Consider the following 288358-nt stretch of genomic DNA (forward strand, 5'->3'; position numbering starts at 1 on the left):
TATGTAAAGCGCACTGAGTGCAATTACTAAAACTAAATTTCTGCCATGCTTTAAAGTGGCAACAGACAAATCCTCTTTTTTAATTTATCATTACAAGCTGACATTTTCATCTATTGGGCAGTAAAACATGACGGTGAAACACCATGGGTCCATTTTGCAACACTGCAGTCTGAAGATTGGTATTTCCATCTGCAGTCATTTGTATTTGTATTTGCTCTGTTCTCAGACCAGCACAGAACAGAGCAGGTATCAGTAACAAACAATATGACATTGATTACATCAGACTAGGGCTGGGCGATATATCGAGTTTTTTTAAAATATCGATATATTTTCATACGAGATATAAGATGTGACAATATCGTTTATATCGATATAGTCTATGTTACGTTGTGGAGCCGCAGGTTTGCCTCTCTTTCGTCCACTTTTGTCTCTACGAAACGTTACTCGGCCTCGCCTCTCCTTCACTGAACACAACTCCGCCTCCCCCATAGCTTCACCTGCAGGCAATGACAAGATGAAAGCGGAAAATCTCCGTTAGCGAGTTACCGCGGATCGCCCCGTGCGTGGGGCTGGACGGCGTCAACGTGTTAGCGAGCTAACCGCGCTAACGACATGCAGCCCGAAGGGGCTGCACGGCCTAAAATCCTTTCATTTTCTCAAAACTCGACAGTGCGCCTTATGTATGAATTCTGGTTGTGCTTACTGACCGCGAACCGATTTTATGTGGTACACAGCGCTCAGCAATCTGTCAAAAAATGTTTTAATATGACTTTGCTAAGCTAAGGAGCTGCACCGCTTGATGGAGCCGCCTCGCGGAGTGATACGTACTGTGCTTCAACGTAATATTACCGTACTGTGTGTGTATAAGGACCACAAATGGCACCTGTTCAGAGACGTGGTGCAGCTGTGAAATCTGTCTCTTTGTTATTATGCTCAGCTTCTATTAGTTTACATTTTGACTGCACAATTGTGAGCTTTTTGTTATGCACAAAAACAACATTGTTTTCTTTTATTTATGGACCATGATTATTTAATAAATGCTGATAATTTATTTATGAGTAATTTCTTCATGTACATCTACGCTGTATGTAAAGAAAATGCCCGTGTGACATCTGGGACACAGTGTGACTAAGAACTCTCTTTTTGTTCTTAACTTATGGCTTTTTAAAAAAAAATATTGAGATATATATCTTATATCGCCATGCAGCTAAAAAATATCGAGATATGAATTTTGGGTCATATCGCCCAGCCCTACATCAGACACATCAATTTAAGGAGGGGTTATGAGTGGACAGGGTTGCAAAGCAGCTTGCAGATGTGCAGCAACTGTAGCCAGGCTAAAGCAGCTTAAATAGCACACACTACATAAGATCTGCCAATGGCATGCATAGCAAGGTATCAGCTGAACCACCAGCTGATGTGGCCTGACATTAAGACGAGCTGGTCTGCTGGGGTTGTGGTTGAGCCTGACTTCATGTTGTGCCTGAGTTTACTCTACCAAACAAAAAAATTAGTCTCCTTCAAAAACAACCAAAAAAGGGAAAGAGTGAGAGTGATTAAAAAACAAAACTGACAAAAATATCCATCAAATAATGGATTTAGCATAATAGAAGGTGCTGCAGCAGTCTAAAAGACAAACAAAGGCAATGCAAAGCAGAGGAGGATTTAGACTTCGTAGGCATGTAGAGCCTACGATGTAACCATGGCTGACGTGCTTGTGTGCTGCTGCATTATGTGTTGATTACAGCGTGGCCGTGTCCAGATGTTTCAGTGCCAGCAGATAGAAAAAAAGGAACATTTTTTCCCTCCTGTCTTTGTTGCACTTTTTTTTATTCGTTTGAAGGGAAATCATTTTTGTCCCACTCCTTTGTACATTCCCTCACGTCTACTCTGTTTCAACAATCTACCTCCAGGAATCTGCTGTCATTTGTGAATCCTTATATTGATGCTATGTTCATTGTTCCTTATACTAAGAGGATGACTGCTATTCTCTCACTGACAAATTCAAAAACTGCCGTGAAAAAGTAGCCGGAAATGCACGGGAGGAATCGATGGTACTGAACAGGCCAATCACAGTAGGAGCTTCAGAGGTTACTCCTAGCAGACCTTGACAGGCTAAAGAGTTAATGTGAAAACATATCCAAATCCCAAATTGTGAAATGTTTGCTAATTCAAATGAAAAATAAAACATCCTTGTACTTTTAAGATCTAAATGACCAACTGTGTCTTAATTTCTCACAATTACTAAAATCAAACAGTATTAAAGCAGTTGTCATGTCATCCTCTGTTACTGGAATGTAAAGTAAGAAGACATTGATTTTTAAATACTAAATTGATGGGCTGGCACTGCTAAGCACTTAACTGTGCACCTGCTGTCCGAGCTCTGGCCGTGACATTATGATTACAGGATGCACAGCGGTTGACGTCGTGACATTTTGGAATGCTGATTTATTGCTGCTCTGAGGCTTTCTACTGCCAGGACAGCTGCCTAACCAGAGGGCTTTTTTATGAAAAAAAGAGGACAAGGACGGACAAAATGAATAAAACAGTCAAATAAGAAATAAGAGGAGGTGATGTCATCCTGCTGAGAGACCAACAAAAACAAGACCAATACTTTTAGCTGGCAGCTATTCATCACACAAGCTGATTTTTAAGTGCGTGAATGTGTGTGTGCTTGCATGTGTGTGTTGCAGGTAACGGTGTTTTTTCTTTTTTTCTTTTTTGATCAAACATGCATAATTTCTCTACTTCACCGCTGACAGTCGTATATTAACCAGAGTAAAATTCAACAGCCTCTGCTCATGCCAACCCTTTGAAGTCGCCTCACCAAGCGACTTCAAGAGAAAAAAAAATCATGATGAAATTCTGGTGAAATTTCCCTTTTAAATAGATTTCCCAGATAGATAGAAAGGGAAACTCATCCCCATTTTAGTCCATCTGTTCCTCATTCAAGCATATCTATGTGCCTTCACTTATTTGCCTCATTTCCTCTCCCTCCATTCGTCCAATCATTCCTCCTGCCTTTATTTCCCCTGACCTTGTTCTTCCTTCCTTAAAACGTCCCGCGTTTCTTAAGCTCTCTCTCCCACCCCCATTTATCCATCCCTCCTCCCTCTTCCACACAATAAATATCTTATTATTCACCAGGTTAAAGTGTACTTATTAAGGAAGAGCTGAACGAGAAGCCAGGATATCGTAGGCAACTCAAATAGAAGCAAAGACAGTGTATAGAAACCAGAATAGTCCTCATTATTATTAATAGAAGTCTCTTATTATTATTACCGTTATTATTATTACTAGTATAATTGTTATTAGGATAAAATAAAGTTCCTTGGCCCTTGTTGGTGCAGAGAGAGAGGGTGCAGGCTATTGACAGCAGAGCAAAGGTTCCATGCTGCTTCTGTTCATCCCAGTGATTCGGTCAAATTTAAATCCATTGTTCCATGGTTAAAGGGGACGTTATTCCGTGTGCCATCTCCTTCCATTCAGCTGAATGTAAAAGCATAGTTCAATTCAAATTCCACTGGTTTTAAGATGATTTAATTCCATTTTTATTCCGATACAGATTCGAAGTTTGGTTAAAGGGAAAGAAACCATTATGTGAAACTTTCCAAACAGGGATATTTCCTTTTTGAAAAGTCACTTTGAATCCTTGTAATCCCATAATAATGATGTGTGTTTTAATCTTTCGGAAAAAAATAAAATGAACTCCTTTGGTCTCATGGTGGCATGTGTGGAAAATGGCAGATGTATATAAAGACAGTTTGGCTTTTTGAAGGTTGTGAAGATCAGACAAAAAGACGGGGACTGCCATCGAGAGGGAAAAATAACTCCTAACAGACCTTCATCACAAAACAAGAAATCAATGTAATTTGTCCAAGAGCTTACACTTAAGTTCAGTTAAGTTAAGTTCAGTATTTTAGTAGCTCAGGTATACTTAGCTCCATTTGGCAAAGTACTTATTTGGGATGATTGTAACCATCATCCTCCCCAACCCCTTTAATGCGGACCCCAGCATGTCAAAGCACCACAAAATTTTCAATGCAAAACCTGCCTCAAACTTTTCCTGTAATTTACTTTGTCCTCATTTACATCCTCATATTTTTAATTAGATACTTTTACCCCGATATGAAATTCATATTTCCTTCTCTTGTGTTTTATTCACAATTATTCATGAATAATTCATGAATATATATATATATATATATATATATATATATATATATATATATATATATATAGCAATTTTAAATATGACATTGTGATATAATTTGGAAACTGTAATAGCGACAGTGAGAAAATGCTATCATCTTACATAGTTTATATTTTGGCAGTTAAACATCTGCGGAATTGGATTCTAGCAATGAATGTTTCTTATGTATCCATGGATGAACGGACATGGATTTCTGTGACACTGAAGAAAACTTGATGATAAATGACATTTATCTGTGTTTAGCTAGGTAGCTAGGCTCTCTTGGAAATTCACTCAATGGTGAACTTGCGTGTTTCCATCTTAAAAAATCCCAGACAATGTCAAACTGGTGATACTTCAAATTACTGGAATGTTCTCCAAACAGGTTTTATTGAGTTCTCGCAAGCAAGGTAAGTCAGCTCAATTAATAGCGACTTAACTCCAAAACTTTTAAGCAATGAGGTTCATGCGATAGCGAAAGGTGTGTGTCTGAACCCTGAAAAATCCCAGACAACGTCAAACTTGAGATACTTTGATTGTCTGGAATAAGTTTTCCAAATAGATATTTATGGACTTTTAACTGAGTTCTAGCAATTTATCTCCAGAACCTTCCAACAATAAAGTCCACATAATAGTGAAAGTGTCTGTTTAAACCCTGAAATATACCAGACAAACTGTCTCTATGAACATCTGCCACTTTAGGATGCCCTCTGTGGTGTTACCATGACGATCAAGTCAATCCTTAGAACCTGCTCCATTCTCGGGTGTGCTGCATTCTAGAATTCCAGAATCCCAAATCCATCCAGGTAAGTTCTAGAACGGATTCCACCAAATTCTCCGCCCTCTCTCTCTGTCTCTCTCCATCTCTGTATATATTCAGCCATTTTGCAAACAAACAAAAACAGTTTGGTAGTCCCTTTCTTCTATAGCTGTGTAGTGACGGAGTCCTCTATGACCTCGCAGCTGTCCTCGATGACATCATCGCAAGGTCCCACCCAACCGCCCATCATCATCACCCCTCCTCCTCCCCCTCCTCCATCCACGCTGCCATCACCCGATCCTCCCATGCCTCCACCCTGGAAAACGTCCTCACTGGAGTCCAGGAGGCGCGAGCTGGACTCAGACATGTTGGAAGCACAGTGCAGGGATTGGCAGGGGCAGGGGGGCGGGAGGGGCAGTGTCAAAAGCGAGTCTCGCCCATTCGTTCTCCGAGGAGAGAACGACGGGTTACTGATGTCAACAGAATGGCCCATCTCGTTCAGGTGAGTCTCGCTTCTGGTCACGTTGCTGAGTCCGAAGTCGGAGTGGCTGTGGCTCCCCAAGGGGCGGAGCAACCCGTCAGAGATGGTGTAGGAGACTGGGGACTGAACAGGGACAGGCATGGGTGGGGCTTTGCGTTTGGAGCGGGAGAACAGGTAGGAGAGGCGTTTGAAAGAGTCCGTCTTTGCACTTGGACCTGATAGGCGCTGCAGACGGCTCCTTGTACGAGCGAGTGATGATGAGAGTGCTGAAGAGAATGATGAAGATGACGACGGGACAACAGAGGTGGAGGATGGAGAGATGACGGTCGTCTTCAGCCCATTGCTCTTTGGTTTTCCCTCCTCTTCCTCCTCCTCTGTCCCCCATTCAATACCTTCCTCCAGCTCCTCCCCACCTACCCCCCTTTCTACCTGGGTCATTCCAGAAATAGAACGCACCAGTGCAGACACGCCGAGCGTTGGTGTCGGCTTTGTGTCGTCTTCTGCTGGAGTCATGAAGGTCACGCTCTTTGATCTCTGGACTCCCAAGCCTCCTCCGGTGCCTTCACCTGACTCGCTGTCGTCCTCAGATGCCATGGCACCATCATCTTTCGTTGTCTCACTGGAGGAGGAGTAGTTACGCCGAGGAGGACGCCGGTTCCCAAGGAGATCTAGGACCTCATAGCGGAAACTGGAGATGTCTTGCTTCAGCTCCTAAAGATAGACATGAATTCATAATGTAAATCCTAAGGATATAACATTTCTTGCTATGAGAAGCTAAAATTGAGGTTTAAAAAAAGTAGCACTTCTACTTTTCATTCGGAGGGATGTACTGTTAATTCTAAATCCCTATATCAAAAAATATCTAATATCCAGAGGAAAACCAAGAAGTAAAAACCACAGAAAGGGAAGGCGAGGGTGAGGAGGGTAAGTGGGAGAGATGAGGCTGATGACTGGCTGAGAGAGGGGAGGTGAACCATTAGTTTGTAGAAGCAGAGGGTGAAGAGGAGGGTGATGAAGAGAGGAAGATCAAGGTCAAGAGACATGCAAAAAGAGAGGAAAACAGAGTGGATAAATCCTGAAAGTGAGTGTAAAGAGACTGGGGTCGGTGGAGGGGAAATGACGAGAAGCAAACATTTATTCTCAGTTTAGTTGGCATCAATGAAACTTGTAGGTTTAGTCTCAACTGCTTAACATAAAAGAAGAGAAAATAAAGGTTTAACATGGACAAAATTAGTAAGTCTGTTAACCCAACAGTATTAAAATATCAGAAGCTTCAGGGTTTACTCAAAGTTTCTTAAACTGTATAGCCACACATCTGACACCAAGTACTTCTGTACTGAAGATGACAGTGTAACAAGTATTTATGGCAATGCTAATAGCTAGATAGCCTGCTAGCATTGGTACTGTACTGTACTAATGATATAGCTTCCTCCTGCTGATGGAAAATTTGTTGGTAAAACTGATGATGAAGTGACCAGCGTTCCAAACTCAACTTTTTTGACTGTTATGAATACATCATCTTGGGCAGTAAGATTGCAAGTCAGCAACAACATAGTGCGACCCAACTTTGGGAGACACGAGTGGCAAGAAAGGGGTGAGATAAACTCACTGATGTCTCACACCCTGTACCCGATATCACCTTTGCAAATATCCTATGACCAGAGGTGTGTTATATCTTGCAATACAATTGTAAAGAACAATTCCAGGTGGTATGGTCCAAAGTGTCACTGAGCACTGAGTTGTATTTGATTTTGGGGAATGATACTAGAGCACTTTCTTGTGGTTTTTGTCTTTAATGTCTGTAATTGCCATTGTGTGGCATTGTCAGCAAAATATAATGCTAGATCAATGGAGCAGCTAACTTTCTCTGAGTAAAGAAAGAAAGAAGAAAGAAGTGGAAACGTTATTCTTCACGGTCTTTAATGGGTCAAACCCTTAAAACCCTGGTTCTTCCACTTCCTACAAGGTACTCAGTAACTTGAGACCATGAAATCATGATTTATTCTCCACACTTCCAATTTCCAAAGGACCTTGAGAGCCCTAGGACATACCCTCGTGTTTATTTGAACTGTCATTTCTTCTAAAAATTGGTTTACAGTACAATCTAAATCTGTATAGCGACCCAGACATTATGCGATATCTATATTTCTGTGTATTTTCATGGAACAGAGACAAATTAGATCAGTTTCTTCTGACTGAGAGTTCCATCATGTTGTTTGTTTGTATTTTTTTGCTTCAGGCCATCTTTACTTTAAAACAACTGTTAACAGTTTCCATTTGTTTATACTCCAAATCTTTTGCTTATTTGTTTTACAAACAATCTGCATTCGAATTGCTTTGAATTTCTCTTCATCATCCGTATGATGTGGGTCTTCGTACCCAGTTTTCTTACATAATAGCTAGAGGCTGTGGATGGGCGGGGCCAAGCAATTATTTGTAGCTGTTTATTTAGTGTGTATATTATGTAATGTTGCTTTGTTCTTTTTAAATTGAGACCTTTAGGACATTTTTGGAAAATGGGATTCTACATCTCCAAAGATTAGCCTTTTAATCATTTCATCACAGATTAAACGAATTATATTCCTTAAATCAGTTGGTTTCTAGAAATGGATAAGCATTGAAGGGAAGGAATTGCCTCTCCCTTTTCCCCCCAAGAAGAAAGTAAAACAACTATTGGAAGATTTTCACTGTGTTGCTTAGCTCTGAAGCATCCACCAGAGAGGAGGGCTGATGTTTATTCCCATTCAGATCACGTGCATCATGAATTTAGCCTGTAGCTTTAATACAGAAAATTACCATAAATGCCTGCATAAACATGCACTCTGTTTACTGTAACTCGCTGCTTGCTGCATTTTTCTCCTGCAAAACAGAGAGCAACAAGACCCAAATAACTCTGCTAAAAAAAAAATCCTTTTTGTCTGTCTCACCATATGGGATCCAAATGCTTCACTGGGGAGAGTAAAAACTGACTTCAGCATGCACCTGATCTTAGCTATGTGTTTTTAAGCACACAAACGCGCACTTTCTGCACAATTACAACTCCCGTATTCTACATTAGTACACACAGAAGTACACGAGCACACTCGGGGTGTGAACATTGATTGAGTATGATGTGCACCTGATGTTGTTTTTGCATTGAAAAACCCAGAGGAACTTTCCACTTCAAAGCCCAGGCTGGGCTCCAAGGGCTTCATGAGAAACAGACTCGGGAGGTAAAAGCAGCTCAGAATAATTTATGGCCCAGAATATTTTGGAAAGGCAAAGAAGCTCTCTTCAAGGGTTATTGACTTAATGGCTGGTATTGATGAGAGCTGTAGATTTGGGGCAGGAGGTGGTTATTAAAAATCTTTTGATAAATCTCAGTAGAGACGAAGAGCAGCTCTGCATCTGGTATCAATGAAACCTGCACTATTATCACAGCACTAACATACATAAACAGTTGCTGTGCTCTGTTTCTGCAGACTGGCCTGTGAAGCTTTTAATTACAGATTTGCTGCAAACCTGAAGAAAGATGGATTTTACACTCATTACTTACAGCATGTGAGAGGTGTTCTGTCTTTATTCTGATCACCCACCTTAAAGTTTTCCTCTGTCAGTCCCTCGTCTGTCTTGGCACTGCGTATCATTGCTGCCACGTACCTCTTCACCAGGTTCCGGATCACTTCCTGTTGGAGACAGGTGCCATAATTTCATTGCTAGCATGTGGTTGTGTTTTTGTGATGGACCTGTCCAGTCTATGCTAACACCTGCTGATAGCTTCACACTCCACCCTCTCTGTACTCTCAACTGCTCTTTCGTTGGTTACAGCCAGTTCACAGGTCATTGTTGTTAATATCAAATCAACCAATCACATGAATTTAGGGCATGTAGAGATTGTCAAAAAGCAACAAAGAACTGGGGTGCAAGGCAGGAGGACAATCAACCCCCACCCCTAGGGGAGGAAGCAAGAGTTACTGAGAGTGAGGGGCAAACAAAGGGCAAACGCACACTACCTTAAAAGGATTTGGGGGTCAGGGTGTCAGCACCCTTGGCCACTGTACTAGTGTATTTCTATTGTGGGGGGGAGGAGACCAGAGGTTATAACTGTAACTGTTGTGTGGAGTTCTTTAGATCAGCCTTTAGCATAGGACTGCATAGGAGTGCAGTGTGCTGATCTCCAGATGCATCTGTAAGAATAATGGGTAATAAAAGGATTGTGTAAAACATGGAAACATCTCAGCGTGATCTCTATCAGGACCAAAAGAATTGCAGAGACCGGCGTTGTCTCAACAGTTTCCAGCAGCTTGTTGAATCTGTGCCATGAAGAATTAAGTTAAAATGCTAAATTGGGGTTTTTAAAAAGCCGCGAGAGTGTCTTGGACGTTTAAGCTTGTATGTATCTTCTCTGTAAATCCCTCCAAACAAATCGCCTCCAAATCAAGGATGTGCTCCTACTGAAAAAATAATCCCTACAAAGAGAAACTTCACAAACTTACTAAGTACTTACTATACTGGCTAAATCCATCTCCATGATACACTGACTTTTACTGATTTCTAATGTACTGAAAACCCACTGAATCTTTATTCATTCAGATATTATATTGTTGTGCTCTGTGTCTGTCTGAGCTGTGTGAACATTGCAATGCAGCACAATTCAACCCTGTGTAGGAATTTAAATGTTATTGTCTCATTAAGTAATCAGCCAATGAGGCGGGTCACCCTCATTGATTTACAGACCAAAGACAAATTTCACAAGCATTTGGTGCTCAGTGGGTGGCAATTCAAACCCTGACACACTGCAACAGTGCGCGCACACACTAACACACTGCATCCTCCCACAGTCAACACCTGTGCCTGCCAAACAGGACGGTCTGGCATGCTGTCACTCTCCGCCTCTGCCAAGACACACCACACACTCTTGTTAAAATGCAGGACAGATTCCTGCAGCAAACCTTAAAAAACATGGACGGATATCAAAGTAACAATCAGCACTGCCAAATACAAAGTACTGGCATTCCTGCGTTTGTAGTCCCTGCCAGTGCTGAGGTGTCAAAATAAAAGAGCTCAGTTTTGGTTGATTTGCTCTACTAATACTGAAAAAAATCCCCTTAAAGCTGGACATCAAACGGAGGGTTACAGCTGCCAAAAACAATACACGGTTTCGTTTACTGAAAAAGGTGCTCACTGTCTTTGTAACTCAAAGTAGAGCAAAACTCTCAAAACACAAATTCACTTGGATTCACAGTAATCAGACCTTTTGCTATTCACGAGATGAAAAGCACACAAGCTTTTCTCTAGTGATTTTTAAGGCCAAGGGGGTTAAAAAATTCTCAGGTGATAATAGTTACCTGACGTTCAAGAGAAACAGTGAAGATGTTTCAGAGCATCTGGATTACATTGGCCTTATCAGCGAGCCTTTACTGAACCCTACAGCACCCTTGAATCATACACTTTAGAATCACAGATTCACTGGTTTTCAATGTTGAAGCCTCAACATTTGCATTATGGCAGCCAGATGGAAGTACTGGCTTTCTGAAGCCACATGTGGCCATCTTTGGACAAGAGTCAAACAAATGGAAGCGAGACCGAGTAGTAATACAAAGTGGGGACTTTACATATAACTCAGTGACTATAAACCTGAAGGCACTGAGTTTGCTGGCAAAGCAGTGTGGGGAAAAGTAGTAAGGACACTCCTACTGTATGTCAGTAAAGATGAAGACTGTGCAGGAACTACACACCTGGTAGTGCTGATTCTGCCTCAGACTGTCGGCATGACGCTCCTGCAAAGAGAAGAAACGTTGTGTTAATACATGGTTTTCCACATTTAGCAAAAAGTTCTTTTACTCCTGTATCTCCAAAAATGTGCACTCCCTTACAACTAAACTGTACCCTCACTTATGAGCGCAGGGAACGCCCTCTCGCCACCAAAGACCAACAAAGCCTACATAAGGAGGCAAGGAGGCAACAATGACACTTTCATCTGGTATATTTGGGGTCAACTCCTCTATGGGACCATTTTTATTAAGGTTTGGCTCTTCTTCTTCTTGCTGCTGTACCCTTTTAAGGGTTACTGCAGCAGATCACCTGCCTTTATCTTACCCTATTCCCTAGCATCCTCTGTCACTTAACCCTTTGCATGTCCTCCTTCACTACACCCATGAATCTTCTCTGTAATTTGGTAGATTGTGTTAAACAGTCTGGTCACTGCCCTCTCTAATTGACTCCATACCTCCACAGGATTGTCATGAAGCATAAAAAGTTGTACAAAATGCTTTGAGTGCCCAGGTAGAGTAGAGAGGCACTATATAAGACCCAGTCCTTTTACCAACCACTCTTCAACCTCTTCAAAGCTGCCCTCACTTCCTCCTCACTAATCCTCTGCACCTTTTTATTCACCAACTTTCCTCTTTTCTCCCTCTCATTTTCTTATTTTTCATAAAAAAAAAACACCTGCAAGGTTTTGTTTAGAGTGTACCCTTTAACCAGATTACCCTTCTTAGAAGTTTCACATCCAATTTTTTGGGTTGTCAAAGCAGTTTGGGGAAGCTCTGGCTACAATATTTCGACTTAGCTTCTGACAACAAAACCCAATTTGGAGCGGGTGGGCAAACGTTTCTGCCTGTCACTGTTTCAAATACAGGTAAACTGAAAGAAAAAAAACTTTGCTGAATCAAAGGATGACAGCTGGTGAACTGAGCCCGGAAATTTGCTAATGTGTCCCCTCTTTTTGCTCTCCACATAGACTGTTTACCTTTGAGCTAGTCGAGCCTGTTCAAACGCGATTGTGCCACAGAAACGAGACTACAAACAGAAACCACAAATATGCATATTCATATCGGTTTATAGAGATCATCATCAGGATGATAAATCTGACATTTTTATAGAGAGTTTATCTGTCTTCTAGTGCCAAACTGAACCAAAAGCAGCCAGGTAACAAATTGATTTTGGGAATTTCATAAGAAAATTAAGCTTTTACAATCCTTCATACTAGAGAGGTGCCGAATAATGAATTTCATTTAATCATTTTTTTCCACTCAAAAATATTATATATGTAACAGTTTAAAGGGCCAAGTTATGCCCTTCATTCACATTTCAGTGCTGTCATCCAGAATCACAATCATTACAGTGGCAGAAACGAGCAGAAATGTGAATCTCTCCTCTATAAAAGGCTTTTCTCACCTTATCCAATGATAAATTAAATCGAGGCGAGCATGCTGGGAGCATGAAGGTTATTTTTAGCGGGCTACAGCAAACCAAACCTAAGACACAGGACTTGTCACTCTGCTGCAGACTTTGCTGAACTCAAGAAGACAAACAGACATGAATACGTGCAGATTTCGCAATACGATATCACATATAGAATAATAGATAAATCGAGGTGAAACCGTTAAAGGAGTTCAGAAAAAAGTAGAGAAAACATCTGTTTTCACATCAAACCCATACAAGTAACTACTGCACTAAAGTGACAACAGGTTTAAAAAAAAAAAAAAAAAAGCTCAGAAAACACAATAAAATATATGATCGAATTTTTCCTTTTTATTATGAGTCATTTTACTTTATGTGTATTCTGTGCTGATGTTCTTGTAGCTAAGGATTTTAAATGCAGGATATAGACAGTTATCTGATCACAACAAATTAAATAATATTAATAAAAAACAATAAATCTGCAGTTGGCAAAACACCTCCCACCTCCACCACGACAGCTCCTCACTTTCCTGCTGTGTGACTTCATGTAACATCTACTGTCACATATGTCTGCGCTGCTGTTCTTCCTGCCTCTGGCTTTCCACGTTTGCCTGCTCGGTCCCACAGCAAAACATGAACTAGTCATAAAAAACAATCTGTGTTTGTGATTCAGATGAGTTTGAAAAGAATGCATTTCAAATGGAAATATATTTGTTATCTGCAGCACGTGCACTCAGTGGCCCTTTTTTGGGTACAACTGCTCAATGCAAAACAGCATGGGCATCACATTGAGGAGGAAAGGAGATTAATTAATTAATTCTCTGCTTGGATTTTCCCACACAACCATCTTTAGAGTTTAATGAAAAACTATCCAGTGAGCAGCAGTTCTCTGGGAAAACAGAGCAGAACGGCCAGACTGCTTTGAGCTGATAGGAGCATAAACTCAAACAACCACTCGCTACAACCAAGGTATGCAGAAAAGCATCTCTGAATGCATAGCATGTCAGACCTTGAACCAGATGAGCTATAGCAGCAGAAGACCGGACGCCACTCCTGTCAGCTAGAAACAGGAAACTTAGTCTATTACTGTTATTTCTACCACCTCAGTGAAACTGGACAGAAGACTGGATAATAGCTTCCTGTCTGGTGAGTCTTGATTTCTGCTGAAACGCTGAGATTGTAGCGTCAGAAGTTGGTTTAAACAACATGAAAGCAGTGGATCCATCATGGTTCAGGCGGCTGATACTGTGATAGCATTGGGAATATTTTCTTGGCACGCTTTAGGTCCGTTAGAGCTTTGTTTAACCCATTAAAACCGCTGTGAGCACAAACTACTGTAACTCCTGAACCAATTGAAAAATTTCAGCAGTTCCTGAAAGCAGCAAGTCTGTGCTTTTCAGTGATATGAGAGTCACGGTAAACCCATGCAAGGTGCCTCCTTCCAAATCTCGGCAAATAACACAGGACACAGTAAAAATAATGGTACAAAGAACCCAAAGTCTGTCTCATCTGTCAACAAACCTTTGTCTTCTTGGGGCTGCTGTGACGCCATGACTGGGATTACTGTATTCACCCTAATATCAATGAAAAGTGCAGAGTTGCTGCTTTCAGGAAGCATTGGAATTACTTTAATTGTGCAAATGGTTCAGGAGTTCTGGGAGTTTCGGATGTTTAAAAAAATGTTGCAAAAACCTCTCTGACACCAGCAACAGGTTAGGCTTTAGAGGGTTAAATGCCACAGTTTGCATGAGTTGTATTGTTGCTGATCATTTCCATCCATTTATGACCACAGTGTACCAGGCCTCTGATGGCAGTTACCAGCAGGATAATGCACCGTGTCCCAAAGCTCAAACCGAATCCACAAATCTGGTTTCTTGAACATGACAATGAGTTCACTGAACTCAAATGGCCTCCACAGTCACCAGATCTCAATGTGATGCAGCACCAAACAGTTTAACCCAAACTACGACTTTCCAAAACATGTAGTTTTAATGCTCAAATCATTTTAAATTAAAAAAAAAAGTAAAGTGTTTCACATCCAAATGTAGACTTTTTCTCCTTTTTAAAAGTGGAAAACACTGATTTCACGTAAATGCACACAAATCAGTATCTGACATACGAGAGCGTGGTGTTCAGGGACACGACAAAAGCTGAAAAACTGTGTTCAGAAACATAACTCAACTGGTCATAGGTTGGGAGGATTTTGAACATGGAGGAGCTGTGGTGAGATCCACAAGTTCATTTTACATGGTAATGTAAAGGCTTTATGGGGCAAAGTATCATTTTTTTAACCTCACACATCAACTTTATCACAATCCTAGACACACGAGAAACAGAGAGCTCATTCAAACCAATTTGCTCCTTTTAAAATCTCAACAATATCAGAAAACAGACGAATATTTGGCCGGATATTTGTCAGCCGCAGATGCACGTCAGCCGTAACTCGATGTTTCATTGGCGTCGAGACGACTAAAGGCTCGTCGTCCTTATCAGCATTCCTTCATTTCTGCATCTGTCACACAAACATCCATCATCTCTCTCCTGTTTCGTATCTCGCATTTTTTCATTTTGTTTTCATCTCGGCCCAATCACGGCCGTTTCACCTCTCCATCTCCACTTCATCTTCGTCATGTTCTACACTTGTCTAACTCGACCCCCTTCGAAACTGTCTCCCTCTCTTTCTCTCACTGCTTGCTGCTAATGCAAAAAACCCGACACATAAAAAACTTCACTCAACCCCGTCCCTTTCTTCAGAGCAATCATTATTCTTCATATCTCACGCTGTTTTTGTGTTTACTCTTAATACACACACACACACACACACACACACACACACACACACACACACACACACACACACACACACACACACAGGCTCTCTCCCTCAATCAGATCTCTGCAGTGCTGTGTGTGTCTCTGTGAACCTATGTGGGCTGGTTGGCTTATATAACTCAGCTGACTTCAGTTGAGGTGAGCATGCCAGCTGCAGTGTGTGTGTGTGTGTGTGTGTGTGTGTGTGTGTGTGTGTGTGTGTGTGTGTGTGTGTGTGTGAATTATCGCTCTGCGCCGCGTGCTCGCCGGCTCTCTCCAGCTGACTGGGCTGTTAAATGTGTTTATCTGCCGATGTTCCTTCTGTGATTATAGAAACGCAGCTGATGTTCGTCCACGTGCGGTGCGATTGTATTTGTTAGGCTTTTTCTGTGTTCGGCTCTTTCTTTGCCTCTTTAATCCACCGTCACTGCGAGCAGACCGAGTCCTTCTGCTTTGATCAGGTGGGCGACTGCTCAGAGGTCAAAAAAGCCACATTCACTGCAGATCATTTGGATCTCCATGATTTTATTAATCACAAAAAGAACATCAGCTGACAAGTCCTTCCTCCGCCTCCCCACTCACTTTTTGTACTAACTCTGCTGCTTTATGCTGCTTCTATTTCAGTCGGTACTTCACAGCAAACCAAACCATCAACCCGAAATGTTCAGTCATAAGAAGAAAAAGCCTGGATTTCTGTCAGGTTTCACAAATCTCTGTTACTCTAGTGTATGTAGGCTGATCACAGTTGTCTGTGTAATAAACCCCCAAAATTCAGAGTCAGCAGAAGACAAATACAGTATGTCAAAGTTTAAAAGAGAAATACTGCTGTAAATATTGTGGCTTTTATATTGGGACTACTGTCAAATCAATTTTGGCTAAAAAAACCCCCAAACCAAACCCAAATACATTATTTTAATGAGAGCTTTTTAAATACATGAGGCATAAACTCCTCACAAGCAGCTGTTCAGCTTTTCTCAGCTAATGGAAATGGACTGTTATTATCATTATTATTATTATTTAAATTAGTTTTGTTTCTTCTGTGATTCAGTCACACTCGAGCTGGGATGTCAAACTAATTTTACACCGTGGGCCGGACCAGTGAAGCTAATTAATCCCTGACATATATATAAGAAAAACAAGTGCAATCTCAAGAATAAGTCCCTGATTTCTAAATGGCAAATGTGCAAAATAAAAATTCCTGGTAGCTTACTGCCCAGACTGTCCTGTATTTATAGTGGAAAATTCCTATGTTTGACACCCCACTAGAGAACCTAAAAATAGGTTAGTGACCTGATCGCTACTAGGAAAGATTGGTTGTCACTAGGGGTGGGTTTTAATAATCGATTCATCGATTAAAATCGATTCTGGCTTGGATAACGTGACATCGATTCATTAAAATCCTGAATTGATTTTTTAATATAAATGTATTTTGCCCAAAATTCCAGAATCTCAGGTGAAACCTCACAAAATTTCAACAACCACCAAACATTTAAAACTGTAAATGAGAGCAGGAACACGGCTTCTTCACAAAGATGTAAACACAAAGCGCCGACCCGCGGATCAGAATCAGTGAGATGTGACTGCACCTGACGGCACGCACACGGTCGGGGCTGAAAGCCGACAGCTCGCCGATTCTGATGTTTCGGCGGGTCAGCGCTTTGTGTTTACGTCCTTTTTGCGCCGATTCTAAAGCTGTTAGTTTGATCTCTCTCCAAACAATATTGACCGAACCAGCAGCAAAAGAAGATCCAAACTACGCTTCACAAAAACATCGTCATGAATTCACTCTTACTTTTACTGTTTTGCTTCCACCACAATAAAATCACACTTCATGCACAGCTCTCTCTCTCTCTCTGTACTTCAAGAACAGTTTCAGTCTAAAAATCTGTTTTCTGCATTATTCGCTTGCTTGTTACGCACAAGTCTACTGTTGTTTACAGCGCTGTCGGCCGATGTTTTTTTTACTTACTTCCGAAAAGAAAACCTCATTTCTGCCGTTCAACAGGCTTCTGAACAAATGTAAACTTTTTAAAATACAAAATGCCTGTTAGCCGTGTCTCTAATAAAACCGCTGTAACGTCAGAGGTAATGTTCATATGCTGATTAATGGTTTTCTTTCGTTTCTGATGTACTGCAGAATACTTATATAAAATCCCAGGCCAGGAAAATCACCTTCATGTTTTTCTGTTTTATCTTCAGCTACTTTGACACAAAGGCCTCTGCTGTGATGCTTACACCTTTGATAAAGTCTGGAAAGTGTCAGCTTCCTTTTTATAGATACAAAAATATGTAAATGTACTGATCTGAATTATATTATTTCTGACTGTCTGAGGCAAAATTTCCCAGATTCGAATCGAATCGAATCGTGGATCAAATCGATTCAGGACATTGTGAATCGGAATCGAATCGATTCTAGAAATCAGTGACGATACCCAGCCACGCAGTGATTGCACTGAATTTGCTTTTAGAGGCCGATTAGTTGACTAAGTAGTTGATTGATCAAGCATTTTCAATTATAAGGCGATTACACATGAAGACACGGTGCTGTCCGACTCGGGCTGACTGCATTTACTCTCAGACAGACTGGCAAGTCAGTCTGGCGCAGACAGATTGTCAACACATAGCAATCAATGGGAGTCAGTCTGTGCAGGTTAGCAAAACGTACACACAGTGTGCCTTTTTGCAATAGTGAAGATGATTCAGCTGTTTTCAATCTGGTTATATTCCTATATAAATCAAGCACCGGTGTCATTTTGCAGGTAAATAACTGTCCTGCAGCGACTACGTCACTATTTGTGGACAAATTTCTGTCTCGGACATAAGAGGCAGATGTAAGATGGCCTATGCATGCAGCTGGCGACAGATCTGCAAGTTCCCATTTCAACTCTAACAGACAGAGAGTTGAAATCATTGCTGTTTTGCTCCTGCACACAAGTAATTTCAAAGGGAACAATCACAAGTTTATTGGACAAGGTTGCAATAATCTGTCTTCCTTAGTGTGACAGCAGCATAAAAGTCCCCTAAGGAGCCTTTCTGAAGATTTTAGTTGCATCAAAGACCTTTGTAGTACAGTTTGGCTTTTAAGCTTTTCATTCTGATTTACAAGCTAAAGAAGATCCATCTTTTCATTTTCAGAGTCATGGAGGTGTTTTCCACCCATCACAGGGCAAGAGATGAGGTCCACCAGTCATTCAGCCATCCACTCTCACATTCACACATATGGCCAATTTAGAGTCATCGGTCAACCTATCAGACACGTCTTTGGATGTCAGAAAGAAGGGAATACACACACGGACAGGTAGAATGTGCAAACTCCACACAGAAAAGCCCAAGATTCACTCCATAGCAGTCTGTTGAAGTTTACCACAGTCATTCTTCAGGTCTTTGCCCCTGAAACCGTTGTTTCTCTTTTCTGAACTCAGTGGTTTCTGTCATATTTCAGACAGATTTCCAGTGAGAGTAGTCTCTGCCTCTACAGCTACCTGTAGAAAAACCCAGGAATGATTCCAATGGTCATCAAACCACGACTTTACTGACATACACTGAGGTGTCAAAACTTGTCATTAAGGGTATAGAGAAGATCATCGAATGTAGTCTTTATGAGGGAAGAGTTCAAACCTCCAGCTAAGTTTCCATTTATGGCCTGTAAATTCTTCAGTCTTCAGCCCAGGACAGTTTGTAGGCTTTGCGCACACATAGCATATTAGTTCACACATTAGCAGCGACTCCAGTTTTTTCTCAACGTTGTGAACTTTAAAGGTTTCGTCTGCAGCTGCTGTTCTGAGTGTCTCATAACTGCAGAGTTTTGATCCTGGCAGCTGCATCTTGTTCTGTCACCATCAGTCATTTTCAAAATTCATCTCCATCTTTCCAAATACAAACAGACTAAACCACATTCCTGTCTGGGACTGGAGTGCAGAAGGCAACAAGGATGACACAAAGAATAAAGGAAATAAAACAATACATGTGCTTCAGTACAAACAGTCCATCCTTCCCATCAAATATTTTGTACTTCACTTTTGCAAGAAAACAGGGAAATAGTTATAATTTCCATCTTCCCGTTCATATCCTCAACAAATACTGAACATAACGCAGAGAGGGACTTGTCCAGGGTGGGTGTCTCTCACCCAGTGTCAGAGTTATAATCTATAACTACCGCTTGTCCTCGACATCGTCAGCAAGATTATGAAACAACTTCCAGGTTGAATTTAATTAAACAATGTGTAATATTTCTATCTCTATATTTCTATAAATACATCAAATCTTTGGTTTTGAAATTGTGTCTAGAGAGCAGATTGTGTAGGTTTTTTGGGCTCTTGTTTTATCTGTCTTTTATAGTGTCCTTTTCAATTTACAATTGAAACCTTGCACCACCACAAGGTTGTGAAACCCTGCCCAAGAGTTAAACTCAGAAAAAGCAAATTAGAAAGATGCTGTGCAAACATCTGAACAGACTGTTGATGCTTTCAGTGACAAAATAATAATTTAAGAGGGAACCATTATGGTTAAGCTCAACAAGAATGTCGCAAACAGAATCCAGATACTGTGAGCCTCTACCTTATTCTGCCTCCACTTACCGTGAACTCCCGCAGGTTTTCACATTTGTGCGTCTCCTCCCCGGGCGGCTGCCCTGTCCTGCACAGCTTGTTGTGGAGCCACATGAGCAGGTACCAGAAGGACTTGGGGCTTGGAATGATGTTGAACGGAGGCGGCAGCGTGCCGCCCTCGTCAAAGTAACTCATCCACAGCTTGGTGCGTGCAAACTTCCACTCAATGTCAGCATGGTCCTGCAGCAGGAGAAGGAGGCACCTGAATTTACAAGCTCAAGTGACAAGGACAGACATCTGAAATCTCTGAATTCCTCTTCATTAATGGTTGATAACGTCCACTGAACTTAAATATTTGACTTCAATATTTAACATATCAAATTCTCTTTGCAGGGAGCAGTTCACACCATAGCATGAAATCTTAACTTCTTATAAAAGTAATTTGATGAATTTCATAATTATCATTGATCTTTCAGATTATGGAGAAAACTTGTGGCCATTTTTATAGTGTTTTGTAATTTAACATGCAGTGACGGTCGCATCCTGATTAAAACAGAAAGCACACTAACCCTAAACAAACAAACTTCTCACGGTATAGGAACTGAGATCAAGAGTGTTCACTGGACAAATGACACCAAACAAGCTTCCCCTCACTCATTAATCCTTTCAGCACACTCGTGCTTTCACTCACAGCAATGAGTTGGTAGGAGTTGTTCATCATGGCGATCAGCATGTTGAGCAGAACCACCAGTGAGATAACGTTGTACGTCCCGAACATGGTTGCCCCGACAAACTCCGTAAACTCGTGGCGAGCCTTCACGTTGGTGACGTACAGATTTAACAGCCCAAATATGGACCAGAAGAGAGACTGGAGAGTCTCAAATAACCTGAGGACAGAGAGAGAGGAAACTTCATAAGGTTCTTCAAAAGATCACAACAACAAACTGCTTTTAAACAAAAAGGATAATGCAACAAACCAGAGAGACAACGCATAAATAGCTTTTATCTATATAAACCTGTCTCTAACTCCAAGCTTTAATTTGCGCATTATTTAGACACTCACTCAGTTTAAACCACTCGTCTCCCAGTTATGTGTGTTTTCAAATGCAGCTGACAAGCAAAACAAATTTAGACTGATTTGCAATTTAATAGAAATTCAAATCCAAACTGAACACTCAGCTAATGTTGTCAGCATGATTGATATGAGATTTAAACCACCCACAGGAAATGTCTTTTTGGGTAGAAGCAAATGTTATAAGCTGACAGATGTAAGTTCATTATGACTGGGCTAAGCAAAACTGCTCTCACATCGCTAAAGCTGCAGTGAGTGGAGACTAAAACTTTACCTGCATATGAGTTTAACATTTAAATGCACAAATCTGCAATTGTTATCAGAAAATGGCCACAGATCAGAGTTAGTAATATCAGTGCTGAGTTAAACCGAGTCGGCATTTGTTGGCACAGAACCTGCATCCAGATGGCAACACATTACATGCTGCAGCAGGAGAAAGATGAGCATCAAATACACAGTGAAGCAGTTTTTTCCTGCACTGAGACAATACGGCGATGTGTCCTTCCTAAGGGTAGATTACTGACCCGCCGTCACTCCAATGACCCTGAAAATGATGTCTTCACACATTTCATTTTTGGGTAATTAGACATTTGTTCGAAATCTGTTTGCTTAATTACAAAATGCACAACCACATTTCCATCTTGGCTCTGAATAAAAACATGAACAGAGAAAGATAACACTTCAGTCCTAGAGAACTGGTTCAACGAACATTTACAGGTCAATCCTTTTCTTGGATAATTGACTGACTTTGTACCAGACCCCTTCCTGATGCAACCTTCCCATTAATCTAGGCTTGTGACAGCCTGAGGCTTGTTCTGTTTACCCCAAAGCTACTACCTAAAATGTTTTAGCATCCACAGGCCAGACCAGAGCGAATTTCTAAAATGATGAAATTGCTGTGTAAAATCGAGGTTATCAGGTGCACAGCTGTTCCCTGCCTCGGGCTCCCTGGGAGGTTTGTCCAGCTACACCTCACCCATCTACACCTTCACAAAGCTGTGTTATGACGTGCCGGTGATGTGGTTAAGGCTTGGCTTTCAAAAATTATTCTCATTTTACAAAGTTCATTCACCTCAGGTTGCGTCCGTGCAGCTCACGCCTGCAAACTGAGCTCTTGCATTTGTCTTGTGACCTTTTAAGCACAAATGTCACTGTAGTAAAAAGCCCCCGAGGGTCTGCCTGCAATGGCGTGTGCGTTCAATAAATGCTCAGTTTGTCCATGATTAAAGCGGACCACCTGTGCTTCTGCTGAACACTCGTTGTAAAGGCAGAAAGAGACCTGCAAAAAATATGGTTCAAAAAACCAAAAAAGCCTCTGTACCTCACCTCGCTTCTCTGCTTTCTCCTCAAATATGACCCACAACTGTTAATCTTGAACCCAGAAGCAGCGCCTGGATGTAGGTGTGATGTGTGCATGTCACTGCAGATAAACAGCGAACCAAACCTGCTTCACTCGGCTTTGGTTACAAAATTTGGGTTCGGACCTAAAAACAACTCCAGAAGTTTCACTTCTGTAATCTTCACTTATTACCACCCCAGGTTTCCTCTCAGTTTCCATCTGCATTGATTTTTTCCCCACCCTCTCTCTTTTCTCCCCTCCTTCCACCGACTCTTATCATCTCCCTGTGTCACCTCATTCCTCTGTTTACCTCCTTATTTTATTTCCCTTCGCTGCTCGGTCTGTCTCGGTCTCTCAGTCTTTTTTTCCCCTCTGTTTGTGTGACAGTCCCAGTTACAGGGGAGGTTATTGAATTTTTGATGAAATTGGTAGCGGCCGACACTACATCATGAGAATGAAAGAGCGAAAAAGAGCGAGAGAGAGAGAGGTTTTGTCTGCGGGGTGTTATATTTGTGCTGCATAAAATATTTAAGACTCCAGCATTTATTCTCATCGCAGCAGGACTGTGTGTTGTCACCGGCATGTGTGAGTGATCGCTGTATCAATCGGCGTACAGGCTGCGTGTGAGCGATGGTTTCAATGTTTGTGTGCGCGCTCGCTCGGCGCAGAGAGAGACAGAGAGGGCGAGAAACTTCGGAGATTGTGTAAATGAAGAGAGGTGGGGTGAGGGAGGTTGGGGGGTGGGATTGAATCCACGATGAATGAAGCAACCAAGCGTGATATTGCACCACAGTTATGAAACGAGGGGGGGAGGAACGTGTTTAGGAGGGGAATGAACAATGAGCGGGAGGAGGGAGAAACGAGAGGCGGTGAACTTTCAACCGAAGTGAGGAGGAACAAACCTCCTCGTCTTCTCCCTCGAAATTCTCGCCAAGCAACATTTGATGCAATCTCTAGTATCCAGTAATTCATTAGTCCTCCCCTTCTCCACCTTTCTGCTGTTTCCTGTTATCCAAGCTTGGTTTTTCATATCTCTGCTTCGGCTTCACCCACTTGTCCTCGTCCCCTTCGTCTTGCACGCTTGTACCTTTTATTTGATCTTCTCTCTTTCTTTTCTTTGCTTGTTTCTTCTCCTCTCCTCGTTTGCATCCTCTCCCGTCTCATTGACTGTGTCCTCGTCTTTCACCTCACCTTATCTATTCTTTGCTCCTTGTTCTCGCTCATCTATTTTTGTTTCCTTCTCTCCGATATCCTTCTGTTTTTCTCCATTCCTCCTTTATTCTCATGTTCAGTTCTTGTTTTCTTCCCTCTTTACTTTAACTTTTCCATCTCCTTTGTTTACCCTTTCCATTCCCTGCTTTTCTCACTTCCTTCCCTAATTTTTCCTTTCCTATTACTCTTCCTCACTCTCACCATTTCCACTCCTATCCTCACTACCATCAGTCCTTGTTTATTCTCTATTTTTTCTCATCCCCCTTTCTCCCCATCTTGCCTCCTTTATGCTTCTGTTCTTTGACCCTTGTGTCCTTATTTGTCTCATTTCTTTTTCACTGTTTTCTACTCTCTCATCATTTCTTCTTCTTTCCACTTTTTGTTTCAACTCCTTGCTTTCTCTCTCTGTCCTCCTGCTCTCCTCACCTTCAGTCCTTTCTCTTCTTTCCATTCTCGCTCCAAATCTCTCCTCTCCACTCCATATTTCTTCCTCTTTCCACCTGCTCCTTCTCTCACCCATAACTTCAGCACTATCAGCCCACTGAATGCCCGTTATCAGTTGTTATCACTCCCATAGGTACCACCAGCAGGCGGCCTGCTCCGGCAGCTAGGTGAGTAAACAGTGACGAGGCCTTTGCCATTACAGCTCCAAATCTGTGGGACAGTCAGCCAACTGGGATCAGTGCTAACATCACCAGTGCCCTTTAAATCTTTTCTGTTATTCAAAGGATTTCATGAATGCTTTATTCTCTTCTTGTCTTTGGTATTTTTTAGCTTTCATCTATAATGTTTTGTTTTAATGATTTCCATTTTGAGTTTGTTTTTTTTATTGAATCTTTTAATCTTTTTCTAAAACACATTTTATGGAACAAACATGTTATATAAATGTAGTTTATTTTGATTCTATTGCGCAAAAACAATCTTATGTCTTTCTGCTGAAAGGGCAAAAGAAAGGTGAGTGTTTCCTCCGTGACAGATCAAAAGTAGTCACACTGACATTGAAAAGAATCCACTGCATAGAGTACTGTGCATAAATCTTGTGCCACTCCTTATTTCTCTATTGTTTGCAATCAAAATGGGAAATAGTTGAAGTTTATTCAAACATATGTAAACACAGAATTACAGTATATGAGGCAAAGAGTGTATCTGGGGTGTATCTGGGATGATCAGGAAGAGGAGTACAGAAGTCTGGTGAGGAACTTTGTCGCATGGAGTCACACAAACCACCTGCAACTCAACACCTCAAAGACTAAGGAACTGGTTGTGGACTTCGGGAGGTCCAGAGAAGGCCCACTGCCGGTTCAGATATAGGGGGAGGAGGTGGAGGTGGTCAACAAGTACAAGTACCTCGGGCTGTGGGTGGACAATAAACTGGACTGGTCATGCAACACAGAGCACCTGTATAAAAAAGCCCAAAGCCGACTGTACTTCCTCAGGAGGCTGAGGTCTTTTAACATCTGCAGGAAGCTCCTGAGGATGTTTTACCAGTCGGTGGTTGCTGGAGTACTTTTCTATGCTGTGGTGTGCTGGGGGAGCAGCACAGCAAAGAAGGACTCATCCAGGCTGGAGAAACTGATCAGGAGGGCTAGCTCTGTGGTCGGCATGAAGCTGGACACTCTGGTGACAGTGGCAGAGAAAAGGACATTAAAGAAACTGCTGGACATTATGAACAATGCTGGGCATCCTCTGCACACGGCCATAAACAATCAGAAGAGTCTGTTCAGTGACAGGTTGCTTCTCCCAAAGACAAGAACTAACAGACTTAAAAACTCCTTTGTCCCACACGCCATCAAACTGTTTAACTCCTCTCTGGAGGGGAGAGGGAGGGGAAACAGGAGGACAAAGGAGGGGGGAACAACTAAGCTGTAGTGCCTCTGCACCTCACTGTGCAATACCTTTTGTGCAATACTTTTGTTAATAGTCAACAGTGCAATAGACCTCAATACTTGAAATGTGCAATTCACTTGTATTTTTATTTTTATTCCTATTTATTCTATTTATCCCCTTCGTATATTTTATTTATATTGTCTCTGTATTTATATATATGTGTGTGTGTGTATATATATACATATATATATATATATATATATATAATATTCTGTAACTCTGTAACTTCTGTCGGTGCTGTGCTTTTTTGGAAATCGAATTTCCCAGAGGAACCCACCCGAGGGATTAATAAAGTTCTATCTAATCTAATCTAATCTAATCTAAGACAGAGTTTATACAATTCTAATGAGCTCAATAGTCAATATTTGGTGAGCCCACCTTTGTTCTTCAACACACGCTCTCTTAGGCAGCTTTCTTATCATTTCTTTAAGTAGTCTTCAGGAATAGTTCTCTAGGTTTCGTGAAGGACATTGAAAGCTGTCGAGATGATCCCCACACTGCTGAGGTCCGGGCTCTGGGGAGGCCGACCCATGACTGAAAGTGTTCCACTGTGTGCCTTTCTATCCAGGTGTGCTTTTACTGAACTACCAGTGTTTGGTGTCATTGTCATGCTAAAAAAGTGAAACTGTCCACCAATCAGATTCTTTCCAGACTGCACGGTGGATCAAAGTCTGATGGTACTTTTATGGCCTCACAATTTAATCAGTTTTAGGATCTCCAACGCACCTCCCTCCTGACCTATTCATTCGTCCTCGATCTACACAATTGTACAAGCAAACAACCGAGGACTCGCTTGATTTATGACCTCAGGAAACACGTTTCCACTTAATTTATGGCCTGAATTGCTGGTTTGATTCTTAATGTATACAAGAGAATGTTTATGGCGTTATTTTTGTGCCACTGTTCTGAGCGCACGGAAAAAAAAATTGCAGGTGCAAGTGTTGCATTTTGAGGAGAAGTTGATTTTGAACGAAGAAAAACTAAATTTGAGTGAATAAAATTCATTGCTGCGTGCAAAAAATGTATTTCAGTATTTGCTATTATCCACACACACACACACACACACACACACACACACACACACACACACACACACACACACACACACACACACACACACACACAATAGCAGCCCCTCTCGCTCAGTTTTTGCATTTGCACTCGCTCGCAATGTGTTGCTCACGCTCTCAACATTTCTGCCCGTGCGCGCTCAACTCTATGTGTACACCGTTATATTTGTGCCACAAAACCAGCCAATCACAGACTTGGATGCAAAAAATCTGACTGGCTGTTCTAGTCTCCAATCAGCTCGAAATGAGGAAATGCAGTATCCCAGAATGCATTTCGTCCAAAACTCAAACGAGGCAGTGGCGGAGGAACACAGAGTGGCAGAGTTTGAAATATTACTCTTTCTGGGTCACAAAATAAACTTTTAAGATATTTTCATGCGAGGATGGTGCTGTGTAAACTTCAAATATCTGCTCGATTTACCAAGACATCACATATTTGCATAAGTGCTCTAACGTTTTCGGAGAGTTAGGTGTTCAGTTTTGAAAAATTTGGTCAATCCAGAATAAAACAGGGTGGAAAATTGAGTATGTCTGCAGTTTTCACACTTTTAAATCTGCCCTAGAAAAGAAAAAAAGAAAAGAAAACGCAGATCTGACTGCTACACCTGAAGTTTAAAAGCAGTAATTCACAAAGTACTGTTGTCATATCATGGTGCTTACAGAGCCCAGAGTTAAATATACATCAAAACGATCACGTGTTGGAAAGCTCCATTTTCAGTGGGAGATTTTATTATTCAAGATAATCCTCGATAATCTGGCTGACTTTATGTTTATCAGTGATGACAATAAATGATAACACACCTTTTAGCTACAGGAGGGTGTCTGCATGTCAGATGTATGAGAGTGATACCAACTGATAACCACTATTTACTGGGCACGTGCGTCTGTGCGTCCTCTCATACGCGTCTAATTTTGTATCCCAATATCATCTGCCTTTCTCCTCCCTGCTCTCCATCCTCTCTCATCTTTCTGTCCACTAAGCCGAGCAGTAAACTGCTACAGCTGAGTCTCGCAGCCACGCAGTCATTTGACTGTTATAGTTCTGCAGCTGTGTGGGAGGCGAGCCGAGAAAGCGACTGCGTGCGAATGTGTTGTGCATTGTGACACAGAAACGCTGTATGAAGCGAATCTGTGAGAGAAAACAAAGTGTGTTTAGATTCAGCAGCCAGACAGTGTGCAATTAATCAGCGCAGCCTATAGCGCCGCTCTTTCTAGTAAACATGAACCATTTTTAGGGTGTGAGAAATCAAGCAGCCTGCTGGGATTATGAGCTGCCTGATGCTGTGGCACAGGTTATGCGTTCTTTGTTACATGTAGCGCTGTTAGACATGCACTCCTGTTCACTGATCTGATGTTTGCACAATCAAGTTTGGTCAGCAGATTAGACCTGATCCTTCCATCTCTGCACAGTTGACAATGAGCCGGCTAAACAACTGCAGCTGGTTATAAGCCAACTTTATGCCCGCTAGTTTTAAGCGTGTCTTCTAAAAATCCCGCTTTCACTCTGATAAACAGTTTGATTACAGAGTTTATTCATTAAATATCCGATTCTAATAATGCTAGATCCATTCCATTTTCACTAATGCTACCTAACAACAGCTAACAGGAGGTAACAGGAGCTAAAAGTGCCTAACAGTAGCAGTGTTTAATGGCAGAAAAGTTCAGGACATCCTAAACAAATCAACTCAGTGTCATTGTCATCACTGATTCATCGACTTGTAGCAGATTCCTTTCACAAAGTTTTACAGCCTCCTCCAGAGTAAACAGACGTGGACACGCATTGATTTTACACATTGTAACTTTAACTCTTCTCAAATTAAAGAAAAGTGACTGAAGTGAGATCAAAAGACACCGCTGACAGACTGTTACCTAGGCAACCGAAGCTGGAATATGGGCTAGTGACCAAAGGCCTACAAAGAAACCACTTCCTGTGCAGACGCCACCTTAGGTCCACTAATTACAGTCAGCGAAACCATTCGCCACTCCCTCGTTCTCTCTTCCCACACACAGACAGCGGTGCGTCTGAGGTCTGAAACAGTGAGAGCCTCACCTTCACCACATAGATGTCCTGACTTTGACAGTCACTGCATGTGGTATTGAACAGTGCTCTAATAAACCCTCAGCCTGCTCTGCCTAAGGACTGTTCTGCCGCAAATCCAGTTTCTCATTCTGTGCACTCGGAAGATAAAGGGTGGTGGCAGCGCTGATTTTTTTTAATACATTACCATAAAAGTGACTCTAAATTTAGGAAATTCACATGCTCAATGTGGCAATCTGTCTGAAGAAAAACTATTGTGTTTGTTTGGTTTGTCCTGAGTAGATCTCGGCACAAGTCAACGACTTTTGGTCTGACTGTGCTCGACCCAGAAACGCAGATATGGATATGGGCGATCGTGGCTCAAAGAGCTGGCAGTTCGAGCCCCGCCTCGGACAGTCTCGGCCGTTGTGTCCTTGGGCAAGACACTTCACCTACCGCCTACTGGTGATGGCCAGAGGGGCCGATGGCATGATATGGCAGCCTCGCTTCTGTCAGTCTGCCCCAGGGTGGCTGTGGCTACAACTGTAGCCTCCACCAGTGTATGAATGTGAGAGTGAATGAATAGTGGCACTGTAAAGCGCTTTGAGGGCCCCAAAAAGTGCTATATAAATGCAATCCATTATTATATATTTTATATATCTTTTTACCTGCACACAAAAGCATTTTTTCACTCACACAAAACAGTCATTAGATCCTCCATAACCTGTTTTTTCCACAACATCAGTTTGCAGAATCATGTTTTTAAAATCCAACATTTTTTAATCAATTACTGAACCAAGTGGAAAACAATCTAAAAGTACTCAGAGTTCCTCATTTGAATCAGGTGAATCAGAAACCCCGCAGCTTCCCATGCTGCTGCCGCTGCTGCTGTGGAAAAGAGAGAGATGCAACGAAAGTGTGCAAATCCGAGAGAGCGCCAGAGTTGTGTGTGAAAGAAAATAGATGGGGGTGTGCAGACTGTGAAAGGAAATTAGGGATTATTTACAACATTTGTGTGAAGGCAAAGAAAAGAGAAGGAGAGGCAGAGACAAACACGGTGAGAGACACACACACAGTGCACAGTGTAATCACGCTGACACATTAAAGGTGATAAGTGTGTGTGAAGTACAGATGAGCGAGAACAGGAGGAGTGGGGGGGACACCTGAGCAGAAACAGGAAGTGATCGTGTGAAATAACTCAGAAATGCTGATAAGTGTGTGTGAATTACAGAGCAAGGGAGCAGAACACACACGCAGGAATGCACACAGACACACACGCTCTTGAATGTTGATGCAGGCTGCGTTGCCCGCAGGGCTGCGATCGCTGTTTGCATAATGCGTCACTCTCAGCCGTCATCGCTGTGATCTGCTCGCTAGTTTAGCTCCAGTGTGAGGCTGATTTCTTTCCCCCCAGACTCTGGATCCACCACGTCAGCGCTGATGTACAGATGAGAAGCTTTGATCAGCGCGACATGTTTGTCACTTTGACTCAAGGTTTGCTGAGCGCGTTTATTCTTTTTAGCGACACAGAGAAGAAGAGTTACCGGTAAAAAAACCCTCGTGACTTTTGCACTTTGACCATCAAATAGCCGCATTAAAAAAAACGAGCCCCCCCCAACTTTGCATACTGGTTTCAAATGTTTGCAAATCAATAAAATTATGGTCATTTATATGCACAAAGATAAAATAATATACATTTTTAAGCCTTGTCTGAAAAAGGTGTAAAGATTGAGCCGAACACTGTAATTAATTATGACTGCAACTCCTACAGAAAGGTGTTTTGTGCTTTATTTTGCTCCAATTTTTAGGTGTTTATTGTTCCTGGACTATGATGGGATTTACTCCCCCAGAAGAAAATGGACTCCTAATGAGCAGGTGTGGCGTGGGTGTGGTCCTTGGCCAGCTGCAGAGGAGGCGTGACGCAGTGAGCTCCCGGGGCGGCGCAGGGGCGGTGTGTGGCCGCGGTGCTGGAGTCCCTGAGGCAGGCGGGGCTCACGGCCAACCCGAAGAAGTGTGCGGTTGGACGGAGGGAGGTACAGTATTTGGGGTACCACTTGGGGAGCGGGCAGGTGCGACCTCAAGTGGAGAAGACGGCGGCGATTGCATCCTGCCCGCGTCCCAAGACGAAAAAAGAGGTGAGACGGTTTCTGGGGCTGGCCGGCTATTACCGGCGGTTCGTCCCAGGGTTCGCGGACCTGACCAGCCCCCTGACTGATCTCACCCGCAAGGGTGCCCCAGATCTGGTCCAGTGGACGGAGCGGTGCCAGGCGGCGTTTGTGCAGGTGAAACGGGCTCTCTGTGGAGAGCCGCTGCTGTTCACACCTAACTTCTCCCTCCCTTTCTGTCTGCAGACTGACGCCTCGAGCAGAGGGCTGGGGGCCGTTTTGTCCCAGCAGGTGGGGGGAGTTGACCGGCCGGTCGCTTACATCAGCCGGAAGCTCACGGACCGCGAGTCACGGTACAGCACCGTAGAGAAGGAGTGCCTGGCGATCCGGTGGGCGGTCGACTCCCTTCGCTACTACCTCCTGGGCCGCCCGTTCACCCTCTGCTCGGACCACGCCCCGCTGCAGTGGCTCCACCGCATGAAGGATGCCAACGCCCGGATCACTCGGTGGTATCTGGCCATGCAGCCCTTTAAGTTCAAGGTGATCCATAGGCCGGGCGCGCAGATGGTCGTGGCCGATTTCCTCTCTCGCTCGCGGGGGGGGGGAGTAGGTTCGGCCGGATGGGCCCCGGCCTCAGTCGGGCGGTGGGGATGTGTGGCGTGGGTGTGGTCCTTGGCCAGCTGCAGAGGAGGCGTGACGCAGTGAGCTCCCGGGGCGGCGCAGGGGCGGGGTGAACAGGTGTGCTGGGATCTGACAGTGATTGTGTCTCTTCATGTGTTGGCAGTGACAGACGGAGAAGGAACGTGACAGCAGAGAAAGAGAGCGCGGAGTACATGTGTCCACTACAACCCGAGCTTAATAAAAAGTTCTGCACTGTCAAAAGTCGCTCCGGCTGGTATTTCTTGGGTCCACCGTTACAGCAGGAAACATTTTCCAGTGATTCCAAAGCAGGGATTGACCAGTGAAAGTAATTCTGACGGCCTGCGATTCATAGACTGCATAGAAAAGATGGATGCAGCCACCATAACATCGTGCCACTGGCTGCTACATCCCTCCTTTGAAGCCACAAATTTGCCATTTGGGCTGACATCTTATGTTATTAAAACTACATGTGCGAGATGAGGACGGGTGGCTTTAATCTGATTGAGAGACACTACACGCTGTTATAATAGCGATTTGTCAAGGATAAGCTAGGCCTGCCCTAAAGTATACCCTGCTTTATCCTCGTTTTGGACTAATGAAAATCATAAAGTACATGTTAAACATCATGTTGTATCATGATAAAGTCTAAAACTTGTGACTGAGACCATCAACTCAGCAGGAAAGTAATCACTGAGCTCATAAATCAAGTGAGACTTTATGCATCTGATATGATTTAAGAAACGATTGTAGTTCAGGTTAAAAAACAAAACAAACACCTTTTATAATAATAACCCCAAGACAGCAACCTCCTCACTGCTTTATCAAAGCTGCCTCCTCCCTTACTTGGGTGAATGATGAAAGAGGCCACACAAAGCACATCCAGTAGTAAGAAAGTGTCAGAGAGAAGTTGTGTGCTACAGGAGAGAAAATAAAAAGTGACTCCTGACTTTCAAACATGTGAGCCTGCTCTGCTGTCTGTGAGTGTCCTGTGTTAAAGGTTTCGGTTAATAATTTGCTCTGCTGACAATTTAAACCAGATACAACCAGAAGAAATCTAAAAATCCCTGAAGATTATACTAGAAATGGCCACCTGCTGTGGTCTTCTACAGTTCTTAGCTGTGAGGAGTTAATATTACAACCAAGGCTGAGTTGAGCACATCTTCAAATAAACACTGGTAAGTAAGAAGCCATCTATGTCCCCTGTGAACGAACATCTTTGAACAGAGGCGGTGGTTTACAACAACTACTGTCTGCCGTCTATTATCCAGTTTTCAGATACCCACTCACATCCTGGGACATTTGACCTCAGGAAATCACATGATAGTGTGGGGCTTGGTCTTACAATGGGTTCACCAGAAACGTTGGCTGCTTGTGACCCACACCCATTTTCACACCTTGGCTCATATGATTAGGTAGAGGATCCATAGTGGGTCCATGACCCTCTTGGGGGGACACTCCCATAGGGCTCAAAATCTCCATTAATTGCACTTAGAACCGAAGAAGCTTCTCAGATGAGAGGTGAAACATCTTCAAGGAAACTAAAAGAAATGCAGATGTTTTTTTTCTCTCCAAGCTCCTTAGACTGGAAATGACATGTTCAGATTTATTTGACTTGAAAGTCTTGGTTAAAATGTAATTGTAATTGTTAATTCAGAGGGTCAGGAACTCCAGTCAGTTTCACTTCAGGCCACTGCAGTATTTCTTTAAAAGACCCACTCTCTTTGCCCAACAAGATAGACACCCTAAAAACAAACTTAGCTAAGGTCACAGTTTGACTTTTCAGCAGAAATAAAATCATTAGCAGCGTCCTGGGTCAAACTTTACTTGCATGATAATCTGTGGTTGAATACATGGATATCAAACATACCTCTCTTTTTACCTTTAATAAAAGCAGACAAAGTTTAGAGTGGGAGCTGTTGTTTTAGCATGGTCCTCACGGCCCTATCATTGTACCGAGGACTTTACTGTAATGGAATTGATCGCGAATCAATACAGCTATTATCTAAAACAAACCACTGCCTTGATCAATATTCAGACCACTGACTCATCTTGGCTTTCACTCTGTCTCACTCAGCACTGAGACTCTGGATCTCTGCTGAGCCTGTGAAAAGCTGCTGTATGAACAGTAACTCAAACTTGGCCTCTCCGTGAGTGAAACCTTGACTTGCCTCCACATTTACCGACCTCACATGCAAAGAGAACACGGTATTAATATTCCCCAAGTTCACTGAACAAGCCTGAGCTTCTACTCGACACCAAAAAAATCATTTCCATATCATTATCTGGTGCAACGATGCACAAGACGAAGGTCTGCGCGAATAAGACTTTGAATTGAGATCAATGTAGTACTTCTACACATTTGATGTGTGCAATAAAATAGTCACACATACATCTAGTGCAACTTAAATGGATGTGTACATCACTGTAACCTGATAGTTTCACAGTTCATTTTTATCAAACACTGAAGAGCAGGTTTAAATAAAGGTTTGTTTACAGAAAAATGACTAAAGAAATATCATTTATATTCAACTTAACACAGACAGGCAGGGCAATGGGTTTGTTTCTTTGCTTTAATTAAAAAAAAGGAAAAGTAAACCGGGTCTAGAAATGTACGACCATCGATGGAATTACAGAACGCTACAAAATACAGTAAGTACTTATGTTTTAATCTAAATTTCAAATAAGTTTCATTTTATTTATAAAACAATGCATTTGTTTTCAATTCTGACAGAGAAAATATCAGCTGGAATCAGATTTTTAACTCCCCGGGGTCAATCACATGACCGATTTAAGACGACACAGCAAGAAGATGCAGCGACCCATTTCAACTTGGGTCGACAGTGCGGACTTCAAACTATATACCAGTTTAGGCCTGTGGTGTACTTTGTTGTTTGCAAAACTTGTGTATAATTTTTTAAAAACCATTTCTATTTGCATTTCAAGTTATGAAGATGATTTGTTAAACATGTTTGTAGTTTTTACAGTAAAAAAATAACTTTTTCTACTCAGATTTTATGTTTGTTGTATATCAAAGGGTTAAAACACTGGAAACTGGTCTTAAAAATCCCATACTGGTCAGACTCTAGGAAATACCATCAGCTTTCTGACATGCCATGTTCACCATCTTAGTTTGCAGTGCTAGCATACTAACATTTGATTTAATTAGCATTAAAGACAATTACCAAATGACAATAGATCACCAAATTTAATTCAGAACATCAAACTTTAAATTCCTGGTATTGTTAGCATGACTAAAACAATAAAATGTGACAAGAAAATTATGGAAAGGTGGGAAAATTTAAAGCGCACTTAAAAGGAAAAAACAAAAAACAAAACAGTTTTGCAAAACCAAAAACCAGTATTTATACCAAACTGGTGCAGTTTCAACCCTTTTTCACTTCCTAACAGACTCTACACGTACTCAAGTACATGCAGATATAGTTGGAAATGGTACTCACGTTGAGAAGGCGTTGTTCTGCCTCTCACAGCGGATGCCCTTGCAGTTGTTGGGTTCCTCTGATGCCTTTGTTTCATAGTAGAAATACAGCTGGTTCAAACCATTAGCAAATGCTAACAGGACCTACACATAATGAAAAACACAAGACAAAACACATCAGCCCTGCACTTAAACACCTGATCTAACACATACTCTTAGCAACCACGACACTCCACCCAATGATTTTGCGCCGTCACCTCGAGACTCCACACATTAACCACCAACATATAATGAAATATAATACTGATTTCTCAATATCTGAAAGAAAAAACCCTCAATACTTTTTCATTTTGAAGTGAAGCTCTGCAAATATAACATTTCACTTTTATTACAGGGATTGACCTTTAGTGCCTCCAGGCCATTTTAAAACGCAGCTTTCATCTCAAACAGGAGAGAGCTAACATGAGTAGTGTTACATAAAGCTGCTACTGTGTGAACATGAAGTATTACGGCGTAGGTGCCCGGGGGTTGCTGGGATTGGTTTTAAGACTGTCAGGAGCAAAGCAATTCACACGTGGATTGTGTTGTACGTTAGGAGTTCCTTTGGGGAGGAATTAATGAGTTTCAGATGTAATGAAATGGGCTTTTAATGTCCTTCTACCGCCAATCAAGGATGCAGCATGCTGAGAAATTTGCTTGCTTTCATCATCATCAAAGATGCAGACAGTACTGGATAAAATGGAAACTTCAAAGCTGCTTAACAAGAAACAAAAGAGGGGTGGCCTGAATTCAATTCCTACTGACAACCCGATTGTTGGATGTCTTCCTATCGTTGGGAACGTGTAATAGGCTTGACAATGTTCAAGGTAAATCTGGATGTTTAGCACATGTAAAAAGCAAGTAAGACATCATACTGCCTGTGTAGAAAGCCGGATTGACTGAAATGTTGCATGTCTGTTTCATCAGATGTGTGTGTGTCTGTGTAGACACAGAACCACTTAAACATTCAGACCACACACGCGAGTATCATATTTATATCACGGGAGAGGGGGGAGCAATACAAGCACCACACCAAGGTTATTTCCCTCCACCTGAGACTGAAGAGTATTGATCTTGGCAGGAAGCTACAGTACAGGGAGTGCAGAATTATTAGGCAAATGAGTATTTTGTCCACATCATCCTCTTCATGCATGTTGTCTTACTCCAAGCTGTATAGGCTCAAAAGCCTACTACCAATTAAGCATATTAGGTGATGTGCATCGCTGTAATCAGAAGGGGTGTGGTCTAATGACATCAACACCCTATATCAGGTGTGCATAATTATTAGGCAACTTCCTTCCCTTTGGCAAAATGGGTCAAAAGAAGGACTTGACAGGCTCAGAAAAGTCAAAAATAGTGAGATATCTTGCAGAGGGATGCAGCAGTCTCAAAATTGCAAAGCTTCTGAAGCGTGATCATCGAACAATCAAGCGTTTCATTCAAAATAGTCAACAGGGTCGCAAGAAGCGTGTGGAAAAACCAAGGCGCAAAATAACTGCCCATGAACTGAGAAAAGTCAAGCGTGCAGCTGCCAAGATGCCACTTGCCACCAGTTTGGCCATATTTCAGAGCTGCAACATCACTGGAGTGCCCAAAAGCACAAGGTGTGCAATACTCAGAGACATGGCCAAGGTAAGAAAGGCTGAAAGACGACCACCACTGAACAAGACACACAAGCTGAAACGTCAAGACTGGGCCAAGACATATCTCAAGACTGGTTTTTCTAAGGTTTTATGGACTGATGACATGAGAGTGAGTCTTGATGGGCCAGATGGATGGGCCCGTGGCTGGATTGGTAAAGGGCAGAGAGCTCCAGTCCGACTCAGACGCCAGCAAGGTGGAGGTGGAGTACTGGTTTGGGCTGGTATCATCAAAGATGAGCTTGTGGGGCCTTTTCGGGTTGAGGATGGAGTCAAGCTCAACTCCCAGTCCTACTGCCAGTTTCTGGAAGACACCTTCTTCAAGCAGTGGTACAGGAAGAAGTCTGCATCCTTCAAGAAAAACATGATTTTCATGCAGGACAATGCTCCATCACACGCGTCCAAGTACTCCACAGCGTGGCTGGCAAGAAAGGGTATAAAAGAAGAAAAACTAATGACATGGCCTCCTTGTTCACCTGATCTGAACCCCATTGAGAACCTGTGGTCCATCATCAAATGTGAGATTTACAAGGAGGGAAAACAGTACACCTCTCTGAACAGTGTCTGGGAGGCTGTGGTTGCTGCTGCACGCAATGTTGATGGTGAACAGATCAAAACACTGACAGAATCCATGGATGGCAGGCTTTTGAGTGTCCTTGCAAAGAAAGGTGGCTATATTGGTCGCTGATTTGTTTTTGTTTTGTTTTTGAATGTCAGAAATGTATATTTGTGAATGTGGAGATGTTATATTGGTTTCACTGGTAAAAATAAATAATTGAAATGGGTATATATTTGTTTTTTGTTAAGTTGCCTAATAATTATGCACAGTAATAGTCACCTGCACACACAGATATCCCCCTAAAATAGCTAAAACTAAAAACAAACTAAAAACTACTTCCAAAAACATTCAGCTTTGATATTAATGGGTTTTTTGGGTTCATTGAGAACATGGTTGTTGTTCAATAATAAAATTATTCCTCAAAAATACAACTTGCCTAATAATTCTGCACTCCCTGTAGTGAGGTCAGCAACACATAGTGATGTGGTGGTGCAGAGACTGTTCTGCTAATCAAGCTAACCGTGCCATAAAAGAAAAAGAAATTAAATCTGCCTTCGAGAGAAGAAGGCTGAAGGGTTCAAAATTCACTGATGAATTCAAAGAGCCTGGTTCAAGAATTTTCAGCTACCTGCTAGCTGCAGCTTTGTCCTTACTTCTACTCTGCATGGTAGTAAGGGTGGGAAGGTGTGCTGTAGAACTGACAGATGGGTTCAAGGTGGGGGTAAGATTATATCAGACATCAACTCTGAGCCATTCTTGTTTGCAGTGGTGATGGAGAGGCTGACAGATGAGGTCGGGAAAGAGATTCTGTGGACTCTGGTTTTTACACACAACACTCTGATCTGTAGTGAAAGTAGGGAGCAGATGGAAAAGTGGCTGGAGAGGTGGAGGTATGTGTTGGAGACACGAGGAATGAAAGGCAGTAAGCAAGACAGAAATCATGTGTGTGAATTAGAAGAAAACAGATGGAAAAGTTGACGTGTAGAGTGAGTGAAGGTAGAGGAGATTAAATACCACTCAAAGCAGCAGCCTTTTAGATAAAATTGAAGTGAATGCTAATGTGGGTTCTTAACTTCAAAATGAACTCACTAATACAATTAGAATTCAAAAGACAAAGGCTGAGCATCCATCTATACATATTCTGTTTATGCAGTTCAGGGTAACTGGGGGACTGGAGCCCATCTCAGAGGTCAGGACGGGCTCCATCCTGCACAGAATGGTGGGCGATCGTGGCTCAAAGAGTTGGCAGTTTGACCTTCTTTCCTCCTTTATGTTGACTTACTTCTGATTGGCTGCCACTCATAAACCGAACATTTGAACAGAAGGTAGGTGGGGCTACTATGCTCATAGTCAGGGATGTGGGCCTGAGGGTGCATATTAGGGAGATCCCCTTTCAATACATAACATTTACAGCAGCCTGAATCCTGACCTTTGGCTTACAAAGACTTTTGAATGCATTTAATATGAGCATCCACCACTCAAACAGTGCATGTAATAGAAACTCAGTACTGTTGCTGCTGCAGTAACTTTAATATTCAATATTTTTTCCTTCATTGTGTGGAGCTGGAAAAGAGAACATGATGTGTCCTTGTAGCAGGGAGTGTCCTGCTACAGAGTGAGTCAGATGTTTTCTAAGTGAACATAATTACATTATTCTCCTCTAGAAAATAGAAAAAAATATTATATTGCTATGAATTATATAAGCTGCAACCAGTACTAAAATATAAGATGATTAAGTGATGGTACAGTTTATTAGATCACTGGCTCTCTCAGTCTGCATGTCACACTGTCCTTGGAAAAGATGCTCGAGCCCATGGTACTTGGAATGTATCAGCATGCAAATGTATGACATAAATAAAATGCTGTTTTGTTGTACTATAGGTTTCTGAGTGCTCACTAGAATCAACACTTCACTGCTCTCTGGTCAAGGCCCTGCTTATTTAAAATGATAAAAACCCCAAGCTTGAGCCTTCTTTTCTTAGCAGACACACACCAAACTTGTCATGTATTGCTAAGATCTTAGCAAAGGCTGTGGATAAGGAGCTTATAGCGGTTTTAGATAAAAACTGTATTCTTGATAAATGTAAATCTGACTTTCGCAGCGCTCATTCTTCTGAAACAGCTCTTTATACAGTGTCCATGCACAGTGATGCAGGAGGATGTTCTGTTTTGCTGATGTTGGACTTTACCTCTGCTTTTGATACTGTTGGACATCACATCTTGTACAATAGGGTAACAATAATAGTGTAATAAATCACTGTGTGGGTGCATCAGGATCTGTGTTGAAGTGGTTTGCATCATAGCTGCCTGAACAACGCTTTTCTGTGGCAGTTTCTCATACAGATCCTTGTTTTCTTCTCTTAGCGACAGTGTGCCACAAGCTTCTGTTTTTTAGCCCTTATTGTTTGTATTACACCTGCTCCCTCTTCAGCACATTTTGAGCATCTTTAAATGCATTTGTTACCGCTGCTATGCAGATGACATTCAGTTATGTATCTTTTTTACGCCTCAAGATGTCTCTAAGCTGTAGATCCTGAATAGGATCTATTAAAAGTTAGGTGGCTGACAACTATCTCCAACATAATGAAGGAAAAACTTATTTCTTTGTGTGTCCCTGATGTATTTGTGATTAAGATAAGCTCTTGGACCCCTTGTGACAATTGCTAAATCCTCAATGGGGATCCATGGTTCAACTTTATACTTGTTTTTAACACTTAAGTGTCACATTGTGTTCCATTTGTGTGGAGATTATTATAAATGCATTTATAATTGGTGTACTGTAATTCAATGTCTGCTTGTCTAAGCAAAAACTAGTTGAAATCTCTGCAGGTTGACGTTGACCTTTCACCTCTATATGCCCCAAATAGGTCCCTGAGGTCATGTGATCAGGGCCTCGTAGGAGTACATCATTTGAGGCTAAAAACTAAAGGAGAGAGCTTTTCTAAAAGTGGCCCCCAGACTGCGAAACTCTCCACCTCTGAGCTTGACATCTCTGGATTCAGATCAATTAAAAAAATGAAGACCCCCCCCCCATTTAAATTTGCATTTAATTAAGGTTTTTTTTTAATGCATAACAAAAGTAATTTTGCATAAATGTGCTACAGAGGACAGTTATTATTGTCAGGTTTATATTGTTCATTGTCATTTATGCTTAGAAGTATATAATCATTTGTAGATTGAAAGAATGTCTCATCCTAGGAGGTCTGTAACAACTCTGTGTAGCATGAATAGGGGGGTGCGTTCACTCCTCTACAGAGTGTTCTAGCATAGATCACACACCTCTTGGGATCATGAGCAAGGTTTTATCTTTTCTTGCTGATATATGGTAAAGCAAACACATCTATATCTGTTTTAGTATAAGTGCCTTTTGTTTAGATGAACTGCTGGACTTCCAGACCAGCAGGTTTAGGGAAGTCGTTTATAGGGTCACATTCTGACCCCCCCCCCCCCCACACACACACACACACTTACACAACGCACATGCAAGGTACTCTTTGTGTGTATGTAGACGTCATATGTTAATAAACCTATTTATATTCATGCAACCTCAATAACAGAGCAGTGTTATGGGGGAGCGGACGAGAGCGACTGGGGTCAGGCGAAGGAACGGCGCTTGTCCAGTTCCCTCCTGTGCACGAGAAACATGAAGAACTTTGCCTACTCGTGTCTTGCTCTTGCTGTGTAGTAGACCTGTCTTGAACGTTCCAGCGAATAGGTTTAAGCTACAAACCCATCAATTATGTCTTACCAGACAGTAAATGAAGAGAAATTTGAGGATGTCCAGAAGCATTCTTCCTAAGGAGATCTGCAGTGGCCCGAGGTGGGAGTTGGCGGTGAAGAGGGAGATGAGTCTGAGAGAGCTGAAGATGTTGGCAATGGCAAACAGAGCCTCGGCTATCAGCGTCGGGTGCCACATCTCCCACTCCTCCCTAGGCCGAGAGGAGTTATACTGAAAGAATAAAAGATAGGAAGGAGAGTGAGGCAGGAGGTGAGAGGAACAGCAGAGGAAAAGATTAATAATATATATATATATAAATAAAACATTTTTTCCATAGTAGCTGGAAGAACATTAGATGGGAACAATGATGTAAGTTTTTTCTATCCATCATAGAGGGTTTAACCTCACTGAGCTGAATGCTTAAGAGGCTTTTCATTTGCCTCTACCCCACATCTCAACTAAGTTTTATCTAAAATGACTTTGTACTTTTGTGTGTGTGTGTCTAATCTCACAAACATCACAGAAAATGTACCTCCGCCTCCACTCTCCTTTTGGCAGAGGAATAAGACCTTTAATGGTGTCCAGTCTCTGTGCTATATTATGCTAAATATCTCCAGACTGAGTCAACCTTGTGTAAAATTGTTATTATTATTATTTTTTCTGCAAAACTGGAGCACAAACGCAGGACAGAAGAGGCAGGTAAACTGAACAAAAGACAAATGATTTTCTAGTTTGCAAAGATCCAGTAAAACAAAGTTCATCTTTTAAAGTGAGAAATTAAAAAGAGTAAAAACAACACAAGGAAGACGCAGGACTTTTTATACACACGGTGACCTAATAGGAAACTTTTCACAACTTCCAGGGAAGCAACTGAAGCGACAACCAATGACAGCACAGGATACCATCGATTGGCATAAGATGTGGTCGTAAGTAGCCTACATTACATGGTTGCCTAGGCAACCAGAGCCTGTAATGTCTGCAAGCCTGACCTGCAGTCAGCTTCAAAGCGATGCTCGACAAGCAGATCACTGCCAGCGTGGACGCAGATTAAAAAACATCAGGAGGGTGATCATGAAGCACAAAGCCTTCAGTGTTTCCCCACACACACACCTGACATGATTTTCTTGTTTAATCTACCAAGAAAACATTCACATTCACAGCTGCTTCACTAGTGGAAAATCCACTTGCTCTTATTTTGAAAGTTAATTTGCTGCTAACTATTTATCGCTTTATATTCCTGTGATTTTTATTTTTTATTTTTGGGAGCTGATGATTGTTTTTGGCTGTGAGAATATTTTATGTTTAATTTTTGTTTGTTGTTTATATGGTGAATGGAGTTTTCAGCTTTTAAAAAAAATATTACTCATTTCCAGTTGGTCCTGTATATATTTAATCCTTTGGATTTAGAAATGTAAAAAAAGTGATTATTTTCTAACATTTCTTTTTCTACCCTTGTCAGTCAAGTCTGAGCTTTATTTGTATGTGCCACTGTATATGTTCAGTTATTGTTCGTTTTAGCTACTGGGGATGAACAGTAATTGTATGTCATTCTATCGTGTCACACTTCCTGTTTTATTTGGGTAACAGGTGTATTCCCTTGTTCCATTTCCTGTGTTATCCTAGATTTTTGGACTAATCAGCATTAAACACTCATGTTAAGTTTGATGCCGGCCTTCTGTGGTTTACATCTATGTCCACAAAAAACTGCTCACACATCCGACACACGACTCAGGTGCTCAGGTGCTGTCGTTGATATCCTTCAGCCTCTTCCTGAAAGAATAAAGGTTGGGACTGTTGTGGACTACGATCCTTTTTCTTTGGCTCTAACAAGTCTAACTAAAGCTGGACGAGAGGTCAGTGTCCTGTGATGCGGTGCTCTTTGATATTATTCAGCTGTCTCTCCAGTGAGCTTCACGTTCAGTCATTTCATACCCCAACTCCACTTTCTCACTAAGGCTGCACATCGGAAGAGTTGCTAACCTCACTGGTGTATTGCTTTGTACACTTTGTATACAAAGTCATTCTATCTGGGTTTAATGAAGAACACTTTTTATAAGGTTCTACCAAGTAAAATATATTTGCATCTCCACTTCACTTGCAGTGGTCTCTCTTCCACAGCATGTCTTTTGTCCCCACTGGTCGCGGCAGATGGTTGCCCCTCCTTGAAACTGGTTCTGCTGGAGGGAGTTTTTCCCTTCCCACTGTTACTAAGTGCTTGCTCAGGGGGTCGACTATTGATTGTTGGTGTTTTCTCAGTATTGTTGTAGGGTCCTTACCTTATAATATAAAGTGCCTTGAAGTGGCTGTTGTTGTGATTTGGCACTATATAAATAAAACTGTATTGAATTGAATCTCCTCACTCTTATTTTGAAATGTCAGTCACTGCCAACCAGCTAGCCTGCAGCTTCTCCCTGTCTCATGTTTCTCTACTGGTGGTTTGCTGGCCTGGGTTGATGATGTGCTGGTTCCAGTGATTTGCTGCACTTTGGGCTTCAATTTCATGGTCTTGCCAAGTCCTCCAAAGCAGAACAAGGAGTGCAGTTGCTAACCACTCTTCAAGAAGCTGGAATTGGAGAGACTCACAGGACAGGCCTCCACTGTCTATTTGTTACAAAGCGGACTTGCTGTATTTACAGAGGGGCACCTTTTCATGACGAAGTTGTTATCGATTTCTTCAGATTTTAGGTGCAACTCCTTTCACAAGAACACACTACTGCCACAAACAGAATCCAAATTTCTGATAAACACCCCGTCTTTCAGAAGACAGTCCCATGAATCATTTTGTGAAGACCACACGCATGTTATACAGACAAAACAGACTAGAGTGACTCTGATATCACACAGCAGTGCAGGTATCCAAAATGTAGGAGCATTCCTTGAAAGATAAACACGCTTTAATCCCCAGGAGCTCCCTCAAGCTCTCAGCTGAGCCTTTAAATCTCAACACAGTTCACAGTCGAGGTCCTGTGTTTCTCTTTTTGCTGTTCCTAAGTCCACATTTTCCTCTGCCCCCAGCTTTCCGCTCAATCCTTCTTCGTGCCACGTGCTTGCACATCTTCCCCGTCTCCTGCCATTTCTCTTCTACTTTCACTGTTAATCCCTCTCTATCCTAAGCTCTCTCTTCAAGCCTTTATTCCCTAAAACCGTGATAAATAACCATTCATTACCCTCTTTCTCCCCCACTCCTCCATTCTCTGTTAGTGTTACCGTTTCTTGCTTCACTCATTTCTGTGACTGCTTCCATCCCATTTGCACAAACCTTCTGCACATCTCTCCCTCTCTCCCGGTTGTCTCATGCTTGGCTTCCACCTCATTATAAATTCAGCCATTAGAGTTCCACAGGACTTGTGTCTCGTTAACTCTGCCTCGATTAGCATTCACCGTCCTCTCAAACACACACACACACATACATGAAAAACACGGGCCAACCAGAAACAGAAGCATGCACACAGTTGCACTCTCATTAATTTATGGACTCTCTTACACCATCTCTCAGATGTGCTTGCTCTGTGTGTGTGTGTGTGTGTGTGTGTGTGTGTGTGTGTGTGTGTGTGTGTGTGTGTGTGTGTGTGTGTGTGTGTGTGTGTGTGTGTGTGTGTGTCAAATCTTGTGACTCAGGAGGATTTTAAATGTTGATGAATATTTAAAGGAAAAATGAAAAAAAAAAAAAGACAGAAAACTAAAATATAATGTGCCTGCAGCTGCCTCTCCCTTTGTGTGGGCATTCATTGTGTATGACCGTGTGGATGTTTATTCTTGCATGAATGCAAGGTTACATGCAGATGCAATGTGCACAACTGTATGTGCGTGTGTGTGTGTGTGTGTGTGTGTGTGTGTGTGTGTGTGTGTGTGTGTGTGTGTGTGTGTGTGTGTGTGTGTGCGTGTGTGTGTGTAGGACCTGTGTAGGAGGGCCACCCGCCGCCATCAGTGACTCACAGCTGCTGCAGATGGCCCAGCCGTCTGGCGTGTGTGTGTGTGTGTGTGCGTGATTACACTATTTGCTCTTAATAAAAGATAAATTGTATATGCATGCAGAGTGCGCAGCTAAACAAGGTATCATTAAAGCTAAAAGCTGAGCTGTGAAAGAAAATCACTGAGGCCATTAAAGTGAAACTGTGAAATATGTAATATGTGCGACCCTCGAAGATGAACAGCGACAAAGGCAGGCTCGTGTTTTTAGGTCAAAGGAGTTGCACTTCACAAAGGGCGTGGTTCAAATTCTTTTTATGGTGACGAATAAAAGGAAAAAAAAAAACCAGTGGCTGGCTGGATGCTACGTTTTGTCTCAATTTGACATCCGTGTCTATATATTGGTTTTACTGTATATACATCCATATCTATCTAAATCTCATGTGCTCTCAGCAGTAAAATCGAAACATTTTTAAACAGCAGTTTTGCCAATACATTTTTCCAGAGAAGTTTTTTATTTTCATTTTTATATTTTATTATTTTCTCATGACACATTTGCACAGCCGATTTGTCTTTTAAATGCCTCTGTTGGCACATTCATGCTTTTCCTTGATAAGTTGCCTCAGCCAGCCGTTGGTGGAATCATCAGCAGGACCCATGTACATGTTCACGAGGTGCAAACATGTAACCCACTCTTGAAATCGCTCCCCTATGGTGCCCCATATATGTGTCGGGCTGTGCTCTCGCCATGGTCTCTCTTATGGTCAGTTAATGTTAACATGTCCTATTGTGCATCTGCAAACTGTCATTTCTACTATTTGAGTGAATGTATGGGACACTGCAGCGGGAAATGGTTATTGCATGACCAAAGCCATAAAAAAGAAATGCTTTTATGCAAAGGGGTTTTAATAGAATAAATCTTATCCGTTTCTTTGTCTCCAAATTCTTCCTACAACATCAAGAGTTGAGCAACCAAGCTTTACAAACAGGTAGATTTTAAGCTCCTGAAACTTCTTTCCATTATCAGACCTACACCGTTATATAAAAGCATTATAGGCATAACATAACCGCAACTTCTACATTTTATCCACAATACTTAAATTATGAATGATATACACCATCTAGCTGTCACCTAGCTAAAAAGGACCTTTTTCTTTACGCACTGTGGACTGTGGGGAGTTAGGAGGTTACGTTAAAGCCTTGGCGTCTTTTCTGCTGGTGGAGATCATGGCTAGCATTTCAATGCAAGGATTTCCCATCACCACATTACTTACTCTCGCCTTCTATGAGTGTATTTAATGCTATGTCTGAGCACTGTAGTGCTGCGACACTGCTAGCAGTAAAATCTCCACATTCGGATTGTTTAACAGTCATCTTTCTTCTTCCACACAATGCAAACAAAAGCGTTTAACAGACATTTGAGCTTTGCCTGTTTCCTGCTGTTCCATGAATGCATCATTACACAATCAGCATGTTACTCAGTATCATTTTAGTTTCATCTCCCAGCAAGAACATTAAGCACTGATTACCTCATAAACTGACTGACGCTTTATATCTTTCACTGTGCCCATCATCCTCCTTCCTCTCATCCTCCTCTCTTTCTAATACACACATTCAACTTTACCTTCACATAGGCCACTATCTTCAGAGATATGGTGGCCAGATAGAGGGAGTTCATGGCGAAGTCCATCAGATTCCACCAGTCATGGATGTACTCTGTGAATCCCCCGTCCCACATCTCCTTAATCTCTGCCCAGATGAAGCCTAAAACACACATGCACAGTGTACACAGAGCTGGTTATTTACATGCACACACACAGTTGTGTCTATATGATCATTTAATGTCATCCATCAGCGGTTTTTGTTTGCCTCATTTCTGCAGTATGACAAAAGTTCTGCTGAATATTCCCCTTTGTCAGCGGCCTTGGAGCAGTAAGCAGAGAGCCATCATATTTGTTCTGTATGACTGGCTTTAGATAAAGTAAATAATGCACAAGTCATTTTCTATTTAATACTCTCTCCCTGGAATATCTGGCTCTTGGTTAACCTGGATCCCAAGTTTTCACGTATCAGTTTGCCTCTGCGGCACGGTGGGTCAGTGGTTTGGTGTGTTCCAGGAAATGTGACGCCAGAGGAGCTTCCAGTTGGTTCTTCCCAATTAGTTCCGAATTAGACTGGCCGTTACTACCGCCTAGTAATGTTTAAAAGACAGAGCTGGCGTGTGGTTCATTATCACTGCGGCCATTTAGAGAGATGCTGCAGAACTGCAAATGGAGAATGAAAACTAAGCAACGGTTATTTCCTCAGTCAATCTTCTGGGAGTTTTAGGGGTTTTTACAACATCTACGACTCTCTTCCTCTTTCATTGCTCACTGCGTTCTTCTTATCTGTGAACACAAACTCTGTCCTAGCAACAAATCCAAACATAGTTATTATTCTCAGAAACAACAAACAATATTTCCAGAGTGGTCATAGTCATTTAGTGGTGTGAAACAGATCCAACACAATGGATTCTTGGCTCTTGGTTTTGTCGTAAAGCAAAGTGAGGATGATGTTCAAGTATTATGTTATATGTCAAGTGTAGTGTAGAATGACCACAGATCCCATGATAAGATTTACATTTACTGGAGCAGAGCGAGTATCCTGATTACCAATATTGTGTTGCTATGAACTGCAATCAGGGTTTGTGAGTATTCTGTAAAATAAACAAATAAAACAAGCTGACTTTACAGTATTGTTGTATCTTAATTATCATTTAGTCACATCTGGACACTCCAAATGTCATTACTATACAAAATAAAGTAATGAGCATAAAAAGCAGAAGGGTTATATTTTTATGCGATTCAAATACAAGATGTTTACATTATTTTACATTTACATTATAAACAGGAAACATCTACAAAATTACTCTATTAAGCCCCAAATTAAGAACTGACATTCAATTCGTTTTTTAATCATTTCTAATGGAAGAAGTTTAATTATTCTGAAGGTAATAAAAAATGTTTTAAATAACCTCATAAATGCAGCCCTGTAACATATTTGGGGACAGGAGACAGAATCATTTAATCCCCCCCGCCAATTTTGCTGTACACGTACAATGACAATAAAGGGCTACTCTCTTCTATTCTATTCTGTTCTGTTCTTACAGCATTACATAGGTGAAATAAGTTAGAGCAAAATGAACAAATGGACCTGCTGTGAATACTGACAGCTGATCAGTCATATTTTGGAGACTTTTCAAGCGTTCCCTCTTAAAAGTAAAATTTAAATATAAATCAACTCCAACACATTTTAATTTCTGAAATACTTCTACAGATTTTTGCAATTCCATGCAAACAGTTTTAAACGAATGCAGTGATCGATTCAGAGATATCCAATAACACAAGAACTGTTATATAAATGTATACAGTCCACCTTTAATATAGCTTTTGTCTCTCCCATAAATAACATTCTGGTAGAGCGTACCTTACCATACTTTGGTTTTTGACAGCAAGAAAATGTTATTGCTGCTTATATTTCATTTAATCTAAAGTTTATTCCAGACGAAGGAGTTTTTGAAAATAATTTTTGAGCTACCTGTTGCTCATCTTTCAGTCCCAAGTCTTCCAAATCTTGTTATTTAATTTTACTTTAAAAATTATGTTACTTTAGCTTTATTTGTTTTTTAATTTAAAAATTAACATTTTAATGGAGTCATAATGTTCCAGAAAAACAAATATATTAGAAATCACCTAAAATAATGAAAATTAAAAACCACTGTGCTACAGAAAAACATGGAAGTAGTATTGTGTTGTACCTAATCTGAACTTAAATAAATGCATGCACATGTTTTTTAACATTAGACAGATACATAGACGAGTATTGCCACAGACTGCAAGAATGACAGACATGCTGAACTTTATTTTGAATTCTGGGGAGAAAACATTTAACCCTTTAAGACCTACCATAGAACCAAGTCCGCCAGAGCATTATATTTTTACATGCTGTGGAGCCATTTTTGGGAGCATTTCAAGTTGCTATACATCAATACAACTGTTATAGCCCAAATTTTAATAATATGTCTGCATTAAGTGCATAGTAATTACATAAATTGCAAGAAAGTGCAATAAACTACAAAAAAATTTAAAATCTTTTTTTTTTAACATATATTTGTAGTTAGAGAAATTTAAGAGGCTTATCCCTCAAAACTGTAAATACAAAAAAGTTGCACAAAATAGTTTCCCACCACAGGAAATTTAATTTGAGTGTCTTCATAGTTTTATTTTTTAAATACACCAATTTTTATATACTGCAGGAAAAACGAAAATAAATATTATAATGCAAATTTGCAAAAAAGCAGCATATGCATCAAAATAAACTATTTCCAGCAGTGCAATATGAGTCCTAAGCATCCCAGAAACGATACAGAAAGTCATAAAGTCAAACATAACTTTTAAAAACAACAGTATAGGCTCAAAAAACTACATTTCCGCGAAAATGACGTCACTTCCGGTTTCAGACAGGTAATGGCAGACGTGCGATAGTTCGCGCTGACGTTGGAAGTGTTATGAACAGCTGATCGGATCGGCAAAGCTGTTTCTGGAATATTATGTTTTTGTTGCTGCAAGTGCTTTTTATGCAGTTTTTGCAAAGCTATATGTGGAAGGGAACTGTGACCGAGGACAAGCTGATGGCATAAGATGTAAGTACAACTCCTCTGATTTCATATGCAAAAAAAATTATTGCGCTAGCTTACATGGTTGCAGTTCTACAAGGATTTAAAAGTAGTTGCGCAAAACGGAGCGTGCCCGCTCTGACCGGTTTTGAAGGGTTAAGCTCTTTTGCAACTATGCCACAGTGATTCTTTGGTATTTAGTGCAGCTCTCATCTGAAATAACTACAAAAGGAAGCAACAGAAGGAAATGTTCCAGTTTTTACCATCAACATGACAACCAGTTAATGGTAAATCATGTTTCTTTTTGTCAAACATGTTTTGTAGCCGAGACTTTAAAAATGAGAAGAAAACAAGCGGAAGAGACGATGGAAGAGAGCAGATGGTTTTGTATTTTTCCAAGTGATTATGGACTGCATTTGGAAATGATTGGTGTCAGCTCTGAGAGAGAAGATGGAGATGTAATCACTCATTTCACACCCACCCACCTACCCACTCTCTCTCTCTCTCTCACACACACACACACACACACACACACACACACACACACACACACACACACACACACACACACACACACACACAAAACCAACTCCTCCACAGGCTTGAAAGCAGCCGACCACGCACCCCCACATCCACGCACTTTTACAGACACACTCCGGGGCCTCTTGATGATTAGCAATCAAACAGAAAAAATGAAGCAGATAAGTTTGTCTTTATTAATTTAAATCTGGTTGTTTTTTTACTGTCTGGAGGAGAAAGTCCGGCTTCTTGCCGGGCAGTGACTCATTCAAGACTTTAAATGTGAAGTTCGTCGTTAGAGCTCAGCTTAGAATAGTTGATATGAGTCACTTATTAAAGACATATGAAGGAAAAAAGTGTGACATATTTCGTTTGTCTGTGCAAAATGTTTGTAAGCGCTGTTTAAATTTAGAGAAAATATACTTTCAATAACAGCTGAAAAACACTCACAAAACTAGTAGTTTCCTGTTGACGTCGGTTGTTTTGAACAGTCAAATGTTACTCCACTGACCCTCTCCATGCACCATTTCCTGAGCCAAGTCCCAAAGTCCCCTAACTGTCAGTCTGTAGTTGGCAACTTTTGAAACAGATTCCCATAAATCTTCCTCCAGCCTTGTTGTTCCCTCTATACTGATGTTTTAAAAGGTTACCCAGCCCATTTCTGTAACACCGTCAAACTCATGACAGCTGAAAAAAAACCCGATTCAAACTGAAGCAGCAGAGCCTGGAATCTTTTTTTATATAACTTCCAGTTCAGCTTCATCAGAGCCCGCTTTCCACATTACAGACAATAGCAGTGCAGGCATGAGCGTTTTTGGACATCGCCTAACAGAGTTGTTGAATCCGATGCAGTTGGACCGGACACTGAATGGTCCTTAATCTCAGCATCATAGCTGGCAGTTCCAACCCAATCATGCATTTCAGACAAGGTCAAAAAATGTTTAGTGTTTTATGCATGTTTGTTAGAATCATTATAATCTTTGTTTTGTGACTGTCAAGACTTGGGAGAGCAATTTTGTAAAAAAAAAAAATCAAAACAAAAACAAACAAATAAACACAGGGTTAATTTTAGGGTAAAGGTCAGTGAAATGAGACTCTTTGGAGGACGGCTTAGTACAGCTTCAAATGAACTCCAGGGTGGTTTAATCTATGGTGTGAATGTAGACTTGTAGTCAAGACCGCCTAAACCAGGACCAAGACAATACCAAGACCAGAGGGTATCGAGACATCCAACTCTATATGAATGCGATCTGACCTTGATCCGAACCAGCTACTAGCAGTACGTTATAAGTTCCAGATAAACAAAAATTTCTCATAGCCATGTATGCTTAGTATTCTGGGGTGCGGCAAGATACTATAGATGTGCAAAAGTATGTACATGACTAGCAAATAGCTGTGAAATGAATGTAAATTCTCCAATAGTCCAGAACACAGCAATTTCTTCATGTTTTTCCTTTTGATGGTCCCAGTAAGTAGACTGGACATTCTCACGTGGTTTGAAGTGACGCATTTTGTTTCACTTGGAGTCCACTTGGATTTTTCTCAGTGTGGAAAGAACCCAAATCTAAGGAAGAACCTAAAAGTTTGAAAACTCAACAATTGATTTGGACCTTCGAACTGTAAGTGTGAAAACGGGCTTAGACCTCACTATGTTTCCTTGCCAGTTTCCTGGTAAAACGTGTGTCGACATGAGAGCATAATCTCTGAGGAATTCATAACAAGCAGGCATTTGCCCTGTGTCCTCCCCACTGCATGCCTTGCCCAGTCAACACCCCTGGCTAAACCCAGCTGAGGACTTCTAACAGTGTCAACACACCTATCATTGTGAGAAAGTCCAAGTGGAACTGAATTCATGTGTGAAAATGACTAATTTACCGTGACGCTTTTGCCTGAGATGCTGCTAGTTTTGCTGAGAGCAGAGCCTGCAGCAGTGGTGGAGGGGGCTCCACCGGTGTGGTGAGCCTGCGTCACAACACCACGCTGTCAAACTGATTTCAAATTTCAAAACTGTCAGACACTTGAGGACATTTATCAGGTCTCTCATTTCCCTGGGGTGGCGCAAGTCTTTCTTCACAGTCTAATTCATAAATGGAATACATTCAATTTTCTACCTCTAGATTTTACAGATTTTATGAAAATTCTTGGAACTGTATTAAAAATAAAAACAAAAAACATGTACACATGTATTCATAGCTTTTTTTTAGTATAATGATGCTAAGAGGTTAACACCTATTTTCTGTTTCTTCCATAATTCTTTGCAGAACCTTTTAAGCTCCATCAGGTTGATAGGGACGCATTGCCCAAGGAACAGCCAAGTAACAAACAGGAAGCTAAAAAAATGTCTTTCTGTAAATAACGCAGGGCTGGCCAACTCCAGGCCTTGATGGATGGTGTCCTGCAGGTTTTAGACGTGTCCTTGATCCAACACAGCTGAATCAAATGACTAAATGACCTCCTCAACACGTCCTGAAGTTCTCCAGATTCAGGTGTGTTGACCCAGGGGGATATCTAAAACCTGCAGGACACCGGCCCTCGAGGCCTGGAGTTGCCCACCCCTGAAATAAAGCTAAGCTGAGGTGAAAACATCACCATTTACCAGGATAAATGCAAAGTTGCTTTTTGAAAAAAAACCCTTTACCATGCTGAAACTCATTGACTGTGTCACAGAACTATTTTATTACATGAAAACATGTCTTCAAAGTGTGATTTGAAGTGGCTGATGGCACACATTTTTCACAACACACAAAAAAAGCAGAATAAACAAAAAAAAAAAGAGTTACTGTCCCCGTCTGTAAAGTCTTTAAGTCCAGTAGAGAAGAACAACAAAGGCTCTAAAAGCTGGATTTAAACTTTGTTCTTGCCTTCGGCAGAACTTGGTTTTGTAGGCAGACAGAAGACATCTGTCGGATCATGAAAATCTTTGTAAAGATGCAAACCCCTGTTGGATACCAGCCAGTGTAAGGGATGCTATGTGACTGAATTACAGAGAAACTTCCAACAGATCTGAGGTCAGAGCTGCAGAAAGGCCAGCCACAAACAGAGCAGATCATTTCAGCAGGTACAGAGTTTTTAAGCACAATCCTCCGAGGAATACTCTGAAAACTTACCCAGCACCCACGGCAGAATCATCCACTCCACAATGGTGGGTGGGGGTCCCTGCATGTGCAGGTTGGTGCGGGCGATGTGCTGCGAGGCCAGCAGCAGTAAGAAGAGAAAGGTCAGGTAGGATGCCGTGTGACAGATGAACTTGATGAAAGGCTTCTTAATGAAACTTCCCAGAGCACTCTTTGGAGCCAACAGGTAGATCTGAGGAGGATGGAGAGAGGGAGATGGACGGGGGGAGAATGGAAAAAGAAAGGATTTCAGTAAGAGCACAAAAGAAGAAGGAGAGGCAAGATAAGAGGGAGCCTGCTTTGTTATTAAATGAACTTTAATGACCAAAAAAATTAATTAAAATAAAATCAGCCGATGGAAGTGGCTTGAAGGCATAAAAACACAGGACTGAATGTCTGCAGAGACGTGACTCTCAAAGCATAGCAACACAAACAAGAAATTTGACATTATGTAACGATTAATGAGTACAAAAAACATCACCTCAGATGCTTGTTGATGCCTTAAACTGATTTTGTCCTCTCAAATATTGTTCTTTTCCCCTCAATTTCAGCTCAACAGGGAAGAAAAAGAAGAAGATGTATGTAAGTCGATAAATGTCCATGCTCAGCCACCGTCACCTCGTGTTTCATCTGTCAGCGCTGTTATTGTTATCGCTGGCGTTATTGCCGTTATGATGCTTGTTTACTTGCTCTGCTCGTCTACGTGCTGCTGGCAACCTCGGCACACTGAGTCACGCCAGTGAAGCTTTTTAACTCGAACTGAGTCGCACGTCGACAGACTCAGAAACAATAAGGCCGAAAGAGAGCGAGAGGGAGAGAGACGTGTGCTTAAATACACAATTAAAACATTAATAACTAACCCCACTGCGGCACCACTCTGATTATTGATATGTAAGCACTTTATGTTAATTATCTCACTCACATCAGCAAAAACATGCAGTGTAACTAACCTCAATTAAGACCAAATTACATGTCGGAGTCTTTGAAGACACCACAAAGGTCACAGTAATAAACGAGAGGAAAGAGGTGCAAATATTTTCCCCTTTTCTAATTATTCTTCCTTCTTAAGCTTTATAGAAAGACAGAAAAGTAAACTAACATTAAAAATGAGCTAACAGCATTCATCTAAGAAGGAGGAAAATTTTTAAGAAAGCCTGTAAGATGGCTCCGAACTTCCAGACCAATTATTGGGTTTAACAGAGTTATGTTGAAAATGTATCCCTGAAATGTGCTGCAAACAAATGTTTTACTTTTCTTTGGCTTTATGTGGGGAATCAGGAAACAAGAGCCAGTATGTAAGTTGACTTGTATTTTGGAAAACTGTGCCCTTTAACTGTCATGTGACTCTTCATTTTAGAACCGCCCATCATTCCTGCCAGGCTGTGAAAAGCAGCAGCACATGGCAGTGAAGGCAAGCACCAATTTTCTTTACAAAACTGTCTTTGGCTCGTCAAAGTACAAATATCTAAAGCAATTAATTCTCCTGAAGATATCAAGTTTGTTTTTCCCTCTTGACTGACTTGTGGTTTTGTCCCTTTGCCTCAGATCTCCTCCTTGTTTGCATATCTATTGAGTTTCCTGCTGCTTCTTGAATGTGTCAATAAATCATTTAAAGTATTCCTGGAGTTCAGAGCAGTAACCCGGACGACCAAAGAGATATAATCTCTCCAGCGTATCCTGGTTCTATCTAGGGGCCTCCCAGAACATCTTCCCCAGGAGGCTTCCTAATCAGATGCCTGAACCACCTCAACTGGCTCCCTTAACGTGGAGGAGTAGCAGCCCAACTCTGAGTTCTCCCAAATAAAAATAAACTCTTCCCCCCTCCAGGAGGCATCAAAACCTGGAGAAATCTCATATCTGCTGCTGATCTTGTACTTCTTCCACCTTCGATTGCTGCATGGTTGACAAACCCCTGCTTCGGTCAGATAGACCCATGCAGCATGTTGGAGATTAGCCCACCTGGACCCTACAGAGTCATCAGGTGCTCATCAATTAAAGGCTCGCCAAGATCCATGACCCAGGAATGGAAATGAATGTGCAGTTTTGTACAGAATTTTGTTTATTTATTTTAAAATGGCCTGCATTTGTATAGCGCTTTACTCAGTCCCTAAGGACTCCAAAGCGCTTTACACTACATTCAGTCATTCACCCATTCACACACAGGTAATGGCAAGCTACGTTGTAGCCACAGCTGCCCTGGGGCGCACTGACAGAGGCGAGGCTGCCGGACACAGGCGCCACCGGGCCCTCTGACCACCACCAGTAGGCAAACTTGGGGTTAGTATCTTGCCCAAGGATATTTGGCATGCAGCCAGGATGCAGCGTGGGATCGAACCACCGACCTTCTGATTAGTGGCTGACCTGCTCTGCCACCTGAGCTACAGCCACCCCATGTTTAGAGAAATGTTTCTCAATTTCTCTAAACTCAAAGGTTTTAAAGATGAACAAAAGCAGATCTTTATCTGCATCCCAGCATTAATGACTCAGCAAGTTAACACATTGGCTCATAAGTTGGCTGAAGTTCATCTGTGTGTATTTAGTTGGCTCATATTACTGCAGTACCAACAGCATAAATAGACATTTTTCTGAAACGAAATCCTTTAAAACATAAAATGACCAGATTAAATATATAACACAGTCCGTATGTCTGTGACATCTGTTAACTTCCAGGTCCTCTTCAAAACCTTATTTCTTATTTTCCATCGTCCTTCAGTCAGTAAACCGTAACTTTGGTCTAATTACTACCTGAAAACAGTTTGAAAAAGCAGCAGTTTGGTTGCAGCTCTTTGACTTTATTACCCTATATTTCTTCTTTTCCCCATGTCATTGATTTCTTGTCTTTCTCCTTTCTAGGGAAATGATCATTTTGTCAGTTCCTCTTCTCGTCTGTCTTTCCACTTCTCCTGCCATTTATCTCTCACCTTCTTCATTTATTTTCTCTAATTCCCTCTTCCTCCTTTGAACTTTCCTGAATCTCAATATTTCCATTTTTCTAAATTCCTTTCCAATCTAGATTTTCTTCTTCTCTTCCTGTCTTGCTTCTCGAAATCTCGATCCCCCATCTATTGTCATCTTTTTAGAAAGAAAGAAGGTGTACTTTATTGATCCCCGTGGGGAAATTCCTCTCTGCATTTTAACCCATTCACTCAGTGAAGCAGTGTGCAAGGACGGTACCTTGCTCAGGGGTACCTCAGGGTAGCTGTTCAGGGGAATCGAACCCCCGACCTTCCGATCACGGGGCCACCACTCTACCTACTGAGCTATCCCTGCCCATCCTTTACCCACTTTCTTCAAATCTATATACTCCATCCTCCCATTATTCTTTTTTCCTTACCAATGAGAAGACCGGGAACAAGAGTCCGATGATAAAGCAGGTGACCAGTTTAACCGCCCAGTGTCGTCTCCTCCAACCCGGGAAGCCATCATACCACAGTGTGGCCAGCAGCTGCTGGCAGTTTGGCTGTGCCACAAACTGGAAAGAGAACAACAGGGAGAGGAAATGCAGTTTAGTATTTGTGAAAAAGCCCTGAAAAGCCCTTTTAAACGTAGTTCATTAATCATACAGAGGCTTTTTTTTTTTTTTTTGTGGGGGTGGGGGTAGGGGGGGGGGGGGGGGGGGGTTCACTTTAAAAAAATGTGATCACCCTGACTGCTTAATAAGTTCATGGAAACATTTGCCTCTGCCTGCTCAGTGGTGTTTATTTTGATGCTGATGCCATTACCAAATTATCTCCTCCTTCTTCACTTCATTCATTTTTTCTTAACTCCAGGAGGCTGCGGCCCTTTCATCTTTTCTCCCTCTTCTATCATACCATCTATATGTAATTAAATCATTTTGTTATTCACAGTCACACATTCCCGATAGAGTAAAACACGAGTGGCTCTTAGCGTGTCCTTTATTAGTAGTAGTCGGATATCAGAGTGAACTGTCATCTTGTTAAGGTCCATTTCCATCTCGACTGTGACATTGACTCCTCTGACTGATTTCTACTGGGATTGGGATTTGATTTCCCCTAACCAATCACAAAAGAACAAGGTATCCACCTGAAGCTAATGTGATTAAACTCGACACTGCTGCACAGCAATGCAAACATACAGTTTTTTCCCCAGGGATTTAGAAGCAAAGAACAAAGTACAGTAAAAAGAAAAATAGGTCTTCAAACGAGGTTGCTGGTAAACACGTAGGAGATAACCTTTGCAGATAATTTTCCAGGGTTTTTAGAATCCTTATCTTGTTGTATCCACTGGTGCATCAGTGGATTAAGCCAGGCACAGGAATTAATTAATAACTGAAACCTTTTAAGACTTAATACCGGACAGTTAAGGACACTCAAACAGACCAGACTCACGTCTTTGACAGCCAGAGAGCAGAAAAAAAAATCAGAACAACTGAGTCATTCAGCTACACAACATACATTCATACAGACGTGGCAGAAGCTCAAACTTAGGCATATAGACATAGCCAAGAAGTTTAAACTGAGAATCAGAACGAAGAAGAAAAGTTATTCTGAATGCACAACATGTCAAACCTTGAGGCAAATGTACTGCAGCAGGAGAAGACCACACCGGGCATCACAGCTAAAATAGGAAAAGGAGGGTACAGTTCATCCAGGCTCAACAAAAATGGACAATAAGAGTTTGGAAAACGTTCTCTGGTCTGATGAGTCTCGATTTCTGCTGCGACATTCAGGTAGTAGGATCACAATTTTGTATAAACAACATGATAGCGTGGATCAATCCTGCTTTGTCTGAACACCATTATACCACCAGGGTGCTGCATGTGGTGTCGTGGCGTTGGGGATGTTTTCTTGGCACAACTGGATTTTTTTGTAACTACCACACCCTACCCCAGTTGTTGCTGCCCATGTCCATCCCTTTGCTACCACAGTGTATGCATCCACTGATGGTTTCTTCCAGCAGGATAGCACACCATGTCACAAAGCTCAAATAATCTCAAACCGGTTTCTTGAACATGACACAGAGCCTTGTAGAAGCCTTCTTCAAAAAAGTCCTGTTACATTCAAAAATAAAAGCCCCAGCTACTTTTTAAGGAATAAACACACACACACACACACACACACACACACACACACACACACACACACACACACACACACACACACACACACACACACACAAAGAAACTAGTCCTAATGGCTTTTTAGCAGCAGGAATCCCAGCAAGGACTGTTCTTTTCTGCCTAACTACAGTGCATCACAAGATCAGCACCATGGACAGCTCTTTCCACACTCTATACTACAGGATGCTGAAATGTTTGAAGCAAAGCTGGTAAAAATTCAGACAGTCTCATAAAAAGAGCTTATGTTTAGTTATAGACAGTGCATATACAATGCGCCAGGATCAATTATCTCCAAGCCCACACTTACAGAAAAAAACACAAGGAAGTGAAGAAATCTGCAGTTATCACCAAATGTTCAGCCGTCAAAAGTTGCAGAAGATAAGATTGACTGACAGTTTCAGGTGTCATCCTGTTTTTGTTTTTTTTTTCCTGTTCTTGTTTTCCAGTTTTCCTCTTCAATCTATTAGCTAAATGTTTGGTTCATAACAGTTTCCCGTCCTTGTGTGAAGGTGGATGTGCCAAATTGAGCTGGATGTTTATTTAGCTCATTTATCTAAAAGGATGTTTGTTTAAAGGAGAAAAACATTATTAACATTCTCTTATACAGCTACAAAGACACACAGACATGACTCGAGGTGATTGATAACCTTCAGTCTCTGAAGCCTTTTCAGAGTATGAGAGTAATTTACAGTCCTGGGATTTTTACCAAGATTAAAACTAATCACCGAAAAGCAGAAATGAGAAGGGAGGAAGTAAATAAATTGAAAGGTACTGAATGAAGAAAGGAAGAAAATGAAAGATGGGCCTGGCAAGAACAAGGAAGCAGAGGAAGAGAGAAGAAAAGAAAAAGGGGGACACAATGGGAGAAAGAAAATAAGAGGAAAAGTCAGACAGGAAGGAAAGAGGAATGGTTCTTGGTGACTCAGAGGGCACCTGAAGGTCTGATGGGGACAAACAGCCTTTGGCGTAATGCCAACAGTATTAGCGGTTGAACTGTAATGAGATGTAAATGGAAAAAAACAGAGGAGCTACAAACCTGTCAGGGCTGAAAGTAACCTTTGGTTTGTCATAAAAGCTCACAGAGGAAGATAAAGCCTCCCCAGATTTACCCGTATGATGCTTGCTGTGGAGCATTTCTAAGTGTAAAGATTACACATGATTCCTTTGTCAGGACTCATGTCACCATTTTAATGGAAACAAAAAGGTTCACATTGTTTGCAGGGTTAGTGTATGTCGACAAGCAGCAGCAATTGCTACATGTTTTTTACATTGTTGAATTATTGTTTAAATCACCAAGATAAATACTACATATTAATGCTATGGAGCATAACAGTATGCAAAGTTCTGACTAACTGTATGGATTTCAGCTTATTGACTGTTGCTGTGATTTGGACCTATTTAGATAAAGCTTTAAATGTGATGTACAACACAAATAAGAATAGGAAGATTTTCTGATTTTTCCTTTTTCCACCAACTTAGCATGTTTTGTTTTCTTCCACCCCTCAATTTCTTTCACCTCTTTGTTAAATCAGTTGTCTTTGCTACATCCCATTCTCAGTGTTTTCTTTTTCTTCTCTGTTCTACATCACTGAGCTTCTTTTCGTTGTCATCTTGTGTATTTTCTTTTTCATTATATGACCCCCAATCCTCTTTACTTCTCCCCTTCTATACATTGCATCTCTTCTCAACTGATTCTCCACCTCCTCTGAGTTTGGTCTCCACTCCCGTCCTTCTCACTTTGTATTTGCTCGCTTGTCTTTCTTTTCTGCTCAGTCGCATTTCTTCTCCTCACCCCTTCTTCCTTACCCTATCCTCCCCTCAGCTCCAGCATGGTGTCCTGTTTCCATGGCAGCAGTATGCTAATGAGCTAGTTGATCTTTTGGCTTCACTAAACTACAGCAGTCTGCTCCTTTCTCTTCTTTCCTGTTTTGCTGTTGATAAATATGCTTGTCATGGTTTACTGTTGACACAAAAACACTTGCTGACGTAACAGCACCATTTGAGATGGCCTCTAGACCAATCAGAAAGTCAGAGCAGATCAGGAAGGAGAAACCTAAGAAGCAAACAGATCTCAGGCATAACTCTGTTTTTGGGATATATAGAACAACGTGAGACATCACTGAAATAACTTATAAACTCACAATGAATCAGAATAAATTACACAACACTCTGGAAAAGCTGGGGTGGTGGGTGGTATAATTTCATCATCAGCGATCAGTCAGCCAGTAGCATGAAGATGATAGAAATACATTGTCTGGATCCAGGCAGTGAATGGTAAATGACTGTGGTGGGCGATGACTCGGGTCAGCTGAACTGGGGACACAAATGACATCATTTTCCGGTCTGAACCTACATTAGGTTAAGAGATCTACATTTTACTTGCATCAACATTGAGACATGGATGAGTGGCAAATTCCAGACAGTCAAACTCCTACTGAAGTGGAACAAATGAGAATAGTGGCAATTTATGCCCTGATGATCAGTTTATTCTATTCTATTTATATTAAATTCTATTCTATTTAGCAATATTCCCACAGATATTCTCTTTTGATATATTATTCTTTTTTATCTTTAGAAAAAAAAAAGGTGGCTAGGTTGATTTAAAAAACATGCAGCAGCATCATTCATCATTTTCAATATATCTTTAACATGTCGTCATGATAGGAATCTTTTTTACTTCCTAACGATCTCTTTTCTTTTTGAATGAAGAATAAAATGGTTAAAATACATGGTTACCTAAAATTGATTGTAATTTGGCCAAATTGCACTAGCAGAAGGGTGTTAATAAAGTAAGAATTAAATGGTCATGTTATATAACTTATAACATGTGGTGGTACCACTATAAAGCTTAGCTGTCGTGTGCTCTGGAATATATTGTTAGCTTAGTAACTTGTCAGACGCAGCAGCTGAGACACCTGCTCTGTATTAATATCAGGCCTCCAGCTTGATACATTTTCTTGAAATACTGACAAAAAAGGAAGCAGGCACCATCAGTTTTTTTTAGTAATTTAGTATTGCCCCCAAAACCAGACTGTTAATATGGCCCAAATGTAACTGCCAGCTCTGGGACCCGTTTTTTTATTCCACTGTACAAGTTAATAATTTTCTAAATTTAACTGATCCAGAATCCAATTTGCAAAATAAACTATCACATATTACAAAACAGAGGTGTGGACTCGAGTCACATGACTTGGACTCGAGTCAGACTCGAGTCATTAATTTTATGACTTTAGACTTGACTTGAAAAAATGTTCTAAGACTTGTGACTTGACTTGGACTTTTACACCAATGACCTGGGACTTGAATTGGACTTGAACCGGTTTACTTGAAAAGACTTGATATTTTACCCCAAATATAAAATTTAACATGCATATTATATAGAGATTGAAAATGTGACGTCATTCACGGGTAGAACCGCAAAGGATTCTGGGAACTCGTGGCAAGCGGTACTAGCGCACGCAGGCTTTCAATTAAAATCAGTTATACAGCGATAAAAAGAAACACAAAAATGTCAAGAAGCCGTTGTATTATTAACTGCAATAGCCGGTCGCATGACAGCCACAGGAAGCCGACGGGTAAAGAGATCGGTTGTTATCGGATTACGTCTTGAAGAGAAATTGTTCGAGCCATGTTTCCGAAGTAACAAAGACGCGACGGATGGCCTGGATTGCAGCCATTCAAAGATCAAATATAACGTCCCAGAACACTCCAGCTCACAGGTTAGTCTGCTCCAAGCATTTACACGAAGGTCAGTGTTTTTTAGTACTTAATACGTCATTTTCATAACATAATTAGTGATATAGGTTACAAGCAAGTCTGGCGCTGAACAGAAATTGTCGCGCTATGCTCCTTTATTTATTGTGCATAAATAGTGAATTGTCCTGACACAATATTGCGTTTCGCTTCTGTTATTATGGTACATTGACAAAAACATATACTTTTATTCACAGGATAAAACAGTTGTTTTGTATCACTAATTGCCCAGTGCGATTACAGCATACAATATTATTGTCACTGCTACATTTCTGTGATGCTACCAGAAATTATTTCCACTACTAATTAATTACCGTTGAGCTGAAAGGTCCTATTAATAAACGGTTAATGAATGTGTATTTATGAAGACGATTTGTGAGACTGGTAAACTTATGATACGTACGATGGTCTTTCGTTCTACACGGTGCATTTCAAGGTCCTGTACCCATCCGTCAGTAAACTGTACCTGGGCTTGTTGCAGTGACCTGAAGTTACTAAACTTCATGAGTGTATGCACTCACTCCAAGAAGCGTATAATTATAAATATGCATATAAATATGCTAAGATGAGATAGCTGACTTCATCTAACTAGCAAATGTTGTCCAGGCTACGTTGGTGATGCAGTTTTTTTTTAATGTGTATGATATTTTTGTCATGCGATTTTAAAGCCAGTCCTACAAGCGCATCCAAGAATAACATGCAGCTTATCTCAGAACTGTCGGTGAAAATTATTCTTGGAGCTAGGTTTAATTGAGCTGCATTTTAAAGAGGTGCAATTTCACAATTTGTGTATATTTTCTAAGTTCACTATTTTGTCATGTGTTGAGAAAAACACAGATTTTAAAATTACATGGTCTAATATTTACATTTAGCATAACTGCAACATTATTTTTTCGTTTTTTTTTTTTTAAAGACTCGAAAGGACTTGAAATTCAAAGTTTCAGACTTGTGACTTGACTCGGACTTTTACACCAGTGACTTGAGACTCGACTCTGACTTGCCTGACATTACTTGAGACTTGACTTGAGACTTGAGGATAAAGACTTGAGACTTACTTGAGACTTGCAAAACAATGACTTGGTCCCACCTCTGTTACAAAATACGAGCAATGGACAACACAAACAGCTGATATATTCACCCGACTGCCAAAACCTATAGTATACATTTAAAATGAGCTCATGTTTAATGGCAAACAGCAACCACACATGGATACTTATCAGGTTTTGCTGTCTTGTACTGAAATTCCTTTTGTCTCACACTCTCCGTCTTTCATGCTAGCACTGGAAAAGTGTCACTGCGCCACCATGACGAATTTCCAGTCCAACTTAAATTGATTACCACGGTCTCTCTCCGGCAGCGCTTTGCCTCCTTCTCCCAGCAGGCTGGGTCAGTGGTGTGAAAACTGCAGAGGATAAAGTCTTAAACTTAATCTCAGTGTGCCTGCAGCAAAGAAACCACACTCTTTCATGCTAATCCAATAGCAGCTTTACATAACACACAGTACTTTTACTGGTCGGGGCAAGAGAGAGTTGTCTGAAAATGACTTTAAGGGATGTAAACATGGGGGGGTTTCCTGTAGAAATAATTTAGCGACCAATCCAGGGAAAAAAAACCCAACAAAAAAAAACAAAGCAAATCTAGCCAATGTAAAATTTCTAATTTTAAAACGCCACATCTTCAGTGTTTTGAGAAATATACAGATGTTTCCATGGTGAAATGTGGGGGAAAAATTAAGAGGTGGGAAATTTTGGACTTGGATATAATAAAATCTAATGGGCAACAGGGGGCAGCATTTCTCGATTAAAAAAAATAAGTCTAAATGTATGCCGTGCCAAGCCACTACCAATATGAGTGCGCAGCTGGGTGTCTGTAAAAATGTCAAATCTAAATGTGAAAAAACAACCTGTCTTCCTGACTTACGATGCTCACTACAGGCCAGATCTTTCTGGAAGATCATCATAAGATCAAGTTACATCGCTCAAAACATTTAAGAGAACTCAGGAGACCGTTGATCTCAGTATAACACAAAGTCAGTAAAACATCAGGTATATTAGTCTGTCTACTTAGAAACCATAAATCATTGTGAATCCAGTTCAGCTGCTTTTGTGCAAGTGGAAACAAGTGCACTGAAGAAGCAACACTAAAACACACACAAATCACAAATGGGATGATTTCTGGAGGTGGTAGCCATGGACCATGGCTCTCTCCTTATCCCTCCTGGATAATTTTTATTACATCCTAAATCTGATCAGTTTAGTGTTTGTGTCTAATGTGAAGAACAGAAGGTTCTGACAAGACAATGGCTCAGGCCACAAAATAAGATATTAAAAATATATATTGTATGTGCTTCCTGTGGGCCCAGATCTGCAGCAGTTTTTATTTTATTTCAGGGGGGCAGAAACCAAAGCTTCCAGGAAACTTTACTTAAGCACAGGAACAACGTGCAAACTCCAAACAGAAGGCGTCTCGTGCTAAGAGACAACACTCTCAGTACTGAATCACTGAGCTGCTTAACTAAACTATAAGAGTGTATTTAAAAAAAAGTTACACTGAAGGCTTATTTTACTTATTAGTATCATAAAATATCATTTTAAACCTCAAAGTTACTGCTGCAAAACAAAATGCTTCAAAGGCACTTTAAGCTGTAAACTGAACGACTGTTTTCTTAGATCATTTCTTGTATAATGACCACACAATATCTTCTAATCCAGAGCATTCTCACTCCCGAGGCGTAACATGTCGACGTTTTGTCACATCCCGCGGCGTTCCTGAGGAACGCGAAAGGAGACCTTCGGCGTTCTTATGGTACGCGGCGGGTTATGGCTGGAATCCAGTGCAATGACGCTCCCGCGGTAATAGACGTTCCAGCCCTGTATTCCAGCCCTAAACCTAACCTTATCCCTAGCCCTAACCATAACCTTATTCCAGACCGTAACCAGGACTTTAATGATGTTAAATAGCGTGTTTCTAAGCGATTTGAAGAAAAAGAGCGAACATGTGTAGGTTCAGTCCAGACGGTTCTCATATTTCCTCTTTTTCCGAGGTCGTCATTTAGGAACGTGGTGGGTAGCCGAAAACGTAATATGGTGACGATTTGTCACCTAGCGTAAAATGTTACGCTTTGGGAGTGAGAACGGGTTGTCTAATCTCTCAAAGCATCAACACAATGTAACAACAAAGATTCAAATTTCCCCCCAAAAAAGAAGTAAAGATCAGGCCTTTTTGTCACTGTATGTATTTTATGCCAGGTTTATATCGGGACAGCTTGTTTATCAGGATTTCACTGTCTCTATTCTTTCATAAAACATTTAAAGACCTGAACAGAGATTAAAAACAAAAAACAACTCACGCCCACGCAGCAACACATGCACCCACAGCCGCACACAATAACAACAGCAAGAAAAATATACCATGAAATCTGCACTGCTGGCAGCCCACTGAGTCTCAAACGACATTAGCAAAGTGAATGGAGAAAAATGCAGGAATGAATCACAGTGACGAGCATTAATAGTGAATTACAGGGAAGCGCAGTGGCCAGTTAAGACTCATGTTAGATAAGCATTCCTTATTAAAAGTCTTCATTCCTGTTAGCTGTGATGATAAGGACACAGACTATGAAAAGAAAAAAAAGAAAAAAGTATTTTCATCACTAATAAATGCACCGAGTCATCCAGCAGATACTCCAGGGAGCTGGCACAGACAAGGAAATTAGCAGAGTGTGAAACCAGGCTCTCCAAAAAGGACCCAAACTCCTTTTTATTAAACTCCTCGCAGAGAGAGGCTCGGTCGAGTTGTGATGACTCATGTTAACCTGCTGAAAGGAGCAGCAGCCTGGAGTGCTGCGAGATGAATAGGCTTTTACATTATTTGCATTTCCGCTTGTTCAGGAAGCCTCTGCGGGTTACGTGATGGGCACAGCAACCGTTATACAAGAATTCAAACTTGACTTCTGTGTCCTACTTTAGCCCACAGACGAAAGATCTGGCAAATGTGCCGAAGCACTATCTAGAAATGCTCTGAATCTTTTAGTCATGTACATTACTTGTCCTCACTTTCCTTTAAAGCTCCCTTGATGGCTGGCAGCATGTTCTTCTACTTTGTTCATCTATTTTGTTCTTTCCCTGAGTGGGTCTGTGTTCATTGATTGGTTAATTTGTTGGCACACCTGTGCTGATGCAAACAGGACCAGCGTGCAAGAGATCAGCACCTCTTATGTGACCTGAGGAAAGGAACACGAAGAAGTGGTTCTCAAACTTTTTCCTGACATGGACAACTTGTGACTTCAGCCTCAGTCACATAGACCTAGAGACCGATTAGAGACCCACTATAGGCCCATCAGTTACTAGGGAAAATTGTGTAATTCCAAATTGGTTGGTGTGTGATTAGGCACAAACTGGCTACCAAAGCTTTACATTAAACGTAATTCCACAAGCACTGTGTTAGTGAAATGCAGTGAACTGGTCACGCTCCAAAGACTCCTCTGGGATCCTTTAAAATCCAAATGTAAGAAAAAAAGTCTGAGCCAATGCAAAAGAAGCTGAGCTAACCAGTTCATTGTTATCACACCCTCAACATGTTTGGGTTACTGCTTTTACACACGCTACCATCCAGCTAATACAATTTCAGTTGTCAGTTTAGTCACACAGGTCTACAGACTAGTCGGCAAAGCCATGGTAACCTCTTGCTGCTAAGGAAGAATATGTTTTCATAACGTGTTGATGAGCGATTCCCGGAAATTGCTGGGAGTTGCTAAGTGAAATTAGTCACTAAGAAGTATGGAATATAACAACTTGTCTGCAAACACTCACCAACTACTTGCCAAGTGGTAGTAAAACTAAAAAGTGTGTTTCCAGACAAGTCTTTGTCTTCCATGTGAACTGCAGGCAGCCAATCCCTTTTTTTCTTTACTAATATAAACCAAAGAAATCTTAAGATGTTTTTTCAGTGCAGCACTGCACTGAAAAAACATCTTTGCAACTAATTTCTCTTAGCAACTTCCAGCAACCAGTTGCCAAGGGACCAGGGTTGCACATTTAGTTTGAGTGGTCTGCTGAGCAGTCTGTAGGTCAGTGTGACTAAACTGAGGGCACAGAGACTAAATATAAACCAGCCACAAAAAGTAAAAAAAAAAACACAGCTAAACTAAATAATGACAGTGGGAAAAGACCCACTGGTAACCACATAACAAAGTAATCTGTGGAAAAATTATATATATGTAGATAGGGAACACAAACAAACGGAGGACTCACAGTGAGAGATAACTATTAAAGGGACAGAAGAAAAACTGAAAACATGGCAATGTTTACTTCTGATGTCATTATTTTTTGTTGTTTCTTTAGTTCTGTTACTTCTGGGGTCCCACTTATGCTGATGCTGGGAAATAAGAACTCCTGGCTACTTGAATCACAGCTAAGTTATATAACCAGACAAAGCAAAATAGGCCTCCTAAAAAATTCAGCCCGCATTAAGGAAACACAATGTATGACTGGCTGCTTGTGTTTTTTAGTGCAGGTTGCTGATGCTTGTGGAGATGTTTGGTAATAAACACAACTTGAAGAACATTTATAAATGATTCAGCACTCATCTTCCTTTCAGTAACATACCTAGGAAAGTAATTTCCACTGAGAATCCTCTGCTCACTGCAGCTCAGACTGTTTCATACTGAATAATGCAACGTCGTATTTATGACCAATGCAGGGAAGAATCACACAGTCATTAATGAAGCAAGATGTTTCTTCTCATCTTTCCACAATTGTTTTTTTCCGCATTTCTAACCCATAGTTGATAAAATAATGTAAATATGGGCTGATTATGCCCAATTTTATAGTGTTTAAGATCATTTAATCATTATTAGGAAATACAGATAATACACTCAAACTGCAGATGTATTGAAGACATAATGCAGATTTTGTAGCTGTTAAACAACACCCATAAATAAATAAATCCATAACGTTAATAGTCGCTAAACAAAAACTATTCTCCTACACTGTAGTATCATTTTGATCCACTCTGCAATACCATCTATCTGACTGATAAGAGCTTCATTTGTCAAACATGCTACTTATGCAGAAAAAGCATTACTGAAACACAGTGAGATTATCTCGACAGAGAACAGAACAAAAACACAGCATCCAATGAAGAGCTTTGAATGTCCTTCAAGAAGCCTGGAGAAGTATTCCTGAAGACTGAAGTTCAGGCTAAGAATAAAGGTTTTCATATTAAACGCTGATTTTAAAGCTTGTTAAAAATCCACAAACTCTGTTTTGTCCTCTATACTGTATTTTCTTGTATATTTGCACATTTCAATAAACTGCTTAAACTATTTCCCATTTTCCCAGCAAAATATAACAAATATCTCTGTGAAACCATCTTCTATCTGACTGCTTCTCCCCACAAACACTGCTGGTACTTCAAATGATAGTAAACATCCTCTAATAAATGACATCATTGCCCACCTGCATGTAGCCAGGCTGCCGTACACAAGCTATCAAATCTTTATATCAGACTTTGTTCTCCAAGCACTGCGACTACAGGCAAATGTAGTCAGTGGTCCAAAGAGTCCTGCCGTGTCGTCAATATCAAAGTGCGATAACGATTTTCAGCCAGTGCAAAAGATGCTGAGCTAACCAGTTCATTCTCCCCCCCCCACACACACACACGCGCGCTTGGGTCACCGCACTTCCTCCTGCTTCTGACACTAAATGGCAATCTGCTACACAAACTACTTTCCAGCTAATACAATTTCTGGGCATTTTGCCTCAACCGCTAAACCACTAAGAAATATGCTAACCGCCGCTACACAGCAGCAGTTAATTCAATTTCTCTACAGCCTGATGTAATCTAAACAAAGCAATACACTAACTCAAAGCCATGCTAACACTAATTCATTTTGGCTGTCCACATGCTTGTGATCCATATGCAAATACCCTAAAGCCCTTGTGTGCGTCTGTGTGCTCCGTGAAGCTGATTCATGTATTCATATTTGATCTGACGTGCTAGGCCTTTCTTCTGTTAATCCTCTCTGATTTCTTTTTTTATTTTGTCTTTTAGAAAAAGAAATCTCTCTCTGTCACACTTTCTTCCTTTCCATCGATCTCTCTGGCTCTCCTTTCTCTCCACCCACTCAAACTGCCCTCCTTTCTTACACTGCTTTCAAATTATTCTCTTCAGTTCAGCAATGGAGCATCGTGCAGTCATTTTTGGATCACAGAAACTCGGCACTGTAAGCTGCTTTCTCAAAAACTTCAAGAAATGTATTAATTAATAACTACTACAGTTAAAATGTTTTGTTTTATTTCTTATATTCTTTAGATTTATCTATAATAAATCTATCTATAATTAACTTTAATATCCAACAGGTTGTAGGCAAACAGTATGGGACAAGTTTAGGGTCAGATTGCACTTCAGTCAAATGTTAAACAAGCTCAGATTCATTCACCTCTCAGCTTCAACTTTTTTTATATAGCACATAATTTCTAAATTATTTTATAGATAAAATCTCATTGTTAAGGGCCACACATTCTTTGGTAGTAAATCAAGCCCCAGCTTCTGAATGTTCAACGGTTTTCCAACAGTTCGAACCTGTGTCATTTTTGACTTTAAAGGAAATAATTAATAATCTGAGAAGCTCAAATTCTTTGCACGACATTATTCCCTCTGCTCCGCGGCTGCTGGGTGAGCCCTCATCTGGGACTCTCCTCAGCTCTTACTGGAACAGTGGCGCGGCTGCCCCTCTGTTGGTCTTCCATGGTCTCTTGTGTTCTGGGGGCCTCTGGATGTCTGGAGTTTTGATCTCCTCCATACCCGCTTCACACCCTGGAGGACGGGGCTGTGGCCCCCCCACACTCCCTAGCAGATCATTACATGGAGAAACCTTTGGAATGCAAGCATGCTGATCCACACAGGTATGCACACATGGGTATTCACAGACGCGGACTAAAGCTTTCTTGGCTGCTACCTCAAAGCACACTGTGCGCTGTCTATCTTGCGTGCTGCACAATATCGTTTATTATTTAGTAAATATTGATATCTATGACTAGCTAGTTTATTGTGATGGTGCTTTGTTTTCTCTATTATTATGTTGCTCTTTGTTGTTTGCTGTCTCCTCTGTTAGTTTTTTTTGTTTGTTTTTTTTTTTTTCTCCATACAGGTGACCCAGGAGTTCTTTTTTTTCTTCTCTCTCTTCCCCCCCTTCTCACCGTCTCTTCTCCCCTTTGGTTTTCTTTCTTTCTCTCCCCCTCTTTCTCTCATTCATTCCCCCTGTCCTATTTATTAAAAAAAAAAAAAAAAAAAAAAAAAAAATGACAAAGGATGAACTGAAGCTCTGCCATCACGTAATGTCGCATACTGCTGTTTCTGATGTCATTTAGGAAAAAAAAAAAAAAAAAAAAAAAAAAAGAGAAGCTCAAATTCTTTGCACGACATTATTCCCTCTCGTATCATTAAGGATGCATTGAATACAATCGGGTCTTGTATTTTATTTCTAATGAACTTCTCACTGTCATCTGGCTATGTTCCGACTGTCTTTAAACATGCAGTCGTGCAACCTGTCATCAAGAAAAGTTCCCTTGATCGTAACATTCTAGCTAATTACAGGCCGATTTCTAAACTTCCTTTTATGTCAAAAGTCTTAGAGAAAATAGTGCTTCGGCAACTACAGACCTATTTAGAGAGCAACGGTATAAGTGATAAATTTCAGTCTGGATTTAGACCGCGTCACAGCACCGAAACTGCCCTACTAAGAGTCTTTAATGACCTTCTCTTAATTGCTGACTCTGGGCGCTCTGCGGTCTTAGTACTATTGGATTTGACCTCAGCCTTTGATACGGTTGATCATGATATCCTTTTGGCAAGATTGGAACATGTAGTAGGCCTCAAAGGAAATGTTTTATCTTGGTTTAAATCATATTTTTCTGAGAGGTCGTTCTCCGTCTCGATGGGAAAATATTCCTCTTCTTCTGCCCGTTTCCGCTGTGGTGTGCCCCAGGGCTCGGTACTGGGTCCTGTGTTGTTTTCTCTGTATATGTTGCCCTTGAGCTCCATTTTTGAAAAACACAATGTCTCTTTTCACTGTTACGCTGATGATATTCAAATCTACCTTCACCTGACTGGGGATGCTTTATCCTCACCACATCCTCTGTTTGATTGTCTGAGTGATGTCAAGGACTGGTTATCACGTAACTTTCTTACTTTAAATGGAAAGAAGACAGAAATTATTGTTTTTGACCAAAATATGCCTCTGGGACAATTGACTGACACATTTGGGCCTGTTGCTAACTACCTTACTGATACTGCCAGGAATCTTGGAGTTTTCATGGATAGTTCCTTCAAACTTGACAAACAGGTCTCTACTGTGGTAAAAACTAGCTTTCATCAACTACGCCTAATCTCTAAGGCTAAACCCTACATACCACACAAAGATATGGAGAAACTCATTCATGCTTTCATTATGTCAAGACTGGACTATTGTAATTCTCTCTACTTGGGTCTACAATCTTCTCTTCTGCAGCGTCTGCAGCTGGTCCAGAATGCCGCAGCACGTCTCTTGACCGGCACTAGAAAGTTTGACTCTATCACCCCTGTTCTGAAAAATTTACACTGGCTTCCTATCAAATATCGAATTGATTTTAAAATTCTATTGTTTACTTATAAAATTTTGAACAATATGGCACCTGACTACTTAGCTGATCTCCTCTGTCTGTACAGCCCTCAGAGAGCACTAAGATCATCGGGCCAACTGCTCTTGGTGCAACCTAGGTCTCGGCTGAAGACCAGAGGAGACCGTGCCTTTGCCGTTGCTGCACCCAGGCTATGGAATACTCTCCCTCTTCATATTCGCGCGTCAGATTCCATTCAGTCTTTTAAATCACGTTTAAAAACGTATTTGTTTGATCTGGCATTTAAGGCGAATTAGGGTAATTTACATCTGGCTCTGTATTTAGATTATGTAATTATCTTATATTTTATATATTTGTAATTTATATTTTATTGTGATTTTATTTGTACTGCGATTTTAATGGAAAGCACTTTGGTGTACTTCGGTCTTAAAAATGTGCTATATAAATAAATTTTGATTTGATTTGATTTGATCTAGAACAACAATAGTTAACCAGGGTGCTGTACAGCTTCGGGTAGCAATAAACCAATGACAATAAAGATAAGAGAAAACACTAGAATAAGATAATATAAAATACAATAAAACAGGGATGCTCCGAGATGTCTCAACACAAACTAAAAGCAAGAGAAAACGGTTTGAGTTTTGAGAAGGACTTGAAAGTCTCTAAATGACTGAACACATCTGATGTTCCGAAGTAGGCTTTTCCATAGGACCGAGCCTATAGCCAAAAAGGTCCCATCCCCTCCATTTCTTTAGCCCGGGAACATTGAGTCATCTGATTATACGACCTTTGTGGGGTCTTGTAGCTGGGGTGTGGATAATTAAAAGCTCAGATAAATAAGGAGGGGCAAGCCCATTCAAAGCCTTAAAAACAAGCCATACAATCTTAAAATTCGTTCTAAAAAGGGGCAGGAAGCCAGCGAAGAGGGGATAAAACTGGAGTAACGTGCTCTCACTTTTGTCCTGGCAAGACGCCGAGCAGTCGCATGTTGTACATATACAAAATTCATATGGTTACTGTAGTTTGACGTTAGCCAACTGTCCGAGTTGATAAAGACCTGTTTGAGGACACAGCTAATCAGTTGATCAAATTTAAAACCACTGTTAAAAATGAAACCAAAATGCTCTGTAAAATGTCAAAATCAAGTCCGAAGTTTCAAAGTTTCAAATAAAAGTTCTTGTACTATAAGTGTTTTGGCCTCACAGGATGCTTCTTGTATTCAGGTATGCCAAATATGTTCACATCTGTTAGATTAGACGGATTTTCAACCAACTCTACCCTCAACAGGTGACTTGTTAAGACTATAAAAACTAACATGTGGGTAAAACGGGTTGTTTTAAGGATAATTCACATTATGATGGACAAATTTCGTTCTTGTACATTTAATCTAACCTGGGCTGCTTTTATGGCTCAGTTAACGAGTGCCAAATGCTTTGTGGGCCAAAACCAGGTCGGATGAGATGATCAAAAAGTTTAGACCAGAAATTTGTAAAAAAACAATTTCTTTTGTTTGTTTGAATCGATGGTAATGAGAAATGGGACCCGAGCAGTCTGGAGCAGTCCTGGCTAAAAAGTTTTCAAACCCAACGGCAGAGCGTCAGGTGAGAAGAGGTCAAGGGAAGAAGTCTGTCCTGTTTTTGTTCTTCTAACTTTCATCAGGTGTCATCCCGAGGCGTGTGAGGGGGAACAGTCACAGGAAATGATCCGAGTTGTGGTGTGTGCCAGCGTTCAGAGTCAACACAATCTTCGCTCACCACCTGGACCACTCACCAGATGTGCCTCTCTGCAACTTTGCTAACTTCCTAAAATTAAATCCAAGTTAAAGGATTATCATTATATGGCACTGAAAGAAACCCAGGGCTTGTTGCGTAGGCACAAGTGGAAAGAGAAATAATAGGTCTACTGAGAGATTGAAAACAAGAAAAAGTAGCTGCAGTTAAAAGTTTAGAAACTCATAAGAAGCTGATTGGGAAAATTAGATCGGCCAAATGTAAAAAAAAAAAGATGATGCTTTAGATTTTTGTGAACCTATCTTCTAAACTTTCTGATCACATCTTGTAGATCAGGGCCAGATTTGGTTAAAACTTGACTAGTAATTTGATATCTGGCCTATAAAAGGTGAAACTACGGCTGAGCTGAGTTGAGGCAGCCTGACTCGACACCATCAATCAAGGCCAAAAGCGAACAATAGAAAGCTTCCACTTTGTGGTCAAAAATATATTGGCATTCAGGGAAGAGGTTGTCTTTGGTTCGTTTCCAGATGGCTCTAATTCCCAAACAGGCTTAAGATGGTTTTGAAGAATGTGGCAGGTGGCTTAATTCCCCAAATTGCACCAAAGTTGAACACAATGTTATGTTTTATCATTTAGAGTAAAAGATTCAATCCAAACCTTAAAAAAAAAAAGAAACACAAATTGAGAAAAAAAGGTCATCAAAATCATGTGTTAGTTATCTTTGCTGCTGATGCTACACTGCATTTTTGTCGAGAGTTGTATGAAAAGGCTTTATGTGTGTGTGTGACAATAGTCTGGTCATAAACACAAATGATTTAGTACAAGGCAGGATGCCGCAGTTACAAAAGACTGCAGATGTGGTGTGCTTGTGTGTGTACGTTTGTAATTGAGGACGTATTGATAGATTAATTAAAGCAATAATTAATTTGGATGTGGTGAATAAAGATGAATGAAGGTCAGCACATTATTCGGCTCCTGCAGCGGATTATTGAACCTCACGCACAGATGAAAACAAATATAGTAACACAACTGAACAGACACACACACACACACACACACACACACACACACACACACACACACACACTCCATTTATTATTGAGACTGCAGTTAATGTATAATTTAAAAAGAGAACAGGTATCACAGGCTCAAAGAGAGAAAAAAGGATTTAAATGATTCAAATGCACACAAACAAAAATACGCATGAACACACACACACACACGCACGCACACACACACACTTTATAAGCTTTACTGTGGGTTAAATGGGGTTAAATGGTCATGATTGAAGGCTCTTTCATAAAACCTTCCTTTAATCAACAGGTCGACACTGGAGAGCAAAAAGAAGAAGAAAACAGTAGGAGGGAGAATGCCAAAAATGGCAGCGTGATTTTCTTTCAGTTTGCATAAAATTTAATGGAATTTAATAGAAAAAGGAAACTGGGAAAAGTGTAGCAAAGCACAAACCCTGCCACGCTCTCCTTCAGTGCTTCCATCATTTCTAATAAAAGGTATTTACCAGCCATTAAGGTTTGAATGTTCAGTGGAACATTTGTATATACCAGTACCAAGAACCACCAGAACCAGTAAAGGCTTAATCTGTATGGCCGCTGTTGTGGATTTGTGTCTCAATAGACAGGCGATAGACTATCCGTGAACGTGATGCAGCAGTTTTTACCATAAGTCTTCATATCTAACATTCACACTGTGATGGACCATCGGAGACCTACTTGTGGTTGTGCATCTTACTCTGGCACACACACCAGAGCAGCCAGGGATTGAACCACCAAACCTCTGATTAGTAGAGGGCCTACTCTACATGCTGAGCTACAGCCACGCTACATACTACCAGAATGTACTCAACTGGGGAATAACGTCATTCCTGAGATCCAGTATCCAACTTCCGATTTCCAATATCCAATTTCTGCAACATGGCTATTTTGAGTTTCCTATTTTTTGTTATATGGTTAGGTTCTGATTATTTTGGTATCCTGTGTTTTGGTTTCTGTTTGTATTTTGAGCCCCCTCTGGTCCCACATCGCTGTGTTCCCTCTGTTGTCTTGTCCACAATGTCATAGTTGGCTGCTCATTACCTGTCGTAATGTTATGTTTGCTCTCCCCTGTCTCGTCTGTGTAATCAGTGTCAGCTGTTTCCCCTTGGTCCTGTGTCTTCCCCTGCTCGTTGTCATGTCGTCCATCATACTATGCTGTGTGTTCTGCCTGTTTGTGCTTCGTTTACATTTCCAGTTTAGCAAGTTTTCTGTTCTTTTGCCGTCCAGCAATAAAAGCTGAGTTTTGAGTTACTTTTGCCTCCTGTAGTCTGCATGTTGAGTCCTACTTTCCTGCCTGCCGGACACAGTCCATGACAAAAACAAAGTAAGATGAAGAAGAGAAATAACCCTCCCCCCCAAAAAAGTGCTGACAGGTGAAAGTTACAACTTCCTATCTTACATACTTCTGTCACTTCCCTCCCTCAATCCTTGCCTGCTTCTCCTCAAAATAACTCCTTCCATTCTCACTTTCGTAATTACTTTTGGTCTCCCTCATCATCCTGCCTCGATTGCTATCATTTATCAAAATGTCACACAATCTTTACCCCATTTGTCTTTTTTCCCCTCTGCGCTCTCCTTTTCCTCCTGTTTTCCCCAACTCACCTTTTTCTTACTTTAAAACAAAAACATTTTCTTTCTTCATTTCTTTTCTTCCAAACTTCAAGCCCCAAAAGAAAAACAAGAAAGAGAAGATAAATATATGTTTTGACCGCCCTGCTGTAATGTGACTCACTCGCTCTTCTGCTGACTCTATTTCTGTGCCGGTTCCCTCTGTTCCACCTCACTCAGGTTTTGTTTCGTCTCTCGCTGTTCACGTCTTCCCTCCACCTTCCGTGTCAGCTCATAACCACCGCTCTGTCTATCACAGCAACCCTCCTTCATCATCACCCTCTGCTCTCTCTCCTACAGGCTCTCCACTTCCTGTTGCAACCCATCAAAACAAACCGTGTAAACACTGAATATCACAAAGTCGTTTAGCTGTATTTCTGTCAGCTCAGCAGTTGGGAAGTAAAAGCACTTCCAGAATGTCTGAAACAAGTACGCAGAGAAATGTGAATGTATATCAGCTTCTTCATTTTCAGTTTAGATTTAGCAACTGCTTCTCACATTTGACACTTTATAAGTTAAAAAATAAAAACAAAAAAAAATGGTACATTATCTGTCTATATCTATTTTGCTCTATATCTAACGTTCAAGAGAGTGTTAGAGATCTAAGCATCTTGAATAAAAGTTAAAAAAAGCTTTTAAATTTTTAAATCCCATACTTGTAATAGAACTATTTTTTATTATTTAAGTGTAAAACTAATTTTAGATGTGATGTTTCTTTCATTCAACATCTACTCATTAAACAGAAAGGGATCTCTAATGTAGAGATCTGAGCATTCCTCCTTGTACTATACCACATACACTATGTTGTTGAGAAGTTAAGTTTTTAACTTAAGGACACTCTTTCGAGGATGCCAATGTTCACATTTTGGACAGAGAGGACAGATGGTTTGAAAGAGGAGTGAAAGAAGCCATCTATGTCCACTGTGAGTGACCATCTTTGAACAGAGGCGGTGGTTTACGACACCAACTCTCTGCTATCTATAATCCAGTTTTGAGATCCCTTCCCAGACGCCTTAACGCCCACTCACATCCTGGGCCATCTGACCTCAGGAAATCACATGATAGGGTGGGGCTAGGTTTCACAATGAGCTCACCCGAAACCCTGGCTGATTGTGACCCACACCAGTTTTCAAACCTTGACTCGTGTGAGGTAGAGGATCAATAGGGGGTCCATCATCCCTTGGAGAAACTTCCAGAGGGCTTAAAATCTGGGACTCGCCACCATTTGTTCATCTTCAAGGAACTTAAAGAAGTCCAGATGACAAGTCCTGAGTAGTTTACCATCTCTATCTCGTTATGGAAAATGCTTGCGTTCCCAGTAGTGTGACGTCAAACCATAAAGTAGAATTTGTGCTTGAATGACACACAGAAGTGACTTGTGTTTTTCATCAAGATATTTGTTTTATTTTCTAGGGTTTTAATGCATGGTTGGAATGACAGATCAAAAGATCCTTGGCTACGTCTTTGTTTTGTTTTGTTTTTTCTTTATTTTGAGATCCAGGGATGCCAGATCTAACAATGTCTAGTCCAGAGGCTTCAACACACAATACATATGCATTTGAAAGGATTTCGATATCACTTTCAACTAAAACATGGACAGTAGGTGGAATTTTTTTTTGCCACAGATTGTCTCATTTTGTGAAGGAGGACATGAAGAGATTTGATGTGACAGAGAAGGATGCTAGAGGCAGGGTGAGATGGAGGCAGGCGACACAATGTGGCAACCTCTAAAGAGGAAAGTCGTACAAAATATTAGTGACTGATGAGTAAAGTCAATTCAAAAGAAATTTGAAGACTTCTGTTCTTGTGAAATTCTTTTTGGCTGTGATATTGCTGCATACAGTTGCTGCTGCTTCTCCAAGCCACTCTGCAACCCATCTCCATTTCATGCCATTCCATACTCCGTGTGATCTCTGTTATGTCTCTTCTGTTCTGTGAGGCATCAGGGTGGTGTTCTGCCCTGTGTTCAGTAATTGTTTTGAACACTGACCTATGAATCATTCAAGCATAAAAAAGAGACCTAAACTCCAGGCATGAAGCAGTGTTGTGTCTAAACATAACAGACAACAGATTTTAAATGGTGTGATACTTTATTACTAGCAGCCTGTCACAAAAACACACCATTTGTTCAAACTGGTTTAGCTGAACCCATTCAAAAAGACAAAAACAACAAAATATGACAGGATCACCATCAGCACAATTCCCCAAAAGCCAGAAATGTGGCATATTTGAGCACAGTGTGGATAAACTAGAGGAGAAAAGACACACTGTCTACAGCAGATGAAAAATATCTCAGTGTTTTTGTGCTGCACATAACTGTCATTAGCAATGAAACTATTTTAAATTGTATCTTTAGGCACTTTGTTACCAGCAGCCCGGCACACAAACAGACAATTTGTTACTTTTTCTTTTGTTGAATGTACGGTTAATGGTAAAGATAACACTGTTTGACAGGCATGAAATTGTATTTTTGTACCAACAAAGTGATGCATGTTTACACAATTCAATAATTTGCTGCACCTATTTCCCCATTTACCAAAGAAAATGTATTAAAATCAGGGGTAACTCATGACTTTTGCACAGTACTTTAGTGCTGTAATACTAATACATTTTATCAGGTGCAAATAATCTCAAAAAGCTGAAAGAAATTAAAACTGAAACAACAGATCTCAGGGGTCTCGACACAGTTGAACTTTCAGTTATTCAAATATTAATTCATTGAGTAAGTATTCTTTTTTTGAATGAAATGTCAACTTGACTTCCTTAGTTTGAATCACTGTTGAGAACTGTGTGTGCCGTCAACTGAAGCTTCAAACTATTTACTAATGACTCCCACAAAAATTATTACCCCTCCACAAAAACAGTTCTCAACAACGAACCGTCAGTCTGATGATAACGACTATATTTTCTAAAAAACTTTCCATCTGCATTTAGCCACACTGCGTCTTTACTGCCCAGTTATTTATGCTCGAACACAATGCTTAAAGTTACTGCAGCGTTGCAGATGTTTTCGTCGGCTGCATCTTGTTTTGTACTTCTCTACACTAATGATAGCTCCATCACCATCCCGCTCTCCTCCCGTTCTCTCGCTCTCATTTCTCTGCAGCAGCAAAAGAAGAAAGTGAATAATTTGGGCTGTTATGGAAAGCCTCCGAGCTTTCCCTCTCTCCCTCACTGTGTCAGCAGTGTTGGATGGATTAAAGCACACACGCACACACAGAAAGATGCCAAGAACCACGGTGAAGAAAAACTGATGTAAGGTGCATCATTCACAGCAGCCACTTCACTTCTTCCTCTGGCTCCATCCCATCTTCCCATCATCTCCATCAATCTTTTCTTTTCTTCTCTTTTGTTTCTGTTCTTCCTGTAATTGATCTTTCCTCTCCAGGTTATGCCTTTCTGCCATTCCTCTGCTCTTGTAACTGCTAACTGCACAAGCAATTATCAAAGCTATATAAATGAACAAATAAGTGAAGTTCTGATGAACGAACCAAAGACCAATCAATTACAGGTATAATTATTCGACACCAGCAGCAGCAGCAGCACTTTGTCTCAATTTAAACTACTGCGACAGGTTTTGATTTATCATAATTCTTAGATTATTCTCATTATTCATTCTTAATCACAGCTGATTCAATTTTTCTACCTATTAAATTAGCACAAACGCTCAGCAGCAATGTTCACTACCTCTAAACAAATGACATAAAAGTTCACAAAAACAAAGTTTAGTTTATCCAGTCGAAGTTGAACACGGTTGAAAATGTGTCCCCATAAAACCACCATTAATTCATAATTCATCAATAATGCCAGTAACTCTAACTCAGATCACTCACGTGCTGGTCGTGTGTGGCAAAGGGGAGGGAGGTTTAACCAAGATGGGTTTGTGGTCAAACTTCGCCTCAGGGTGACCCTCACTCCTGACCTAAGCAATGTAAGGTCTCTCCCTCCTTATGGGGACGACGCTACCGTTAAAATATCTGGGTTTGGTGTTTCCAGCGTGATATTAGAGGACATCCAGTATTACTTGAAGCAATTTTTACAGTATTTTTTTATTGTGGTAAGTAAACAATTTGCATTTCAATAGAGAAAAAAAGGCTTCTTCAATGTTGCTAAACAGCTATTTATTCTCAGGGATATGGTCTTAATATTCATCAATAAATCAACAATTAATAGTTGCTATATATTAACAATAATGTTACAAAGACAATACTGAGCGTGAGCCAAGACTGGGACCTTCTCAGATTAGGATCAAACAACAATGGGATAAAAATCAGGTTAGTATCTGACAGGAAGTGCAAGGTACTACACCATCAGAGCCTGCAGTATGTATGTGTTTGTGTGTAGACTTAAAAGGAGGGCAGTGGTTTAACCAGGGAGGTCCAATCAATACAAGCACGTTTCTTTATGTGCGTTTCTATACGTGGTTGTGTGTAAACATGTGTCTGTTGGTCTTGTCCCTACTGCCAGCGATCCATGTACACAGACTTCCCCTTTAAATGGCAGCCTTAATTATTAAAGGTGTTTGAAGTGGATGCTTTTAAAGGTTTAGTACGTATAATCTCAGCATGAATAATACAGCGTGGCGTAAATACAGAGATGTGCTCAGATTTTCACTGACTTTCACCATATTTTTTTTTGTTATAAAAACAGACAAAAGGAAAGTCTGCACAAACCTGGATGAGACTCTACTGGATTAAAAACAATGACAGCTGAAATCATTAACTTAAGTATAAACAAACTAATATTTACCCAGTCATTACACAACACACAATTGAAATATCTAATCTCCCCATTACATTAAATATATGTCCAGCAAAACCTGGTTAGTGACAGTTTATGAACTCACTGTAATGTAAACAGGGAGTCTCTTTTACGTGAATAATGCTGCGTATTTCTCACGGAGTTGTATCGTGAAAATGTGTTGTGAATCAGTGGCTCTCACCCACCATCAAGGGAGATCGTAGCCACCATTATAGTGTGAGTAAGGTCAGGTTAGCCAAGCAGCTTCTAGGCATTCAGGCACAAACTGTACAAAGATCTGAAAGAGGAGGCCTGAAGAGTAAAGCCAGCATAGAAGTGGATTCCAGCTATTAACCCTTAGCTATTGCTGATATAGACTCTTTTTGGACCAGGAGTCTATGTGAAGATGGCAAAAGGTAGAATAAACACTTTCCTGCTGAGTTTATGGTCATAAACACTCATTTGGGTCGTACCTGATAAAACATTGTAAACTATTTATTGCACTTTTTGGTCATTCTAAGCACCAGCCTTTGAATGTTCTCAATAATCCTCCTTCCTAAAGACACCTGATTGACAAGTCATTGGCCAATTAGCTTCACAGTCAGAGCCACCTCTCGATGTCACATTCAAAACACTAATCTGGAGACTTCAAAGTGGGAATTCAGAAATCAGTGGGTGATGTCATGGTAGTTATATCCTTGTATATTATGGTATCAGTCAATTTTTAAGCTAAGATTAGTTAACCCGCGGAGTTAAAAGTAGCTGGCAGGTAATAGTGACTTTTTTCTGGCTAATCACACTAGTTTCTTTGGCTTACTTAATTTTTTTCAACCAAGTTATCACACTACACTGTATTCGAAACGAGACACTCAAATATGGGTGATATATTATTTTAAATACATTGCATTGGCCCTATCTTTGGAGTTAGGCCTAACAAATGGGACCAATACATTTTGTTCTGGCCTAACAAATGGGCCAGAACATCTGTGCTTTTCTAACAAGTATAAATGGTTAGTTCTCACTGACTTGATCTTTTTTTTTTATCCGTCTTCTTTTTGAGTCTTCACCTTTTACAAGCCTATTCTTATGATTGTTTTGTGATTTTCTGATTTCTTTATTTTGAGCTGGGGGATAAAATAAAAACCTATTTTCCAAACCGCACACCTATTGCTGTTTGTTCTTTCACTGCTGGCTCCCTCAATAACGAAACAATCGTACAAGGAGCTTGGCAACAACCAACACTATCATCTGTTAATAAAACGAATTTGTTATTGTGGTCGATTTTGTATTTTCCTTATTTTATTATTGGACATGTAGTACTCAAAGCTTCTTCTGCAAGTAAACTGTTTTCTCTCTTTAAATCCCAGCGACTGGGACTATCACCACTATAGCTGGTACCACACATGCACTGCAGACTGGAACATTTGTAGACATTACTCGATGGAGGTGCATGTGACAAAGCACATTTCTGATGCATTCTAGGCAAATATTACTCGTTATTAAGTTCCTGTGTCCCCAGTACAAAGTCCGCTTGATGTCCGATTGAGCAGATTTTCACAGATTTGAGAACACCAGTAACAGTAATAGATGAATTTAAACTCCTTATGTATTCTGCCTCCCACACAGCCTCTTGATCTGCATTTCCTAAATATCGGAGGGAGGGGGGCGGGGCGCACACCCCCAGAATCCCACCTGTAATCTGCGCCTATGCCCATCTGCCTTTCTAGTTTGTTAAACTTTTAATCCTACTTTTTTTTCCCTCTCTTTGCACCTCTACATTCATTCCATCTCCTCACACCCTCTTTACTCGACCCTCCTCTGTTTTGCCTCTCTTCTTCCAGCCGTTCACACTTTTTTTCCCTCATTTATCAGCAGCTACCCGCCATGCTTTGCAAAGGTGTTGTGAAGGGTATCCGCCACTTTCCTACACCTCTCTGCCAGCCAGCTGGACACAGTTCATTAAGTCCCAGGTGTCAAACAGCCAATCTGAGAATTTATTTGACATTTAAATGCCCTCAGCATGAGGTTGCCTGTGGCAAGCCTGTGTGTGTGTCTGTGCGTGCGTATGTGCACAATTTACCCATTAAGTTGGAACCAGTGAGTTGAAACCCAGCGTTACATTGCTGTTACGCAACTCCTCACACTTCAAAACTTAATGCACTCCTGTCTCCCCCACCCACCCCCATCTCCTTGTCTACTTCTGTTCGCTTTATCAGAAGAAAGGTTGGAAGTTCGATCAATAACCACGACCACGTCTACAGGGAGAAGACAGGACAGAAGACAAAGGAGGAGGAAAAGGTATGATGCGCAGAGGACAAGGAATAGAGAGGTGTGGAAAGCGGCGATGAGTACAGGAGCTGAGAGATAGGCAACAGAGAAGCAAAGATGATAAAGAGAATGAAAGGAAATGAGAGAAAAATGATAGACAACAAGAAAAGTGGAGAAAAATTCAAGGGTACGACAGAAACAAGACAAAAAAGAAAAAGGAGAAAAAGTAAAGAAAGGAGGAGAAGCAGGAAAAGCAGGAGAGACAAGAACAATAAACCGGAAAGGAGATAAAAGGAGGCAAAGAAGAAGGGGTGAAAATGAAAGCGGAAAACAAACAGAAGAGAAGAGAGCATAAGGAAAAGAAATGAGGAGTAAACCACTAAAAAGAGAGGTGATGAGAGAGGTTGGAGAAGTGGAAAATGGAAGAAAAGGGTGCAGAAACAAAGATGAGAAGAAAGAGAAAGGGGAAAAGAAAGGGAAAAGGGAGAAGGAAACAAGAGAGAAGTCAAAAGGAAAGGGAAAATGTGAAGGAAGAGGGGGGAGAAAATGAGAGAGAGTGGAGACAGAACAGATGGAACGACAGAGGTGATAAAGTCAAAGGAAGACAAAATAGCAAAAAAAAGAACATAAAGCAAAAAAGAAGAAGAGGAGATATGTGCAAGGCACAGAAAATGGAGGGAAAGAAGAGGGCACAAACAGAAGGAGGAGGAGGAGTGATGAAGAGATTGGGGAGTGCAAGGAATGGAGGGCAAGTTGAATTTAGAGATGCAAGGTTAAAAAAGGCAAAACGGAGAGAGACGCAAAGAATGAGTGTGTGTGTGTGTGTGTGTGTGTGTGTGTGTGTGTGTGTGTGTGTGTGTGTGTGTGTGTGTGTGTGTGTGTGTGTGTGTCAGCCAGCATGTATTGATCCCAGAGAAACATGGGGAGTATATTGGAGATGTAATTTGCATTGATCTCGCTGGAGAATGCTGACGAGGGTGTGCTCGTGCTCTCACGCTCTGGGACAAACGTGCACACACTTGCCGTACACCTCAACCCCGTTACACAGACAGGCTGTCGTGGTCGCTAGACTGCTGTCAGGTGTTAAAAGCCCCTCCCACCAAACAACACTGCAACTGATTGTTATTTCAGAGTGTGCATCGTGAAGCTCGGTTTAGACTCAACAGGTCAATGAGAGGTTGTGCTTTATGCACAGTGGAGTTTGTGCTTCCATTGTCTTTGTGGTGCAGACGCGTTTATGCGATTGGAGATGCGACCCTTCTAACCGAACCGGCAAGCACATTACCCAATCGGGAGAGCCGATGAATGCCCGCAGTTAATGTACACAACATACATGGGCATGTAATGACTCTTCCCTTTCATTTAAACAGAGGCATCAAAGTAACTGCCTAAACACATCACCATGATGGCTGGTGATTGGACAGACCTGCTTTTAGAAAGACTTTAGTTTAGCTGCCTGAGAAGAGCAGACTGTTAGCTGTGCTATTTGCACATGTCTATGGTAGCTGCCATCTTCATGCTGCTGCTGAATAAGAGATGACCACTGTGCAGTCACTACGTGCAAAACACAACCACACTGTCTTTGAAATCCTTGTACTGAAGCTTCCTTATTTAAACACTTTGTCATGTTTTGACAAATGTGAATGACTTTTTCGCTGTTTTTGGATTACACACTGAGTGACCTCTGAAATACTTCTAGCCTGCATTAAGGTGGCCCTAATTTACTACCTCCAAATATCTCATAACTATACTAAAGTAGATTTGCATGATTCACAACCAATTTGAAATGGGAGGAAGACCATAAACTTTGGACTTTTAACTATTTTCTAGCTTTGCTAGATTCATACCACACCAAAATAACTGAGTAATAGAAAAACAACAAAATGACAGAAAAGTTCAGTTTTTACACTTTTTTTTATCAGTAAGAAACTAAAATGGTTGTGCATGAATAAAATCTTCTGTTTCATTATTATAAGACAGTTTGTGCACTGAGCTGCCAGGACCTTTTCTTTTCTTTCTTAAAACATAAGTCCAAAGAGTCGTGCTGACAGATTTCCAACATTTACCACAGCAGCATTTCTTCATTGTGTGGAAAAACCGAAACATGCACTTCCCTTTCTTATATTACCATTTCTCAGGGATTAAATGTAAAGTCAAACTTCTTTACACTGACAGAAAGGTGGATTTCACTTTTCACACCTTGAGGCGACAGTTGTAATTTGGAGCTTCGTAAATTAAATTGAACAGACTTGGTCCAACCCACTTAAGATCAGAGCTGGCTATATGTGGCCAACACTGTAAAAGGACTCTGACATCCCTGCTTTAAGGCCTTTAAGGTGATATTGCTCCTTGCAAATAAGAAGTATTGAACCGCAGGGTTGTGATATCTATTTTTAGTGACATCATAGAGATCCAAGAGTAGAAAAAAAAAAGACTGTCCAAAGTGGAGTGTTGAGAGTCATCTACAACCTGAACTTTTGGCTCACAGCAATTATCTGTACATATGTTAAGCAGCTTTAGTAAGAGTATCCACCACTGTAAAGGTTTAAATTTGCCAGTAAATAACAGATTATGTCCACATCAAAGTGTTTTTTTATTTTTATCTCTCTGATGTCACACATTTGGTTCCACCTCCATTGTGAACCACGACATTGTGGCTTAATTTCAAAGCCTTACTACAGATGTACATGTGATTCACATTTATTTTTCCAATTAAAATGAATTTTTCCAACATCAAATGCAGCTTCATTCTTAATAAGCTTTCTTAAAACACATTCCTACAGACCTAATCTGTGATCGATGTCATGCCCACTTTATTATTTCTACAGTCATTTTGCAATTTTCTGTCTTTTTTCTCATTATTGCACTGATTTCTCAACTTTACCTTCATTTTATCTCCTTTCTTGCCTTACTGGGCGTCCCATATGTTCTCCTACTTTATCTATCAAACAATTTCATAAATACTGTTTTAAAAACTGCTGTATAAACAATATGATTACTTAATGAATACAAACATGAGTATGAGCTTGCAGATGTATGTGAGTCTTTGCAAACACAGTATGATTCAGGGACAATAAAAGCGTGTGCAGGGCTACGTTTTGTATCACAAACACGCACACAGAGTCACAGCATTATATAATTTGCTCTAAAAGCCTGGTGTTGGTGGAACAGTGTGGCAGCACTTAGTGTGCGACACCGTGACCTCTGTCATGCAGAACGTACACACCGACACATGCATAAGCAACATAAACACACACACAAACCATAGATGGTGAATACAGGAAGAAGGCTTGGAGCTAAGAGGAGGTTAGCCACAGAGAGAAACAGACTAAGAGAAAGAGATGAAAAGAAAACACAATGAGAGAGCGAGCGACTGAGGGAGGTCTGGAGCAAACCGATGTGGCAAGAATAAAAGTGATGAAAGGAAAGATGCAAGAGATGAAAGTAAAGGAAGATGAAGATTGTAAGATCAGGTAAGACAGAAAGAAAGAGGATGTCACCTCCCTTACTCTTGCTGTCAGAGAGAGGGGAGGAGAGCGAGAAGGCGGGAACGAGGTTGCAGTATGTGGCAAGCTTATGTAAGTGTACTGACGGCGTTCATCACCCGTCTCCTGAGAGTGCCACAGATGCATGTGTGCACGAAAGAAGAGAGAGGAAAAAACCAAACCCACACCCGTGCGCTCGCGTGCACTCAAATAAACACCTGCGTGCTCTCGCTCGCCAGTGCACCCATAGGCAAGTGCACACATGCACAAAGGGCGCCTGGAGAGGCTAATGTGGCATCTGTTTGTTTGTCAACATCTGTTGTTGTCATGGTGTCCAGGGGCCACTGTTCCTGTCTGCAGCCTTTCTAACCACATGTCCCTGCCGTCTTTCATAACGTGCTCAAAGCTAGGGGCAAATTTAAATTGATAAACTTTCCAAGATTCTTAAGAAAAAAAAGCACTAAAAAACTTTTGAGTTATAAAGCTGGAAATGACCCAAATTCAGACATTAGGTGGTTTTCCCCTGAAGGATTTCCTTCATAGCTGTTCTAATGGAGAAAGCAGTATCTGCTCTGGGTTTCGTACTTCTGAGCGCACCAGCATTGACACACTTACATTCAGAGGTGCTGATAACAAGAAGCACCATTTTTAAATAACTCGGCCGCTTACAGCAGGAGCCAGATGAAGAACAGCATGACAAAAGTGAAAGTCACCAATGGATAAATGAGGCGCTGCCAGAGATTTTATATCAGAAAAAGATGGTGAACGAGGGAGAGTAGAAGGTGGAAGACGAATGAAGAGAGCGGGAGTAGTGGGAGATGAAACAAGGGAGTGAATTAGATAAATGAAGCAGTGTAAACAGGTGTTGCTTGTGACTCAGTCTGCTGTAATGCATGTTTGTCATGGCTGCCACACACTCAGAAAGAAGGGATGGAGACAGCGTAGAGGTAACCTGGTGAGTACTCGTCTGCAAAGGCCCGCATGTAAAAACATCATTACTTAGCTTAACTTTTGAAGACTTCCATCACGTTGTCTGAAGGAATCCATCAGTGCCATGAAAAAATGTCCAATTATGAAAAAACAGCTGTTAGCACAGTTAATAACACTGACTATGATTTAAATCACATCCATCCAGTTTTTCAAGTGGCATCATCCAGGATTCTATGGTCTCCCCAATTATTTTTACTGCTTACAGGTTAGGTGAAATGATTGAAAACATCCATCCTCTTCCACTTATCCAATTTAGGGTTGCAGAGGGACAAGTTCACTGTACTTAAATGGTCTCCACAGTCACCAGATCGTCATCCATTAGAGCACCTTTGGGATGTGGTGGGACAGCAGAGTCATATCAGCCAACAAATCTGCAACAACTGTGTGATGCTTTGGGGTGAATATGGACCAAAATCTCTGAGGAGTGTTTCCAGGACCTTGTTGAATTTCTGCCATGAAGAATTAAGGCAGTTCTGAAGGCAAAAAGTAGGTCAAACCTGCCACTAGCAAAGTAACTAATGAAATGGCTGGTGAGCATACTTATGAAGTATTATGGAAACAATCAACACTGACACTAACTATGTATTTACTAATATAGAAACCGTACTCTTTCTTCCCATTTCATTTAGACTTGCCTTAAGTCCTCATTTTATTAACCAATCACGACATTCTGCCCTGGTTTCCAGATCTAGATATTTCCCCACTTTCTTAACATCTCTCAGACAAAAATTCAAAAACACATTTTTGTTAATATCGTTTTCTCTTTCTCCTAAATTCTGTTAACTTCCTCACTCCATTTTTCTCTTTCCTTCGCTTCCAACTTTCCTCCCGCCTTCTTCTGTCTCTCACTTTATACCAAATTCGAGAAAAGCCTGATCTTTGCTAACAACTGTCTCTTCTCACTTGCATGCCGTCCTCCTGCTCCTCCGTCCATCTTCCACTTTCTTTCTTCTTCTTCTTCTTCTTCTTCTTTCTTTCAGATCACTCACTTTTATTGGTACGAACACTTATGTGTGACAATACTGACGGGATTCCCATTTGTCAGGGCATCTGTAGTCTGCAGACTTTCAGAGTTTTTCATACTGCCACATTCTTGTTGTGTCAACATACACAAACACAAAAACACACGTGCTTGGATTTCGGTAAGTTGAAGAAAGAAAAAAAACAGAGTGCCTATGACTACACTACAAGAGGAACTCCAAGAACTTTAGTATAATATAAACAGTAAAAGGGAAACATTTTGTATGTGGTTTAAATTTCTTATAGCTGATCTGTAGCTAGCAGATCACGTGAAAATTTAAGTTCTTATCAGTCCTAAATCTGCCCTATAACAGACTCAATACACTGTCCTAATTAATAAAGGTCTAAAAGCCAAATCCTATGCTCGGTGATGGACGCAAACTGTCCAGGCTGTACCCTGTCTCCCACCCTAAGACAGCTCGGTCACTTTCCAGCTCTACTTTGCTCCAAATCAAATATTAGACATGCCAGGATTCCTAGTGAAGCCAGAACCTGCTAACGCTTGCTTTTAATGGACACAGACTGCTAAAACATTGCCATTCACACCAGTTACTCTGGTGTGCCCCCAAGGGCTTCAGATGACCGCTCGTGTTCAGCTTGTTGCTGCTACTGTGACTTGTGCTAAAAGCTTTAACATCCCAGTACACCAGTGTGTTTCAAGGGTATATATGTACAGAGTAGTTGAGCACTAATGATGTAATTCCCTATATTTAAGACTGTCCACTTGTGATCTCATCAACCATAATGTATGTTAAAACCAAATGTCAACGCAATAAATGGACTCAAATCCATCAAAGTTTCAGCCTTACTGTAGAGAAACTTGGAAGCAACCTACTTTTCCACCAATACCAATACAACAACAGCAGCTGCAGGAATGGAAACAAACCGTTGTAGTGTCTGACTCCAAACATTTCCAATTCAAACTCCCTCCAGAGATGAAAGTCTTTCTATCCTGTTCTTCATTCTCTAACTGAAAGCGCACGAGCTGGGTCTTCAGCTGAGCATTCAACTTATTGCAGACTCCAGGGAGAGAGGATCAACCTGGGGCAGTGTTCCTGGATTTTCTTCCTGTACACCACTTAACACGCCAAGAGTAGATAACAGGTGGTTGTTGTTCTCCACCACCAGAGAAACAGAGTGACCCCGATTTTGGCACAGCTGTCACACCACCAGCTGTCAGATACAGAGATTTTAACATGAAACGTGTGATGTTAAGGAAACAGTAGTTCGTTGCAATATAGTTGTTGCTTATTTTAAACAGGTACTGCTTGATTTGAATAATTCAGTCAGTATTATATTACGTGATAACTATGCTATGTTTGTGTTTACCAAAAGACATAAATAAGACAAGATAATGTAATTTACTGTAGTAAGATCAAAATCAAAAGAGTTGTGTTTAACCCTTACATCCATTCATCATGCAGTAATTTTGGACTTTCAATTTCTTTGAACCGTTTTTGGATTTTCTCCAATCCGTGCATGGTCCGAAGTATTGGTTAAATGTTTGCTTGCACCTTGAGCCTGATGCTACCACCGCAATGCTTAACAATTAGTGCAGTGGTTTACGATGGAAAGGTTAACCTTTACTTCTCCAAATATACCTCCTCTTACTGAAGGCAGATAGCTCAATCTTTGGCCGTGTCTCAAATCAGGGGCTGCATCCTTCAGAGGCCTGAAGGATGTATTATTACCCACTTAAAGGACATGCATATCTCAGCTGGCATCTCTTTTGACCCAGCCATGAACTGTCTGCCTCAGTCGCAGCTTTTTGAAGACATGCATATTTTCTGCAGCAGCTCCACTTCATCTTTTTCTCAGCAAACCCTTCTCGTCCTGTTCATCTCCTTTTGCTTCTCATCCATTTCAGAATGTCTTATTAAGCACTGACAATTCTTTCTCTTCCTCCTTCCCTCTCAGTTGCTTTACTTCTTACATCTTCTCACTCGCACTCTTCCATTCCTCCCTCTCTCCCCTCAGTCTACATCTGAAGATGTCTTATTTTAAGAGCCGAGTGTCACTCGCGCAGTCTCCAGCATGCCATGGGATGTTTTGAAAAATACGACTTTCTGCTTTCTGTAAGAGTCTCGCTCAAAGGACTACTCTGCCAGCGCTGCAGCCAATTATACCTCCCAGCAAGGTGTAGTAGGTGTCAGCCCACTCCAGCACCAGCAAACAGCAGGAAGGCAGACCGTTAGTCAGTTTCCTCTGATTTAATGTGAGTTGCACTGCATGGAAGCATGACAGATTTTTTTTTTTTAAATTAGTGTATTATTGTCACAAGTTGGAAACTGATGAACAGTGAACATGTTTCAATTGTGCAAACTGCCCATAAAGCTAGCTCCCATAATGTATTTACTTAGCTAAATCCCCACTGTGTATCAAAAGCTGTATTAAGTAGCGACATTTCTATTTCTTCTTAATGAGGCTTCCACTGCCTCATTAAACAAAAACAGTCATTTTGGGTTTTCCTTGATTCATCGACAAAGTATAAAAATTAAAATAGTTATGATGCTTTTTTTTCTCCACGTTTCCATTTTGAATTAAATGGGGTTTTTTCAGTTTAATTTCAATTGGTTTCCCGAGTGAGCTTTTAGGTTTTATTATTTAAACTCTTGAAATTGCTGTCGTTCAGTATTTAAACTAGTACAATTACCATATAGCTCCACTATGGCTACAAGAAATATTAAAAGCCTACACCAGGCTTTACTTGTACTAAGCGAGTGTAATAATGTTATAAAGCTAGATGCAAATGATTCATGCTTGTCTGATTTGTTTGATAAGTATGCAGTCCCATTGATCCAACTATGTTTGTTTGCAACAAACAGACTCAGACAGTTCCTCCCAAAAGCCATCAAATACATTTATGTCCCCTGTCAGACAAACAGAAAAGCCCTTAGAAATTACCGCCATGATCACAGCACTTATTGTCTGCGTTTGAAAAGATGTTAAAAACAAATTCAAGACACATTCAGTATTGGCTGATAGAGTCATACCAAAAAGAAAGTAGTCACAGAGCTCTATGCAGAGTCGAAGCATAGACTCGCATAGCATAGAAGTTGTTTTAGCTGCACAATGGATTCTCTAAAGCTTTTTTTTTATGGCTCCATCAATTTATATGATAATTTCTTAGCAGGCTTGCATTATATTATCTCCTCTGTCACTAATACACAAGGACAACTAAGCAGTTTTCATCTCTTCCCTATGTCCCATTCACACCAGTGTTTTTCCACTATAACTACTCAGGAAAGACACCCTCCATAACTCCAACTCCCCTTCACGTTCTCTCTTTACTTCACTTCTTCCCACCATACCAGAGACATAAAGTGCCCTCCTAAATCTCCATGTCACCACGCCTGCCAAGGCAAAATAGCTCCTGCCTCCATCCTCTTAAATCCTTTGCCCTGGAAAAGCACTTCAAGCCCCCCACTCATCTTCTCTTTTTTAATATCCCCCATTCCCGTTAATCTTTTGCAGCACCAACACACCTTCAAAGGTGAAAAAGTCATTCACTTTTCCTGCTCTCCATGTCTATTTATACCTCAAACTACTACTACAACACTTGAAAAGCCTACACACATCTGTCATCCAAAAGTGGGCACACCAACTTTGTTTTCTGTCTGGGGATTGAACCCCAGTCTTTTTGTCTTTTTTGGTGTGGTTTTGAGTGGTACCAAGTACCAAAAGCAGCATAAATAAACATATAGTGCTCAAACACTTCCTCAACACCTTTCTTTACAGATTTGAATCACAAGTTTGCCTGTTTCAGCAAGTTTGTTTGTAGTGGGTTATCATTAGCATAGTCAGCATAATGACTGATACAAAGGTAGCATTCAAATTTTAAATATGCATATAACAAGTACAAGAACATTAGTAAGCAATCACAAAGTTTAAAAAAAATCTTATTCAGCTAATGTTTAATGTATCATTCAGCATGCTTTATTAGCATGTCAGCTGCAGGGTAGCATACACCATTGTTAGGCATGTTAGCCTATTAGCATGTCATATATGCATATTAAAAGTTTCACTTACAAGTTAGCATGTACAAATGATTCCGACATGATATCACATAAAACTATTAAACAGTATAATGGTTACCATGTTTAGCATGAAAACTGTCACTTTATTGTGGATATTGCAAACTTCACTAGATGTTCAGATGTTCAGCTCTGCTTGCAGGAATGTCTATAACCTTTAACTGTAAGACAGTTTTGAACATTTTGAAGATTACTTTAGGGTATGATTTTTTTCTGTGCTTTTAAATTTTCTCTACATTAAACAACACAAAAGCGTTTAATGTTTAATTAGTAGGGCTTGTGCTAAAGATTAAAGCAGAAAATTCTGATTTGGTGCATACTCCTTAAAGCTTCTCACCTTAACCTGTTTGATCTTCCTTCCCCAGGGAGGGAGAAATGCCATCCCTCTGTCTGGCACTCAGCGTGTCTATAGCCTCTCTTCAGATCTTTACCTTTGTCACCTCTTGCACTCAAGAGAGATAAAGCATTTCATTTTCCTGCTCTTACGTCTCCCCCAGTCCATCTACGTATCTTCCTTGACACCCCTCCTCTCCTCCCCTTGCTCTGGCCTTTCACTTCTGCTTTCATCTGTCTGGCAGTATCCCTCTGTTCCAGAAAGTTAGAAAGTGTATGAAACAGACATGTGGATGGACGGGAAGAGACACAGACTGCCTTGGGGTTTTCCAAAACTCTGTTTTGTTCTCTAACTCTATCCCATCAAATCTCCATCTCTTTCTCACTCATGCACTCGTTTGATCCCTCTAGCTCTCCATTTTTTCCCCTCACTTTCTGTCCCATTAAATCTCTCATTCGTTTGCTGGCTTTGTATCTGCTCACTCTTGTTCCAGCTCATTATCTCACTTTCCCTCCCTGTCCCTTTCATCCTCCCTCTTTTATTTAACCCTGCACCTCAACCGCTCACCAGCCTTCACCCTCTGTTCCTCCCTAGATTTTTGCTTCTACAGTGTACATCGGCTAGCATCCTCATCTCCTTTGACAAACCCCTATATAGTGAACTATTAGGTCCACCAATTCCTCAACAACATTACAGGAGGTGTTCTATTTTGTTTGTTTTTTTAAAAACAGAGCAGGAGTCGCAAGTTTGATTCCCACTCGGTATCCAGTAATGGTCCTGACTAGACCCCCTGCCCCATGCTAAAACTAAGCCCTGGAATGGCGCAGCTACATCTGCAGCCTGTCCGCAGCTTGGACACAAACATTTCACTACATGTTATACTGAGTATGTGACAAACAAAATTTTTAATTTAATATATTTATATAAAACCTACTGATCTCATTAAATACATTAGAATGGGCATCATATGCATAGAAATACACTAATAGTTTAACCTAGAAACCTTCAATTATGAATGTGACTAAGATTGGAGAGTTTTCATCTGGCAAAGACCAATATAAATGTAGAATGTTTTGTGCTGGTGTGTGGGTTTATAAAGCATAGTGTATGTGGTCAAACCCCGCTGCATGTTAAAGGTGCTACAATCATTGAGAATAACTGAATATGACACTAGACCACCAGCATCTTAGACCAAAACAAGCTGATTGGACACAGCTCCCAGCCAATAACAACAAAAGAACCCATGAACAACCACTGAACCGCTCCAGGTTTGTAAAATGACTATGACACTGTCAGCTTCTCTCTTTGCTTTTAATGGAGACAGATTTTTTTTGCCAGGCCTTCTGACATCTAAGATTAAAGTTATCTTAATCCCTCTCTCCTCTGCTCTGCTTTCTTATTGTCACTTGTCTTACTCCACTTATATACACACACAAAGTGAAATACAGGGAGTGCAGAATTATTAGGCAAATGAGTATTTTGTCCACATCATCCTCTTCATGCATGTTGTCTTACTCCAAGCTGTATAAGCTCGAAAGCCTACTACCAATTAAGCATATTAGGTGATGTGCATCTCTGTAATGAGAAGGGGTGTGGTCTAATGACATCAACACCCTATATCAGGTGTGCATAATTATTAGGCAACGTCCTTTCCTTTGGCAAAATGGGTCAAAAGAAGGACTTGACGGGCTCAGAAAAGTCAAAAATAGTGAGATATCTTGCAGAGGGATGCAGCAGTCTCAAAATTGCAAAGCTTCTGAAGCGTGATCTTCGAACAATCAAGCGTTTCATTCAAAATAGTCAACAGGGTCACAAGAAGCGTGTGGAAAAACCAAGGCGCAAAATAACTGCCCATGAACTGAGAAAAGTCAAGCGTGCAGCTGCCAAGATGCCACTTGCCACCAGTTTGGCCATATTTCAGAGCTGCAACATCACTGGAGTGCCCAAAAGCACAAGGTGTGCAATACTCAGAGACATGGCCAAGGTAAGAAAGGCTGAAAGACGACCACCACTGAACAAGACACACAAGCTGAAACGTCAAGACTGGGCCAAGAAATATCTCAAGACTGGTTTTTATGGACTGATGAAATGAAAGTGAGTCTTGATGGGCCAGATGGATGGGCCCGTGGCTGGATTGGTAAAGGGCAGAGAGCTCCAGTCCGACTCAGACGCCAGCAAGGTGGAGGTGGAGTACTGGTTTGGGCTGGTATCATCAAAGATGAGCTTGTGGGGCCTTTTCGGGTTGAGGATGGAGTCAAGCTCAACTCCCAGTCCTACTGCCAGTTTCTGGAAGACACCTTCTTCAAGCAGTGGTACAGGAAGAAGTCTGCATCCTTCAAGAAAACATGATTTTCATGCAGGACAATGCTCCATCACACGCGTCCAAGTACTCCACAGCGTGGCTGGCAATAAAGGGTATAAAAGAAGAAAAACTAATGACATGGCCACCTTGTTCACCTGATCTGAACCCCATTGAGAACCTGTGGTCCATCATCAAATGTGAGATTTACAAGGAGGGAAACAGTACACCTCTCTGAACAGTGTCTGGGAGGCTGTGGTTGCTGCTGCACGCAATGTTGATGGTGAACAGATCAAAACACTGACAGAATCCATGGATGGCAGGCTTTTGAGTGTCCTTGCAAAGAAAGGTGGCTATATTGGTCGCTGATTTGTTTTTCTTTTGTTTTTGAATGTCAGAAATGTATATTTGTGAATGTGGAGATGTTATATTGGTTTCACTGGTAAAAATAAATAATTGAAATGGGTATATATTTGTTTTTTGTTAAGTTGCCTAATAATTATGCACAGTAATAGTCACCTGCACACAGAGATATCCCCCTAAAATAGCTAAAACTAAAAACAAACTAAAAACTACTTCCAAAAACATTCAGCTTTGATATTAATGAGTTTTTTGGGTTCATTGAGAACATGGTTGTTGTTCAATAATAAAATTATTCCTCAAAAATACAACTTGCCTAATAATTCTGCACTCCCTGTAGAAAGCAGAGCAAAGCCTGCACTGTTTGTAATCACTCTTTTTTGTCTCCCTGTAACAGCCGAAATAGCCAACAGCTTCCAAGGCAGGAGCTCACATATATCAACATGAATGTGTGGCCGGACAGGGTAAACTTTATAAGGGAGTTGAACTTAATTTGTGGCTCCGGACACCTTTACTTCAGTATTCACAAAGCAAATCTTTGACTTTACCGTTGGGTTGTAATGTTATGTTTAACTTTAGGACCAAAGTGCTTATTCAGCCAGCTGATGGTCACTCTGCTCACATTGGGTAAAAGTATAGCAAATATGAAAAAGACATGCTACCTTGACTGTGATGGTCATATATAAAGCATCTTGGACATTCACACAGACTGTTTTATTCATAAGAAACAGAGTGATTTGATGAGGAGTGGTCTGAAAGATTCTTTAATAGGAGTTCCTATCCAAGCCGAGTCCCTACCTCTTTTTGGTGGTACTTGATGGCGAGTTTGAGCTTGGCCAGATCATGGCACTGTCTAGGGTCTAGTTCCTCACTCTGGTCGTTGTCTCTGTGGTTCAGGATGGTCTCAAGTTCTCTAGAACTCCTGGCCTGATCCAGGAGGTCCTTGGCGAAACGCTTGCACTGCTGAGACAGTTCCTCATACTCCTGACGAAACTCATTCTCCACCTGAAATAAGGGTGGAGTAAGATTAAAGCTGTAGGATTAATGGGAAACATGTGATGGCTCTTTGATTTCCTCAGTTTTAGATTTCCATCTGGTGTTGGAATAGCTTAACAGCATCACAATCTCCTTGTGGACCCCAAAAATGAAAGTATTATTTGACATAAACCATTCTGAAGTCTGCATCATAGAGACTCAGTATTGGAGAAGAAGTGTGTCTGTTCTTGTTACCCGAGAAAAGACTGCAGGGATTATAGTAAGGTATGGTGAGAGTCTTTTTGCTGTTACTTTTGAGACGATAAATACTAGAAAAAATGTGAGGCAGGGGGAGACTAGTCACTCTTGACAGCATAAGTGAAAGAAATACTTGAGGCAAATGAGTAAGAGGAAGATGATGCTGAATGCTACTCCTTCCACAGTTAATTTAACATCCCATCAAGTTTTAGGAGGTTGCTTTCCTCCAGTACATCTGTACCTTGGCTGTTTAGAAAAGTAATGGGCTATGTATGAAGAGAAGGAGTTTTGTTAAGTTTCTTCTTTTGGTCAACAAACATGACATCAACATCCATACCTTGCTGAGTTCTTTGAGTTCCCAGCCCAGTCTGAAGGCAGTGAGGATGGGATCTTCACTGGACAACGCAATGAGAGATGGCGAGGCCAAAGCCTTGTAGATGTTGAGTCTAGACCGTGAGTGTCGAAGGCTGTCGACCTACAAAGAATCAGGAAAGGTTTTTACCCCTCCTTTAAGATTTACATTAACTACGAGACTTGCAGAAGGCACCGTTAACATTGAGAAACAGTTTCAATCGGTATAACAAAAACTAACACACTGGCCATCTAACAGTTATGTTACACATGTAACATAACTGTTCCCAGAGTGGATGTTCAACATGCATGGTTCAAGTGTTTTAACTGCAGGCCAACTATGTCATAGGGTAGCATCTATCACAGACAGAACAAGATGGTGAACTTTAGTTTTTCAGTTTTGTCTTCAGATTTTGCACCAGCAGTGTGATAACACTCGTTTAACCAGTTTGTATGAGTGACTATGGTGTGGTGTGTCTAGACTATGAACAGTCTGTTAACGTTTAGTGTTCATTGTAAATATAGATTAATAGAGAAATATTGCCTAATGCTTTAATGACTTATTGTCTGTTTGAACAAAGTTCTTTTCATTTCATTCCCTGGGCAAGACTAAAAAAAATAAGAGCAGCAAAGCAGCTTAACGGACATTATTTTTATCATTATCATTAGGGATGGGTACCGGTGTCCGGTGCCATGATGGCACCGGTTCTGACATAAACGGTAGTAACCAGACCGAAAAGCAGCGCACATTTCGGTGCTTTATTTCGGTGCTTTTTTTTCCTGAGCTGTGATACACTTTAGATTCTAGCCAATCATTTTACGTTTCCGAGGATAGTAGGCGGGGCCAGGTACGTACGTTCTGTTAGAGCAGAGCTACAGATTAAAAATGTTCAAGGCGAAGCGGTCAAAAGTCTGGCTGTACTTCACAGCAAAATATGCAAACTCAGCAGCAACAAGTGCTTTAAGCTGATACTGTGATACTGTCAAAGGAGGTAACACCAAGAATCCGATGAAACACCTGGCGACGCATAGCGTTTTTTTTAAAAGCCCAGAAATGCGCCGTATTTGATAGCTTGCTGCGAGACCTCACACCGAGCACATCTACTGCGGGTGGGTTGCCTGTTATGCAACATCCCCCAAAAACAGGAAGAGGAGAGTCCTGGCCCCTAGTCCTGCCAGTGTAGCAGAAATGATGACGGATGATGGTGGCAGCAGCCGTTCTTCTCTGCGTGAGTAGCTAATTTACGTTGAGTAGGCTAACCACGTTATTACATTAATGCATGTAAGGTGAACTAGCAAACATCATCATAGCTACATGCTGCTGTCTTCTTGTTTGATGGCAGATACTCCCTTCACCCTGGCTAAAAAGGCTAAAATGACCAAAGAAAAAGTGGGAAACAGCTGAACATGAGAGGTTTAGGACAAAGTTTGTGTTTTTTTCCATTGTTTAAGCACTGCTTCCAGCCAAGAGTGATACCATATATGCCCCATAGCTGCAGAAAAGGCTAACATTGTTATATTTTTACAAAAAACAGCTGAACATGAGAGGTTTTTGGACCAATTTTGTGTTCTCCATTCTTTAAGCACCGGTTTAAGCACCGGTTTGAGCACCGGCACCGTTTCAAAAGTACCGATTTGGCACCGGTATCGGATAAAACCTAAACGATACCCATCCCTAATTATCATCATCATCATCATCATTATGGTGGAGCTGGGGTAAATTCGGTTTAAAGTTGCAGACTGCACCTTTTCAATTTATATAACAAAGCTGAGATCTACAGTATTCCTGTGTAATAGAGTTGGTGGTGCCTTGTATGGAAAGCATAAATAGAAGACAAGTCTATTTTTACATTGGATCTGAGGGAAATTTACTAAACCTATTTGCTGCTCTCAGGCCTGAAATGATTAAACAAGATTTCAAGAATTTACTATAAAGCAGTTTTGTACCATGACCTTCATAAAAATGTTTAAGTCTTCAAATGTAAGGCTCAGAGCCTGGTTATATCACTAAAGCATGCTCATTCATCTTTCATATTGTTGCAAAGTATAAAGTAAGAAAATTAAATGTGGGCGAGTTCAAAAAGTTGAAATGATGTTGGAAATTTCTGATGTCTAATCTAGGGTTCATGCTGGAAGTTAAAGTTTGTAAAAGCAATTTCAATATATTCAAATATAAATGTTTAGCAAACCAAACACAATGCAAGCAATGCAAAAGATGCAGCACTAAAGAACGAAAATCCCTTACCTCTGAGCTGGATACACACTCAACACAGTCGCATCGTATCTGATGTGGTCTGGGTATGGTGACCTACACAGAGCAAAAACATCAAACAACAAATCACTGATAAAATAAAGATCTCGCTTTATTCATTGACCATCAAGACAGACAAAAAAAGAGCTTACTACTCATTATGTTGATAACTTGTGCGTAAAACAACCATTACCTTCCGCTGGACAAGCAGCTTGATAATCTCATAGTTGTTTGTATGAGCAGCAAGCATGATGGGAGTTATATCTGGGGTGAACTCTGAAAACTGGCTGTCCATCATCAGAGAAGGAACCTGTAGGAGAACAAAGTAAAAACCTCTTAAACTGGCTGTTATCTACCTTTTAATATTTGGGTAAAAAGCCTACTGCCAACCGCCAGTTAAACAGGAAAAAATGACTAAGAAACACTTTTATTGTCCAATTAAAAAGCTTTGATTCAGCTCCACATGTGACACTGTTACATAGGGGGAAAACTGGAAGTGAAAGACAAATTAAGCAAATGATGAATCCAATCAAACACTCTTGAATCAGATTAAAACAAATTAAATTAGTGTAATATATTTGATAAAAAGAAATTTCCTGCTTGACAACTCTGCAGAGGTATATTATTTAAAGCCACATCCTCTCCAAAACTCATTTTATCCCTCATGGATGCAGCTCTGAACACCAGCTGTACCTGGGAGAGAAGAGGGGAGTGGAAGATTGTTTGTTTGCCACGTGAATACCAGGAGGTCTGTCATTACAGGAAGACAAAGGAGAGATGGAGAGAGAAAAACAAGAATGTAACGGCTGCATATAAATAAAGAAAAAGAAATGCAGACGCATGTTAACAAGACGCCTTAACTAAGAGGATACAGTTTTCTAGACTAGTGCCACGTCTTCAGTCTATGATGCTATCGATCACTAGGTTAGTCCAGCCCATAACGGACACGTTACATCTGCTTCATATAATCTGTACAAAATGTAAACACGACCACTTGTAGCTTTACAGTCAGTTATATCAGGGGGCTGTGTGCCAGACTGTTTCTTGGCCCAGAGCAGGAACTTTCTGGAATCTCTGCCTGGCAACCTCACAAAGACAACAACAAGAGTGCCAGCCATATGTAGCAGAGCTTGGAAGATTGTTTTTGAGGCGGAGATCACATCGTCTTCAAACAAAATGCTGGGATCTTCAAAACACCCAAAACAGCTGGGAGTGCACTGCCATCAAATTTGTAATCTGCAGCTTTAAACGTCAATATGGAGTTGAGTGGTCACAAATCATTTTTAAGACGCAACACAAATGTGCAGTATTTGCCATCAATTGCATTTCCCCAAGTAATTTGATGTTATATTTATTACTGCGTGTTTTATTAATTGTTCTGCACTAACCTCTGTAGAAAGATAACTGCTATAACAATAAACTTAAAAAATATGTATCAATAGAAACGTGGATGGTAGATTTTCTTGAGCATATTTTAATAGACTCTCTTCAAAAATAACAATTCTTTAAAATCTCTTCAAAGTTTTGTTGAAGCATGCTAGAAATTAAAACTTTTTTGAGAAACTACCACAACACAAAGATGTGTGTAAAACTCCATTTACAGTACAACACAAACCACATCTGGCCAATGTAGAAAGACAAGGTACAGGCCCTGCTGCTGAGTGAAAAAGAGGGTAAGTACATCAGAGTGTCTGTGTACTGCTATATTATTGGGTCCTTGTCATCCAGGTCATAGTTGACCTGAGTTAAAGGCAACTCAAACTCACACAGAAGGCTTCTTCATTTTCCTTCAGATCAGGAGTCCCAGGTATTTAACCACAAGTGCAGTTTCCATAGGCTGGTGGTGGTTTATAAAGGGAGTAAAGTGTAGTTTAAGGTCCCAAGTATGTGCACACTTGAGCCAGTTGAGGGGTGTTTACCCACTGCAGTCGTGCTCTAGTCCAGACCTCCAAAATCCCAACTGTGTGTCTCTGGAAGTGGATGACATAGGCATCTGCCAAGTGCAATATTCCAGGAACAGGAGAGGTGTGAAAAAAAGAAAACCCTTCAAAGATCAAGACCACATTCTTTGTACACCGTCTCCATCAACAACAGAGCTCTCTGCACATAGATGGCATGCAGTGCTACACCAGTCTAGCAGGGGAAGCACTGCAAACAAGCTGAATAATGCGTACTGTTGTGTGGACTCTTTAGTCTTTTGGTAATTTCCAATTGTAAATGGCACAGAATAGGATTAATGGTTTAGAAAACAAATATTGCTCCAGACACTCAACTAGCCAAATGTCAACAACCTTGAGCTTTGCTGAAACGACCAACAGAACATGGAACATAAGAGCGATCAATGTTGAAAATGAGTGTAGAGATCTCATTAAAAATAAAAGCTAAAATTTATTTAAAAGGGTATCTTAATCCACTACTAACAGTGAAGGAGACATTCGTGATCAATTGATGGTATATTATATAAAGTTGAAGGCTGTCTTATGCTGAAACCAGGACCCTAAAGTAAAAGTTAAGAATGAGGCTGACAGGGTGCTGGTATGTCAAAGAAAAGCACACACACATGTACTCCCAGACATCTGAAGAAGAGAGAGGAGGGGGGGCTGAGGAAGGAGGGTACACGTGTGGACTCTTTCATGTCTCAGAGGGAGAATGACGGAGAGTGCTTCTCCTCACCCTTCCAATCTTTCTGTCTCCATCTTTTCTGCTGCCTCATCTTCTCCTCGCCTCCCCTTTCCACATTCTATTTTCTCCCCCCCCCCTCCAGCTTCTTGCATCTCTCTCATTTCCTTGTTTTCCCTTCATCTAACCCCCTCCTTTCCATCAGGTTACTCCCCTCATCTCTCTCTATCGTTGTCTCTTCCTCCTCTCACCTGCCACAACCCTATTTTCTTCATCCGATCGCTCTCTCTTTTTCTAATCCCTCTTTTTTTCCTGCCGTTATAAGGAGTGTGAGAACAGCTGCCACGGGCTGGGCCCCAAATAAAAATTAAAGAGACAGACCGAGAATACACAAACAAGTAAATATAAGCAAGGACACATGCAAATACAGAAACGGCAAATAACAGAATGAACATAACTTGAGTACAATTGATTTTTCACGCATTGAAATTGGCTGCACCATCTGCAGCTGCGAACGAGCACCACTTAGGAAACTCCAGCCTTATATTACTCGGGATTTAAACTTTTTCAATTAGGTGAAACTACACCGATGGCATATTTAGGCTCCAGATGTACACTGTTGGTTCCCCCAAAATGGAGCAACACGGTGAGATAGCAGGAGGTGTGATTGTTATGGGCTTGTTGCTCTTACATGTTTCTGAAGATGGGTCAGATCGCTGAGAGTTAAAGCGACATGATGAAATATGAGAGAAAGGTTTAGTTAAACTCGATCTACATTTTTCCCCCGATTTATTGCTGGCTGGATTATGTTCAGAGGAAATGTTTATCTTTATCTGCTACAACGGTGCAAAGGCTGGGTTTCATAGCTTGAGTCCCATCTAAACTTGACTGCCACTATATTAATCACCTGGCAGCACTTCAGTGCACTGGGTATCGGTCAAAATGACGTACTGAGAATCAGAATGAAAAAGAAAGGTGATTTAAGTGAGTCTGAATATGGCCGGTTGTCTGAGACAGGCTGATCTGAGTATTTCAGAAAGTGCTGGGATTTTCCCACACAACCGTCTGTAGGGTTTAGGAAGCCAAAGAAAATCTGCAGCAACTGTGTGATGCTATCATGTCAATATGGACCAAAATCTGTGAAGAATGTTTCCAGCACTTTGTTGATATCACAAAGAATTAAGGCAGTTCTGAAGTCTAAAATGAGGTCCAACCCAGTACTGGGTGTACGTAATAAAGTGTGCGTTGAACGTTTAGATTTAGCCAAGAAAAGCACTTTAAACTTTTGAGAAAACGTATGGTTTCAGTTATAAGTTGGTTATCAGGTTCATTCACTCATTGGTGGAGTCTTGAGTATTGAGCCAGTTTCTGCACAGAACTGCGAGTGCATAAAGTTTTAAAATACTGGTATTCTGATACAAGACTTTTGAGTCATTAAAAAATACTTTAAGGGATACTTAAATTACTGGAAAGAAATGATAAGTTACCATTGTGTGTGTCTCATAATCAATTTTGGATGGACCAAAAGACAAGTTTAATTCAAAGCACTGAAAGTCCCTGAGAAGGCAACTCCAGGAAAATAACCCAAAGAGTAAAGGTAACTTTGAAAATAATTAAGGGCAAATAAACTCACAACAGACACAGGAGAGATGAACAGGAGAAGATCTGATAAAAGCTTCAGGGTGGGTAGGACTATTTATAAACAAGTAACTGATAACTGAAGGGAAACAGGTGAAAACAATCTAGACTTGGAGAATACAGACAGGAAGCAAACCTGAGGCAGGAAACAAAGTAAAACTGGAAACAACCGAAGGAAAGAAAACAAGAAAACACAAAGTGGCTGAGGCATGGCCAAAGAATCGGGCAGGACACTGAGGGAATTAAAAACAAATTCAAATTAAAATGGGAACCCACACCATCAGTACACATGTACCAAAACTCCACAGAAGTGATAAAGATCAAAGCAGAAGTGAGAAACTCAAATATCAAAAGCCTCAAAGACCAACAACACAAACTACAGAACCAACACAAGACAATAATCAAGACACCATGTAGCATGTGATCCCACTGCGACAACACCAGTAATCCTGGGACGGCATTTGTCTCCACAGTCTGTCTTTACGTAAGTGTTGTCTGCAACCCTAAAGTCTCTTGACTGTGTCATGCTGGACTGTGACTATAGTCTTGACAAAATCCACAGACAGACACATAAACACAAGCCAAAGTACTCAAAACTACCTGGTAGTGGTAGTAACAAGTGTCTCCAGGACCATATGTTGCCATGATAACACCACACACACACACACACACACACACACACACACACACACACACACACACACACACACACACACACACACAAGGTGAAAACAATTTCAGCCACGACAGAGTGGCACCTGTTAGAGCAGGTGTCTCTCAGACCACATTTTGCCATGATTACACACAAACACGCACCCACACAGACTTACACAGTGGAAAGAAAACCAGCTATGTCATTAGGAGGTACTAATACATTAAAAATGGCAATAAACAAAAGGGCTTTTAGTAAAACAAAGCCAATGTATTTAATGGCAGGCTGATAACCAAGCAGTCTGATATTTAGAACATTTTATTGATCCCAGGGGGAAAGATAAAGCTAACAAAACAGTTTTGTGTTTCTCACTCCCAGGACTTCATCAGCACTGAATATCAAATATTAGTATCAAGACAAGACCTATATCAGCCTGCTCTATCCTTTTGCTCCTGATACCTGGTGACTTTATTCAGTAATCTGAGGTCACACCACATAAAACTTTATACCAAAACCTTCACATTAAATTCAACAACTCAAAATGTCTGGCGCTTATAGAAACTGAAGTAAAAATAAAAAAAACAAAAAAAACCCCAAACTTCCTTAAAATCTGTCCATAAACATATTAACACCTCCCAAAGCAGTACAGCACCTTTAGTAGTAGCTCCAGGTCCTATAAGCATCTCCAGGACCATGTGTTGCCATGATAACCACACTCAGATGCACATTCACAATCCAAAACATTTTTCAGCCACAACAGTGTCGCTGTCAGTCAAAAAATCCAACATATCTAGGGCACGACTGCTGTTGACCCCTTGAAAGGAGAACGATTGAAAGCAAAATTTATATAAAAGGTTGTTTTTGACTCCAAACTGTGTCAGAATTTGGACCCCTTTTTATTCTGGACTCCATTTATTCGTGGCTATTATCTGAAGCACATTATGATTTGGCTCTCAAATTACCCATTCATACGCTGATGGCTGCAAGCTCTCGTGAAAGTCACTGCAGGAAATGCTGGGAACAGTGTGGGGGTACTTTGGGATGGGGGCACACAGAGCCAACCATCAAACTGGAAATTTTCCAAAGAGCAGTCAAATGGTTTCTGTAGTTTATCACAGTGGGTCACACTTGCTTTGTTACACTGTAATGTGAAGAAGAAAAAAGTCCACAAAGGAGCTGCTGGTTTACTGAAAATGGATCTCAGCTAGAGTCCTGTGAAGTTATAACAAGAAATTAGGAGTGAAATTGCAGAAAGTTTGTGCAATGTTTTTCTGGCTAAATCATAAAAAGATGTTTTGTGTTATGGATTTACTTTAAATTAGATTTCACTTTAAAAACAAAACCAGACAATGCATGACAATAAAAAATCCACTGTATTGTCTCCTCGCATCCATCAGTGCAGACACACGTGCATCCAATCCAGATGAATACGCTCAGATCAAAACCCAAATTAACACTGACTCCAGTTACACACATGCAATTCTAATTATTTGCTTCACACATCAAAGGACACACAAAACCTTCCTTCATCTGCATCTCTCTTCGCAACTATTTCTCACTTTGACTCCCTCCTAATGTGTCTTGTTTCCTATATTTTTCCTCAATGCCCATCTGATTTCCTACATGTTGCATTTGCTGTTTTTCTTCTTTGTTTGACTCCACTCCATCTCTGTTTGCGCTCTTCAGGGCAAAGAGCTCCAGATCTAATCCTTTTGTCCATGTTTAAAAAATAAAAATCATTCTCTTCTTCCTCCTTCCCTCCCTTTTGTTCTTTGGGCTGTTGCCTCAGTCCTTCTATTTCGAGTATGCTGGTAATGAAGAGTGAGGAGTGGATGTGAACAGGGGAGTGAGGGAGGATGGACGCAGAGATATAGAGAGGTAATCAAAGAAAGAGGGGGAGTCAGACTGAGTCAGATGGAGAGGGATGGCAGAAAGATCAACAGTTTAACTTTGCAGGAGCAGATAAAAGGCCCTGATTCTACCTGTCAGTAGAAAAGTGCAGTTTAGAAACATACGTAAACTCACAAAGCACACATCCAGCTCTTAATATAAGTATCGAGCACTGATGTGCGAGTGTGCATATGTTTGTGTGTGCAAAACTCAATACTGTGCCCTGAATATTGGTGAAATAGATAGTTTCAGGGGCGTAATTTCCAGGGGGGTTAGGGGGGTTATGACCCCCCAAATAATCAGATCAAACCAAAATAACCCACCCAATAAAATTATGAATTATCTTGCATAAATAGGTGTTGATTTTCTTTACTCATTACCAATCTCTCTGTTTGCCACACTGCTACTCGTCTCTTCCTGTATCCATCTTTAGACTTCGGTAACTGTGCAGCAGCAGAAAAAAATGTTAATATTGTAGTAGAAAAGCGTTTGGGTTTTTAAAGCCACCCCCGATGATAATTGTGCAGGGGTTGAATTTTTTTCTATAACTCTAGTTGGGGTTCATTTTTTCCTACAGAAACTCCCACAAGCACAATTTTAAGCCTGTTATTCACTTAGCAAACTTGGTATTCATGTAATTTCACCCTGAATTACACCCCTCGCTAACCAAGCTAGCCAGCACCAGCAGCTACACCCTCCAAATTCAATCCTGATGCCGTAGCCTACACACACATATTGTTTTAGCATGCTACAAGACTGAGATCTTATTGAACGTATTGGACAATTGAAATAAACTGTATATAAAAGATAGACAAAAAAAATAACAACATTAATATGGGAGTAAGTTCAATTTGAATTCTTTCTAACGGTCAGCAGGGGGACATGTAATTGCAAAATTCCCATACTCCACGACCTCAGTACTAACTTTTCTGAGGATTTTATGGTAACAAATGTTAGTTTCAAGTCTTTCTGGTTAAAGTATGATGTTTGTTTTAGTCAAAAAGGATAAAGTAACATTTTCTTGGGCAGGTCTAACTCCATGCGGTGTGATTAACAACTACATTATGAGCATCCGGTGACCCTCGGAATCGTGGTCACATCCATCTCGCTTATGATGTCCTTGACAAAGCTAATATGACAATGACCAAAATACTCAATGCTTCAACAAACCAACATCATGGTGGTTATGTGCATCTTTCATATACAGTCTGTGCAATTCTGAAACAACAACACGGTGCTGCATGTCTCTTGCTTTCTAAATCTCACACATAGGCCAATATTTTATACAAGACAGTAAAACAGATTAACATGTATGCGTTGCTGCCCACTGCTTTATTATCATTATTACAGAAATCTGCGCTGTGCTGACATCACTGTGCATTACGCATGTGTGATGTGTAAGGTAACTGAAGAGAGACAAAAAGTATGAGAAGATAAACAGAAACACTGGAAGAACAGATTTGTTCTCATCCACATCCAACTGAGAGGCAACCAAAACCTTCCCACAATCCTCTGCTTTGGCCAAGGGTTGGTTGCTATGGTGACATCGAACCTCACAGCCTCAACAGTCCAGGAATATTTTTCAAGAAGACGTCTTTGTTTCACTTATTTATTTTTTACATTTTGCAATTTACTTCCCGTTCGTTCCGTCTTCACATTTACTCCCCTGTCAGTTTGAATCGCTGTGAATCAGTTTTTTAACTACCCATCTCTGAATCTCTCCATCTTAACCCCCTAACACCTACTCTTTAAACTAAACTGTAGTGTGTTTTCCTTCCTCTGCTCCTCTTTCTCTCTCTGACACACAAACAGAAATGCAGCAGGCAGACAAACATGCTGTCTGTCTCCAAATCCTATTTCACAGTTTGTCTATGAAACGGGCTGTTTAATTTCCCTCCTCTCAGCAGAATGTGGCATGGAGCATTACAATGAATGGATGTGCTGCTCATTATCTCTCTCTCAAACACACACACACACACACACACACACACACACACACACACACACACACACACAAAAATGGAAAAATACTCACACAGGCGCACATTCACGGATGAGTAAATGCAAACACGTGCATGCATGGATGTGTCTGGATGCAACACGCTAACATATACCCACAGAGGGCTCGCTCTCCCTCTCTGTTTGGTCTGAACCAGTGGTGTCGCCAGAAACATTTCCAGAGTCCAGATGGGGCCACTGAAAATGTGAAGTCGGTTCACCACAAACCAAAAGACATAAACTTTAGGCGTAGTTAAAAAGAAACATCCGCCCACACCTGTTTCTCTCCGCTGGGCCTTTTGTGTGACAGCAGCAGTTCCACGGCACCCACCACCTCCTTCCTGATGGCGTACAGCAGGGCGTCGCCCGTGTGGATGCCGTGGTCGAGCAGGAGCTCCATGATCTCCAGGTTCTCGTTCTCGATGGCGATGAGGAGAGCACTGCGGCCCAGCGGGTCCAGACAGTTCACATCCATGTTGTAGTACACCTCTGCTTCGCGAAGGGCATGTTTCACTCCCGCATAGTCACCTACAGGAAGAGGATAGTTGAAGTGTGCAGGTGGCTAACCATGCTTCATCAAAAATTTCACTTTCTCACCCAAATTATTCTTTATGTGTCTACTGATGTGAAAGTCTGTAAAATACAAATCTGTCAGGGAGCTAATGCCAATACAGATATGTGTATGATATATATGCTTATTCATTTATACTTAAATATATATATTTATACACACAAACTCCTCGAAGAAGGGCCCACGCAGGTTTGTGATGAAATAAATGCCATCAAACTACATTTAAAATGCGGATATGAATAAAATATGTATAACAAAATAATTTAAAAAAAAAAAGCAGGGTAAGGTATCCTGAGAAAGGGCTAGTTACTGTGCAACTTACTATTGTTGTTTGTTGAAAAGCACTGTACATGTGTGTATGACTAGTATCTAATGTATAATGATCTTTTTAAAAGCAGGGGTGTCAAACATAAGGCCTGGGAGCCAGAATTGGCCTTGCAAAGACACTTTGGAAAATGTGAAGGAGTGTAAAGATTTTCAACTTTTAACTGTGTTTTCAGGAGTTGAAGAACAAAACAAAAACAAAAATCATTATAAATACAGAATAGTCTGGATGATGGAGCTACATGAACTACTGTAATATTACACATTTATTATGCATCCTGTACTTTTTGTTACATTAAGACATCTCAGGGATTAAATATTTAGCTAAATATCTTTACGCTAGAAAATGGAGTTTCATTTGGCCCACGATGTAAACTTATTTAAGGTTGTCTTCATTTTTGTGTTTGAAATATGTTGATGAACTTGATTTAAACTTAATGCTACGTTGCTGTATAAGCTGCATGCAGGACTCTTGTGAAAACCTTTCCTGTGTTTCTTACAACTGGTTGCAGGAAAGTGACATATTTAGAAAGCATAGTCAGGTCGGCAAGTGTTTGGAAAATGACACTTTTTGCTCTGCATGAGCATCACCCAGTGCTGTGTTTACTTCCTTAAGGTGCTCTGCTAGGCCTCTACTCCAGCTGCTTTCAGTTGGTACTTTTCTGTGGGTCTCTCTGCCTTCAGATTTGACTTTAGAGTAAAATGCTCTGTAAGGTTGTGATCAGGTGACTGAACTTGTTTCTTTGCTTTGAGAAACTCTTGGGTTGCTTTTGCAGTAGACTTCACGCTATGAAGCTGTGTCCGATTAGTCAATGAATTTCTGGTTGCAGCATCTTGTTCAAGGACGTTTGCTGCAGCACACGTTGCAGAGACACCTGTGTACTGACACACTGACTGAGCAGCTGCTCAGCTATCAGAAAGTATACAGGGAGTGCAGAATTATTAGGCAAGTTGTATTTTTGAGGAATAATTTTATTATTGAACAACAACCATGTTCTCAATGAACCCAAAAAACTCATTAATATCAAAGCTGAATGTTTTTGGAAGTAGTTTTTAGTTTGTTTTTAGTTTTAGCTATTTTAGGGGGATATCTGTGTGTGCAGGTGACTATTACTGTGCATAATTATTAGGCAACTTAACAAAAAACAAATATATACCCATTTCAATTATATATTTTTACCAGTGAAACCAATATAACATCTCCACATTCACAAATATACATTTCTGACATTCAAAAACAAAACAAAAACAAATCAGCGACCAATATAGCCACCTTTCTTTGCAAGGACACTCAAAAGCCTGCCATCCATGGATTCTGTCAGTGTTTTGATCTGTTCACCATCAACAATCGCGTGCAGCAGCAACCACAGCCTCCCAGACACTGTTCAGAGAGGTGTACTGTTTCCCTCCTTGTAAATCTCACATTTGATGATGGACCACAGGTTCTCAATGGGGTTCAGATCAGGTGAACAAGGAGGCCATGTCATTAGTTTTTCTTCTTTTATACCCTTTCTTGCCAGCCACGCTGTGGAGTACTTGGACGCGTGTGATGGAGCATTGTCCTGCATGAAAATCATGTTTTTCTTGAAGGATGCAGACTTCTTCCTGTACCACTGCTTGAAGAAGGTGTCTTCCAGAAACTGGCAGTAGGACTGGGAGTTGAGCTTGACTCCATCCTCAACCCGAAAAGGCCCCACAAGCTCATCTTTGATGATACCAGCCCAAACCAGTACTCCACCTCCACCTTGCTGCCGTCTGAGTCGGACTGGAGCTCTCTGCCCTTTACCAATCCAGCCACGCGCCCATCCATCTGGCCCATCAAGACTCACTCTCATTTCATCAGTCCATAAAACCTTAGAAAAACCAGTCTTGAGATATTTCTTGGCCCAGTCTGGACGTTTCAGCTTGTGTGTCTTGTTCAGTGGTGGTCGTCTTTCAGCCTTTCTTACCTTGGCCATGTCTCTGAGTATTGCACACCTTGTGCTTTTGGGCACTCCAGTGATGTTGCAGCTCTGAAATATGGCCAAACTGGTGGCAAGTGGCATCTTGGCAGCTGCACGCTTGACTTTTCTCAGTTCATGGGCAGTTATTTTGCGCCTTGGTTTTTCCACACGCTTCTTGCGACCCTGTTGACTATTTTGAATGAAACGCTTGATTGTTCGATGATCACGCTTCAGAAGCTTTGCAATTTTGAGACTGCTGCATCCCTCTGCAAGATATCTCACTATTTTTGACCTTTCTGAGCCCGTCAAGTCCTTCTTTTGACCCATTTTGCCAAAGGAAAGGACGTTGCCTAATAATTATGCACACCTGATATAGGGTGTTGATGTCATTAGACCACACCCCTTCTCATTACAGAGATGCACATCACCTAATATGCTTAATTGGTAGTAGGCTTTTGAGCCTATACAGCTTGGAGTAAGACAACATGCATGAAGAGGATGATGTGGACAAAATACTCATTTGCCTAATAATTCTGCACTCCCTGTAAACTCAGCATCATTTAACGGGTGAGTGGATCAGTAGAATGCATTTATGGAGGCAACTATGCGGCTAAAAAAAAGAAGATGGCTGTGCAAGGCTGTGTGTGCATTTACCTTTCTCTACAGCTGTGAGGTAGGCCCGCTCCTCAGCAGACAGCTCCACCTCAGCACGGACAATCTGAAGTGGGATGCGGTCGCGGTACGGCGAATATGTCGCCTAAACCACAAAAACAGAGGACGCCAACATGAGGCAAACTGCATGTAAGTAGCGACATGAACAAAAAACAAAAAAACATATGAGCCAGCTATGTTATTGAACTAATGCACGTGCAAAATAAATTTTCACCAAAGTTGCACCCGTGTAGTGGTGGGTACACAGTTGTTTTGCCAAAATACAGCCATCATGGCCATACATTTAGTTTTTTAATAATTTATTTAAAACTGTTCTTTTTCCCAGAGTGGTCTAACTGTACAGCTTTAATGACTTTACACAAAAACAAGACCTGGGTGTACAACTTATAACTTATTTTGAATTTAGAGTCAACAGTATACATACAGGCTCAAATATATACATACCATTATATACCATTTATATCTGGCACAACTTGCATAATTTTGGCTGGATATTTGACAGCTCTCGGTGGTCAAATGTAAGCCTTGGTGGAGTTTGAAATATAGTTAATTCGTTTTTAACAGGGTTGAAATCGAACCTTAATATTAGCCTGCTTTATCCACTCTAAACCCACTTCAGGTGTGTGAGGTGAACTTGAAGAATTAGGAGATAGCACTCCTCCTCCATCATTTTATCCACTTTACTACCAGTGGCAAAAAACAGCCCCAGAGCATGACGCTACAATCACCATGCTCGCCAGCTGATGTAGTGGTCTTAGGTCTGAAAGCCTAATTATTACTTCTCCAAACAAACCTCTTGTCTTTGTTGCCAAATAGCTCAATCAGCTGACCATAAACCTTTCCTGCAGATGGCATTTGGCTTGACTATGTGGGCAGCTGCAAATTTCAGTCGAGCCTTGAGCAAAGGATTTAAAGCTGGCTTCACTGTGGACAGTAACCCTGGTGTTCCAGCAGTTTCCAGTTCATGCCAGGCTTAAGCTCTGGTATTTCCTGGGTTGATTCTTAGCATCCTAGCCAATTTGCTCTCAACTGAGAGTGACAGTTTGGGTCTAAGCAAAGTGGTGAAACATCCAAATTGCTTGTTTCATGCAACTGTTTGAACTGATGATCTTGGAATCAGCAGTCGTTTTAAGCTCTTAGTTTTTTGGACATTCCCAGTGTTCTGATGTTTACTCAATCCAATGACCACTGTCAAACAAACATTTTATATGTGTAACGAGCAACTACCAGCTGTAGTCAAATGTATACTTTCCACCCTCTGTTGACAAAAACAGCATTTATAAAAATTTCAAATGTGTGTAAAAATTTGTGTTTTTTTTAATGTCATTAAAGATGTTTGCTGTACAATTATTATTATTATTATTATTATTATTATTATTATTATTATTATTATTCAGAATAGTTCACAGAAATCAGTAAAGGCATCAAACTAATACGAAATTCATTCTTACGATGAGCAGATTTAAAATGACAACAATTTTAACTTTATTGTTAATTAATTGATTTTTTTGTTTATGTTATTCGGAAACTATACGAAAAACATTAACATTGAAATTTGTGTTGATAATGTATATCTAGAAAGGGTTAATACCATAAAATTTCTTGGTGTAATCATTAATCAGGCCTGTTGGAAATCACACATCACTTATGTGAGGGGAAAGTTAGCTCGGGGCATTGCTGTCGTGGGGAAAGCAAAACAATTTCTGGATAGGAAAACATTGTATGTGTTATATTGTGCTTTACTATTACCATACGTGAGTTATTGTGTAGAGGTTTGGGGAAATACATATAAAAGTAATATTCAGACTATAATCATAATGCAGAAAAGGGCTATTAGACTAATAAATCAGGAGGGGTATAGGGCTCACACAAACACACTTTTTATTAAGACGGTGAAGTTTAAAACAGTGCAAATAATATATAAGGCAAGGAAAGGGATGTTACAAATCCAAATAAGTAAATGGTTCTTAGAAAGAGAAGGGAGGTATAATTGTAGAGGGAAGTGGAAATTAAAATTGCAAAGAGTAAGAACAACATTGAAAAGGATGTCTATTTCAATAGCGGGAGTTAAATTCTGGAATGAGTTACAAGAAGAAATAAAGGTTAGTAGTGATACTAACCAGTTTAAAATAAAACTCAAAAAATAAATTTTAAATAAGTATAAGAATGAAGAAAAGGCAATTAATGAAATGAAATGAAAGCAATATTAGGAAATCTTCTGTCTCTCTTGGCCACTTAAAGGGATCAGAAGCAGTTCTCATGATGACTGGAAAATGAAACTACTACCATTGGATAGTTGTTTTTTTTAATACTTCAGTGTATTTTAATGTGTTTTTCTTAGGGCAATGTGCTAAAAATTATTTCTGTCTTTAAGATACAGTTCATCTACCATCATCAATCAACAAGATGCAAGCACACTGAAACTCTCCAAGTGAAGCCTTTTCACTCAGGTATCTTCTCCACACACCACTGTAAACCCAGCAGAGTGATGGAGAGGCTGAAACACCAACGTGTCTGCTTTGTGCAATTCAGAACTTCTAACTTTGTGGAGATGAACAAGTTCCAATTACGAGAATGAGGTTAATTTTACAAATCAGCACATCTTGTAAGTTGGTTTCAGGATCAAGAACGAGACTGTTTGACTCACCTTTTTGTAGTACAACTGCGTCATGGGATTCATCTGGCCAGTCTGGAAAAAGGAAGAGAGAGCTGTGTTACTACCACGAGTGGAGCAAAAACAGTGTGAGGTGAAAGACAGGCGTGTGGACGGCTGCACAGGTTTGGTCCAGTTATCATTACGGTCAACAGCTGAAGCCACAAGAGCGGTTGCGAAAGAAAACTCACAGAGGTTAATCGAATAACGTGCAACCCCGAGCTCAGGATTGCGGACACCTGAAGTCTGCTTAAAACCAGACTCGTCAGTTCATGGACATTTTCCACTTGAGGACTTTTGCTTCTGGCCACGGAGAGAGCTTAAGCATTATCGAGGAAGAGCTTTTACTACTGCTGCAATCGTAGCACACAATGCTCCATGAGTCATGTTGTTCACACTGACACAGCACATATGCTTTTTATGACGATCATTTTATTTCTGTGCCATTTTCACTCAATGGTGTTATCATTAAAGGAGAACCATCACCTCATAACTTCAGTTTTTATGTAAAAATATTCAGGCTTTATATTTTCTGCAGGGAAGTAATCTCGTGAACAGCTGTTTCTAAATCTCAGGTACAATCCACACAAGAAACGCTAAAGATAATTCTGCCACTCCACCAACAAAAAACTGAAAAAGGATTTACTCCATGCTCATTTACTCAATACACGTTTCAGATCATCAAACAAATTTAGCATAAGACAAAGATAACCGAGAAAAAAACTGCATTTTTTAAATGCCCCCGCCATTTCAGGCTGGGAAAAGTTTGCAAACCGTTACCGTCTAATTTCTAAATAAAGAATGTCAAAATGCTGCAATCAATAAGTAAGTCTGCACCAATGAGTGCAACTCACCTCTGACACGACTCTTTGCAATAAGGGACTCGACCCACTCAAGTGCAGACATTTTTACATAAAAAGCAAGCATGCCAAATGCCGATGTAAGTTTATTATTATTTGTATGGGAATTTTTTGAATTTCTGTTTTAAATCTATGAGGTTTGCAGCACTACACTGAATTTGCACTTCTGTGTATTTAGATGGACAGACAGCGAATTTTGTCTATTTATAACCGTTGACTGCTTTATTCTCACAGACTTAATATAATTGCCAGGTTGACCCCATTCGAATCGTAACATAACAGCATGCGGACTAGTCTCTCTTTACCACTGCACTCCATCACACAGCTCCAACCTCTTCATCAAGTTTGCGGACGACACAACGGTGGTGGGTCTCATTAGCAACAGGGATGAGACCGACTACAGAAGTGAGGTGAGACGCCTGGCCACGTGGTGTGTTGACAACAATCTCTCTCTGAATGTGGAGAAGACGAAGGAGATTGTTGTGGACTTCAGGAGAATGCACACCCAACCTGCTCCTCTGACCATTGACGGAGCGTCTGTGGAGAGAGTGAGCAGCACCAAGTTCTTGGGTGTGCACATCACAGAGGATCTCTCCTGGACGTACAACACCACAGCACTGGCCAAGAAATCACAGCAGCGTCTCTTCTTTCTCCGCAAACTAAGAAGAGCAGGAGCACCAGCCCCCATCATGCACACTTTCTACAGAGGCACCATCGAGAGCATCCTGTCGAGCTGCATCACTGTGTGGTTTGGAGCCTGCAATGCGTCCTGCCATAGAACCCTCCAACGCATAGTGAGAGCTGCAGAGAGGATCATTGGTGTCTCTCTCCCCTCCCTCCAGGACATTTACAGCACCCGTCTCACTAAAAAAGCCCTTTGCATAGCGGCTGATCCCACGCACCCAATGCAAAGCTTCTTCAAGCTGCTGCCGTCAGGGAGGAGACTGCGGAGTCTCCAGGCCAGGACCAGCAGACTGAAGGACAGCTTCATCCATCAGGCTGTCAGGAAGCTAAACTCCCTCCCGATTCTGCCCCCCTCTCCCCTCTTCTCCACCACGGTCTCACTGAACTCTGTCACACACACACACACACACTCACTCTCTGACGCACTCACTGGCCTGCTCCAGTCACTTTGTGGAGCATTGGACTGCCATTACCTCATAAGACTTTGCTGTTACACTATCTCTTACCGTACACTACTAAATCTCCATTTGCACTATTTGCCTATTTCGCACCACTATGCCTTCTTACTTGAATATTGTATATTGTATATTGCATAGCTTTTTTTTGTTATACGTAAAATTGTATTGTATTTATTTGAATTTTTACTTTTTAATTATTTTATTTGCATTTTTCTAATCACTAGGGTTTGAGAGTAACGCAATTTCTATTCTGTGTATGTCCTGTACATGTGGCAGAATTGACAAATAAAGTTGACTTGACTTGACTTGACTTGACTTGTTGCGCTAAAGCTACTTTGAAGAAGGCAAAAGTGTGACTGGTTGCAGACCTGGTTCCGGTCTTAGAAGGAGCCACTTCAAAAGGAAATGAGATCACAAATTCACTGCACACAGTTACAGCAATAACTGTGCTCTTTCTTTGGTCTCCAACCACAAAATGCTATAATTGTAGCATTGAGCAGGTTCACTCTCAGTGACATCATGTGGAGCAAAGAGTAGAAAAAAAGAGCCTGAGAGCTTTTCGCTCATAGGGACTCCTTCCATATACAAATACAATATGAAGATTCATTGTAGTAACAACACATGTATGACAGAAAATAAGGAAAAACATAACAGGTAACCAACACCGATGTCTTTACAGAAACCATTAAGTAATTCTACTGGATTTACAGTCACTGTGGAAGACTTTAAAAGCAGCAATGAAGACCTAATATCTTCAAATATACTTATGGCTTCAGCTAATTCTACCTGATACTTAAAGAGAAGCTGACACAATGAGCGACTGATGAACGAGTGGACAGCTGGAGCAGTGCAGAGTAGCGAATCCACATACATTCAGCACAATACACAGCATGCAGGATAAGCCTCCAGTATTAGTGTCTCCAGACTCATTAATACATGTAATCCCCATGAACCACTGACTCCTAGAGAATGTTTAGAAGCTCTTCATATTTGCACATCTGTGTGTGTGATTGTGTATGTTACAAATCACATAGACACTGCACAGTAATTACCCCACAGTTGTTTACTTTAACAGTAAGCATTGAGGATGTTTTCCTACACTGTGTGACATCCGCCTTTAGGTCAGGAGATGCACACGCCTACAGTACAGCCAGGGCTAATCTAAAGAAGGGCATCAAAAAAGCCAAACACCATTACAAAAAGAAGGTAGAAGAACACTTCTCCAACTCCAACCCCCGACGCATGTGGCAAGGACTCCAGACCATTACAGACTACAGGACCACCAAACCCTCCCCCGCATCCTCTGATGTCTCCTTCCTCAACGAGCTCAAAAACTTTTATGCTCGTTTTGAGCGAGGGAACCCCACAACCACAACCAAAGCAGACGTGACGCCAGACCACCAACCTCTGACTCTCTCCCCCACCGATGTAGGAGCGGTGCTGAGCAGGATCAATGTCCACAAGGCTGCAGGTCCTGATGGCATCCCCGGGCGTTTTCTCAGAGTGTGTTCTGGGGAGCTTGCAGGAGTGCTCACAGACATATTCAATCTGTCCTTGGCCCACACTGTGGTACCGGCCTGCTTCAAATCCACCTCCATCGTCCCGATACCCAAAAACTCCAACCCATCTTGCCTCAATGACTACCACCCAGTAGCACTCACCCCCATCATGACTAAGTGCTTAGAGCAGCTGGTCCTAGCACACTTCAAATCCTGTCTCCCCCCCACCCTGGACCCCCACCAATTCGCATACCGCCAGAACAGAAGCACAGAGGATGCAGTCTCCATCGCACTGCACTCTGTCCTCTCACACCTGGACAACAACAACACCTACGCCAGAATGCTGTTTATAGACTTCAGTTCAGCATTCAATACAATCTACCCCTCACAACTCATCAGGAAACTGACAGACCTGGGCATCAGTTCCCTCATCTGCAAATGGTTACTGGACTTCCTGACCAACCGCCCCCAACATGTCCGGCTGGATAACCGCTGCTCATCTACCATCACAATGAACACCGGTGTACCACAAGGCTGTGTGATGAGCCCTTTCCTCTACTCCCTCTTCACCCACGACTGCAGACCTGCTGATGGTTCCAACACCATCATTAAGTTTGCAGATGACACCACGGTGATTGGCCTCATCAGTGACAACGATGAGGCCGCCTACAGGGAGGAGGTGGATCGTCTGGCTGAGTGATGCGACAGAAACAACCTGCTGCTTAACACCGAGAAGACCAAGGAGCTCATCGTGGACTACAGGAGGAATGCTGAGCCACATCCACCCATCCACATTAAGGGGACGGCTGTGGAGCGTGTGAGCAGCTTCAAGTTCCTGGGAGTCCACATCTTCGAGGATCTCACCTGGACGACCAACTGCTCCAAGCTGGTCAAGAAGGCTCACCAGCGCCTCTTCTTCTTGAGGACTCTGAGGAAGAACCACCTGTCCTCAGACATCCTGGTGAACTTCTATCGTTGCACCATCGAGAGCATCCTGACCAACTGTATAACAGTCTGGTACGGGAACTGCTCTGCCTCGGACCGGAAGGCGTTGCAGAGGGTCGTGAAAACTGCCCAGCGCATCGCCGGAGCACCACTTCCTGCCATGAAAGACATCTACAGGAAGCGGTGTCTGAAAAGGGCTGGGAAAATCATCAAAGACCCCAGTCACCCATCACATGGACTCTTCACCCTCCTGACCTCTGGGAGGCGCTACAGGAGCCTCCGGACTAAGACCACCAGGTACCGGAACAGCTTCTTCCCCACAGCTGTCAGACTCCTGAACTCTGCCTCCTGACATCTGACCCACGTTAACACATGAACTGAACATACACACACCCACAATGGACAACCGTACCCTCAAACACACAATAATAACATGGACTGAACCACCACTCACAACCACTAGCACTTTATATAGCCTCTGTAGAAACTATCTACACCCTCACTTATCTTAACTGCACTACTGTATAGCTCTGTGTAAATAATCATTCTGTACATTCGATAATTTTTAACCCTACAACTGTTTACAACTTGCATAGTTCCCATTTCTGTATAGCTGTATATCTCAGATTCTGTAAAGTTATTTATTTCATATTCTGCATAGTTTTTCATATTTATATCCTGTACATAGCCTGTACATAGCTTGTACTCACTACAGCCTGTACATACTTATAGTTATAGAATATTCACAACATACTTCATACCGTGTACATTATAACATACCATAATAGACCCATTTCTGTAATATACTCACATATCTATATTATTGCTTATTCGTTGCCCTGTACCTGTGCATGTGCAATGACAATAAAGTTGAATTCTATTCTATTCTATTCTATTAATAATCCAGCGGTAGGAAGCCATCAGAATGAGAGGGGGAAAAATGCAGATAACAATCTTCACGTGTCTTTGAGTAAGAAAGAGCAAATTAATGAAGCTGCTGGTTTGAATACTGATGTAAGCAAAGTAGTTAAGATCTTACTCGCTAATTACTGCTGTGGTGCTTCTGTGTGAAAGAAAAAAACACAACTCTTTAGTCAAAAAAGAGCAGTTCTGTAAGTCAGGAGAGACAACAGAATGAAAACGGTGGAAATCAGCACTGTGTTACATCTGAATATCATTAGTCACACAAGTTAAACACAGAGGCCAGGGGCAAACTGCAGTCAGCACAGGTGCTCATTTCCAGCTGTTCTCTCAACCGTATAAACACCCGAGGAGGTAAAAATAAAGCACAGACTGCAGAGTTATGCAGAGCTGACTGCAGTAAACAGGGAAGGCTTTTGAGAGCTGGTTCTTAAAGCTCTGATGCCAACAAACTTAATAAGGAACCTTTAATCACCCTTTGCTCGCCCTCGTTTTTAACTGACGGTTGCTCTTTAGAAAAGCTGCTATTGTAAGTGGTGGATCAGATCAGCTGTGGCAAACCCAGATCACATTAGTTCAACACTTTAATCTGTGGATGTTCAGTTAGACATGTTTGTGTGGGGCTGGAACTTATCCCAACAGTTAGTCCAACCAGGACAAGTAAACAAATGGTCACATCCATGCCTACACCTAATATAGAATCGACAATTAACCTAACAGACAATCAACATTTAAAATGGCCTGCATCATGTAAGACTAATGTTAGGTGTCTGCTTAGGATAATTCGAAGCTTATTAAGTTACTGATGGCCTAGAGACCAGTTAGCAACCCCTTGAAACATTTGGTCACTAAGGCACAACTAGTCCTAAGTGGTTGGCGACTGCAGTCAGGTTGCTGCCAAGTGAAAACCGGTTCACAAAGAACTGCAGCAAAAAAACATTTGTGATTACTTTGGTTGTTACCACAATCCCCTGCTTACCCACAGTTTGCATGGAAGATACCAACTTGTCTCCAATCACTTGCCAACCAACCATTAAGAAGTCCTAAAAATTGGAAAAATCTAAACCAGAAACGGGAAATCTTTGCCTTCAAAGTAAAAGTTGTGGCACATCATGAAACCACCATTTTTCAAAGGGTGCGACTCTTACTTTTAAGGCAAATGGTTATACTTTCTGGTTTGTGTCACACTTTTCACAATTTCCCTTCCATAGCAACTTCCACAAGACTTCTATACAAAATATATGCGACTTCAATTTTTTTTCTTCCCACTCTCACCAAGTGCTTGGTCATTTAGGAATTTGCATAGTTTGGTTTTTCTGAATTGCTGAAGGGCTTTTAACTTATAATATTTTATACATTTTATATTGTAACTGGCTTAGACATAATTGTTGAGTCTTTAAAAACAACTAAAAATAAAAAATGCTGATGATGAGCTTAATTGTCACATTAAGATAAGAAGAACACTAGTAAGCAACGGAGTTCTTCAAGTTCTAAAGGCTTTAAATGTAGACTCCAGTGATGCTCCAGTCTGTGACCAGCACACAGACTTATGGACATAATCTTGCAGATGATGACAGATATGCTAATGTCACAGATGTGGGTTAGGACTCAGTCTGACACTGTAAAATGAACCTATTATTGCTGCACCGATATAAATCTGCATTTCAACAAGGCTGTAATTGGTTTGGCGACGCAGCAGAGAGGGAAGAAGATGCTGATGGAGCACAGAGAGATATTTTTAGAGGCTCTGCCATTTGAACACGAAGAATGGAAAAAAAAAAGCACTGGGCTTTATTTGGTGAGGGGTATGAGCAGACCTGGTTTTACAACAGTGACTGAGGAGAAAAAAGAAGAAGTGCCTGCTGGTCACAAATAATGATATAGTTCTTGTACTTTGTTCAGGTGTAGCTAATTTCACAGTTCATTATCTTCGGTGTGTAAACATTAAATGGCACATCTCAGAAGACAATAAAGAGTCAGAACTTGATTGCTGGAGAAAATGGCAACAACAACTCAGTCTGCCATCAGTCTGAGACTGAATGGGGTCAAGTTGGCAATGTGTTTGTGATAATTCAGTGATTAACTGTGATAAATCAGCAATAATCACCAATCTGTTGCCACCTGCTGTGATCTACATACACATAAATTTACATTATTTACATATCCAGCAAGAACATCACAGATTTGAAAGAGAAACTCTTTCAATTCTTCCATAAACAGTGATGTAGTTGCTGCAGGACAGCAATTTAATCATAATTTAACATTCGGTTTGGCTGTGAAAAAAAAAAAAAAAATCAGTCTGTGCAGAATGAAGTTTCCGTTCAGGACAAACATGCAACATGATCTAGAAACAAACTAGAGATAGAAATTACAGAACTGATTGAACTACAGTAAACTGAACTTAAACCACCATCTCACACATGCACCTCGATAAACACACTACAACACTTTTTTCACATTTGAATCAGTAGTAGAGTACCTTCTAGGTAAAAGTACCGACAGAAACAGTTCCAACATAGAAGAAGTGGTTGAAAGCTGAACAATACAAAATAAAGCCCAATAAATTCAGGACTTTAAGACCAATACTGATATTTGGTGATTTACGATAGGCATCCCAGTGTAGCTCACCAGTTGAGCCACATGGCTGAAATACATCAACCTGGGTTTGAGGCATGCTCTTTTTTACTTGCTACATGTGGTCCCTCTCTCCCCACTTCCTGTCAAATCAAATCTACCATGTAATGAAGGTAAAAATGCACAGTGCCCTCTGGTGGACAGTAGACACATAACATGCTTGAAGGGTGTTTCTCCCATCCCGTTTTTACTTAAATTCTCATTTATTGGTCACCGATATGTAAAAAAAAAAATAATAATAATAAGGTAATATTGGCTAACAATATTGGTTTGGCTGATAATAAATTCCAACAAATATAACATGTTAAAAAAAGGATGACTTTACAAAAACAAATGAATAAAGTTTTTAAGCTCTCTGGGTCAAACTCAGACAGCTGCTTAATAAAAACAAGACCAAAAGGTATGCTTGTGTGAATATAGTCATTTATTAAAATTTATCTGAAATGGATAAAAAGCAGCCTAAAGAACAACTGAAACACAGGAACACTGTGTCAGTGATGGATGCATCACACAGCGATAGCAGAGGTTCTTGTTTCCGTCTCATCCTTGAAGACCTTTAATGGAGCTTAAAAGAAGTCTTCAGTGCTGACTCACTGCCCTCATCAGGACACCAAAGATTTAAAATACTCAAAGTCCACACACACACACACACACACACACACACACACACACACACACACACACACACACACACACACACACAGCTCATCCTGTCAAGTTCAAGCAGTTTGCTTCTTTGGAGAAGAGCGACAAATCACTGGCACAAAGCTACAAGTCCTGAATTCTAAATGTGACCACAGAGTCCACTGTGAACGACCAGGTGTCAGGTTATCTGCGCGCGTGGATAGCCGTGGTTACAAATCAGAGATTTCTTCACCTGAGAGTGACGCAACCGGCTTTCTCTGCTGACACTGTCGCACTTTCACAGTATTAAGTTTGTCATGGGGAAAAAGAAGAAGAAGAAGACGTCGCCGCTGTCAGTGGCCCCTTTATCAACAGTTGACAGACAAATTAATACCTCCAGTTACCACCATTGTCAAGTCAACTGAAAATGACAGTTGCTGACTGGCAGAGGCCGTTTCCATGGTGCTTTGAAGCACAAGCGCTACCGAGGGTTTTTACACTGAGTGCAAGGTCGACCGTCATCCCCAAATCCTGAAAGCACTTTGGTCGTTGCACCTCAGATCATTTATTTCTACGTTAATGAGACTGATTAGGCTTTATTAGCCACACAGGAAGGAGGGAAGAGGAAAACGCCGTGACCTCGGCGTCATGTATGTGTCTGCCCTTTGTGTAATGAGCTCTAGTTTGCCGTTTTGATGCAGCCGATTTATTATGCAATGAATTCATTCACGGCCAGGGTGACCTTCACACCAGTAGAGGACTGGACTGGATCAGGATTCAGGATGTAGAGCGGTGAACCAGTCTGAGCTGAGCTGGACTGCAGCAGACAAAGCTGGACTGTAATGTAACAGAGTGAAAGTGACTTGACTTGCATTAAGTGCAGTTTCATTTACTGTGAGTGGGCACTGCCAGGACAGTTTCAGTATGAAGGGTGGGTGAGAAGATGAACAGAGTGTGGTGTCCAGCAAGCAGCTTTTTTTAAACTATTGATTTTGTTTGGGACACCTAACACACATCAGCAAGTTGCTCCTCAAGGGAAAGAGAGCTGAAAAGTGCTGCCCCAAGGCCTTTTATTCAAAACTGAAAAGCTATTGTAGTAAAGTAGCTCATGTCTTTCATCCTGTCTTTTCATGTCTTTATCCCGTCTTCCTTCTCCCACCCCAATCGGTCGCAGCAGATGGCTCCGCCCCTCCCTGAGCCTGGTTCTGCCGGAGGTTTCTTCCTGTTAAAAGGGAGTTTTTCCTTCCCACTGTCGCCAAAGTGCTTGCTCATAGTGGGTCATTTGATTGTTGGGTTTTTCTCTGTATGTATTATTGTAGGGTCTACCTTACAACATAAAGCCCCTTGAGGCGACAGTTGTTGTGATTTGGCGCTGTATAAATCAAATTGAATTGAAAAGTCCAGGAACACAAGTGTGGAAGTGGGGATAATAGAAAGAGATAAGAGGCAGCTGAGCTCCTAACAAAGCTAAAGAGTAAGGGATGGAAACATTATTGTCTTTACCCAGGCACAATTCCGGTTTCTTATGCAAGTTAGCAACAGACTCTCGGACTAAAGCAAGTAGGCAAAACATTTTTAAAAAAGGCAGCGGCATTTGTTAACCAGCCTAGAAGTCTGTAGTGTTGATGTCTGTGAATGTGCTGAGGGTGTTAAAGTCTGTAGTGGTACTGATGGGTGAATGCAGAGCTAAACTTTAGCTCAGTGCAGATTATGGAGAACCAGGAGAAGGAAAAACATCATAGTTTGTCTCCCTTTTATGTAAATACCTCATCAATAATGTAGCTTTCATCATTACTGTCTCTAAAAAACTCAAAAAACAAGACATGTCTGCTGCCGTGCTTTTCTTTGGTTTGCAGCAAGGTTACTAAATCTTAACTAAAGACTAAAAAGTAAGTGTGGGAAAAAAGTTTAAATATTCATAAAATAAGGAAACGTACAAACAATATTACAAAAAGTATTACACTTAGAAAAAAATAGAGGTGTCTGAGAGGTAACAAGTAAATGAAACTAAAGTGAATGGAGACTAAAAATAAAATAAAAATAATTAATCACAATGGCTCTGGACTGAACATCCAATGTGTGGGCAATAATGCAGAACTTTATTTAGTCACTCAAAGGTTTATTAAAGACCGACAGTCAGTGAGTTGGTTGTAATGGAGCTACAACAGGACAAACACTGCAGGATCCTCCCCACTGGGAAGTTTGCTGTTAAATGGAATAAATCCAGGTTGTTTGTGGTTTAACACTTATCCTACGACTGAAACAATGACATCGCCGTCTTGCTCAAAAGTGGTCCCAAACCAAAACAACAAAAACAGAACCAGGGATGGAAAAACAATGATGTTGATTCCACGTTTACTAGCAGGTCAGTTGGACTCAGAACAAAAGAAATACTGTTCATATTGCTGCATTAGAGATCGTTCCATTAAAGATTTAATACATTAACGGGAAACTAGTTTTGGTTGCCATCAGGCTGTGACTGAATCAATTGATAAATAAATATATACAAAAATTAATTAATAAAAAAATTAATCAGGAATTATGTCTTGTCAATTAATTTCTCTTTGCTGTAAGTTCAGGCAGGACTCCCAGATGGCGACATCACAGATTTAATGTAGGCACGGCTATTTTAGGGGACCGGTTTAATTTAATGTAGAAACCCTTTATGGGCGCGCGCACACACACACACACACACACACACACACACACACACGTTATCGATAACCCGCTCACATATTAAAGGATGGATCGGTGCAGGCTCACTCCATCTACTGAGGGACCGTCACCAATTAAATAAGATTATAACACAAAATGAACCTAAAAGAAGATTGATCTAATTAAGTTACACTCTCTCACCAACCGATGGGAAAAACGTGTATATTTTAGCTCCACGTTTCACAGGCATTCATTTTCTCGTGCCACATATATCACACTGTACACGACTGGGAACATTTTTTTATCCGTACGCCTCATTTTTCTTGTTTTTCTTGCGGGCTGTTTTGGGGAATAATCTGTTATATCCTCCTTCACGGTTGTTTTGACAGCCAAGCGGTGCAACAAATTATGCTTTTCATGCATCCCAGTATAGATGTTTTCCTCTGGCAGGTCACTGTGTGACAGAGAGAAGCCAGAAGCTTTTAAATCTCACCAAAAAACCCAACAAAAATACCCACAGCAATTTCGCCATTCCCTGCCTCGGACTACTGAGCGAAGCCTTATGTTTACTGCTGCAGAGCTCTTGCTGCCCCTTTGCTAATTAACTTGTCTCCCCCCCCCCAGTAAGAACACAGGCAGAAACAAACACACAGACATGCTGACTCTGCTGCAGAGAAACAGCAGTTTGCTGATTTAGCTCATTTCTGCAGTTGCGTCTGACTTTCTGGCTCCCCTAACCTTTAGGGGAAGTTCTGAAAAAAATAAAAATTTAAAATAAAATTCACTAGAGATTCAGTTATTTAACTTTTATGAAAACAGGAGTTACACAAATCACGTCTTACTCATGCTTAGCCGAGCGGCTAAACAAGAATATTGTGCATTCACAGAAGTGGAAGTGATGGGATCTACTCGTGCCTGCAGGTCATTGTTGATGGCTGAATTATGTGGCTGGGTTTAACTCTGCAGTGGCGGGCGGGCAGTTGCTGGAATGCAGATGCGTTTAAGATCTGCATAGCGAGGAGGAATTTATGCTGACGGCTTTACAACGCTCTACTGACTTGTGGTACAGCACTACAGATAAACCCTCTAACTCACCTCCTATCTTGCTCCTTTGCTCCCTCTTCCTCTCCTCTTGTATTTTATTTTTTACAAAAGTTTTTCACCACCCACGGCACACATCCATCTATCATTAACTCCCCGCCCGTGCCGCTTTCCTCTCTACCCTGAACTATGTTCCCTCTTCCGATCTACCCTCATCTCTTCTCTCCTGCCAGCTTTCCCACCTGCGTTTTGTGCATGCAGCTATTTGTAACCACTCTTTATTTCCTCTCTTTCTTATCTGCCTCCCTCAGACGTCTCTCCAGCCTGAACATCCTCATTTTTCACTTCCTGCATCTTCAAATTTTCTTGTTCCTTCATTTATTTTTTCCTTCTTTCTTTGGCTCTTGTTTCCATCTCACACTCACTTCTCCTTACACTTCTAATCTTTCCTCTGTTTCCGTCTCATTGCTTTTGGGTTGCTGTTCCCATCTCGCTCTTCTCTTGGCTACAGCAGAAACAATCCTCCACAGCTCTGCACGCTTGGCCCACTCTCTTCTTCTCTTGCATTTCTTAAATCGTTGTGCTTGTTTACAGTGATACCACACCATCATCCCAAGCTCTTGTACAATTTCCTTTATTAAGACGAATAAACAACAAATGAATTGATGCAGGAAGTTGCAACAGTCATACTGGGTGTGTGTTAAAACAGCCTGCTTTGTTTACCATTAGATCCTCATCGTGCACACTAAGTGGACTACAGACAGGGGCGGAGAGCTCGGGTCTGCTGATAACAATATGTCACCAGTTACTGCTGCTCTGAAGTGCTGATGGGAGTTGGTCCTGGCAAGCGCCTGATGCAGCACAGCCCCAATCTGCAGAGATGCTGCTCACTGCCAGCAGCACGTCACATGAACAATAGTGGCACTGCAGGCTGCCTCTCACTGTAAACGGAGCCTCCAAACAGCAGCATGACCTCAAGCCCCGAGCTGCAACCACAAAGGCTGAGAAGAGGCCGGCATGGTGTAAAATGTCCTCTGATGCAGGCGTCCTGTCGTGTTTGTTTGATTCCCCAATAAGCTGAAGCTTTGCAGCTTTTTGAGAAGTCAAACAAACACAACAGGGGGAACCAAAAGAAATTCGACTGTACACAGAACACTCAGACTGTATGGGGAACAATGAAGGAGTATTAAGGCCACATTAAGAAAAAAAAATATTGATAATTTTGAGAATAAAGTTGAAATATGGAGATTAGAGTTCTTGTTTAAAGGGAAAATGGCACAGCTGCTATACTCTCTACAAAAGTTCTTAGTTGGACTTTGTTTCACTAATACTAATGAGTTAGCACATAAACACAGTGTGGTGATAAGAAAAAGGATGCTGAAGGTGCAGGAAGTTGCATCTGGTCAGAAGTTTAAAAAACAAACAAACTTGGAAGAGTTAGTCAGATGTGCACAAAATGAAATGTCCCTATGAAATGGACACATGCAAGGTTATCCATGGTTACAGCCTCGTACAATAAAGAGGATATATGATGTATCACACACGATAAGGCGCCTGATCTACAGGGCATTTTGTAGAGGGTACAGCAGCAGTTTGTCTTAAAACAACTGTAATCATAGTTTATGTTGCTTTATAAATCTTTGCACACAGCGCTGTGCTTTTGCTCTCGCTTAAAAGCCCAAACTTCACTCACTAATTATTTCAGCTCCAGGCAAGATGATGTGAGGCTTTGGTCAGCAAGGTCTATCCAAAGGAGTGTAGGATGAACTTTTAACAAGGTTCCTGTCTGCACTCATGCAAAATCCCTCCACTGTCGCTTTTGTGCAGGTCTCAGGAGGCGTACCATTCTGCTGTTCACAGACCTCCCGTGGTGGAGGCTGCAGCTAGCTTGGAGCAACGGTTCCTCTTGTGAGAAAGGCATCATGGGTAAAAAGACCCCCAGTATTTTGCCTGGTCCAAGCACTAGACCCCCAGCACATCAACCCAAACCCATTTCCCCACCACTGATTTATTTTGCTCTCAGTTTAGTCATGTTTAAAGTTCGAGGAAATCACTGGTTTCGCACCAAATCACTGAAAGCACAGCTAAGTGCTTACTATTCGTATGGTTTGTAGTCTCAAGGGAGGTAGTACGCACTCCATCTGTTTGTCTGTTCGCTTGAAGCATCCACAGTTTTCAAGATATCATTCTGAGATTTTGTGTGATGGTAGAAACCAACAGCTGATTTAATTTAGGTGAAAACTGGGTCACACCAAATGTGAAAAATCTGTAAAACTTTTATATTACCAGCAATTTTTAGACTTAACAATATACTAGGCCTTGAGGGACGCAAGTATCTAGGTTGGCTAAGCATTTTACCTTTATTGATAGGAAGCAAGGTCAAAGGTCATCTTTAAAACAGATTTCAAGAAACCCAACTGAGTAATATGAAAGTAATGAAGAGAGCGTTACAAAACTGTTTATTTTTTCAGTATAAAGTCCAGCAACTTCATAATGATGCCATGATGTTTCACAAAATCAAATAACGAATAAATGAATAAAATGTACATTTTCAAGTTTTTACAGCTTGTAGAAGCAAAAGATTTCAGATTTCTTCTCCAACTATATGGGCAAGATAATAAAATACACTGTTTTAGTACATAATGTTTCAAGATCAGGGGTCAAAGGCCAGCATGTTGCTACAAAAGCAGACTGATGTTTTAATTAAAAACATCAGAACATCAACATTTTATTACAGCCTTTGCCCTTCAGAGGGAGTTGCACTCTCTCACTGCTCCTGTTTAGTTTAGTTTGTTATTTTAATTGTATGTGTTAGGGAAAATGTTCTAAAACACTTCTTCAGTAAAGACTCAGAGAAGAGAAACACACAGAACTTCTTGCTAGCAAGGGCAGTCTCCAGACTGAGAGACTCGCACTAAGAAACTGCCCCGGTCTTTATTTATACTTCAGTGTGTGTGTGTGTGTGTGTGTCCTGCTGATCAAAGGGTCATATAACATGAAGGCACAAAAGGTACATCCTTGGTCACAAAGAGGGCAGTCTCCCCCTCACCCTAAATAACATGGTGAGGAAGTCCAGCAGTTCATCTATATGTAAAGAAGCACTTAAACTAAAACAGACATAGCTACGTTAATCCTGCCGTAAAACAATAAGAGAAGGTATGACCTCTCTCGTGCTCCCAGGATGTGGGTGTGCATTCTAGTGTGGAATACACACCAAGCCTTTGCAGCCTGTTAGAGATCACACACAATTAATTATATGCCTCTAAGTATACATGGTTGAATATTTCCTAATACAAATGACTACATGCAGTATTCTACCACATGCAAACTTATATCACTAAAAGATTATACTGACTACTAAATACAATTTTCCATTAACAGTATGAAGGGAATTTTTTAGATTTTTGATCATCTGTTTCCAAAGTCACACAGCCTTAGTTTACGTACACTGTGAGCTACACTGCTGGAAATCAAAACAGAAGACTGAACCTGCCCAGACGTGTTCAGCTAAACAGATCTACAATCCTGCCTTTTACACAGATCTTCTACTTTTCTGTGAAGTTAAAATAACAGGGGTTGTATCAGCCAGTTCACCCCTCTCACATATTAAGGTATATGGGTTATGCAAATATGTCTTTGCAATAAATGAATTTCAAACATCTAACCTTCAAGTCCATATGCAATATAAATGAGCGAAAAGGTTTTAAAATAGCGGCTCAACGACTTGAGTCCATTAAATTGCTGCAAAGCTGTCAAACTGTATATTTATTAAAGCGAGTCAATTAGAAAAGCTAAATTAAACATATGGACTGGTGTAAATCAGGCCCAGAGCAGCCAGAGCCTGCAGGTAGAGAAAACAAATGGTTCCTGTTTTAAAGTCGCTGCACTGGTTGGCAGTAAATCACCAAAGACGTTTTATGATACTTGTAGCAGCTACTAAAGACTTTTGATGGACTCGGCCCTGAGTGTATTAATGACCTGCCCGATGCTCTGACTTCCTGCCAAGCTCCCCTCACATTCTCAGGCTCTGTTCTTTCCAAAGTCCAACCCAAAACCAAGACATCAGGCCCTCACTGCACATCAGTCAGCAGCAGAAAACTCATCTTTATTAGCCTCAGCTTACTTTAAAAGATCACTGTTAGAATAGTGTTACCCAGAGACACCTGCACCTGAACAAACGGAAATAAAGGCTTTAATCTCTGACACTCGTAACTGACACTTTTTTGCATCGCTCTCCTCCCTTTACTGATGTTTTTGTGATTTTGAGTTTAAGTGATAATTGAAAAGGAAAAATAATCCCACTATGATAAAGTCTTCTCAAACTTAATGTTCAGCACATACAGTCCCGATCAGAGGTTTTTTGCATGCTTGGATCTTAACAAGTTTCCCAGTAGAGCTTCAACATGCCATGTCAAGAAGAAATGGGAGTGAGAACTTACTGAAAACAAAGCTTAAATTGAAAAAGGCTTCTACAGCTGATCTAAAGTTTAGCACCACATGCCTTTAAAAGGCCACATCTGTGCAAAAACGTTGATTCATTGTCATTTTCTGTCAGGTAGTCACACTGTCATGACATTCTGATGGCAAAGGTAAACAAAGTTTCCCCTTTTGGACGTGGTTGGGTTGTTGAACTGCATAAACAGGGTCTCTCGCACTGCGTCATCGATGCTGCGGTGGGACACAGTAAAACACTCATTTGGAATTTCTTAAATGATACTGAGGGTTATGGAACAAAAAAGTCAAGGGGAAGACCCCAGAAAATGTCTCCAGCACCAAGCCAGAGGACCCAATTGGCTGACACTGGACAATCGTCAACCCAAATTAATGCTGTTACTGGTGCCGACTGCAGCCCCATAACCATCAGACGGCATCTGAGACTGAAGGGCTTCAAAAACAAAAAACGTCCCCTTGAATGCCACAGAACTGACCGTTCTGAGCACCAAACATGGGACATTGAAAGGTGGAAGAAAGTTTTATTTTCTGATGAGAAAAACTTAACCTTGACCTGTTTCAGTTTTTTCAAGCAGTCAAACTTTTGATCGGGACTGTACAAGTAACCATGTTTGGATGAAAGGGTGGAGTGCTCAGTGATGCATTCAAAGACTGCATGGGTGCAATGCACAAATACAGCTTACTGAAAGCATACTAAATAAAAAAAAAAAAAAAATAGTAGCATTAATTAATATCTTTTGATAACTGCATTAAATTGTGTTACCAAAGGGACAAAAAAAAAAAAAAAAAAAACCACAAATATGTTAAGATGTCCTACTGAATGCCTTGAATTGACTGAGGCAGTGATGAACTGACAGCTACTCTCCTAATCAGCCCCTTTACCTTTTGCTCCCACACCAATAATGCAGAACACATTTTGTTTGCAGGCTGTAAACATGTTTATAGCCTCTTTAAAACTGGCCATTTTAACACAGACTCTATGGTGACCGACCTGCTTTCGGAGCCAGCCTCTAGTGGTCTTTAGAGGAAGTGCAGTTTTGCACATTTCTGCATTGGCTTTGTTTTTCAGGACCAGGAGAAGCTGTTTGGTAATCATCACATAATCAGTACCAACACTGAATTTTATATGTATATATTAATATGTACCTTAAAGGAGAAAATCTACAATTCCCATTGAATGCCTAATTTTTTAATTAAGCACATGTATCAGCAGCAGAGATTATATTAAAATTTAAAGGGCAGACAACAGCAGAAAACAGCAGAATAAGCAGCGAGTGTCCTGTTGTCTTCAGCCACTCAGCAATAAAGGCTGCAGTCTAATGAGAAAGTGCAGTGAGGAGAACTTGAGAGCCAAGCGCTCACTGCTTTTTATTGTATGTGGGTGGTTCTCTGTTGGTTCTCTCTCATCACTCATCCTTTACCATTTTTTCTTCCTCCTCTCCACTCGCCCTCCCCATCTCTCCAGCTAAGTATGACCGCTCTATGTTTTCCTAATGCTTCTCTCCAGCCTCAGCACTCTCCCTCCTTCACACGCCTCCCCCACACTGTCACTCCCATCTCTGTCTTCTCTTCACTCTCTACTCTCCCCTTTCACTCATTTTTCAACTCATGTGAAGACTTCCTCTTTTACTTCCCTTTTAATTTTCTCTCTGCAATTCGTTACTCATCATTTAACTGATATATCCTGTTTAAGATTGTTAGATTATCTCGCCACGGTATAGCTCCTGCTGTCTGCAACCATTTCTAATGGTAATATGTCCTTGTATTTCTTATGTACAGGAAACGACAAGTTCTCAAAATTAAACAGCAGATTTTTTTTTTTATTCTTTTCCATAACTGGGCATAAAAATTTTTTCTTATCTGATGTTCAGGTTGTATATTTCTATCACTCTTGTAACAGTTTTCTGTGGTACTCCACCAGACTTCTGTTTGCTGATTTCTCATCAGCGTTCAACACTCTGCTGCCTCATATCCTGGCCACTAAACTTTCCTACCGATTTCACCTGGATGATCAGCTAATCCTGTAGATATTGGACTTTTTGACCAACAGGACTCAGAAAGTTCGGGTCAACAACTCTCTTTCTGGTCTCCGTTCCACTTCCACTGGCTCCCCCCAGGGCTGTGTGCTCTCCCCCTTGCTCTTCATCCTCTACTGCAGATTCACACATCCCAACTGTCACCTGGTTAAATATGCTGATGACACAGTTCTCCTGTCACTGCTGTCAGGCCCCTCACAACACCACAGGCCTACTCTGCAGGAGTTTGTAGAGTGGCGTGACAGCTCCAAATTTGGATTGAACGTGAGCAAAACCAAAGAGATGGTGATGACCTTCTCCAGCAGGCAGAGGGATGTGGCTGCTTCAGTCACCACCACCATCCACAGGAAGCCAGTGGAGGTAGTTGAGTACTAATACCTGGGAACCATCTTTGACAACCTCCTGAAATTCTCTGCCAACACAGAGGAGATTCTCAGGAGGTGCCACCAACGACTATACCTCCTTAGGAAACTCAACTCCTTTGGAGTCAGCACACCCATCATGATGACTTTTTACTATGCCTTCCTGAAAAGCATCATGACCTTCTCTGGCACAGGTTTTCAGCCAACAGGTCCTTAGACAGGCAGCCAAAATCATCAATGACCCCTCTCACATTCTTCACCCTGCATTTCAATAGCTCCCCTCTGGGCGACGCCTCCGCTGCATTTCCTGCAGGACTGAGAGGAGGAGAGCCACCTTTGTCCCCAAAGCCACCCTGCTTTTTAACTCCAGCAGATAAGAACATTTCCACAAACATAAACTACTCTATAATCTTTTTATACTGCCGACACTTTACTCACTTTGACTCACTTAGTTATTTATTCACCTATTCAGTCACTTTAATTTTAAAACTGTTTATATACTGTATATTCTGTGCATTTATTATCTCACTCTTACTGCCCTGTCCTCATCTTCAACGTCATGCTGCTCTGTTTTTATCTTAAATGCCCCTTGGGGATAAATAAAGTATCTTTGATTCTGATTCTGATTACAGCCTTAGTTGATGTTTGGCTACAAAAACCACATTATTTGATTTTTGATATTTATGATTTGTTCTTAGCTTTGGTTAAATTAAATATTTATTTCACCAGAAACTTTCAGCAGTCCTCAGCTAAAGGTTGCAATGTGCTCTGGATCTTGGCAGATATCCAGGGAGTCTGAGCAGCTGCAGTGGTGGAAATATATCTGGAGGTGCAGGAGAAGGTGATCTTGAAGGAAAGATGGGCCTGTTATTGCAAAATGGGCCATCAATAAAAATGTGTGCTACATGGTATAAATATAAATATCCAATGTAACTACTATAAAAATCAATGATGTAAAAAATAAATAAATAAATAAATCAAAGTTCAGCAAATAGCTGCAATATTCTATGAGCTGAGTGATGATGATGATGATGCCAAAAAATAAATAAAACAAAACAAAATAAAAAACAAACCCATTTTGTGAGTTATGTTACATATGAGGTATTTGAATGCGTCTAAATAATTAAATTACATACAAATACAGCCACTGATGTAATACAAATAACCAGCCTTAAAATTACAGAAGAGAACTGTCACAGTCTGGTTATGGTTATATTATGGTTATACTGGTTATTAGGGGTGCAACGATACTCGTATCGATATTGAACCGTTCGATACAGTGCTTTCTGTTCGGTACGCATATGTATTGAACAATACAACATTTTTTATTTATTTTATCAACTTTCCTTCTGACGATGCTGTCTGTGTTGAGCGCTCAGTGGATCTGCGCTCGACAGTGCAGCCTAGGCGGAGTAGTCGAACGCAGATTCACTGAGCGCAGGGCAAGCTAGCGAGACAGAAGTTAAGCTCTCCTTGCAACATGGCAAATTGAACCTCCCCACCCTCATTCAGATCTGGCGTTTGGAACTATTTTGGTTTTCATGTGACGTATGACCCTGAAGGTAAGCGGGTCATGGACAAAAGTAAAACAGTATGTTGGATGTTTTATTAATCCTTTATTTATCTAGGTAAAAATCTCATTGAGATTAAAAATCTCATTTACAATCTCGGATGCTGTCCAAGATAAAGACAATGTTGGATAACACCTCCCACCCACTCCATGACATGTTGGTCAGTCACAGGAGCTCGTTCAGTGAGAGACTGAGATTACCGAAAAGCACCACTGAACGACACAGGAAATCATTCCTGCCTGTGGCCATCTCCCTGTACAACGCATCCACTTAACACACTGTTTGCTGCTACAACTACACATGTTTCTTTTCCAAATATTTATTTATAAGTGACTTATGTATGTATGTATGTATATATATGTATATATTGTACTATTCTTAGTTAGCGTATTGTCTGTCTTGTCTTAATGTTGGTTTAAAATGGAGCACTGTAACAAAAAATAATTTCCCCCAGGGATCAATAAAGTATTCTGATTCTGATTCTGATTCTGATACAAGAGAGACCTGGCATCATAGCAACAAAAGTCACATACCACATAGGTATATAACATTTAAAACAAATACAATATCCCATACAAACATGTGTAAAATATACATTAACAGATCAAATTAAGAGTACATTAAAAACAATCACACTGAGTAAAAGAGCTGTTCTCTCGTTCCTTTAAGACAGACTTAAACTCTCCCAAGGTAACCAATTCTGATAATTTCAGTTCCTTCTGCAGATTATTCCAGGAAGCAGGGGCAGCGTATTTAAAAGCCCTTTTCCCCAATTCTGTTCTGATTTTTGGGACAATCAATTGTATGATTTTGTTCGAACGAAGGTTGTATTGGTTGTGGTTTTTACACATATAAACAAATAAATAAGATGGAACCAGCCCAAGGAGAGATTTATAGATAAAAATCAACCAATGGGAGAGTGTACGAATATGCAAAGATGGACATTTAGCAGCAGCATACAAAGAACAATGATGTACACGACTTCCATAGCCAGTAATAAAACGTAAAGCACAATGGTACACAGTATACAACCTCTTTAGGTAGTGGGCAGGTGCATTCATAAAAAGCAGGTCACCATAATCTAATAAAGGTAAAAAGGTTGCACGAATCAAATGTTTTCTCACTTGGAGGGAGAAACAGGATTGGTTTCTAAAAAAGTAACCTAGTTTTAGTTTTAACTTCGACACAAGCCTTTGAATGTGAGTCTTAAATGACAAATTCTGATCTATAATGATCCCTAGATACTTGTAACATGTGACCATTTCAATTTCAGATCCTTGAATTGTTTTAATCTTAGGAGACGTAGCTAACAACTCTTTGCCATTTTAGAATAACATGAACTTGGATTTCTCTGGATTTAACACCAACTTAAGTTGAGTTAAATGGGACTGAACGACATCAAAGGCAGACTGCAGAAATTGCAGGGTTTGTGCTACTGAAGGGGATGAACAATAAATAATTGTATCATCTGCATAAAGATGAAATGCTGCATTTGACAAATTATCACAAAGGTTGTTTATGTAAAGAGAAAATAGCAATGGTCCTAATATGGAACCCTGCGGAACTCCTTTGGATACTGGGAGAAAAGAGGAAGAAGACCCAGCAGCATGGACACACTGTTTTCTTGCTGACAAGTAATTTGAAAACCAACTTACAGCATTTACAGATAGACCAATATTGTTTAGTCTATTTAATAAAATAGCATGGTCAACTGTATCAAAAGCCTTTGACAAGTCAAGAAAAAGAGCAGCACAGTATTTTTTGCAGTCCATTGAATCAACAATGTCATTAACCACTTTAATAGCAGCAGTTATTGTGCTGTGTTGTTTTCTGAATCCTGACTGATGTTGGGAAAGAACTGAATTTTTGTCCAAAAAGTCTTTCAGTTGTTCACTAATGAACTTTTCTAGAACTTTTGCTAGAACACACAATTTAGATATGTGCCACGCAATGCTCATTTACATGGGTGGGAACTAGTGTGTTATCGCAGTTAGCTCGTTAACGTGTTTCCCGTCCAGCCCCATGCACGGGGCGATCCGAGGTAGCTCGTTAACTTGCCGTGTTGTGGCGTTAACGTCATTTCAACGAGATTAACGCTGACAGCACTAGTGGGAACACAAGAAATATGACTGCACATTTACTCCGACATCATCCTAGTGCAAAGACAAGTGGAAGCAGACAAAAACAACAAGCACGCATGCTACATACTTTACCCGAGTCATATAGACAGCCGTTAGCACATGATTCTCCTTATGGTGACCTGATATGTTTAATATGCTGCTGAGAATATAGCCCAGAAGAAGCGTATAGTATAGCTTTTATTTTGGAAAGAGCCATTTCTCTGTAATAAACTCTCTTTTCCAAAGATGAGTGATTTCTTGATCAGATATATATATATATTTTTTATTACTTTGTTGTTTCAGCAACATTAAATTTAAAAACTGTACTTTTGAGTTAAAATATATATTTATAATTTTAATAAATGACAAATTAAAATGGCATGAACATTTTTTTTTGTATCGAAAAACTATCGAATTGTGACACCAAAGTATCGAACCGAACTGTGAATTTTGTGTATCGTTGCACCCCTACTGGTTATATAATGTACTGTGTTTAAAAAAAAAGTGAAGATGTAATTCACAGTTAATGTAATAAAACGATATATAAAAATCAACTCAAAATACTACAATTCTAACAATGTACTGCAAGTTATTGATTATATCAACTGTAACATGGGTTTTTATGTGTAACTTTACAAAATACTATTAGATGTTTCATAGATCTGGAAAATGTCAATATATAATTATAGTGGATTTAGTCAATTTAAAAGACGTCTAGAAATTTTTCTTGCAATAATGTATCCTGCTAATTAAACAGATATTTGTTCTTCCTCTTCTTTGTGTCTCTCTTCCACTACCTCCTCTTCTCTGCACATTTTATAATCCCTTTAAATGTTCCAGCATGACTTTAGACATTTATCTCACTCTCACTACCTCCACTTCATCACTCACTGTGCCCTCGGGTAGCTTTTCCTCCGGGTGTCTTAGTCCATCTTTTCTGTACTTAATCAAACTCCCTCTGTCTGTCTTTTACTCCCACTTCCTGTCTCGGTCTTGTCCTCTCGCTTACTACAGTCTAATATGATCTCATCTTAGACGCTGATGTTTTTGCTACTGAAAATTTCTTTTTAGAAAACCATTCTCTCTTTTTCCCCTATTCACCTCTCTGTATCATTATCCACTGTACCCCCATATATTTTACCCCAAAACTCACATTCTTTTCGGTATCTCTGCTACCACTTATCTTTTGCTTTCTCCTTCTCCATTTCAGCCGCTTGCTCTTGAGTTTTCCTCACATCATTAACCACCATCTTCGCTGTTTCTGCTCCTTGGGATACCATATCTTCTTTCTCCCCCTTTCCCTCCATCAGGGCCCTTTCCTTTAAAAGTGTTTGCACTGCTTGTGTCATGTGATGAGTTTCAATAGACATTTATTTGACTCTTTTTAGGAAAATAACATGACTTTTTTTCTAAATTTTGAGATGCATTTGGTTGATTTACTCTACAGTTTAGGACACCATGCAGATAATCCATGAAAATCTCCCAAATATGGGCACACCAAAGAGGTTTAAAGAGAGAAAACCCCTCTAATCTCTGTGTCCGCAGGACAGCACAAACACAACATAATCAGCCTAAAAGGAAGAAAATGCTAATGTTCACGACCGCGTGCCAAACTGCAATCAGATAAACATTACCTGAAATTTTAGAGCCTGCTGGGAGATCAGAGTGCAAAAACACTGAAATTAGCAGCTTTGTGAATTAGGGGGTTTTCACAAAAACAGATGCCCTGCAGCAAGAAATACAACCCTCCTTAATCGTGTCAGTGTTGGCACAGCAAGAGGTCTTGTCACAGAGGGCCAGAGCAATAAACAAAATGGAACAAAAACAAGAAAACTTCTGATTCGAGTTCCTGTTTACACCCTGTGAAAATTATTACACTCTTTACTAAGTAAAACAGAAACGGATGCATCAATATTGTACACAAATGTGGGCAGTACAGTCAGCACTTATTACTCAGTCAGTACAAACTGAAATCATTCTGACTGAAGAGTCTGGGTTGACTGTTTACACCAGATGAATTTTACACATGATTTATTGTACTGTGCAAAACTGTTCAGCCACTGCTTTTATAAAATGCTCTTGAAGAATAGTTCTCCAGCCTCCATGGAGACCTTTCTCTGGACATTGGCTGCTTTTTCACTCATTGCCAGTAAAGTTATACCAGGTTATATTTACAGAGAACAAATTGAACCATTGAATACCCAACTATGAATCATTCAAGCATAAAAAAGGCATCTGACTCAAGGGATGAAACTGTTTTTGGTACACAGCAGTCAACTTAAAAGTAACACAAATAAACAAAGAGTATCTTTTAATACTTGCTGTTGCTAGCAGCCTGTCACGTTTCTTTAGCTGAACCCATGAAAGATGAGACATGCCAATATTACTACAGTTTGACAGATATAATATAGCACTTCTGCTTTTAGCTGAAAACTTGGCATATTTCAGCATGATGTGCAGTGTTTCCTCCTTAATTTTGAAGAGGACAAAAGAAGAAATGGCAGGGATAAAAAAAATCTCTTCAGCAGATGAATGCTATCCTTTTTGGTGTAAAAGCCCAAGTATCCACAAGTGTTGGAAATTAGTAATAGCCACAAACTCTAAATATTACAAATAATCGCTAATATTACTGATATTAAAAGTTCAAAGTACATGGTTCTGATAACTGTGACCGGCACTGATACCACTGCCTGTAGTGGTAGAATTACTTTTCTTATTAGACTGAATGTGAAATTGGTGTGGACGGATGCTCAGAGCTGAGCCCCATGTATCCATAGTCCCCAAAATGCTGTTAATGAGGAGTTAATGCACTGCAATAAGTGTTGGATGAAGGAAAAGAATCATTCATCGAGAATAGATTTCTGCATTCAGACTATTCTCCACAGCCGCACACTACCTGCTCATCTCAGTACAAAAGCTGCTCTGTTGATATTTTAAGCTTCTTTTGGTTTCATCTTCTTTACTTGTAGCAGCACCTCAACACACTAATATTTATATGCACTACTTTTAACTAAAGTCGCTCATTGATGACAAATTAAGCCATGAGGTGAAATGCATTTCCTTTTTTAATGAGAGCAGTTTAAAAAGGAGGATCATACATTATCGGATGGCAGACTAAAGGAGAGGAAGCACCAAAAAGATGGTTGGAAGAGCCATTTATTCTATTTTGAAAAAACGCATTCATGTTTTTCTGCTCGCACACACATTCCTAAATATTTAGTGTGGCCATGCGAAGTGAACTAAAATAGTATAAAGCGAGCCAGAGGAAAAATATGGGAGCTGATGGATAGAGGACGAGCAGGGAGGAGAATCAGAAGAAGAAATCCACGGCAACAGAAGATAAAAAAGGAAAACATGACAAAATGGGGTAAACTAGAGGACAGAAAGGGGTATTGCGTGGAGAAGGAAGAAGGACTAACACAGGAGGAAGAAAAGATGTGAATTTCAATGAGTGCCCTCACGTCATGTTTAGAAGAAATCAGAAATCAGAAATCAGAAATCAGAATGGGTTTGTTGCCAGATGTTGAGGTTTACAACATTAGGAAATTGCTGCGGTGCTTCAGTGCAGACAATAAGAATTAAAGTGCTATGTAGAAAGAAAGATATGTGCATGAGATATACATGAGATATATACATGAGAATAAGAATTATGAGTGCTACGTAGAAAGATATATACATGAGTGCAGGTGGTGATCAGTTATCAAGAGATAACCAAAAAAAAAAAAAAAAACCCACATCAAGCTCTGTTGTGTTTTGTTTAAGGACTACAGTGCTGCCTCTTTGATGAAAAAGGGCAAGAGGGGTGAAATACAGGGTAAAAGGGGATCCCCCCGCCCATCCACCAACGACCCCAAAATTCAACCTAGAGGAGCCTTCATCTGCTGTGAGCGAGGTTTAGGAGGATTTAAACCAAGACCTGCAGGGTTTTCCTCCTGCTGTTGGAAGGGTTTAAGGTGTCGGGCCCTGCCAGAAAAAGGGTTTGCCATCAACAGGGACTGGATTCAACTGGCAAGCTGCAAAACAGATTGTTAACAGTCCACTGAGAGCACATGCCCAATGCGAAGATCAAATTCATACGCTCAGCCAAGCATGTTAGAGCCAGAAGAGACCCAAAGTTTTGAATCGCAATGATCATCGTGTTAGGAGATTTAAAACTTTATTTGGTATATCAGAGACGACATTTCATTTTCACGTTTACTCTTGTGCAAAGAGAATCTCACTCAAACTGACTTGCTGTGCAATCGCACCCACGCACAAGCATCTTTGATTCAAATCTTACTCACTTAACAGACTTTATTGCATTTTAGTGAGAACCACTACAGTCAAAAGGAGAATATTTCCGGCTGCAGTCATTTCTATTTGACTGTGTAGCTCTGTCCTCCTCGGACCTCCTCACCCCTGAGCTACAGGGGTGGCTGTAGCTCAGGCGTTAAAGCAGGTCATCTACTGATTGGAAGGTGGTTCAATTCCTGGCTTCCCCTAGTGTGCATGCCAAATATCCTTGATCAAAAGATACTAACCCCAAATTGCTCTCCAATGCATCCATTGGAGTATGAATGTGTGTGTACATGTTAGTTAGAAAGCACTACTAAAATGTGGTTGTGCGAATGGGCGTGAATAGGTGAATGCACAAGTTGTGTAAAGCACTTTGAGTGCTCAGAAGAGCAGAAAAGCACTATATAAGAATCTGATTGGGTGAATGAAACTTGCAAAGCAAAGTGCTTTGAGTGCTCAAGTAGAAAGGCTCTATAAGGACCAGTCCATTTATGCAACAGCAGTCGCAAAATCCCCAATCACGAATGGCCACTGATACGACTTTAAGACAGTCCAAAGACATGCAGCTGGTGAGGTTAGGTATTCTAAATTGCCCATAGGTGTGAATGTGAGTGTAAATGTGTGTCTCTCTCTGTGTTAGCCCTGCAACAGATCAGTGGCCTGTCCAGGTTCTACTCTGCTGTTCGCCCTATGGTAGCTGGGATTGGCTCAAACCCTAACCACAATCCTGCAGTGGTAACGTGGAAGAGAATTGATCAATGGATGACAATCTGACAAACACAGAATGATGTGAGGAGCTTGTCCAGAGGTGGGTTGCAAAGGTGCTTGCAGATATGCTGCAGCAATGGGCACCAAAAACACTTCCAGAAATTTTACTCTCAAGCGGAATGTGGGGGTTTAATTTCAACAGTCACATCAGACAGAAGTATTAGTGAAAAATGATACATGTTACAAAGGAAATCATTGGATATTTTTATGTTTAGCGCATCAACGGCACTCCAAAAAGGACAAAAAGAGTAAATTGTCCTAAATTTCACCTGGAATTTCTTCTATTGCAGGCTATGCTGCATCACACAATTCTCCCAAAGATCTCTCTATTAATATCTCAGATACCTAAAATTAGATTTCAGTACATGTGATAGTAGTGGACCAGCTGAAACACTGGCTGACGTGAGCTGGCACTGAGTTTGCTGTATTAATGCCACAGTTAAACCCAAGCTGAATATGAGCTTTTGTCCCAAATGCAGTTTCATTCGTGCAGCCCAGTACAAAAATTTGGTGAACTGGGGATTTGTAAGACAAAGCTAAACATGATTTCTGTGTAAATTTGTAGGTTACGTAAAACTGTGTGGAAGATGAATCCCTGCTCTGTGGGTCTCCTCCACCTGTTTTCTCCATCCACACCTAGATGGCTTTTTTTTTAAAAGGCAGTTTTACTTCAAACTGTGGCTGTGCAAAGTGTTGAGCACCATGTGGCAAATTTGATTTCAGGCTATTTAAATAAAACTAACTCAGTTTGACTTTAGAACCTGAAGCAGCTTGGGCAGGTTGGATAAAATCCCCGGTAGGCTACTTACGGCACAAAATAACAAATCAAATTGACGGCAGAACAAAAACAACACAATGAGAAAACTCCTCAAAAAGCTTCAGAGAACTTGTAAACAGCTTTTCTGCTTCTTATTTGACCTCGGTTTAACATAGAGATGTTAATTACAAACAAACCTCAACCTCAACCTCAGTCTGGCGCAAGGCAGAAGGAGCCACTGAAGAAGAAAAAAAAAAGAAAGACAACAGAGAAAATTCTGGCAAACAAAACTCTGTTGGCAGATGATGCAATCCTTTGTTGTATAACACTCTAAATATAGACCCAAAAGGCATTCTGCATTTGGGAAGATGAGACCACAAGCTGAACTGAATATATCCCAACCCCAGTGCGACCTAAAATCCTGGGGGAGCCGCTGCTTCTGTATCCCTCCACCTCTAATCCCTCTATTTCCCTTCTTTCCTTCTTCATCCGTCCCTCAGTTTTATTTCACCGTGACTAATTTCACCCTCCTTCAGCCTTTTCTCTTCTAATCCCACTTCTCCTTTTTCGACAATTCTCTTCCCTTCCTCCCTTGTGCCGGTTTCCTAATCTCGCACCTCTTTCTGAGGCTCTTCATTGCTCCTCCACGTTCATTCATCCTTCCTCCATCCAATAATCCTCCATTACCAATCCTACCTCGATTTTTGCCCTTTTTAATTCACTTGTCTCTCTTTTCTCCATCCATCATTTCCTGTCATCCTTCACCTCTCCCACCTTCATCCATCGTGCCATCTGCTAGCATTCCTCACCTCTTTGTCATTTTGACTGTCACCTCTTCCCTCCATCTTTGATCCCACCTCCCTACCCGCCTTGCTGTGCCCTTTCTTTTCCTCTTCTCCCGTTCATTAATCCGTCATTTTATTCCTCTTTCTCCTCCCATTTCTGTCACGTTCGATATTTCTCCTCATTTTTCATCTGTCTTTTCTACTTTCCCTTTCAGCTGAGTTTGATTTAATTAACATTGTCCTCCTCTCCCTCCATCTCTGTTCTCCAACCTCCTTTTTCCTTTGTCTGTTTTCCTGCTTTGATGCTTGCGGCCGACTCTTGCCCAGAGGTCATGGCACCTAAATGAGACACAGCTTGCGACGTTGTCAGTGTGTTTTTATAAAACACCTAAACAACAAACAGCCATGAACAACAAAAAGCTTTCCTCTGACAAAACACAGATTAGAGCAACAGCTGCGCTGATCATGAAATCTCTCTGCTCTCAATTAAATTAGGTTGCATTTGCAGAAACTTTGAGCGAGATTCAATTAAAACTCCACTCATGCATTCATTCAGCACTTTACCCCTCGTTCCTGATGTGACTTATTTGGTTGATATGGCAGAAAGAGCAAAATAATAAATAAATAAATAACTTGGCAGTTGGTTTTATTTGAGTTGGTGTGTGTGTGTGTGTGTGTGTGTGTGTGTGTGTGTGTGTGTGTACGTACACGTGCAAGAGAGTGTGTAATGTGTGTCGTTGTCATGAAATATACTGCCAGAGGCAGACAGAGATGGATCTGGGAGAACCAGGCCATTCGCAGCCCCCCAAGAGTACAGAAGACTTAAGGCCACACATCTCGGTTATATCTGTGCACCCGTCACAGGAGGAGTAGCAGGGAGCACCTATATGGGGCGCCCACGACCAGGATGTGGGAGTCCCAGTGGACCAGAGGTGATGGGCCAAGGAGACCCCGGTGAGAGCTGAGATCAGGGTCTCAGAGCTCCCAGCGCTCAAGGAACACCCAGCCCCCACCAAAAGCTAAAGGGGGTCTGAGCCACCATGGACTATACCCACTGAGGGAATGGGTCAACTAATGTTGGGTGGGTGTGTTGTGGTGTGTTTGAGTGTGATCATATAAAGGATGAGTAATACTGTATGAAAACTAGAGTGCTGCTAAAATTGGGGGAGGGAGGGGGCATAGCTTTTAGTGGCACTTGTGCATTTTAAGCTGACAGGAAGCAGCAGAAACTTTAGTGAGAAAAAAAATGCTGCCAAGGGTGTCCAGCCTCTAATTGACTTTTAGATCAACTTCTTCATCCCTGGATGTTCTTACAAGCTGCATTTTACATGAACAGATCAGTTTAACTTAAGTCAAAAAGTGGAGCGACGTCAAGTCAGTTCATCACGAGACACCTGCAGCACCATTTGACCTAGCAGGTAGTGTATGGGACAGTTTCTCTAAAGAACTTCTTTTTTCCCCATTTTTTTTAGACGTTACAATCTAAGCAACAAAGCAGATTTTCAACCTGCTGTACCGCATCATCTGTGTTACGACTGCTTTACTTTAAAGCTGTGAAACTGTGCAGTGAAATCCGTGCGTTTTGGTGCAATTTCTGCCATTAATTGGATTCACTTGCGAGCCTGATGCAAGTCAGAGCAACTCTTTCAGTAACAAGTTAAACTTTGAGGAGCTTTGGCACACAAATAACTTATCAGTCATCGCTACCTTCCTGATAAAACTTAACCAAGAGCAGAATTAAACCCCCACACCCTATGACCATGTTGGATGATCATCAATTTTCTACTATTTTTGAATAAAATCAACACCTGATAAGACTTCAGGAACAAAAACGAGGATATGTGTCAACTGAAAAGGGTGCCGTCAGGGCACAAGTTCCTAGACTGACTAAGCATTTTACCTTGACCTTCAGTTTTATACTGTAAGGTCAAAGTTGTTCTTGGGGAAAAAAACTAAACAAAACAAATAAACAAGTCATCTCAAACACTCCGGTTAGCATTCATCTAAAGTTCTGATCAATGATGGAGATACTGAGGTGAATTGGGACATGGCTGTAGCTCAGGAGGCAGAGGGAATCATTGAAATTGAATTGAAACGTTGATGCTTTTTGTTTGTGTTCCCTGGCTGCTCCAGTCTGCATGCCAAAGTGTCCTTGGGCAAGATCCTGAACTCCTGTTGGTCTCCAGTGTGTTCATCTGAGTGTCACTGCTAGTGAGAAAGATCTTGGATGTAGATAAAAGTACTTGTACGAATGGGTGCGAATTGGTGAATGAGGCATGTTACATAAAGCGCTTTGAGTGCTATATAAGAAACAGTTCATTTGTCCAGGATATCCTGAATTTTTCTGTCACAAGCGTTGCTTTTTTGCCAGTGTTAGCTGCTGTTAGCCCCTTTTAGGTGTTGTTAGCTGCTTCTTTAAAATGGCTCTGATGTTTTCACACTCTGGCCTGCAGTGAATGAACTAATTACATTCTCATATCATATCAAAGTGTTTATCAGAAGGAAAGTGAGATTTTTACGACACACACTAACATTAGCTGGCACACCATTAGCTTACAACCAGCCATCTGGAGACGGGATGTTCCCATGTCTAATCAGGTGACAAAAACGAACTGTGACAATATCAGCTTTATTGACCAGGTATGTTTACACAATTGTACTGTGCCTCTCAATTCATGTATCAGAACTGCCGACAGACAGTAGTGAAACGCAGCACATATAGCATATTTATATCATGAATAAATAACCATGTTTATGCATGTATTCTCATGTTAGAGTCCTGACTTCAGCTCAGCAGATGAGGCTTCAGCTGAAGAGTGAGTGAATGAGGTGGAAATGAGGCAGAAGAGAGCAGTGGAGGGGGAAGCAGACGCACAAAAGGAAGAGAAAGAGATAATGAAAAAACCCATTAAGTATTAAACATATTAAATGATCATACATAGTTCAAACAAGTTTTTTGTGATCTTTAAATTCAAACAAACTTATGACTGACACTTCACAGCAGTTATTTTCACTTCTCAGGAATCTTCAGCACCAAAAAGTCTCCTGGGGTACTCCTTTCAATTCCATAACAAACATAAAAAGATGGCTTTTAGACAGATATGAGATTGAAGTTGAATACATGTTTTAGTAAAAACTTTTGACTGGATCAGTCTAGATGTCAACATGTTGGTGTTTCAACCCACCAGTACTCAGGACTCCTTATTGCATTATGGGTCAGCACATACCCATCTTCAAATTTCGACTACAGTGTAGGCCGTATAGCTACAGCACGCCCTCATGCTGACAGTCAAGTGATGACCATGCTCCTGCCCCAAGCCCCTGATTGACACTTGGACACTGTGCACTTCTACTGAAAACTGATGGCTCGGTTTGACACTGAAGTTGTATTTTTCACTATGCAAGACTGCCTTCCAATCTCAGATCGCCAATGCCCTCCTGCAAGTGACCAGAATAAGATGTCAAAGAAGAAATCCAAAAATAGCAGGAGCTCTGAAAGCAGTGCAGCATTTCACAAGGAGGCAAGCTCGAAGGAGATAGTGGCCAAACTTAAATCTCTTCTGGTTTCTGCTTTTTATATTCTGCAGTTGTACAAACTCCTGATCCAACTGTAATACCAAGCTAGGTAAAAGGGGGACAATACAGTATACAAAAAAAAAAAAAAAAAAAAAAAAAAAGCAAAATACGGCATGTGTACAAATTTTCTAGATTTAAAGAAAAAAACTTGCTTGTTACCTTCTCTGCCTCCTTTCTGCCTTTAATTTAGTCATACGTAATTACACAATGAGCTATAATTGAATTTGTTGCGCTACATCAGTCTTCTTAATTGGGCTAATCTGCATGTGTGTGTATGTATATGTGTGTGTGTGTGTGTGTTTGGGGGGGGGGGGGGGGGGGCTCTGCATGCAAATATTATGGTGATGGAGTACTGTGCAAGTATTTTCAAATCTGTGTATATGTGTTAGACTTTCACTGTTAATCAGTAAAATCATTGTCCTGATATGCATCGTTGGACCCCATATTAAAGGAGTGAGGTATCCAAACACACACACACACACACACACACACACACACACACACACACACACAGAATTTTCTAAAACGGTGATAAACTGAGGTATTATCATATCCATGTGCAGCCACAGTGTGCTCTTTTTATATTTGTTTAAGTTTGTGTTAGAACTGTTTAAGAGCGAAATAACACATTAAGAATCTCACCACATTCAAGTGTGTGTTTGTGTGCGTGAGTACGATGCAAAAACAAAAACAAAAATGATGCCACAGTGCATATACAAATTCTGTTTTTCCTGGCATTCACAAGCTTGCTCTCTCTCTCTCTCAAACACACACATGCACACACGTCTCTTGTGGTGCTTAGTCATGACAGCAGAAGGGAAAAGGATCGCCATGGAAACAATACTTGGAGTCGACCAGTCAGAAAGCAGCTCTTATTTCTCACAACATCAGGTTAGAGGTTAAAGCAGCAGGTTTGTTCGTGTGTCTGAGTGCCATCCTCACTATCTCATCTGAGATTAATATTAAAGACTTCCGGCAGACTCCTGTCCCTTTCCAAAAAACCGACACCATCTGTCATTTTTAAAGCAGCTTAAAAGGAAATTCCACGGGCAATTTAAGAAGTCTAGATCTTTATTCAGCATGTAATACTATCAGGGAGAACGCTGATGGTTCCAAATTTACTCAGCAATAAAGGCAACCAGCCCAATCCTAGGGTCAGTTGGGAATAATGGGACGAGACATCAGAGCTGTGGCAGTTCTGCAAGATTCCAGAAAAGGATGAAAAAGAACTAGATCTGTTAACCAGATTCACTTTATAAAGTATAAAGCATTGACAAGTGAAAACTATTCACATTATTTTAGTAAACACTTACTTTCTGCAATATCTTTAGTGCAAAGTAGAAAAGTATGAAGTTTCAGCTAAAGGACTTCAGTTCAGCACCACGGACAGCTCAGTGACTGATGGGCATACACTGTGCAATCTTGGGCCATCCCAGAGGAAAGATGACCAGTGTGAATTATAGTGTCAGCTTTGATCACAACATTGAAACTGTGCTTCCGCATCACACAGTGAGGGTGGTTCAAAGTTGATTGTAGTAACCACAGTAACCAAAGGTAACCCAAATCTACTAACCTACAAATCTAACCAGCCAGTAGGAATCCAGAACAAAATGATGCCTTGATCATACTGACAGAGGTGCTTATGGTTGGGATTCCAACAAAGGTTCAGCAGGTATCATCATAGTTTAAATCTATTAAACTTGATGCCGTACCAATAACTATAAGAGCCACGTGGTACACTGTAGCAGTCCAGCTTTGTCAGACAGACCCTTCTAAAGGCACTAAAAGCAGGGATCTTAAGTGTGGTGTAACAGCAATGCTTGGTAAGAACTTGTTTGTCCCAGAAAGGCAACAAAGAAAGAATTTCCCACTTTTAACTGCACATTCTACTCATAGTATGACATAATAGAGCAGAGCAACACCAGCATTTCTCCACTAAATGTTCGACAGAGTTCATTGAAGTACGGTGGCCTGTTGGAAAATATGATTTTAATGTTTGCAGCCAAGTGACAGACAGACACACAGATATTGCCCACACACAAATGACCGTTCCTGCTGTAAAGTGGAGCCCTGAGCAGGAAAACAAACAGTAAAGGTGTTTGATGTCTGCATTTGTACTTGCATTTGCTCTCAATCTTATACTGGCTCTAGAAATTGGCACTCAGTCACAGAAACTTTTAAAATCCCGTCTAGTTGCCAACTAAACATTTGCTGTGTACACACATATACTTTGTTACCTATAGGGCAGGTTGGCTCAGAGCCTGATTTTGGCACTGCTATATTTTCATCTCCTTGATGCCTGTGTTTTTGTACCTAATAAGGACTTACAGGTGCAGTTGGTGGCACCGCACTAAGACACATACATCCGCTAATACAGATAATGAAATTAGTGAGCTAGACTGGAGGCACAAGTTCACTTTGTGCTAAACAAAGCCTGAATATTTGCCCAATGCTGTACTTTCAGCTGAAGCAGTGATCCAAAACAACATACAAGAGTTGGGTGATTGGACAAATATGGCAGCTGTTGGTGACTGGAGTCCATTGCTAGTGATTCCAGGAGCAATGCTTTTAACATTGCCCCGGACTTTCAGCAGCTCCATAAAGACAACTGCAAAACCATCTTGCTGCCATTTTGAAAATATAGCAGAAATTAAAGGATGTCCATCTAAAGCAGTTCCACAGAAACTTTTAGATGAATCAAACTGTTGTATCTCTTCCATTATTATATTCCATTATATATTATGCCATTTTATAGAAATACCATGACCCACAGCTAGCAGATGTATCTATGGTATAAATGTGAAAATACTAGAGTTTTTTTTTTTTTTTTTAATGAAAGTTGACCTCTGATCTTCAGGTCAAAGTTGCTGGGATTCAGACTCGTCTGAGATTTTTAGTAGATGCATCTATGGTTTTAATTTGAAAATCCTACATATCCTCATTCTCGAGTTCTCACATTCACACACTCAGGTGTCCATGCTGCCCACCTGATGACAATACCCCATCAGCCTTTCACCTCCAAGGAGTGAAAACGCTAAATATTTAAGCGATCACCACTTGTTGCTTGAGTGATCATGTGTTGTGTTGTCCTCTAGTATATTATTTACTGGACTACCAAACAAACAAACAGGGGATTTGATTTTGAAACAGCATTTTTGGTGACTGGTGACCTGTCCAGGATGTACCCTGCCTCTCGCCTAGAGGTGCAACGGATCACGGTTGATCCGTAACTCGAACCGATCCCACTCCACGGTTCGGCACGCACGTAATCCGAAGATTTGAAAAAGAAGGAAAAAAAGTATGTGTATGGTGCGCGTGGTCAGTCTGTCAAGCGATAGTTATGGCCAGCGCTAGCGGTGCAAGTGGAGGAGCAGGGGAGTTTACGGCATTTAAGCAGCCCTTTGCAGGCCAATCCGACCGGGGTAAAGCTATTACATAAGCTACTGGGGTGTTTAGCTGCAGACGGGAGGCTGTATTCCCTTGTGCAAAACAAGGGGTTTAAACTATGATGAACGTGCTTGAGCCACGCTATGACATCCCGTTGCACGTCCACTTCAGTGACAAGATCGTACCCAGGCATGTATGAGCAGGAAAAGTTTAAAGTTATGGCTGAACTGTCCCAGGCATCTTCTCTTGCCCAACTACAAATGGGTGGACCTCCAGGGCAACGGAAAGCTATGTGACTGCTCATTATATCACAGCGGAGTGGTAGATACAAAGCTCTGTACTACTACTGCCCTATATTGAACCTTAATTTGTTTTTATATAATTGCGTGGAATGAGTCTGGAGTTGAATGTTTTTAAATAGCAAAATATACTTAAGTTAATAAGTGAATGTTAAAATTTTTTCTTTTTTTCTTTTTTGCTGATCCGAAAATTTATCCGATCCGTGACTTAAAACCGTGATCCGATCCGAACCGTGAGATTTTTGATCCGTTGCACCACTACTCTCGCCCTAAGACATCTTGGACTCCAGAAAGGATAAGCAGAAGCGAATGGATGGACAGTGTTTTTGGTCACGTCTGAGATCTCTCCTTTGTTCACTCAGTGTTCCTTACATAATGGACATAATGGTGAAAAGTTGCCTGAGATATTGGTTTTAATCATTAACATTTTTGCTTCATCACTGACAAATGGCAAAGGTCACTCTGGCTTCTTCATCTATACACCGAGAACACTTTGGGCTCTAAGAACAGCCTTAGAACACTTCCAGTGGATCCTGCTAACCTTTAACAATTAACATGTTCCTTTAACTTCCTAAGACCCGAATCCTTCCACGACAGGCATTTTTAAATTTCTCTTTATATTTGGGCATATTGGGGCCCGATGAATGTAAAAACATTCCAGATTTTTTTTTAACCTTATTTTTGTTTTTAAGAAAAATGAGAGCCACATATGAGGATATTCGTTTCAAATTTTGATAGAACAGTAGCAGTATAATGTCCTCGTAAGTGGATATCAGGCCCATGTAGAGCAGAATTGAGTATTTTGGTCTAAATAACCCAAAATGTGATGTCCACATATGCGGACGGCAGGTCCTAGGAGGTTAAAGTGCTTTAATATGGACACGTCCGTCACCTTGTTCACATGCTTCAAGTTATGATCACTTCTAAAAAAGTCACACACGTAAGCGAGCATGCCAGTCCGTATTAAAAAAAATTAATAAATAAAACAGGCCACAAGCTAATTAGCTTCCTCTGTATGTAATCTCCATGTTAGTCTGTGTATGTGTGTGTGTGTGTCTGTGCACGCATGCGTCTGTGCATGTGTGTTGGGTTAATTAGCCAGGAAGACGACAGGCAGACGTTAGATGGCTTCCTTTGATCTGACGCTGCTAAGTACTTCCTGGAGACACACACACACACACACACACACACACACACACACACACACACACACACACACACACACACACACACCTTCGAAACAGAGATGACATTAGCAGGCTTTGCTGTGACATCTGCACTTTTTCTAATTATAGATCATTGAGCTACACTCCTGAGGGTTACACTAACACCGTGTCCAGAGTTACCTAACCTGTGTGCGAGGGTGTGTGTTGATAGAAAGTTAGAGAACAGCAGGTCAAAGTGAAGGGCACTAAAGCACTTTGCACTTAAGAGTTAAAGCAAGATAAATGAGAAGAGAAGGGCTGAGAAATTGTGCTCAGAGAGGGAGCAGTAAGGGAGGAGGAGGATAAGAGGACAAGGGAATAAGAGATTTTTGAAAACAGCAGAACAACGTCAGGAGAGACGACGGCTACGTTTACACAGCGCTCAATATTTCTGTTCTAATTGGTCTAAAAACCCAGACAGAATAAAAATACTCTTTATCAACACTGCAGTGAGAATACAACAAGCCCAGTCTAAAAACGGTACCGTAGAAAACAATTTAACATGATTACTTTCAGGCAGTTTACTTCCCTCGCTCCATTTTAATTATGCTCCTCATCCCAAAATAGCATCATCAGAGCCAAATTGGCATTCTGTGAAGAGTTTGCTCAAACTCTTAAAGAAATAAGAGCAACACAGTAACTACAAATCCCCCAACAGAGGAAGGACATCCATCATCAGGGAGCTGAAACACGTGCCAGAGGAGACAGTCAATGAGGAAGATGAATACAAGACTTTCATCACCTTTGTCACACTTCCCTGATTTACTATGACATGTAAACAGCTTGGGATTGAGGACACACAGCGGTAAAGTAAACATTTTAATTGTACTTAATTATTTTAATACAGAGTGCATTTGATTGCAGACTGCCGTCGTCGCCTATAGTTTGCATGGAAGACATGGATTTCTCTGCAAACACTCTCCACCAACTTGCCAAGCAACTTGGAAGCTCAATAGTGTAATGCAAACTGGAAATGAAGACTACCGAACTTTACAACAAACTGCTGCCTTTAAAAACATGTTCGTTTCAAAAGTAGGAAGCACCTTTTCTGTTGCACTTTTCACAATTTCCCCTACGACTGCTTGTGCGAGTGTTTTTTATGAAAACTAAAGTGAACTGCAGCAATTTCGTAGTGACCAAAAAAACCACAAGGTCGTCTTTGTTGTAGCAACTACTTTGCCACCAATTTCACCCATTTGCCAATTAAAGGTATGATATGTCAACTCTTAGCCGTCTTAATTGAGGCTACGTCCACAAGTGTCCGGGTATTTTTGAAAACGCAGATTTTTCTAGGCACCTTTGGTCCACACGTAAACGGCGTTTTCGGTCACTGAAAACAGAGATTTCTAAAAACGCCTGCCAGGGTGGATATTTTCCAAAACTCAGTTTTTGCATTTACGTGTGGATGAGGAAAACGGAGAAAATGCAGCGTCAAAGGTGTGCGCCTTTTTTGACATCACACTGTGCACCACGTTATTGTTTAGGTTTAATGAATTTCTACAATACTGTTAATTGTACTCTCTGCAGTGTTTAAATGCTTACATATACACACACAGTTACTGTCCCTCCACATATAGGACTCTGTTTTGCTTCTATGCCCCATTTTTGTTTACTATTTCCCACCGAGGCTTCTAGACTTCTGATTGGCCAACATTTCTACACGGTTAGGAATATATCGCCACCTGTTGCTTTGGCATGTTCCTAGCAGCGTTTTCCTTCATTTCTGCCTTTATGTGTGGACGGGATTATTTTTTAAAACGAAAACGGAAAATCTCTGTTTTCAAAAATACCCGTGTACGTGTGGACGTAGCTTGAATTGCAAACTCCTAGGTACAGTGGGCACTGTAGGACAAACATGTTAGTCAAACAAGAGGTTTAAATAAAAACAAAAACACTCAACACCATAATAGGCTGCAGCCGGTTGCTCTGCTTTTCCCCATAATATGCCAGCTATCATTTTTCTTTTACTGTTTGTGTATCAAAACATTCTTATATGGATTATATTTGAAAGTATTTGTATAATACAAGTACTTTTTAATAGGAATGAGAATAAAAAAATTGTTATAAAATGGATTTGTGTCAATTCTATGGCATAAATATTTTGCTATAGTTTTTTGTTTTTACCCTCAAGTTACCTCAAAACTCTGTTCGCTGTTCATCTGTAGTGAGCCTAGGCTTGTAATTGACTGTTGATGTCGGCTGTTAATGTGCCAGGTGTCTACGTCCATTTACTCTGGAGGCTGTAAAACTTTGTAAAAGGAGTCTGATACGGGTCGAAGAGTCGGTGATCCTCACTTCTGTCCAATGACAGCAATACTGAGGTGAGTTGTTCAGGATATCCTGAATTTTTCCGTCAGTAAGACCTGCTGTGTTTTTGCTGCTATTAGCTGCTGTTAGCCTGTGTTACCGGAACTTTCTTTGAAGTGGATCTAGCATTGTAGCTCTAAGACACAGAAATATGTATAAACAAGTCTGACTTTGGTTCAGGAGATGACGCTTGAGGTGAGGGGGGAGAGGATGGCATTTTATCTTTTGCGGTTTTTGTTTCTCTGGTGAACAGGACCCGTTCTCAGTTGTTTAAACACAGGTATGATCCTTCATATCTTTCAGTCTGAAGGTACAGACACAAATTAAAAATCACCTCCACGGCACACAAACGCCTACAAGTTTTCCTCTCCTCCACCTTTGGCATACTGCGTATGGGGCTCGGTCTCGAGCCTCATGCATAAAATATGATTAGGCAGAGAGGCGATGTTCATCTCAGTCACTGTATTCAAGAAGGCAACATGGCGGCTCCCATGAAACTGTGTCTATGTAATTTTAAAGAATTAATTCCAAGTTTATGAGAACACATCAATTTGTTGGAAGACATTTTTATGAGCAATGTAATATTTATGAGCACATTCTTTTCTTTTAGATATTAACTAACCTCAAAACCTTGACTGACTATACCTTCAGAGAAGCTGTTGTTGGAGATTACAGCTGTAAAACAGCAGGTTAATGCTGGCAGGTGTAGCAGCTAGTACTGAGGACATTTTCTGTAGTGTAGAGGCAGCTGATGGCAGGTAGAGAGCTGAAATCATTGAGCTCATATGAATATTTATCTCCATACATCGTCAGCTTGAATGTGTCATGCCAGTGTGAACAGTCTGTTCCTGTTACAGCAGACAGGATACATGATGGATTTTCTAGACTGTGTCGGTAGTTGTGTTTTTTCCTCTCTCCGCACTATGATCCATATCAGCTTAAGTAAGTTTTAATGAATTGAGCAAGTTTGAAATTAAATCCCATCTCCTCCTCTTTTCTTCCCCCTCTCTCTCTGTCTGTCCTATAAAATATTAAAGTGATGTGGTCTTTCCTCCCATTAAATAGCTATTAGCCATTACAGACTGGGCTGGCAGAGAAATGAGAAAAACATAAAATTCTGATCATTAAAAACAAACCAAAAAAAAAAAAAAAAAGTGAGTGAGAGCGGGGCAGAAAGAGTTATCAAGGAAAAAGAGGGACACAAGACAGAAGCACTGAGTCAGCTGCTCTTGTACAGTCTGTGAGATTGTGTCAGCTAGAAGTTGTCATAATGTCAAAATAAAATTGCAATGTCAAGGCAGAAAAAAAGCTGATCGGGAAATGAAGAATATCAAAGTGGGAGAATAATGATTGGCAGCTGGAAATACCAGGACAGGGAAAAAAAAAAAAAAACAGTTGAAAGACGAGGTTTATTTCCTCAAAAAGTGAGTTAAATTAAGACTTTTGAAGCTTCTATGCTGCAAATTATACCAAAAAATAAATAAACGATAAATGATGCATGGCTCCTAAATGGGGGGGGCGGTTTGCCAATGAGCTTTTCTGCTGCAAAGAAAAACAAGCAGACAGAGGAAAAAGTGGAAGAGAGATGAAAATCCAGAAGGAAAATAAAAGACCCAGACAGAAAAGTAGACAGATGGAGGAGAATCACTTCCTCCTTCAATGTGAAAACAGTACTTAATAAGAGCTATTCCAGGATAAAACTGTGAATATATCAACATGTCTTTGCTTCAGTGACATGAAGGGGAGGGGTCTAAATATTCATCGGTGAGGAAGAAACTGCCAGATAACTGTCTGACTGCTACCAGAAGAAGAGACACTGAGTCAGTAAGTCATCTAACTGTTCACTCGCTGAATTAATTTTCTTCTTAGTAATGGACATTTACACAGACAGACACAATGGGAGAGCAGCCACGGCTTGTGTGCGAGTGCAATCAAAGCTTTGAAGCAGCAGAGTGAAGTGAGGGACAAACACAGAGGCAAAGGCAAAAGAAAATAAGTGAAATTGAGGAGAAAAAGGGGCGAGAGCAGTCTTGATTAAAGCTGTTGTATTATGCATATACATACTTTACAATGGTGTAAGATCATACTGAACACGGTCAAAGATTTACACAACAGAGGTCAACGTCTGTGCAAATGATCCCCGTGGGACAAACACTCAGACTGGCCTGTTTTCCTACTCTTGTGTCTGAATGATGTCAGTAAGAGCTGAGATGCCATAGATGGTCATATGAGCTGACTGTGAGGACGAAGAGAGGGTGCCCTTAAACAGAATGCAGTTAAAGCAGCTCGTTTCAGACAGCGAGTGAAGCACTGGTCTGCACAAAGACCCCACATAAGATGAATAACGATCATTTTATACTATGAGTGAGTAGAGTTGGAAGAGAGTGAAATAGACTGTTACTTTTCTATTCTAACTGATCACTCAAAGCAATTTTTACTTGAGCGAATCCACACATCATTTCTTTCAGCTGCTCCATTTGAGCTCATTCTTATATAGCATTTTTCTACTCGGAGTGCTTTATACAACATGTCATTTACCCAATCATACAAGCACTTTGTCCCATAGGAGCTTTCGTCCAACATTCACACACTTTAATACGCCGATGAGGTGTATTATAGGTGTCTTATACTGTATCTTTAGTATCTTACCCAATGACACTCTAGTGAGCAGACTGGGATCTAACCACCAACCTTCTGATTAGTAGATGACCTGCTCCTGAACTACACCCACCCAGTTAAGGTGTGAGTTGTCAAAGCAGATAATCTGCCCCCTGTCACCTGTTCTCCAACAGCCTCCACTATCACACAAACCTTCTGCTTGTCCTCCATCTTCAGTATCCTTTGTCCAATATATCCACTATCCCTCCTCTGCACATGTCCAAACCTTCTCAACTGTGTCTCTCTGATATACTCACATCTAATCCAATCCATCCTAGTCACTCCCAATGAAAATCTTAACATTCCAATCCAGTCTCCAAACCAGAAATCAGTGCAGTTCTCACTAGTAATCCTTTATGCTTTCATACAGTGCTTTCTAACAGTGCTAATCCATAGATATTCTCATGCTGATAGTTTCATTAAAAAACAAAGCTGTGAAAAGGAAAAGATGCACAAAAACTGGGCGAGATTTTAAACTGTATAGAAACCTTGTGGGACCATAATTTCCTCATGTAGAATTTTTTTTCCCCTTCTTTTGCTCCATGGAGATGCAGAGTTACAATATAAAACATTGATATATTTATGATGAAAACACTTGAAGTAGCCATCCACTTTATATCCTCACAGGGAACGTTCAAGTCAGCAGTTTATGTTTCCCTTTACTTCTGTATGAGGTACAAAGTCCCTGAGATCCAAACCATAGCCTTTCAAATGGTGGCCCGACATCCACTGCATCTTCCTTTGTATGCAAATGTTTTATAGGCTGTGCTGAAAACAGAGGCCTGAGATGGTCCAGGACTGTAGGTCCTTGTCAGACTGATTAAGTAACTCTGAAGTTTGATAGCATGCTTCCTACCCCTTCTTTAACCCACATAAATATGTGTCGATAAAGCTGTTGGAGCGGTTCTATGCATTTCATCCATCCATTTTCTTCAGCTGGTCCAGTTGTGGGGCTTTGGGGCCTGTCCCAGCTGCCTGAAGCAAAAGGTGGGGTACAGCCACCAGGCTGTTGCACAGCTCTATATATTCCAATATAAAAGAGAAAATTACAACTATTCCAGGTAAATAGAAACAGAATCTCAGAAACTTTAGAGCAAAGCATCTACATTTGTGAGGGAAATTAACTAAAAAAAAAAATCAAACATAGATGTTCAGAAAAAGAAAAAAAAAAGGATGAAGAAAATCAGACAGCTCCCTGATTTAAGGGACTGTGGAAATGAGTTTTGCCAACTTGAGTGCAGTGAGGCAAAGCTCAGCTAACTGCAGAGGTGCTTTTAATATTTAGAGTACCCCCATCAATGCATAAATAAGAGAAAAAGCTCACAGTATAGCACTGTGCAGTCACTGCAGCCTCCAAAGGTTTCAGAGAAACCCAAGATCATGAGCCCGCCGATGGCAGAGATTGTTCTCATTATGTGGACACCATCAGCTGTGAAATGGGTACATTCATCATTGCATCATGAGTAGAGATTTATACAAAGTCATTACCTCGGCTGTTCCTAAGCTTATTTATTCTGACTGTATTGAAAACGCGTAAACTCAGAACCTGTAAATAAGATCTTTTCTATACCAGGGAGTGTGAGTAACAAGTGAGTGGAAAGAAAAGAAATCTGTGAATGAAAACGAAGGTGCAAAACACAAAGGTAACAAAACAGGACAAACTGTGGTCTCCTGGCTTAAAAAACTGTGATTGCCTCCATCCAAACTCTAAATGTAGACCATGCACCATGCTGAGAGGGCTGCTTTCTCTGTGTATTTTATTTCTAAAGCCAGTGAATCAAGGCACTAACACCAAATGACAAAGTATCAAAATATTGCTGGTGTTGTGTCCCAAGGACTCAGCTACATTCAGATCTCAATGTTAAGCACCAATCAGTCCTTTACAAGCATTAGCAGGCAGTTAGCTGGTACTGAGGACAACCTACATAGGGTTTAACATCAAAGGACACATTTTTTGTATTTATGAGACACAGGGCATCAGTCTTTTAGGCCAAGGGAATGAGAACAACCTAGCTTCTTTGATAAACATACTAATGAAAAATAGGAGATCTAGTAAGCGCCCTGTACCAGTTGTCTATAGCTGGTGCATGAAAAACATTTTGGAAAATGTTGAGGTTTGAAACCTCTGTCCGAGTGCTTCTTGTTAAAAGTCTGCTACATACATACATACCCAGTGTATATACTATATGTATATATATATATATATATATATATATATATATATAATGTTCTTCCTCTACACCCCTCCCCCCCAATTTTTGCACATGTCGAGGAGCGTGTCAGACTACATTTCACTGTGTGTTATACTTGTATAACTATGCATGTGACAAATAAAGTACCTTGAACCTTGAACCTTGAACATATATACTGCTGCACACGTTGGCACATGATCCATGCTGAGCTGCAGTTGCTTTCTTTGTAATTTCACCATCATGCATGGTTTTAGGAATAAAAGTTGACTACCACCATGGCGGCAACAGATTGTACAAGAAAAGAGACAAATAATGTTCCAAGAAACAGGAGTCGCTGCCAGCTCCCTCTGACCCGTTTGGTGCCAGTGGAGTCATACAGATGAAACCACTATGGTGCTTTAAACCGGACCTCAGCGCTGGTGTAAAATGTGAACAGCTGACCTGTTCTAAACCGACGACAAGACCAGAGGAAATAATGTGAAGTAATAAGAATTCTAGATTCAGCAAGAGAAAGACGTGAAATGTAGCAGCGTTTCCTGTCCCGACGGTCATCAGTTGTTGCAGAGGCTCCCTAACGACCACGGCTGTCATGGTTACCAGCATGGCTGTCCTAACAACAAGCGTGGCATGTCATACAGCACAGCGCCGTCTGGGAACAATCTGTCTGGATGTGACACATCTCTCTCACACACACACACACTGACATATATGCCAGGACAGACACACGAGCCCACATTTGTACTCGCTGCACACTGAAATATACCAAGAGACAAAATGTACACACAGAAATGAACACTAAACACATACTTGACGATTAAAATGCTTAAATATAACAGGATTTATTCACTCTGTGGATCGGGCTTTAAATCTGCCCTCTATCAGAAGTGGAACCGTTAAATAGAGACCCTTAAGTATACAAATACCAACACACCATTTCATGAAAACACATAGCTTAACCTCATGATTTGCAGCCAGCGGGGCATCAGGGAAAAAGATCTGCACGCTCTCACTCATACACTATGTATGCATACACACTTTTGTTTATCCATTGAGCTGCATGCCAAATATGTGCACAGAAACACAAACACACACACACACACACACTGCTGTGCAGGTCCAGCACTGACAAATGTCACTTCCTCTGTGTGTTTCTCTTTGATCTCTCTCTCTCTCTCTCTCTCTCTCTCTCTCACACACAGCTGCAGTGGTGCATGGCTACTCTGCAGTACTTGAGCGTGTCTGCATTCAGATATAAATACACAAAAGCATGAATATTAAAACGCACAGTAGGAATGACAAATTCTGGCTCTCTTGTGAAGGGCACTCTTGCACCATCTCCCCTTTTCTCAGGTCATGTGATCTCCTTATCAAAGCTAATGTGTTGCTCTAAGTGTCTTCAGAGGGCCATCCATCAATCAGACAGACCCCCTACAGAGAGCACAGATTCCTCCCAGGGTGGGTTCGGTGGGATTAGTAAGCACACTCAAGACTGCAGAAAGAAATGTTTCAACATTTTGCAACAAAAAAAGAAAAGAAAAGAAAAGGCACATCTAAAAAACTAAATATTGCACAGTCGTACATGTACTTGCACTCCTATTTTGCTACGCTGCAGGGGGAGAAGTGAAGGAACCTGTGCAAGGATTATTGATCCAGTGTCTGCTCTTAACACCTTTATTTTTGTTTCTCCTGCAAAGCTGCAGAATTTACATTTCACATGTTGTGTTTAGGGTCTCGCCCTCACTGTTGGATATACAGCCGCTTAAAGGATCAACCATGCGACATTTAAATCTTCACAGATGCAAATAGTTGTAGCAAAAAGTCTACAGTCAGTGGTACAGTCAACTCCTTCTGTGAGACTGAGAGACTCAAATCCTCTGTACACAGTCTTCGTGTTTTTATTATATGAACATTTTAGGTTATCAGTAAACTTTCTCTTTATTATTGTTTTAATACTGGCCTGGGAAACAAATTTGGTTCTTTCATTATTTTAATGATGTTTGGTTGTTCCTAATTTCCACTGCATCGTTTCTCAGGGGTTAAGGAAACCTGAAAGCTGTGGGAGTAGTTTGCATAGAGGGTGAGAGTGTAACCCTACTTATTTATCTAAAGCTACAGTTTACACATGTAAATGTCAAACACCTGCTACTGACAGCGTCTACTGAAAATACACGTGTGTAATATGATTTAATGATGTTACCTAAATGCCTGATGTGCAGTAGTTTGCTATACAGCATAGCAAACTGGCCAAAATTATGGGTACAGCTCATTCAAACATCTTCAAAATAGACACTGCACTTTCTTAAATGTGCCAAATACGAAAGACCATTGAATATCATTGCTTTATAAATACAACTGAAAATACTAAAAATGAGTTGAGTAAACACTTGTATATACCTACGTATGTCTTCTATGTTTCATAGTAATGTCCACATCTTCTAACTTGTGGCTACTTTTCTTTCAATCAGCTGATAACAGAAAAAAAACCCACTGAACATTGTCTACTTGAAAAGAATAATATATAAAAATAACTGAATGCTTGATCCCTTTCTCCACCTGAACATTGCCCTGTAGTAAATATGATCCAGCGCAGACAGATACTTTATCTCCCCCTTTTGACTCGCACACAGCCTCTAGCCAAAAGGCCATGTGCTGTCGTTTACAAAGAGACATGGGAGCTGAAATTTAATTTTACCACTGTGATATCAGCTGAGGTTAAGAAAAAGGAAAGCTCACCATAACATGGAACAGATATTGCTTAATGCTGAGTTAGAGCAGTGACAGAATCAGTTCTCTTCGAGTAGCTTTGGAGAACTAGCTCACGTTTGGGTAGCTTTGAGGAGAGATTATTAATTAGTGTCATTAGAAGCTGAGCTAATTTAGATTGGACAGAATCTGAAGGTCAGATCCGCCAATGATTGTTGGAGCCAAAGCATCTAGGTTTAGTTGGGCCTCACTAATCTTAACCATTCTCCAGTCAAGCCTCATTTCATCACGTTTTCCTCCTTGCAATTCTTAAAGTAGTAGTTCTAAAGTAGTCTTGACCAGTGTTGGGTAAGTTACTTTAAAAGTTACTTTAAAATAGTAACTTAGTTACATTACTAGTTACTTCTCTCAAAAGTAACTCAGTTACTTCAAGTTACTCGTTACTTTCAAAGTAACTAGTTACTAGGGAAAGTAACTTTGGTTTTACTCAGAATTCTCTTGTTAATGTGTTGCTTCCATAACTTTGCCAGTCTTCTAGCTTGCTTACTTGCCACAAGTGCACTGTGCCACCTACCAATAGAAAGGAAAAGATAATGTGCATATTTCCACGAGAGAAATCCCACGCCTGGACCGTCATTGACTGCTGCCATGATTCTAGCCTACGTCACAGCGTCACGTGCGCCTTTTACATCAACACAAAAACTGCAGTCGTGGTGCTTTGATTGTACTCAGAACTCTGAAATTCTGCCTTCTGAATAGGAAGATGTAGGTAACACCAGACTGCAGATGAGCTGCATACAGGGCTGGACTGGGACAAAAAAATCGTCCCGGGCATTTTGACTAGAGACCGCCCACCATTATAGGAAAAATCATAAAGCCTTTGAATGAAAATAAACACTGTTGTGACAGTGATGTACACTGTTCTGATGGTATATATGCATCAATCTATCAATTGTTTGTTGTAAGATTCAGATAATTATTTTTTAAAAGCTAGACATTTTAAATAGGAATAAGAAAGAAAAGTATTTCTTTGTGCCCCCCTTTCCCTGTTAATGCCCTACATGCCCCCCTGGCAACACTTTGCTAGACCCGCCCCTGCACAGTTACCAGCTGTCAGCTACTTAGAAAACGATCCTGGGGTTATTTGTCTCTCAGAAACAGTTCATAACTTCCCTTCAACTCATTCATGTCACCTAAAAGGTAAACCTGTTTCTCCATCACCTGTTCAGCTCTGATGATCCAGTAAAAACATCTCCTGGTTTCATCTTCATGTTTCCCTCTCACCACATAACCAAACCATATCATGACCATCAGGTTTACAGCTGTGGCTCCAGCAAACATCAGCTGATACTAGAAATTAATATTAAATAAATTCTAACAACAGCTGATCAAGCTTAAACATGCTGCTGTTGTTTAGCGCGACATCGGCTGGTTTCCTCTTTCGGCGCAAAGTGAGCGATAAACAAACAAGAGACCCAATCAGCTGATCACTGATCAGTTTCATGATTGAAGTAGAAACGGGAGAGGGAGGGGGGAGGATGAGAGAAGAAGAGGCAGCTGTGCAGCAAAGACACAGAATAACTCCAGCTTTGTGTCTTTTTCATTGTAGCTGAATTACGGGACAAACTGTTCCTTTTCACCTCAATAAGAAACGCGCAATAGTTTCTCTGAATACCAGACGGGACGGTTGGAAACTCTAATAACTTATGAACAAAATAAAGTGCAACATCATTAACTTCATAGCACCCACCCAGCTGTATAGAAACTCCATCATGCTAGCTAGCACGCAGTACGGAAAAAGTCAGCATAACGAAAATAAACTCCACCTAAACTTGGTTCATATCTGACCCAGAGAGACTGCAGGTCATAACTTCTTACCTGAAGTTCAGTTCACACTTGGACCGGCGGCCGCCTCGGGTCTCTTTTCCTTCTGCGTCCCTTTTCCTTCATCCACCTGCTGGCTTCCACCACTTGCTAATGTTACTGAATCTGTGGAAGCTCCGCGATAGCCACCACACGAAGTAATGAGTAACGACCCTATCTAAATCCCAGTAACGACTAACGCGTTCCTGATTTTGGCATAATAACTAGTTACCGTGCTCGTTACCACAATAATAACGTAGTTACTGTAACGCGTTACTTAATAACGCGTTAGTCCCAACACTGGTCTTGACCAATAGTTATCCATGCTTTCTGAACTTTGCAAAGTTCTTAATTGAACACTGGCTGCTTTTCCACTCATTTTCAGTCCAATCCTTGAATCTGGCCATTTTCAGATAAATTAGTTTATTTAGCCACATAAGCCTGCCCTATGAATCATTCAAGGCACTGAACTCAGGAGATGAGCAAGTGTTCAGTCTACACATAGCAGAAAAATTGGCCAAGAACCAATTTTGTCTTGTATCTTTAGGCCCTTTGTTCCTAGAAGCACATTTAGTTATTACAATTTCTTCAGCTTCATTTTAGAAAAATTCTAAAGAGAACACAGTTTGACAGGCATAAACAGTACTTGCACCAATGAGATGCTTCCCAAAGTGCTCTTACCCAAAAACTTGGCAGGCCTCGAGACCACCTACAAAAGCATCGGAAAACAAAGTTCTTAAAAATAAATAAATAAATTAATTTAATTAAATCCAGGAAAGACCTGACAAGACTCAAGAGATGCATCCAGGCCTTTCGTCAATATGAATGGAAGTGTTCAGAGAAGAGGTACAAGAGAGAGTGGCTACAGCCAAATGAATGAAACTCATGGTTTGGTGCTGCCAGTATTGTTGGAGATCAGAGAAACATGATGAGATTGCGATCCAACATGCTAATCAGGCCCATCTGGAAAGGCAACAGCTTCATAGCAGCATGACAATGACACCAAACACACTGTAAGTTCAGTAAAAGCAAATCTAGATTGAAAAGCACACAGTGCAACACTATCAGTCATGGTCTTGATGCATTGTCAATCATCCAGGAAAGTAAGGCTCCAAAAAGTTGATTCTGTTCATCTGGACGTGGCGTTTTGTGGGAGAAACGTTTCGTCACAAACGTTTTTCTCCCACAAAACACTACGTCCAGATGAACAGGATCAACTTTTTGGAGACTATCAGTCATGGTTTGGCCTCCCCACAGCCCAGATATGAACAATACTGAAGCAGTGTAGGATCATGTTGACAGAGCACAGAACAAAAGGAAGCCAACATACAAAGAAGAGCTTTGTATGTCCTTCAAGAAGTCTGAAGAACTATTCCTGAAGAATACTCAAACCAACAGTTTAGATCTTCTAACTACAGGTAGCAGAGAATCAGAAAAAGTTGCTTTAAAAGGAGGTGGAGGGGAGCTAAAAACTCCCTGTCAATTCACAATTCAACTTTTAGTATACTGAAAGAGATGTATTTATAATAATGTTCACAGTAAGACCCATTGCTTCTACACAGACACGAAACCCAAACTTTTACACACTCCTGGTTTGAATTATACATTAGATGTTGGTGAAGATCAGATCAGATTTGTCTTGGTTGGATTTGTTGAAGCTTAAAGCTCACAAGAACATCCAGGGTAACGGTGCAAAGCAGATCAGGGACAGAGGACACATGAAGACGTGACAATGGCAGAAAAAAAAAAAGATCAGAACCAGAATCAGCGAAATCTAGAAGGGAGTTGTTCTGGTTTGCTGCATTAGGAAGACTGTCTCCTTCTGCTTTTTTTCCCCCGTATGTGTGTGGTCTTGAACCCAGATCAATGTATCGATTGTTTCTCAGCATTTAGCTGAACCTCTACATCAGTTTGGAGCTGTTTCCACTAACGGCACCAGCTGACCAGCAATAAACCAACACGGGGACATGTTTACGGGCTAAGAAGAGTAGTGATGTAAGAGGTGAAATATCAATACAGTGCCATCACAGAGGGAAATGAGCAGCAGACTCCAGATAGGAGCTGCAATATTATTACATTTCACTGCAGGTGGTGAGAATCTCTGCCTGACCAGCTCTGTAGCAGGAGGAAATGAAGCTTAGAAAATGTTTTTGTTTTGTTCTGAAATATGAAAATGGTGCAAAAAGATGATTTCAAGAGGCAAACCACTAAATAGTGGGTGCATTTAATGGTTTTGTTTTAAATACCGGATTGAGTTGCATTGCAAAAACAAAGCTTTCTTATTGAAATAAATAATTCAATTACCGAATTAGAACTTTTCTAAACAGACTAACATTCAAAGTGCACACTGTAAGAAGTCCATGAGAAGCCCATTTGCAAACATTTCATTACTTCATACTTGGAGTGTTCCTCATCATAGCACGATGTGTTCATGTTATAACTTTTGTTGTAATTTTAAGTAAAAATAGACAATGTTTTTTGTTGTTGTTGTTATGGTATATAACCAACAGGCACAGTTTATTCCAGAATTAGCAGCCCAATTAGACTGACCGTAAATGTCAATTTTAGATGCACCTTGTTAATCAAGGTAGCAACACTATTGCTATGGCTAATTATTTTTGCTATGCTACAATTATGGATTCCCAAGTGAAATTTATACCTTGCATTTTATATGCAGTTCCAACGTCCAAACATAATGTCCACTTCTTTAAAGCTGTCTGAACTTAAAGAGGAAAAACTTTATTATTCTTTTAATTACCGTGCTAAGCTGAGTGAATGTTTGTTCAATCTATCAATTCAGACAGCTAAAGAAAAGATACGTTTGATGTCATAATAACACTGAGCGTTAACTGCTAGACTGTAACTGATCACATTCTGAGAGCATCTCTACAACAAAGTATGTTGTCTGGATTTTGTTTTGGTTTTTTTGAAAGATGATGCAGTTACTTAATTTGGATTTTAATTAAAGGTCGCCTTTTTGTATCCTAACAAATGGCGTCCTTGGAAATTGAAAACCTTGTGATTGAAAGCATGCTCAACACTCAGAGGGCTCATTAAGCAGAGTATCTCATCCGTGGCTTTTTAATCACAGCATTGATGCAAACATTTTATCATCGAAAGGTTTCATATTACAGCTTTTTTATTCTTGACAAATGATGGAACAAGACTTCATATTATTGATGACAATCACTGAAGGAGTTAAGACACTGGTCTAAGGACAGTTTGTCACTGACAGCATTTATTGTCAGGCTAGATTTTGCAGTGACAGTGTACATGACTCCCTTATTTACACAGCCTGGCTATACAATTGAAACTATTGTTTCAAACTTGGGTATTCTTGTTAATCATCTACATGAGAAAAAATTTCTTACTTTTGAAAATAACCCATTTTCTGACGGGATTACATGAAAAAGATGATTTTTTAAAAAGGAAAGAAAAGAAAAAGATTTCCTGGATCTGTTCAAAAGGCAGCAAAATATTCTATCATCTTCTCAAAAAGGTCACTCATTAACTCTGATTTAATCAGATTAAATATTTTTTTTTGGCACCAGTTTCTCCTGAAGGAGTGCTACAATAGCAATATAGACTGATATTTTGTATACATACAGAATTATAAAAATATTGAGGTCAATGTTTATTAAAGTTTCTGTGATATGCATTAAAAGCTACTTACCAAGACAGCTTGACTTCTTATCACAGCTAAGTATCTGCTTAGGGGTGATGCTACTCTGCAACATGCGCTGAGTGTATTAACAATCAGCTCAGTCATGCCAACCAACTTTTTCTGCATTTTATTTTGAAAGGAAAATGTTTTAACTGGAAAATACAGGAAATACTGATCTTTGCGATCGGTTACAATCAGCCAATAATATTCGTCAGGCTGTACTTGACACATTTGCATTGGTGTGTGTTTCCTTTAGGCAGGGTCTGGTTATCCATTTCCATTTGTTTCCTGCCTTCATGCTAGGCTAAGTCACTGTAGCTTCATGTGTCACAGGTACTGTATGATTAACACGTCTTTCCCACATGGTTAAATTGCACAGCCCCAAAGGAGAAGTCTGTCTTGTTTTAGAATATCTCTTCACATAACGACAATTTGTATTGTCTCATAGTAAATTCAAATTATTTTGGCTTGCTGTGGTATTGGGAGACAAGGAGTTTTGATCATGGGGTTGAAAACATTCAATTGTCAAGGAGTTGAAGAGGTTTTTAATGTGCTATAGCTTGCAATGATAGACTGCAATAAGCAGCCCTTAAACACTGAGATGTCATAAAATTTAAACTGAGTGTGTGATCAAAACTGTTTGCAGCTTCAAAGACACCGGGTGTGTTTGGTTTCCACATTAGCACACCGTTTCCCCCTTGATGTCGTCCATTAAGTGATGAAAACTGTTTCAAGTGCACACAAGTGTTAGCCTCACTACAATTCAGAATGAGAACAAGCAAAACTAATCAACTTAAGTTCAAAGTCCCATGGCCCTTGAAACCAATAAAACCAAACTGCATTAGATCCTAAAAAAGAAATAAACACAAAGTGCTTTGAAAGGGGCCGAGAGTAGAGCAGTGCCAAATACAAATTATAACAAAATTCATGCCCAACATTTCTGCAAGCTATTGTTTTTCCATAGAGCACTCGTTTATTTTACGATGAGACAGAGCATTTAAAGGGTTTATTAAGCTCATTTCCACATTTAGCTACCCATCCTCCAAGCCAGCTTTACTTTGGTTGGCTTCCCCTCCTAAACAGAAGGTTTGAACCCCAGACAACAAAAATGCACATACATAGCCATATCACCCATTCATTTCTGCCTTGTGTGACTTGTGACTATTTGTCTGCCACCATGTTTTTATTTTTTCATTACCTTGAATCATATGAAGCTCATATGGTTGAAAGAGTAGAGGACTAAGCCCTCAGATAGTACTAGCATGCTTGGTTATCAAACTGTACCCATATGTTTTATGGCTCTGACCCTCAGGCACATATATGAAATAATTATTGCCAAGCAACAGATTCATAAAAAACAAGAATGTAAACAACAAACAAAAAAGCTAAAACATCTTGAATAAACTGTACCGCATAACAAGCCATATTTTTATTTAGATAATATATTAAAATGCTTCAAAATATTTAAAGCTGCACAGAAAACTGCACAGAAAATCCCAACCCAGATGAAGGGCTTAGCATGAGTAGTGGTTAGAAGAAAGCAGAAAATGTATACAGGGAACAAACAGAGCCATTTCCGCTATACCTAGTGCGGTGGGAAACATCAATATGCTTTTTGTGACATTTTGTTTGGTGGTGTGCTGTGTGGTTTTTCTAATGTGAAATATGTGCTCCAAAAGGTTGGGAAACACTGGTCTATGGGAACTGACTCGATTTTGAGACACCCCCAATGGCACTTAGAGGAACTGCTTCACTGTTTTTGTTACTTCCACACTGGCTTCATTTTTCAGATCCTGAGGTTGCTTCGTGGTTTGAACAGCAGGTGGTTAGGGTACCTGTGCTCACAGCAGAGCAGTGTGGCTCAAATGACCCTATTTAGATGACCTCACACTGACATCATAAAGGTTTTTGCTCAGAGAGATTACTTGCACACATGTTAACTTCATTCAAAAAGCTTTGCAGTGAGAATCCACCAATGAAGCCATATCTTAGATATGAAAAACATTGCAGTCAAAAACTTTACCGTTTTTCACTGCCACCTTTCCACAGTCATACTTTAAATTTTACTGCAGTTCACTTGGGAGTCAGATATGACATGTGTAATCTTGCTGGTAACAAAGGTAAAAACAAGGTGTTATTACAGCTTCTATACATATACACTCAAACTAAAGTTAACTTTCTCTGGCAGCCTATTTCATCATTTTGGGGGTTTCTTCCTTGATTTAAGGCAGTACGACATCTTAATAAAAATAAATAAATAAATAACTTGAAACAAAAGCTCCCACCATCTTCTCTCCTGGTGAAGTGGTTAAATGAGACATTTCTGTAGCTGAAGAATCTCTTTTCTTTTCAAAAACCAGACTGTCAAGTAACTGCCAAGCGTCCTTGAATAACAACCTGTGCCTCCGTCTGCTTATTCACTGTGAATCACACTGGATAAGAGCATCAGCTCAACACAATGAGACACATCAGTGTATCTCAAAAGCACACGCATCAGGAATTTGACACCAATTCTCAGGTTAAGCTGTAAATATCCCTTTGAGCTGGTAAACTATTTCTAGTTTTTGTGCTGAAACCTTGAAAGAATGTACGATGACATGGATATTATAAAAAAACAAAACAAAAACATTAACCTTGAGCCATCTATAAAAAGGATGCACACACAACATAAATCAGTATTAGGTCCTTATTAGCACAGGGAAAATGACCAATGGATGACAAAATTAAACAAAAGTACAGAAATTCTTTATGCCAATTTTGTTTATGACTGAAAACTACTTAATTAACCAAAGTAATAAAAACACACAAAATGAAGGATTAAAAAACCTGAATAAAGAATATATTACGTTTTGTTTTCAGTTTTTCTGGCTGTCGATGTATTTGCATCAGTTGCTAAGTAGCGCAAACTGTGAGCTTCCAGTTATGCAACAGTCCTGTCAAAATCGGTCCTGTCATCGGTTAAAGGGTCCTCAAGTAGGAAGAAAATAGCTGAAGACAAAACCTACAGAATGACATATTGTCTTATCTGGGCAGTTTTAAAGAGCTGAAATTGGTGGATTTGATCTTTTTCTAAATGATTCCAAAAGGCTGCGAGCACTTCACATTTCATCATCTTATTGCACCACATGTTTTTGCTGAAGTGCTCTGATCTTGAAAAATCTAACTGTACTCAGAAAAAACACAAAAAAACAAACTCAAATAAAATACAAAACAATCAATAAAGAGGAGTCATTTCAGCACAATCTAGGGCCAACAACTAGAAGTTTGGCAATTACTGAATTAAGATTTAAAATGTTTTAAGTCTACATGAGTGGCTGAAAGTGGCAATGTTCTTTAGAAAGACATAATAAGATTTCACCACAAGATGATCGGTAGAGTGTATGCCACATGTGTCAAAGTCAAGGCCACATCCGGCCCGGCGTACATTTATATCCGGCCCGCGAGATCATTTTATATAGATGTACTATTATTGTTATGCATGACCCGGCGATATGAGGCGCTAATAATATACAAACTACAGATCCCATAATGCAGCACTGCAGCCTCCTTGCTGAACGCTGGGCTAACTGGGAACATTCCCGCGTCAATCAAGTCAAACTTCTGTTATTACGAAGCTAGCCGCTCACAATGGTGGAGAGAAAAGTTGATTCTGAAAGCAGAGCCTTTCAGCGCCGGTGGGTGACTGAATATATGTTTACAGACATTACTGGTAAACCCGTGTGTCTTATTAGTGGAGCTAATGTGGCTGTAATTAAGGAATTTAATTTAAGACGGCACTACGAGACAAAACGTCAGGATAAGCTAAAAAACCTAAATGCAGAGAAGAAACTAAAGAAAGTAGAAGAATGAAGAAGAATCTGACATGTCAGCAGACTGTTTTCACCAGAGCAAAATCACAAAGTGAAGCTGTTGTGAAAGCAAGTTTTATTGTAGCAGAGGAGCCAAATCAGCCCGGTACCACTCTGAAGAGCTGCATGATGAAGCTGTGCGACGTCTTGTGTCCAGACAAAACGCAGATTTTGTGAGCCTGAGCAGAAATACGATTGCTGATCGGGTTTGTGAGATGGCCACTGATTTAAGAACACAGTTGTGTGAAAGAAGCAAAAACTTTATTGCATACTCTCTTGCTGTGGATGAAAGTACAGACATGATGGACATTGCACAGCTGGCCATCTTCATCCGTGGAGAGGAAATAATGAACATTAAATCGATGCACGGGACAACGACAGGCAAAGACATTTTTTAAAACGTATGTCAAAGTGTAACCAACATGAAACTGCCCTGGGACAAACTTGTTGGACTTACAACAGATGGAGCGCCGGTGTTGTGCGGTGAAAAAAGCGGACTAGTCAGCAGGATGCGAGTAAAGATGCAGGAGGAGAAATGTACCGGTGAGTTAACAGCATATCACTGCATCACACACCAGGAAAGGCTGTGTGGTAAAGTCCTAAAAACGGAGCATGTAATGATCACCGTAACGCAAACCTCCAACAGCAGAAACCTTGCATGTAAAACAGCTTCTATGGTCCAACGTTTTGTCAAATTTAATCTACTGATCCATGTCCTGTAAGTACTCATTCCTTATAATAAAAAGCTGGTTATGAAAGGTGGTCTTCAGGCCATGAAGTTCATTTTAATAAAAACCAAAATTGCTGGTGAATGTCCTTAATCAGGTCTCGCTCACTGTATGTCTGTGGAAATTAGTCTGTTAGCTAAATGACTCAAATGTAAAGTGGAGGCTCTCTGGTACAGCGGCTGTGTTATCGCCCTGTTTGCCTGCCAGGATCCCTGCTGTGCTGATGTTCCCTCTGAAGCTGTGGAAAAACCCTCAGACAGCAAGAATCTGGTCCTCTTTCACACTCGATCTAGCCAACAGGGCCTGATGCTAAGCACTTCAATCACAAATTCTTTTGTCTGAGTGAGACATCTAAGGGGATGGCTGGTGAAAGCAGCAAGGTGAAAGTGAGGTTGTTGCCTGTCAGAGACCATAAAGATATAGGATGTAGGTGGAGCAGAGAAAGAATAAAGTTGACTGACAGCTACACAACTAAAGTCACCTCCGGTTCGTGGCAACCATGGCTAAACAGCCAGCGTGTAGCTGTGCGGACAGGATTTCTTTCTTTCATTGGTGGATGTGATTAAATATGTAACACATCGTTTCATTCCGTTATGAATGTATACAATTTTAGAACACAGGCTAGTTTTATGTAGCTCTGTAGTCAACTGATAACACACACAAAGTTATAGCTTCAAATAATTCTGCAGCCGCTGTGCATGTTATATGATGAACTTGACAGAAATAGTCAAACCTCTAAAATCTGTTTAATAATAACATTTATTAATTATTGAACAAATATATTATTTAGGTGTCCTATTATGATCACAAATTATATCCAAAAATATATTACCCTTTTAGGACTTTTTGCCATTTCATTTTTCCTGTCTTTTGTTTTTTGATTTCATAAAGTTTTTGCATTACCAAAAAATACAGAAAATCGTGCCACGTATATATGCACACACATGTGAGTCAAATGAACATGTAAGTCAAGTGAATTTATAATGCTCTACAACTAACAGGAACAACAAATCAAGAAACTAAACAAAGTGTCAACAACAATTAAATGCAAAGGAGTAAAAGGCAAGGTCCTAAATATAAGTCTATCGAGAAGGTACATATGAAATATGGATGTTTTCTCCTTCATGTCAACCATTGCTTAAGCTAGTTACTTTTTTGGTGCATTGAGCTGAGGCTTGTTGTTGCATGTTTCAAAACTGGAATTAATACATGCGGTGACAACCCCAGACAAGAAACTTGACAGTCACAAATATTTTTCACATTTTTTGATTTTAACAAGATCAGAGTTAAAGAAAAATAATCATGATGCAGAATTTGACACTTTAAAATAGAGTTCTATACAAGCAAATGTCTCTTAAACTCCCTGCTGGCTATTATAAAGAATGCAGACTTAAGGCACTTTTCTTTCTTTTCTTTTTTTTTTTATTACTGGCTCAACTCCAATAAATGATTACTCCTCATTATGATATAGCTACAGTACTACTGACAGTACTGCACTAAACGAGTTTTAGCAGATGTTTCTTCAGATAGTTTTCAGGAACTTCACTAATGAATTCTGTTTACAACCACTGCAGCAAAAACGTCATTTTAAAAGTGCCTCACATATCCTGCGAAAGCCGATACAGGGAAATGGTTTCCACCTGGTTTCTGACAATACCGCATCCAATCAGTTGAATCCTCTAACCAGTATAATTACATCTATTTCCCCTGATCACTTTACAGATAATCTTATTACTGCTTATAGTTGAGCTTTCAAACTATTTCTCAGGCTTGCCTTGTTTTCCTAGTTTCCAGAAAAAAAAAAGATTTCTAAAATTTCTAAAAAAGTAAAGAATTAAGAGAGCTTGACGCATCAATCGCCTTAATTGAAAGCAAGGAGGATAGTTGTAAGGGAGAAAACGGATCACTTTTACATGCAAAACAAATCACAACCACCCCCAAGTGCAAAGATACACCGGTTAAAGTAAAGAGAAAAACTGACTCTTGACATTATTGCAAAAGCCAATGGCTTTTACAGCTTCAGCTGGACCAGGGATGTCAACAGCCCTCAGCCCGAGCGAGCTGTATGTCAGGAGAAGCTGGCTAATGCTAACATGGTGTCAAGCAAGCTAAAGAGGCACCTTGAAACCAAAGAAACTACTTCTTAGAAAAGCATTGGATTTGAACCAAGACTATTTTATTGTGAAAAGGCGTCTGATCAAGGCAACGGAGCTGTTTGGAGCTGTATGCTAGCAAAGTGACGGAACACTAGGTCCAAATGGCATAAACGTGTCATCAACAATGCCTTCATCTGACAATGCAATCAAAAGAATTGATGAGATGTCAGATTACACAGACAGATGCTATTTGCTCTGGTTTAATGGTTTACTGTTATGTAACATCACAAATCGTCCCAATAGAAAAATAAGGAACGAATTGACTAGTTAGTTTCAAATGGCTAGAAAACAAATCAGTTATCAAGAGAGCTGATAAATTATCCATTTCTGCTGCTCAATAATGCATTAAATGTCTCATGTCAGCTTCAGAGTGCAAAGAAAATGTGTAAAAATATATTTAAATAGGTCACTGAGAAGAAGACAGAAATATTAAGAATTGAAATTCTGCTCTTTAAACATGAGTGACCTATCAGTGTTTACACATTTATTAGAAGGGACATTTCCACAGTGGAAAGTCACAAAATCTCCAGAGATGCCAAAATTGCTGGATGTGAGTTCGTGAACCCATGAGGAGGCGTGTTCATAATGGGAGGTGAAATAAACAGCAAAAAGGAAAAGGTGAACATGCAGTGCCACCAAAATGAGGTGGCAAAAACTGCAAACCATAAATGTGGTGTATGACAGTGATTTCAGCAACCCATCCCTTAGCTGCTCTCCCATTTTCATTCTCGGTCTCAAACACACATATGTACACACACAGAGGGTGTTAATTTTTAATCCTATCTGCAGCCTGCGGATGGCCGGGATAAGAGTGAGTGAGTGAGTGAGCGAGCAGAGAAGGCAGCAGGAGCAGGAAAGGAGGGGGATGACAGATATATACAGCCAGAGCGATGATGAGACAGGCCATGTTGGCACACACACACACACACGCACACACACAGCAGAGGTGAGAAGATGGGCGAGAAGTAGAAGAGACAATGTGACAGCCAAGCGGATAAAAGTGGTGAGACAGAGTGGCATGGAGACCCTCTGCACTAAAGACGGCTTTCGCTGCTGCAGCTGTAGACTCCCAATGTTTCAGTAACCCTACACCCACAAGCTAGTGCACACTCTTACATGTTTCTCTGTAGCTTCATAGCTGTGCGTCTTCCCCAGTAACATATACACATTTATTCTCCTTAAGGTGATCTTTAAGACGCACTTCTCCCCTAGGCTGACTGCACTTTTGGAAGGTGGTTGAATGGGTGGTTTGGGGTTTTCAGAAATGGGAAACTATGAGAGAAACAGTGTAACACAAACCAAGTAAAAAAAAAATTTAAAAAAATAACATAACAAACAAACAAAAACCATTATTTTTCTCTCCTCTGTCTTCTTTAGATCTAGGCTATGCAAGTCATTTCTTGGAAATGTGTATATTGCAGTCAATAGCATATTGACTGCAATATACACACAGGATATGTATGCATGAGGAAATTTGTTTTACACCTTCTAGCTTAAGGACACTTCAGCATGCGGAGGAGCCAGAAATTGAACCACCAGCCTTGTGATCAGCAGACGACCCACTCCGCTTCCTGAGCCACAGGTGCACCTGTGAGCTGAAATCATTAGTCAATCTACAGAAAACAAATTATCACAATTATAATAATTGATTGATAGCTGCAGCCATTTATCAAGCTGTAATGCTGAAACACAACAGCTCCATCCTCCTTTAAACGGGATGACTTGCTGTTTTTCAGCCGAGTATATACACAATACTTTTAACTGCATGAGGGGGACAAAAAAAAAAGCAAAAAAAAAAAAAAGCAGATTCTTTCAACCGATCGATTTCAATCTTGAAAACGAATTGATAGATGATTTGATCATCATGATGTGGAAATAATGCAGCTTCTTCTTCATACTTCATCATAGACTGAATCTGTGTGCGTTGAGTTTACACTCAAATTAAAACATGCCTAATTTGCATAAATTCAACTAATTAAAAAGAAAAACTGAAACGTAAAAGTTTTCTGGACCCAACAGGAAGTTCTCGGGTGTTGGGGAAGATCAGGCAATTAAGACTTTGACAAAAATTTCTATATGAAAATATATATTATTTCCTCTTACAATAAAATATTAAGGATCCCCCCAAAATAGGCTTTTTGTTACTTCATTCATTTAGATGTAAAAATATCAAATATCCTCACATTTCTACAAATCAAACACAAGGATTTGACACCTTTTTAAAATCATGATATTACTGTTGCAGCTGTTCTTAAGACAAAAACAAGCAACTGGAAGGCAGCGAGTCTGGAGATGTTATAAAAAACTGTTAAGTTTCATATTTTACAGACAAGCATGACTAACAAAGTGCAGAAAATGATGGGAAGACTAACAAATGAAAATAAACTTTCTTAATTTTTCTTCAGGTTTTAACATTTTAGTAAATTAAAAAACAAACAAAAAACCCAAAACACTATTTGATGAGTTAGGTGGTTCATTCATGATCATTCATGCAATACAGTAATTAGCTGATCCACCTCCTGTAATAGTTGTAAAACCCTCAGGTGACCAGTTTCCCCTGAGAACCCCTGAAGCTGTAAATTGTCTATAAACAAAACAAATGTCTGTAGAGTAGAAAACAAAAGTGCATCATCATGGTGACGATGTAATCTAATCAGTGTAATTTCTAGACATTGATTTGATAATGGCATTATTAGATTTACATAATTTATAAAAGCAAAATAAATTTTGAGGGAAATCTAATTGCAAGTATTTGCAGCAACTACAGCATGATCTACATTTTTAAGGGGTGTGCATGTTAGATCAGGGATGGGGAACTCCAAGCCTCGAGAGGCGGTGTCCTGCAGGTTTTATGTGTCCTTGATCCAACACGGCTGATTTAAATGGCTAAATTACTTCCTCAGCATGTCTTGCAATTCTCCAGAGGCGTGCTAATGAACTAATGTGTGTTGACCCAGGGTGAGACCCAATGTTCCCTCTAAGCTGCGCACGTGCGCAATTGCGCACTGTTGGCACGGTCTCTGCGCGCACAAAAAAAAAAAAAAAAAATACTAACCTGAATTGAAATTAAAATTAATACTTCAGCAATCGTGTTTTGCAGTGTTAGTCAGTGAGTGAGGCACAGGCACAGTTCACAGGCAGAGCCGAGTTTATTTCTCACAGTTTTTTGTGTCCTTATGGTTCCAAGCGCTGTCACCAATCTTTGCATTTTGTTATTATCTCATGACACTTGTTTAATCAGCTACCATCTCTCCTGTGGACTTTTTAATGTCTACAGTCTCAGATCAACACAGCCCTGCCCTTCCCATATTAGATTCTTGATGAATGTGTGTTGTTGTTATTCAGCCTGGTTCAATGTGCCCCTTTTTTAACTTTGAGCACCCGCCCCTTTAAACCTCTCTGCACGTCCCTGCTCCCGTATGGGATTAGAACGATGCCACCTTATCCCATAGCTCAGCCGATGCGTATATACGCAGCCAATCAACGTCGTTGACAGGCTATGACAGCGTCCTTATGTGCCGACACCGGTGTTTTAGCAAAGCGGCGTGGCTGATGTGGAGTGAAGCCACATTAATGACAACGTGTACAACCATTGGAGATGTGAGCAGGACAGACGGAACAATTGACGGAAAAAGTGTGGACTTTATACCAGTTTTTAAATTGTGTTGATTGGCCACGTAAAACCAGAGTTATGATAAAAATATGCAATGTTTGGTTTTCTTCCTGAATACTATCGTTGTTTATATTTACTGCGGGAAGAAACGGTAAAAACTGTGTTTTATAATGAAAAAGGATCGAAAGCCTGTGAGCAAAAACAAACCCCACCCCCCACCTTTCCTATTGGTCCAAAAAAGTACCATGTCGACCAATCAAAAAATGATATGGCAACGTGGCATCTTGTTGTTAAGAAACGGGGGGAAGTTTTAGGAGTGACGGCGGTGTCAAATCAAATCAAATCAAATCACAAATCAAATCACTTTTATTGTCACATCACATGTGCAGGCACACTGGCACAGCACATGCGAGTGAAATTCTTGTGTGCGAGCCCCACAAGCAACAGAGATGTGCAAACACAACAACACAAACGAGCAAAATACAAGAATGGCCAACCTGAAACTAATAAATATATGTACAATATATAATAGTGTATGCATTTCTGGATGTGTATACTAAATATTTTCCTACGTGTGTGTGTGTGTGTGTGTGTGTGTGTGTGTGTGTGTGTGTGTGTATACACATTTTTACAAATTAAATAGTAAAAAAATAAAATAATAATAATAATAATAATAATAATAATAATAAAATATATAAAATATACAGAGTTGAATATGTGCAAAACAAGTGGCATTTATATACAGTATGGAGTGCATAATGTTGAAGTTCCAGTAGTGAAGCTGAGGTGTCTATGACGTGTTCAGCAGTCTGATGGCCTGATGGAAAAAGCTGTCTCTCAGTCTGCTGGTACGGGACCGGATGCTGCAGAACCTCCTTCCTGATGGAAACAGTCTGAACAGTTTATGGCTGGGGTGACTGGAGTCCTTGATGATCCTCCCCGCTTTCCTCAGGCACCGCTTCCTGTAGATGTCTTGGAGGGAGGGAAGCTCACCTCCAATTATCCGTTCAGAGCACCGCATTACTCACTGGAGAGCTTTGCAGTTGTAGGCGGTGCTGTTGCCATACCAGGTGGTGATGCATCCAGTGAGGATGCTCTCAATGGCACAGTGATAGAAGGTCCTGAGGATGCGGGGGCTCATGCCGAATCTTTTCAGTCTCCTGAGAAAGAAGAGGCGCTGCTGCGCCTTCTTCACTGTTTTGTTTGTGTGTACTGACCACGTAAGATCCTCAGCCAGGTGTACGCCAAGGAACCGGAAGCTGCTCACTCTCTCCACAGCAGCGCCGTTGATGGTGATGGGGGTGTGTACTTCTCTGCACCTCCGGAAGTCCACTATCAACTCCTTTGTCTTTGCGACGTTGAGGGTGAGATGGTTGTCTTGACACCAGTGGGTCAGGGCGCTGACCTCCTCCCTGTAAGCCGTCTCATCACCGTTGGTGATAAGACCCACCACTGTAGTGTCGTCCGCAAACTTCACAATGATGTTGGAGCTGTTAGTGGCTGTGCAGTCGTAGGTGTAGAGTGAGTACAGGAGAGGGCTCAGTACACACCCCTGTGGAGCACCAGTGTTCAGTGTGATGGGGGATGAGGTGATGCTGCCCAGTCTGACCACCTGGCGTCTGTCAGACAGGAAGCTAAGGATCCAGCTGCAGAGGGAGCTGCTCAGTCCTAGATCCTGCAGTTTCCTGTCCAGCTTCGAGGGAACGATGGTATTGAATGCTGAGCTGTAATCTACAAACAGCATCCTCACATACGTGTCTCTCTTCTCCAGGTGTGACAGGGCAGTGTGTAGTGTCAGGGCTATGGCATCATCAGTGGACCTGTTGTGGCGGTATGCAAACTGTAGAGGGTCCAGTGAGTCGGGTAGTGCAGAGCAGATGAAGTCCCTGACCAGCTTCTCGAAGCATTTGCTTACGATGGGGGTCAGGGCTACAGGTCGCCAGTCATTCAATGAGGAGATGGTGGAGGATTTGGGTACAGGGACGATGGTGGCCATTTTGAAGCAGGCTGGGACTACAGACAGAGAGAGGGAAAGGTTGAAGATGTGCGTGAACACTCCAGCCAGCTGAGCCGCGCATGACCTGAGGACGCGGCCGGGAATCCCGTCCGGACCAGTAGCTTTGCGTGCGTTCACCTTCCTGAAGCACTTCCGCACATCCTCCTCAGACACAGTGTGCGCACTGACGTCATCCGCGGTGCGCACACTGTCCGGTCTCATGGTGTTCGCTGTGTCGAATCTAGCGTAGAATACGTTTAGATCCTCACACAGAGAGGCCGTGGTCTGCGGTGTGCTGGTTTTCCCTCTAAAGTCTGTGATCGTGTTTAGTCCCTGCCACATACTCCGAGGGTTGTCAAACTGTTGTTCCACCCTGTCCCTGTACTCACGTTTGGCTGCTTTGATCGTCTTCCGGAGTTGGTAATGTGCGTGTTTGTAGTCCGATGTGTTCGCGGAGGCAAAGGCGGTGCTCCGTGCCGCCAGTGCCGCGCGAACATCTCCGTTAATCCAGGGTTTTTGATTTGGGAAGGATTTGACTGTTCTGGATGGGACGACATCTTCCACGCATTTCCTGATAAATCCACAGACTGAGTCTGTGTATTCATCAATGTCTCTGGCGGCCACGTGAAACATTTCCCAGTCCGCGTGATCAAAACAGTCCCGCAGCGCAGACTCCGATTGGTCCGTCCAACAGTGCACCGCCCTCCGGGTTGGAGCTTCCTGTTTCAGCTTCTGCCTGTAGGCGGGCAGGAGCAGGATGGAGCAGTGATCTGATTGGCCGAATGGGGCGCGGGGGAGGGCTTTGTACGCATCCCGGAAAGAGGTGTAACAGTGGTCGAGTAGCCGGTTTCCACGTGTGTTGAAAAGGATGTGTTGATGGAGTTTTGGTGAGACTTTCTTCAGGTTTCCCTTATTAAAGTCTCCGGCTGTGATAAACGCTGCCTCTGGGTGTGCGGTTTCCTCGCTGCTGATCGCGCTGTACAGTTCCCTGAGTGCACGGTCAGTGTCGGCTTGTGGGGGAATGTAAACAGCCGTAATAATCACTGCTGTAAATTCCCTCGGTAGCCAGAATGGCCGGCACTTAATCATCAGGTACTCCAGGTCCGGTGAGCAGAAGGATTTGACCGGGTGCACGTTCGCATAATCACACCAGCTGTTGTTGATCATGAAACACGCACCACCGCCTCTGCTTTTCCCAGTAAGATCCTGTGACCTGTCCGCGCGGTGCACGGAGAACCCCGGCAGTTGTATTGCGGAGTCCGGTACTTTGTCCGATAGCCAGGTTTCTGTGAGGCAGATCACGCAGCAGTCCCGCATCTCTCGCTGGAATGAGATCCGTGCCCGAAGCTCGCACAGCTTGTTCTCCAGAGACTGCATATTAGCCAGTAATAAACTGGGTAACGGTGGTCTGTAAGTGCGCCGTCTCAGTCGAACCAGAACGCCAGATCTTCTCCCTCTGCGTCGGCGTTTGCGGCCTCCAGGGCCAGAGAACAAAGGCGTCTCAGGTGAGATGAATGGGGGGTCTGCAAACGGAGCGTCCGTGTTGCAAAACTTGAACTCCGGAAAGTTATAAGAAAGACCGTCTTTTATGTCCAGTAAGGTTTGTCGGTCGTACACAAGGAGACAAGTGCTGCTCGTGAAAAAATAAAGGAAAAGTAAAATTAAACACAGAAGAAAGCCGTTGCTTGGGGGAGCTCGCGACGAGGCTGCCATACTCGGCGCCATCTTGATCACTCTCTGTTTTGAGATGTGAGAGATTTGAGACGTTTAGTGCAAATCTTGTGTAGTTAGTGTGTAGTGTAGTCAGTAGTTTTGTTGTGTGTGTCAGAACAATGAGGCGACGGCTGAGTGTTACAGGTGTTACAGGAGTGATACATCTCCTGTTGTCAGGCCTGCAGGTATCAGGATGTTGTTTTCCTTTATCTCATATTGGACGGAAATAATTTTTTGGAGTGGCACAAATAATTTGTGTGGCATCAGATTTGATGCAGAACAGCTGATTGTTCTGTAAATAGTTTGAAATGTTTATTTAAAAACGCCTTGGCTGCGTTAAAAAAAAAAAAAAAAAAAGCTGAAAAACACTTTGATGTTTCCAAAACTCAGTAACTTTTTTGAAGAAGTAACTATATAATTAATTTCCCAACATTGGTCATTATAAACTGTATTTTGCAGTCAAAATTATAGGACTCTCTCCCACACCACAGACACATACGCATTATACAAGTCAGAGCTTTATAAAAAAAAATAAAGAAAGAAAGTTGTGTTTTCGAAAGTTATTTTTACTTCCAATAGTGTTAACATACTACACAGGTCATGAACAAGATTTATTTATTAATTTTCATTGTAAGTGGGCTAAAGCACTTAATTAAAAGTAGTCTAACATAAATGTAAACGCTGTAATTTGATTCTTCTAATAAACCATGTAACTTGGATGGATAAGATGCCGGCGTGACCACAGTGCACACGTCTGCTGTTGCTCACAGTGGTCCACGGGACCGCTCAGGGAGTTTGTGTGTTCGCTCAGACACGTGAAAAATTAGAGGGAACATTGGTGAGACCTAAAACCTGCAGGACCCCGACCCTTGAGGCCTGGACTTCCCCCACTCCTGCTTTCTTTATGACCTTAAAGATTGTGGTCTGGTTTAAAAAGGAAGAGTCTTTGGACCTTAGAGATAGCAGGAAAAAAATCTTTGAGATGAAGTTTATTTACATGTTACTTGTAGCCCAAACCTATAATCTTGCATGTGACTGTAGACCTTGGTTTTTGGTGGAAAACTGTATATTTTCTAACAGCTCACAAATATCTCTCTTCATTCATTTGTAACAGTCTGAATGTAGTCTAGTCAGGGTTTATGCTGCACCAAGAAAACAAATTTGCTGTATAAAAATCCAATTTCCAGGAGACACTGTTGGATAATTAACAACGGAAGAGAACTGATGAACCAATATAATAAAGAGTACAAGTAATCAAATAACAATTTTATATACTTTAATGGCACAGTGACAAATAACTGGATGACATTACCAAATCATGTCCAGAGGCCTGCAGTTACCGCCATTAAAAATTCAGTACAGTCATCAGTGAAATGGCAGAGCTGCACATCAGTGCTGCCGGTGACAGATTGGTCGATGTGGCACCAATCTGTCACTGTTCTGGGAACAATTTCCTGTAAAAGCACTGGATATCAGTGTATCAGGGCATGGGGAATTTGGTGTTAAAGGAACATTCATTGTAGGTTGTAAAAGCCTGTTTGTCAGTTTGAATCCCAAGTAAGACGAGGACACCAGAGGAGAATATTGAGGGAACACCTGTCAAGTCGCTCCCTGGTTCTGAATATGAAGCAGAGCAGAGGCCGAGCTCACGGGAGAAGCTCTGAATTGGACAAATAAAGATTTAAGATAAGTGCATACTCCTCGAGGGCTGTTGTGTGGTAGCACTGCTTTCTTTAAATCTCCGGCCCCGTTGAGAACCCGACTCTGTTGACTGATTTTCATCATAAGCCTCAGCGGAAGACGTTGGTCCACGAGCACAGAGATTTAGATCGTTTCTGCGATAAATCCCTCCACAGAGCTGAAGACCAAGGTTAATTTGACACAGTTTTCCACTCACTCTGGGTTACTGATTTGCAGCAAAGCCTTTTGACAAAGCTACTACATCTGGAATATTGCAATTAGATACTACTGCCATACCATAATGAGTGTCATCAGTCATTTCAATTTCTGAATCGTCATTCAGAAGATATGGGATGAGAAGGGCATTACTTTAGCAGCTTTTTCCATGAACTCTTGCCGGTATGTGCATTTGCTTTGAAACTCTCAAATTTACATTCCCTCAAACCCACTGTCCTTTTGCATTTCTGCCACAATTCAATAAACAGCACCATACCAACCAAAAATAAATTGAGATGTGTGCATGAACTTGAACATGAACAGAAGAAAATAGATGGACGGTGTCCTTTATAGCTGGATAAAAGACATTTTTGCTACCGACCCCTTCAACAGCAGTGCATTGTTTAGCATGGGTACTGGTACCTTTGTTTGTTTCTCTAAACAGGTAGTGTGCCAACTGCATCTCCTGTGGAAATACTCTAAGCATAGATAGTCGGAGCAGTCAGAAAATCATAAAACAGTCTTCAAGGAAACAAAGGTTTTCTTAACTGAGAGAAAACAAATGTAACCAACCATGATCCATCCTATAGTTAATTGTGATGTACTACCTTTCAGTTAAACATATTTGTACTGTATATATTGCTAACAAATATGTATTACATTAAACACACGGTTAAAGTGTGAAGAGAAACATTAAAAAATACAGCAAGAAGTTTAGAGGGGGATAAAAACTCATATTAGCTCGTGGTTAAAAAGAAAAAATGAAACAGAAATACCATTGGACTCATTTTGATTCTCTTCCTTTAGCCGACTTTATGAATCCCTCTGTTTTTCTTAGGTTCAAGTATATTACAGATAAAATGCTTTCATTGTTATCTTTATATGTAGTCCTGAAGAAATCAATGGAAAACTAATCGTTCAAGTTCTCTGCTCCTATTGTAGCAACACAGTATCATGTAAATTAATGTATTTAGACTCGACTACTTGATTCATGATTATAAACGATAATTGTCAATTTTATAATCAAAACAGTCGTTAAGGTTATTTTATAAATAAAATACTACATTTAAAGAAAGTACAGTGTTAAAAGGCTCAATTTTTCCATGTAAAAGTGACGTTAAGCAGGTGACACTACCACACATCAAACATTTGAGCCTCATCAGTGAGACATCGGTAGCAACCATTTATCCATTTATTTCAGCAGAGAGCTCTCCCTTTAAGACTTTGAACAATAGTATCTAGGAGCATTCAAGAGGTTCACTCAAAGGCAGTTTGACAGCAATGAGAACAGTATCCTTCTGCTTCTATAAAAATATTATCCACCAACAGGATGAATGAGGTATTCTGGATGCTGTAGCTGGAGGTTAAACACTTCACTTAAAGGGGCCTGGGTCAAAGAGGGTAGTGCTGCTCTCGCACATCACATTTGGCCTGATTTATATTTCTGACCTGTTCTCACTGCCTCTCACAGCCTAAATCCCCTCTAGCTGTATCCTTTCTTTTTAATTTTCAAACTGCCTACATTTTGATATGGCCCTGCTCAGAGCAGTGCTCTCTCTCCCCCTCTTAACGCCGTAGGCAAAGTGACTCGCTTTGTTTAAAGTTTGATCAGATCAAACACATCTCTATCCATTTGGCTTGGCCACTCACATACAAAAGGTGAATATTTCACTAACAGAAACAGCAACAAAAAAGGCATGAAGAGCAAAGGGTTTCTGGCCTGTTACAGTGTCAAGTATTTCAGGGTCTGTGATTATTCTAGACCTAATGTCAGTGCTCTCTGTACTACGTGTTAAAATCCACATACCTCACTGAGTGGAATTCATTGAGTTTTAAAGAAATGTAACAGATTAAATCTAACACACTTAGATCTTGTTGGTGGCAGGGAAGCTATAAACACACGCATGCAAGTACACACATGCGTGACCAAACAGAAGTTATTTTATTTGCCAAACACTAAATTTGCTGCTCTCCAGTCAGTCTATCATCCAACTCCACCATCTTGGACTGCATCTGCTTCATGTGAGCTCTGCGGAGCAGCACATGAAGCAGTTCTCAACATGCTGCAGGTTCTGGCTGCAGCAGATTGGAAAGATATCTGATCAAGAAAAATCATTATTGTTAGAGCCTGCAGTCTAACACAGGGTGATGGGTGAAAACATCTGGATAGCATCCAGCAATTGGAAGGTCAGAGGCTTGATCCCCAGCTCCTCCATTCTGTGTGTCAAAGTATCCATAATAAAAGCAGGAGGAACCACTGTGACTGCCCAACTCGAGTAGAAAGGCACTTTCAAATTACCAGTCCACCAGACTTTTAAACTAAGAGCGAGTTAAAGCTAGTAAAGCAACTGTGGATGACGTAATTTAGCATAAAAAATATCCTTAAATGACTAAATGCATTTACATCTGGGTGCTGCGTCCAATCAAAGCATACATGTAGGAAACATGATTACTGACAATTAAGTTGGATGAACAGTCATGACAGAACAAATGTAACAGATGCTGGCTCTGGCTGTTTTCACTGCAAGCATTTTAGTTGAAGTATTTTGATGCTTCCTCAGTACAATGTTCCAAATATAAGTGTCAACATAATCTCAACTATCTTTAATGAAGGTCTCCCTTTATCCTTTCCATCATCTTAAATTTCTCTCTTTACTATAATTCTCTGTACATTAAAATGAGAGGATCAGAGTTTTTATGCTATTTGACTTAAGATCAAACCAGCCCTTCACACACAGGCAGAGGTTTCTGTTATCCCTGATTTAGGAACTTTAGGAACCTTTTCAAACTTTAAGTATTCCAAATTACTTTTTCTACCATTAGTCCTTTTTCCACAACTAACATGGGTTTGATCTAATTTAGAATCAAATCAGTAACTCAGATCAAATAAAAAGGTTTTACACATCACGTAGAAACATGATGGCTAAAAGCTTTTCAGTTGTGGATTATTAATCACCATGCAATATGACAAAAAAAAAAAAAAACTACATTCAAGTGGTTTGAATTTTGAATTAAAAAATTAAAAGTAAAAAAATATATATATTCATGAAGCAAGTCTAAATGGACATAACAGTCAACTGTGGCTAGCTCAGTGCAGTTCCAGTTAATGCTGTTTATTTGTAAAAACAAAAAAGAAATCCACTCCATGCTTTGTTAATCCTCCATACACTCCACATTCATTGAACACAAAAGACTCTGCTTTAGGTGCGTCAATCACGAAGTAAAATAAAGAAAAATCACAAAACCAAACCAAGGCCAGCGGTCTACTAGATCGGCCTTAGGGCAACGAAGTAAGGTCGGTAGTTCATGGCCCAGCTTGTTCCCAGACGTACATCTAGCTGGAAGATTTGCTTCCCTGGCTGAAGGGTCTGATTATTACTGATTGAGAAAGAAATTTTGCCCGAGAGGCTTTTCCCACACTGACCGCTAGACTGCAGAAAAAAGGGAAAATAGCCTGAAGATCTCCAGCACGCCAAATCAGACTGATCTAACGAGTTGACAGCCAGGAGGGTGTGGACGTAAGTTCAAAGGTAACCGTCGAGCAATCGCCACACAGTTACGCAATAGATAGATGTTTTTACTTTCAATTGTTCTGCTGATATGCATCCATTTATGTTCAGCAGTTACAGGAGACTAAATAATTTATTGACGTATGTAAACAACGTTAACCATGAGTTGGTACGATCCTGCTCCTCATGCTGAAAGTTGGAAACGATATCCCTGGTGGCTCTCTCTCCTGTCGTTCTACTGATACTGTTACTTTAAAAGATCTGTGCTGTGTCCCCAGTGTACCTAAAAACATGGCTGACGAGTACATCAAGACCTAAATGCATTGCTGTCACGTCCAATACACATCGTTGTCTTCCCTGAAAAGAATCTTGTATAATTACAAGCGTGCTGTGTGTGTTCAGGCACCATTTTCCCTCCCCTCCTCCCACTACCATGAGGCCTGAGGACTCTTGTGGCGGGAACCCTGATCGTCCCAAAGCAGAAAGTCCAACAGATACTGACCTACACGTGCACACATGTAGAGAAAGAAAAAAAAAAAAAGCCAGAGCTGCTCTCCGACACACGGAAAACACAAAATTCAGCCCATTATCTAGAAGTAATTGCTGTGTTTTGGTAATGGCTCTCTGCTCATTATTCGTCAAATTATGGATGACTGCTTTTCCCGCACATCAAAGGCCAAAATAAATTGCTTCATTTCAACAATGAGACTCTCATTGTGCTGCTGCTGGTTTTTCTTTGTCAGCTAATGGATTGGAGTTGTGTATTTAAACATGTCAAGCTGGATTCATATGAGGTCACTCTGCAATTTAGAGGATCATATGGGGCAATATGGTGACTATTATATTACTTCACTGAGTGCACGCCGTTTCTGGGGCTGAAAATACAAAAAGCTCACCTTTTTTCCTCCTCAGTTGAGAAAAAAGGTCTTATCTGTTCATGTGGGGACAGAAAATGACACCACCTATCTTCTGGTTACCTACAGCTCCTTGCAGAGACCCTGAGAGGATACAATTCTCATTACAAAACCAAAAATCAATAACATGCCATAAAACTACATAAATATTTGAGGATGGCACAAAAGTGCTGCATGGTAAAAATTTAAGGACCTTTCAGAATAAGGTCTGCATCACTTAACCTTTATGAATCAAAGCTGTGAGCCACCAGTCTCAGATCCACCGTTGCGGTTTTAGCATTATGCTAAGACTTGTATGTTTTTTGGTTAGGATAAGTGCTGTTTCAGTCTTTTGGAGACAAGATCAATTAGGCAACCTCGAACAGGCTGCTTTATCTCACACACAGTATCCAATAGCAACAACACTTCTCAGCAACATTGGCCTAGTGAAATACAAGAAGAAATACCAAGGCCTTCAAAAAGTCGGGGGAAGCATCTGAGAGACGCACTCAAATACACCTGGTGCATCGAGGCTCTACCCACAAACCATATAAGCCAAAGGGTCCAGACTCCAGAGGTCACTTGTCAATATGCTAAAAGGTCAGAACCGTTTAAACTAATATATTCGATGTGGTTTTACTGTGTGGCTGCTTGGTGTATAACTAGCTCAACATACACACAGATGCATGAATGTTTACAGTCCTGTGAACAAACACACAGGCTGCACTAAACATACAAACTGATGCAGAGAACAGACACAGGTGCTCACATACTTACAGCAGATAGCCACCATGCTAAGAAGACATGAGGAGAATGACTATTGGCAGGGGCAAAGGTCAGCAGAGGGCGAGGTTACAAAGAAGTCTGCATGTCAGCTGGTGTTAAGGTTTCGACAGTGTAACCTGCCCTTTGAACTGCATGACTGTGAAATCAATGCCTTTAGATATGGAAGCAGGCTGTGTATGTTTATGTTTGTGTGGTTTACTGTGCAACTTTATCAAAGAAAGAGCTCAGGTCTAGTTCTTTTTACCCCTTTTCCTTGTATGGTCCAGTACTTGGGATTTCTGCTTCTCTTGCATTTATTCCAAAACTGAAGTGATCAATGTAATTTTACTTGTCAAATAAAAGCTGTGTGAATTTGGCTGAAGGTATTCTGTGAGAAACTTAACACAGAAACAAACATTTAGGCTTAAAAAGGAAATATTAAACTTGAGGCTCAACTAATACGTAGTCTTGTCTTTGTTTGATATGATAGTTTTGCATTTTGGATTGTTAACACAACATTTATACATGGAAGACAAACGACGCCCAAACCTTTCCTGCATTATTTATATAAGTTATATAATCCTTTGTCATTTTGTAATCAAGTCTGAATAAAGAAGTATGAGGCTGAAATGAAATTCATCCACCAAACTGTGGTTTTTATTGTTAGAACAGGACTTCATGAAGACACCAACAAATACCTCTGAAAACACGTGGCTTCTTTTTTTTTTACTGAGTAACTGAAATTGCTTAACTCCAGGGATAATGGGACAAAATGAAAAGCTTAAAATCTAACTAATGCCAAACATGATGCAAAGAATAAATATTTACAAATATACACATGTCAAGAAAAAAAAAATAAAAAAACAGACTAGAAATACCTTGACTAAACTCCCCTCACCGTTTCCCCATGTGCCCTTAAGCACAGAGGCTACAAACAAAGTTAAACACAGTAACCCTTATTTGCGTGGGCTGGCTTGAACCCCCCAATCCCACTCCAAAACCTCAGTTGCAGATAATAGGTATCATGATGCTCGTTTCATGGCCGTTTCATCCTGTATGCAACTTCTTCACTAGATGATCCCTATGAGTGCCACACATTCCAATTCCTGGAGTACCAATTACTATGGCGATTAAAAATGTATAAAGAACATTAAAAAAAAAAAAATAGTAACATACAACATTGTTGCAAATAAGTCAAAAAATCTTTAATCTTGAGATTTAGTCCCCTGAAATCTCCATTAAACTTTTATGTACCTGGAAAATATCAAGCAATCCAGAATTATTTTGTTTTTGATGCATTTAATGGTATATTCCCTTTATTATTTTCCCACTTATTTTAGCAGTTTGAAGCCTGCATGCTGAGGAGACTAAAATCTAAAATTTTACCTATAGCATGCGCCATTACTCCCCTGGCTTCAGTTTCTCATCATTTTAAAGAAAAACACCTCATGCTTAGTTTTCCCTTTGTGAATAATTTAATGTTAAATCGTGGAGATCTGCAGACTGTCACAGGAGAGATGCAGTGACCTGCTGAAGGGGACACACAATCAGTGTTGCCAACTTAGCGACTTTGTCGCTATATGTAGCGAGTTTTCAGATCCCTTAGCGACTTTTTTTTAGAAAAAAAGTCGCTAAAAAAAGACGTGAAAGTGCGTATGGCTTTTACTCTCAACAAGCAGCAGGTGCTGTAACGCAGTCAGTTCTTCTTTTACTCTTGTGCTGTTTTGTGGATCACAAGGTTTAAAACTACTTATAAACACACAAAGTAACTCCACCAGAGTGCCTATTCCGGGTCACTTTTGCCGGTCCAAGCCCAGGTAAAGGAGCAGGGTTGGAATTGTGACATTAAAAAAAAAACAATAATTGCTAAAAGAAATGTAATTTGTAGTTCTAAATAAACTCTAAATGCATTTAGGACCTTTTTTACTCACTTTATGTCTCTTCCACGATGTTATTTCTCTCTCCAACAACATAGGTTACAATTAGATTCGCATGACCAATTATGCAAATTAGGCAATGACGTCATTTAGCGACTTCTAGCAACTTTTAGGACAACCAATAGCGATTTTCCTTACTGAGGAGTTGGCAACACTGCACACAATAACTCTCTCATTGACCTCAGAGTCTCTCTGAACAGCTAGACTCTTCCAGCTTACACTTCTTCCATTACATTAAGTCTAGTCTGGATCAATGCTTTTAATACCACAGACCTCTTTTGAACTTGGTTATATAACCAAAGTGGGGAGAAGAACTTAAATTTACTCAGAATGTCACAAACAGCTTTGTCTGTTTTCCTCTCTTTCTTTGCAGCCATTTTCTGTTTGATTGAATTTTAATGACTTGTATTTGTCATTTTTAGATTCTGCTTCCTCTTTTTCCCCCAAATAATGATAGCGTATGTCACAGGGGGTGGGCTGTGGTGATGGAAAAATAAAATTCTGGCAATTTTAATTAATAGCCAACATCTACTTGAATATTTCACACTGTGATTTGCCTCGATTTGGCAAATGAACAGTAATATTACAGTGTCTGTAAAGCCCTGTGTATCTGAAGCCTGTTACTCATAAATCTGTCTTTTTGACTTTGACTCTCTCCTCAGTCTCACTCACACAGAAACACCTTCCTCTGAAGCCTACATGACTAAGCTGTGGAGGTCAAAGGCTGCACATCAAGATGTCTAGACAGCGTTCTCCAGACAATTTGACATTACACCCCTTCATGACGTCACTACAGGGGTGCGTTTCTGTTTGTTTGCGCGCATGTGTGTGCGTCATTGTGGTGAGAGGTGAGGACAATGTGTGTTATGACTGAGGGTCCGACTTACAGAGTGTCTGTGACACCGTGTCTCAAACAAGCCACCCCACCCCCTGAAAAAAATATTAAAAATTCTCTAAAAATCCTTCTGGAAGTGTTTAACAAGCACACAGACTTATTTCATCTTCCCCCCTCTTTTGTTACTCGATGTCACTTCCCGATCTGCTCTGCCCCATCAAAAATAGACCTCACTATTTTGAGCAACAGAAAGTGTGGAGCTACTTCTGGGATGCTTCCACAACTGATGGAACTGCAGTTGGAGCACAAACAATGCAGCCCCACCCGGCGTATTTCCAAAATTACTCACAATATGTCACCCGCAATTGTCAGAAATGATACGTCCATGGAGTTTCTTCTTTCATTTCACCCTCATTTATGGCAAGTCACAGAACAGAGTCAAATCAGTAGAGGATTATGGTTCATTACAATCTGAGAATACAATGAATGCATCAATACCATTTTATCCACATGAGATGCAATTATTGTTTTTGACCTTGTATAAGTACGAAAACTGCAGGGGAAGGGCGAGATCCTCCTTTAACAGAAGATGCCATGCTATATTTTTCTGGTTAAAAAAAGAAATTTACCAAGACTTATGAATGTTGTAGGTCACTGATCAACGACAGCATTGCCATTTATTTTAGCATTAGCAGAAGAAATGGTAACTACATGCCAGAAACAATTCTTGCATGTTCAGTTTAATACATATGACTATGACACTGACAGCTGTGTTTTAAAGCCTGAATTATTTGTTCCCATTTTTAAGTGTTGTTAAGTGTTAAATCGAGATCAGTGTCTTAACACTAAGCAATTTACTTTACAACCTTTTTTTTTCCTCGTCTGGGAATGAGTGTGTACTTACCTAATGAATAAGATTCATTGGATTCGTCTGTTTGTGCTCCACATCCAATAATCCATCTTGCTTTAGCTTTGTTTAATCTCTAAATATTTACAGAAGAGTAAAACTAGTATGCGGTAACACAAACAACGTCTGGCCGCTTAAACTAGAATGAGAGGTTTGCCAAGCTCCTCCTGCCCCAGGTTGAGACACTGAAAAGCCTTTTTTTCTCTCTGATGGTTACATCACCAATAAATAGACGGAAGCACTGACTAATCAATGCAGTCCATTAACTCCATTTACAGAAATGAAATTGTCTCTGGTATCCACAAAACCATAAAGAACTTCTACAAAACCATCCATAAAAACATAATTGTTCCTAATCAGTATTAGCCAAAATTCAACTTATTGTGTTAGATTATGCTGAAATATTACCCCATTAATTATCTGCACAGGAAGTACTTGGATCATTGTCATGCTGTAGTGCTTTCCTGAATAATGAACGCAGTTGGCTGCTGGACGCTATAGTTTGATTTTCGTCTTTATTGACAGCCGTTTGAGACAAAGAACTGCAGGAGTTGAGGGAGCACTTTGTGCATGTCAAATTAACATTTCATTTCAGGAACAGAACAAAAGAAAACAGAAAGAAGCCAGAAGAATCATGACAGGCGTATTGCAATAATGGAGAAATCTGTCTGCAATATAAGAGGTACAACATCTAGCTCAGAAAAACAATATCACATCCAATGAAATTATATTTAACATCAGGTTTTAGTTTTCTGTAAACCTTTGCTTTTATGGTGACTTCTTATTTCTTGCCTTGCTAACTGGATATAGATCCTTGGAACAGCATAAAGTGGTCCCTCGCTATAACGCGGTTCACCTTTCGCGGCCTTGCTGTTTTAGCGCATGGTGTTCTCAGTCCTGATTGGCTGTAGACCATTGTACAGAATACATTCAGCTTGTAAAATTTACATAAATCTTTGATGGCTAGCAGTGAGTCTGAAGTGCTGTACTGTATGTTTGCAAGTTTTCTCCCCGACAAACAACAATGTCGACAAAACGTTTTGCACCGTCAAAGGCAACCGCGGTTCATTCTATAATATCATCATATCATCATTCTATAATAGCGACTTATTTTTCTTGCGGGTTATTTTTGGAACGTAGCTCCCGCGATAAACGAGGGACCACTGTACACCAAAATCCAGAATGGTTTGGTTACTACACTACATGGCAAAATGCCGGTGTTTTACATATGTACAAAATAGTCTGTGTCACTTTGTTTTTTAAAAGCTGGAAAACAAAAGTGATCTGACTTGACATTTAGTGAAGGTTTGCCTATTTTATATCTTATATATTTTATATAGATATTATTTCTCCTCCTATAATACTAATTATTTTACTATTTTAAGTATTTCTGGAATTTTCCCATTTTTTGAGCTGATCAAACTAATTATTTTTCACTATAGTGAATTACTGTGAATTTTATGTAGTCCCTACCTAAAAGTATGAAACCACATGAACACTGGAGCAGCTACAGTGAACAAGTTGAGGATTTTTGCTCGGGAAAATTATGAATAGAACCTAAACAAAAATCACACTTTCAGTTCAGTTTTCCAGGTTAGATTTTAATTACTTTTATGTTAGCATTGAAAACCTGTAACACAACAATTAAAGTCGGTATATGAACTATTACTGATGTAAGCAGACGCTGTGTTTAATGTGAAGGAAAGGAGTCTTTCAAAATAGATTTTTATATAGAAAAAGTGGATAATAAAATTAAGACAAAAGTAAGTAATTTGAGAATGTATAAATGTCTTGTTTCTATAATTCTATATCGCTTTACTAGTCCCTAAGGACCCCAAAGCGCTTTACACATTCAGTCATCCACCCATTCACACACTGGTGATGGCTGGGGCGCACTGACAGAGGCGAGGCTGCCGGACACTGGCGCCACCGGGCCCTCTGACCACCACCAGTAGGCAACGGGTGAAGTGTCTTGCCCAAGGACACAATGACCGAGACTGTCCAAGCCGGGGCTCGAACCGGCAACCTTCCAATTACAAGGCGAACTCCCAACTCTTGAGCCACGATCGCAATACCTGCATAGTTGAGACTCTGCAATCGCCGGCAAACACTTGTGAATTGATCAGGGAATCTGAAGTGACCAGTGGTTACCAACTGGTCTCTTAACCAGTTATGGAGAGGTTCACTGTCCAGACCTTTAGGGTTATGGATAAATGATGTACAGTTAATTCACAGTCAGAAGGACTCTCATGTATTAAAAAAAGATAACTCCCCCTCGCAAACTACTAAAGAATCTGTAGTAGTTAAGTGGCACCCTGAGGCAGGTGTAGGCGATAATTATACTGTACATTAGCTGTGTTTGAACAGCTAATCTGATAATAGTGTGTATAATGCAAAAAAAAAAAAAGAAGAAAAAAAAAAAAAGAGGTGACCATGTTTTCCAAACTCTATGGAAATGTCCAGTGTATTCCTATAAACAGTCTAACGCATAAAGATACTTGGAAAAAACAAAGATAATTTGTTTCTCTTTATTGTATTTTGTTAGAACTAAGTCTTTACCTTCCAGGACACAGACAAACAATTTTGTGGTATTGTAGTTAAAAATGACACATTTTAAACTAGGGTTGTCAAAAAATGAAAATAAACTAGAAAAAGTTGCATTTCCTGCAAAAATGCTCTGTGAATGCCGTGTAGTGGAATCTGCTGAAAACAGCTGAATAAGGAAAACTATGTGCTGAAAGAAGGTGAAGAAAATGAAAATTATGCTGGAAACAGAGGAAGAAGCAGAAATTTTTGCTGAAAAGGGGTGAAAAAACTGAAAATTCTGCTGAAAAGTAGAAAAGAATCTGAAATTTCTGTTGAAAAATAGTTAAAAAAGTTTAACTGTTAACTGAAAAAAATGCATAAGTGGGATTCAAAGCTGGGCCTCCTGCTCTGAGAACAGCTGCTCATCTCACTGAACTAAAACACAGCTCACCCTGGCAAGCAAAATCAGTGACCACACTGATAATGTGGTCCATTTATTTTAATGGGACAAACAGATAATAATAATTTTAATATGTCAAAAAGTATTGAAGTTATAAGCACCGGAAAGAGCAGAAATAGCAGAATATTGTAAAATTTAAACGTTAAGTTAAGCGCCAAAAAACGTACGGAAGCAACTAGAATAATATAGTGGAATAAAGTATAAAGAGAAACTGGATCTCGGATTGGGCACTCATTTGCATGAGTTTCAATACCAATAGCGCCGTCTTTGTCTATTCCAGTTGACAAATAACCGCAGACAGTCGGGCACACAGCTCCTCCTTCACTAACAGCTGAAGTGTTTCACATTGACAACACTAAACAATGCTTCAGGAGGAATTTTGAGAGGTCAGCCTAACCCCCAAGAATATTCAAGTACTAAACAATTGTCATAAATGTTAACCTGACAGAGCACATGTTAACGTTAGCTGCTTAACTATTAGCAATTACCCTTTAGTCACAAATCCAGCCTCAGGGGGTCACAAGCTAATGCACTCCCAATAACTGGCACTAGGATAGTTAGAATGGGTGCATCGGAAAGCAGAACTGGAATAAAATCTGTAAAAGAAAAAAAAAGAAAAAGAAAAAAAAAAAGCAGATTCATCTGCACCCAAACATACCTTTATCCAATGGCAACATTATCCATCTTTAACTTTAAAAACATATTTATAACTCTGTTACCTTTATTAGACTGCCAAGTTACCATTAAGGTGACAGCTAGCCACTTTGGTTAATAACAAAATGGTAACATTAATGTGGGAGTTAAGCAGTAAATGATATCGGTCCTGCTCATCTCTACCATTACATTTATATTATTTAATTTTACAGGATGACACAATAATTTGTCTGTAGAAACTACGGTTTCTCTTAGCCTTCAATCACCCAAGTATCATACATTCTGCCTCTGCCTTAAGTGTTTTATCTGATGTAGGTTACTACAATGTTGTAATTTACACATCCACAAATATGTGAGGGTCCACATAAACTCAACTGAGGGTGAATGCAAGGATGTCCCCATATCTCTAATTTGTTGTAACCGGGCTCAAATACAAATGCACGTCTCCTCCAAGTGAAGTACAAAGTCATGTAGTAAGCACCACTGCTTTGTGTAGTGTCAGCTTTAATCCGCCTGATCTCTCAAACCTGATAACAAAGTTCAGTTTAAAATCAAGATACTTAGACGAGAATTAAGCCATTCAGTTGATAAATCGTCCAATAAAAATTTCTGTCAGAAAGCCTGTAATGATTGGGTGACTGTGTTTGACGGCCTGTGTGTGTGTGTGTGTGTGTGTGTGTGTGTGTGTGTGTGTGTGTGTGTGTGTGTGTGTGTGTGTGTGTCCATCAGTCCTTTGGCTCATTAGCTCAAGGTCCCGAGGGATTGTTTTGAGGCTGCTGTTTTGAAGGACTGGTGATGATGTTCCACTCACTGACAATATGACTCTACTACCAGCTGTATGTGTGACGTGTGTGTTCTCAGCTAATAAAGCATATATGACACTGATTAGTGTGAGGCTACAGTTGTGTAAATATAAGTGTGTGTTTCCATGCGTTTGTGTACAGAGTGATAAGTGATCACTCTGCTGATTAACAGCACCACCACTTCCTGCCCCATCAAAACAACTGCATTAAATGTGTGTGTGTGTGTGTGTCTATGTGTGTGTATAATGTGACTGGATCAGCCACTTCTGGTGCTATCACACTGAATGAATAGCTGTGATCAGTGGTTATCGCTGATAACACGTTATATAAGAGATATAACCTGTAGGTGCAATGACATCCACCATCATTATCATCCATTGTAATCTGTGATAAACAGAAAGCTACCCACATTATGTAATAACTGTCTAGCAGTTGCATAAAATACATGTAAAAATCTCTGTTTAAAACGTGAGCTTTTTCACTGGTTGATAACAACATGAGAGCTTTTTTTTTGGGTGCATAAACCTAACCAGCCTCGCACACTCACCTCCAGTTGTTTAAGATGCAAAAATATATTTATTTGCAACACTTACCATTACGCCTGCACAGGCAAGTGTTTGATCACAAAAAGGCCATTTTATTTAAGAAGTGACTGAAAAACTGAAAACAGCCAGCGTGTTTCAATGACTGCAGTTGTAATTTTTTTCCATACGAATTAAGATCTGAAAGAATGATTAGATTAAGGTAGAGACGTAGAGTACCTGTGTTACATTAAGGCCCAATGGTCTGCAACATCATCAGTCCCTTTTATATATGCTTGCTCTTAAGGCAAACAAAACAAAACAAAAGGTTCAATGACTTATTTACACTAAGGTTGGGCAATAAAATCTTTCCAACTGACAATCGTTAGTCCAATAACCGACCATAGGGATATACTCAAGTATGTAATCATGCACAGACTGATTTGCATGTTTACAATTTCTAAGTTTTGTTATGAGGGAATATTTGACCTTTACTTGTTTGTTTCAGTATTAATGAAGCTACGTTTTGGATTATTCATTTATTTATTTATTTGAGATGCAACAAATCGCACAAAAGACTTAACTTTACATAAAATATTTTTTTAATGTTTGCTGGAAGAGAGATTTAGATTTTTGACTTACAAAATTAAACAAAAAGTATTTGTTGTTTGGTTGAGTGTATGAGACAGATAAATGCTGGAACAGCCTGTAAACACGGTTATCCAGTCTTTAAGCCTGACATAATTAGCCGTGCCTGGGTCCAAATTCTTCTGCAGATCCCCAAGTCACACGACCACTGCAGAATCACTGAGAGTTAAAAACTGTCCAAATCCTTTCATCTTTAATAAAGTGATCAGTGTTGCTGATCTAAAAGGTGTAACAATTAAGTTTAACGTCCAGGCATCCATGAAAACCGAATTTATGAAATTTAATGGCGTTAGAAGTTAGCAGGAAGTTAGCTTGCTAGTTTCCATCTAAATATCATATACCATGTTCTGACTGAGGGATTTATGAAACAAATTAAGACGTACAGCTATGGTATCATTTCTGACATACACTGAACAAAAATATAAACGCAACACTTTTGTTTTTGCTCCCATTCCCCATGGGATGGACGTAGAGACCTAAAATTCATTCCAGATACACAATATAACCATCCCTCCCAAACAGTGGTCACAAATCAGTCCAAATGTGTGGTAGTGGGCACATCTGCTATATTGAGATAATCCATCCCACCTCACAGGTGTGCCACATCAGGATGCTGATCTGACATCATGAGTAGTGCACAGGTGTACCTCAGACTGCCCACAACAAAAGGCCACCCTGGAATGTGCAGTTTTGTCTCACAGCAAAATGCCACAGATGCCACAAGCAATGAGGGAGCGTGCAATTGGCATGCTGACAGCAGGAATGTCAACCAGATCTGTCGCCCGTGCATTGAATGTTCATTTCTCAACCATAAGCCGTCTCCACAGGCGTTTCAGAGAATATGGCAGCACATCCAACCGGCCTCACAACCGCAGACCTCGTGTAACCACACCAGCCCAGGACCTCCACATCCAGCAGGTTCACCTCCAAGATCGTCTGAGACCAGCCACCCAGACAGCTGCTGGAACAATTGGTTTGCACAACCAAACAATTTCTGCACAAACTGTCAGAAACCGTCTCAGGGAAGCTCAACTGCATGCCCGTCGTCCTCATCGGGGTCTTGACCTGACTCCAGCTCGTCGCCGTAACAGACTTGTGTGGGCAAATGCTCACATTCGATGGCGTCTGGCACGTTGGAGAGGTGTGCGCTTCACGGATGAATCATGGTTCACATTGTTCAGGGCAGATGGCAGCTGAGAATGTCCCAGTTCTTGCATGGCCAGCATACTCACCGGACATGTCACCCATTGAGCATGTTCGGGATGTGCTTGACCGGCGTATACGACAGCGTGTACCAGTTCCCACGAATATCCAACAACCTCGCACAGCCATTGAAGTGGAGTGGACCAACATTCCACAGGCCACAATTGACAATCTGATAGACTCCATGCGACGATGTGTTGCACTGCATGAGGCAAATGGTGGTCACACCAGATACTGACCGGTTCTGGGTCCCCAGACCCCCAATAGCGCAAAAAACTGCACATTCCAGGGTGGCCTTTTGTTGTGGGCAGTCTGAGGTACACCTGTGCACTACTCATGATGTCAGATCAGCATCCTGATGTGGCACACCTGTGAGGTGGGATGGATTATCTCAATATAGCAGATGTGCCCACTACCACACATTTGGACTGATTTGTGACCACTGTTTGGGAGGGATGGTTATATTGTGTATCTGGAATGAATTTTAGGTCTCTACGTCCATCCCATGGGGAATGGGAGCAAAAACAAAAGTGTTGCGTTTATATTTTTGTTCAGTGTAAATGAAGACAAGAAAGTAAACAGCAGTGACTTTTATAGGGTTACTGAAGTTTGGCTAGCTGGTATATAATGATGTGCTATGTGATCGCTAGCGACACAGCTATGTTAGCATAATGTAAACAGTGAAGCTGGAGGATGAACAGCAACTTTTTTTCCCACTCGATAAAAGTTAATGTGAGGGTTCCCGAAGGTTCGGGACAAATGCAATCGAATGGCAGGATGCAGTAAACAGACCAAGCTTCAGTCAGGAGAACAACTGAGATAATCAAATTCAAATCAAATTCAAATTTTATTTGTCACGTACACAGTCATACACAGTACGATATGCAGTGAAATGCTTAGACAACTGCTCGTGACCTAAAAAAAAAAAAAAAAAAAAGGCTATGAATAAGATAGGAAATAAATATGAAAAATTAAAAAGGGTCAATTTAACTAAGAAGGAATATAATATAAATTAAGGTTAAAAATGAAATAACTGTACAACACAATTTAGAATGAAGGGTAAATTTAACTGAGAAAGAATAAGATAAAATATATAATTTAAAGTTGAAAATAAAATAACTGTACAACAAAATACACAATACACAGTATAGAACTATATAAGAATGTATGAAGAAATATAAATAAATAAATAAATAAATATATACACAATAACAGCAGCTGTACAAGTATTAACTGGAAATGAAGAATATAGTGACCACTGTTGTGCAATCCACATTATGTCTTGTGCAGTGCAAATATGCTTAAAGTGATTTAAGTGATGAAGTGAAAACAATGTCCAGAATGTCCAGTGTGTGTGTAAGAACCATATGTGTGGGTCAGTACTGTGTGGTGGTGTGAATGAGAGACCGTATCGCCTGCAGGAAGAAGCTCCTCCTCAGTCTCTCTGTGTTGTTGTTGTGTGCTGTTCCCGAACCAGGTTAAGATGTTTCCCACCAGGATGCTCTCTATGGTGCACGAGTAAAAGTTCCTGAGCACCTTGGAGGGCAGTTGGAAGTCTCTCAAGCGTCTGAGGTGGTAGAGACGCTGTCGGGCCTTTTTCACCACGGTGTTGATGTGACAGGACCATGACAGGTCCTGCGTGATGTGAACTCCGAGGTATTTGAAGCTGTCCACTCTCTCCACTGGGCACTCGTTGATGACGGGGGTCTGGTAGTTCCTCTCCTGCTTAGTGCTGAAGTCCACTATCAACTCCTTTGTCTTACTGACGTTTAGAAGGAGGTTGTTCCTCTGGCACCAGTTCTCCAGATTCCTAATCTCCTTCAAGTAGGCCGTCTCGTTGTTATCAGAGATCAGGCCCACCACGACGGTGTCGTCAGCAAACTTGATGATGGTGGTGGAGCTGGTAGTGGCCACACAGTCATATGTGTACAAAGAGTACAGCAGGGGGCTCAGAACACACCCCTGGGGGGCTCCAGTGCTGAGAGTGGTGGAGGCTGAGACATGTCCGCCCATCCTTACTGCCTGTGGTCTGCCAGTTAGGAAGTTGGAGATTCACTGACACATAGATGAGCTGAGTCCCAGATGCTCCAGCTTGGTGGTGAGTGTGGAGGGAATTATGGTATTAAATGCAGAGCTGTAGTCTATGAAGAGCATTTTAACATAATTCCCCCTTCTAGTGTCCAAGTGAGTAAGTGATGTGTGAAGGAGATGAGAGATGGCATCGTCTGTGGAACGATTTGGACGGTAAGCGAACTGTAGTGGGTCCAGTGTGTCTGGTAGTGAAGAAATGATGAAGTCTCTGACCAGGCGTTCAAAACACTTCATCACTACTGAGGTGAGGGCTACAGGGCGATAGTCATTGAGAGAAGCAGGGTGGGGTTTCTTCGGGACAGGAACAATGATGGACTCTTTGAAGCATGTGGGGATCACCGACTGAGATAAAGAGATGTTGAATATTTCAGTGAACACAGGAGCTAGCTGGTATGTGCAGTCTCTGAGGATACGACCTGGGATGCCGTCTGGTCCTGCTGCTTTCCTGGTGTTCACTCTCTTGAAGGCTCTCCTTACTTCATGCTCAGAGATGACGAGAACGTTTCCGGTGCTGGCAGTATCTTCCTGTCTAGCACTAGCATTGTTGGAGTCCTTAGCTGCAGCCTCGAAGCGAGCATAGAAAGTGTTCAGCTCGTCTGCCAGAGTCACGGCCGCGTTCGTCATACCGGTTGTTGGTGCTTTATAGTCCGTTATTGTCCTTAGTCCCCGCCACAGGCTCCTGGAGTCACTCTGTTGGGGTTGTGACTCTAGTTTCCTCCCGTAGTGCTGCTTCGCCTATTTCACCGCCCTCCGCACGTTATATGACGCGGCTTTGTACGGGTCCATGTCCCCCGTTGTGAGTCCCGTGTTGTAGGCAGCGGTGCGGGATCTCAGAGCGTCGCGGATGGTTTTATCCACCCACGGCTTCTGGTTGGGAAACGTTGTGATAGTCTTTGTCTCCACGGTATCATCCACTAGTTTCCCGATGAATCCCACAACCGCTTCCGTAAACACGTTGACATCATCATCGGAGCTGTTTCTGAACATGTCCCAGTCTGCGTCATCGAGTGCGTCCTGTAACGCGGCCACCGATTGATCTGTCCAGCGCGCGACCTTCCTCTGAACCGGAACTTCCTGTTTCAGCCTTTGTTTGTATTTTGGCATGAGGGAGATGGCGGCGTGATCAGATTTGCCAAACGGAGGGCGGGATTGTGCCTTGTAGCCGTCCTTGACCGTAGTGTAGCAGTGGTCCAGTGTCCTTTCACCTCTGGTGGGGCAGGTGATGTGTTGACAAAAGTTCGGCGCTGCGCGTTTGAGGTTGCCGCTATTAATTATCTTTGTCTTAAAATCGCTGGGAGCCAAAATCGCAACTGAAAATATATTTACTGCACGGCCCCGATGCAGATCATAAATATCAAATAATGCAATTAAAAGAAAGCAGTGCCTCTAAAGACAATTCATTCAGCAATGACATTTTCCACCCCAACTCTGAAGGCAATTTAATAATACATGATGATGATGAAATTTCTAGGAGGCTGTGTTGCTGTATGTGTGAGTATGCACTGCAACACGTGCAGCTCCTGTCATGTATCAATGCATGCTCAGTCGAGTGTATAGGCATCTCAAGTGTGCTCACATGCATCACAGTGTGCGTGTGTGTGTGTGTGATGAGGTATCATGGCAATCATTTGCCTTCTGAGTGTCTCCTGAAAGATCATTGTGACTGTTATTACAGAGAAAAGAAGAAGAGTGGACATGAGGAGGAAGACGTATTGGTTTCACAATACTGGCGCTAAAATTGTGACATTTTGACCCACTGTTTTGTAATTACCGTCACATGACTCTGTTTTTGCAGAGAGAAAGGCCTCAAAAGAGTGTGCATTAGGAGGCAGGAGTCACAGTGCTGTGGGAGACCAGGAAACAAGATCACATGAACATCAATCACATGAAGTACCTTGATTTCTTTTTCCCCCTGGACTTTTCACACTTAATTTCATTTTCAGTCGCTGTGAAGTACATACTCCACAACCATGTTCACCCAGCCATTACTGTAAAAACAACAATCTACACTGTGGACCAATGTACCGTTACACACTTTGTTGGTAGAATAAAGTGGAAGGGATAGAGGAAGACAAGAACGGGGAGGATGGTGAAAGGGGTGAGGTAAGAAGAGGAAAAAAGGAAGGGGACTAAACAAAGACTGAGCTATCATTTTAAAGAAGAAGAAGAAGAAGTACTAGTACTGCAAGATGACGGAGAGAAAAGCAGCAAGGCGAGGGGAGAGAAACGAAAAGAAGACCCAAAATAGAAAACCAAGCAGAGAGAGAGAGAGAGAGAGGGGCAAGGAAAGAAAAGAGGTTGCGTGAGATAGACAAGACACTCGACGTCACAGCTTTGCCTTTGAGTGAAGTGATGAGAGGAGAACAGGGAGCGGAGGGAAAAGAAAGGAAGATGAAGGGGGAGAAAAATAAGACAGGAGGGCGACAAGTGGAGCGAAAGAGAATAACAAAATGAAGGCAAATGAGCTAAGTGAAAGAGGCGGAGTTAGAGAAGGAAGGAGAAGTGATGGAGGAAGATCAAAGAGGGAGCAGCATGGACAAGGGATCATCAGTGAGTGATGAGAAGGAGAAGGGGGGAGTGAAGAGTCCAGGAAGGATGGAGTGCACTGCCTGTGTTTCACTCTGCTGCACAAAACAATCACAAGCCAAGCACCTCTCTCTCTCAAAAATAAAAGAGTGGAGGAGGAACAAAAAAGTGATGGAAAGAAAGAGAGAGAGGACTGTGGTAGTTTAAAAAAAACAAAAAGTCCTCACCCACACAGGTCAAAGCTGAGCAAAAAAACCCAAAACGCTTCCTGTCAGCTGAAACCCAGCTTCATATCACACATGTGAAAACTCAAAGAGCTCCAAACACCATCGCAACACCAGCTGCACATTTACTTATTGCTCGTTTAATGACATCACAAGCCTACGAAATGGAAATGAAATGAAAGAAAATAAAAATATTCATTCTCAAGCTTTAGGCCAACAGTCTCTACGAACTCACAGTGAAAAGCCAAATCTGCAGTAATGTCAGCAGGCAGAAAGGAGCAAATCCTCATTCACAGAGGATGAATCTTTTCTTAATAAATGCCCAAACCTCTTTCTGCAATAGCAAATTCTGTAAAACTGATTTTATCCACTATTTAATACTTTTTCAATATATTTTCTGTTAGTCGTCCTACATTATCCCTTTAAAAGTCAGGGGCAGTGATATACTAGTGAGAAGCTTAGGGTAACATCACATTGAAACCTGTATGTGATCAAGTTCCCCTTTTGTTAAAAAAATGTTTTTAATTCTTTTAGCCACTTTTTCCTCCTTTACAAAGAAGTCCCACAGAGTAGGACTTAGCAAAAACGATTCTGCACTGTGCATGATACTCCTACTCCCAGCTCATCATTTTTCAAAATGCAGTGACTGTCGAGATGATGCATACTTTAGTCCAAACCGGGATCAACCTTTTCTTCTTTCAGCTGCTCCCTTCAGAAGTTGTAGTCGATCATTTTCATGATCACCTCCATCTCACTCTACCCTACCATCCTCCTCTGTCACACCAGCCTTATGCACGTCCTCTTTCACCACATCCATTAATCTTCTCTGTGGTCTTCCCGTTTTCCACTTACTTGGCAGCTCCATCTTCAACATTCTCCATCCAGTATATCCACTATCCCTCAGTTTGACATTTCCAAACCATCTCAGCCTTGCCTCTCTAACCTCATCTCCAAACTGCTAAACCACACCTGTCCCTGTGATGCACTCATTTCCAATCTTCTCCCTTCTGGTCAAGCCAATGAGAATATCTTCAGCTCAGCCTCCTTTTTGTCAGAGCCACCGACTCCAAACAATGTCTGAACCTAACAAGCACCTGAAAATCAAACACATCTGGAATTGGAAAACAAACAAACAAACCAAAAAAAAAAAAAAAAAAAAAGGAGGAAGAAGCACAGCCTTCTGTCTCCTGAGGTTAATGTGGTTACTGCTGGTTAACTGCAGTTGTTGTGCCTGAAACTGCATGTTTCAGGCACAACAACAGTAACAGAGTAAAAAAAAAACATTTTAAGGACAAAAACCTGTCCTGGGAATTTCCCTGTAAAACACATGATATGTGAGCAGCGAAAGTAGGAAAGGAGAAAATAGGTGTAAAGTGCTGACAACAGCTTACACAAGGTGAGAAGCAAATACAACACACTGAATTCGCACATGATGTTATCCAGTGACTTGTTACCCCCCCTCCTGTCTTCCTCACGAGTTGCAGACACACACAAGCCAAATCTGTGTGACTTTTGTCAATTACAGCTCAGCTGGAACATAAACATGTTTAAAGCAGCCACGCTACTCCCAACTAAGCCCATGTTTTGTGGGCCTACAGACAAGGCCAATCAAACAGTTAAGACCAAATGTGACCCATAAAAGGGCTAATAAAGGAATGCTCATTGCTATCTGGATACAGCCATGAATACAACCTAATTCACTGTAAAACCTTTCTTCTCCACAAAATAAGGCAAAGTGGGGTGAATCTGCATGCATTCACAAATCTAAATATAGCCAAGCCTCTTCAAACTAAAAAACGAAAACAAAAAAAAACAAAAAAACAACGCAATTCAGTCAATAACGGCGGAGCACGCATCATGTTAACAAACCTGGTGGATGATCATAAACCTTCAGCTGCTCCTTTTTCACATGTTCAGATTTTAGATTAACAGAGAAGCTGCAGCCACCTGATGATAATGTTCAACAATGCAAACACCAACTCCACTGGTTCTCTTATGCATGTTAAAGCCCTCTCAAAGCACTTTTACTCCCATGCTTTGAGTTCTCCACTTTTATCTCGTTTTTTCATCTCTCGCCTCTGTATCCCAGCACCCTCGTTGATGCTTGTGCTTAAGAAATGCTAGATGCTGGTTAAAAGTCACACGTCAACTTTCCATCGTTTATAGTGCAATTTAAGAGAAAGAAAGCACACAAATCTGACTCCAGTATAAGTCTTTAGAGCTCTATCTGCACACCTTAAATGCATCCCTCTCTGCAGCTGCTGAGGTAACATTTGGACGAAGCACAAAAAAAGATGGGGAGGGGGGCTCACTGAAGTGTGTTGCATAATCAACACCATCGGAACAAACAGCAGAAAAACATGAAAAACCCTGACATTTTGTGTCTTGGGAGACGTTCTGTGTCAGAATACAGATTGACAGACCACGTGACTTTTGCGCATTGCTTTGTGGGTACCCGTGGCAACAAAATCAAAACACTGCATCGCGCGCTAGTATTTCCAGCACCGGTAATCATTAATTCTGCGGTTTTAATCCCTACTTGCATTTTATTTGGCCCCAAAAACAGTTCTGTACAAAATGACGGAGAACACGGCAGGTCCGTACAAAGACTGACTGGACGAAAAGGCAAAAAAAAGGACGGGGAAAAAAAATCAAAGGAGTGAAAGGGTCAGACCCATACGAGCATACAGAGTGGAGTAAGGACGTTAGCGTGCTGCCCAACTTTCATCACGCACATATTTATTATTATATGGTAATAAGTGTGAGTGCATACACTCACAAAATGTTTAGTAACTTCAGATCCCTGCAACAAGCCCAGGTCCAGTTTACTTTGGTGATTTGGACTATTCCATTTCCCAGCTGTTCTTTTGTTTCCCCCCTTTATTTCCTGTACAGGCAAACACAATCGTTTCAGGTTGTAGTATTACACAACATTTTCAGATCTAATAGAAATAAAATGAGTTTTTCGTAATTCATTCAATTTATTGTCTTTATTTATAACTGACATTGTTTCATTCTATTATAGAATCTTACAGGAAAGAGGCAAAATTGTAAAAATCCATTATGCTTTATTAGCTGCTTCGGTGAAAAACAAATCAACAATGCAAAAAAAACCCAAACATTGCAAAACAACATATTGGAAAACATGTATTCATCACTTGATTGCTTCAATACAACCCTTGGGCACATATATGCGGGACTTTTCGTGGCTGTTTTGAGCTCTCTCTCTCTTAACCGATCAAATCTTGCTGTGGTAGCAGCTTTAAACTCGGTCTGACACAGGCTGATACAGGTTGATAGAGGGTGCCCAGTCTGGATCGCATTCCAGCATTTTGTAGGCTGGTTTTCCTACAAAACACAACAAACATTAGCCCACAAAGCCACAGTGAACAAAGCAGCATAGCACAATGATTTCAATTCAAATCAATATAAGACTTATTTGTAACCTACATCAACAATTATGTTATGATAAATTAAGTAATAACTACAACAGAAGATGTACCTTTGTGGAAATGCTTGGAGCAGACTAACCTGTGAGCTGGAGGGTTCTGGGACTTTATATTTGGTCTTCGAATGGCTGCAATCCAGGCCATCCGTCGCCTCTTTGTTACTTCGGAAACATGGCTTAAACAATTTCTCTTCCACGACGTAATCCGATAACAACCGATCTCTTTACCCGTCGGCTTCCCGTGGCTGACATGCGACCGGCTATTGCAGTTAATAATACAACAGCTTCTTGCTATTTTTTGTGTTTCTTTTTATCTCCATGTGACTGTTTTCATGTGAATGCCTGCGTACGCTAGTACCACTTGCCACTCGTTCCCAGAATCCTTTGCGGTTTTACCCCTGAATGACGTCACATTTTCAATCTCTATATATAAAGGTGGATGAGACTGACTACCCATCTGCTTTGATCAGAGCCAAACTGGATGTTGTGATATTAGTCAGTGCTTTAGCTGAATCTTCCTTAGACATTTAATGTGTTATGTTGATTTCATTTGATAGATTCCCCCCCCCCCCCCCTAAATACTTACTCACTGTTAATTATTAGATTTGCCAGGGTGATAGATCACCCAGTATTAGCTACAGTATTTGCTATATTATCTTATATATTCATATTTAAAATGATGAATGAAAATGTAAAAGGTAATAAAGAGACAGGGAACTTTGCAACGTCTCTGTTGGAAACACCACAAACACAATCAGTGTCTGATCCAAGCAGAGCCGTAGAGAGCTTAAAGGGGTAATCCATCACTCATTCTCACATTGACACTACATAACTATTGGCCGATATATCAGAAGATCTCATTGTTTGAATCTAGCTAAACAGTAGTTTGTTTAATTTGACATTTAACTTACATGAAAAAATATACAGTGATTGGATACATCCACCAAGCACCTCGCTCCTGAAGGATACCTGCAGTCCATTCTCATTCCCGAGGCACAATATACTGACGATTTGTCAAGTCCCGCGGCGTTCCTGAGGAATGCGAAAGGTGACCTTCCGCATTCTTATGCTACGTGCCGGGTTATAGATAAAATCCAGTACAATAACGCTCCCGAGGTAGTACTCATTCCAGCCATGTATTCCAGTCCTAACGCTAACCAGAACCTTATCCCAAACCTTAACCAGCACTTTAATCATTTTAGATAGTGTTTTCCAAAACGATTTAAGTAAAATGAAAGTACATATGTAGATTCATTCCAAATGGTTCTCATATTTCCTTTGTTTTGTTTTGTTTTTTTTGATCTTGTAATCTAGGGACGTCTTGGGTGCCTGGAAGTGTAATATATCGATGATTTGTCACCTAGCATATGCTTTGGGAGTAAGAACGTGTTAATACCTGCACACAGATCTGCTTCTGATATTTTGATGTGAATACCAACAAGAAGTCTACTAATATTCTATATTTCAGTTTCATATGTTTGTGAAACATATTACCCCAAATGGTAGAGAATTTTCAAAAAAAATAAAATAAAATCGGGATCTAGATCAACTCCAGGGGTTAATCACTTCTGCAGAAAGTTTTTAGTCACCATAGACTGTAAGATGTTGCAAAGACTGGCCATCTTGCAGAGGCACAATTTCAGAAACTATAGTTAGATTAACACTAAGACTTTTCCCATCATGCTCCAGATGAAAATTTACCACAAAAAAGTTGATCAATGGATCACATACAGAAGCAGGTTTTTGTGTTTCTACTGAAAAACAAACAAACAAAAAAACAATACAAAAGTGTTGATTTAACTTGAGCATCAAGACCCTAATCCAAGACAGTATGAGCATTTATGTACATTAAAAATATAACTGTGACACTGAAAGTGTTGGAAAACTACTTCAGAGTAAGGTTGTCCATAACTATACAGTCAAACAAACAAAAACTGAACACATAAATTGAACCAACCACAAAGCTCTTTGTCAGAGGTAATTAACAGAGACACAAAACAGACCAACAAATGACTAAGACAACGGATTAATAATCAAAACTGATTTGTGTCAAATGACTAATCACTTTAATTGTTAAAAAGGAAAAAAGGGTGTTAGGTATTTTAGTACCATGGTAGCATTTACTGGATATTGTTTTATAGTGACATTATGCAGGAAAACTCTGTTACTCAATAAGGCCCATCTACTAGTTGTTTTTCTCTTTCTCTCTGACCCAAGAATTAAGGTGTAAGACTCACAAGCTGGTACCTCAAGGTCGAAAACACCACAGAGATGAGACCACTTCCTTACTCCCATCCTCCCTTCCTTATCTCTTAGAAAAAGGCTCGTTAAAGGCCAGGTGGTTTGTTTCAGAATTCACTAATGAAAGAACTCTGTATTCTGTGTATTTTGCTGGGATGATCATAAATTGTAGCTGAGCTGATAAACTACACACAGGATACTTCTTTGCTCACAAGGCAGGAAGACGTTTCCTTATTTGGTCTGTACTGGTTTGAACTGGGAAAGCTGACACACGAACCTTTTTTTTCATCTATATAAACTGCTGTGTATCAAATAAACCTTTGAGTCGATTGGGAAGGCAACCTAAAGCAGTCTCTGTTTTCTTGTTCTCCCAAGCTGCTCCCGAGCTCGTACTAACACGCTGAATGGCATACCTGAGTGTTACTTTAAATAATTAGGAATCTTAGAAGGAAAGGACAAAACTCTGCTTATCGCTCACGCCACGGAGGAAACCCGGGACGGCAATTTCCTTCAATTTTGGTGTCAGAAGTGGGATCCGCTGACAGAAGGTAAATATGCGTCTTTCATATTTATATAGAGACCATATTATACCTCTCTCAGTGATCGATCCATAAAAAAAACGGGATATGCTGACGAAGTTTCACTTAGTGATCCAGAGAGATACACTGACTGACTTCCTCAGTCCCCGAATAAAGTAAATTAACCCTTGTGTGGTGTTGGTGGACACAGGAAGTTGCCTGTTGTCTTGAATATTTTAATTTTGTTTAAGTTGCTCACTCAGAAAGAGTGACACAGGAAGTTGCCTGTTGTCTTAAATACTTCTCGTTAAGTGAGAAGTTGCTCACCAAAGAGTGACACAGGAAGTTGCCTGTTGTCTTAAATACTTCTCGTTAAGTGAGAAGTTGCTCACCAAAGAGTGACACAGGAAGTTGCCTGTTGTCTTAAATACTTCTCGTTAAGTGAGAAGTTGCTCACCAAAGAGTGACACAGGAAGTTGCCTGTTATCTTGAAACGTACGTTAAAAAGTGAGAAGTTGCTCACTCACAGAAAGCTAGTAAATAATTAAATTTAATTTTGTTAAAAAAAAAAAAAAAAAAAAAAAACGAAAGAAAACTGAAAACGGGTCTCACAGACCCGATTACCATACAAGGGTTAAAAGCAGTAAATTAAAAGCAGAAAGACACAGGAAGTTGCCTGTTGTTTTACGAGAAGTTGCTCGTTAAGCGAGAAGTTGCTCGCTAAGTGAGAGTTGCTCACACAAACAAAAAATTGCTAGCAATAAATTTAAAGTGACCTCAGCTGTGCCGCAGCGAAAATACTAACATAAATCCTTCAAGCGTGTAAACCCCTCTGGAAATCACTGAACATGGGTCAGAATAATTCAAAGACCACAGACAGGTCCGATAAAAAATCAAAATTACCTGTAAAACCAAAAAAAATTAAATTTAAAGTCTCAAACAACAGCTCAGTACGACTCCCATTTCCAGTTACGTGTAACCCACGTCCACGAATCGGCGAAGACTTCCATGATTACGTATCCAGAACATGCGGAAGTGCTTATGTGACTGACTTTGTTTACAACTTACGGACTGTGAGTACAATGCATTCTAATCTCTTTTCGGAGCCTTATCCCGAACGATTATCGCCAGAAACCAGGTCAGTAGAAATGTTGAATATCATTTGTGATAAGAAAAGTAGTCTGCTTAAAAAGTCCTGTAGAAAATATGATAGAATGCCGCGACGTGATGCATCAAATGTTACCGCTATGGACAAAAGGACCGGAACCAGGCGTAGATGCTTTAACATCAAATAAAACTAGTGCAGGCTCCAGCATAGAAAATAAATCTACTGCGGGAAAAGCTAGTCTTGCATGCAATGCATTCCTGGAGTAACCGAGTCACAACTCATAAGAGAGATAGGTGAATTAGACCCAAAGCATGATAAAGCATCCACAACTGCAGAGTTTTTGTGGGTAAATAATGACAAAATCACCGATTTCTTTAAGAATCTAAAGAAATTCCTGCTAACAATGTCCAGAGACAAAATTGACTTAAATGCAGTAACTATGTGTAAACAGAAGCCTGATGAATCTATCCTAGTATTCATAAAACGCTTTATGCACTGTTGGACAAGCTAGAGGTGCAAATTTAGCTCAGTTTTCCAGCAGCCGCAGACACCCAGAGCAAAAATGAATTTGTGTATTTAATTTAACACAAAGTGTGAAATGTTTGCTGACACTGATAACAGCTTATGTTTTCTCTGCCCTATGTACCGACATGATGGAGAAGGAACATCCTCTGTGTCAGCTGGACCCTCAGCAGAGAATGAACTCAACATCCTTTTTGTCCGGTACTCTATGTCACACACTGTGCCAAAAAAAAACGTGTACAGACGCCACTAACAGGTAATCCCATGACTGGGAGCCACACTTTTGTTTCTCTCACACTTTTCAACAACATGATAACTGCTCACACAAGTGAAGGTCAAACAGTGATTTTGTCACATAACTCAGACATAGGTTATGACACAACTACACCATGTCGTCACATAGATCTAACCTAACCTATCCACTGTACTATTTCTGCAGTTACATTGCCAGCTGAATACCAGAATATGACATTGTGGTCTAAAAGTGAGAATGATATAGGATTTATTGACTGTATACCTTATCACGCACAGCTAAAAAAAAAAAAAACAATAAGCCAGTATATGTCAAGCAGTATCCCATTTCTGTCGAAAAAGCCTCAGCCCTAGATGTCATCATAGGAGATTTATTGACTACAGGAGTAATAAAGCCTACAGTATCTCCATATAATACTCCTGTCAATCCTGTGCCAAAGCCTAACAAACCTGGCGTATGGCGTTTCATACAAGACTTAAGGCAAATTAATGCAGTCAACATTCCTCTGCCACCTCTCGTTTCAGATGTTCACAGCATATTGACATGCATTGCATACACACTTTACCGTGGTGGATTTATGCTCCGCTCCTTTTTCTCAGTAAGACACACAGCCGTTATTTGCATTCACACATAGAAATAAGCAGTACACTTGGACTCGTTTGCCCCAAGGCATGATAGACAGCTCTGCTGCTTTCTCAATGGTGCTTCACTCCTCCAGGGCTGCACCCTGATCCACATGTGGATGACCTCCTCCTCTGTGCTGAAAGTGAAAAACTATGTCAAACTGCTACACACATGCTTCTCCAGCACCTCCAAAAGACTGGCCACAAAGCATCAGCAAAGAAAATGCAGTACTGTCAGACTTCTGTTCAATATTTGGGATTCACACTGTCTCACGGAAAACGTTCCATGACTGCAGACAGGGTCAAAGCTGTGACCTCTGTCCCTCGTCCCACTACACAGAAGGAAATGTTGTCCTTCCTAGGCATGGTGAACTATTGCAGACAGTGGATACCAGACTGTTCTTTTCATGACCACATTCTGCGTGACTGTTGTAAAAAAAAGACAAGCCTCCTCGAATACTGTGGTCCACAGAAATGACTGCCTCTTTCAATGCATTACAGGGAGTGCTGACCTCCGCCACTCAAAGGTGCTGCCTGAATTGTTCAGGAATGCCGGCCTGCCTGAGGGCAGTAGCAGCTTGCTCTATCATGATAAGGGACTGCGAGAAGCTCACACTCTCACATGACACTATTCTACACACCAATCACCAGGTCACGACCATTCTAGCAAACATAACTACACAACATATGCAAATCTCACTATAAAAGCGAGCAGCACACCCAATTCGCCAGCACATTTATTGATCCTATGCTGTGTTCTTCTGACCGACAGGATGGCTCAGACAGGCTTGACGATCATGACTGCATGACACGTATACAGGAATCGACAGCACCACGTCCAGATTTAGAGCAAACACCTATCCCAGACTCAGCCACGGTTTATGTGGACGGGTCCTGTTCAAGGCCGAGTGACAACTCATTTCTTTGTGGCTATTCAGTGGTAACAGTGCCTGACATCATACTAGAGGCTCACTCATTACCATTTCACTCAGCACAAAAAGCAGAGCTCATGGCTTTAATACGCGCCTGTGAGCTACATTTGGATAAGCATGTGACGATTTACACAGACAGCCGCTATGCATTTGGCGTTGTGCATGACTTTGGCACATTGTGGAGACAGAGAGGATTTAGATCTGCTGATGGAAAATAAATTGCTAAATTGTGATTTTGTTCAAAGACTTTTTCAGGCTATACAGCTACCATCGGCCGTTGCAGTTGTAAAAACGAAAGGACACAGTACAGCTGACACAGACGAAGCAACAGGTAATGCCTTAGCAGACGTGACAGCCAAGGCTGCAGCTGCATCACAGCTCCCACCTCCGCAGGAAGTATTATCTGTGCCCCTACAGCTGCCACTTGTTACACTCCCAGACTATTTAGAAACAAATGTTGATTTAAAATTCATACAAGAGCAAGCCTCTGCATGTGATTACACCTATTGGGAGAATAATGACTGTACCTTAGATGACAGAGATGGCCTATACAAAATCTTAAGGGTTTGATTGCCCTCCCATATTCCCTGATGCCAGTCCTTGCCCGACATTTTCACTGTGTGAGTCATGTCGGACAAAGAGGGGTGATAGGGGCAATAAAATCAAGATTTGTAATTGAGAAAACATCACATGCAGTAAAAAGCATATTAGCAACCTGTCTAACATGTGCGCGAACTAATGTAGGAAAATCAAAAGCAAAACATCAGCATTTACCACAACCAGATTTTCCATTTCATACATTACAAATTGATTTCACACATATGCCAGCACAAGGAAGCATCAAGTACTTACTGGTAATAGTGGATCAATTTAGTAAATGAGTAGAAGCTTATCCAACCTCAAAAGAAACTGCAGAAGTAGTCTGTCAAAAGTTGAGCAATGAAATAATACCCAGATTCGGAATACCTCACCAGATTAACAGTGATAGAGGATCTTCATTCACATTAGAAGTAATTCAAAAGTGTGCTAAAACTTTAATGACCTGGGTCAAATTACTTACTCAAGTCCTGTGTGAGATTAGAATGACTCAATCTACAGTAACCAAATTATCTCCATTTGAAATAAGATTATTTCCAACACCATGGTCAGCTTCCAGAGGGGCACCGCTAGTAGAAGGTGATGTATATTGCATTGTCCACTGATGTTCACAACCTGGTAGAAAAACTGAATAATAACTATCAGAAAGTTTGTCTCTCTCAGCCTTTCCCCTCCACAGTTCCACCAGTGGAGACAAGGAGACGCATGTTGGAGAAGCCACTAAAACCAAGGACTCTCTGGGAGGCCGCGCGTGTTCCAGCCCCAGACTGTACTGGCAGTGACGAAGAACCAGCATCCTTACGGACGGACAACCTCAGTGGATTCATGCCAGCAGGGTTAAGACCAGCCCAATCGGACCATCTCAGGCGTCGGATCAAGCAGACGACATCTCCGGCGAGCCAGCGCCCGGAACTAGAGCAAATAAACACACACGGGTAGATGACATCTCAGGCGAGCCAGCGCCCGGATCCAGTGCACACACGCAATCACTGATTAACACACAACGTCTGAAAGAGCAACAACAAGGTACTCAAACATCCAGCAGGAACAGAAAGCCAAAAGTACCACATGATGTCTAACCTGATAAAGCTAGACTCATTTCATCCTGATAATGAAGAAAATGAAAATGCCCATTGTCATCATACGACGCTTATTCTGTGTCTCTCGAACCTGGGACCAGGCCAGAAGACGACTGAAGAACTGTCTTTCTTATATATTTAGGTTATTTATCATATCTATCGCATTAACCTTAGGATTTTTCTTTGCTATTTTGTATTGTAAACTGCAACCATGTTCACATTTCTGCAGGTCATATTTTGCTGACTATACCTCATGCTCTATTTTGCAAGACACCTACTTAATGCACTCCTCACGTTCCCTAAAATCAGTAAATAGCAACATAGACGCCACTAATAAACCATTTTATGCACTCTCTAGAACAGGAGCTAACGCCTGGTATGAAAATGCCAGAACAGCCGCTCGTGATTTAGGAAACAGTAACTGTTATGTCTGTTCAAAGGCTAATCCAGAACAGGTAATAGTAGGATACCCCATATCCGGTTTCCCCCTCACTGAGGGACTAGAGGAAATCGGCGGAGATAATGCTCTCCTTAAAGACGCTTTACAGTTGACTCTGAGCCCTCTCGACTGCCTACTTAGACACACACACACACCAACTAACCCTGAGACTCCATTAGGCGAATTATTGAAGTTATCTAATGACACCGCAGGGACCTGCGCCCCAATGAAACGCCCTGAGAATAGGTTAAAACCCTCACTGCCCTTAGGACAGATCCCTCTCCATTTTAATACTAGTATGATATGTCTGCGCAGACTAAAGTTAACTGGCCCAGACACACACATAGATTATACAAAGGATAACTATACATTCTTCTCTGACTCTCCAGGTGCACGCTGTAATGAGACATGGCTAGCTGTCTCTATGGCTGAAGTTTTATCATATCTGGAGGAACACACACACAGTTCAAGTTCGAGCAGAGACTCGATCATTGTTCCCCCAGACGGTGTATTAAATGACACTGCCTGGGGGGAGTTAGTTAAATCACACATGGTCACGCGCCTAACTAGAGCAATCCCACATGCTTATTGGATGTGCAATAATACTCTTAGATTAGCTTTACCTGTTAATTGGACCGGTACCTGTGGTCTAGTAACCGTTGATGTATGCTGTACTTTCATTCCCAATAATACCGCTCCTAACGGTTCATTAACACAAGCTATGAATAAACTTGAAGCATTGCAGATAGAACTAATTGCCAATACAGGTCACGGTCAGTGGCTACATAAGTGGCTACAGGACACGTTTGGGAGATGGAAGGAACTACTTGTAGCCTTTGTAACCGTTGCAGCATGTTTTTGATGATTATTGTCTGTTGTGTGGTACCCTGTGTACGTTCAATGATAACCCGTATAGCTACTAGTACAGCTACTTCAATGTATTTGCAATTGGCACAAATTGACCCAGATTATGTGTCAGATGTTACCAATGATGTTCCTGATGTGTATATTGAACATTAGGTTGTGAACTATTACATTTTATGATTTGCTTTTTATATTATGTTATTACATTTGTGATTTTTCCTTTCTATTTGAGTTATTATTTTTAAAAATAATAAAAGAGGGGAACTGTTAGGTATTTTAGTACCATGGTAGCATTTACTGGATATTGTTTTATAGTGACATTATGCAGGAAAACTCTGTTACTCAATAAGGCCCATCTACTAGTTGTTTTTCTCTTTCTCTCTGACCCAAGAATTAAGGTGTAAGACTCACAAGCTGGTACCTCAAGGTCGAAAACACCACAGAGATGAGACCACTTCCTTACTCCCATCCTCCCTTCCTTATCTCTTAGAAAAAGGCTCGTTAAAGGCCAGGTGGTTTGTTTCAGAATTCACTAATGAAAGAACTCTGTATTCTGTGTATTTTGCTGGGATGATCATAAATTGTAGCTGAGCTGATAAACTACACACAGGATACTTCTTTGCTCACAAGGCAGGAAGACGTTTCCTTATTTGGTCTGTACTGGTTTGAACTGGGAAAGCTGACACACGAACCTTTTTTTTCATCTATATAAACTGCTGTGTATCAAATAAACCTTTGAGTCGATTGGGAAGGCAACCTAAAGCAGTCTCTGTTTTCTTGTTCTCCCAAGCTGCTCCCGAGCTCGTACTAACACGCTGAATGGCATACCTGAGTGTTACTTTAAATAATTAGGAATCTTAGAAGGAAAGGACAAAACTCTGCTTATCGCTCACGCCACGGAGGAAACCCGGGACGGCAATTTCCTTCAAAGGGTCTCCTCGAATCTGCTCCGGCAACAAATATTCAGCTGCTGCTACTGCTGCTGTAATTACTCGTGATAATTAGGAGGATCTAAATTATTTTGTTGTCCTTTTGTCCCGACTCACACAAACATGTCGGCTTTCCCTCACAGAGGCGTGGAGCTCGGGCTGAAATGAACGTTTCACAATTGCTGACAAGCAGATGTTTCGCAATTAATTAAAATCTCAAGCTACAACTGGGCGCAATAATTGTTCCTTTGCTGCTGGATGTTCGTGTTGTGGAGCCACTGCTGTGTGTGTGTAAACTTAATGTTTAGTCTGACATTTCAAACAAAGCTTCCCGTCAGAAGGAAAAGGGAAACGCTTAAATAAAAGTGTGTGTTGGGGGGGACGCAGCTTAATATGCAGGAAAAGCCGTTGGGTCCGCGGTGGCGTGCGCACTCATAAAAACAACACATGCGCACGTTCTGCAGCTCCATCCGTCTCTTCTCACTTTTTTTATTTGTTTTTTTATTTCTTCTCTTATGTGCTCTCATATACACGCGCGCACGTGTCTGCATGAACAGAGAAAAGCACAGTCTAGCCACACGTGCACGCCCGCCCCCTAAACCCCCGCCCCCAAAAAACACTGCACAACATCCTTCTCGCACAGGCAAAACGCACGAACGCGCAAGAACCGAGCCTTCGGAGACCAACACAAACTCTGCAGCCCTCCTCTCTCTCCTTCTCTCTCACACACACACGCGCGCGCGCGCGCACTCTCTCTACACCCCCTCTCTTCCCAGCATTAGTCAATAGAGTCAGGATACATAAACCACCCACCAGTCACCCAAAGCATCTCCCAGCCAAACCCTACCTCTCTCTCTCTCCCTGAAACAACACACATACAACCCGCAACAGCCTGAGCAAGAACAGGACAAGAACAGCAAGAACATTCAAATTGTTAAATTAAATCAGGCCAAGTGCCCAGAATTCATAAACACGCAACAGCACGAATTCAGGTAAGCAGCGCACCCAGGTTGGCTTATCAGCACGTATGAAAGCAGCTCCAGCTCAAGTGTGAAGGTGTAATACAGTCAGAACATGTGGGAGGGATGGACGAGAACTGTGGCACAAATTCAGTCTTTCTTTGGGTTTAAAGCACATCTGACACACTCCAGTCTTTTTTTTTTTACTTGTTGTTGTTGTTAAGACCAGGCGTGTGGAGGAAGCTCTTAGTTGAGGACAAGCCGTATATAAAAGCTGTAAAAGTACCAGCTTTATTGGCCATTCATTGCTGCTCTTGCTTATGTTAAAACTGACGCTCCAACACCATGGCCGACGTTTAATTTTGGGGAAACATGATAACAGGTACAGCCGAGCGCTGGCGCAGTTTCCAGGCAGCCTTTCAGTTATCTTGTTTATTTTTTAAAACCGGCCACAGCTTCAGTCAATTAATCAATTACGGACGCATACAGGTGTTAATTCGCGCTGTTTGCCGGTTTAAGCCGGATTTAGAAGAAGTCAATGTTTGGTGGCTCTTACCTTTTTGTCCGGAGACCTTGTTTCTCCGTTGGTGTGGGGAAAAAATAATAAATAATAATAAAAAACGGCCGCTGCGCTCCTCCAAAATGAACGTTAACTCCCTTCTCCCTGGAGGTCTCGCGCACTTCACGTGCGGAGCTTTCTCACTCTCTGCGCTTGTCTGTCCGTCTTTCTGTCTTTTCTTTTCTCGCGGGATTTCCTCCTCCACCTTCCAACCGTCTTCTTGTACTTCTCCTCCTCCTCTTCTTCTTCTCTGCTTCTTCTTCTTCCACCACTTTCTTCTTCTTCTTCTTCAGCTCGTTCTCCTCGCGCCATCCGGACGAAGACGGAGCGGCTCGCGACGCTTGTGCTCGTGCTGCTGATGCTGCGCCTCCATCCTGACGCCGGCGGCTGCTTCAGCGGGAGATAGCAGAGATGCTCTCTCTCTCTCTCTCTCTCTCTCTGTGTGTGTGTGTCTGAAATCTAAATCCTGTAGCTACAGGTGATGATTTTTTTTAAATCCGAGATAGAGTCTTAGTGCAGCCCACGCGGTTGCTTGCAGAGTGTCTTGTTTCCACAGAGAGGCGTCGGTAACCGCAGCGTTTGACACGGACGAGATACCACTTCACGTCCTCTCGATCTCTCTCGCTGTTGACCCCCATCAAACGAAATGGTATAGATCCACTCCATTTCCACTCCACTGCATTTGGAATAGGAACGCTCCTCTCTGTTTCTTTTTGATTTATATGGTCGTATTTTTCTTTTTTGCGACAGGCGTGTTTAATAAAGACTTTGCACGTTGATGTTTTCTACTCAGCTCAACAAATATTTGATAAGGCATCCAGCACTTTAATCGTTATATTATGGAGTTGTTAAAACAGTGGTGCTTCAGCATTTCATTACACAGTTAAGGATCTTTATGCTTCTTTTGTTGCAAGGAATACTGAATTATCTTTACCCTGCATTTATTTGTGACGTTTCTGACAAATAAATGCAAACTAAAGGATGGACAGATAGATCAATAGATGGTTGCAATAATTTTTAAGCATGATAACTTCATAAAAGCACAACACAAGGGGAAAGCATGACATTTAAGTAAATCTGTCAAAAACCAAAAAGAACATTTCAGAAAATAGCACACATAAAGCATGTTTCATACAAATAACTATTCAGAAAAGCAATGAAAGCAAAAACACCCGATTTCATCTATTTTTTTCATAACTTGTTCACTACACCAAAATAATCCAACTGTTTAGTTTTTTTTGTCTTATTTTCAATGAAACCTTCTGTTTAAATTGATTCTTAAACCACTTTTCACCCCTAGAACAGCCTGTAGACTGCGTATGTGAAATTCATTTTACATTGTGGGCCACATACAGCTCACTTTGATCTTAGGTGTGCCGAACCAATGAAATCCCTCTTTCTGCTTCTGGGAAAAGTGCATTTTCAACAGTATGTCTCAGTTTTTTCACATGATAAAGAAACATTGCTGAAGTAAATGAAAGAAATCTCTCAGCGTGGCTGTTTGGGGTTAAATTATAAGCAATAAATGTGTAAAACTACAGAAAAAGTTCTGGTAGCTCGATGACTTGATTGTGTGGAATCTCTATAAAACAACACACATTTGGAGAGTCAACGGTGACAAAAAACAAATGAGTAGACTTCAGTTATTTGGGTTTTTTTTTTTTGTCTGTGTAGTATGAAGGACTAGTATTAAAACACATTTTTAAAGTCCAAAATTTATGGCCTCGTTAGCATTTTCCAAAGCCCCCCAGTGGGCTGTAGTCTTTGCCGGACTGATAAAAATCTGTGATGGTCTAAAATGTTACACAGAGGTGAAATTGAAATATGAGTATTACAGTCTTAATCCATGACATGTAATCTGCTACCCTGCACCATCTCCGTCAACAGGATGGATTTAATGTTGTGGATTTGTTTAGCAGTTGCACAGTTCAATCAGCTGCATTACTTTTGCTCTTCCTCCCCCTATAGTTTAAACATTAGTAGGCAACTAATAGGTGCCTGGAATCTGATCATTACTGACCCTTTTGAAGGTTGTTTTTTTAAATTTCTCTTCCATTAGTATTACATCCTTAGGACTAGCTGAAGTTTTCTATCTGATGCTGGACAGTGTTTAGAGACTTTCGTCCATGCTCTTCTTGCTAATTAGAGCTGTCAGTCATTGCCAGGGGGCGGGTCTCAAGTGCAGAGGCCGGCTGGAAATTTGAGGGTGCAGCTTGAATGCTAAGGAGGCTTTGAAGCAAAGGTCCAGTTAGACGTGCACTGAAATTAAATGGTGACCTCTTGTAGTTAATTAAGGGCACAGCAGCAGTCCCCTTTATGAACTACAGAAAATAGAGACTGATAAGTTTGAGGAGATAACTATTTTCATTTTATTTTATTTGAAACAAAACTGGTGCCTTATTGATTTTCTGATGCCTAATGATCAACAGGTAAAGATTTACTGTGACAGACTGGCGACTTGTCCAGGATGTACCCCACCTCTTACCCTATGGCACCAGCTGATGGATGGTAAAGATTCACAACAAGAGGTCACAGGTGTGTGTAAAGTGTTATACTGCAGCTGGTTGTAATTTTCATGGTGACTGCTGTCCTGTCAGAGGTACACTAATGCCATAAAGCAGCTTGTAGTGCAAGAAGTTGTTAATACTTAAAGAGAATATCTATTTTCTAATTACAAACCATTGAAACTGTAAAGAAAATCCAGGAATATCTTTTAAAAAAAACATGTAAAGCACTAGTTAAAGACTTCAGGCTGAACCACTGGAGCTAGACAGGCCTCAGACAGGTGTACATACAGATTGCAGTTACACAAGACTGAGACAATCATATGTTCTCCCACCTTGATGTAAAATTGAAGCTAGCCTTTATTGATTCCCTTAAATGGATCCATTGTATTTAATAATATTTAATTTTAATTATTAGGAGCATTGAGCAAGCATTGTGCAGTTACCTTGGGATGTTTGGAAGACTGTAAAGGTCAAATCTCAGACAGGAAACCAAAACAAGAACAGAAAGAACATGCAGACTTGGTATACACTTGCTGCGAGGTGATATTGTTTGCCACCTGGCCATGAGTTCTTATTGTTTTCATCAAGACTTGGTGTCCCATCAAGACTTAATATATTGATTAAAAACAACCCCAATTAACCAAAAAAGTTTGGATATTGTATGAAATATACATTAAAAAGATGCAAGAAGACGTTATCTCTCTTTTCTCTTTTAAAATCTTTAAATACAGCAGCACAGACCAGACTGATGGGAGACTACATTCTGTAGTGGTCTTGCAGAAGCACCTTGTTTGGCCTTGGGGTTTACCCAGAGTAAAGCTGACCTTACTAGCAGGTCTTAGCCTCCACATTCTCTTTTGTCTCTACCATGAGGGGGGACAGAGAGACGAGAACCATAAAGTTAGAAATGCAACATGATTTCAGTGTCTTTTTATTCTGGGGAAACATTAGTCCTGTGCACACACAAAATGTGGACTCGAACTCTAAAAAGAAAACTGCTTCTTTAGAATTGACGTCATTGCCTTTGAAGACCAAAATGTAACAGTTCAGCTACTCCAAATACACTGATGTCGTACCAAATTCACTCCCTGTGCTCATCTCATCTGATGCTAAATGTTCCAAAAGGAAAGAATGAATACATTTGTGTGTGTGTGTGTGTGTGTGTGTGTGTGTGTGTGTGTGTGTGTGTGTGTGTGTGTGTGTGCATGGTAGCAAGTATAATCCATCATAACGCAGACACCTGGTGCCTCTGCTATTGCCCCTGCTTTTCCTGGACAGTGTGTGTGTGTTTGTTCTGCCCAGTGTGTGGGAGTCGGTATCCATGGGACGCCTGATTCAATTACTGGATCATCATGAAGAGATGAATGGAAAGATAGAGAGGGAAGGAAAGAGAGACAGGGAGGGAACAATTGTAGGAGGATAAGATGAAAAGAAGAAGAAGAGTTAGAAATAAGTCAGAGAAAGGGGACAAAAAGGAGATCAGTGGAATTGAGTCTGTGTGTGTGTGTGTGTGTGTGTGTGTGTGTGTGTGTGTGTGTGTGTGTGTGTGTGTGTGTGTGTTTGGGGGGGGGGGGGGGCGTCACAGCGTGCAAGAAAATTGTTAGATGAAGGAATTGAAAATACATTAAAAGATGACGAAAGAACAAATTGAAGGGAAAGGACTGGAAGGGGGCCTAGACTAGTAGCAGAAAAGCTGGATGTATAACAGAGCCAGGTTGGGGGTTGGGGGGGGGGGGGGGGTTAAAAGTGAGAGATGGATAAAACAGTGGAAAGATATAAGAGCGGAGGGAGGCGAGAGACGGTTGTTCATCTCTACAAGTGTGTGACATTTTCCAGAATAGCGGCTTGTTTAAACCAAAGCGTTGCGACGAACAAGCATGTGTGTTAGTAGAATCTGGCTCCGATAGATTACTCTGAGCTTAACCAGCACACACACACACACACACACACACACACACACACACACACACACACACACACACACACACACACACACACACACACACACACACACTCTCTCTCTCTTTTAGGTATGCTACCATAAAAGCAGAAGGGCAGAAGGCAACCTGCATCTTTATAATAAATGGAGTAAGAAATATGTGTGTTTATAATTTTTCACTAATCCATCTCGGCTGTATTAGACTCTTACTTTTTCTCAAACATGAAAAGACCAGCTTGCTGTTCAGAGGCCATATGGGGCAAACAATCTTATCACAAAAACAATTTGTTCCCAAGAGACCCGGTTAACCTCACTGTAATGGATAATCATTGGTGAACAAACTTACAGTATACACAGAAATTAACAGCTGATTCATCTGATAGTGATTCAGTCACCACATCTTTCCAGTCAGAGTGGTTAGAGCCCATTACAATCACATGTTTTCCTGGACACTATGATATCATGTTATCATCATGATATCCAAACATATTTCCTGGGGTTGTTCAAGGAACGCACGTCATTGCTCCTGAAGTGTGTTACACAACGTAAAATCTGGGTAACAATTTGTGATCAAATTGAGTAGCTGAGGCTATGTGCCACACCACAGAACATCTGGAAAACCTTGCCTGATCTGATAAGGGTGATTTTTGCTGCAAAATTTGGATGCGAGAGTCAGAATTTGACATAAACGTGAAAACTCTGATCCATCCCCCCTTTACTAGTGGTTCAAGACAATCCAGGCTGCGTGATAAAATTATCTGGGGGATATTTTGTTGGCACACTTTGCTTCTGTGACCATGTGGTCACAAGCTTTAGGTGGTGACTGAAGAACGCAATCTTTCTCCAGACGGTGGCTGGCCTTCCCCTCAGAGATAGGGTGATGAGTTTGGCCATCTGGGAGGGTCTTAAAGTAGAGCCACTACTCTCTACACTGAAAGGAACCAGTTGAGGTTGTTTGGGCATCTGACAGGGACGCTTGGCACCTCCTGGTTAACATGTTTCAGGTATGTCCCACCAGAAGAAGGCCACAGGGCAGACCCAGGACATGCTAGAGAGATTATATCTCTCAGCTGGCCTGAGGACACCCCTTACAGTAGCCTAAGCTAAGATCATCTGATGAAAATGGACGAACAGATGGATACTTTGGTCACCCTTATCACCTTTTAAATGCCACAGCTCTCTGGGTACTGTGTACATTATTGTGTCCATCCCTTACAAACCACAGTTTGCCATCTTCTGATGGCTGCTTGTAGCATGATGACACACTACTAAGTTCAGATCAAACGGATGTCTTGAATGGACTCTAAAGTCTAATTCAATATGTGGTGGATCAGGACATTCACATCATGGATTTGCAGCTGACAAATCTACAACTGTGTGATGCTGTCATGTTGAAATGGACTGCACCATGAAGAATTAACCTCCTAGGACCTGGACATCAGATTTTGGGTTGTCTAGACCACGATACTAAATTTTGCCCTTTCAAATGAGCCCTATTGCTCAAAGGGGCAATTTGTTGCTTCTCATTTTGTTTTTGTACTCGGGAAAAATGCTGCTGTGTTCAGACACCAAATAAAGAGTTTTGCACATCATTACTGAATTGTGGCTTTATAGGTTTCTATTGAACACTATATAAAATCCCTAGAATATCCCTAAAATGGGGCAGCTGGAGAATACACTCAGTCATTTCCTGTCTCTCTGTATGTCATGTGATCTCTTGGGCAAACTGTGCGGGGTGGTTCAACAATTACCGTGGGTTGCTGACATACTGGCCTCCTCTCCAGTCTCGGTGGCTCCAACTTCTGAACTTTGCCAACTATTGTAGTTCCTTCCCTACTCCCCCCCCCCCCCCCCCCCGGTTTGTCAAGGACAACACTGCCAACTCACTGTCTCACATCAGACTCACATCAGACTGGGCCACCGCTGCCTGCCTGCAGCTTCCACTCTTAGCTCCCCCCGTTCCTTCTGTCTGACTCTCACTCTAAGAGTAAACAGCTCTCCTCTAACTGCCTCCCAACCGTGGCTCCAGTGTTCCAGCTTTCACTGTGATCCATCTCTCTTCACTTCCATTCGTTCTCTGGCTCATCTCTCTTAAAGGGCTGCACTGACTTGGGGCAGCTCATTAAATTTAAAGTGAATTAACTAAAATAACAAAAAAAAGAGAGGAATTTTCACAATAAAAGCATAAAAACAATTCCAATCCATTTACTAACAGCACAGTAAATGAAATCACACAAAGCCATAAAAAACAACTTCATTTTGTGGAATGTGAATCATTGTATCCATAAAAAAAGCACACAAAGAAATGCTGCTGTTTTGGCTCTTATATAATCTCAGTTTATTATACTCGATAAATAAATAAATAACAGACACTTCAAAGGGCTGTCAGTGTTGAGGCAGTTGAGTTGATCTCGAGGCAAGAATGAAGTATTTTGCTATTGCTATTAGTGCATCTTGGATAATTGGTTCCCCACATTGTTTTGATGTCCCAACTTCCCCTTGTTCATACACGCAGGTGTCAAACTGAATGTAACGTCAGCTCAGAGAAACTTCTGCCTTCAGCAGATAAAGGAGAAAACAACCTTTTAGTGTCAAATCACATTGTTACACTCAACTATCTTTGCTTTTCCCCCCCCAAACTTTACTTGGAGAAGATTCTTTCCTTATCTCATTTGTAAAGCAGAGCCATGAGGGTGGATGCTGTACAATATATATTTGCAAGCACACTGCACAATAACTGCAATATTAGTCCCTCTGTTTTCCCTTTAACCATCACTTTTTCTGACCCAATACAATTCAAAGACTAGATAAAGAGAAGAAACTCTTTCTTTTGCCCAAGTTGAGCCTGCACATTTGATGGGGATCATTAAAAAAGTATATCAATCTTTTTTCATCATAAAATCAGTTTTATCTTTCTTTGAAGCTTCTACTTTGCAAAGTGTCCAGTTACACGTAAAAGTAATTAAAATTATGATTAACAGCCGATCTGGAGCATTGAATTACTGTTAAATCTCCTTCAGTTCTCACTGAATTTAAAAGATTCACATGCAAAGAGTCAAGCACTCGATGCTTGGTAGATATAACGTTCAAGGTGTTCTTTAATCTTTCAAGAACTTGGTCCTGGGAACCCAGAGTCCAAAACATCCTTAATATAAGATAATTAATTTAATTAATTAAGTTAATTAGTTCCTGTCAAAATTACTTTACAGGGTGAAAGGAGGAAGATTGCCTAAACTGAAACCTTTGCTCTCTTTCTAGTTGAGTTACCTTTTGCTTCACCTGCTGGTGAATCTCTTTATTGCACTACAGAAACAAAAGTACCAGTTAAACAGAACCTTGTTTTTGTTTTCTCCTTTTTTGCATTAATTTCACTATTCACCTTAGATACATTTAGATTTTACTCGACACCCAGAAAACAAATGTGTCATCACATTCTGAGGGAAATGAATTTAAAGGGATCTGTTTAGTGAAACTTCTGAAATTTGATTAAATAAAATAATTTATCTCACTTCAAAAAATGTCATGCAGGAAGATAAATCTAGAAGGACATCCTCCTTCACGCCTTTCTTAATCCCATTAATTTATGGCTTCTCCTCTTCTGTCTTTCCTACATCTCCTTGTCTCTTCCTTGTCCTCGTTTCGCTCTTTGTTTCATATTTCATTTCCTCTCTCCTCAATAACATCTCCTCCTCCTGCCATTTCTTTCTTATTTTTCTCCATTGGTGGGAGGGTGAGGGTGGGTGGGGGGCGTCAACCGTGACATTCTGGTTAAACTGGGATATTTACCTCACTGTTTTGCTTTGCTCTAACAAGCAGCTAATTAGGCCTGCAAGTGCACGTGGCATGTACGTGCACAAGTGTTTTGTTTATTCATTTGTGTGTGTGTGTGTCAAAAGGGTAGCTTTTATTGCTCTTATCATGAAAACACCCAATTAAAAGAGTGAAGATTTAGTACTGGAGAAACAAAGCCAAAAGCTTTAAAGGTGAAGAGACAGATGGATAGGAAATTAAATGTAGTGCTAAGGAATAATAATAATAATCATGATAGTAATAATAAATGAATGACACAGAGAGCTACGTTAAGCGCACACATCATTTCACCGACAATGAAAATGATTTTGGCATGGACAGACGGGAACATGGACCTGATTAAATCTCCACTGCAGCGATTATGCCATCATCATCATCACAGATCAGTCTAAAAGCAACAAGAGCAATCTTAATCTGGGTGCGCTTTTATACTGTAACACGACTCAGAGAGGACACGCTACCCACTTCATGCTTCTGTCAGTTTCTCTAAAATATAAATGATCTTTCCATTTCTGCATCTGCCCTGATTTTCTGAGCCCGTTTCAATTGTTTTATGTATAATCTGCAATTGATTACAAATCACTGCAGCTCCTTTTTGATGAAACGTTGAAGTAATTTTTCAGAAAAACTCTGAAACTGTCACCAAACTTTAGCTGAAGTTCAACAACAGAAGCACAGAACATTTCTGCACTGGCAAAGTCAGATTCCAAGTTTATTTAATCAGAAACCAGAAGTCGGAGATATTGAGAAGGGGATTTTATTTATTTATTTTTGTACAGTTTAGCATCACTTCAAAAAGTGCCAGTGTCAGTCAGTGAAAATGCGCATAAATAAATGTTTGTTCAAGTTTGTGTTTTTTCCATCATATTTCATATACACACTTTTTTGAAAAATGTATACCCTAATATGGCCTCAATCTAAACCCTTAAAGTGAAATGTGCTTAAAAAGAAAATCACAGAAGTAAAAAAAAGAAAAGAAAATATCATTTAATATGCTCCAATTACGCTCTAGGTATGAAAGTTTAAATTTACATGAAGTTTAATAGGTTCTTTAACTAGTGCTGATGTTACATTACCCACAGTTACCAGATTTATTCTGCTTATTGTAGAATAAGTTGCACATTTTAGCTGTCGTTCCAGTTCAAGCCTGTCTGATGCTCTCTGTATCAGTGTATACACATAATCTCCTTACTGAGTGGCCTCTGGGGTGTGTTCAAATAGTTGCAAGCTTGATAACTTCGGTAGAGGGCAGAGGTTAGAAGAAATGGCTCTTAACTCCATGAGGTCTTTACATAACACCATAAAGCTGGTCTCATGTGAATAGACGACTTTGCAGGGAAAATTCAGCCGGCTGGAGGATTAGAAACACTTTTCTTTCTCTGTCTCTCGCTCTTCTCTTCCATCTTTTCTGTGTCACTTCTTCCCCTTTTTCAAAACTGCACTTCCTGTTCTGTCGTTTATCCTCCCGCTCTTCCATCCTTTGTTCGGTCTCTGTCTCCCGGCGGAGTTGTTCTCAATGAAAAAGAAAAAAAAAATCTAATTAGTGGATTACAACAAAGTCACCTTGCTATGATATTTCAGAGAGACACACACAGGCTTATGTCTATCTATGCACTTTGTCTCACAACTACATTTCAGCATCATAAAGAAAATACTTGTAGACTGTGTGAGCTCAGAGGTACGCCGATGTATGGAAAAGAAACAAAAAAAAAGAAGAAAAGTTCAAATGAAGATTTAAGCCTATGCATATATCTCCTGGGTGTGCCTAATTCTTTCCATGGATGTGTAAGAAAAGCATTTTAAAGATAAGGTAAAGATGTGTGGTTTTCCAGGAACAGTCACTGTTACGATAATTCTCATTTTAATGTATTGTGCAGTTACTCAAATCTCCATAGAGTCATTTTATCTATTTTTTAGGTCATTATTGTGGTTTTCTGATCCAACCTATAAAAGCATAAAATGACAACCAAAGGCTGCTGTTTGATACTTTGTTTCATTGTTCATTTTTGTTTTCATGTTTGGTGTGGTAAACATTAAAAAAATACTTGATTTTGGTTGGACACAATTTAAACACATTAAGAAGAGCACAGTTCAGCTCGATCCAATGGGCCAGTTACTGGTTGTGCTGGTTGCAGCATTCTCCTGAATGATATGTGTCATCACTCAGACAAGCACTGATAAATGAGGAGAAGAAGTTAAAACCCAAATCAAGAAAGTTTTTCCCCAAATTTCTCCAACTGTTTCATTATTTCCCTCTATATAATTTATCATTTATTCATTTATCATTTATCTGTGAACTTCTGTACTGACACGTCATTCAAATGGCAGTAATAATCAGCATGATTGTATTCTTGTGTCCTTGATCTGATTACAAGGTTACAAAATGTGAGAGGTGCCCAAGTGGCTGAAACAACGCCAAAGTGCCAGCAGATGTGACGTCATTTGTGTCATACAGCGCTGTTTGCTAAGAGAACAGCAGCGTAAACAGACCATTAACCCTTGTGTGGTGTTCGTATTTGTGTTACTCAGCCAGTGTTCATGGGTCTGGTGGACCCGCTAGAGTTTTGGCTTTCCAAATTAACACTATCAAACAATTTTATGTTAAATTACTCAACAGATGTTTACTTCATCCCAATTACAAGACATATGAACAGCAAACATGGTTAATTTTTTCCCTTTACCTTTGTTAGATCACATTTATGAATTAATGTGCTTCTCGTTTTTCTTTTATATAAAATGTTAAAAATAAATCAGTTATAATCAAGTGGAGTGAGTGGAAAGACACAACACATTTACACGTGAAAAAATAATTAATTGTTTAATTTTTCTTTTGAAAAAAACTGAACACGGGTCTCACAGACCCGAACACCATACAAGGGTTAAAGTACTGCAAGCTCGCTTTCTGTGCGCACTTCTTCAAATGATCACTAGAGATCTCTTTACTTTGAAACTGAGGGGCAGATAGTATCAGCTTTCACATGTTACTTCCTCTCTTGTCAGGGGAGTGTACTGTCCTTAATGATGTTGTGGGTCCTCCTGATGTTCCTGGTGGTGTAAATATCCTGCTGAGGTTGGAAGGATGCTCCTGAGATGAACTGTGCAGGCCATGCTTCCTTGTCACACTGTAAATGAAATGATGATCCTTACAACTGCACTTCTCTAGAAGTTGTTGATGATATCAATTGAGACCAGATGGAATCTTCACTGATGTAGGAAGGAAGTGTATTTTGGAGTGTGTTGTAAAATCCTCTTCCTTGATCTTTTCTGCATTTAGGGAGTTTACTTTCCTCACTCTTCTTCACTTTATTGCCACTTCCTTTCCATTAGTGATCAATTTGACAATCAGAACCACTCATTGGTTTTGGTCCATTGACCTCTGGGTTATGAGCATGCTTCCTCTGCAGAGTTAGCTAATAACTCTCTTCTACATATGTTCATTTTAGAGTCTAAGAAACTATGAGGGCTAAAGCCATAAAACTAAAGCTGAGATGAAGATTTGGTGAAGATGTGTAATCTGCAGATAGTGGTCACATATGTGAATTACTAGGCCCCACTACCAGACGTTATCACCCATAAAAATAAAATACATTTGAAAAGTTTGTCAAATAGAGGGTTATCATAAACATCAAGCGACCAAAAGCCAGGATGTGAGATTAGCAAAAATGTGATCAACATTTGCAAACAGTAAAATATGTTACCAAGTGTCAGTTATGGTAATTTTCATAGTTTTCAGGCTGTTCCCTCAGACACTTACCTCTGAAGCATGCTGACCCGTTAGTGGTGAAAGATGAGCAAGGTTTTCCAAGATGATGTTTGGCTGTGATTCAGGTATTGAGGGGAGTGTTGCTTCTAATAATATTTCAATTTAACCGAGTTAAGTGTTGGGCAAATACCAAGATAGGCATCACTTATCAGGAGCAAGGGAAACTGCTGAGCATCGATATCAGGCGGTGAGAGGGTGAAAAAAAGATAAAGGCAGACAAACCAAATTCTGTTATGTTGTATTATATTCTGGCTTCCACACAAGGTTATCAGCCGTCCTCCTTTCACCTGAGCTGGGAAACAGATTAACGTCCCATCGTGAGAACACAGCAGCGCCAATCCCATCAACCCCCGACTTCCTGTGCCCATTATGCTTGATAACAGGAGAGGGAGGAGCGGAAGAGGATTTTTTTTCATCTGATGAATGGCAGCTCAATTTTACATTTGCAAAATGAGAGCGGACAGATATGGTGGCAAGATGTAAATGCATGCTTGCTTAAGAGAGAACAAAGTGAGGAAGAGTCCAGGATAACTAACCAACGTGGAAAAAAAGAGGCAGTTTCAGTTCCACTTAGGGCTGCTCGATTATGGCAAAAATGATAATCACGATTATTTTCACTGAAATTGAGATCACGATTATTTGACGATATTTATTTAACCCTTTAAGACCTACTATAGAACCAAGTCCACCAGAGCTTATATTATTATTTTTTTTACATGCTGTAGTGCCATTTGTGGGAGCATTTCAAGTTGCTATACATCAATACAACTGTTATAGCCCATATTTTAATAATATGTATGCATTAAGTCCATAGTAATTACATAAATTGCAAAAAAGTGCAATAAACTACAAAAAAAATTGAAAATAGTTTTTGTTTTTTTACATATATTTCTACTTGGAGAAATTTAAGAGGCTTATCCCTCAAAACTTTAAATACAATAAAGTTGCAAAAAATAGTTTACAACAACAGGAAATTTATTTTGAGTGTCTTCATAGTTTTATTTTGGAGATACAGCAATTTTTATATACTGCAGGAAAAACAAAAAACAATCCTATGATGCAAATTTGCAAAGAAAACAGCAGGTGCATCAAAATAAACTATTTCCAGCAGTGCAATTCGAGTTCTAAGCATCCCAGCAACTATTCAGAAAAGTCAAACATGACCAGTATAGGCTTTTAAGGCCTACAAGTAAAAAAAACTACATTTCCGCGAAAATGACGTCACTTCTGGTTTCGGCCAGGAAATGGCGGACATGTGACGTCTGTTTCACTGTGGGAAGTGTTACGAACAGCTGATAGGAACGGCAAAGCGTGTTTCTGGAATATTATGTTTTTGTTCCTGCAAGCGCAATTTATGCAATTTTTGCAAAGCTATATGTGGAAGGAAACCGTGACCGAGGACAAGCTGATGGCATCAGATGTAAGTACAACTCCTCCGGTTTCATATGCAAAACAAATTATTGCGCTAGCTTAGGCGGTTCCGGTTCTACAGGGATTTAAAAATAGTTACACAACACGGAGCGTGCTGCTCTGACCGGCTTTAAAGGGTTAACAATGACTTTAAAAAAATAATATAAAATAGTGTGCAACACCACTGAAGTTTTTTTTAAACTCTCTTTTCAACCAATGGCAGTCACTCTCCTCTCCAAATAACTTCTGCTTAGCTTTCCGAGCTTCCCTCGGGTCCTCTTAATAAGCGGTCTCCAACCTTTTTTGCGCCACGGACGGTTTATGCCCGACAATATTTTCACCGACCGGTCTTTAAGGTGTCGCGGATAAATTAGGGAGGGGCTAATAATCGGCTCAGTCATTTTTAATGATCGTTGAAAGCCCAGATCGTAATCGTGATTAAAATTCGATTAATTGAGCAGCCCTAGTTCCACTACATTTTTTTTGGCAGAAATAATCACATTTGCTGAGTAACCCAAGTGGCTGCTGTAGCCGCTGGGAGCTGAAGAGCAATTTTAGGCTGGCAGCTGTAGTGATTAATGTGGGAAGTGACATTAAAGAGATTTTTGAAGAATTATATAAACACACTTATAGTAACATCCAGGCAGGGAGAGAAAGATCATCCCTGGTGTTGGGCTACAGCACATTGCTGTTCAGCAAGAGACTCAGATGGAAGACTTTTTTGGGGTTTAAAAAAAACAACCAACACTCTATGTCAGTGTTGTACTACAGCATCAAATAACATCTTTATGTGGAATATATTTCGTTATAGATAAATAATGCTCACAGATTTTGTTAACGAGCCATGATTACAAGTTTTTGTATATTAACCTGTTATTTGAGAGCTAATATGAGCTGACATCAACATACTGTCAAAGCTCGACAGCTTCTATTTAAGATGCGCACTAGCCGGGTATGGACTCCTATATTTCAGTATGGGTAAGAGAACAATTCAGTTCATCCAACCATTCTCTTCCCCTTATTTTTATCATGATCACAGGGTGCTGTGAGGCAACAGTGCTAATCTGTTCAGTTCAATCCAATTCTTTTTTATATAGCGACAACAAAGGTGATCAATTGCAGGTATACAATGAGAAGACTGATGATAATTAAAAACATGGGGAAGACTAAACACAGGGCATAGTAGTGAGGGTAGTGCAAAAGATCATTAAGCAAAGTACACAAAGACAGACAATAAAACTCTGGCATACACAAAGACCTGTAATGACAGGAACATCTTACACTAGTGACATCTGTGAAAGGTGGCACAATAAATAAATCGGGTGCCTTGCCAAAAAAAAGTAAAAGGAATGACACATCACAGTAGTTTTAAAAACGGGAAATTAATGCTCCACTATTGCATCTATTGGCACAATTACTGCAGACAACCATCTGACAGAAGAATGCCAAGAGTAGTTTGACATTTCTTGCTATATTATATGTATGTATGGATGCAATAAAAATAATCCAATAAAAATGAATCCCATAAACATTTACTCTCAATCTCTGTTAAAGCCTATAAAGACGTAAGCTGTAGTTGATCTGCTACATGTGGGAACCTCCTGACTGTCCGTGATGGCTGGTGCTGAGTCATACAGCGGACAGCAGATGGCAACAAAAGACTACAATCTGAGAAACCATTGTATCATTGTATGTGTTCAGTTGAGTAACACATCAGTATAATGTGTAGATGGTGTTATGTATGTAATTTTAATGTTCACAAGTAGGGATGGGTATCGTTTAGGTTTTATCCGATACCGGTGCCAAATCTGTACTTTTGAAACGGTGCCGGTGCTCAAACGGTGCTCAAACCGGTGCTTAAAGAATGGAGAACACAAAATTGGTCCAAAAACCTCTCATGTTCAGCTGTTTTTTGTAAAAATATAACAATGTTAGCCTTTTCTGCAGCTATGGGGCATATATGGTATCACTCTTGGCTGGAAGCAGTGCTTAAACAATGGAAAAAAACACAAACTTTGTCCTAAACCTCTCATGTTCAGCTGTTTCCCACTTTTTCTTTGGTCATTTTAGCCTTTTTAGCCAGGGTGAAGGGAGCATCTGCCATCAAACAAGAAGACAGCAGCATGTAGCTATGATGATGTTTGCTAGTTCACCTTACATGCATTAATGTAATAACGTGGTTAGCTTACTCAACGTAAATTAGCTACTCACGCAGAGAAGAACGGCTGCTGCAGGGGCGGAGCGGGGGGGTGGCTTACGGGGCTTAAGCCCGGGTTGTTTTGTCAGAAGCCCGGGGTATTTTGGAGTGTAATTTTTTCATAGTTAGATGTCTGGCTGACAACTGTATAAAACAAAAAGTACACACAATATTCGAAGCACATAGTGCACACTGTGGGAATTTACGACTGTGCGTGAATCCCCCCCTGATATTGGTATGATCCAAGCTCAGGCACTAAGCGACTGAGCGAGGGGGCGGGGCAGCTGCTGCCCGTGAGTGCGCTGTTGGAGAGACGGAGCCAGCCATACTAAGGAGAGCTTAAGTTTGACCAGGTACCAAAGCAAATCATTTGTACCGTACAAATAATGTAAATATGACGGTGCATCACGAAAGATTGATATCAAACTGATCACTTGACCAATATTACGTTACTTGCTCTTCAAGTGAATCAACAAATGGCGAAATGAAAAGCCGAACAAATGCTATTTTTTTTTAGAGTCTTAGCTTACGTGTGTTTATTTCATATTCTCAGTTCTTACCCTCCCCGACTAAATCGGTTTCAGTTATGTACTGAAATATAAGAATGGACATTAGAGGGTTCTTTCAAAGAAAAAACTCAGGTAAATGTTATTTTATATATTATGCTTTGTATGTTGTTCAGTATATTTCTATGCAAAACAAGAGGGATTTCAGTACACAGCAGGATATTCACATTTGTAACCAGATATTTACATACACTTTAGGGAGAAAACATAAAACATTTTTACTGTACAACATCAATTTAGAGTAAATTTTTGTTTTAGATAAATATTGAAATATATTTTGAATTAGTTAAATTTCAGAATAAAGAGAGACAGAGCTATTTTTATCACTTTCATCAAATTTAGGAGTACATGTACACTAAATTTATTGTTAATTAATAAGAAAACTCCAGACGATTCCATTCTGAGCTGAAGAAGCTTCTGATAGGTTAGTAGAGTCCATGTGAGTAAATTGGTGGCACAGCTGTGGATGCATATAAGGCAAAACACAGAGCCTGTTTCTTTGACATGGGAAAATCAAGAGATGTCAACCAAAACACCAGGAAAAGAACTGTGGAGCTCCATAAGTGTGGCTCAAGTTTGAATACAATTTGGTGCCATTTGCAATTAAGAAATACAGATAGTTTCTCTCTTTACTCTTAAAGTTAACAAATATGTTTTTATATTTATCAATCTAAAAAAATAAACATTTAGTCTGATTTGATGTTACAGTTAAAAAAGTGTTTTTATCTGAAGAGTAAATATCTGGTTTCAACTGTATATTTGATGATTGTCAGCACAAAGAGGGAGAGAGAGGAGAACGAGGACAGAACAGATGAACAAGAGCAGGTGAGACACACATGTTAGTCAAATGGTTGTTTACCAAAAGTATCACCGTATCACAGGTCCTCATGTATCTCGTACCTAGTGTTTCTTTTTAGGTTTGTTATTTTTCAAATTCTGTATTTATTAAGTTCTGCAGGCTTGTTTGCACAACAAGGCTAAATAATTATATAAACTTTTCTCAATCTAAATAGTGGACTTTGGTAGAATTAAAAAATAAGTGTAGTGCAGGTCTATGATGATTTTTAGTGCTATCATCTAGTTCTGATTCTGGTTCTGTCTTGGTTAAGTCCTCAGTAGTCCTGATTTTGAACTGTTGTAGTCCTGTTTTAATTCTGGATCAGTTCTGGGTCTGGTTGAATTGGGGTTTAGTCCTCGTGTCTTGATGCAGCCCTGACCTTGTTCTGCCTTGCTGCTTAATTAAAAAACTAGTTTAAGGTGTCCTGCACATGTGATATATATTTTTCCCTATATGAAGTCATTCTTTTTTGAACAGAGCCTATTAATCTTTTAGTCATTTCTACACCCCCCCCCCCCCCCCCCCCCCAAAAAAAAAAAAAAAAAAAATCCCACATGCATACTACTCTTTGGGCTAAGCCCCGGGTGTTTCAAATGTCTGGCTCCGCCTCTGGGCTGCTGCCACCATCATCCGTCATCATTTCTGCTACACTGGCAGGACTAGGGGCCAGGACTCTCCTCTTCCTGTTTTTGGGGGATGTTGCATAACAGGCAACCCACCCGCAGTAGATGTGCTCGGTGTGAGGTCTCGCAGCAAGCTATCAAATACGGCGCATTTCTGGGCTTTTAAAAAAAACGCTATGCGTCGCCAGGTGTTTCATCAGATTCTTGGAGTTACCTCCTTTGACAGTATCACAGTATCAGCTTAAAGCACTTGTTGCTGCTGAGTTTGCATATTTTGCTGTGAAGTACAGCCAGACTTTTGACCGCTTCGCCTTGAACATTTTTAATCTGTAGCTCTGCTCTAACAGAACGTATGTACCTGGCCCCGCCTACTATCCTCGGAAACGTAAAATGATTGGCTAGAATCTAAAGTGTATCACAGCTCAGGAAAAAAAAGCACCGAAATAAAGCACCGAAATGTGCGCTGCTTTTCGGTCTGGTTACTACCGTTTATGTCAGAACCGGTGCCATCATGGCACCGGACACCGGTACCCATCCCTATTCACAAGATCATTTGGTCTTATGTACATCAACAACATCAGATCTATCAGTAACTGTTATAAAAAGGTACTCAAAAAAGTCTTCTTGTCAGTCTTGATGTATTTACAGTAACATTTAATAATGTTACTGTAAATACAATATTGTTCTACAATAATAATAACATCTAAAGTCAATGCTCTTTAGATATGAGCATTAATGCATCTTAAAAGGCACCACAAAGCACAGCACTCCTTAGTTTTAAACTTTAACCCAGACATTAAGTAGCTGCTCTAGAGCTTGGTGAAATACTCTGGACAGCTTTTAAATGTTCAGGGAAAATATTGCAGTGTTATTAAACTGAAATCGGAGGCTTTACAACCTGATTGTGCCAGAAGTGTTTAAGAAATAGATTAACAATAGAATAACAGAAAAGTTCCTGTTTTTCACTACCATAGACATTTTGGTAAAAAAAATTAAATAAAATCAATTAACTAAAACTTTGATTTGAACAATGGGACAGTTTGGAATGCAGTCTAACTTCTTTATCTTATATCAAGATATCTTTGGGATTAAATGTGTAGTTAAGCATCTTTTTATCCTTGATTTAAAATTAGTTTTGACCTTCCTGCTCTATATATAGGTAGAAGATCATTAGACATTAATTTCATAAATCCCAAAGTGTGATCTTGCATTTTTTAATAGTGTGCTGACAGCAATCCATCTATTTTCTTAGCCCTGAATTGGATAAGCAGTTCAGATGGTTATGAGGATACCCCATTGGGGTTCAGATAGAAAAAAGTATCTGGAGACAACAAATGGAGGCAAGGGAGAACGTTCAAACTCCACACAGATACCAACAACCTTCTTACTGTGGGCAACATTGGTAACCACTGTGTAATAAGGGAAAAGGGAGAGGGAAGTCCCCTTTCCATCAGGTGGAGACCATTGAAAAACTTTTTTTTTTTAAATAAAGGGGTCATAGTAGCCAAACAGTACAAAACTCAAGGACCAAATACAATTTATTTAGGATAAAAATGAGAAAGAATGAGAAAAAAGTCTAAGGACTTCTTTAAGTTGCTTGGAGGCGTTTCACCTCTCGTCCGAGAGGCTTCTTCAGTTCTAAGGTCAAATGGTGGAGAGTCCCAGATTTGAGAAATGACAATGAGAAAAAAACGAACAAAAACCCAGCTAAGAGTCATACACACACATATAATACATATGCGTAAATGGTAAATGGCCTGTATTTGTATAGCGCTTTACTAGTCCCTAAGGACCCCAAAGCGCTTTACACATCCAGTCATCCACCCATTCACACACTGGTACAACAGTCTTGAAATGGATGCTCTAGAACCAACATCACAGAAATCACTTGCTTCCACTGGTTGTGTCTTGCTGTGAAAGGCCTTCTTACTGCATACAAGTCCTCCACTGTATCTGGCACCAGTTCCGCAGACAGGGCCAGTCTCCTTGGCATCTTTCTGGCTTCTCCTTCCTGTTTCTCTCTCTTCTGTTTCTTCCTGTTTCTCTCCATCTTTATAAACTAGCACCACTGAATAACAATGGGCTGTGAGGTCAGTTTCATGATCGTTAACATAAACATTGTGATGACATGATATCATGATATCATGATATCATGATATCATTGACATTAGTACCATACACCGTGAGTTAAGGAATGACTGTAATCACAGCATTGTACTGTGAGACAGTGAGAGATGATGAGGCACCCTCTTCTCAGTGGCCACGCTTTCAGTGATCAGGATGTCCATGTTCTTGACAGAGAGCCACGCTGGTTTGAGCGGGGAGTTAGGAAGGCCCTTTACATGAACAGTGAGTGACCATCTCTGAATTGATGAGTGGGCCTAAGCACAGGTACACACTGGACAGGCTGCCAATCTGTCACAGGGCTAACAAAGAGAGACTGACAACGATTTACACCTATGCGCAATTAGAATCACTAACCCACTAACTGCATGTCTTTGAACTGTGGGAGAAAGCCAGGTGCCTGGAGGGAACCCAGGCAGACATGGGGAGAACATGCACTCCACACAGGAAAGCCCGAGTCAGATGATGGATTTGAACCTTCTTGCTGTGATACAACAGTGCTAAGCACCATATCAGTGCCACCCTGCTGCCCTCATTTATCATATTGGATGTGTCTGTCATCCAGTTTTTTTAAATATATGAAAATAATGCATGCAGAAATAGAAGGGGGCTGCAATATTTGTTCAACACAATACAGACACCACAGAGGCAAGATACAGGACAAGAAAGTTCAGACAAAAACACAGATAAGGTTTGTGTGTTATTAGTTTATTTTACATAGTATTTTGTGCATTTTTAAAACTGTATTTTAATATCACAGAACATGAAACTTGCTACATGGTGTGTCGATAGAGTGGGAACACTGATCATTAAACACTTGACACAGTGGGGTTTGCATATTTTCTTTGTTATATGGGCATGATCTAATCAGGTGAATTCTGGCTGATACAGTTAAAAAATTGTTCTTTACTTGACTGGTGGGAGTTTTTAAACTTAAAGCTGCATGTAATCATATTATTTACCCATGTAGACAACAGAAAAGATTTAAAATCTTTGACACAGTCTCACTGCAGTGTGTGTACCATAAATATTTAATCTATTATCTATTATTTATTTTCTATTACCTTGAAAACAAAAGTCGTGCTCTTACACGTTTGTGTAAATAAATTTCTCATCCTGATTTACATTTCCCTGAATGCAATGCAAATACTCGTTTCCCAGTCTGATCTCATGCAAAATATGAAATCGTCAAGTACAGTAAATGCAATTGCTGGACAACAAGTCACTTACACTGGAGATGAGAAAACTACTTTGGTTTTGATTGGTATTGGTAATTTTTTTTATTTCAACATGTGAACAATATACAAGTACATTTAGAAAAGAAATAAGAGAGAGAAAAAAATACTATACAAATTACATACAAAAAAACATTCTGATTAATTTACATGTTGAAAGGGAGTGGGAAGAAGTATACACTTATTTAATCCCACCCCTTTGCCATAAATTATCAGTGAATATTTAGTCAGCTTCCTTACTGATATAATTTGTAATAAAAATAGTGAACAGATTTCTGATATACTATATACTATAATATCACATCATGAATTTTTTGTTTGTTTGTTTGTTTTTAAATAGAGACATTCACTTAATTTAAATATTTTCCTTTTCTTTATAGATCGAGAAGATCATATTTTTATAACTCTTTTTGAACAGTTTTATGTTTGGACATTGCTTTAATTCCATATTCAGTTTGTTCCATAGTTTCACTCCATGAACAGAAACAAAAAAGCCTTTTCTTGTAGTACGTACCTTCATTGTTTTGAAGTTACAAAAACCCCTTAAATTATAACTTCCTTCTTTCAAAAAAAACATACTCTGAATATTACCTGGCAGTTCTTTATTTTTTGCTTTGAATAGAATTTGTGCTGTTTGGAATTTTCTTTCTTTCGTTTTCTTTTGGTTATTATTTTTTTTATAGTATTTTGTTATTTCTAACAAACCAAAATAAACTGCTCATTGATTTAGAATTAAAAAAATATTTAGGATTAAAATAAAATAAAATAAAAGGTTGCTACTTTTTTTTTTTTTTTTAACCACACGGTTTTCTTTTTTTGACCACTTAATTACTAGAACTTCATTACTGTAATGGTCTTTCTATTTCTGTTCTTTGTTCAGTCTATTATGTTAGGCCCATACATATTAAGTACTGTGTGTCAGTAGCAATATTAATCTTGTATACAGAGTCTTATTTTGGGAAGGGGCTCTGTGTCATTGCCAAAAATCTATTTGTGCCAGAAAACATTACAATGCATTCAAATATAAAAAAACTGAACTTCCCTTCACTTGAGAAAAACAAATTAAAAAAAGCTATTAACTATTAACTTATTAAAAATTTCCCTTGGAGAAAACAAAAAAAGATTAATACCATTAAACACACTTTTACCCCAGTTTTTGTACATGAGGTCACTTTTCAAGAAAAAAAGAAAGTTTTAATCTATACATCTGATCTGCTTGTGTGTCAAGTTGCACTTTCTCTTCCAGACATGCCAGCCAGCTCCTCATCCTCCAACAACTCTCTCTCTCAGCCACCCCCTTCCCTGATGATGTCTAACCATCTATTATACATCAACTGCTTCACCACCAGACCCGGTTCTTTCATCTTAATGGCATATCTTTGCTTCCACATCCTCCTCTTTCCTCTTTGCATCCTCATCCTCTATCATGGTCTTCAGCAGTGGTGGAGAAAGCGCTGCACCTCCTCAGCAGTTGTAATAAGTCACTCTGACAGCTTCACCTATCATGTGGTTGTAATGGAGCTGATTTGTAACTTTGGATGTATCTTCACCATTTATGGTATCAATTCATATGATTCCAGCATAATGTTTTGGGGGTTGGCTCTTATTACGTTCACCTGGTTAGGAGAGACATTCTTCCATATCCTGACATCTGTGGAGCGCTATCTGGCTGTGCTTTATCCCATCACCTACGTTAGTCTGAAATATGAAAGAGGGGTCAGAATCAGAAATATCTGCATTGTCTGCATTTGGCTGCTTTGCTGTGTGGGGACAGCTCTGGTAGAGGTAACAGACTTGCTCGTAAACCTAATGTTTAGCCTTGTGGTGTTATGTTTTATCATCAACTCCTTCTGCAGCCTCTCTGTTCTCTACGTTTTAATACGTCCAGGTCCAGGAGAACAGAGTTCAAACAGGGAGAGGTCAGTCAAACTCAGGGCATTCTACACTATTCTGGCCATACTGGGAGCACAGGTGGTGAGGTTTGTGGGGGGTCTATCTTGGGGTGTGGCCAACATGTCAGGAGGAGCAAATGCGTGTATCATAGATGTATCCAATATGTGGTTTAATGTTCCCAGCACTCTGGTGTTACCTTTGCTGTTTCTTTACAGAGAATCCAAGTCTCTGTGCTTTAAGAACAACAGTCAGTGACTCAGAAAATTGAACAGGAGATTTTTGACTTTTAACATCTGTGTATTTGTGCTTTTTAATGATGCTTTAACTGAAACTGATGATTAAATCAAACTATGCATTTCCAGCATAGTGATTGTTTAAATCCAGAAAATAACAACCCTTAAGACTGGACTTTATAAGCATACACTCAGACTCATAGCACTATTCATTAAATGCTAACAACTTGATCCTGATGTAATATAGAAATGGGATCCATTGTTGTGCTGTCAGGGCCCTCAATACTGTCATTCCTGCCACTTGTTTCTGAATCTTGTCAGAACAATGGTCAGATTTTATGAGTATATGTCAGTCTCCAAGACGGCGTCCTCCACCTAGTAGTAGGCCACCTCATTCAGCGGTGCTCAAGATTAGAAGTTTTTTCACGTTAGCATAGCAATAGAAACATTTGGAATGATCCTGCTTACTTTTGTAATGTTATGAGATTGCTTTTAATTTTAAGAACATAGAAGAATTGGTTAGTGCTAAGAAATAATAATACTTTCAATTAGAAAACATCCTTTTATTGAGCCAAGCATGTTTGGTGTTTGCCAGCTCAAGATAGCATTGATATACTAAAGAGTTTCTGATTCTGTGTCCCTGAAATGTTTCATCACCAATAATCCAAGTGAAAGAGAATTCTCAGCTGATTGCAGGTTTCCCCAAATTTAGAAATAGTTGAGTTATATAATAAATTAAACTCGCTGTTTGGCCATAAGCACAGCTTCATTAACATTTAGGGACATTAATCAATGGTTATTCATTAGTTGCCACGAATACAGAAAGTTGGGGAATAATTGCCATCATAGCAATATAAAATGGTGAAAGACGTATTCTTAAGCCTTTATTCAGTGGTGATCATTTGCTTTTTACACGTCCAAGGATCAAACGGACATTCCACCCTGTTAAGGATGCATTCATCCTCAACACTGAAAGGGTGGCCACTGGCCTGTGGAGCACCTTTTCCATTAGTAAATAGTCAGATTGACTCAGCATAGTTCTGAATGGTTTTCAGGGTTTTCCATTAGGTCAAACTATCAAGTAGTTTTTAAGTACCTGCTTGCACAGGGTTCCAAGTGATCCAAGCAGGTACTAAAATGTGACATCGTCAGACTGCATGCCACTGCTGGGCTGGTCAGTAGCGTAACTCAGTGAGTTATGAGAGCATCTCATTCACGGAAATTAAAACCGCCTGCTGTGATCCCTGTGTTTGACGAAATGTTCCAGACCGAGAAACAGGCATATTCTTGCCTCGACATCTGCCTTTTTTGTAGCATTTGTATCACATATTTATTATGTCGTGGGATGCTTAGATGCGTTGCTCTGACGACAACCATGCATGTTAGGTAGTACTGGATTGTAATGGAAAAACCAGTTGATCCAAGTCGAGTCATGGTAATCTGAGAAGGTACTAATGGAAAAGGGCCTTAGGTGTAACTAGAAAGGAGAGTACAGATTTCTGATCCATTTCACATGTCTACGGTATCTGAGTTGATCTGTGTTTATCAATGGTTACCATGAATGATAATTGTCGAGATTAGACATGAACTGGGAGAAAGACCAGGGAAGGCAGTAAATGGCCTCTGCATGAGACTTACAGCATTTACATGAGTCGCCTGCTCTACCCAGTAAATTAAGCATGTGCCACCAGCATATATTTATTGAATGGTACTACATGGCATTGTTAATGTATTTGTGAGATCTGTCTTAATAAATTGAAATTTTAAAATCGTTTATAGATTTATCTGAACACTATTTTATTAATAAAGTTATTCATAAAATAAAAAATAAAGAATGAAAATTAAGTCTGTGAAGGTTCTCAGTCATCCAGGTCATCGTAGTCAAAGGAGCTTGCAAAGAAAAGCGTCTGGACTTCTTTAAATTGCGTGAAGACGTTTCACCTCTCATCTGAGAAGCTTCTTCAGTTCTGAACTGACAATGAAAATTAAGATTCATTAGAATGATAATATCCAGATTTCTTGCCTTTAACCTTAATGCCAGGTTTTGAAATGGTTCCTGTTTTTTTTGCTTTGTTGAATAATGTTATTTTTTGATTAATATTTACCTTTGATACCAGGTTCCTGTAAAAGCAAGTTACAGATCATTATTTTACTTCTCTTACAGTATATACTCATGATTACACAACAAAGAAACATGGTTTCCATAAATGTACATGCTTTGTAACGTTTTTGAACATGTTAACTTAAAAAATTAAATACAAAATACCATCAATAAAATGTGATTCTTATTGTGATGTATCACCACATTGATGTATCACCGCAGGTATGTTTAAAATAAAGTCCACATCCACAGAAACACCCACATAGCACACCATGAATACTTTAGTTCATACTTGATTACACATCACTCTGCTTCTTTCTGTCCTGTTAGAATAAAAACAAATAAAAAGACCAACATGTGGAGTGAAGTATGCATTCGAATGAAATAATGAAACACTTTACTGACACTAATAAATGTTATATGAGTATAATGCGCACACTTTGTACTTTTTCTCTCTTTGTATAAGGTTCTGTAAATATCTATTAAGTTAAATCTGCTTTACTTTATTTGTATTTTACATAATAGATTTGTTTCTTGTCACTGATGTACATTAGACTCACTACTTGGATACGACAAAGGAGAGACACAAATGGAAGAAGCCCAGAGAAAAAAAAAAACACTGGCAAGGTTGATATTGTTAATGCTTTAGTATCAGCATCATTTGAAGTACATGCCAATGTGAATGAATTTTTTGAATGAATGAATTTGAATATCTGAACATTTTCTGAAATAATTCAGTAATGTTTATATTGTAAAAGTTTTCAAAGTGAGCTCTTATGAAAAAAAAAATTAAAAGGGCATCATGATTATTTTACACATAGAGATCAGTTTAATAGTTATGTAACAGCAAGTGAAGACAATTGATGAAGAGAAGTTGGAGGATTGGAAAACATGGTATAAACTGTGGGCAGGATATGTTGTGTAGGTGATGCTTAAGTTCCATTAACGGAGATGAAGACAACTAGCAGCATTTCAACATACCTTTTCTCATGTGTGTGTGAGAGGACTGAAGTGCAGGACTGAAGGTTATCATGGTTTGTGACTTCACTGTAAATAAACATATATAGCACTGAGTGCTGAGATGCAAGTGGGGAATGACTCTCAGGGATCCAGAGGGATAGGGAACAGACATCTGGTCTGAACAGTCACTCAGGCTACATCCAAAACTGGATATTTTTGTAAACTGAGTGTGGTGGGCGTGGCCTGCGGTGCCATGCAGGGAGGGCGGATGCACCTGCACGGCATCCTTAATCACGCCCACCAAGTTAAAATCACGAGGACTCAGGGGTTGGGGGTTTGTGTTGTGGTGAGATGTCAATAAAGATGGCTCTGAATGATACTCCGTGGTCCCGCCGTGCCTTATTCTCGCCACATTGGTGCCGAAACCCAGGAGGCGCCACGGCGGGTCCTTATCGGAGCCAGGGTAGGGAGGAGCTGGCCCAGCTGGGTGGCCGACATAATGGCCACCCAGCGGGAGCAGGTGGCGGAGGTGCGTCGCTAACAGGAAGAGCTGCGGAAGGAGAGCGAACGCCACCTCCCATACGGTAAAAAAATATATTTTAAAATACATTTTGAAATATATTTCAAAATATACAAAAAATGGCCAAAAAATATATGTGCTAAAATACATTTTAAAATATATTTATATATTTAAAATGTATTTTAGCACATATATTTTTTGGCCATTTTTTGTATATTTTGAAATGTATTTCAAAATGTATTTTAAAATACATTTTGAAATATGTTTATGTATTTTGAAATGTTTTTTAGCACATATATTTTTTGGCCATTTTTTGTATATTTTGAAATATATTAATAAAATATATTTCAAAATACAATTTAAATTTATTTAAAATCATTCAAAAAAATATAAATTTAACCCTTCATATATTTCTAAGAAAACACATTCACATGTAACATCTGAAAGAAATCTTTATTTGATGTTTAAAACATACATATAGCATATCAATCAAGCAAGGAATATTCATTTTATAAGTTTATTCTCATTACATACTCAAACATTCTAAAAGAAACACACACACATATACATATATGTGTGTGTGTGTGTATATATATATATATATATACACACACACACATATGTGTGTGTATGTGTATATGTGTGTGTGATTGTATGAACATAAGTCAGCATACTTAAAATGTAATTTCTTTTCCTTTTCCAGCAGTCTCAGTTCCCCCAGCTTTCACGGCAATCCTCAAAGCCCTTCTGGACACGCTGGGAAACCCCTTCCTTACCGCCACTGTAACAAACAAAAGTCACAGTTCTATTACTTTTATCAGAGTTAAAATAAAAATGTGATTTATGTTAGCTGGCTTCATTTAGCAAACAGATATTTCTGTTTATATAGATACAGATATTAATACAGATATATTTTACGCATAATTTTACCTCTTTTTTTTCCTAGATGGGAAGTCTATCCAGTTCACATTACAGTAATGCTAACACCCCTTTTGGTCGTCTCTCCTTACCTTCCAGCATTCATAAATCTGTTGACCTTCTTTGTCTGAGACCAACCACTACAATGCATCATCACCTATTTGTATTGGTAACTTACTTTACAACCTATTTTAATGGTTGCAAAGTAAGTTACTTGTGCTGTATGCAATTTTAGATACACAGAAAGTCTTCACTTACTATATATGGCTGTCATAGTGTCCTTATCAAGGGCAGTTCTTCACTCTGCGCCGATGTCCGTTTTGCTCTGTCCTCCTATAAAAAGCATGAACATTTGAGTGTTTGACTAGTTTTAGATTTCCAAAAATTTGATATTTGTACAACTAAACATTTGAACTACAATATATGCTATTGAGCGATACTTTTATGGGTAATTTTTGGTAAAGAAACTGGTGACAGAGTTGTAGGCTTTTTAAAGTACTATTAGCTAACCATTTGAACTGACTTTCAAAGCTGATTACCTTTTAAATTGCTGTGGATCAAAACCTCCAGTGGGAAGGCGGCCATTAGAAGAACACGCACCATTGAACCTGAAAATAACAAAAACAAACAAAAAACAGAACAATATATAAGAGTCCGGTAGGGTAATAAATCTCTTCTGAAGCAATATAGTTCATTTTGGGTGAAAAACAAAACATTCCTCTAAAATATATATACTGACATCAGCAATCAACATCATGATTGTAATTATTTCCTTTATAGTACATCTACTGCTGTTTGCATGTGTCAAGCACTACGACTGTATCTATGCATATAAATTCACCATATATATCCAGCAAAAATGTTTTGTTATAGTCAAAAGGAAAACAAACAAAGGCATTCAATCAGAGGTGAGAAATTAATTGGGAATATGAATTATAGGTGAACTATTCTTTACCTACTAGCAATCAAGCTTCTTTAACCAAGAAGCTTGAAATATTTGAATGTAAAATAAAATAAATAAATAAATAATAATAAAAATAACATGATGTAATTAAAATGCACAACTTACATTAAGGAAATCTGCATTTGTATCCACAGGCTAAAAGTAAAACAGTAAATGTGTTAGTGATAGTACAGGTATTTGTAAAAAAAAAAAAAAAAAAAAAAGAGGCAGTAACTGTGACGCTTCTAGTGGGATGCTAAATGCAGAGATTTATATTTACAGTATAATACTGCATGTACGGGTAACTGTGTTGTGAACTGTAACTGAATATTAGAGAATCTCAGAGAAATTAAATGTATTTATTTTTTGAATTTATCAATCATAAAACCGTCTGTTTTGAAGGCCTGTTACGATAGCGACTTTTTGTTGGTCGGTATATTGCCCCATAAACAATTGCGACAAGTTATGTCATTGTCATTTTAAGACCATTTTATGTCTTTGAATGTATAATCATAATATAACACCATAATAATGCAAGATCTACACACTTTCAATTGACAAACCAACATCTAATTCTTAAAGTATTTAGATCATTGAAATTAGGAATCAAAATATTAGATACCTTAAAAACTTGAATAAATAGTAAATTTTCTAACAAATAGAAAACAATGTTATTTAATGTTATTGTTTTGTTATCATTATATTTTATTTTTGTAAATATAATGGCGGATAAATTACATCATCAACAATTATTGAGGTCATGTACATGTATTGTGTGTTAAGTCGATATATCGATTATTGTGATAGGCCTACTGTTTTGGTATCATAACGAGCTTGTCAAACATGCATGACCACTAAACAATGTCTAAGCAGTAGTATTGGTCTGAATGACAACAAACATAACTAGTGTTTTGGAAAATCTGTTAGAAAACAGTTATTTCAATAATTATGATTAGCATGTGACACAGACACCGCATAAAAAACTACAACAACAAATACTTACTTTAGGAGGATGGGGGAGGGCAGCATGAGGTTGAGACTTTGACATCTGTAAAAAACAAATTCATGTATTACAAACAAGTCACTTAAAAATACATTAATGTGGCAGACTGTTCCCTGTTCAGATGCAGTGTATAAGTACAATCAGGGCTGTCACAACAATGGGGTGGGGCCAAGTGGCTGCAACCCTAGGTACAATGTGCAGGTATATATAATTACATATAATATATGTGAATAAAGCAAGAATCTGTTTAGGTTAGTCACTGTGCTGACTGATGCTTGCTAGGTTTATATGATTGCAAACTGCACAAAAACAACAACAGCAACAACATTAATGACAATGACAAACAAAATTACTTACATTTATGTAAATCTCACATTAGGAAGATCTGCATTCGATTTCATGGGCTGAAATAAATAGGCAGAAACATTACTGCTAAAAAAATAAAAAACAAAAACTCTAAAAAGCCTAAAAATGACTTAAAAAGCAAGGAAATGTGGAACATTGTAATTAGCGAACATTAATAAAGCATAACTGTTCTTTGTTTCTAACCTTGGTAAGTACTCTGTAGCCAGAAGGAGAGGTAGGATTTCTGTGAAAGCCAAATTAAATGTGAATAGGCTTTGATAGTTATTGAGAAGGCAGAATAATAAGAAAAGGCAAAAGTACGTCACAATATAATTAATTAAGTTACATATTTTGATTACCAAATTATGGAAGCGTGGAGCTGCCACCCAGGCAAAAGAAAAATAGAGCTGTATCACGTTATGACGTGAAATGTTTATTGTTCTAACATTATGCTTTTCATGTTTGTATAATATAATATCACGTTATTATAATATACATAATTGTCACGTTCGCACAATATTGTACGGACGTGATAATTATGTACATTTTTCGTACAATGTTGTTCAAACATGTTGTTCAAACATGATAGTATATTGTTAGAACGATAAACTTTTCACGTTATAACGTGATATACTTATATTTCTCTTTTGCCTGGGTGGCAGCTCTACGCTTCCGTTCCAAATACACGAGAATAAAGTAATATTATATGGGAAAAGGCACCTGCTAGCTTGATGATGGAGGCTTCTTAGACTGGCCACCCGCCTTGGCTTCTTGTCGCCACTCCACGAAATAAAGGTCCGTTTCCTCCATGCCGGCTAATTATTCATCCTCATTAAAATCTCGTATATGTTCAGTTGGCAGAATTGAGAATTTTACATCTTCCAACCACTTAATTAACGCGAACATAATCGGCTTGTTTCTTCCCGTCTCCTGTATCCGGCCGTTCCTCTCGCTGTCAGATTTCGCGCCTCAGAGACGTCGTTATTTTTCAAAAAAAAAAAAAAAGAAGAAAGAAAGAAAGAAAGAAACAGCAACAACTACTAAAGAGAGTTTTTGCACGTTCATTGCACATTTGTGGGAATGTTTAAATATTTAATTTTTATTAATTACTTTTCATTATATCTTTATTTTTTAAACCACCGTGGCAATGCGCATGCGCATACACTCCTGCACGCAAAGGGCTTTGGAGTTGACGTAATGTCGCAATGCATTGTGGGAGCGCAGCACCATCTTGGCAGGTCACGAATCAAAACAAGATTGCTACGAACCATTCTGAAACGTAGCTCAAAAGAAAATGACGGTATAGAGACAGATTCTGTCCAGATGCAAAGAGACGGTACTTGATTGTTGAAATGTGGACCCGTATGAAATATAGCCGTGGAGTAGAAACCCTGAAGACCAAACCGCTATTGACTTAGCATGATCTACTCTCATACCTTGTCTGTGGAGTCAGAGCATACACGGCGCACCAATTTCGCAATTATAAATCTCTGGAGGCGCACATCCAATTCACCAAGGACTGGGTACAAGATTTGGCTATTTTTAAGCCTCCACGTTGTGAGTACGCCGTCATTCAAGCAAAGGTAAGTCAGCTTGAGTACTGCGAGTAAAATGCGTTTGATTCCCCCCAGCATTCAAATTAGTGCTAGCAAAAATTCATTCGTGAGGGGGAAATTACAGTGAGAACATGTAGAGGCTCTGTTAGAGGGATAACATAGTGAGTTCAGTGCATTGATGTGACATTGTCCTGAAGGATTTAGTTATTCTTTATGGTTAAAGAAATTGCCCTAATTAATTCATATTTATTATAAATAATCCTAATTACACATCTTGCTTCCTTGTTTGTGTCCTGTGTCACTAAAAATACATTCTGTTTTAGTTTTATACATTGATTAATGACCTGCAGAATCTGCTTGTCATATTAGGTGTCCATAGTTGTCACTTAAAGTCGAACTTTATGTTTTCTCCCTCTTGAAAGTGATTACATCCTTGCATTACATACTTTAGGTTCATTTTTTGCTGATAGGTTTCTAAAAAGAAACATGCAGATTTAGAATATAACATGCAGCGTTCTATAGATGGATACATAAAAACACTTTGTTACATTTATGATAAATGGATTTGAAAGTAAATAAAACACATTTGTGTCGGACTTGGCTTATTAAAGTTCTTGTCTTTAAATGAACTTTGTCTGTGTGTGTTTTAGGTCCTGCACTCTTAAAGACTGAATTGCAGCATTGCAGCCACAGGTCATTGTGAGCATCACAGGGAAGGTTGAAGCCGCCCACTGCAGCTGTATGGCTAGAGTCGTGGAGACTTGCAGCCATGTCACTGCTCTTCTGTTTAATGTAGAAGCAACAGTGAGGATCTGTGGCACAAGGACTGTTACAGATGAACCTGCATACTGGGTTTTGCTGGGTAATATGACCAAGATACAGCCAGAGGTTGGCCATAAGATAGACTTCTCCTCTTCAGCTGCCCAAAAAAAAGGTTCTTGATCAAAACATAAACAGACCATTCGTTGTGACAGGTAAAAGAAGCCATCCTCAAAAAAGAAAAGTTCCACCTGCTACTGTGGAGGAGTTGGATCAACTGATGGGACAATATTTTTCCAAGCATAGTTCTGTTCTGAATAACCCATAATGTTTTAATTTAGGGGCCATGTAAATACTTTGCATTTACTGAATATGTACTTACTAAATACCACTGTTCAAAAGTTGAATAAAAAAACAAAGAAATGTTTGCCTATTTTTAATTAAAAGCACTTTGTCGAACATCACATCAGTTACAATGTAGAAAAAATGTTATGTATAGTTTACAAATGACAAAATGTTCACATAAAATCATGACAGCATTTGTATAATATCACCCACTACTAGCATTCTGTAATTTACTGTCACCTTTGAAAACTTATCACTACATAAACAGCACAAGACTTAAAAGTATTTAACAAGAGCATTTTTCCCTGGTTTTACTACCACACTGGGGCACATGTTCACCAAAACGCAGCAAACCTTTGCCATCTTATCCAGGAAGGTCACCTTTTTACCCTCACATGGAAGAAGTAATCTGATTGGCATGGTGGTATGTAGCATGTAGTTTGAAGCAGGGATTTCGTAGTGCCCCATGTGTAGTGTTGGAACCCAGTCAGGATTTGTTTCATTCATTTCATAGGCTGGTTTGTTGCAATAATGCCAAATAATTAGCAACTCTATAAATAGAAGGTAGTTCTGCATGTTTGTTCTAAGTTTGTGCTATTGAAAATAAAATTAACAGGCTATAAATAATAATATGAACTTATTTAGAACTTACCTGAATGAAAATACTGGAGCACACCAACAGATATCTGTGGCTGGTAGAGAACTGAATATCAGCTCGTCTCGCAGCTGCTATCCAGGCTAGACGCCTTCTTTTGGTAACATCCAACACATAAGCTCCCTCATGATGTTTCCAGGTGAGGAAACAATGAAAAGAGAGCCTGTTTTCAAGCTTATTCCTTTGTCGGTAGTGCAATCTAACATTACAACCGACCACACAGCAAGCATTTGTTTGGCCTGCTAATATGGCGCCTTGACCAAAAATCCTGGCTACGCCCCATCCCGTAAGATCACGCTCCAGAGCCCTATTAACGTACGGATCTAGAAAGAAGACGCTGCATTTTTAACTCTGAGGGAGATGGAGAATGAGCCTATTTCCAAAACAGTGGAGTGTGTTCCTTTAAGTACTAAATTGTATATATTGTCAAAAACTAAAGTGTACATAGCAGTTGTTGTATCTTGTTTACTGTATCACTGACAGATAATTTCAAAGTCAATGAACGCTACATTATAGTGAGATATTGTGTAATGTGAAATACTGTAAGCAAATGAATAAACAACCTAATTCGTGATAGACCTTTGACTCTGTTTTGTTTGAATCCAACTGTTTTTTGCAGATGTGCATAAAACATGTTACTTTTAGTATTGTTATCATTATCATCATTATTGCACTAAATATATTTTAAATAAAGGATACTTTGATATACATTCTACTGTAAGGTTGGAAATGTATTTTCTTCACCCTAAAATATGTTTTGAAATGTATTTTGGTTTGAAAGAAATATATTTTCAATTTCAAAAATATATTTTTTTGGAGCATCACAAATACAAAATATATTTACCATATATTTGAAATATATTTTGGCCAGGAAAAATGTATTTTTTTACCGTATGGGCTGGGGAGGATGGCGGAGCTGGCAGCGCTGCTCCAGGCCTGGGCGACCTCGATGCCGCCACCCCCACCGGGGTATACTGACGGTGGGAAAGCGGTGGAGGAGCGGTGTGGGGCACCTCGGCAGCCGGAGGTGGTGGACGAGTCACGCGGGGGTCTGAGCCTGCCTTAGGAGGAGGAACAGCCGGGTGAAGGGCAGCTCCTGCTGGGAGCGGTGGAGGAGCCGCTCCAATCGGAGGGGGAGGACGAAGTGGGCGAGGGTCTGCGCTGGCTGGTGGGAGAGGAGCCGCGGGTGGGGGGCTCCCCGGCCTCAGTCGGGCGATGGGGGTATGTGGTGGGCGTGGCCTGCGGTGCCGTGCAGGGAGGGCGGACGCACCTGCACGGCATCCTTAATCTCGCCCACCAAGTTAAAAACACGAGGAATCAGGGGTTGGGGGTTTGTGTTGTGGTGAGATGTCAATAAAGATGGCTCTGAATGATACTCCGTGGTCCCGCCGTGCCTTATTCTCGCCACACTGAGATTTTCTGTTTTCTTTCAAAAAAATAAATAAAATCCCGTCTACATGTGCAGTTTTCAAAAAAAATATCGTCATCCAAGTCAAACGCTGTCAAGAACATTTTCAAAGCAACAGGTGGTGTCTGGATTTGGGTTGTGAGAGTGTCTGTGTCGAATGTAGAAGCCACGTCTAAAGTTCACTCTGACGCCTCTTTGGAAATGGAGGGACAGTAACTGCATGTTTATATGCAAGCGTGTAAAAAATGCAGGTAGCAAGGTTAACAGTGACAGTATTTTGACTGTATCCGACATTGTAGAAATCCATCTCTTGTAAACAATAATGTGGTGCACAGTGTGATGTCAAAAAAGTTGCACACTTTGATGTTTTTCCATCAGGTTGAAAATGAGACTTTCCCTCGCAGCCAAGAACCCCCCAAACAAAAATAGAAAGGGGTCGTATTAGCCAATGAGTACAAAACTCAAGGAGCAAATATCACTTAGAATGAAATGAGAATAAAAAAACCCTAACTAACTAAAACCAAGCTAAAAGTACCAGTTCAAAACAGGTCCAGAAAAGTCCACAAAAAGCACTGGAGCACATGAAATAGTCCAAAACAGAATGTTCACAAAAAGGCACTGAAGCTCCACATCACACACAGTTCAGGCGGCTGGCCTGGAGGTTGATGGCACAACAGTTCATATTAGTGTCATTCAGAGGGGCAACCCAGCAAGTTCGGAGGCCAGCCGCATGTAAGATGGCGGCAACACAGTTCAGGAGGCCGTCTGTACTGGTAAAGATGCCCAGCTGATGGCCTGGAAAGTGGCCAGCGACGGTGAGGTGCTGGACGTTCACGTGCAGGCTGAGAAAGACTGTACAAGGCAGGACCAGACAAGCCACTCACTTCTGGCTGGGATACAGCTGGACCAGACGGCAGCATGGTGCCTGCAGATGGTAGCACGGTAGCCATAGATGGTTGAGCTGGCGCTGATGAATGAATGAATGAATGAATGAATGAATGAATGCTTTATTGGCCATATGCAGGTTGCCCCACAGAGGAATAGGACCCCCCCCCCCCCCCCCCCCCGACTTACACACACAACAAAGACATCACATGGGAATACAGTCGGAGATCGGCAGCGTTGCAGAGAATAACACTGAAAAAATTACACAACAATGGGAAAAGTACAAGAGGAAAAAAAGAGACCTCTTCACACGCTGGGCAACCTATGGGAGGACAGCATGAGAACAGGAAACAAAAAAACTCCTCTGCACAGAGAGCACATTAATGTCCACAGCACAACATTAGAGCACATGACAAGCCACAGGGGATGGAAAGGGGGGTGGGGGGTAATCCGAAGGAACACAGCAGTTGTCCTACACCATGCTATCATTTCAGCGCGGTGCGCAGACCCGCTGTCTTCCCCCACAGGAAACAAGCATCAAAGGCGTTTGGAAGGGAGGGGGATGAGTGCGTGCTTATCAGTGTAAGTGTGTGTGTATGCGTGTCCAGAGTTCAGCGGAGACAGTGTCCTTCGCTCTATCAGGCTAAGTAAACAGTCTGCCAGCCAACCCAGGTGGCCTTCATGGGACGGGAAGAATAGTCATCACACAGTCGTTATCAGGGAGTTGTTTTGGTGGGCTCCAGCCTTGGGCCTAGCAGCTGGCGCCGTGGTGTCCAAATGTTGAATATTGTTGATTTCTCCTTTGTGAGCAGCTCGGATTTAGCACTCTGACACTGGTCCCTCGATCTCCCGTTGGAGAGCCGCGAGCCTCCCCATGATGGTATCAAACTTCTGTTCCATGGTGTTGTCAGTCTTTTGATTCTGAGACCTCACAACTGCAGTGATCCGTTCCGCGATGTTTTCCAACTGTCGCTCAAGGGTGTCATTTTGAGCAGGCCTTTCTCTGATGTTTCCCCTCATACGCTCAATGGTGTTGTTTTGAGCCTTCACAGCAGCTGTAAGCGTCTCCAAGGTGTTGACCATATTACGTTCGTTGTGAGAGGTCGCGCCTCGTCCCGTCGCTTCGAATCCAGCGGGCAGCCTTGTGGGGGTTTGAACAGCCGGTTCCGCTCTCTTATTTCTCTGATAAACCAGGGCTAAGCCAACGCTGATCAGCATGAACCCTGTTATCATGGTTCCGAATAGCTAGATATCTTCAGCGTCCTCGATCGACAGTCCCGCCAGGCACACGGTCCTCCAGTTCTGCCACCCGTCCATCGTGTAACCGGCAGGGAAAGTCCCTCCAGGGCACTCAGGCTCTCCCGAGCCCCGACTTCTCGTTGAGAAAAGGGTGTCAATAGCAGTCAGAGACCAGTTGATCAAATCCATAATTCTCTTCTAGGTTTTAGAGAACGACAGTGAGAGACAGTTCCAGGGAAAGTAAATGCACACAAGACAAGACAAGGACATAGAGGCTAAGCAGGGAAGATAAGGGTGAGGAGGAGAGGAGAAAAGAAAAGTAGAGGTTGTAGTGGTTGCTGTAATGATGGTTGTAGTGGTGGATTAGCAGGTGGCTGACCTAGTTCTCCCGAGCCTCCAGTACACGAGGGAACCTGCTGGATGGGCTCACCTGAGCCTCCACCAGAGACGGGGATGGGTGCAGGCACCTGCCAGACACTAGCTGCTCCAGCGCGAGTAGTAGGTACGGAGGTGTGCTGTGTCCGTGCTGGGCTCACCCTGGGGACTGGCATGGGTGCTGGATCAGACTGGACACCAGTGACTCCCACCAAAGGAGGAGGTATGGTTGCTGGAGTGAACTGTTTCATGGCTGCTGTCACCCTGGGAGCCATCTCATTGGCCATCTTTTGTTGATGAGGATTTACGTGAAAAGTGAATGACCATCTCTGAACTAAGGAGGAGGCCTAAGCACAGGTACACCCTGGACAGGCTGCCAATCTGTCACAGGGCTCAGGGCTCTAGAGTCCGACCAATTTGGTCGCAAATGCGACCAGATTTTTCAGTGGTGCGACTAAAAAAAAGTATTTGGTTGCACCTGTGCGACCAACTGTTCGGGTAACAAAAAAAAAAAAAAAAATCTGCAACCTTCCCTGTGGTCAACAACAGACACACATTATGCCCCTATCGTGGACTAAACCAATCAGAGATAGTAAGGGGCGGGACCTCTCTGATTGGCCGTGGTCCAGTTGAAAGTGCAGGTGGAAGTGGGAAGTGAGTAGCTTGAATAAAGCGATATCGATTCATTAAATCCTGAATCGACTTTTAAATATAACTGTGTTTTGCCAGAAATGCCAGATTCTCAGATTAAAGCTCACAAAACCATTTCAACAACAACCAAACAGCAAATGAGAGCAGGTACACGGATTCCACACAAAGACGTGGAATCTTTGTGTGGAAAGATTCCAGACCGACGCATCAGAATCAGCTTTGTCTTTCTCGGCTTTCTCACCCGATGGCCCGCAGACGGACACGCTGTCGGAGCTCGGCGATTCTGCGTCGGGTCCGCGCTGTGTTTACGTCTTTTTGCGCTGATTCTGAGCTGCAGGTTTTGTCTCTCCAACCAAAATTCGCCGAGCCAGCAGCAAAAGAAGCAGCAAACTGCGCTTCACATTTGATCAATGTCATCATGAATTTTGCTGTTTTCCTTCCACGACTATTAAAATCACACTTCATGCACAGCTAGCTCTCTCTCTCTGTACTTCAAGAACAGTTTCCCTTCTCCAATCTCTGTTTTCTGTATTATTCATTCGCTTATTACCCACCAGTCTACCGTTGTTTACAGCGCTGTCGGCTGCTGTGTTTTTCTTTTCTTTTTTTCACTTAAATGACCTCAGACAAGAAAGCCTAATTTCTGTTGTTCAATACTGAAGAAATTTAAACTTTATATGCAGAACATTGTAGAATATTTTTAAGGTTATCTGCTATAAAAAGCCAGACCAGGAAAATCTCCTTCATGTTTTTCTGTGTTTTATTCTCAGTTACTTTCACACAAAGGCATCTGCTGTGATGCTCACAATTCTGATGCTCACAATTCTTTGCCCATGGCAAAAAGTTAGTCTAGAGCCCTGGGGCTAACAAAGAGAGCTAGACAACCATGCCTATGGGCAATTAGAATCACTAACCCACTAACTGCATGTCTTTGGACTGTGGGAGAAAGCCAGGTGCCTGGAGGGAACCCAGGCAGACATGGGGAGAACATGCACTCCACACAGGAAAGCCCGAGTCAGATGATGGATTTGAACCTTCTTGCTGTGATACAACGGTGCTAAGTAGAGCTGGGCGATAGAACGATAACGATATGTATCGCGATATAACTTTTACTCGATAGAGAAATTAAACTATCGCGATAGACTTCGCCGCTCTTGTCCTCTTAAAAAATAAAAAAAAAAGGTCAGCCAATCCAAATTCAGTAGCGCAGAGCCAAACCAATCACAGCCGCAGCGTCACGTCGCGTGACTTGTTACGTACAGCACAAGTGCCAAGCCGCACGTGTGTTTGTTTGGGAAGCAGCCAGCGGGTAATGGAGGAAATGAGTGTGCCGACTAGAAAAATCAACCGAGCGTGACCAAAGAGAAAACAGATGATGGTTCCAATGCCGGAGAGATTGTCGAACGGAAGAGCCATAGAAGTTCCGTAGTGTGAAGGTATTTCGGCTATTTCAAGTCTGACAAAAAAACAGAGTAGCGTGCACTGTAAATTGTGCCGAAAGCAAGTCTGGAAATACAATAAACTGGTGCATGCGTCACACTGTGCGCCACGTTATTGTTTCGGTGAAATGAATTTCTACAATACTGTTAATTCTACTCTCTGCAGTGTTTAAATGCTTACATATACACAGTTACTGTCCGTCCACACATACGACTCGGTTCTGCTTCTATGCCCCAGCTTTGTTTACTTTTTCCCACCGAGGCTTCTAGACTTCTGATTGGCCAACATTTCTGCACGGTTAGGAATCTAGCGCCACCTGCTGCTTTGGCATGTTCCTAGCAGCGTTTTCCTTCATTTCTGCCTTTATGTGTGGACGGGATTATTTTTTAAAACGAAAATGGAAAATCTCCGTTTTCAAAAATACCCGTGTACGTGTGGACGTAGCCTCAGTCTCTGACTGGAAGCGCTAATTCGTCATTCGGCTTTTGTCAGACTAAAGTAACTGTTAAAACTGTTTGAAAAGCTCAGCTATACAACAAGGAGAGATTGAGAATTTCCTTTTAGTTCTCAGTTTATTTGATATTGACAAAAGTTAGTCAGTTTTGTCTGTTCTTCTGTAAAACAAACTAAGATTTATTTTTAGAATTAATATTTTGTTTCTAAGTGGAATTGACAATTTAGTAGTCTGTTTCGTTTGTTCTGTTTTGAAACTTTTGTGTAGTTTGCAATATTTGCCTTTATTTATCTGAAAAAGTCTCATGTTCCTTAAGTACATCTACCCTGTTGAACTTATTATGGGAAATAAATATTTAAATAAAAACAAGCTGCTGATTATTTCACATTTTACTTGTGAGCAACGGCACATTTAAATCTTACAAATATAGTTATTTGGCTTATATCGTGATAGATATCGTTATCGCCTGAAATGAAAAAAACATATCGTGATATGAAAAAATCTCATATCGCCCAGCTCTAGTGCTAAGCACCATAGCACAGTGCCACCCTGCTGCCCTCAATTATCACATTGGATGTGTCTGTCATCTAGTGTTTTTTATATATATGCAAATAATACAAGCAGAGACAGAAAGAGATAGAGGGGGACTGCAATATTTGGCCAATACATCACAGACACCACAGAGGCAAGATACAGGACAAGAAAGGTCTGACAAAAGCACAGATAAGGTTTGTGTGTTATTAGTTTTACATTTTATTTTATTTTTTGCGTTTCCACATATAGCTTTGCAAAAACTGCATAAAAAGCACTTGCAGCAACAAAAACATAATATTCCAGAAACACGCTTTGCAGACATCAGCGTGAACCTCCGCCATTACCTGCCCAAAACCGGAAGTGATGTCATTTTCGCTGAAATGTAGTTTTTTACCATCAGGGCCTCAGGGCCTATACTGGTGTTCAAAGTTATCTTTGACTTTATGACTTTCTGTGTCTTTTCTGGGATGCTTAGGACTCATATTGCACTGCTGGAAATAGTTTATTTTGATGCACATGCTGCTTTTTTTGCAAATTTGCATTATAATATTTATTTTCGTTTTTCCTGCAGTATATAAAAATTGGTGTATTTAAAAAATAAAACTATGAAGACACTCAAAATAAATTTCCCGTGGTGGGAAACTATTTTGTGCAACTTTTTTTGTATTTACAGTTTTGAGGGATAAGCCTCTTAAAATTCTCTAACTAGAAATATATGTTAAAAAAACAAAAACGATTTTCATTTTTTCTGTAGTTTATTGCGCTTTTCTTGCAATTTATGTAATTACTATGCACTTAATGCATACATATTATTAAAATTTGGGCTGTAATGGTCGTATTGATGTATAGCAACTTGAAATGCTCCCAATGCTCCCAATGAAATGCTCCCAAAAAAGCAAAATCGTTTTTTGGACAGCTGAGCAGAGAACCAATTCCAACAGTATTACTGAAGCCCATAAGCAGCCTGGGATGGTGGTATAATGCAGACCTCAATGATACGTGGCAACTAGAACAACTAAGGCAGAATTTATGATCTCAAGCGGATTAACAACACTGCACTGAAGCTCTGGTGCTTCCAGTTTGGGATGGTACCCAGACCACTGTGGCCATTGACAGTGTATGAGGTCTTACTCAATCATGCCAATCGACTAGAGAGGCTATAGAAAGGCTATGTTAAGAAGTGGCTTGGACTTCCCAAATGCCTCAGCAATGTTGGAATCTGTAGCGATGGGATACTGTCATTGCCTATCCCTGGCCTGGTAGAGGAGTTTAAAAGTGCAAAAGTCAGGCTTGAGATGTCCCTAATGGACTCCCAGGACCCCATAGTGAGAGGCACTGCTCCCATCCTAGCAATGGGGAGGAAGTGGACCCCAGCCACATCTGTTCTACAGGTCAAATCTGCTCTTTTGGCACTGTGACGTGGTGGGTCACGTCCAACAGGGTATGGAGGACCACAAGAGCCACGCACATCGAAATAAAGAATTCTGTGCTTAAATAATGAATTGTAGAATAAATTCTGCATTTGTAAATTCATTTTTGAATTCCAATTTAATAAACTTCATTTTAAAAACCTTTTTTCGAATTCCACTTTAATGAAGGGATTTTCAAAATGGTGATTCCACTCCTCATTTCAAAATCCATTTCCCTTTTCTGTTCGCTCAGGGATTAACATTTGGATTAGCAATTAGATTAGCAACTTCATTCTTTAAAAAGCATTTTAAAAAGCATTTTGAAAATCACTTTATTAAAGTGGAATTTGAAAAAGGTTTTTGAAATGAAGTTTCCCCCAAGCCGCCAGACTCCTGAACACTCAATGACTGGACTGACACACATGAGAAAACAGTACAGAAAATAAGGTAGTTCACCTCTTTCGCTTCAGTAACTATTTACACATGAAAAGTATCTACAATCTATTTACAAAACTCAGCATTCCTCAGGGAGCACAAACACAAAAGTCATCAAGGGTTTTGGAGGCCAAACACAGGTCTGCTGCCCTAGGACAACTGCTGGAGAGGGTTTTTCAAATCAGCCAGTTGATCAGGAAACAAATCAGAAGCCACCAGCTCTCCAATCAGGAAGGACCTGCAGAGACTTAAAGACACAGTAAATACAGAACAAAATCTAGCCATCATGGTCCACAGCCTACAAATATGACAAACATCTCAGAAGGGGCCACAAACCACAGCATGCCTTAGCTTTAAACTTTGAAAGTGAAGTAAAATACCTGCTCTAGAGCATGGTGAAATACTATGGACAGCTTTTAAATGTTCCAGGGAAATATATAGCAGTTTTAGTGGGACAAAACATTTCATCACTCATCCAAAGGACTTCTTTAGTCTCAGTTACCTGCAGGTTTCCCCTACTTTATAAACGACACATTTGCTTAATGACCAAAACTATCACAACTGAATAACAATGGACTGTGAGGTCAGTTTCATGGTTGTTAACTTCAGGAAGAGCTCAATGGCCCACACCCCACTACACCTCAATGGATCTGATGTTGAGATGGCAAATAGATGTTCCTGGGTGTGCACATATCAGATGACCTCCCCTGGACCCTGAACACCACCACCATCATGAAGAAAACCCAACAACGTCTTCACTTTCTTCTGAAGCTGAAGAAATCCAGTCTCCCTCCTCCCATCCTTACATTATTTTTCCACAGAACCACTGAGAGCGTCCTCTGTTACAACATCTACATCTGGTATGGGAACAGCACTTTGCCGAAAAGACGTATCTGCAGCAGATAGTGAGGACAGCAGAGAGGATCAGTGGAGGCCCTCTCCCATCCATCTCCCAACTCTACGACAAACACATCATCCGACATGCGAACAGCATAGTGAAGGACACTTTCCACCCCTCACATGTACTGCTATGCAGGCTGGCAGGAAATGACCCAAAAGCAGAATCACAGAGGCAGAATGCAAACTCAAAACAAGACATACATGATGGAATAAAACACAAGGATGGGAAACAAGGCACAAGGAGTCATACAACTGTATAAACACAGTCACACAGAGGGCAAAGATACAAGGGGAAGTCTAATAAACAAATCTAAATAGAACCACCTAGGTATTACAGAATAACTCCAGACAAACACAGTGGACTTAAACATAAATCATAATACAAAAGGACAGTATACACAAGAAAACACAAAACACTGGGTAAAATGACCCAGGACCATGACACGGTCAGATGATGGACTTGAACCTTCTTGCTGTGATATAACAGTGCTAAGCAACATAGCACAGTGCCACCCTGCTGCCCTCATTTATCACACTGTCATCCAGTTTTTTGTTTTTTTTGTTTGTTTGTTTTTTATATGCAAATAATACATGCAGAGACAGAAAGAGATGGGGGGACTGCAGTATTTGGCCAACACAATACAGACAGCACAGAAGCAAGATACAGGACACTAAAGTTCAGACAAAAACACAGATAAGGTTTGTGTGTTATTTATTTTACATTGTATTTTTTGCATTTTTTAAATTGTCTTTTAATATCACAGAACATGAAACTTGCTACATAATGTGTAGATAGAGTGGAAACACTGATCATTAAACACTTGACACAGTGGGGTTTGCACATTTTCTTTGTTATATGGGCATGATCTAATCAGGTGAATTCTGGCTGATACAGTTAAAAAAAAATCTTTACTTGACTGGTGGGAGGTTTTAAACTTAAAGCTGCATGTAATCATATTAATCATATTATTATTATTTATGTAGACAACCAAAAAGATCTAAAATCTTCAACATAGTCTCACTTTAGTTTGTGTACCATAAATATTTCACCTATTATTTGTGTTTCTTGATAAAAAAAAAATGTCATCCTCTTACACATTTGTGTAAATTAATTTCTCCTCCTGATTTACATTTCCCTGAATGCAATGCAAATATGATTTTGCTGGACAACAAGTCTGGAGACAACAGTTTCAGGAACAGATTTTTTTTTTATATGTCAATTGCATCATTGCCTGTTACAAAAAATACTTTTTTTGTTATAACAAACAAAAACAAATAGCTGATTGATTTAGATTTTTTTTAGATTAATATACAAAGATTTCTTTGTTGCTAGGGCGACATACTTCCTAAATTTTGTGATTATTTAATTACTAAAATCTCATTTCCGTAATAGTCTTTCTATCTCAGTACTTTGTTCGGTCTGTTATGTTAGGCCCCTATATTAAGTACTGTGTGTCAGTAGCAATATTAATCTTGTATACAGTCTTATTTTGGGAAAGGGCTCTGTGTCATTACCAAAAATCTATTTGTGCCAGAAAGCATTACAATGCATTTAAATATAAAACACCGAACATACCTTCACTTGAGAAAAATGAAAAGGAAAGGAAAAAAGGAAACTCTTAAGTTATTAAAAATTCATCTTGGAGAATACAAAAAAATAAATAAAACTCCCCCCCCCCAAAAAAAAAATCACCATAAATCACACTTTTACCCCAGTTTTTGTATCAGTGGGGATGTCACTTTTCAACAAAAAAAGAAAAAAACAAAAGAAAGTTGCTTCTCTTTCTTTTCCAGACATGCCAGCCAACTCCTCATCCTCCAACAACTCTTTCCCTCAGCCACCGCCTTCCCTGGTGATATCAAACAATATCATCAACTGTCTGACCACCAGACCCGGTTCTTTCATCTATACAGCATATCTTTCCTTCCACATCCTCCTCTTTCCTCTTTGCATCCTCATCCTCTATCATGGTCTTCAGCAGTGGTGGAGAAAGCGCTGCACCTCCTCAGCAGTTGCAATAAGTCACTCTGACAGCTTCGCCTATCATGTGGTTGTCATGGAGCTGATTTGTAACTTGGGGAGTATCTTCACCATTTATGGTATCAATTCATATGATTCAAGCATAATGTCTTTGGGGATACCTCTTATTATTTTTGCCTGGTTAGGAGAGACATTCTTCCATATCCTGACATCTGTGGAGCGCTATCTGGCTGTGATTTATCCCATCACCTACGTTAGTCTGAAATATGAAAAAGGGGTCAGAATCAGAAATATCTGCATTGTCTGCATTTGGCTGCTTTGCTCTGTGGGGACAGCTCTGATAGTGAATATGTATGTTCTTCTAAAGGTGATGTTTTTCCTTGTGGTGTTATGTTTTATCATCAACTCATTCTGCAGCCTCTCTGTTCTCTACGTTTTGAAACGTCCAGGTCCAGGAGAACAGAGTTCAAACAGGGAGAGGTCAGTCAAACTCAGGGCATTCTACACTATTCTGGCCATACTGGGAGCACAGGTGGTGAGGTTTGTGGGCGGTCTAGCATGGGCTGTGGCCAACATGTCAGGAGGAGCAAATGCGTGTATCATAAATGTCTCTAATATGTGGTTTAATGTTCCCAGCACTCTGGTGTTACCTTTGCTGTTTCTTTACAGAGAATCCAAGTCTCTGTGCTTTAAGAACAACAGTCAGTGACTCAGAAAATTGTACGTATTGAACAGGAGATTTTTGACTTTTAACATCTGTGTATTTGTGCTTTTTATTGAAGCTTTAACTGAAACTGATGATTAAATCAAACTATGCATTTCCAGCGTATTGTTTGTTTAAATCCAGAAAATAAAAACACTTAAGACTGGACTTTATAAGCATACATTCACACTCACAGCACTATTCATTAAATGCTAACAACTTGATCCTGATGTAGAGAAACAGATGTGTAACAAATATGTTGATATTAAGTTTTATATTGAGTTTCATCTCAACTTTTGTCCATCATTTGTGCAAATCATGACTGAATTAATATAGATATGGAATACATTGTTGTGCTGTTACAGCCCCCAATATTGTCATTCCTGCCACTTGTTCCTGAATGTTGTCAGGACAATGGTTAGATTTTATGAGTATCTGTCAGTCTGCATATTTCCAAGGTGGCCTCTTCCATCTAGTAGTAGGCCACCTCATTCAGTGGTGCTCAAGAGTAGAAGTTAGGTTTTTTTTCACGTTAGCATAGCAATAGAAACATTTGGAATGATCCTGCCTTTGTAATGTTATGAGATTTTATTAATTTTAAGAGCGTAGCAGAATTGGTTAGTGCTAAGAAATAATAATATTTTTAACACATAATTTTATTAAGCGAAGCACATGTTTTAAGAGGGTATTTGCCAGCTCAAGATAGCACTGATATACTAAAGAGTTTCTAATTCTGTGGGTGAAATCCATCTAGTAGTAGGCCACCTCATTCAGTGGTGCTCAAGATTAGAAGTTAGTTTTTTTTTCACATTAGCATAGCAATAGAAACATTTGGAATGATCCTGCCTTTGTAATGTTATGAGATTTTATTAATTTTAAGAGCGTAGCAGAATTGGTTAGTGCTAAGAAATAATAATATTTTTAACACATAATTTTATTAAGCGAAGCACATGTTTTAAGAGGGTATTTGCCAGCTCAAGATAGCACTGATATACTAAAGAGTTTCTAATTCTGTGGGTGAAATGTTTCATCATCAATAATCCAAGTGAAAGAGAATTCTCAGCTGATTGCAGGTTTCGCTAAATTTAGAAATAGTTAAGTTGTATAATGAATTAAACTCGTTGTTTGGCCATAAGCACAACTTCATGATCATTTATGACCATTAATCAATGGTTATTGATTAGTTGCCATGAGTATATGTTAGGTAGTACTGGATTGTAATGGAAAACCAGTTGATCCAAGTCGTGTGGTAATCTGAGAAGGTACTAATGGAAAGGGGGCTTAGGTGTAGCCAGACTGGAGAGTACATATTTCTGATCCACTTCACACAATGAACACATGTCTACAGTATTTGAGTTGATCTGTGTTCATCACTGATTTAAGTGAGTGATAATTTTTGAGGGGAAGGCAGTAAATACCCTCTGTATGAGACTTACAGCATTTACATGAGTCACTTGCTCTACCCAGTAAATTAAACAGGTGCCACCAGCATATATTCATTGGATTGGAATTACATGGCATTGTTAATGTATTTGTGAGAGCTGTCTTACCAAATGTACATTTTAAAAATATTTTTAGATTTGTCTAAACACTAATCTTATTAATAAAGTTATTCATGAAGTAAAGGATAAAGAATGCTAATTAAGATTCAGCCCATATGGAAAAAAAAATATATAAATCTTATAAATCTTGTATCTGTCTTGTGTGAAACTTGTATGAAAAGAGTGAAAATAGATATAAGATCCCTTGAAAAATTATATAAATGAAACTTTTATGTTTTGGATACTTACTAAAACAATATATGAAAGTAATGAGAAAGTGGCCACTTTCATGAGTAAAACATGTAAGTTTTTACTATTTCTTTTCCATTTGGGATGCTTCTTCCCATATGGAAAGCTTCTTCAGTTCTGAACTGAAGCTCCTTTGACAATGAAAATTAAGATTCATTAGAATGATAATATCCAGATTTGTTACCTTTAACCTTAATGCCAGGCTTTGAAATGGTTCCTGTTTTTTTGTTTTGTTGAATAATGTTATTTTTTGATTAATATTTACCTTTGATACCAGGTTCCTGTAAAAGCAAGTTATAGATCATTATCTTACTTCTCTTACAGTATATACTCATGATTACACAACAAAGAAACATGGTTTCCATAAATGTACATGCTTTGTAACGTTTTTGAACATGTTAACCTAAAAAATTAAATACAAAATACCATCAATAAAATGTGATTCTTATTGTGATGTATCACCACATTGATGTATCACCGCAGGTATGTTTAAAATAAAGTCCACATCCACAGAAACACCCACATAGCACACCGTGAATACTTTAGTTCATACTTGATTACACATCATTCTGCTTCTTTCTGTCCTGTTAGAATAAAAACAAATAAAAAGACCAACATGTGGAGTGAAGTATGCATTCGAATGAAATAATGAAACACTTTACTGACACTAATAAATGTTATATGAGTATAATGCGCACACTTTGTACTTTTTCTCTCTTTGTATAAGGTTCTGTAAATATCTTTTAAGATAAATCTGCTTTACTTCATTTGTATTTTACATAATAGATTTGTTTCTTGTCACTGATGTACATTAGACTCACTACTTGGATACGACAAAGGAGAGACACAAATGGAAGAAGCCCAGAGGAAAAAAACACTGGCAAGGTTGATATTGTTAATGCTTTAGTATCAGCATCATCTGACGTACATGCCAATGTGAATGAATTTTTTGAATGAATGAATTTGAATATCTGAACATTTTCTGAAATAATTCAGTAGTGTTTATATTGTAAAAGTTTTCGAAGTGAGCTTTTATGAAAATTTTTTTTAGAGGGCATCATGATTATTTTACGTACATATAGAGATCAGTTTACTAGTTATGTAACAGCAAGTGAAGACAATTTATGAAAAGAAGTTGGAGGATTGGAAAACATGGTATAAACTGTGGGCAGGATATGTTGTGTAGGTGATGCTTAAGTTCCATTAACGGAGATGAAGACAACTAGCAGCATTTCAACATACCTTTTCTCATGTGTGTGTGAGAGGACTGAAGGTTATCATGATTTGTGACTGTAAATAAACATATATAGCACTTAGTGCTGAGATGCAAGTGGGGAATGACTCTCAGGGATCAAGAGGGATAGGGAACAGACATCCGGGCTGAACAGTCACTCAGGCTACATCCAAAAATGGATATTTTTGTAAACTGAGATTTTCTGTTTTCATTAAAAAAAAATCCTGTCTATATGTGCAGTTTTGAAAAAAACATCTTCATCTAAGTCAAACGCTGCCAGGGACATGTCAAAGCAACAACTGGCGTCACGACTTGGGTTGTGAATTGGGTTGTTGAATGTAGAAGCCACGTCTGAAGTTCACTCTGACGTGGAGGGACAGTAATTGCTTGTGTTTATGTAAGCGTGTAAAAACTGCAGATAGTAAGATTAACAGCAACAGTACAATAGCCATTGTAGAAATTCATCTTATGTAAACAATAACATGGTGCACAGTGTGACGTCAAAAAAGGCGCCTGACTTTTGCGTTACATGACTGAATCTCAATTTTTGTCCACATGTAAACACAAAATCTCAGTTTTTGAAACTCTTCCTGGCAGGAGTCTTTACAAACCTCAATTTTCAGTGATCCAACACAGTACAAAAGGCCCAAACGACCCAAGCTGCGCTTTCAAAAATACCTGTTGACGTAATAACATAGCTTGCCTTGCCTGCTAGTATCTTGCACCCTGCTGTTATGTGCTGGATTGCCTCTGGGGCATCTTTACACAGCCTGCACCTGCACCTCCATGCATGGTAAGGAGCTTTCTTGTCTTTATGTCAGTGGCTTCTATCTCCTCCTTTGGCCAGCCTATTACCCCAGCAAGGTACCTGATCACAGGCAGGGCGTAGGTGTTGATAGCCCGGATCTTGGTTTTACCGTTCGGCCGACTCCTCAGGACTTGCCTGACCCTCTGCAGGTACTTGGTGGTTGCAGCTTTCCTAGCGGCCTCCTCCTGGTTTCCATTTGCCTGTGGGACCCCAGGTACTTGTAAGTGTCCTCTATGTCTGCAATGTTGCCCTCTGGTAGTTCAATCTCCTCAGTTCTGACTACCTTCGCTCTCTTTGTTATCATCCGACTACACTTCTCCAGTCCAAACGACATTCCGATGTCATTGCTGGATCAGTGAATCGATGTCTCGTTCACTCTTGGCATACAGCTTGATGTCATCCATGTACAGGAGGTGGCTGACAACTGCTCCATTCCATAGTCGGTATCCGTAGCCAGTCTTGTCAATGATCTCACTGAGGGGGTTCAGGCCTATGCAGAACAGCAGTGGGGACAGTGCATCTCCTTGGTAGATCCCGCACTTGATGGTGACTTGTGCTATGGGCATTAGGATAGCCTCTAGTGTTGTCCGCCAAATCCCCATTGAGTTCCTGATTAAGGCTCTTAGGGTCCTGTTGATCTTATATAGTTTTAGGCATTCCAGGATTCAGGTGTGGGCCTTTGAGTCATAGGCCTTCTTGTAATCAGTCCAGGCAGTGCACAGGTTGGTCAGCCTAGTCCTGCAGTCTCGGTTGACTGCTCGGTCTGCCAGTAGCTGGTGTTTTGCGCCTCTGGTATTCTTGCCCATCCCTTTCTGTGCCCCGCTCATGTATTGACCCATGTGCCTGTTCATCTTAGCCGCTATGATGCCTGACAGGAGCTTCCATGTGGTGCTGAGGCAGGTTATTGGGCGGTAGTTGGAGGGGACCGGTCACTTCTGGGGGTCCTTGAGGATCAGGACGGCAAGGGGGAACCAGGATGACAGGTCAGGGGGGAGATATCATCACCCCCACCCGAGATTGGGTACCAAGCCCCAAGTGCGATTGGAGAAGGATTGTTAAGTGTGAGAGGAACTAACCTGATAGACGGGATCATGGCAAAGCTTGAAACCTGGATGCTCCATAGCCGTTTACAAAGACTACGTAAAGTACCCTCATGAGATCTCCTAGATGATGTGACTGCAGCACTACGGATGATACCTACAGTCACCATTACCAAAACTAACAAGCATTGATAGGCAGTAACGAGTTACAAGCAGAGATGGGCAGTAAGGTGTTACTTCAAGAAGAAAACTTCTTTCTACAGCGAAAAAAACTCTAAACTTCCGAGCAAGCACTGAGTGTGCTTCCACCTAATGGGAAATTCACAGAGAAACTCGCAGATTCTTCAACTGACCGCTGCGGCACACCTGCACAAGGGCAAACCTCCGCCTTCCCCACTCCTGCTTTACAAGTGAAAATAGAGCAACAAGATCGCTAGTCTTTGATTTTATTTATTTTCTGCTGTGTTTTACTTGCATCTATTTGAAAGAGTGAGTGTAAACACAAAAAATATCTTATTTTATGTAGTGAAATGTGCAGAAAATAGGTTTAAATGTTAAACAAATTTCTTCCAGTCAGAGAATGTTGCATATAATTAAATTTTTGCTTGATGCATGAAGTTAAAAGATTAAAACTAATAAAACAAGTTTTAAAAACAGACGTTTCCATTTGATTACATTTTCTATGATGGATTATGCAGAAAAAGTAGAATTGGGTTGAAAGATCTATCGCTTTATCACCTATTTAGGTTGTAAATCATGTTTTTAAAAAGTAGCTAAGTAATTAATTACTTTTGAAAATAAGTAATCAGTAAAGTAACGGGATTACTTTTTGGGGGTGTGCGACGTTCGTGGTAACCCGCCCCACTACTGCTAAACAGGTGAAAATACGTAGATTTAAAAGCGACAGGACTTAGTGCTGCTTAATCTTTGATTTTAATTATTTTCTTTTATTATTTTATTTTCTGCTGTGTTTTACTTGCATCTATTTGAAAGAGTGAGTATAAACACAAAAAATATTGTATTTTGTATGCTGGAATATGCAGAAAATAATAGTGATGGGTCGTTCGCGAACGAAATGGCTCTTAGAGCCGGCTCTTTGACGTGAACGACGCGAGCCGGCTCGTTATCGCGAGCCGTCACGTGTTTTTTTTTTTTTTCTTTCTCTCACCCTCTCTCTCGCACTTTTTTTCCGCTTCACTCTGCACGGGAGCCTTGTGCTTTACGCTGGGCAGAGGGGGGAGGGGCGGTAGTTACACTCAGTAGCACAGGAACAGAGCGGGAGGGAGAGAGAGAGAAAGAGAGCCAGGGACAACAACGTCACATTAGAAAGGTTTAGTAATCATCCACAACTATTTTCAGTTGCAGATGATAAAGGATTCAGAAAGTTTATTCATGCAGGTCCATATGACAGAGAATATGCATCTTCTTTTTGTTTTCATATTATAATTTATATTTAATTGTGTTGTGGTTTGCAGTGTTTTGTGTTTCACTTTACATTTCTTTAAAAGGAAAAAAGCTGAAAATTTAAATAGTTAGAAGTTGAAATGTAAATAGTTGTTTTTTGTATTATATGATTTATTTATTACATTTTATGTGGAGTGAATAAATAAAAGTATATTTACAGTGGCCCCTAGAGACAAAGCACATACAAACTCCAAAACACGTAAAAACACGTACAAACTCAGAAGCACATAAAAACTCAAAACACGTACAAAAGACAACAGAAGTGCTCCAGGATGCTAGGCGCAGTGTTGAGCTTTTGTTACCTAGTGGCTACACAAGCCAGCAAGTACCAACGACCGGATTTGGTGTGTGGTAATAACAGGTAAATGAACTTTTTTTTTAAATTATTTGAATATATATGAGTGCCTGTGTATAAATACACAAACAACACACATATGCTTTCAATTGTGTAATTTAAGTGATCTAGTAGCTCTGCTTTGGAAGTTCAGTTCATGCTAGAAATGTGTTTTTGTCATGGTCCCTGTGCCTCACCAGCTGATTCTGTATTAGGCAACATGTTTTCTCTCTCTCTCTCTCTCTCCTGACGGGGCGATGCTCATTATGGGCTCCCGCCCCTGGCCCACGCACCTGCTGCCGATCGGGATAATCACAAGGCCGATTTAAGACAGCAGCACTGTGTCACTCGTCGCTGGATCGTTGAGTTATCAGCGTCAGTCGCTCAGTAGATTGTAAATAAGGATCTGTGAGTTCGTTCCGTCTGTTCGCCTCTAACTATAATCTCTGTGTACAGATCTATCCCGGACCTTTCCCTGCCTGCCTGTCATCCCGTGGACGAGTGAGTGGATGGTGTTTCCCCAGTGTGGGGAGTGAAGAGAGAGAGCCTTTGGAGGACGTCAGATTCCCGTCTTTTCCCTCACATACCCCGGAACCCTGGACCCCCCTCCCCTCCCTCCAGCACTTTGTAAATAGCATCACCTGGTGTCGTTGTGTAAATAAAATCTGTAAATCCTGTAAGGAGTCCCGGTCTGCGCCTGAGTCCGTTAACTGAAACCTGACAGTTTTGGAGTTTGTATGTATTTTGTCTCTAGGGGCCACCGCATATATTTATATATAAACATATATAAATAAAACCACTTTTTTTTTTACGTTAGTAATTCCTTTTGTGCATAATTTTATATTATTGTTAATAATAAATGAATTAAAGCAACAAAACAACCTGAAGAGCCGGTTCGGAGCTGAAAGAGCCGGTTCTCTAAAAAGAGCCGGAAATCCCATCACTAGAAAATAAGTTTAAATGTTCAATAATTTCTTCAAGTCAAAGACTGTTGCATACAGTTTAATTTTTGCTTGATGCAATATGCATACACTTAAAAGATTAAAACTAAGAAAACAAATATTTAAAAGAGACTTTTTCATTTGATTACATTTTATATGATAGATTGTGCATTAAAAATAGAATTGGGCTAAAAGTCTATAGCTTTATTACTGTGGCATGCAGAGGAATCTTAACAAAGAAGCTCCACACAGAGACCAAGCGTGCTGTTTGACCCCAAGAGCTCTTTATTAAACACTTGGTGGTAATACAATGTACTTTGAGCGTCAATAACAGCATAACAGAACTCACTTATGGTACTGCATTCTTTCTACAAAACAGTAATTGTCAGTGACTTTGTACCGCAGTATAAACACAACATTCAAGATAACAGTTAAAAGTAACATAACCATAAACAATAAAACAAGAACACCTAAACAGCAGCATGTCCCAAGGCATGATGGGAGAGAACTAGCTGCTCCCTCAACACGCCACATTACCTATTCGGGTTGTGTATCATGTTTTTAAAAAGTAACTAAGTAACTAATTACTTTTGAAAATAAGTAATCAGAAAAGTAAGGGGATTAGTAATCAATAATTAATTACTAATTACTTTTTTCAAGTAACTTGAACCAACACTGCTAACAAGCTGATCTACACTACAGCAACAGTGATCAGTGAGATACTTGGCTACAAGTTAAACAGTCACAAGGAGCTGTACCGTCCATGGATCTCCAAAGGTTGATTCTGTTCATCTGGACGTAGCGTTTTCAGTGGGAGAAACATTTCGTCACTCATCCAAGTGACTTCTTCAGTCTCAGCTGGCTGCAGATTTCCCCAGTCTTATAAACAGTACATTTGCATAATGACTGAAACCAGCCCACTGAAGGAACAATAGGCTGGGAGGTCAGTTCCTTCATTGTTCCACTTGATCTGTCAGTACCTATGAGCTGCTCCGAAATCTGACAGGCTAACCACCTCTGGTGTTCACCATTTGGTTCGGGGGTTACCACCAGGCACTGTCGTATGGGCTCAAAATGTGGTCATAAATATTTTGTACTTGTAAAAAAGATTTGTATGTGTAAAAAAGATTTGTGTGTGCGTAAAAAAGATTTGTATGTGTAAAAAGAATTTGTGTGTGCGTAAAAAAAGATTTGTATGTGTAAAAAAGATTTGTGTGCGTAAAAAAGATTTGTGTGTGCGTAAAAAAGATTTGTGTGTGCGTAAAAAAGATTTGTATGTGTAAAAAAGATTTGTGTGTGGACTTAGAAAAAAAACCCCTGCAAGTTACAACTACGGATTTTGACCCTATTTTTCTTCCCTTCATCTGATTGGTCAATGTCATGTCAATCACAAATGTAACAATCCAGTCAGAGAACAGATGGGTTTGGCTGTCGAGGGGCGCTTTTTTTGAACTGCAGGTCTTTGAAGGGAATAAATGCCCTTTTACATGCCAACCCAGCGTTTTCCTTCATCACCACGAAGGAAAACAGTCTGTGGTCGTCCGAGTTTGGTGATTTTTATGTCACAGGTCTACGTGTTTAACACAGGGACTTCCACAGCCTTTTCAACAGCGCTGCGGACCGCGGGGTGGGGGCGGGCAGTGTTTTGGAAATGACAGTCTTCATTACAAAGCTTTCTTCGTTATGAATTAGCATACATGTTTTTATTGAACATTTGAAGAACTAGCAAAAAAAACAAACTCTTGTAGAGGACATAAAGTCAGAGATAGAAAAGACAAGGAGCAGGTGCATCTAGTACAGGTAGAGCAGCTGCAAAAACCCACAGAGCCCAGCAGCCAGCGTAACAAATTCTGGATCCTTTGCTTTTAGTTAGCAGTTAGCATTAGCAGCGTATCCTGCATCCGATGTGAAAGGACTTTTATGCTGCCACTGTGACTCACAGCAATGGTCCTGGGTCAGCCCTGACTTTGTGTTAAACTAATCCTAAAGTAATAATGTTATTTCTAACCACTGATATACCACAACTTTTTCCTTTCAACAGCTTCTGAAAGTTAGGGGACCTAGCTGCTATCGGATATTTATATAGCGATCCTCCAGCTTCAAACGGTATCACCCTTCAAGGACCTGCAGTTCAAAACAGCGCCCCTCCGACAGCCAAACCCATCTGTTCTCTGATTGGATTGTTACATTTGTGATTGACATGACACTGACCAATCAGATGAAGGGAAGAAAAATAGGGTCAAAAATCCGTAGTTGTAACTTGCAGGGGTTTTTTTTCTAAGTCCACACACAAATCTTTTTTACACATACAAATCTTTTTTACGCACACACAAATCTTTTTTACGCACACACAAATCTTTTTTACGCACACACAAATCTTTTTTACGCACACACAAATCTTTTTTACGCACACACAAATCTTTTTTACACATACAAATCTTTTTTACGCATACACAAATTCCTTTTACACATACAAATCTTTTTTACACATACAAATCTTTTATATGCACACACAAATCTTTTTTACACATACAAATCTTTTTTACAAGTACAAAATATTTATGACCACATTTTGAGCCCATACTGTCTGACCTGTTGCTCCATCTTGAAGCAACAGTGCTTCAGAAATGGAGGTGCTGAATATGGTCCATTCAGACTCAATATACCTAGTTTTCCCCCCTGACTGCTGTTTAAGCTCTGCTGGAGGTGTGCGTTGAAGATCTCACAGATCGGGACCTTTGCCAGTCATTCCCAGCTCACTCACTATACCTTTAGGTGTGCCAGGTCTGTCCAGCAACCTCCTTGGTGCATAAGCGCAGACAACATTCAGGACCTGTTCCCTGACCTGAAAGTGCAGGGTACAAACCCTCTCATCCACCGGGAGTAATCCTAATGGCAGCAAGCTGAGGGGATACTAAGAAACCCATCTCAGCCCACTGCCTCTCACCAAGGGCAAGCCCCGATCCAGGAGGCTGGTTCCAAAGCCCAAGCCATGCGTTGAGGTGAGCTCAACTATATCTAGCCGGCACCTCTCAACCTCATAGACTAACTATGGCTCTTTCCTCACAGAGAGGTGACTTTCCATGCCCAAGTTGCTAGTCTTGGTAGCCAGGCCTGCTCCTGGCTGGACACACATTGCTCTAAATCGAGGATGCACAGATACACCCAGGACAGGTTGCCAATCTATCACAGGGCTAATACAGAGAGGTGGACAACCATTCATACATATGGACAATTAGAATCACTAACCAACTAACTGCATGTCTTTGGACTTTGGGAGGAAGCCAGGTGCCTGGAGAGAACCCACGCAGATATGGGTAAAATGTGCATACTCCACACAGGAAAGCCCGGTCCGTCATGAAACAGCTATGCAGGCTGGCAGAAAAGGACCGAAAAGCAGAATCACAGAGGTGGAACATGAACTTAAAACAAGCAGCTTAATTTGCTGGGAAAATAGCGATACAAAACTAAACTGAAAAATCAATTAATTTGAATACACCGGGAGAGACACACTGCCATGAGGGAAATCACCACAGGACCGAGGGAGATGCTGACATAAATCCACAGAAGGATAACGAGAGAAATGAGGAACACTGCTGATGCGGAAAAAACATAACGAGATAGAAGAAGCAAAACTCAACAGAATGAAAATGGAAACATGAAACCTTCACAATAAGACGGGAAACCGAGGAACATGATGCAGGAGTGGAGGAAAGGCAGATGAGAGGGTGCAAGGGAACATGAGGGAGAGAGAGAGAGAGCAGACATGACAGGCTGGGGAAACATAATGAAATAAAAAAATGAAACTGAACACTGGGTCAAATGACCCAGGACCATGACACGGTCAGATGATGGATTTGAACCTTCTTGCTGTGATACAACAGTGCTAAGCACCATAGCACAGTGCCACCCTGCTGCCCTCATTTATCACATTGGATTTGTCTGTCATCCATTTTTTTTATATATGCAAATAATACATGCAGAGACAGAAAGAGATAGAGGGGTACTGCGATATTTGGCTAATTCAATACAGACACAGCCGAGACAAGATACAGGACAAGAAAGGTCAGACAAAACACAGATAAGGTTTGTGTGGTATTAGTTTGTTTTACTTTTTATTTTGGGCATTTTTAAAAATTTCTTTATCATCACAGAAGACATGAAACTTGCTACATAGTGTGTATACTGTATACTGTGTGGAAAACCACTGGTCATTAAGCACTTGACATAGTGAAGTTTGCATATTTTCTTTGATATACAGTATGGGCAATATCCAATTGAATTCTGGTTGATGCAGTTAAAAAGTTCTTTACTTGACTGGTGGGAGGTTTTAAACTTTAAGCTGCATTTAATAATATTATTTACCCATGTAGACAACAGAACAGATCTAAAATCTTCAACATAGTCTCACTGCAGTTTGTGTACCATAAATATTTAATCTATTATTTGTGTTTCTTGATAAAAATGTTGAGTTCTTATTTGAATGTTTGTGTAAATTAATTTCTCCTCCTGATTTACATTTCCCTGAATTCAATGCAAATAATTGTTCCTCAGTCTGATCTCATGCAAAATAGAAAATCGTTGAGAACAGTAAATGCATTTGCTGTAGTGATGGGAATTCTGGCTCTTTTTAGAGAGCCGGCTCTTTCGGCTCCCAACCGGCTCTTCATGTTGTTTTGTTGCTTTAATTCATTTATTATCAACAACAATATAAAATTATGCACAAAAGGAATTACTAATGTAAAAGAAAACGTGGTTTTATTTATATGTTTACATGCAAATGTATACGGTGGCCCCTAGAGACAAAGCACGTACAAACTCCAAAACACATTGCTAGCATTAACTGACCTTCCAAAACAGAGCTACCTAGATCATATTTACACAATTACAATTGAAAGCATATGTGTATTGTTTGTGTGTTTATACACAAGCACACATATATATTCAAATAATTAAAAAAAAATTAAAAAAAGTTCATTTACCTGTTACTACCACACACCAAATCTAGTCGTTGGTACTTCCTGTCTTGTGTAGCCATTAGGTAACAAAAGCTCAACACTGGCCCTAGGATCCTGGAGCACTTCTGTTGTGTTTTGTACGTGTTTTCGAGTTTGTATGTGCTTTGTCTGTAGGGGCCACCGTGAATATAATTTTATTCATTTACTCCACATAAAATGTAATAAATAAATCATATAATACAAAAAATAACTATTTACATTTCAACTTTTAACTATTTCAATTTTCAGCTTTTTCCTAAACAAATTTAAAGTGAAACAGCACAACACAATTAAATACAAATTAAAATATGAAAACAAAAAGAAGATGCATATTCTCTGTCATATGGGCCTGCATGAATAAACTTTCTGAATCCTTTATCATCCGCAACTGAAAATAGTTGTGGATGATTACTATACCTTTCTAATGTGACGTTGTTGTCCCTGCTCTCTTTCTCCCTCCCGCTCTGTTCCTGTGCTACTGAGAGTGTAACTACCGCCCCTCCCCCCTCTGCCCAACGCAAGCACAAGGCTCATGTGCGGAGTGAAGCGGGAAAAAAGTGCGAGAGAGGGTGAGAGAAAAAAACAAAAAAAACAAAAACAGAATAAGGAGTCGGCTCGCGTCGTTCACTTCAAAGAGCCATTTCGTTCGCAACCGACATATCACTAATTTGCTGGACAACAAATCACTTACACTGGAGACAACAGTTTCACCAGTTGCTCATGGGAGTTTTTTTTTTTTTTTTTTTTTTTTCACATTTCAATATCATCATTGGCTGTTACGAAAAACTATATTTATTTTTTCTTTGTTATAATGCTATTTTCTATTTTGTTATTCCTAACAAACCAGCAAACCATTTTCTGATCACTCGCAATACTGTAATAGTCCTTCTATCTCAGTTCTTTGTTCAGTCTATTATGTTAGGCCCCTATATTAAGTACTGTGTGCCAGTAGCAATATTAATCTTGTATACGTAGTCTTATTTTTGGAAAGTGCACTGTGTCATTACCACAGATCTATTTGTGCCAGAAAATATTACATTGCATTCAAATATAAAACTCCGAACATACCTTGATTTGAGAAAAATAAATCAAACAGGAATCTAGTAAATTATTAAAAATGCACCTTGGAGAATTCAAAAAAAGGATTCATACCATAAAACACAGTTTTACCACAGTTTTTGTACATGAGGTGATATCACTTTTCAAGAAAAATGTAAAGTTTTAATCTATACATCTGCTCCACTTGTGTGCTATGTAGCTTTTCTTTCTTTTCCAGACATGCCAACCAAACTCTCATCCTCGAACAGCTCTCTTTTTCAGCCAAACCATTCCCTGGTGATGTCTAACCATCTATTCTACATCAACTGTCTGACCACCAGACCCGGCTCTTTCATCTTTAAAGCATATCTTCCCTTCAATATCCTCCTCTTTCCTCTTTGCATCCTCATCCTCTATCATGGTCTCCAGCAATGGTGGAGAAAGCGCTGCACCTCCTCAGCAGTTGTAATGAGTCACTCTGACAGCTTCACCTATCATGTGGTTGTCATGGAGCTGATTTGTAACTTGGGATGTATTTTTGTGATTCATGGTATCTATTCATATGATACAAGTGTAATCATGATGGGTTGCTATTTTATTCATTTTACCTGGTTTGGAGAGACATTCTTCCATATCCTGACATCTGTGGAGCGCTATCTGGCTGTGCTTTATCCCATTACCTATGTGAGTCTGAAATATGAAAGAGGGGTCAGAATCAGAAATATCTGCATTGTCTGCATTTGGCTGCTTTGCTGTGTGGGGACAGGTCTGGTACTTAATATGGACTTTGTCCTAAACCTGATGTTTTTCCTTGTGGTGTTATGTTTCATCATCAACTCCTTCTGCAGCCTCTCTGTTCTCTATGTTTTGATCCGTCCAGGCCCAGGAGAACAGGGTTCAAACAGGGAGAGGTCAATCAAACTCAGGGCATTCTACACTATTCTGGCCATACTGGGAGCACAGGTGGTGAGGTTTGTGGGGGGTCTAGTTTGGGGTGTGGCCAACATCTCAGGAGGAGCAAATGCTTGTGTTATACATTTGTCTGATCTTTTTTTTAATGTTCCCAGCACTCTGGTTTTACCTTTGCTGTTTCTTTACAGAGAAGGCAAGTTTTTGCACTGTAAGAACAACGGCCAGTGACTCAGAATACTATATAATAAAAAGGCATCTCTCATGACAGCAACCACTTAGAATGTGCAATGTATAACTGTCACTAAAAATGTTTTAGGCCAGAAATGTTTAAACACTTTCTAGTTTGTTCCTCAAGTACTCTTTCATCACTGTAAGAGTGGCCACTGACCTGTAGGTGTAACTAGACTGCAAAGTAAAGATTTCCCATCGATTTCACACAATGAACACATGTCTACATGATCTACATTGTTTGCTGTTCATATCTAATTACAGTGAATTATAATAGTGGAGATCAGACATGAACTGGGAGAAAAACCAGGGAAAGACAGTAAATGGCCTCTAACACCATATGCATGAGTCACCTGCCCTGCCCAGTAAATTAAACCATTGCCACCAGTATATAGGTACTACATGGTATGACAAGGTATTGTTGCATTTGTATTTTTAAGAGCTGCCGTCATTAATTTATATTTTAAAAGCTTTTTAGTTTTTTGTAATCACTAATTTTATATATACAGTTAAAGAATGATAATTATGATTCAGTGGAATGATGACATCCATGGTGGTTGCCTTTAACATAAATGGTAGGTTTTGAAAATGCTACTATTTTCTTTGCTCTGTTGAATAATGTATTTTCTGTTAATATCTTACTCATGATTACACAACAAAGAAACATAGTTTCCATAGATGTGCATGATTTGTAACAGTTTTGAACATGTTAACTTAAAAAATTAAATAAAAAAATACAGTCAGTAAAATGTAAGTATTATTGTGATGTATCACCACATTGCACTTCCTTTTAATCACAGGTATGATTAAAAGGAAGTCAATACCCACAGAAACATTTTTGGTTCTTCAATGTCAGCATCATCCAAAGTATATGCCACTTGAATTTGGGAAATTTCTTAAACCAATTTACTGAAGGTATCAGTGTTTTGAAAAACATGCCTGTGTAGCCCATATCAACTACTCCCTGTCACATGACCCACGTCAGCTAATTTGTGGTCCCTCTTCTGATTGGCTCCTAATCTACCACTGATTGGCACTTTTGGGTATATCCTCTGCTGGTTTGGTGTCTACACAGATGATTTAAACCTATCATTAGTAGGGGGGCTTTTCTTTTGATTTACATCATATGGACAGATCTTGTTTCATGCTCTGACCTGTGTAGAGCGCTACTTGGCTGTAGTTCATCCCATCACCTATGTGAACCTGAGAAATGAAAGAGGAATAAGAATAAAGAACATAAGCATTGACTGTGTCTGGCTTATTTGTTTTGCAGGGACATGCTTGGTCATGGTGGAGGACTTATTCATTATTGGAAGTTTCTGCTTAGTGATATTATCTTTACCCATTGTCTCCTTATGCAGCCTTTCTGTTCTCTGTGTTTTATTTCATCCAGGGCCAGACAAACAGGGGTGGAACAGGGAAAGGGTTAACCAGTCTGGCTTCACCTCTACTGAGAAGGAAAGATTCACTTATTGGCTTCATCCTGGGCTCTCATGTTAAAATGCTTAACTTTACTGCAGTACTTGAGTGTTCTATTAATTCTAGCAAATTTTGGAGTCAATCTCAGACAACAGATTTGGCAGATCAATGCTAGCCCATGTCAGCTGAGCTCATTCCCTTCTGTAACACTCACATGGAGTATGGTGCTTAAGCTGCTTCAGCCAATTTGTGGTGCTACAGCAAACCACTTTGTTAACCAAATCTCCATCTTAGTGCCTCCACCACATTATATGTCTGTGTCATGGCTAAAGTGGAATTGCATGATCCATTATGCAATTCCAAGGTCTGGAAACCATCTAGCAACATGCAAACTAACCTGCTTTTAGCTATTATGCACCTACAACACCGTATGAAAACATTCTGTGATTTTAATTTTAACAATAACATCCATTCAATTTACTTGAATTCAGTTTTTTATATACCACTAAATCACAACAACAGTTGCCTCAATGTGCTTTATATTGTAAGTTAAAGAGGTTACAAGAAGAAAAATGGGAAGGAAAAACACCCTTTTAACAGGAAGAATCCTCCAGCAAAACCAGGCTCAGGGAAGTTCAGGCCATGTGTTATGTGACCTGGGGGTGAGGGGAGAAGACAGGATGAAGAAACGCCATGATGTTGATATTCACAAAAGTTGAGTGATACATTTCTTCTTCAATGAATAATCATGATTAAACTAATATTTAGCATAGTTTAAAATTTCATTTATATCAATTTAAAAACTTTACTTATTTTTTGAGAAACATATTTTTGCAAAACAGTATAAATTTCCATTGATGAATTCAAACAAACAACAGATATGTAAAGCATCAGTGTTCAATTTTGTCATTTACCGAACACAACTAAACACATGCAACCCTGAATGGCTACATAATTCAGGACTCTTTGCCTATCTAACCCTCACAGAATAAACGCTGGTCATATATTGCTAAGTTAAAAAAAACAGAGTAATTGGAGTAATTGGTTTAAATGTTTTGCCGTTTAGAACATGTTGTTTTAATTTAGCTTTAATTCACTTAAAAAGTGGTTGATGGTTAATAATGAAAAAAAAAATTAGTCATTCAAGTGGTGTAATAAAAAAAAAAAAATAAAATAAAATTGTGTTGTGTATATGTTGATGAAGTCCGATTGTGCTTTAGTAATGGTTTCTTTATTAGGTATGTCTTTGCCAATTTGTTGGTCAGTTTGTCATTGTCACACTTTGTTTTGATGCAAATCAACTGTATTAGTGGACAGACAGGTGAAGTGGGACTGCAATATATAGCCAGTAGTGTACATTAGGATCAACTACTCAAGAATCCACAGAGGACAAATAAAGAGGGAGAAGGCTAAAAAACACTAATAAGGTTGGTGTTGTTTTACTTAATGTTAAATGCTCATTAACACTGATCACTGAACTGAAGTGACAAGAAAGCTTCAAAATTCACTTATTATCTGAAATATTAAAGGCAGACTGCAGAGAGTTTACATGATAAAACACTCACTGTGGTTTGCCTGATATTTATTATTATTAGGGCCTGGGCACTTACACTGTTTAAGCCCTAGTTTATGTAATTTTAATATTATTATTATTACAGTTACAGCAAACTGGGAACAACATGTTTGTTTTAAATATCTATCGATCTATCTATCGATCTGATCTGATCTGCGTTCAATTACTCTGCCTAGGCTTCATTGTCGAGCGCAGATCCATTGAGCACAGCCCATATGCATTCACTCAAGTTAGTATGGCAACTGCCTCAATGCCACCCGAAATTGAACCTCATTCACCGTCATTCAGATCTGGCGTTTGGAACTATTTTGGTTTTCATGTGAAGTATGACCCTACTTAAGCCTGTCGTGGACAAAGTACAACAGTATGTCGGATGTGCTACGCAATGTTCAATTACATCGGTCGGAACACAACAAATACCACGGCACATTTACACCGACATCACGTTGGTGCAAAGACAAGTGGAAGCAGACAAAAACAACAACAAGCACGCATGCAACAAACTTTACCCGAGTCATTTAGACAGCTGTTAGCACATGAATCTAAGAGGGCAAAAGAGGTAGACAGGGCAATTACTACTTTTATTGCTGTCGACAAAATAGCTTTTATTTTGGAAAGAGCCATTTCTCTGTAATAAACTTTTCCACAGATGGGTGATTTCTCCATCACATACATTTTTTTTTTATTAGTTTGTTGTTTAAAAACTGTACTTTTGAGTTAAAAGAAATATTTATAATTTAATAACTTAAAAAAAGGCATGAACATTTTTTTGTATCAAAAAAATATCAAACCGTGACACCAAAGTATTAAAACGAACCAAACTGAATTTTGTCTATTGTGTATATATATATATATATATATATATATATATATATATATATATATATATATATATATATATATATATATATATATATATATATATAGCAGACACTCCTGCAGATAGAAAACATTCCATGGGAATCAGCACAGGGAGGAATATTAGGAAAACTCCCAGATAAGGTGGGTCTTGTTTATAACTTTCAGTTATAGCTTTATTTCGAATACACAGTAGTATTCACCAGTTTGCATCTGGTTAACTTTTCAAATTGTATAACGCTGACACCTTTTTAAAGCAATGTCAAAAAACAGTGTTGTGTTTATGTTTCATTTACATACTAAAAATGTTAAATTTGATAATGTAACAATATTATCCTAACTTTGGTATCAAATTAGTACTAATTAGTAAATAAATGAGTATATAATACATTGTATTTACACAGTTTGATAATTCAACAACAAAAGAAGTCTGTGTGGTTTGGTAAATTTGTGACCACAGCTGATCTCGCAGGCTACTAAATAATGCCTTTGCATTCACTAGGGTCCAGGGTATAATTAGCCATTTTTAACCACTTTAACCATTTTACCTCTACATTTCAACTTTAAAAACTATTTACTTTGCCTTGTGTCACAAATCTCTCGCATCTTAAAAATTGCTCTCTCTTTTTCTGCTGTCTTTCTTTCTCTCTCTCTCTCTCTCTCTCTCTCTCTCTCTCTCTCTCTCTCTCTCTCTCACCATCACTCCTATGTCATCTCATGTTGCCATATCATTTTTTGATTGGTCGACATTGTACATTTTTCCACCAACACGAAAGGGCGGGTTTTTTTGTTTTGTTCTGTTTTTTTATTTTTTGGTCATAAGCAGAGAGTGCTTACTAGCGCTGTAATTAGACGTTAAACGTGATGAAACTATTTAGGAAAAAAACATGTTTATATTGTTTATCATGACTCTGGTTTTCCGTGGCTTATCAACACAATTTAAAAACTGGTATATATCACCTTGTTGCTTTGTCATCTTGATGTTGTAATGTGATTGGCTTACCACGACTACTTTATTTTTCCTCAGCCAAACAGCAGAACTCATGCGATTGTTTTGCCCTCTTAGCTCCAGGTGTTGTGCCAGAAAGTGATTGCTGTCCGCGGGAGTGTGCACACCTGCTTACGATAGGAATAGTAATTAGTTAGATTAATCGTTACTGAAAACAGTAAAGCCATTAGTAACGCCCTTACTTGTAACACCGTTATTCCCATCACTGTTGATAACTATGAAGGAAGCAGAATGGAGACGGAAGATCAGGCCTACTATTGTGATATAGTCATCTTAAAACCTCAGAACCAGCTGAGCTGCGAATAAGTAGATTAACATCTCCTGTTTCAAAACATCTTGTTACCACTAGACAAGTCATATGGTAAAGTTGTTTGCCAACCTCTTCAGCCCCAAGGGCTTTTCTGAGCTTCCTACTCAAAAATGAAATGCCCACAATTAATTTCTCAATTATTTCTCTGCAATTACAAACTCTGTGTATACAACTGTGTATAAGATCTTGGTATCATAATAAAGCTAACACTTGTAACATTTCATCAGAGGTGGCCCATGCAGAGGTTTCTGTGTATACCACACATGTCGGGACTTATATTTCTGACCCTGTGTTTTAAACGATTAAACATGATCTCCTTTCTTTTGCCCCCGGTACCGGGGGCGTGGGGCCAATCAGGTTAATAAAACAGTTGAGATAAATATATAAATTGAAGCAGGAATCTTTACCCTGCTGGAAAGATCTCCAGGCTTGCTTAGACAAAAAGCCTACTCCTTTTACAACAAAGCTAGATCTTCCTGGGCCACTCCTTATATTTTAAGATGAGCTATATCAGAATTAATGAGAGTAGCAAAGATGACATCCTTCTCCTATGATAACTTTACTGAGAAGTTAATTAAAATGTGATTGTGATATATTTTGTCTCTTTCAGATATGTCATCAGACTTCTTGTTTAACGATTCCCTTCTTCATGCATACCTTTCGTCAATCAATTCCACTGTTTCTTTACCCATAAATTGCTTTCTCTCTACACCAAGTTCCTTAATCTTCACCGCGTTCATGATCACCAACATCTTCCTCCTCCTCCCTCTTGGCACTCTCATCCTGTATCGTGGTATCGAACAATCGTGGCATAACAGCTCTGCTTCCTCGCCAGCAACAATAAGACATTCTGACACCTTCATCTACCACGTGGTCATCCTCATGCTTATTGGTGTTTTTGGGTGTGTCCTCTGCTGTTCTGGTATCTACAGTGTCCAATCCAACACTTTAGAAGTGGGGTTTACTATTTATTCTTTCACCTGCATTGGAGACATTTTATTTCACATTCTGACCTGTGTGGAGCGCTACCTGGCTGTTGTTCACCCCATCATCTACCTGAGCCTGAGAAATGAAAAAGGGATCATGATTAGAAATATCAGCATTGGCTGCATCTGGCTGCTTTCATTTGGAGGGATGGGTTTCATGATGATTAAAGAACTTGTTGTTAGTTTGAATTTCTTCATTATAACTTTATCTCTAACAGTCATCTCCTTCTGCAGCCTTTCTGTTCTGTGTATTTTGATTCGTCCAGGCCCAGGGGAACAGGGTGTAAAAAGAGAGAGGGTTGACCAATCAAAGCTGAGGGCATTCTACACCATGGTGGTTATACTTGGAATTCTTCTGTTGAGGTTTGCCTGGGATCTTTGTTGGGTTTTTCTCTATGTGTCCAGTGAAGGCCTTTATTGTCTGTCAGCAGCATGTAGTATATGGTTTAATTTGCCCTGCACTCTGGTATTACCAGTATTGTTTCTACAAAGAGGAAGGACATTTGTGTGTTTCAAGAACAGCATCCAGTGAGGGGCGAATATAATTTGATTTCATTATGATTTAATTTATTTATTTTTCCCATGTAATGTTAAAATAAGTCTAGCTCTACCTTACTTGACCATAATCTCACTATAGTAAAGTTTGCCCAGGCTCATAGAAAACAGGTCTGCCCCGGATTGCATTTATTGTTATACTGCTATGGTAGCCAAAGTTTCCAATTCAGGTTTGACAGGTTTGTGAGTGTACACTTTATCCAAAACCTAGTGAGGGTTTACTCATGTTTACTACTGGGTGACTGTAGCTCAGGCTTGGTTTCAACGTAACTTTTTTCTTTCATGAGTTATTTACAAGTTTCTGACCACTTATAAAATGTGTTCAATGTGCTGCCCGTTGTGTTGGATTGTCAATGCAACCCTCTTCTCCCACTCTTCACACACTGATAGCAACACCGCAGGAGAAATGCCAGCACAGGCATCCAGTATCTGTAGTTTCAGGTGCTGCACATCTCGTATCTTCACACCATAGACAATTGCCTTCAGATGACCCCAAAGATAAAAGTCTAAGGGGGTCAGATCGGGAGATCTTGGGGGCCATTCAACTTGCCCACGATGACCAATCCAGTTTCCAACTGTTCATCTAGGAATGCTCGGACCTGGCACCCATAATTTGGTGGTGCACCATCTTGCTGGAAAAACTCAGGGAACCTGCCAGCTTCAGTGCATAAAGAGGGAAACACATCATCATGTAGCAATTTCAAATATCCAGTGGCCTTGAGGTTTCCATTGATGAAGAATGTTGTATAGAGCACAGAGTAATGTGGGAGAGTAGAAAAGCGCTATATAAGAATCAGTCTGTTCACTGTCTGAGTAGAGTTTGGTTGTTATGTTCCAGCAAATGTTGTTATTATATGACTTGATTAAGGTACGCATTACGCTGACATCTGGGGCCAGAGCTGAAGCTGTTCTGGGCCAGCAGCATGTCTGCAACTGGCCTTGTGTGGGCCACCAAAGGGCCGTCATTCTTTGCAGTGTGTAGGCCATGTGTAAGCACATTGTGTAGGCCAGATCCGGGCCATACCATTTTGCTATGTGGGATGCAGTCAGTACTGCACATTAGAATTACATGCTAAAGAGAGGATAAACATTGGAGAGAGAAGACTAAAAAACACTGATATGGCTGCTGTCATTTTAAATACAGATTTGCTGTTACATACTCAACAGCACTGATGACTGAACTACAGTGACAAGAAAACTGTAAAATTCACTTATTGAAGGGACACTGCAGAGATTTTACACAAGACAAGCTTACTCATTGTGGTTAGACAACTGATATTTATTTTTGTTAATTGTTTGTTAATTGTTCATTTGTTAATAGGGACCAAGCACAAATTTTCTACTCTATTCTACATCTGTTATATTAACAATGTTGTATATATAATAATACATATTAATATTGTGGGTAATATAGTGGTTAGACAGGACACCTTTGGAGCGGGAATTGCAAATTTGATTCCCACCCAGTATCCAGTAAGGGTCCTGGGTAGGGATGGGTATCGTTTAGGTTTTATCCGATACCGGTGCCAAACCGGTACTTTTGAAATGGTGCCAGTGCTTAAACAGTGCTCAAACCACTGCTTAAAGAATGAAGAACATCAACTTTGTCCAAAAACCTCTCATGTTCAGCTGTTTTTTTGTAAAAAGATAACAATGTTAACCTTTTCTGCAGCTATGGGGCATATATGGTATCACTCTTGGCTGGAAGCAGTGCTTAAACAATGGAAAAAACACAAACTTTGTCCAAAAACCTCTCATGTTTAACTGTTTTCCACTTTTTCTTTGGTCATTTTAGCCTTTTTGGCCAGGGTGAAGGGAGTATCTGCCATCAAACAAGAGGACAGCCGCATGTAGCTATGATGATGTTTGCTAGTTCACCTTACATGCATTAATTTAATAACGTGGTTAGCCTACTCAACGTAAATTACACACGAACAACATTAAGCTACTCACGCAGAGAAGAACGGCTGCTGCTGCTGTCATCATCCATCATCATTTCTGCTACACTGGCAGGGCTAGGGGCCAGGACTCTCCTCTTCGTGTTTTTGGGGGATGTTGCTCCGGGTCCGATAACTGGCAACCCACCCGCAGTAGATGTGCACGGAGTGAGGTCTCGCAGCAAGCTATCAAATACGGCGCATTTCTCGGCTTTTAAAAAAAACGCTATGCGTCGCCAGGTGTTTCATCGGATTTGAGGTGTTACCTCCTTTGACAGTATCACAGTATCAGCTTAAAGCACTTGTTGCAGGCTGCTGAGTTTGCATATTTTGCTGTGAAGTACAGCCATACATTTGACCGGTCCTCCTTGGGCATTTTTAATCTGTAGC

At 40.3% G+C, this 288358-nt stretch overlaps 1 protein-coding gene and 3 long non-coding RNA genes across 4 annotated transcripts; 2 read left to right on the forward strand and 2 right to left on the reverse strand.

Moving 5' to 3' along the window:
* Window positions 1-4388: 4388 nt before the first annotated feature.
* On the reverse strand, window positions 4389-114086 carry trpc5a (transient receptor potential cation channel, subfamily C, member 5a). The gene is made up of 17 exons (XM_080877479.1): window positions 114049-114086; window positions 111384-111486; window positions 108169-108419; window positions 99288-99404; window positions 99089-99151; window positions 96830-96967; window positions 96058-96264; window positions 56221-56358; window positions 52881-53079; window positions 46225-46364; window positions 40722-40922; window positions 34758-34879; window positions 20647-20842; window positions 19986-20195; window positions 11151-11192; window positions 9009-9098; window positions 4389-6144 (listed from the first exon to the last, which is right to left on the reverse strand). The coding sequence occupies exons 1-17, from the start codon at window positions 114079-114081 to the stop codon at window positions 5116-5118; spliced, it is 3279 nt and encodes a 1092-aa protein (XP_080733605.1). The 5' UTR covers window positions 114082-114086; the 3' UTR covers window positions 4389-5115.
* A 95267-nt stretch (window positions 114087-209353) lies between these two features.
* LOC308391607 lies at window positions 209354-217355 on the forward strand. Its single transcript, XR_013970665.1, has 3 exons — window positions 209354-211152; window positions 211785-211900; window positions 213698-217355. It is a non-coding gene; the product is annotated as an uncharacterized lncRNA (long non-coding RNA).
* A 28564-nt stretch (window positions 217356-245919) lies between these two features.
* On the reverse strand, window positions 245920-249782 carry LOC308391687. Its single transcript, XR_013970686.1, has 8 exons — window positions 249527-249782; window positions 249011-249050; window positions 248819-248865; window positions 248462-248506; window positions 247585-247614; window positions 247055-247123; window positions 246774-246848; window positions 245920-246378 (listed from the first exon to the last, which is right to left on the reverse strand). It is a non-coding gene; the product is annotated as an uncharacterized lncRNA (long non-coding RNA).
* A 153-nt stretch (window positions 249783-249935) lies between these two features.
* LOC308391692 lies at window positions 249936-251544 on the forward strand. Its single transcript, XR_013970687.1, has 2 exons — window positions 249936-250389; window positions 251013-251544. It is a non-coding gene; the product is annotated as an uncharacterized lncRNA (long non-coding RNA).
* Window positions 251545-288358: the final 36814 nt, after the last annotated feature.

The sequence above is a fragment of the Rhamphochromis sp. 'chilingali' genome (genome assembly GCF_963969265.1).
Source record: "Rhamphochromis sp. 'chilingali' genome assembly, chromosome: 1".
Taxonomy (NCBI): Eukaryota; Metazoa; Chordata; class Actinopteri; order Cichliformes; family Cichlidae; genus Rhamphochromis; species Rhamphochromis sp. 'chilingali'.

Excerpts from the sequence above, each read along its gene's own strand:
- trpc5a (XM_080877479.1), bottom strand. The coding sequence starts at position 114,081 with ATGAATCCCATGACGCAGTTGTACTACAAAAAG. Across the intron at positions 99,405-108,168 it reads GGCCCAGCGGAGAGAAACAG|GTTCCTTCTCTGATGATGGA; the intron begins GTGTGGGCGGAT and ends GTTCTCCTACAG. Across the intron at positions 99,152-99,287 it reads AGCTGCTTGTCCAGCGGAAG|GTCACCATACCCAGACCACA; the intron begins GTAATGGTTGTT and ends TGCTCTGTGTAG.